The 288358-nt window shown below is 40.1% G+C and overlaps 8 protein-coding genes and 2 long non-coding RNA genes across 17 annotated transcripts; 4 read left to right on the top strand and 6 right to left on the bottom strand.

Moving 5' to 3' along the window:
- The first annotated feature begins 17073 nt into the window (after positions 1 to 17073).
- nadsyn1 (NAD synthetase 1) lies at positions 17074 to 36725 on the top strand. Its single transcript, XM_030395106.1, has 21 exons — positions 17074 to 17370; positions 19935 to 19995; positions 20265 to 20381; positions 20728 to 20781; positions 22141 to 22230; positions 22818 to 22869; positions 23846 to 23934; positions 24029 to 24146; positions 24244 to 24375; positions 24516 to 24587; positions 25780 to 25904; positions 26019 to 26067; positions 26235 to 26337; positions 28641 to 28809; positions 29121 to 29256; positions 31296 to 31402; positions 32369 to 32500; positions 33092 to 33161; positions 33510 to 33638; positions 35348 to 35524; positions 35704 to 36725. Exons 1-21 carry the CDS (start codon positions 17286 to 17288, stop codon positions 35737 to 35739), a joined length of 2103 nt encoding a protein of 700 aa, XP_030250966.1. The 5' UTR covers positions 17074 to 17285; the 3' UTR covers positions 35740 to 36725.
- Positions 36726 to 63308: 26583 nt separating this feature from the next.
- On the top strand, positions 63309 to 88614 carry LOC115567951 (melanocortin receptor 5-like). Its single transcript, XM_030394911.1, has 5 exons — positions 63309 to 63635; positions 72593 to 72813; positions 73802 to 73908; positions 76967 to 77155; positions 79467 to 88614. Exons 2-5 carry the CDS (start codon positions 72655 to 72657, stop codon positions 80029 to 80031), a joined length of 1020 nt encoding a protein of 339 aa, XP_030250771.1. The 5' UTR covers positions 63309 to 63635; positions 72593 to 72654; the 3' UTR covers positions 80032 to 88614.
- LOC115567953 (uncharacterized) lies at positions 66069 to 75645 on the bottom strand. 2 transcript variants are annotated; one of them, XR_003981306.1, is made up of 3 exons: positions 75596 to 75644; positions 68713 to 68960; positions 66069 to 67740 (listed from the first exon to the last, which is right to left on the bottom strand). It is a non-coding gene; the product is annotated as an uncharacterized LOC115567953 (long non-coding RNA). The 2 variants fall into 2 exon arrangements; XR_003981305.1 differs by lacking the exon at positions 68713 to 68960 and having other exon boundaries at positions 75596 to 75645.
- Positions 88615 to 89001: 387 nt separating the features above from the next.
- Positions 89002 to 93295, bottom strand: mc2r (melanocortin 2 receptor). The gene is made up of 2 exons (XM_030394663.1): positions 92943 to 93295; positions 89002 to 89685 (listed from the first exon to the last, which is right to left on the bottom strand). Exons 1-2 carry the CDS (start codon positions 93293 to 93295, stop codon positions 89133 to 89135), a joined length of 906 nt encoding a protein of 301 aa, XP_030250523.1. The 3' UTR covers positions 89002 to 89132.
- Positions 93296 to 116454: 23159 nt separating this feature from the next.
- zdhhc3a (zDHHC palmitoyltransferase 3a) lies at positions 116455 to 141261 on the top strand. Of its 7 annotated transcripts, none has more exons than XM_030395127.1 (8): positions 116455 to 116664; positions 118417 to 118530; positions 120424 to 120844; positions 121066 to 121190; positions 121431 to 121527; positions 121720 to 121801; positions 123765 to 123895; positions 140131 to 140635. In XM_030395127.1, the coding sequence occupies exons 3-8, from the start codon at positions 120503 to 120505 to the stop codon at positions 140335 to 140337; spliced, it is 984 nt and encodes a 327-aa protein (XP_030250987.1). In that variant the 5' UTR covers positions 116455 to 116664; positions 118417 to 118530; positions 120424 to 120502; the 3' UTR covers positions 140338 to 140635. The 7 variants fall into 7 exon arrangements, with proteins under 7 accessions (XP_030250987.1, XP_030250986.1, XP_030250991.1 ...); XM_030395126.1 differs by having other exon boundaries at positions 118417 to 118544; XM_030395131.1 differs by lacking the exon at positions 118417 to 118530 and adding an exon at positions 139456 to 139494 and having other exon boundaries at positions 140131 to 140259.
- Positions 141262 to 141993: 732 nt separating this feature from the next.
- Positions 141994 to 145848, bottom strand: LOC115568075 (transmembrane protein 42-like). Its single transcript, XM_030395133.1, has 4 exons — positions 145772 to 145848; positions 145344 to 145572; positions 142772 to 142918; positions 141994 to 142539 (listed from the first exon to the last, which is right to left on the bottom strand). The coding sequence occupies exons 2-4, from the start codon at positions 145503 to 145505 to the stop codon at positions 142396 to 142398; spliced, it is 453 nt and encodes a 150-aa protein (XP_030250993.1). The 5' UTR covers positions 145506 to 145572; positions 145772 to 145848; the 3' UTR covers positions 141994 to 142395.
- Positions 145846 to 148609, top strand: kiaa1143 (KIAA1143 ortholog). Its single transcript, XM_030395132.1, has 3 exons — positions 145846 to 146092; positions 146334 to 146481; positions 146677 to 148609. Exons 1-3 carry the CDS (start codon positions 145979 to 145981, stop codon positions 146907 to 146909), a joined length of 495 nt encoding a protein of 164 aa, XP_030250992.1. The 5' UTR covers positions 145846 to 145978; the 3' UTR covers positions 146910 to 148609.
- Positions 148610 to 151241: 2632 nt separating this feature from the next.
- LOC115567313 (dolichyl-diphosphooligosaccharide--protein glycosyltransferase subunit STT3B-like) lies at positions 151242 to 208850 on the bottom strand. The gene is made up of 16 exons (XM_030393735.1): positions 208213 to 208850; positions 182090 to 182198; positions 180644 to 180931; positions 179488 to 179553; positions 176188 to 176287; positions 173352 to 173450; positions 172603 to 172749; positions 169849 to 169897; positions 168800 to 168954; positions 163909 to 164120; positions 161185 to 161372; positions 159206 to 159377; positions 158236 to 158409; positions 157068 to 157181; positions 156698 to 156907; positions 151242 to 154371 (listed from the first exon to the last, which is right to left on the bottom strand). The coding sequence occupies exons 1-16, from the start codon at positions 208494 to 208496 to the stop codon at positions 154291 to 154293; spliced, it is 2448 nt and encodes an 815-aa protein (XP_030249595.1). The 5' UTR covers positions 208497 to 208850; the 3' UTR covers positions 151242 to 154290.
- A 10514-nt stretch (positions 208851 to 219364) lies between these two features.
- On the bottom strand, positions 219365 to 227666 carry LOC115566870 (potassium voltage-gated channel subfamily G member 2-like; the record flags this gene model as incomplete). Its single annotated transcript, XM_030392909.1, has 3 exons — positions 219365 to 221112; positions 221470 to 222168; positions 227631 to 227666. Coding segments are annotated over 3 exons (1611 nt in total), but the record flags the coding sequence as incomplete, so codon positions are not given.
- Positions 227667 to 228049: 383 nt separating this feature from the next.
- On the bottom strand, positions 228050 to 231792 carry LOC115566871 (uncharacterized). The gene is made up of 2 exons (XR_003981089.1): positions 231628 to 231792; positions 228050 to 229666 (listed from the first exon to the last, which is right to left on the bottom strand). It is a non-coding gene; the product is annotated as an uncharacterized LOC115566871 (long non-coding RNA).
- Between the last annotated feature and the right edge of the window lie 56566 nt (positions 231793 to 288358).

Raw genomic sequence — 288358 nt, 5'->3', positions numbered from 1 at the left:
AGAGGTCAGGGGGTGCCTTGACACAGACACAAGATCTGCACCTGCAAGCACAGCTGCACCTGCAATGTAACAAAATAAAAGTAACAATTTTGAATTTTGAAGGGTGGGGGGATAAAACATTATAAAGGTACCAGAGCTGCCATTTCAGTGACTAACGTCATGGCAGCAAGACTCAATGTCATACAGGCCTTTGATTTAGTGATTTGGAGGAGGACGTGTGAGAGCACAAAGACAACGTGGAGGAGAACTCTGATAACAGCCCCTCTGAAGAAGACGACTTTGATGAAGAGGAGCAGGCAGCAAGGCAGACATTTATGTCTAAAAACGGTGCTCTTTGTTGGTCCTCACTTCCGCAACAAGTTGCAGGCAGGATGGCAGCAGAGAATGTAATTCAGATGACTCCAGGACCCACAAGACTGGCCATCTCCCATGCATCTGACATTTTGTCAACTTTTCAGCTCTTCCTCCTTCCAGCCATTGAAAAAATTGTCATTGCGATGACAAACCTGGAGGGGGTTAATCGGTTTGGTCCGGAATGGAAGACCATGGACGTGACTGACCTACATGCCTACATGGGGATACTGTGCAATACTGGATGTTTTTCTCCAAAAACGAGTGTTGTAAAACATAAGAAATACACTCTCCCTGCTCATTGAAACATTTAATAAGGGTTAATTATACATTTATTCATGTGATATAGGTTATTTAGACATTCTAAATAGGGTCTGTAGTTTAAAATTTGCTATAAATACTTCCTATAAGGGAATACTGTGAAGGTGTAAAATATGAACAGTATGTAAGGGTTAAGGATGCTTTCCAGAAGTGTACGTTGGCAAGACAACTTGAAGATCATCTGTCAGGTCTTCATACATTTTACCGCAAAAGTGCACAAAATAGGGCAAACCTGAAGCGGTGCTTTATGACAATGGGCCAGGGACCCCTTATACCCAGGGTTGGTGGCACCAGGTGGGTTTCCCACCTCCTCAGGGCTGTGGATCAGTACCTTAGAGGTTACAAAGCAGTGACCAGTCACCTAGAAGTAAGTAAGTAACTAACTAAGTAAGTAAGTAAATTAGACTGTAAAACAGATTTTTGAAGATTTGGTCAGCTATCTGCAATGCATAGGTCCAGTGAAGTACAATGATTGACTTGATTTTGTTCATAGGTTCAGTTATCTGATACTGAAGGTGGGAAAGCCACTCAACGTTACAAAGCGTGTGGCTACTTAAAAAGCTGCCGGACCCACCTCAGTGGCCTCTCCCAAATGGTTCAAGCATCAGCTGTCACAGTAGCTGAGGTCCACAACTGTCTAGCCACCACCCAGACTATTCTGACAAAATATAAAACTAGGTAAGTAACATCTAAGAAATAACTGAAATGTGTATGCGATGCTCCTGGATGAACTCTGCCAGAGTCTCCAAACAAGATTCTCTGATATGAGCACAAGCCTACTCCAGGCTACAAAGTTGGTCAATCTAAACAGTTGGCCTGATGCAGATCATTCAGAAGGCATGATTACAATTACTAAATAACATTTATTTAGAAATTCTTGAAAGCAAATAACTCCAATAATTAGTATTCTGTGTTTTTATTCTCTTTATCTCCAGAATTTGGTGAATCTGAAGTGGAGGTATTGACACATCACTTCCAAGATGTTCTCACATCCTCTGGGGTTGCTGTCGATCAAATCCCTGACCAGTGGACCATGCTGAAGACACGCCTTTATGAGACAGGAGAGAGTCGACTAATGAAGACCTGGCCAGAGATCAACAGGTCCTTGAAACATCAGTGCCCTGACATTCTGAGCTTGGTGGACCTGGTTCTAGCCCTGCCAGCGTCCACAGCAGACTGTGAAAGAGGCTTTAATCAAATGAAGCTTGAAAAAAGTGACTGGAGGTCCCGGCTAACAACATCAAGTCTCTGTGACCTACTGGTTGTCCAGCTCTCAAGCCCATCTATAGAGGACTTTGACCCAAACCCTGCTGTCCAGCTGTGGCATCAGGCCAGCATCCGGGCTCGAAGACCTGACTTCATGGAGGGGAAGAGGAAACCTCAAGAGTGTGCCTCTGATACCTCAGAAATTGATTCTGATGAGGAGTGACTGTCATGTAATATACACATCAATGCTTAAACACGAAGAGTTACAAGAAGTTGTTTAATCGCTCGCTGACTTTTAATTCTTTCATTTTTGTTTCTTTTTAGTCATTTTGTTATTTTGTGCAGTTGTCTTGTACTTACTAGTAAACTTGTTAAAACTAGTTTCAAGTGAAAGTACTCCACTACAAGAAAATAGAACTAAAATAGAAGTGCAGGAATATTGGCAGAAAAATGTGAGTCAACTATCAACAGTAAGAGTGAAGCATTTTATGTTGTAGCAAATAGAAGTATCACTCTTTTTACTTACTTAAAGCGAAGCTCTCGCCAAAAAGCAACCAAGGCTTTATTTGTGATTGAATATGAGTCAAACCTTCGTGTGAAAGCATAATTATGACTAAAGAGGCACTTTTAAGATTTACCGTAGTTTCGGTTTTGAGCACGTTCATTTTGAATGGGAGTGCTGGGGGCAAGACATGCTAGCATCAAAATCGCTAATTTTAAAACACTAAGAAGGCTTGACACAACATGAAACTTTGCTCGTAGCATCACCAGGGTCTCTACTCATGAACAAGAGCATTGAGAACATTGTTTGTGTACACAGAGTTTATGAAAAAGAAGGTTTTTGAACTACTCACGTTAACTGCTGCACCTCCTGCGCGTTGCCGTCATGGCAGGCAAAAAGTGTCGATCCCCAAGTGCGACCTGACAGGCACGCTTGAGGAGCGGTTCACCATTACTCTCCTGCCTGTCAGGTCGCACTCGGGGATCGACACTTTTTGTCTGGCATGACGGCGACGCGCTGGAGCGCAGCAGCAAACTGACTCATATTCAATCCCAAATAAAGCCTTGGTTGCTTTTTGGCGAGAGTTTCGCTTTAAAGGGCAACTTCACTGTGATTCTAGGTCTAGGACTGAATATGTACGTAAAAACTATTGTATTGTGCATTAGTCTCATGAATGGAGTTGAAATGTATGCTAGTGTTAATGTGGAGCAACGAGGCGTTAATTTCATGCATGTTGTGTTTAAAAATTGTTTATATCAAGGTGTTTATTTACATTAACCTCACGTCGTGTGTTCTTCTGTGAGAGTGAGTGGCAGTAAAAAGAAAACAGAGATGAACAGAAGAGTAATCGTTCAGCCATTTTGTTTCATGTTAATATTGATGAATATGTTCAGTTCATTTGATGGACAGTGAGAAATGTTATAATGATCATTAAGCAACAATGTCTTAATGTACATGAATGTATATATCTGTGTTTACATGCATATATCTATATGTAAAGGTTTATTTTTTTATGAGAATATTATAATAACCCTCCTTTGGCCTATATAAGCCGGGTCTTTTTCTTTCTATGTTCCTGGTTCCAAGATCTCCATAAAAAAGGTAGCAGGGAGGCTCAGCAGTAGCGGCAAGCCATTTAAAACAGAACTGTGATATCTCATGTGTTTATTGAGACTTTATTTTTTTCCCCCTTTTAATCAGTACAATACATGTAAATATTTACCTGTTTGTTGTGTGAGTTTTTTACTCTTTCGCTCAATGCAAATTGCCAGTACCCCTTTCTCCTGTATCGGGTCTAGACTTCTTTACTATGGACAGTCAGAGCTGGGGCGGGTTACAATAGTGTAAAGCCTTTTTGCAGCTCCAGAGAAAGCTACATGTAGTCTGATAAATTCTGATAAGGAGTGACTGTCATGTATTGCATCAATGCTTAAATATAAAAGTGGCTGGTAAAGATGTTGATTGGCTGGTAGATTTTAGAATTTACCAGCCACAGTGGTAGGTGGACGAAAAAGTTAATTTCCATCCCTGCAGACCACCAATCCACTTGAGGACAATTGTATGGGCTGAAATGTATGTATGTATGTATGTATGTATGAATGTATGTATGTATGTATGTATGTATGTATGTACGTACGTACGTATGTATGTATGCAAGGGCACCTCCAGGGATTTTGGGCCCCATGAAAAGAAATTTAATTGGGCCCTTGTATAGGCCGGCAAAAATATGTGATGCCGTTTTATATAAAACTATGCATTTTAATGATATTTTTGACTCTCATTCTCATATTTGTGAAAAGAACAACATGACAGTTACGTGGTTACTGCTCACTGTCTCCCTTGTAGTCCCACATACAGGTCTAATTTATCTCCACAACTGTAAACTCACAGGTGGTGGCATTGGATCTGGGGTGAATAAATACATATATGAGGCTATATGGTTGTTGCGATTTAATCTTCTGATTTCCAGAAAATATAAACATTTCTCTGATTGTACTGAGAGTTGTATTGTCACACAGTCTGCATGCACCAGAAATGTTCTCTGTTCCTACTGCAAAGCAGGAGGATGAGAGTCCCAAACTACTGACCAAACATTCTATTTTAGTAATAGCTGAATTTGAACTATATTATACACATACATTATGCTCTGTTGTTAATACCTGAAAATCATTCTGAAATAAATATGGATTATAGGCTATTTTTATTTTATAACTCTCTTTTAGCCCTCTGAAAATGATGTTGGATCATCTGGCATTAACATTACTGTCTTACTCAGTTTTTAATATTTATTTAAGCCATAAGCATCCTAGAAATTTTCAAATTGAAATGAATCCGCTGATATCAAACATGTCATGCTAGCTTACTGGGAAATAAGCTAAATATCGCTCCAAATTTGAGCTGTTTTTACCGCGAGTTCCGCGACCTCAATGTGAAATGATTACTTGTAATAATAACTTTAAGTCAGCACTTAATGAGGGATGAGATGAGGATGAGGAACCTGCTGCTGCTGAAACTGAGAAACTAGATTCATGGCTGTCTGACTGCCTTCAGTCTTTACAGCTGCTGACATTATTATTAGCTTTAACTGTTCTTAAACTGTTTGTGTTGTGAACTGTGCTCACCTTTCTTTTGAAGAAATGTGTGAGGAGTTGTCTTCCCAGACAGCAAGCCAACATTGAATAAATATTGATTTTCCATCTTCCATTGTCTATATTGTATCAGAGGCCCTTTGTGATGCTTATACTGGTCTTCATTCGTACGTGCACAGCATAATTATCTATATTTTATCTTGGTTGTTAGAGCCAATTTTCAAGCATTGCCTGCTAGCTAGTTAGCTAGCGCGACTTTGCCAGCTGTGAAGGTAACGTAAGAGTCCGGTGTTTCGGATTAACACGCGTCTATGTTAACTGGCGACCATGAGCCGAATGCGTCTGTGGTCTCCGTAGCTACAACAGATGTTGAAAACGGGAAGAGAAGACATAGCTGTCCTCTGATATGCCTCTTTGTCCAGGTTTTCTCTGGTCAAAACATACCTGATTCGTGTTTGGGCTCCTGTTTGCTTAAACATGTCTAACCCTCTGTCGCTGTATCGAAGTTGTTGGTTGTTACGGAAAACGTTGTAAACAGGAAAGGGGAGAGTTGCTCTTCCTGTGAATGTGTATCTCTAACAAACCTTTATTAAAAGGGTACTTGTGTCTTCTCCCTGTTTGAGTAAACATGCATCACATAGAGGAACTATAACCCTTGTAAACAAAAAATGAATAAATAAAAGAATTACGGGACTTGAACTCACATTCACTGAGGGAAAAAAACCACCAGCATGGTAATAAATCCACTAGGCCAATCACATCACGCAGGTGACTCGCGGTATCACCTATTTCACTCCTTACAGCGGACACAGACACCTCTGGGTCGCAGGAGGAGGCCCGATCAACTTGTGACCACAATGTCTGTTCACCGCGTCTGTACGGTGATGATTTATAACACAAATAAGCATAACCTTTATGAAATGCACATACTCATCTTTGCTGTCTATTTGAGTAAACATTCTTCACACAGAAGAACTGTGGAACCCTTTTAAACGAAGCAGAGAAAAAATAAAATAAAACATGGGACTCGAACTTAGACTCAATGAGGGAAAAAGCAACTTAACGCGTGATAACCAATCCACTATACCAGACTAACCACAGTTTGAATGACAGCATAGCCTCTTAGGATAAGCACAGACACCTTTTGGACGCAGAGGGTGGCCAGGTCAACTTGTGACCACGGTCTCTATGCACCAAAAATATAATCAATTTATGTCAGTGTCTTATCTGTAAGATTATGTTATAGGCCACTTTAAATGTGTAGGAATGACAGTCTTACTGCCCAAAAGATGCAACCACTGGACAATACCAAAATTTATGAAAGTTTTCCTCCTCTTTATCTGCTCAAAATATAAGATAGACCCAGTTATTTTCCATCATTCAAGCATTTTATTTCATTTTACTTCAATATAGAGGGTTCTTACCAAGAAAGATCCATATTCTTTTGGAAAATCTTATTTGTGTTATAAATCATCACCGTACAGACACGGTGAACAGACACTGCGGTCACAAGTTGATCTGGCCTCCTCCTGCAACCCAGAGGTGGCTGTGTGTCTGCTGTGAGGAGTGAAATAGGTTATACAGCGTATTACCTGCGTGATGTGATTAGCATAGTGGATTGATTACCGCGTTGGTGTTTTTTTTCCCTCAGTGAATGTGAGTTCAAGTCCCATAATTCTTTTATTTATTTATTTTTTGTTTACAAGGGTTATAGTTCCTCTGTGTGATGCATGTTTACTCAGACAGGGAGAAGACACGAGTACGCGTTTTTAATAAAGGTCAATTAGAGATACACATTCACAGGAAGAGCAACTCTCCCCTTTCCTGTTTACAACGTCTTCCGTAACAACCAGCAACTTTGATACAGCGACAGAGGGTTAGACACGTTTAATCAAACAGGAGCCCAAACACGTATCAGGTATGTTTTGACCAGAGAAAACCTGGACAAAGAGGCAGATCAGAGGACAGCTACGTCTTCTCTTCCCGTTTTCAACATCTGTTGTAGCTACGGCGACCACAGACGCATTCGGCTCACGGTCGCCAGTTAACATAGACTTTTATATTAAAGATGTTTGGTAAATAACAAGCAGGATTTACATGTATTATCAAGGGGTTTTATTTCTTTTGGCTTTTATCTGCTGAACCTGACCATGTCAGCCATCGTTAGTCGGTCATGTGTGTGATATAGGACTTGGTCTAGCTGCTAGCAATAGTAGAAATAAGGGGGCGTTTGTGATAAATATTTCATTTAATATTTCATTAAATTTTGGGACATACTACCTTTTTTATTACGTGACGTGTTGTTGGCTACATTTAATGTTTTGTGCTGTTCCGTGTTCAATTTAACATGGTTACTCTCATTACTTCATGTAGGCTACTGCGCTTTATTTTAAGCGGCTGCTGCTGGAGGTCACGGCGGCTGACGGTGGTGGTCACGGCGGCTGCTGCTGGAGGTCACGGCGGCTGATGGTGGTGGTCACGGCGGTTGCTGCTGGAGGTCACGGCGGTGGACGGTGGTGGTCACGACGGCGGCTGCTGGAGGTCACGGCGGTTGACGGTGGTGGTCACGGCGGCTGCTGCTGGAGGTCACGGCGGCTGACGGTGGTGGTCACGGCGGCTGCTGCTGGAGGTCACGGCGGCTGACGATGGTGGCGGTGGCTGCTGCTAATGGTCTGCAAATTGGCTGCTTATTTGGTCCTTCTCCTGAGTTGTTTTTTTTTTTTTTGCATTTGGTTCTTCATGGTTGCGGTGTCATGGATCACCTGCCCCTGGTTTTTGTTTTTCTTGTTCACACACACAAACACACATTCTTGTTGTCTGTCATTGTTTAATAAAAAATACTTTCTTTGAAAACATGGATTTGTTTCAGCCATCCTTACACTGATGTCTCAATAACTATAACAGGAGTTACAAGTGTTTTGTTATTTGCTTAAGTTACTTGAGTTGAGTTACAGCTAACGAACCCAGAACCACAGAGAAAAATCTTAATAGCTCTGCACTTACCTATAGACCCAAGCATGCAGGCGTAAATTAGTTTTTTATTTTGTAATAGTTTTGATAATATGTGTATGGCTTAATCTTAAATATTCTAGTAATATCTTAACATGACCATGTTTCATGTTGTGGTCCTGGGGTGACCATGTTCATCAGAAGAAGTGAGCTAGCTGCTAGGTGAATGCTGAATGGACCACGGCAGACCTCTGCTACCACGAAGGTAAGCTAATGGCTGAATCGGAATTTATAAGACAAATCACGGTACTCAATAATACAGGCCAGCTGCACTAAAATGAAAATCCATTATCATCACATGAATGATAATCAAAAGAAAAGTTAAACGTAAACACTAAGCTTTTCCCTCCAAAAATGTAAAAGTAATACACAGCTTTTCGTTGTCACCCTGACTCTCCAAATGCAAAACTGACATTAACAAAAATGCAATAATGCAGTAACAGCTGAAAAAGTACTTGGATGTGTGTGTTTTTTTTGTTTTTTTTATATATTTACTGCTCAAAAACGCAATCGCTGCTGTCTGTCCCATAGAAGAACATGACAGCCAGCCTGTGTTTTGGAACTATTGGGGCTTACATGAACCACGTGACCGCCCCGGCGGCGACATCACAGAGTGTCGCAACTCTTTCTCTCTATGGCGCTGTTGTGGAGGAGTGGAACGCATTGCCTCAGAACAACATCATGAGGCTAGTGAGGAGCATGAGACGTCGCTGTCAAGCTGTCATTGCGGCAAATGGTGGAAACACCCGCTACTGACATTGTCAATTTTTGTTATTTGGGGCTATCCTTGTTATTGTCTAAATGTTTGGGGTAATAAATATTAAACTAATGAAAATGGTGTTTCTTCTCATTCATTATTAGTAATATCAAAGGGAACTTTTACTTATTTCATTAAAATTCAGACCAAATAGGAAAAGCAATCATGTAAGTAACAATATCCCTAACTTATTGTGAGTAGTGTAGTTGACCGGGAAATATAATTGAAAATGCGTCGTTATATAGTTGACCGGGAAATATGATTGAAAATCCATCGATTTTTGGTTGACCGGGAGATCATCGGGTGGTAGACGTTGCAACGTACTGCACCGGACATCTCATTCCTGGACCCTTGACCCATACGATCAGGTAAGCTTGCTTGTGTAATGTTCGATATGAATGAATTGTACCAAATCAAATACTGTTACTCGTTAACATGATGGTTAGTGTAGTAACCCATGCAGTACTGCAGTCATTGAAATAGATTTTGTTAAATCAATGTCATAATCTGCAAAAGTTAATGTAACTTCGTGCTGACGGCTATCGTCGTTAGCTTCCAACAGGTTACGATAAGCTAGGAAAACCTCAGAGTCCAGTCTATGTTTGTGATAGCTCGCTCGAAATACATATCTGTACTATTATACTAATTGCTAAGTAGGCAGATACATTAGGGGAGGATGTATGTCGTGAAATCTATTGTAACATGAAAGGGAAGACCAAGAGGAATCTGGAATTTGAGCTGCTAGTCTAGTCTATCAAATGAAAGGCAGTAAGGCTAGCACTTAGCACCTTGTGCTAGCCGCAGATGTGACCGCGGCGGGCCAGAATTACACCGTCTGCGGCTTATTGCCCTCCGTAGCGGCGGCCGTCGGTATTTGTGGCGAAGCCATAGTTAGCTACCTGCCGGTGCGCTAACTAATTAGCCTCGTTCGCCGAGTCGCGTTAACAGCTGCCGGCACCTGTGTACCGTTAGCTTTATACTTGCACCTTAGTTGTGAAGCAGGGATGTGGCATAAAGCGCAGTATTGCTACTATTCGACTAGCGAATTTGTGAAATATATTTCTGTTCTCTTTATCACGGGGAAACGGTTATGTTGCTCCGTGTGGTTTGTGTAAACGTTAGCCTTGGGGAGTATCGCTACTGCTTAAAAGACTTGGGGTGTTGCTAACTAGCCTGTCGGGAGTATCGCTACTCTCCATAACTCTTTTGCTAGCGCCGAGTATTTCTACTCTAACAGCTAGCTTGAGGCAGTTAACTAGAATTGCTTCTAGTTGGCTGCCAAGTATGAGCTGCCCTGCAGACAGAACAGCGACCAAGGGCATACCTGTCAACATTGGGTATGCCCCCCCCCCACACACACACAAAAAAAAACTACAACTAAGATGATCTGTAACTGTAGTTAAGTTAATTAAGTGTTTGGTAAAGGCTATGGTGATTAAGTGTGTGTGAGAGAGAAATAGGTAACAATAAGTACAGTAATACCATAGCTTACAAGAAGTATTACCTTTTTCTTCATCAGAGTAGTGACTCTGGCCTTTGTATGTAGCTGGGTCATGGGCTGATAATGGACCTGACTCCACATGCATCTCGCTGGTTCCTTCTCCTGCTCTTTCCTCTCCTCCTGTCTCTGTCCCTTCAACCTCTTCATCTCTCTCTCCTGTCTCATCCTCTGTTGAATTTTTTAATATGAAAAGTCTAGTCCAGTAAATCAATCGAAGAGATCTCAGTTAAATTGAAGGGACTAGGACCTTACACTCCTTCTGAGTTCAGCCGGAAACCCAGGCACCTCTCTGAAATAGATCGGTGGAAGGCTACAGAGCTTTGATATTTCATGCTTTATGCTGGCCCAGTAGTCCTGAAAAATACCATTGCCCTTGAAATTTATGAAAACTTTATGTTACTCTCTGTGGCCATGCATCTGCTGTTGTTTTCCGGGACATCAGAGGAATTGATTGATTTGCGCTCAGGGATTGTTGGCATCATTCGTAACTCACTTTGGGCAGCTATATGGGAAAGGTGAAATTACCTACAATGTCCATCAGCTGACACAATTGGCGTCAGAATTCCGTCTGTTTGGTCCCTTGGACAACATATTTGCATTTCCGTATGATAATTATTTAGCACAACTGAAGCGCCTATTGCGCAAGCCTCACTTGCCTTTACAGCAAGTAGTAAAAAGGCTTTCAGAATGACCTGCACCGACCTCAGACACTGTGAAGAAAGGACAAAAATTCATGCATCCTCATTATGATGGTCCGTTGATTTCTTCATTGAGTTATGGAGATCAGTACCGTAAGCTAGTTACGGAAAAGTACACGTTATCATCTAGGTCTGGGGATAACTGTTTTCAAATTGTAAATGACATTACCATTGTTGAAAACATTGTCAGAGTAGTTCAGGAGACTTGCATCATTTTTCAAAAGTTTACCAAGAAGGAGTCCTATGGCCAGTATCCCTTTCCATCTGCAAACATTGGGGTATATACAGTTTGGGGGTTGAGCAAGAATGTCAGTGTGACGAGGCTTCAGCACATTGGCAATAAAGTACATACTTTACCCTGACAAAACACAGTTCATCGCCATTCCCATCATTCATACCAATTAAAATGTCCAAATCAGTTCATATAATCAGTTCATGCAGTTAGTTCATCTGTTCATCAGTTTATCAATTCATCAGTTTCTAAGTTAATTTTGGTGTGCTTTTTGTTCTATACAGTCTTACAAAAAAATGACCCAGTGGTGCATTATACAGTTCAGCAGTGGTGCAACTGAAATTGTGCCTAACACATGGGTTGAAGGGGATAAAGTCTTCTGGCCCCCATACCCTCCCAAGGACTCTATTAGGCTGAATGCAGCCATCCTGAACCGAGAACAGCCTGGACATGGATGGCACACTTATGAACCAGTCCGTCTCCTCTTAACTCGTGGTGGGTGTTCTCAAATTTGCTTTTGACAGTAAGAATCATACCCCTCTCTGACAATATTTCTCTGACTGTACTTGTTATTCTGTTTGTAGATAGTCATGATGAGGCAGCGAGGAGCCTGGACCGATATATTAATGGTTGCGACACCACCGACATCCAGTCTGAGGGGGAGAGCCACCATGGCCTAAAAAGAAAAAGAAGGTAATAATGAATGTCCAATTTCCAGTTCCACACATTTGTTTATATTTGGCAGATGCTTTTGTCCAAAGCAAACATATAAGTGGTTTCAACCATTTGCTGTTGACATATGCAATTTAACAATTTAACAATTTGTTGACAAGTTGACAATTTAATTGCTCCCTTGTTTACTTTTAGACCCAATCCAATTTATCATTCAGATGAGGATGAGGATGAGGAGCCCCAGGATGTGCGCAGATTTGCCAAAGCCCCCAAAGTGTTATTTCCAGGTATAGTTAGCCACATTGTGGTGTGTGTGTGTGTGTGTGTGTGTGTGCATAGCAAAGTAAGCTTTTACAGAGAATAGAGAATCTAATTATGTATTATGCACATATCTGCCCCTAACCACCTTTCCCACCCCCCCACCCCCCCCACCCCACATCTTTTTTTCTTTAAACAAACCAGCAACCCAACAAGCGAGTCAGGACAGCCAACCATCACCTCCGAGGATATATCAGACCCTCCAACGCCCTAATTCCCCCAAGTTGACTCACCCCAGTGTCCCTTTACGAGCATCATTCCCTGGAGATGAATTGGCCTTCTCTCCACTCAGTCCCATGCATCTACTCCAGAGGCCATCTCCCGAAGGTATGTTTTTAAAAAGAAGTAATTCATGTCAATTCAGACATTCAAAATTCAAACCAAATGCAGTATATCCAGTCAAATGGTTTAATTTCTCTTTTCATACTCGTTAAAGATTCTACAGGCACTGCCAGAGTGGCATTAAAAGGCAAATACAGGAATGTTATCTTCTTAGGCTATCATAGGATTTCATCCATATGTGCAAGGGGCCCTGCCTTATCTTTCCTCAATGCTTTTAATCATTGAAGGATTTACCACCTATCAACTTTTAGCTTTAACCAATGGCATTGCTTAAATATACACAACTGTTCAAAAGTTTGTAATCACCATTCATTTTACCATTTGGCTTCATTATAACCAGCCTCATGAAATAGTTACTTGGAATCATTTAGACACTGGGAATGGTTTTACAACAGTCGTAAGAGTCGTCCCGAGCACCTGTTATTCAATTTTACGCCACTCATAATAATCTTGAAGCCTCCCAGTTTACTATTTCATGAGGCTTACTATAATGAAGCCCAATAGAAACGTTTGTAGTGATCCCAAACCTTTGAACATTAGTGTATGTCAATGATAAAAGAACATTAAAAACATTAAACATTACACTGACTGCTTTAAGTAGTTTTGATGATACATTTCTTTGTTCAACACCTTCTGAAATGTTTAAGTAAAAGGGTGTCAGCTTTTGCATTTAAATGTTCATATTTTCTTTGTCAATAGATGTGGCTATGCAGAAACTACTCACTGCGGTGACGGAGTTGTCCAAGGAGGTGAAGGACCTGCGGGAGGAGTTCAGGCAATTCCGCCCCTCCTGCAGGTGTGGACAGTCTGACTCTGTGGGACTAGCCTCCTTGGAGCCCTTGGAGCTGCCCCTCCACACCATGGAGGCCCTGGACCGTGCAGAGGAGACGCTGCAAAATGGACCAAAGCGCCAAACAATGGTAGTTGTTTAATAGTTACATCATTCTTCTGTCAGAAAACATCATTGATATGCACAATTTCCTTAAACTGCCTGACAAGTATGACAGTTATGACAGTAGACACATGAGGTCATTTGTATCGAACCTTAGTCTCAGTCATTCCACATCCACATTAGGATGCCAAAAGTCTCAGTCAGCATTTCACACTTCAATATCTCCTAAAAACTGTTGGTGTTTCAGTACGACTTTATCAATCCCAGTTATATTCAGACTGAAAAAAATTATAATTCTGCACAGACCAAATTGGCTGAAAATGACGTTTGATCTGGCAGCGCTGCGCAGAGAGGTATTTCACAAAAGTAGAATTAAGAAATCCAAGACTCTGAGCTGTTTTTACTATCTTATTATCTTTAGCGCCCCTAGTGGTTGTGACCACTGGTCCCTGCCAGAGACCATGGTCCCAGGACAGACCACAGAATCGGCTACAACCCCCTCTCTGAGGGGCAGACATTAAGGGACAAAATACCCCCAATCTCTCTCTCTCTCTCTCTCTCTCTCTCTCTTTCTCAAATACATTGTGTTCACTGCTAAAATATACAAGATTGATGAGGAATATGGCTGCGATCTCCTGAAAGTAACGTTGCTGGAATCTATGAATATGCTGGCATGATTAAATGTGATTCCAGTCTGCATGTGTTAACCCTGCAAATTTGTTATACTTTGACAGACTGCCCGTCTCGCCATAATTGGAGGGACTACCCTAGAGGTGAGGGTCCGCCGGATGATGGCACACATGTTCTCCAACGAACTGGCTTCAGGACTGAACTGGGCTGGAAAGAAGCACAGGGAGCCATCCAAACAGAAACGGCCCTTTAAAGAGTTGGCACTCTGCCGATCTATGTTTGGTAAGTCCTGCTACGTTTTCAATCACCATTATATGATCAATTCTAGGCTGCGAGCTGGAGGCTCTTAAAGGCCATGTTGTAGGTTATTTTGGGGATTAATGGACACTTAAAGCACTCAAGATATGTATATCTTTTTAAAAAATGTCTCCAACTGGTGTTAAAGGCCAGTTTTAGTCGTTTTTGATATTAACGTTTTTTTTAAATGCAATTCGGTGATGACGTAACTTTGGGGAGACTTGGAGGCTACATAATCTGCGCATATTCATTTCTATGCATTCCTATGAAAATGTATATAATAATAATTCCCCAAATGGTGGAATATCCCTTTAACACGATAATCCAACAGAAACCTCAACATTCAGTGACTTGTAACAGCGGTCTATTATTGTTAATGTTCACAACATTAGAAGAAAACACGTTGCTACATTGCTACGCTAATTGACTCAAAATCTTTTTTAAAATAATTTGAATATTGAATTCTCAAAGTTTCAACTTATGTTAGCCCACCTGTGACAGACATCTCTCCTGGTCGGCTCACATCACCAGCTGGAATAGATCTAGCTACCTCCACGTGCACACGAAACAGCCTACTTTAGCCTAGCCTACATTCACTTTAGTATGGCATGAATGGCTGCAATTGTCTCAAAATACACATCTTTACAGCCCAAGTAACGTTAGCAATATTAACGGTAACTTACCTCAGGGTTTTTTGGTTGGTAGCCAGATGTGTGTCAACCGTGAAGTAATGCTGTCGACCGGGATCGACTGTCACGTCAGCTGTTGGTATCATGGCAACCTTGCTAGGCCGTCCGAAACAAGTTTGTAGTTTAGACTACTGACTGGGTGGCAAAGTGACAGCCAGAGGCAGCAGGTAGCCAGTGTGTGTGTTGCTGTTAGGGCTCCTGCACACTGCCTGCGTGGCGTGTCCGTTTTCATTTCGGCTCCCATGTTAAAAGATTAGAGCTTGGCTTGCACACTGCCTGCGTGACACGCAGTCTCAGGCGCGGCTAGAGTTTTTTTGAGTCACTTACTTCGGAAATTTTCCTTACGAAAGGTGTCACTACAAGGTGATACTTTTTGCCTCCCTTTAATTTGAATAAACCCATGCACATATTCTTGGCCAATTTTGAAAAGAGAATTAAGGGAAAACATGATAGGCTAGGTTACAACACTGGACAAATTGCCTTATCCGATCATTGAAAAATCCTAGGCCTGGTCTACCGCAGGCTAATTTTTTGCATTGTGCTTGTATTTTCTGTTTTAGATGCTCTTACACAGCAGATGGGGTCAGCCGCCGTCACCCAATTCGCTTTTGCCCAGGCCGTGCAAAAGTGGCTGCGCTATGCGCCAGACCGGGCAGGAGGGACTGGACGACAAACCAGTCAGACGTCGGACCAGAAACTTTAAATAGACTAGGACAAATAATGAAATAAATAAAGAGTGTAATAAAATGAATTTGTTTTTACCTTAAACAGTGTGGTGTGGTCAGTGTTTTAGGCAAGGCTATAGGCATACAAGCTTTCAAATGTTCCATCACTTTTTCACATTCTGGCTGTAGATAAAGCAGGATATTCATTATAGGCTATTTAATTTATTGCATTACATTTTCGTATGCCTAGCAATCATTTGCTATGCTTAATAACAACTGAAATTCCATTGAAATAGATAGATAGATAGATAGATAGATAGATAGATAGATAGATAGATACTTTATTCATTCCGAGGGAAATTACGTTGATCCTTAGTTCAGTTGAAATTTCAACATTGTTTCAATATTCCTGATAATTGAAATACCATTGAAATTCCGTTGATCTATGGACAGGATTTCAAAGTTGTTTCAATATTAAAACAGGGTGCAAAATGATGTAGAATCAACATCAGAGTTTGATGTTGATTCAATGAATGATGAATGAATCAAATGTTGACAACGGAATGTTGATTTAACATAGTTTCAATGACTGCTCCCTCTCTTTGCTTTCTTTCCCTTTCTGCCTTCTCCTATCGTTTATGGCTCCCTGATTTTGCTTTCTTGGGTAAAGACATGTTGATGAGCAGCAGACACTCGTTAAGCTGTTTGGAGGCATCCTCGGGCACCTGCAGCTGCAGGGTGGACTGAACCATTATGTATTGTGAGGGGGGAGAGGGGCCTCAGACAGCCTCCACTATTTTCTATTTATACAGAGTAAAGTCTCTCATCTGATTTATTCTGCCAATTTTAAGTTAGTTATGACAATAGTTAATTAGAAATAAAAAAATAAAATAAAAACAACATTTTATTTCAGGCCTTTCAAGGGGCCCTTCCCCCATTGGGGCCCTGGTAATCAGTCCCACTTTTCCCACCAGTTCGACACCCCTGTATGTATGCATGTAAAAAAATGTTTGTGTCCTATTTGAGACACCACTTTTTGAGGGTAGTCCTTTTAAAGTTGTTGTTTTAAAAACTGTTTTAGGTCAAAATGTTTGAATTATACAATATCTTACAACAAAGCAAAGATTTGAGAAAAGACCAAATAAACACAGGCATGTGTAACAGACCTTTGTCTTCTGTTCTTCTGTCGCCCATTAAACATCTCACGACCCTTCAGACTTAACTTCTGACCTACTTGACGAGTGAGGCACATTTAGGGCATTAGCTGAGGACAGGAGTGTGGCTATCACTGGACTTTGCTAACTGTATCAAATGTCTAGTGCACACTCTCCTGCAGAGCACATCCATTATCCTGTGGGGGGCAGTAATGAGCACAGCAGCGTCTAAACTCATACTAGGAATGAGGAGAAGAAGGAGGCAGTAGGGGGCCGGTCTTCTCTCTACTCATGCCGACGTAACTCCATTCAGTACTTTGACAGCTAGGTCGATTGATAACTATAGTTACAGTTTGGAAGTTATATGCACAAACTGTACGTTTTATGTCAAATTATTGGCTTCGTCCTCCTGGTTTTTTTACGCGACTTACTAACCGTTTTATCAGGAAACTATCAAAGACATGGGGCGGAAAGTGACTCTTGCTACTTGCTCGTTGAATCAGTGGGCTCTGGACTTTGAGGGCAACCTGGAGAGAATACTGAAGAGTAAGTGGCACCGTTGTATCAGTTGTGATATATCGCTCATAAGACTAAATGCTGCGAGGTGCAACAGTGACGAAAATGTAGACTCGGTTTAATCAAGACTACAGTGTAAGTGGTTGTTGGAAAAGGGTACTTACCTGTCAAAATGGAACTAAAGTATGTGTTACACCATTCCTGCTTGGCTCCCGGACCGTGGTCGGGAAGCACAGGGGAGATGATTTCCTCCAGGCCGAAGTTTGTGTTTACCAGGTTCTTACCAGAGGCGTAGCCTTACCAGAGGGGGGGGGGGGGGGGGGGGGGGGGGGGGGGGGGTAGTCGTTTCTTATACAATATCATATTTTTTATAATTTTCTGTCATGGAGTTTATGTCTTCACTGCTAAATAGGCCTGCACGATATGAGGAAAATCTGCAATGTGTGATAACACTGGTCAATATTGCGATGACGATATAACTTGCGATAAATATCTCTCATCTCTCCTGAATCCAAAATAAGTCCATATAGCAGAAGTGCTGTTTCTTTTCACCACAAGGTCTACTTCGACCACATTTTCATGGCTTTTCTCTCTTCCCTTAGCCATCATAACCTGGCAATCACCACCACCAAACTGATTCCGATTAATTTTTTTCAGGGTAGCTAAGGCTAACTGGGGCTTCATCTGATTGGCCCTCGTATCCAGCACTCTGTCTGATAGGCTAAATGGTGGCATGCCCAAGGTGCATGCATGGCGCATGTAAACAAAATGATTTGTCTTATTCATCGTGTGTCAGGCAGTCTTTTGCCATGTGTTTATCGCACATGTTCATATCGTGATAACGATGAAAATTCAATTCATCGGGCAGCCCTACTGCCAACAGAAAAGAAAGCAGGCTCACTGCCAGTTGCAGCTTCTTATCTTGATCTGCAGACTTTGATCATTTTTTGTCATGATTGTTATTATTAGTACTCAAAGCCGGTGTCATGTTTTAAGCAACAACATGAGAGGGAGGGGGAAGTGTCGTGTTTACAAATGAGCCAGATTGCTTCAGATTTTTATTGCCAGTGGGAATTTAAATTTAAATGTCAGGCGATGTTTTCCTCATGGAAATATATATAAATATTTTTTTAAGCTAGCTATCTCCCTCTGTCAACCACAATCTGTCTCCTCTGTCAATAAACTCTATTCAGCGCTGTCAATTAGCTAACAGGTGTTTGGGGGAAAACCCCCCAACCTAACGTTACTAAACTAATTTCAAAACTACATCTTATCATTTGAATGTTGACTAGGGCCTATATATTAAAGCTGAGATTAATTCTGACACACATAAAAACCCAAAACAGCCCAAAATTCAGTTTCTTCATGTAAGACCAGGGGCCTCATTTATAAACGTTGCGTACGCACAAAAGAAGTCCAAAGCTTTCATCCACCCCAGTTCATCTTGAAAGAGCTTGATCCTGTCCTTGTCCACCTGGAGCTCAGCTCCAGACTTGTCTTTGTTGATTATATGGGAAAATTCGACTTCCACATAATCTTCTTGAAGGTCTGTCTTCTTCCTTCTCTTTGTGTTGTTTCTCACCTGGTTGGCATCACCTGTTGGATCACTGTACTTTGTACTTTGTACACTGTACTTTTGAGGCTTGTTAATGTCCATTTCATTCAACCTATTGTCTTTTTCCAACTGGTCTCTTGTCTGAGCCAGCTCTTGGTGACGTTGGACTGTCAATTTCTTCTGACAGACATATTTGGTTTTCTCTTCAACCAACTTGTTCTTCAGCTCTGCATTTTTTTGAGAAAGTGCTCGGCTACTGTTGGACAGCCTCTCGCGAGAACTGTCTCTGAGCCACCGTTTAGAGGTCCTCTGATACCTTTCGAGTTCCTCACAGACAGTGTTTTTTTGCTGGCATTTTCTCAGAGTAATGCTCAGTATTACACGTGTTCTGATGAACAGATGTCGTCTGTATCAGTGATCTGCCTGTTGATTGTTCACATTCTGTGATTCACATCTAGACAACATGGCTGCGCACTAATTCGTGTGAATGCTGCAAGCACAAAATATTCAGCTTTTTCTGCAAAGTTTTTCCCATTCATCCTTATGGGGAATTTTTCAAATTTCGTTCTGCTCTTCTTCAGCATATGTTCAGCTGGAGAAACCCCAGAGGTGGCCCACACTTTAAAGCCCTGGTCCTCACACCCTGGCTGGAAGTCTGGGTAATTAAGAACGGGAGTGAGAGGAGATGATAACTGAGCCCGGCCTTCTATAGAGCTAATGGAACTGGAGAGGACTAGATAACTTTAAGATGACTCAAGATAACTTCAAATGGCAGGTTGTGATGGAGGGTTAGATGTACCAAATCTTAGATTTTACCAACTGGCATCACACCTGCGGTTGATTGTGAGCTGGCACAAGTGTGATCCAGCCTCGATTTGGCATGATATTGAATCCTCTCAGTCAAAGTGTCCTTTGTTGAATCTATTGTTTATGAATAACCCTGAATCTGTTAAAAACCTTCCATTAGCATTACCAAAGCCAGCAATAATTTTTGTAAACAGTAACGCTGCCTGTTTTCTGTCTGTGTGTTTCTCTGCAGGTATTGAGATCGCTAAGGCTCATGGAGCTAAATACAGATTGGGTCCAGAGCTGGAGATATGGTATGATGAGAGAAGCATTCATTAGTTTGCATGACAATTTATTAGGCTTCATACTGACATATGTATGTCCCATATTGAAGTGTCATCGTATGATTATCTTGGCCAAAGTTTGTGTTGGTCCAAATAATCATCTTAAGAATTACTGAACCAACAGCACTGGAACACTGTCGGTGCTCTGTAGTGGACAGGTTTCTTAACACTGCCACAGTTAAGAGGTTCAGTTTACTTTATTCTGCTAACATCTTCTCTAATTCACTACATTCTTCCAGCGGGTATGGCTGTGCAGACCACTTCTATGAGTCTGACACATTGCTCCACAGCTTTCAAGTTCTGAGGAAACTTCTAGAATCTCCCGTCACCCAAGACATCATCTGTGACGTCGGCATGTGGGTATTGCCTCAGTCAGACTACTCCCAAAGCACTATTCAGTCTAGCAGTCCTGTCTAAACAGTGAATCAGACATAATTTTATTCAGATCACCTCCACCAACACCAAGTGGCAACATTTAAAAGTTTTCATATCAAAGCCCTCAATGAACCAGTAATCTTGAAAGGTAACAGTCATTGCTCTGCAAACTTTTGGGACTGTATATTTTCAGTTTTAGTTCATCAGTTACTGTGAATGGATGACACAATGGACACTAGCATTTGCAGCCTAAATTTCTGAATTGAAACTGACAAACGGTCCCGTTGGTGTCACATTTGAGTGTTTTGGATTCTGTTCCCCCTTCAGGCCCATCATGCATCATAATGTACGCTACAACTGCCGGATACTGTTCCTTAATAGGTATGTCTACACATCAGTCTTATCTCATAAATGAGATGTTGTCTTCTGTCCACTGTAATTTGACTGGACAAAATGTTCAGTTGAAGCATAGAGTGCAAATACAGATGTAAACTGCCTATGTACACTACCGGTCAAAGGTTTTAGAGCGCCCCAAATTTTTCCAGTTTTTTATTGAAATTCAAGCAGTTCAACTCCAATGAATAGCTTGGAATGGTACAAAGGTAAGTGCTAAACTGCCAGAGGTTAAAAAAAAAAGGTAAGGTTACCCAAAACTGAAAAAATAATGTACATTTCAGAATTATACAAAAAGGCCTTTTTCAGGGATATGGGTAGATTGAAATGGGTTAAAAACTTAAAACTGTTCTGTAGCAATGGAGGTTGATTAAGCTTTGAAAGTTGGTGCTACCAGTTCCTACAGGTGTCCCAACTTGTCTTGATTACCTACAACCTCCTCTGTCTGCATAAAAGTAGTGCTGGAACACACTGTGGTACCATACCCTCGTGAGCATTATTTGAACAGTTTAATACTGCAGAAAGTATTGTGTTGCTATAAAAATGTTGAAAAAAAGGCAATTAACGATGGAAGAGAGACAGACCATTATAACACTTAAAATGTAGGTCATTCCTACAGAGAAATAGTGAAGAAAGCCGAGGTGTCAGTGACTACAGTTACACAGTGCAGGAGGAAGCATGGTGGTGGGGCTGTTTTGCTGGATCCAGGGTTGATGACTTGTACAGAGTTCGAGGCACCCTAAACCAAAACGGCTAGCACAGCATTCTGCAGCCTCATGCAGTACCCTCTGATATGCGCCTAGTTGGACAGGGGTTCATCCTACAGCAAGATAATGATCCAAAACTTAAGTCCAAACTATGCCAGAACTACCTTAGGAAAAAATAACCAGGTGGTAAGCTTGAAAACATGGAGTGGCCAGCACAATCTCCAGACTTGGACCCCATCGAGCTGGTTTGGGATGAACTGGAAAGAAGAGTGAAAGCAAAGCAACCTACAAGTGCCACACATTTATGGGAACTTCTGCAACAGAGTTGGGAATAACTTTCTGAAGAACATTTCATTTCCATTGTAGAAAGAATAGAAAGTGTGTTCAGCTGTTAAATCTGTCAAAGGTGGCTACTTTGATAAGTCAAAAGTTTAGAATACATTTTGGTTTATAAATTGATTCCATGATGTATTTTTTTAACTTAAAATGTTTATTTGTTGTATCCTTTCATTTCAGAGTACAATGAGACATTAAACTGCATACATTTAAATACAAAACTGGAAAAATTGAGGTGTTATAAAACTTTTGACAGGTAGTGTATGTTTATATTTTTACTCTGCATTTTTGTTCCATCCTGTAGAAAGATACTGCTGATCAGACCTAAAATGCAGATGGCCAATGACGGGAACTACCGAGAGATGCGCTGGTTCTCACCATGGAACCAGTTAAGGTTGGTCATTTCTCAGAAGTCTGCTGCAGAATATGTGGCCCATCGTACACTCTGTCTGTCTTCATAGAACACTTACTGTTGTACTGTTGTTAGGGTGTAATCATGCAAAACAGTTTCAGATATTCAAAATTATATCATATGTATTATATACAATAACAACTATTAAACTGAGATATCTTAATCAGGAAGTCTGTTTGCATGGGCAATTTATTTAAGGAATTTAAGGACCTGCACCCGCCCCCCCCCCCCCCAAACAGAAAAACGTGTCAAACAATCAGCTTGATGTGCAGGGAGACAGATTACGTTGACCTTTAAGAGTTGTAAGCGTTTCCTATGTCCACATTTTTGGGTGAAGTAGTCGTTGTGTTTGCAGGCACGGCTGCAGCTCATAGGCCATTGTATCAGACTGCAAAAATAAAAGCAGACATTACTACTGTGTGAGTTAATAGTTTCACAGGCAGAGCACGGCTGGCCTTGTGAGAACTGCGGTGCATAACGCTTCGAGTGACTAAGTACGATTTTATTTCAGTTTTGTAAATGACGCGGCTAGTAGTGAATGTACTTATCTTTTTGCTTGTTTCTTCAAGGCAAGTCGAGGAGTATTTCCTGCCCAGAATGATCCAGGAGGTAACAGGGCAGGTAAAAACAAATAAACCATAAAACAAAAATAAAACACTGTATCTGTATGAAGATCCAGACTATACACAAGGAACCGCAAGAGAAGGAAAGGACATCATGTCATCATGCCAACATTCTTGGCGCCAGTTCTAATGAAGTGTATAGGAGATTCATGGATAAGCAGACAAAACCCAGCACATCTCTGCGCATGACCCTAAGTGAAGTAACGCCTCTTCAAAATGAAATAGCACACTTAAGACAATAGGTTGTCTTAACATATATAATGTTATCTATCCCCTGGATTCTGGTGTTAGGGAGAGGTTGGTTGTGACCACATTTTTCATTTACGGCATGTTTTGCTCACAGTCTTTCAACAGTTTTTCGTTCCTTGAATTATTCAAAACCAAAAGAAAAACCTTTACAACCAGAACAACTTGGTCAAAAATGTACATATATATATATCAAGAACTGGAGATAACGTTACTTTGCTAACAGCCTCAAGAGTTATTTTAATTTTGTAATTATTACAGTCTATGGTTAATCCATTACTAAGCTCATTCAGAAGCTCCAGTCTATTATAAATCCAGCATAATTCAACTTGCATGGAAATAAATTATTTAATTACGATAACATACAAATCAAACTAAATGCACCTTATAAACAAATGAAGCATGAGCTAAATAACGCACACAAATACAAACGCCTCCATCACCAAGACAAATAACCTATGAAACTGAGAGGGGAGAGAGGAAGCAGTGGTCTGCTCATCACCATTACTCTTACTTCTCTGAAATAACTTCAAGTTTACTTATTGGAGACCAACCGCAAATTAACTAATGAAATGTGTTCTTTCATATCGTAAAAGGGTATTTCTTTATGAACGTTCATACAACGTAGATAAGTTGTGCTCCGTCTTTCTGCTATAGGTTCCTTGACGGAAACTTGAACAAGCAGGAGGTCTATGTTTTTTATTTTTCTTTATGTCTATGTTCATCAGGACACAGTCCCATTTGGTGACTGCGTATTATCCACAAAGGACACTTGCATTGGAACAGAGATGTGTGCAGAGCTATGGAAACCCAGAAGGTAGAGCAACAGGGGATTGTTTAAGGATTGTAAAGATGTTGTATATATTGTCTGAAACAAGCTCCTGATGACTACACTTTTTTTCTTTCCTCAGCCCCCACATTCAGATGGGTCTTGATGGGGTTGAAATCTTTACAAATTCGTCTGCTAGCCACCACGAGCTCCGCAAAGCTGACCAAAGAGTCAACCTGGTCAAGTCAGCCACCACCAAGGTATACTTGAACCAGGAGTCCTCAGACATTTGCTAGTCTACTAGATTAGATTAAATTAGATTTTCTTCCTTGAGTATGAAATATAGTTTTGTTCCAGAGTGGGGGTATCTACTTGTATGCCAATCAGAGGGGTTGTGATGGAGACCGTGTCTACTATGATGGTTGTGCCATGGTTGCCATCAACGGTGACATTGTGGCACAGGGAGAACAGTTCTCCCTTAATGATGTGGTGAGTATGAAACGATCCAAGACGTAACTGCAAATAAAACTCTGTTTATATGGACACAGGTGTTGAGTAGATCAGTTGTGCAATGCAGTGTGAAAACATGACTGTGTGTGTGTGTGTGTGTGTGTTTTTCTGTGTTGTAGGAGGTCATTACAGCAACTCTTGACCTTGAGGATGTGCGAAGCTACAGAGGAGAAAATTGCCAGCCAAACATGGTGAGAAAGCACCGGCTTACAGCCTTTGTATCGTACAAAGTGGTCTAATCATGGTCTATTGCTTGTTGTACTGCCTCCTGTTACCTTTAAATCTCACCTATTACCAGCTTGTGTCAGGTCAAACTATTGATTTGGCTTATGACTAAACACTTGAAAAATTCCCACATAACTCCCCATTTGGATGGAAAGTCAGGTAAGATTTTGTAGTGCACAAACATTTATGGAGCTCTTCTTTCTATAATCACCAACATTGATTGTTCAAGTTACTGTATGTGTATCATAATTATCTCATTATTTTTGTTTCTACTCATTCTGTCATAGAAAAGTGAGAGCTGAGAAATAATTTTTACTCAAGACTGCCATGATATCCATGTTTTTTACAAGTGTACTGTAAGGCAAGGCAAGTTTATTTGTATAGCACAATTCAGACACAAGGCAACTCAAAGTGCTTTACAGGCACACACAAAATACATTAAAAGACATAAACATTTCAAGGTCAAGAGTTGCTGTAATGACCTCCTACAACACAGAAAAACACACACACACACACACACACACACAACATTTCTCTGTATGTAAACTTTTGGCCTCGACTGTACATCCAATCAGGTATACCCAAGCACGGTTCCAAATGAACGATAATGTTGCTCTGTGTCTGTAGGATGTGTAGATAAGCACGTTTGATGTAATGTTCACCGTAGCAACTTTATAAGATGATAATATTTCAGATGTTGTATTTACTGCCTGTTCTGCTGCCCCCAAGCGACACAAAAAGCATTAATGCAACTTTAAACGATAAAGAGTTGGTCAAACATATTGAGGATAAGCATTTTAGTTGTGTTTGGCTCATTGTTTTAGTCATTCAGGCTGCAAAATCAGCATATACATTAGCAGCAGGAAGTTAGCAGCAGTTATTATTAGAACAAGCTCAGATAAACCCACTGGATGTTTCTTGCCTAAATACATGTTCAATTTCATTCACTTCTTACTATTTTTGAGTTTGTTCAGTAAGACACATGGTTGCGTTACAAGGTTCACAAATTGCTTGTACACAAATGTCAAATAAAGTCACATACATCTCCTCCATTGGGCACATACGTCTCAACCTGTCACCCTAGTGTTAAGAGATTACTGCAGTTATTATTTCATGATCACTGTTTGATAATCTCACTCTCATATTTCTCTGTTGTAGGAGAGTGAACCCAAAACTTGCCACAGGGTCAAAGTTGACTTCTCTTTATCCAGTGGGGATGATATTTACCTCCCTACACACCAACCAGTCACATGGAACTATCACACACCAGAGGAAGAGATCAGGTATAAAACACATTTCATTTGGTACAAAATTGAAATCATATTTAGCTTTTGAAATGGACCAGTTGGAGAACCCCTCTATGCCATTGAACAGCAGTTGGCACCTGTGTTTTTCAGTCTTGGGCCAGCCTGCTGGCTATGGGACTACCTGAGGAGAAGTGGACAGGTGAGGAAGAACATACACACTAAAAAAGATGCAGCTTTACCATGTGCAATTGTGTGTGTCTCATTAGGATTATTAGACCTTAAAGTAATTGAAATTAAGAAGAAATTAGATTTAGACCCTATGAACTCATTTTGGTGTTTTTCTGATGGATCTGATTTGTGTCCCAGGCTGGTTTTCTGTTACCTCTGAGTGGAGGTGTCGACAGCTCCTCAACCGCCTGTATTGTCCACTCTATGTGTGTGCTGCTCTGCCAGGCAATAGAGGATGGCAGTGAGTATCATTCGCTTTGCCTCAATGTGGGGCTAGAATAGTGGCATTTCACTTTGGCATTGAAGAAAAAATAAAAATTTGAATAGAAACACATTCTGTTTGAAAAAGTTCTATTGAAACTGGAAACAGTTTCCTTGAAAACACAGACTATTATTTTGATACTTAAAAAAAAACAAAAAAAAAAATTTCAATCACATTCCTTATTTTCATGCCCATTGCCCACATTATGTAAGCAACAAATGAACTTGCGGCATGTATGTATTACATTGAACAAAAAGCTGGTCTAAAGTCAGTAGCACAGTCTGTTTCCCACTATTTAAACGGTGCATTCAGATATGCACATGCAAATGCGGGTTCAACAGAGCAAACATGAATGCTGTTATCGAAGAAGCAAAGAGAAGATATCAGCAGAGATTGGAGAGGGACCTCAGCACCAACAACACTAAAGATATGTGGCAGGAGATTCAACATGTCACAGGCCACACAAGCAGGAGCGCCCCTGTCATGTGTTAGGCCACACAGCCAGATGTGCTGAACACATGTTATGCTTGCTTTGATCTCCTGAGCAAAGATTTAGCTGTGAAGTCTACTCCACCTCCAGAGAACAGGCCACTGTCAGTAATCACAGCTGATGTAAGAAAAATCCGGCTGAGAGTGAATATAAATAAGGTTGCTGGTGCAGATAATGTACCTGACCGAGTACTAAAAACATGTGCCGAGCAGTGAGCTGATTTCATTACTGGTAATTCAGGTAAGGAGGTGAAACAGATGGTATAGAAACTGGAAACATCACAAACCAGCATGGTTTGTCACGGCCCAGGACAGGAAGGCTCTACGGTGGGTGATTGAAACCACCAGAACATCACTGGTACCATGTACAGAGTGTCAATGGCATCAGTGAAGTGAGATGGCTGCACAGAGCCCAAAGATACTATAAGACAACACCCACCCTGCCACAGTCTGTTCACCATCTGACAAAAGATACAGAAGTATCTGGTGCCATACCACCAGAAAACAGAGTAGCTTCAGTCCCCAAGACTGTAATACTGCTCAATTAATCATCATCACACTATTTTAGAAAGTAGATGCACCACAAAGGACTCAAATGTAGTATAATTTTTTAAACCCTTGTGGCCCTATATCACCAGTCTGAAACGAGGAGGTGTATTGAGGAGATGGTAAAAGAGGTTGTGATGTGCATGATTGCATACTAAAATACAAAATGTATCGAGATGGTAAGATCCACTCAACTTCGAAGCCTTTGACATGACCGTAAGCCTAGCATATAGCAATGAATTCCACAAGTTCACCAGGAACTCACAATTTGCAATTATGTTATGTCTGTTTGACGCTGTCCTTGTTTTTTCAGATAGAGCAAGTTTATGTTTAACTGACATTATGCTGGTCCAGCAGTCATCTGTTGAAGCACTAACCTTGGCTAATATCAGCTATCATAGCTAACCTAAGGTAAAATGTGAAAAACAAGTGCAGAAAGGAGCAGACTTACCTTGGTTTGGGAGCTCTGGGTGAATTTGCGGAAGTTGTTGCTTCGATTGAATTTTGATGCACATCTTTTCCTTCAGTTATGGTATGGGGTGCTTGAAGAAATAAGACTCTTATTTCAGCAATAACTTCCAACATTTCATTTACCAAATACATTTTTTTTTTATATTACACATCATTGAGAATAATGTTATTATACTGTACAAGTGTTATTGATTAGTGCCATCACCAAAGCAGGCCTATGATGACAAAATGTTTACACATTAGGTTTACTGAGAAGCACAATGGATTTCTGCTCAAGATGTTCATATGACCAGTGAAACAAGTAAACAACGTAAGTCATTGAAAAAGTCAGATAAAGAAACAAATCAAGAACCTTTTGTCGCTGAAAACACATCAACACACACATATTTTTCACTTTTTTAAGTGCCAATTCAACTTTTTTGAATACAGATTTTTCAGTATTGATGTTTCCATTTTAAATCAAGATTTTGTTTGCCAATTTTTAATATCACAGTTCTAGCCCCATGACACAAATACTTACTAGAGTAAAAAATCTAAAAATGTTTCCCTATTTTTGAGTAACATTTCCTAGAAACCACAGTGGCCTGCTTATTCAGGGCCAACTTCCTACTTAAGAATCCAGCCCTGGATCATGGTTAAATGCCATCCTTCTCACTCTCCTGGCTTTCCAATATCTCTTCACTCAAACAAAACAGAAGTTCCAAAAAGTATCCTCTCCCCACCCCCACCCCCCTCCTGCCTTCTGTCTATCTTTGTCGTCTCTCTCTATCCCTCAGACAGTCAGGTATTGGTTGATGTCCGTAGAGTGGTAGGGGATGACTCCTACCGTCCTCGGGACCCAAGGGAGCTATGTGGTCACATCTTCACCACCTGCTACATGGCAAGTGAAAACTCCTCAGAGGACACATGCAGCAGGGCCAAAGGCTTGGCCAGTCAGATCGGCAGGTAGGCAGGATTCTTGTTGAAGGGCTTTTGTTTAATGAGTTTAAGGACCATTTTATTTTTGGTTCTGTGGTTTAATAGTAATAATAATAATACAAATCATAATAATCATAACAATCATAATAATGCCACCATGTCATCATCCAATATTCAAAATCCAGCATCAGACAGCTCTACAATGCAGCTTTATCTCAACAGTTATATGTATAGAATAACATAACAAACAGTGCATTGGAATAAAGGAATGTCATTTTATTTTGAGTTTGCTACGAATAACAATATTTTCATCCTGTCATTTATCTTTTTGCTTGCAGCACACACATGAATATTAACATTGACATGGCAGTGAAAGGCATTCTGGGCATCTTCTCAGTGGTTACTGGGAGGTTTCCTCAGTTTCGCGCAAATGGAGGAAGCCACCGAGAAAACCTGGCTCTGCAGAATGTGCAGGTTTGACACTGTCGTACACTGTCTGGTTTGAATGGTTTTTATCATCAGGGCAGTTGTTGTCTTTATTCTTTCTCTGTCATTTTCATCATCATCATTTTTTACTGTTGGTCATCTTGTCATCACACTTAGCCACTTACACACAGCCTGTTCAAGGCAGAACTGCATGATTATTCTGCCTCTGTGCATCGACAAAAAAAGTATTCACGCCCTTAATTGTTTCCCCCTTTTATGGCTTTTATAAATGGAACAATGGTCAATATAATAATATAATAAGACTTTTTAACAAAACGATACAACAAACTCTTTAACGAAACAGATTTCTAAAATGTAATTTAATTTTTAAGAAATCATGTAAAATAAGTTATTGCACAAGTGTTCACCCCCTTTGAAGATGCACCTTTGGCCTCAGTCACAGTACTGAGTCTGTGTGGATAGACTGCATTAGGTTTTCCTCCAGGATTTTCCCATATTTTTCTGAATTAATTTTACCCTCTACCTTTGCAAGCCTTCCAGGTCCTTCTGCTGTGAAGCATCCCCACAGCATGATGCTGCCCCCACCATGCTTCACAGTAGGGATGGTGTGTTTGTTGTGATGTGTAGTGTTTAGTGTCCACGTATAGCGTCTAGTCTGATGGACTCATTAGAACAAAGAACTTTCTTCCATTTGGCCTTGGAGTCTCCCACTTGCCTTTGGGTGAACTCTAGTGAAGATTAAAGGAGCTTTCAGTCTTTCTCTTTGCCAGTCTCCCATAAAGCTTTGACTGGTGAAGAACCCATGTAACAGTTGTTGTATGCAGAATCTCAGCTGCTGAAGCTTTTAACTTCTTCAGAGTAGTCATAGGTGCCTTGGTGGCCGCCCTCACTAGTCTCCTTCTTCGGTCACTTGGGCTGTGAGGATGGCCTGCTCTGGGCAGATTTACACGTGTCATATTCCTCCCATTTCTTAATATTGGATTTAAATGAACTCTGGGGAATGTTCAGTGACTTGGAAATGTTTTTGTATCCATCCCCTGACTTATACTTTTCAGTAATCTTTTCACAGAGTTGCTTGGAGCGTTCTATTCTCTTTATGGTGAAATTGTAGCCAGGAATACTGATTAACCAGTGGCTGGCCCTTCAGACACAGGTGTCTTTATACTATGATCACTCGAGACACATTCACTGCACTCAGGTGATCTCCATTTCAGTAATTTGGAGACTACTGGCACCAATTGGCCAGACCTCTGTTGAACTATTAATCACTTTAAAGGGAGTGAATACCTGTGCAAACACTTTTTTTACATTACATATTTTGAATTAATTGGCATTACTTTAACCATGATTCCATTTATAAAAGCAACACTTTGAAGGGGGTGAATACTTAATATAGTCACTGTATCAGGGATGGTTAATGAGTTTTATTATCATGTTATGCCATTTGAATTTTATAGAAAAGTGCTGCCCGACATGTATATAAAATGTCACACTTAAATGCTGTGGTTGTTTTGTTACACATCACACCTATTTTGCCCCCAGAATACGCATGCTGTCTGAAATCACACAGAAGGGTGTTTGTTGCAGCGGTACTGTGCAACCTCTGTGTAAAAAGGGCCATACTGACAGTTACACCAGTCTTCACACTGCTGAGTCAGTAACACTCTCTGACCATTTCGTAGTTTTTATCAGTGCTACAGATCACAAGTGTCACAGAAACAGCAGTAAACCATTCAATTAATTATACAATGAAGATAGGCATAAATAAATTAGTTTACAAATTAATTTATTAATCAATTTATAAATAGACCAAATTCCATGTCATTCATTATTTTAAATTTTAATTGGCAATAAAAAAAGGAATTATAAATAGAATTTACATATCAAATATTAATCATCAATAATTACTTCGAATTAAAAAGGGATTTACAAAAACAACATTTAACAGTAATTTTAGAATTCATTAATTAATCCACAAATGAATAATTTAAAAATAATTATTCTCCCTCTCTTCTGTGTGTGTGTGTCTGTGTGCGTTTGCTTGTGTGTGTTGGCTTCGTTCTCAGGCTAGGGTCAGGATGGTCCTAGCCTACCTGTTTGCCCAGCTGAGTCTCTGGGCCCGAGGGAAGCCAGGTGGATTACTGGTGCTTGGCTCAGCCAATGTAGATGAGAGGTATTACTACTATATTTCATTTTTCTGTCTTTTGGAAAATAAATTTAATTTCTGCTTTTAGGCACAGTACAAAAAAAAAAAAAAAACATCACGTATTATGTATGATATATAACATATTATTATAGTACTCATTACAGAACTTGTTATCAAAGTATATCTTACAGGTAATGTTATCAAGTACTTATTACAAACCATATTACTAACAACAGTAAAGTACTCATTACAGTGCAGCTGCAACTGTTAATCAACCGATCATTTGATTGCTAACCAACAGCTGATCACACTATCCGTCAATCAGCCTGAGCAACTTTCAGGACACGTCCACCAACAACAGCAAAAACCAAAACCAATTTATTGTGTGACAGGTTATAAACAACAGCTCTGGATGTAAAGGTGCATCCTAATTCATCTTGCCTCCTTATTCATCTTGGCTCATTTCAATGTTGCCCCAGGAATAAATGTTGGCTTGCTGAAAAAAAGTCTAACCTGGCCCAAGCTTCACCACAGGGAAGTGCAACATGCACTGCCAATCAAATAAGTGCAAGTTTGCATTCCTAGTAGTTGACTGTGTATCTTGAAGACATCATATTTTTGTTCAGGTGGAGGATAACAAGATTGTGTCATTGTTGACTTGCAAAGTCCTATCTCATCTTTGTGATTTGCTGTAAATATTTCTTTGACCATTTTGTCAAAACTATTTTTAAGACTCAATGTTTGCCCCACTATTGCAGCCTCTTGTGTCTTTTAACATAGTGCTGCTTATGTTTTGTTTTTTTGTATATTAATGTGTGGTTGTTAACCAAAAACCAAACCATTTTTGTCACAACATTTACCATTAACATCATTAATGTAGCTAAGGCAGTGCAACTACATACAGATAAATGGTCTTTTTCTTCAGACATATTTATTGAAAATAGTTGTGCTGTAGCCTAACTTTTCTCAGTTTAAGCAACTTTTCCTGCTCAGTCTGACAGGATATTTCACAAAGTATGACTGCTCCAGTGCTGACATCAACCCAATAGGAGGCATCAGCAAGACAGACCTGAAGAGCTTCCTGCTTTACTGTGTTGAGCAGTTCCAGCTCACCACTCTTAAAGGGTAAGTTCAGCTGACAAAGTTCTGGAGAAATTTAACTCTTAAATGATGTACTTGTGAGTATTGACAACACAGAAATTCAAGGGCAGAATGATTCAAAGTCTGAGGCAGAAATCGGTCGCAAGGTTTTAACCAAAATGTGAACTTTCAGAAGCAGAAGAAAGAGAAGGTAATTTAGTACAGGGATTTATTGAAAAATATGGCAAAAACACCAGAACCAGCAGTGTAAGAGAGACTTTAATGATCAAGAACGTGATATTTAGGTAGATTTTACTTTTAAATAATTGTCAATGATATCTGGTGATGCAGCAACATCAGTGTCATTACACAAAGCCCTGCTGTCCCAACCGACAATACATTGCATTTTTATAGCCAGATTTTACAGCATGTGCAATGCACCTGACATCAGTTAGAAATATACATTTACCTTCCTCTGTCCAGCCTCACTACAATTAACCACAAGAGAGGACACCACTCAGATAAGCACAAATAAATATCAATAACCAATAAAATATGTATATAATATAACATAAAATGAGCTATGGACGCTTCTGTGGTGCAAAAATATATATAAACACACACATGTCTCTGCAGCATCGTGGCCGCTCCACCCACAGCTGAATTAGAGCCGCTGACAGACGGACAGGTGTCGCAAACAGATGAGGTAAGTGATGATTTGGATAGTGATTATGAAATTCAAAAGAGAAGAGTCCAAAATCCAAATACTTTTCACTGATTATCGTGAATAATGAATAAAAGCATCAAACCTGTATATTTAAGAAGCTGGAACAACAAATGTTTGACATTTTTGCCTAAACAATGAATGAAATATTTTATTCATTTTCATCACAGTTTGCAGTCATTATCAATTGATCAACTAATACATTCATTTTTACAGTTTTACAGTGTTTGTTTTCTTTTTTAAAAATACTTAAGTGGCTCTATATGCCTAAATATATCTTTGCCTGTTTCTTCCATCTTTTGCCAACCACCACCACACCTCCCTCCTCAGGCAGACATGGGGATGACCTATTCTGAGTTATCTGTGATTGGACGACTGAGGAAGATCTCTAAGTGTGGCCCCTTCAGTATGTTCTGTAAACTCATTCACACGTGGAAGGATGTGCTCTCACCCATGGAGGTCAGTAAACAGTGTGGGACATTTTTCTTTCATGTCAGCGTTACAGAAGGGGCTGCTATAGAGTCCCCTGGACACACCCACATGTAATGACATTGCAGTATCTCAATTTTTGCCAGATGTAAGAAAAAAAATAAAATAATAAGAATCCTTACAGATTCAATAAGTCCTTGCACTGGTCAGTGTTTGAGCTCTAATTAATTGATTCAGGAGGCAGATCGTCCGGTGGTTCGGTTCCTGGCCCCATGTCAAGTTACCAAACCCCAAATTGCTCCCAGTTGCTATTTCATCAGTGTGTTAGTGCTTATGAATATTTATTGCTCCTGATAAGCAGGTGGTGCCTTGCATGGTAGTCTCTGTCACCAGTGTATAAATGTTTGTGTGTGATGGGTGAATGCTGTTTTATGTTATAAAGAGCTTTGAGTGGTCACTAAGAGTGGAAACATAAACAAAGTCCATTTACGATTTAGTCCCAAGAGGACAACTTAACCCTCGGTTATTAACAACAACCACAATAACCCTATTAATAGCTAGTAAAGGTTGAAAAATTTCCAACAGAAGATGGCAGCATTCACTCACAGCATTAAATATACCAGCATGTATGTTCAAACGTGTTTATTTGAAGGAAAGACGTAAAATACACAATTGTTTCCAATAAATGTACTTAACTAAAGAACCAGGTTTTACATGAACAACAACTTGTGTCAAAATGCTAAGTTTGTCTAAAGCCATTGCTCATCAGACATTAAGCTTTTGAATGCCAACTGCAGACCATTTTATCTGCCCAGGGCGTTTACCTTAGTTTCCATCATTGCTGTGGACGTGCCCCCCAGCACTGACACTGAAGAGGCAATGACAGTTCTCTACTGGACTATCAGTGAGTTGCAATCTACTCACACTGAGGGCTTTTTCATTGTCGCTGGGGATTTCACCCAGGCTAACATGAAGTCAGTTCTCCCACATTTCCACCAGCATTTGAAAAATACATTAGACATGGCTTACACCACCATTAAAGGTGCATTCAGAGCAGCCCCCCGCCCTCATCTTGGCTATGCATACCATCTATCTGTCATGCTAATTCCAGCATATAAGTCCCTGCTGGTCAGAGGAAAACCTACAGTAAGGCAGGTGAGGGTGTGGTCTGAGGGGGCTATGGAGCCACTACAGGACCGTTTGAGTGCACTGATTGAGATATGTTCAAAGCAGCTGCCACTTACAACGATCACATCAACATAGATGAGTATGACATGTCTGTGTCCGCCTACATCAACAAATGCACGGAGGACGTCAAGATTTTTTTTTTCTCTCTTTTAACTGCTGTATATACTAGCCCTGTATGGATGTGATATGATTGCTATCATTGTTGTATGGCTTGGCTCAGGTAAATCTTGCAGAGAATGATTTCCATACAATATTCTTTTATTATCTATTTTGACAGTCAAAGCAAAAAAGAACAAATAAAGACATCTAGGAATAAATACCAATTCTGTTCAAAACTGTTGAAGTGCAGCCACTTTTTAAATACAACAGTTTAACACAGTAGTGCTTACAACATTATGTTTGGCCATTTTGCCATTGAGACTTTTTTTTTTCTTGAATTAGGTTTGTAAATGAAAAGTTTGTTTGAGGATGTATGAATATTGTGAATTTAGCAGCTGTTAGCAAGACTTAAATATAACATTGCCTGAAAATATGTTGTGATTTTTGTTCAGGTGGCCGAGAAGGTGAAACACTTCTTCCGCATGTACTCAGTGAACCGCCACAAAATGACCACAGTGACACCATCCTACCACGCTGAGAGCTACAGTCCTGATGATAACCGCTTTGACCTCCGGCCTTTCCTCTATAACACAGGCTGGGTCTGGCAGTTCAGATGCATCAACAACCAGGTAGCAATCAATGCCAGCCGCACATCTGCGTCCAGTAATAAACTGTGGATAAGGATGGCTAACATGATCTACCCAAATACCCAAATTGTATTTGTTAGACCTGGAAACAAATAAGTATTGGCTTTAATTGTTGGCTGAATAAACATCTTTGTTTACACTTTCCATTTCCTTCCCCACAGGTGTCCCAGATGGAGGCAAACACCCTAAAGCCATAAGAACCAGAGGTCTTCAGTGTCCAGTGAAAACCTTTCAGAAGTTAAACCGATCAAATCTTCTTCAGTTATACTGCAAAACTTTCTGTAATGTAATGCCAAATACTTTGTGCTGTGCTTGCAAACACATGGCCAAGCAGGTCTGTCTTCTACCTAAACATGTGACACTTGCCTGTCTGCCATACCTTTCTTTTTTTACAGCAAGCCTATATCCCAAATAAGACTACGTCTGAGAGACTAATAGAGAGCACAGTTAATATGTTGTCATGATAACAATGAAAATGTTCATGCTCATCTAGTTTAGTTGACGGCATGCTAATAATAACCTATTGGCACTGAATGTCATTAGTTTTGCAGGTTTTGGTTGTAAATTGAAATATTAGGCAAATTCAAAGGTATACCTGATGATGGCATCAGAAGAAGTATCAACAAAGTTTTAAGGGTTCATCCTTTTGGGGACCATACATGTTTCTACAAAATGACATGACAATCCATTGAATCGTCAATGAGACATTTCAGTCTGTTCCAAAGTAGTGCATGAGTGTCATTCTCAGAGCCATGTCACTGGCTTAAAAAACCTCAGATTTGATGAGTAAAAGTGTGTCTTTATCAAATCAGCAAAGGATGTGAAAGCAATGGTGTGACAGTGGCTGTTGACTTTTTGCCCTAATTTTAGAGTCTGCCATGGATGTTGCCCTTCTCAACAGCAACTCATGACTCCCCACTCAGCACTGGTTATAATGTTAGGTGGATGTTTTAATCCTGCAAGATTTTTCAGCACGTAGAAATGTTTCTCACTTATTTCAAATATGACAGATTGGATAAAGACAGTGAAAGCGCTCTCAGTCCAGGGACAGGAACAATAAGGTTACTGGATTACACAGATTTGTATCTGAAGTTGATGTTATTAGTTGGAGAGACACTCTGTATGGGAAGGCTTGAGAGACATAGAAGATTTGCTGCAAATAAACTGAGTCCAGAAGACATGACATTGTGTTTAATGTGTTGTTTCTACATGTCGGAACTAATAACAATAATAATAATAATTATAATGCATTTTATTTGTATAGCACATTTCATGAGACCCAAAGACACTTTATATGTGAACATAAAAGCAACACACTACAAGTTTGATAACAAAAAAGTTGTTCAGGGTGGGGGATGTATTGGAGAAAGCTTTCGGATGCAACAGCATCGAACATAAAGAAAACGTATGTTATGGATGAATTAGCTGTCGACTCGTAGAGTTAAATGTCATAAAATATGTTCACGTACCCTTAGCGTTGTTTTTGTACATCCTCCTCTTCAGTCAAATAATGCCTTTTTACTTTTAATTCCAAATTATATCAACGATTTGACTATAAATGAGATACTAAATAAAAACTTGGTATTATTACTTTTGAATACTGCCAAGAGGGTTCGTCAATTGTTCATTTGGATGATTAATAAGAAAATGTGTAATTACTTTTCAAGTCATAAATTGTTGAGTCATTATTTGAGCAAAATGTCTAAACACACCCTTGGTTTTAGCCCTTAAATGTGAAGATTTGTTGCCTCTTAATGTTGTATATAACCAAGAATGGAATTTTTTACAGGCTTTGGACTGTCAGATAAAATCAAAAAGTGGAAATTTGTGGTGGATAACCACACCTATCCTTATGTATCATGGTGATGCATAAAGATGAGTGTGGTTTTCCATCTTTCCAACAACCTGACTTGTAGTAACTAGCTCGTGAACATAATGGAACATCTAGCAGTTACGAAACAATTCATTTTTCTAAGTGGTTAGCGGAGATAAATTAAAGAAATGGCGTGAACATTAGGCTTACATTTATCAAATGGACAGAAAGTATCCAAATTATGTTATAGTAGCTTCTGATCTATAGAGTGGTGTGATGAGTCCTAAAACCTGGAAATCAGTTTGCTTGTTGCACTTCTGGTTCCATCGTCTTAAAGTTAATGAGTTTTTTTATGGTTTTTCGGTTAAATGCCTGAAATAAGGTCTTTGGTTACAGGCTGTAGCTGTTCACAAGTTTTGTTCTGCAACATAAAAGACATAATTAAATGTCCCTTTGAAGTGCTTATGTGTCTTAATAACTACGGTTGCTAGAAAGTGGCTTAATGAGACTACAGAAGTTGTCAGGGACATCAAATGTCACCATGCTGAACACTCGTCTATTCCCTAGTCTGTCTTTACACATGGACTTTTAACTATTCTACACTGTAAAACATTTTATCCCTGTTTAGTTATGTCCTCTTACTTTTTCTCATTAGCTCAATGAGCTCCAAAAAGTTTTTGATTTTCAACTCATCTGCACAAGTTTTTCAAAATGAAACTTAGTTATTTGTTGTATTGACTTTTGCCAGTTCTGTGTGTGTTGACTGAACTTGAAAGGTTTAAAAAAAAAAAAAAATTAAAATGGTGGGATGGGAGAGGGAAAATTAAAAAAATAAATAAATAATAAAAAAAATCATAAAAGAAAAACAGAAAACATAAGCAAAAACAAATAAAAAAAGAAAAAAAAAACAATAAAAATAAAATAGCTGCAGCAGCGGCAGCAATATTTTACCCGGCAGTATGGTCCACAATATTTTTCAACAGGCTGGATGTCTTAAAATCTTTTTTGTTTTTAGGTACTTTACCGAGTTAGAAAACAAAGTTTCATTTGGAATACATTGAAGAAATCTGAGTTTATGAATATGAAATAGGAAAAAGACTCAAACTCTTCTTTGCAGAAGGAACATAAGGGGACACATTGGGTCTAAACTTATTAAGGAATTCATTACAGGGATTGTATCAATGTAAGAGCTTAATATGAGCTTTAACTTTATTGGGGACAAGAAATCTGTTAAATTTAGTTTATAGAGAGATGATGCTTTAATTAGAGATAGTAATATAGTAGGTATACTTTTAAGTATTCTGGAATGCAAAGAGCAAGAGATTTCTAATCCTCTTTGTTGGGTGAATTCTTCAATGGTAGCCACATCCCCAGTATCATTTAGAAGCTCATAAAAAGTTTTGAGAGATCCTTCATCTGTTGATTTACTTTTGCCAGATATTACTTTTGCACCCTTGTCTTATCCCACGTTTGACATCATAACGAGGAGAAGTACCATGTGCTAAACATACACAGCTATTAATATTAGTATTGAATGTTCTGGTAATATTCTTGAAGTTTTCTCTAAACACAAAGTATTGTAAAGCCTCAAAAATAAAACTGTTCAAAAACAAAATCAGTGACTTTTCATCAAATAAATCTGCGTAATCTAAAATGTCTAGAACAAGCTGAATATTGTTAGAGATGTTATGTGCCGACCTTTCATAAAACCTGTTTGCTTTACAGAAATAATTTCCTCTAAGCATAATTTTAATCTATTATCATACAGTGCAGCAAGAATTTTGTAGTCTGAATTGAGCAAACTCAGAAAACAGTTAACTCATTATTTTTGGCACATTGAACAAAAACTTCCAATAACGTGTTTTAAATCTTCAAAATGCTACATAGAATTATTAAGTTAACTTTTGGGACAAGGGACTTTTGTTTGATGGCATTTTTGTAATAACAGACTGTAATTCTTCTATTGTAATTTGACCATCACAAAGTTCACAGTTTTCTCTGGAGATTTTAGGAATAAATGGGGATACTTTGTCAGAAAAAGATACGACAAGTCTGAAGGTCAAGCGAGGGAGTGTATAACTTCTGATAGAAGTTAGAGGTAAAAGAAGATATTTCCTTTTTTTGTTTTTAGAGATACCATGTTAATATATAAAGCAGAGATCTTTTTTGCCTCATCGCATTTTTTTCTCCAAATAAAAAAAAAAAAAAAAGACACATTTTCTTCTCGATGTTCCAACCATCTGGCTCAAGATCTTATGAATGCTTCCTTTGCTTTTGTCTGGAAAAAAAATCCAATTTTTCCCTTAATGAGTGTAATCTAATTTTATCTTCATTACATGGAACGGGAATAATTAAGATATTCAACTCTCTTACATTATCAGGATAAGCCTTGCTTTGATCTTTTCACTGATGCTTTCTATATCATAATGAAAAATTTTGACATTCAAATTTGAGTAACTCCCACTTCAACATAGGAGTAAATCCAGGCATTGATTTGAATTTGGTAATGATTTGCTTAATACCCAACCCATAATGTGATTGTTGTAGAGAGGAATCATTTAATTTCCAGTATCCGGGTTTGCTGCGATATGAAGAATTTGAATTTGGGATAGAGATATCAATTCCTGCATGGTCAGTAAAGGGAGCAGCAGTGATATTACATGTTTGGACCAAAGAGGTCAAGGGCAAAACATTGTGACCAAGTTGTGCTGTTATCTGTGCAAATTCTCAGAGCCTAGAACCATTACCTGTGACTTTGCTCATCTGAAGACTCATTTGAGGAACAGGGAAACAGTCAAATGTCCATTTGCAGGTTGCTCTTTCCAGTCTAATGTTCAGCACATAGAAGTCACTATCATAAATTCTCCACACTAAATCATTTGAGACCAGAGTTATTTGTGCCCCATACACTAACAACTGCTGTAATAGAGGAAGATTCTTTTTCTGATACTGAGGTATCACCTTCATGTGATTCTGTGCCAGAGGCTGAACCTTCTCTTGAAAATGGAGAGGCCATTAACATCAGCTTGGTAGTTTGTTATTGAACCGGTTGAGTATGTGCTAAATGCACAAGAAAAAAAACATTCATTTGTTTATGTTCCAATTTTAGATTTGTTAAGTAAGTTGTTGAAAAGATTCCATACCAAATTACCTTAATGATAGAATAGCATAATTTCCCTTTCAATTTTATGACAAAACTAACAGACTGCAGAAAATACAAACAAACTTTAAAAAAAAAAGGAACTATTGGTGGTAACGGACATGAAAACTGGGCACTTCTAAGATTTCTGCCACTGTTGACTTTCCACTGTATTCCAAAGAGTGAAAAAACTTTGTCTGTGATCCTTGAATTGAAAGACATTGCGGAGCTGTTATCAAGCCCCTCACTCACAAAAGAAACCTTGTGCTACCAACAAGGCAAAATCTCTGACCACAGGCAATGGCTTTTAGAATTATTTACAGGCAGAAAACTGCACCTTAACATCATTATCTTGAACATTGTCCTGGTTCATAATACTGGCAACTTCAAAAACATTCTACACACTTTGGCCACAAGGCATCAGCTGATGTTGGCATATTATTTGGAGATGCCAAGTATTTTTAAACCAAGCATTGAGACTGGGCGGGTGTCAGTCGTGTCTGTGGACATTTTGGATGCTGCTATCAGACAGGCTATATGGGACAAGTTCAAAGGACTGGACTGTTTCTCTCACCTCCATTGCTTATCTAAATGGGACAAAATATTCTAAAAAAATGGTGTTCTCAGTTGGACAGAGTTGACCGTCGGATTTTGGGATAATACTGGAGATCTGTGTAGTGGGTGGTTGCATATCATTCATTTTGGAACTTTTTACAGCAGTCTTCCTGGAGCATCTCAGGTGTTACCAGCTCGCCAGAAGAGACCCTATAATAACTATGGTTGTTGATCCTGACTGAACGACAAAAACCCCCTTGTTGCATAACCTATTGAAGGAAAGCTGCTCATCACTCCAAGAACACTCATGTTACATTAAGGTAATGTTTGATTTGGGAGAGTTATGTTGTACATTTAAACACATTATTAATTGAAGGACATAGGCCAACAGCCATTCTGACAGTACATTGCATAGTAAACTCATGTAATTTAATAAAATGGATTACAGCTCTATTCTGTTTATGTTCTGTTCGTGTTCTGATAGTACACATGCTGACTCACAGGAATGAATGTGACACTAAATAGAACAGAACAATGGTTTGATCAGTTAGACCTGTGTTTGCCCTACCATGACCTTAAAATGGCTGCTAATAAAAAGGGAAAATTACATACACTCTATTGCATTACTTGTTACTGTCTTTGCAAAGTAATTTGTTACATTATAATATTAATGCATTTGAATTGTAAGGCATTACACTACTATCACATTACTTTATAGTTACTTTCACCAAAATTCACATTGCAGTCTATTTATTGGAATGCCAGTGTTGTTTTAAACTTAAAGATGTTAGTTAATAAGTGTATTGTATATCTTCATATGTCTTCAGGCTCATGGAAAAACCCTCATCGTGATGATGATAGGAATGCAAGTTGTACTGCTGATAGCACACAAAGGCCCCCTGCATGATGTATTTCCTTTGGAAAATATGTAACGTGGCTGTGGTAGTAGAAAAGAGGTTCATTCTGCATGACCTGAGAGATGTCTTCACAGGCTATGCCATGTTAATTTGCACAATCTAGCCCTGAACCTCGTGTACCCCATGATATGAAGTATTCTTTTGAGTTCCTTCAGGGGGTCGTCAAGAACATAAAACCGGACCAGTGCTCAGCAAGAATCTATGGGCTCGGAAAAAAGCTGCTTAGATTTCACCTTCCTCATTTTGTCTCTGTGCATCCTCATGTTCCCTTACCAGATTAACACATTGTTTTGTGGGAGGTTATGCTGTACATCTTTCTAGTTAAAATTGAGAGTTTATGAACCTTTAGGAACCATATTTTGCCACAATGTAAAACTCATGCCTGTGTGTCATCCTTTCTGTACTGAACCCAGTTGTCAGCATCTATGGGCCCCATGTGTTTTTATATTACTGTTCTGGTAGGAACCTAGCACCTCCACTGGTACGTGGGACCATGCTGGTGTTATTCCTACAACATTATAATTATGGGATGGGAGGCTAAATATGATACTGTAGAACAAAACCTCATTTGTACTACTGTTGAGTTATTTTGCATTTTCAAGGCAGCAGGTGAACTTGCAAGTTAAACCAGTATGAAGGGTTTTACAGTGTTACTGTAGCGGCCATTTGTCAAATAATCGATATCAAACGTTAAACCGAACTTCAAAATAAAAATTGAAGAGCCACTGCTGCATCACGGGCTTGTGATGTACGCAGGCAAGAGAACTTAAATTTCCATTCAACGATCCTGCGGGCCTTTCTTGTTCTGGTGAAAAAAAAACATAGGCCCACCCAGATGCATCATGGTCCTACACCTATCCTTCTGCCTATACACCGATCAGGCATAACATTATGACCACCTGCCTGTTATTTTGTTGGTCCTCCTTTTGCTGCCAAAATAGCCCTGACCCCATGGACTCAACAAGACCCCTGAAGGTGTGCTGTGGTATCTGGCACCAAGATGTTAGCAGCAGATCCTCTAAGTCCTGTAAGTTGCCAGGTGGGGCCTCCATGGATTGGACTTGTTTGTCCAGCACATCCCACAGATGATCAATTAGATTGAGATCTGGGGAATTTGGAGACCAAATCAACACCTCAAACTCGTTGTTGTGCTCCCCAAACCATTCCTGAACCATTTTTGCTTTGTGGCACAGCGCAGCACAGTTATCCTACTGAAAGAGGCCACAGCCATCAGGGAATACCTTTTCCATGAAAGGGTGTACATGGTCTGCAACAATGTGTAGGTGGTAGGTGGTAGGTGTTAATGTGACATCCACATGGATGCCAGGACCCAAGGTTTACCACCAGGACATTGCCCAAAGCATCACAGAAAATGTGTATAGTAACTGTGATTTAAGAAACTTGATGGTGGTGACTTTTAAGTCATGCAACCGCACTGTAGTCTGTTTTTACTTCTGTCAGGTTAACTTGCACTTCGAAAATCGGTGCACTTTAACTCACCTCCATGTTAAGTCGCATTCGAAGATCGACACTTCTCCACTGGCAGTACGGCGGCTAGCGGATCTAAAGGGTCATACAGAAAGTCACCCAACTAAGAGGGTCTTGGAAGAAAGTGAAAGGTAAAGCACAGAAGTCAAGCTTTGGATGGGAAGGAAAGAACAGAGCAAACGAAGAAGACAAAATAAACTTTGGACCAACTAGGTCATGGCCCATGAAACCAGTCTGGATTCCACAAAAGGCAAATATGGATATGGAAATATTGAATCGTGAACACAAATACTACTGGCCCAGAAAATCTAGGTTGGGAGCAGCAAGCTAACATTAGCACCTCTGTTAGCAGCGAAGAGACTGTTTCCACCAATACTGCAGCCAACTGTGACGTTAACAATAACCTTATTCTTCTAGATGATAGCACGACCGTTGGCAAAAGATCAAATACCCTAACTTCTCTAATTTTCTTAGTGTCTGACTCCTCTCCTATCAGTATCTATCTTTGCTGTGTATCTCCACAGGAGATATTGATTGCTGGGTTACAGCAACAACATGCCTTCTCTGATGAAAGTAGAGTCATGTTGTTCTCATCACCGCCCAGTAGTAGATTCCCCCAGTGCAGGACTCATGACTTCATGCACCACAAACCAAAGCTAGTTTATATAAATTATACAGCCTGAGGGAAAACTGGACATTGAGCATGGTGATACATAGGCTCTTAATTTGTGTGTCACTCAAAGTACTTTGTTGATTAAATGTATGTTTTGAAAATCAGCATTAACTTCTACTAGCTTTTATTCACGGTGGAAATTCAGAATGTAATCTCTCTATAAAAGCGAGTAACCTCTGTCTGTCTGTTTGTGTGTGTGTGTGTGTGTGTGTGTGTATGTGTGTGTTCCTCTGCGGATCAGGATCAGACTGACCTGAGAGTTTCAACATGGCTGCTGCATGGTTCAATGGTGTGCTATTTCGCATTTGTTTGGATTGCAATGATACCGTTAATAAATTATTTCATAAATGCTTTACAAATTCCGCGAGCATTGTCCACCGGACCCACCACAGTCACGTGCGCACCAGAGCCAATCACTGCACACCGTGGCCACGTGCGCACCAGAGCCAATCACTGCAGAGCCCATCGCGACCCCCCACCTTAAGAAACAAGCAGATTTATACCTGCAGCTGCGCGAGCTGGACCGGGATTTTGCCGGCGGTTCGGTCCCGTTCTGTTCTGTGCATCTAAACTGACTGTTGTGGATTAATGAGACTAAAAGAGTCCGGATCGAGTCTGTTCGGGTCTGAGGAGATCCGGAGACGCGCGGACAACAAAGTGGAATCAGATCTGTGGATGTTCGTGTGTACACAGCCCACCTCCCGATCGAGGCGGTGGACCGGACTCACCGGCACGTCCAAAACCGGACCTAGGGTAAATAATGTCCGCCACGCTTTTTCGCGAACATTGCCGTCACGTTTGCTTTGTGTCTGGTGCAGGAAGAAACGGTAAAAACGGGCTTTTGTCACGAAAGTGTCCAAGCAGCAAGTTTGGTTGTTGAGGAACAGGAAGTTGTGGAAGGGACGTAAGCAGATGATTGACAGGCAACGACGGTCGGTGTGTAGACAGCGATACTGAGAGTTGAGAGATTTGTGACATTTAGCGTGTTTGGAGTGTGTAGTTAGTGTGTTATGTAGTGTTTAGTGGAGTCGTTTTTTGTTTAATGAGTCAAAACAATTAGGAGACTGCTGAATGAGCATTGCCTGCATTTGAATGTAAATAGTTACATGTAACTTTGTACATTTTTAAAATGTATGCACATATAATGCAAATATAAATTGTTGTTTATATTATAAGTAATACAAAATGGTTTGTAAACATATTTGTGGTTTTCACAGTAAAAAAATCTAACTTTTTCTACTCGAATTTTATGTTTTTTTGTGATTTTAGGTCCATTGTGTTAATACAGTATCACAAAATAAAAAAATAACTCTACAGTCACATGTGAGGTTGTGCTAAAAAAATAATAACACCAAGTAAATAGTTTTTAATAGTCAAAAACGGCCAATTATACCCTGGAATATCGGATTTCACAACAAACCTAAATATCCCTGACGTCCCACCTTCAAACACAGCCTCATTTGGCCATCCATGAAAAAGCTGCTTAACCTCCCACTTTTCTATAGGAATACATTTTTCTTACGGGCACTGCACTAGTATGTAATGATTTGCCGATACCAGTCCTTTATTTTTTCCATTTAAAGCACTGACAATAATAGATGATTTGAAGTATTGCGGCAAAACGGACATTTTACAGAATGCCCAGATGTTTCAACTCTTGATTATATTTATAATATTATTCAAAAATAATTAATTATGATTACATTTTATATATAGCCATAAAAAAATAGGTCTATTATTTTAGTGAATAATTACCGAGGTCCGGACCTCATTGCTGGCTGGCATGAATGTGTTGATTCACATAAAAGCCTGTTTATAAAAGAGTTTTAGGAGGAGAGAGAGGGGGAGTGACACACAGCAAAGGGACCCAGGCCAGGACTCGAACCCAGGTCCGCTGCAGAGCCTCGGCACCTGGGACGCGTGCGCTACCAACTGAGCTAAAATGGGCTCGGAAAAAAATGTAGGTTTACATATACTTTAAAACTCATTTTAACTATGCAAGACAATAACTTTACATCCATTGAAAAGCCTGAATGGGAATTTTACATTGAACAAATAGTGCACAATGTACGGCATGTGCATGAATTGAATGCAGTGGACAATTTGCAGCAGACATGAAAGAGCCTTACAACACAAACAAAAGTATTATTCACCCAGCTTATTCTGTTTCTGTTCAGACAGACTTGTATAATAATCATAATGTATAACCTACTGTATATTATCATGAGGTGTACAATTAATGTAGTGTGCATTTTCTTCTTGAAGTAATACTTGTGTAATTGTTAGAACAGAAGACAGAATGGTAGTGCCATATACAGAACGGCTGAAAGACTCAGAGCCCCAAAGTCAATATTTGTGAACTTGTGAATGAACTGGAAAATCTGTAGCAAGCATGCTGAATGTGAAACACACAGGCCAGCTCAGTCTTAGCTTCTGTGTAATCCAAGCCTCATGATATAAGTTAAATTCCAAAAGCATCTTTAAATGAACCATTGTTCTCTAATATAATCACAAGCAGGAAAAGGTGTTGAGGTGCAGAGTTGTCAGTAATAGAACAAGTCTGTGATGAGAGTTCTGTCAACCATTCGACAATTCAAGCTTCACATAGGGATTTTTCAATTTCCCCTTCAGTCTTTGTCTGTTGCCTTTCTATTGACAAAGAATATATTTTTCATTCTGAAAAAGACAAAGACCACATCTGCAGGAGACAAGAGGTCACTGGATGGTGTTATGTGGAGGACATTGATATGAGTCATATGTTGTGGCCTTCACAGTCACCATAGCGACATCAGAGATTTTAGAACAATTACTTGTTACAGGGATATGCTTTTCTCCGCTCAAGTAGAGTTCCCATTACTTGGAAAGTCATGTGTATATGTAGAAGCATGAGAAAATGTATGCTGAAATAATTCGTATTTGCCACAGTATTTATTTATGTTATGTCCCTAGGTAACACATTAAATCAGATTAAGAAGGCTTCCAATGGGGGAATTGTGCTGAAACTGAAAAACAGAAGATTGTCCAACCCTCAGAATCACTGTTAAAAGTCAAATGAAAAGTAGTTAAACTTTGCAATAACCAATTTATTTAACCACTGTTAAGACAAAATTAACATTGTAGTACCCTTTAAACTTGCAAACAGTTGCCTATTTACACATCCAGCAGACACAAAGCAACATAGTCTTTCATTTGGAGTTATATTACGATTCTGTGCATCTGATGAATGTATACATGCTTTGCCTGGCTATCTGACTACCCACTACATGTTTACCCGCTAGTCTCTTACTGTGTCTGTCTGCTGTGTGGTAGGCAGTCTTCAGTACATTTATCAAAGCTTTTTTGCAAACTGATGCTTGCTACAGCTGGAAACCAGTTGGTGAGAGTGACTAAACCAAAACATAAAACCAAATCAATGAGCTAAAAGAAGCTACAAAGTTTGGTTATAATTCTCTGTGGGCACCACTTCTCCTTTTAATATGAGGAGGTTATTTAACATAACACAGAGTCTTTAAATCCAGTGTCAAAATAAAAATACTGATAACTAGGGATGTACCGATCAGGTTTTTTTCCCCCGATCCCGATCCGAGTCCTTCATTATTTAATAAATGCCGATACTGAGTCCCGTTCCGATATTTAGCCTTAATATTTTCCTGGATAATACAGCTGCATTAAGAAAATAGTACCTGCGTTCAAGCTGTTCCTTCGTATTTTTATTTTTTATTTTGTTGAAACAAAGTACATACCTTCATATGGCTCTTTTTTGGCCTACCACCTTCCTTGTGTTAGCAGGTGAGTCTATGACACTGCACTGTGACAGCAGACCTTCTGTACAGCCAGCTGAAGAGAGACGCAGCCCATGCTTGGTACCTCAATATCATCCATTGCTTTTTTCATATTCCTTACGTTGTCACGTAAAATGATGTGGACGTGTTGCTTGTCTATTTTACAGCGTTCAGAATCTCCTCAATTGCCTGTTTTACATGCTCTGCTGTTTGAGACCCACGAAACGAGTGTGTATACCGGCACGGTGTAACTCGAAAGTGGAATCAGTGTAATGTTATGCTGAGACGAGGGCATACCGGGGATTCAAAAACTCCAGGTGACGAAGAAAACCCTGATCCTCTACCACGGAGATGAGCTGCTTATCCAGATTGATTAATTTAATTACCTGTAATAATTCATTGTACCAAATGAGTAGTATTAAATGCAGCTGTTTTGTTTCCCCCCTCATGAAACGGTTGTATTGCAGATGTTACATGTCACTGTTTGACTGATTTCGCTTTCTAATTTACGTTATTTCCACACTGCAGACATTTCATCCACAGGTTTGCTAGAGTAACGTTACGTGTGCATCTGAGTTCTGCCACAAATTGTGCTCTGACATAAAAAAAAAAAAAAGTCGGACTTGGGTCCACGTTCAAAATTGCCGATCCCCATCAGTGGAAAAATAACCATATCTGCCCCAGTTCCGATCCTGCAGTTCGGGTCGGGACATTCCTACACATCATAAGAGAAAGCCTGCATTACTAATTGGGGCCACAGAGTTTGAAAGGGTCGGGTACTTTGCAGTGAAGGGTTCCGAAGACATGCATAATGGGAAATGTAAGCTCCAGGGACTGGAAGGACTAAAAGTAAGTGGTTCTGAAACTTAAAACTTTGTGAAAATGTAACACTAAATCACTTAGTACCCCCCTCAGTATCCGATTACTGTATAGAACAACCTCAAAATGACCATCAAAATTTTAATAGAATTTGTTTGTTTTTTTAACTGCTCCTAGTAGATGGAGTAGAACCCCTGCTTTGTCATGTTGAGTCAGTTTTGGCATCTGATTAGGTGATTGAAAATTAATGGATAGATGGATGGATGAACAGAAATTGTGGAGGGCAGGCATGAAGGACGCATTTGTGGACGTTACTATATATTTAGCGTTTGTTTTGGCTTTCTAATCAGTTACCAGTGAAGCTCAGACTGTTGGCACTTGCTTACAAACCTCTACTAACAATTTGCTTTCAATTTCCATTTGCACTTTTTCAGTTTGCACTGGGTAAAAAGGAAGGTGTTACACAAATGATAGTTTTCATTTAGTTGTCGGCAGGGCAAGGTGATGGAGGTGGAACTTTAAGTGAAACTCTCGCCAAAAAGCAACCAAGGCTTTATTTGTGATTGAATATGAGTCAAACCTTCGTGGAAATTCATAATTAAGATGAAAGAGGCACTTTTAATATTTACTGTAGTTTCGTTTTTGGGCAAGCTAATTTTCAATGGAGTGCGGGGGCACTGGTACGCTAGCATCAAAATCGCTATTTTTAAAACACTAAGAAGGCTCGACACAACATGAAACTTTGCTTGTAGTATCACCAGGGTCTCTACACATGAACACGAGCATTGACAACATTGTTTGTGTACACAGAGTTTACTAAAAAGAAGGTTTTTGAACAACTCACGTTAGCAGTAGCATCTCCAGCGCGCCGCCATCATGGCAGACAAAAAGTGTCGATCCGTGAGTGCGACCTAACAGGCAGGCTTGAGGAGCGGTCCACTATTACTCTGCTGCCTTAGTGTATTAAAAATAGCAATTTTGATGTTGCACCCCATTGAAAATTAGCTTGCCCGAAAACGAGACTACAGTAAATCTTAAAAGTGCCTCTTTCATCGTAATTATTCATTTACACAAAGGTTTGATTCATATTCAATCACAAATAAAGCCTCAGTTGCTTTTTGGCGAGAGTGTCACTTTAATACACAGTCTAAAAAGTGAAAATGACAGTCAACAATCTCAGACTACTGAATCAAAGAGTTTGAGGCAACATTTTGTGTGCAGATGTGATATTAATGTGATATTATTGTCAGGGTTGTTCAGTAAGCAGCATACAGAGAGTGACTCACAGTAGGATCAAAATTACATCGTGACGTGTGTGTCACCTCCTCTAAAACACACACTGAAACAGGCTTCAGAGTCTGCCTCTCAGGTTAACCATTAATAAAAGTGTTTTATTCAGCAGTCGAGATGGATTGTTTGCTGATGTGAACCTTTAGTGTGTTTATAGCATTTCCTGCAGCACCAAAAAGCAGCGTGTGAAGAGAATGTTAACTTTGTTGGTTTGCTCAGTTTGCTTTATATTTATGTGTGCCAGGCTTCTGCCTTCAGCCAGTTCATATTTATTAGCAACCACTATGTCATACCAACAAGATGTTCTGTGCTGCAGCGAGACACAGGCTGCTACTGTGGAAATACAAACACTTGAGGGGCTGAGTCAATGTGTTAATTAAGGTATTTTTTAGGTTTTGGGGCGAGAAGAATTAAAAAGACTTATTATGGCAGACGCATGAGAAACATGAAGCGCACATTAATGGATCGTGAATAATTATACAATCATTAAACATGTAACAATCACAAACAATCTCCCCCTGATTGTAAAACTTAACTGTCTGGGCTGAAGCACCACTCTTTGCACATGGATATTGGATTTTCTCACAAACAGATCCCAGCCCAGTTTGTATTGGCAGCTACACACCTCCTCTCCTCAAGTCCTTAATTCTTGAACATCGCAGTGTTCAGCCCCCTCCTGTTCCCACTGTTCACCCATGAATGCACTCCCAACACCTTCTAACTCCCAACTCATCAAATGCAGCAGCTTGGTCAGTGGACTTCTAGCTATGATACTCTCCTTGTTGCTCAAGTGTCAGTTTTGCATTGGATGGGCTCCGTAATCAAGTCAGGCAGAAAAATTACTTTCATTAATACAAAGCTTGTACTTTTTTCAAAGCTTATACTTTTATACTTAAAGACAACAGCCACAGCCTGTTCATCCTGCTGCCGTCTGGATAAAGATACAGAAGCATCAGCTGCCGTACCACCAGACTACAGAGCAGCTTTTTTTCCTCATAACTGTGAGACTCCTTAACACATTCTCAATACCCACTATGAATATTTAATTTATTTTACTTCATTATTATTTATTAAATGATCTTGTGTTGCATAATGACAATTGAATTCATCCGACCAGTTTTTTTAATAGCTGCATTAAAAAGATCATTGAATGCAAATAACAGTTATTTCACATATCATGGCCTTGTATGGTTTGTATCATGCCAAGTTACACAATCAGCAGATACTGAGCAAAACTGCATTATTTGGGGTCATGTTCCTGTCCACCTGGTTAATTTAATTAAGTTCAATATTGACACTGAGTCTATCCCAGTCTCTACCCTTTGAAAGCCCTTTAAAGGCATAAAGCTCATCTTGATTCACACACACACACACACACACACAAACGCAATGTATTACAAGTGTTTAAGAAGCATGCACGAAATGAAAAGCCACATCAGAAGCCTCGTGATATATGGGTGACCTCTGTTCCTTTCACGCCTGAGAATGGGCTGAGCATCATGGGAGCATAGTTTTCATTTTATGTTTATTAGTTTCTCATGTCATCTAAAGACAGATGAGGCGTTTCACGAAGGAACATGATGTCCTGTGAATACAAGACTCAATGCCTCAAGCTTGTTTCAGCTCTGGCCTCTATTTAGTCATTTAGTGAATAATCATAGTTTTCTGAAATTGGTTATGAAAATTAAGAGGTCGGCTCCCTACTCTGTTGTGTTGAGTGTACCGTCATTTTCATTAATTAATTCAAACAAACAAAAAGCAAACCAGGTTATCACAGAAACACATATATACAGAACAACAATTTAGCTGTCTCTGGTTGTTGGTCTCTGCTTCACCATGAGTTTAAAGACAACCCATTAATAACAGCAGGAGCTCACACAATAGATCGAATTAATTTACCTTTGAGGTTGTCATGCCTTGCTGGTCAAATTGGCACCAAGCTCTTTCTAAGATGCCTTGCCTGTATTGATTTTCACCCACTGCTTTGTTTCTGTCTAATCTCTTGCTGATCGCTTATTTTGTTGGTAGAAAAACTTTTCAGTACATTGTCCCAAGCAAAATACAGCTGTAAGGTTGAAACACAAATATCATTAAATAAATTCTATGTTTGTTTAATTGACAAAAGAGAAGCAATGCAGGGTTCAGTATTAGATAGCCGCAGCTGCGGCGTCTCGGGTAAGGCACAAACAATGACGATGTGTTGCTCTGTCTTTAGCTCAGGCGCAGTTTAAAGTTAGGGCAAGTTAAAAAAAAAAACCTGGGTTGCCTGGAACAAATCACAATGCTTCCTTAATCCCCTCTGCTGTGTAAGAGGCCGGACATTGTCCTGCACCAGGAAGAAGCCAAGGCTTACTGCACCAGCCTAAGATCTGACAGTCGCTCTGAGGATTTCATCACGGCACCTAACAGCTATTAGGGTACCGTTGGCTATGACATGGAGGTCTGTGCAACCCTCCAAGGATGGGCCTCCACAGACCGCCACTGACTCACCGCCAAACCCGTCATGCTGGATGATGTTACAGGCAGCTTAACATTCAACGCGGCATCTCTAGACTCTTTCAACCCTGTCACATTTGCTCAGTGTGAACTTCATCTGAAGACAGCAGGGCGCCAATGCCGGACCTGCCATCCTAGTGTGCTCTTGCAAATGTCAATCAAGCTGCACGGTGCTGGGCTGTGAGCACAGGTCCCACAAGAGGACGTCCAACCCACATGTCACACTCTCAGAATCTGTTTCTGACAGCTTGGTCAGAAACATGCACACAAGTAGCCTGCTTTTTTTTCATTTTTTGGGGCTCTGGTAGTCTCCTGGTATCTCCACCGTGCTCTGGAGTCTGGAGTGTGCAATAACATGCAATAAATAATTGTTATCTATATAAACATTGGACTAATTTAAATCGGCCTGTGAAATATTTAGCGACATTCCCTTGTGGGAAGTGGGATGTGAGGATTCAGATTTGAAGCCCCGCCCATATAAATATGTGGCAGATTGACACTGAAAACTATTGTATTTCTTTATGGGGGCCAATTGTAAAGTTGTGCATGCACCAGACGAGGGCCACAAGACTCCTCAACTCATCCTCAACACTCAGCATCAAAGTTTATTTTTTTAACTTCACTCTTTTTTTTTTTTTATCTATTATTACCCGTACGTTTTGGGTTGTTTTGTCAGTGTTTAGCTTTGGGAATAACACATGGAAATTTCATTATACAATCTTGTTTTGCATGACAAATAATTCAATCTGAATTTTTAAGCTTAAGGCTACATTCATAAAAAAAACAATGTAATAACAGAAAAAATCTTCATCCCAACATTTAACAAGGATAATTGAATGACTTCAATGACATCACAAAAGTTATTCATATATATGATCGCTCTGATTTATGTCTTCACAGCATAAAAGTCCAGAACAGTCAGGTAGGCCCGAAGGGTGAAGCATTGCTTTAATTAGTGTGAGAGGTGCTGTCATGTGCACTCACTCTAAAGTCTAGAACATAGAGAGGCTAGGGCCTTTCATCTTATAATGAAATTCAATGTGAATGCAAAGTTGAACTTTTTTTAGTCTTAAAACAGTATGGAATACTGATAGTTGAGCACCAACTGATGTTCCAACTTGACATAGTTTGTTTCTCCTGGTTATTCTGCACAGTCAGTGACATGCAATAACTGAAAAATGTATTTGAATGACACAACGAGGATTTTTGCCACTGTTAGCATCTTGGGTGTGGATTTGACATGCAACAATCTAGTTGCCACGGCTGAGTCTCCTGCTCCAACTTCTTCCTCTGTCCCTCTCTTTCTCACTAGTCTCCTGGTGTTTCATAGCCTCATAGAGATCAAAACAAGTGATGAGTTTAAGTCATCCATGTTTGGTTGCCTGTCTGTCTGGTCCCAGCTACATTGGCTTTCTCAGTGTATCACTTCATGTGATGTACATTATGCTTATCAGTAACTCATGATAACCTAAAGGCAAATCTGGTAATTACCATGTAGTCATAAGCAAGGACTGCTTAATGGACCCTCATGCTACTGACAATCAGTGGATTGTTGGCTGATGAGGGCTGTAAATGATGTGCTGGTTGAAATGTTGACTTTGAAGGATGGAGCCCACAGCTTTTCACTGAACCGGTGACCTAAAGTGAACCCATGCTTGAAGTCTTCACCCTCATCCTCCTGAACTTTTACTTCAGTAAATCATACTCTGGAGCGTTCAAGCCCTGAATAAAGTCTTGGACACACAAAGCACTATTGCTAACTTCTACACAAGGCCAGACTGTCCATCTGGAGTGGCAATATATTTTGAGCCATGAAATGAAAATATGCCCGTGATTGTACATTGGCTCAGTGCGGTTGTGGGTGGCTGCCATCTCCCCGACATCTATCTGTGTGTCTCTTCCTAGAGCCGAACGCATTTGATCACTTAGCTGGGTCCTGTGGCCCACAACTTTACATTTCTTTTGAAGCATCTTATAACATCATTTCATTATTTACCGTGCTAGCAGTTGGCTGATGCAGATTCACTTTACAGTAATAACAAAGCTTAAAAATGTTAAGGTGTCGAAGCGTCAACTTGAATTCGTAATGTTGTTTTATGGCTAGTGAGTTGTTTTTTCCCTGGTTTCTCAATTTTCTGTCTGTGCTTGACATGATCATATGCATGTAGTGATTGTTGGCAGGTCCAGGTAAAGAAAAATTTTAAAATGCTTAATCTACAGAGAAATGCACACATTATTAATAAACTGTTCCTTTCATGAGCCATTAGGACTTATTTAAGGTTGTGATGTCACAACTGTACAGTCACCAGCCTCAGTCACGCCTTCAGCTCAGTAATGGATGCTTTTTAGGTGGAGGTGCTGAAATGGGCGGGAGCTAAAACAGTTTGGACCGTTTAGACTGCGGATGAATAAGGGTGCTGCTGCATGAATGGAAAGTATAAGAGCAATGATCATGTTTCATGAGCCCATCTAAATCTATTCTAGTAGACACCCAAAATAAAAATATGTATCTGACAATGAGTAAACATGGCACCTTTAATGTTGTAGAGGAGTGTATTATATAATATAAGTAGAACATTTCTTAAGAAATATTGCGTGTGCCTGATACTTGGTAAGTCAGTAACTACCAATAGACATAGCTGTGTGTAAGACAGATGGGGTGATAAAATGGCAGACAAAAAGTGTAATCAACATTAACCTCATGACAGGGTTGGTGGTTTTCTTGTTGCTTGAAAGCCTTAACAGAAAACAATGTACATCTGTTTGCTTCAATAATTATACACCTGCATGGAGTACAACATTTCCTACATGTTTGCTGTATTTAATGTATTTAATTTGCTGTATTTTAGTGTGGAGTGAAAATAGTAGGACTTTAATCAACATTGAGAGAAAAGTTGTAGCAGCTCTAGCAATGATGTCACCCACTCTAGTTTATGCAATACACGCCTATTATAACATCTGAAATGGACCAAAAATGTTCCGAAAACACTCCAAAACAATTACAGTGCCTGTGCCTTTGAAGAAGTAAAGATAAAACAGGCAAGATCACCAAAAAATAAGTGAGAAAGAAGAACAAAAATAAGTAAATAATAAATAATTCAAAACATAAAATAAATGCGAAAAAATAAATAATTCAAAGAATAAAAATAATAAAGCAGGATTAGAAGATGGCATCACATCAGAGGAATTAAGAACAGATAAATAGTCTAAGAGCAGTAAAAGGAATGATTGAAAGGTGAAAATTCAGTTAAAAAAGGATGCCTCAACATAAAAGCATGTCTATTAAGGTGTGTTTTGAGAAGTAATTTAGAGTCAACACAGAAAAGGTGAGGTAAGGTCTACCTTACAGTGGGAAAATTACCATTGTGTAAATATATATCATATATGGTTATGTATAATGTAATCCTACATAACTGATTGTAATTATCTAATAAAGTCAGGATGTTTGGTATAATCATGTAACATTATATGACATTGCACAGAGGTAGTTTCTATGTCAGATATTGTTCTACAAACTCTCACAGTTCATTTAAAGCCAACAGGGACACTCTGTTGTTTGACAATCTCGGGATGAAACTAAGATGAACCATCTTTCTTCAGGAAGTTACATTTTGTTGCCTTAAGTGATTTGCATCTGTTTTTATGACACAGAGATTTATCTGAGTCAAAAGTCCGGAAGCAATTTCTATTCCCAGTCCACCCCTGCTCCCAGAGGGAGGTGGAGACTCATGGACTCTGCAACCCATCTTCTGATCTTCATCTTCTGACTTTAATTGGTTGACACAGATCCCATACATCAATATGGAGAGTGTTTGAAGAACAATCATCACAGCATACTTAGCATACAAATCATACTAACTTCATTTCTACACTGGCACATTAACTTCATAGGAATTCATAGGAATATACTCCATATTGTGAAGTAGAAAATGTGTCAAAGTGTTCACTAATGCTCCTCTCCTCTTCTCTGCAGTGCTGTTGTTTGCCCCTGGGTCTGCTTATTTATAACAACATTTAAAGGAACATGCTGCTTCTCCCCCTTCTCTTGACTTGCCCGATAATGAAAAAATGTTACAAATAAGCTTCCTAGAGTGTCAGATAAACAGCACTTTTTTACAAGCTAAACCAGCCAGTGTCACTACTGTTCATATAAAGTGAGTTCCACCATATTTAATTAAACTGCAATGAGGCATAAATGGGAAAAGCAGTCAAAGTTATTAAGCTTTGCTGGCTGTGATTGTGGCATCTGATCTCTGAAAGTTTTCCATATTTATCAGTTTAGAAGTTTAGTTTTGTATTTCTTCCTCCTAAAATAAACTTCTGGTCAATGTGATCATTTACAGCCAAATACCAGAGGAAAAAGTGCCTGAGTACACTTTCAGTCAAACCGTTGGACACACCTTCTCATTCAATGTTTTTTCTCAATTTCTTTTAATTTTCTACATTGTAGATCAATTCTGAAGACATCAAAACTATAAAAGAACACATATGGAATCATGTAGAAACAAAAAAACAAAAAAGTGTTAAGCAAACCAGAATATGTTTTATATTTGTGTGTTATATTTTATGTTTTGGCATTTCCTCAATCAGAATCATGAGGTAGTCACCTAGAATGGTTTTCAATTAACATGTGTGCCTTGTCAACATGGCACACATGTTGACAAGTGTGCTGTCAAGAGTTCATGACAAGGCATATTCTGGTTTGTTTACTACATAATTCCATATGTGTTCTGTCTTAGTTTATGTCTTCAGTATGTCTTCAGCCTTTTATTTTCCTGCATGATTTGAAGTGTTGAATAAACATTTTCATAAAGCAAGCATATTTGCCTAAACTAACCCTTTCTTATGTTGTTAAAAGTATTAAGAACATGAAAAAAATACATTAAGGTACTTAATTATTAGGTTAATTAATTAATTTTCAATTAATCGCAAGTAAGGACAAAATGCGATTAATCGCAATTAAAAAAAATAATTGTTTGACAGCTCTAATATATATATATATATATATATATATATATATATATATATATATATATATATATATATATATATATATATATACATATGTATATATATTAGTTATTCAAATATAATAAATATTTAATATTTATATAGCCCAAGCCCAAATAGCCGAAAACAACAACTGAAGCTCTGGGCATCTTTGCTAGCCTAGCTAGCATGGCAACGGGAGCATTGTTGACCTAGTCACCAAGAACGACCTCGGGCTCTACTTAGTAAACAGCGTGATAGCTTCAAAGCCAGACTCACAGAGGTGGAAGACGTAGTTAGGTCTCTACAGTCCCAAACCATGGTACTCCTGGAACCGGTGGATGACCTGGAAAACAGATCCAGGCATTCTAATCTGAAGATTAACAACATACCTGAACAAAGTGAGAAGGACCAGGATCCCATTTGTGTCCGATTTGCTGCTGGTGGTGACAGGTCCCAGTCTTTTCAACATCCCTCCGGAGATAGAGCGAGCCCATTGCTCCCTCAGCCCCAGACCAGGAGATGCCGGTGTGGTGAAACCAAGGCCATTTATTGTCATATTCCAGTTTCCAAGACAGAGAGAACATTTTAAGATGAGCCAGGCAACACAAACTGGATTACCATGGCTCCAAGACGAATGTACACCAAGACATCAGGGCCGCTCTGGCTAAAAAACAAGCTGCATTCAATGTCGTTGAAAACTCTCTTTTACCAAAAAGGAATAAAATTCCGCCTGCTGCATCTGGCCGACCTCCAGGTTAAGTTCCAGAATGATGTGGCTGTAGCTAATAAGCTAAACTGAAAGACAATGGTCCTTGTTTAAAGATGAAATAACCTGGTGTGAAACCATTGTGAGTATGGATATTTTTGACAGTCAGCAGTTGCATTGCAATTTCCTCTTTTTCTGAAGTTACTACTGTATTTTTCAGCTCGGTACCTACTGTATGTCTATGACAGATGTCATAAAGTATGTTTGTCACAGGTTACTTCTTTTGCAGCCCAGCTGTTTCTGTGGGTGAGCTGTTGCCTTCTGCTAAGTCTCTTTATTAAGCTGCACTACGTATTTGACATATTAGACATATTTAACATTCCTGAGCTGACAGGGTTCCTGAGAATGTAAGGAGGTTTAAGGTTTTATATCATTCAGTAGTGATGCGGTTTATAGGGTCCTGTTGCTAGTTCTAGTTCTTAGAACACGTTTAGGAATGTTTAAGCGTGTTTATTTGCTCTCTGTTCTGAGAGTATTCGTCCCACAGGTCTGGGTTTTTCTTGTTTTTCTTTTTTTTCCCCCTTTGTTTTCGTCTAGTCTCCTTTCCTTTCTTCAACAGGGTGTTATGTTACCTCTCCACATACCTTAATGTTTGATTATTTGGAATGTTAAAGGGATCAGTGGCCCAATGAGGTAGAACATTTTCCCATCAAAAACATCTTAAAACAGAAATTGCCTTCTCACAAGAGACTCTTCTGACTACCAAGGGTCATCATAGGTTAAAGGCATCATGGGTTGGCCAAAAGTTTCACTCCATTTTTAGAAGAAGAGCTATTCTAATACATAAAATCAATACGGCTTAGCCAATCTAATGTCATAGCTGACCCCCAGGCCATTGTGTAGTAGTTTCAGGTTCCCTCCATTATGTCACTGTTGTTCTTGTCAATCTTTATATACCCAAGTGGGATGATGAAGAATTAATTGGGGGGGTTATCTGATTACCTGATTACCTGCTAAGTTGTTGATGATTCCTGTATTACTATGACTCAGACCTCAAATCCCCATCCCTACTTTGGGAGACATTAAAGATGATAGTCCAAGGAGAGGTTGTATATTACTGTGCAAGGCAACAGCTTATGGGGAGGATAATGTTTTTGGACAGGAAGCTGTCAGTGATCCTCTGAATTAGATAAAGAGCGGTCAGCTCTGGAAAAGGCAAAATCCTGAGGCAAAATCTCCGGATGAATTTCAATTTACTCTCAGCACAAGAGACTGAGAAGCTATTTTTACAATCCTGTGGATTCCTTAATTTCCAGGTCACCAAATAATTAGGAGAAAAACAAAGGGCAGTCTTGGCCCTGGTGTGCAAAGCCAACGAACTTCCGATTACAAGACGAGCAAGACTGGCTGAATGAGCAACATCATTTCAAGCAGCTCAATTTGAAAACATACTGAACGTGCAAAGTGGATCAAATGAGAAAGATCAATACCAACATTTCTATGAACGTTACATATACCATTTTTCCTCCATTGAAGCTTGTCAAATTTTCTCCAGTACAATTGATCAGCACAAACCCCCGCAGCCACCTTTTAAGTTTGTGACTTCATTATAAAATGTTGTTTTGTGGAGTAACACTTTAATGTACCCTCAAGTTATACTCAGTCGTGATGAAAGGCTGTCCTGAGTTTGTTTGGCCATAATTAACGGTAGATTCTATGAGTAGAACAGAAGCAAAAAAAAAAAAAAAAGAGGCAGATCTAAGAAACAAATGCAAGTAAAGAAGAAAGCTCACGATAAGACTGAGTTATGAACTGCAGCATATTGCAGAGATGCTGGCCTTTGCTTTGTTGCTTTGATACAAAATGCAAAGAGAGATTAGAGATTCAAGATTAGGTTTGATGACTCACTAACTGAAAAGATAGAGAAAATAAAAGAAAGCGTGTCTCCACCATTATTGGGTAATTAAATTGCTCCAGTGATTCTTTGGAGATTAGCTGTTTAAAAGACAAACATCCACCCAATGTAATTGCCACTGAGGATGCTCAAACGTGGTCTAAGTAGCCTCCTGTGAAAATCTCTTGAATGCATCATTCATTTGATGCAATTAAGTGGGTTAGGGTTAGGTGGTATTTGAGTAGGGAACACACATAAACCGGATTATTCACATATCTCTTATGAAACAGAATTTCTTCTCATTATGCCACCAGAGGATTCTTGTTTGAAGCCTAGCCCACTGAGGACATTCACTTTACAATAGCACAGTCTTATTAAGCGTGCGTATACATTGTTTATAATGTAAATGAATGAGAAAGGAGCGTGTGGGGTGCAGCTGCTGTTTTACCACCTGACAGCAAGTAAACAAGCAAACAATGTCTTTACATGAATAACATAAAGTAACATTATGAGAGAGAAAACTGAAACCTTGACAAACCTTTAAAAAGATTCCTGCTAGATGTGTTAGACATAAATAAACTTGTGCACACACAATTGAGTAGCATTTGAGAGTTCACTTAAATAGAATATGATATATAAGAACATTGTTTATTCAGTAAACATAATCAGGTATCAGGAGCTTCTACAGACAATGTGAGGGAAGTCATTCTGAAGAAAATAGTCAATAGATCAAAGTGATTAAGCGACACATGACAGTGACAGTGAATGTCATCCTTTGTCATGGGTTAGGGTCCTAACGAATCAGGCAAGGCTAACTGAATTGCTGTTCTTGGTATTTTATGTTATGACATATCTGTATCTTCAGCCTCTTTTGTTGAACAATATAAGGTTGTGTACTGACAGACAACCGCAGGCAGTGATAGCAATGCTTTTTAAAGATGTGTCCATGCAGGAACTGTGAACATATTTCTCTATCATGTTTGCACTGTGTCAACCAGGGGATCCCCTGGGAAATTCAAACATCCTCTGGAGAAACAGTGTGTCGTGTAGCAAATATAGCTAGTACAAAGAGCACCAAGCTAAATGAAATGAAGAGGAGGACAAAAGCCATATATATTAAAGTTCTGGAGGAATCTGGTGAGCTGGATTGGTATAGAGCAAACAAACAAAAAACATACAAGCAAACAAAGAGCGAAAACAGATGTTGTCTCTTATATTTTACTATCAGTAACTGCTATAGAATTGTGCACAATACATGCAAATTTCAGAGAGACAAATACACACACAGCATGCGTGTGTACTTTAATCCACATCCGTGTCTTGTTGTGCCTACATGTATACATGCCAGTTTGTAAGTTCGTAGTTATCCTTTTGCATGCATAAAATATTTTAGGTTTAATTTAAGTACAGCAGGTGATGATCCCCTATAACTGTTTTGCAAGTGAATGAATATATTATATCCTGTGAATTACAACTTTTGTAGAATTGGTTCTCATTGGTCTACCATCCAAAAGGTGTACACATCTGGCATATTGTGTAATTACTTGAGGAATATATGTTATTGAACATGCAAACCACCACCAAAGTATTACTGAAGGTGAAGTTTTCCTGTTGCATAGATTCATTAGGAAGCCGTGAGGAAATAGCTGATATTCAACCTGTTCAGACTCACTGTGTTGTGTTTTACGTGTTTTCTGGATTTTTGTGGTGTATTTTGCTCTGTTCCCCCACATCTGCACTACATCCTCCAGTCATTCCCCTCACCTTTGTTTCTCCGCTTCTCTTCACCTGCATCTCATCACATCAGAGAGCAAGCTACTTCTCAGTGTCAGCGAAACCAATGAGCTTATGCTTGATTCTGTTAAAAGTGAGGCAAAGACGCAGACCCCTGTCTACACCAGTGGAGCTGAGGTGGAGGTCAACAGTTATAGATTCTTTTGGAATTACCATCACACATCACCCTGGTTAAAAAAGCACAGAAAAGGCTGGACTTCCAACGGAAACTTAAAAAGGCTAAATTCTGGTCAGCTTTTACAGAGGAGCAATAAAAGGCATCCAGACTGGGAACATCACAACCATTTAAAAAATGCCAAATAATTCTACCGTGTACCCTGTACAAGTGCAATACAGCATTTTCACATTGTTTGCTGTGATCTGCTCTTCAAGAACAATCTAAGATGTATATCCTGTGGATGATTGGAAGAGCTGAGGTCTTTGTCACCAATTCTTGGAATAAGGAAACTTCACTGGATGCTTTTGCACTGTGAAGCATGTCACCAATATGATTGTTTTTATTATGTCCTATTTCATTTTATTTCAAATGAAAAATAACACTTTGGTCCAAATCTAAAATTAAAGGTCTAAGACTACACTGCTATTCACTAAATACAGTCAACATGTGATGAACAAAAGTATAATGTTTTCAGTGTAACTTTAATTTTAATAGCATTATTTGAAAAAGACACCTGTAGTTGCATTTGCCTCTCAAAGCTACTACAAAGACCTTTCGTTTTTATTGATTTTGAACAAAAGATGACGACGGTGAATCAAAGTAAACTTTGTGTTCGTGCCTTACCGCCAGACTACAAAGCAGCTTTTGTCCTCAGGTTGTGACACTCCTCAATTCATCCTCAGCACTCCGCCATTAAAAAATAGTTTTAATTTTAGGAATTACCCAACCCAGATAGTCAGAATCCAACCCAAGCTGACAGGAAATGGGAATAACTGTAGTTTGGCAGAAATAGACAAACTTTTTGCTGATTGTCTTTGCCTATGTAGGTCACACACAGGAGTTATTACAAAAAAAGAGGCTGTTTCATAACAAGCAAAAATGTCCCTGAAGCACATTTAATCTTCTCAGGATCTGACTTTTATACAATAGCAATTCAATCAATGTTATTCGTTACTGCAGAGTGTCAGAGGAAGGGAGCTGTGTGTACACTTTCAAAATAACAGCCTGTCCATTACATGTCTATTTCCAAATGTTTTAGCGTGAAAATAGCGAGTTATGGAGTTTAACCCAACAAAACAACATGAGTATAGTGTTCTTCCTCCTGCTATACTGCAGGATAGAAATCTGCATGTGTAAGAGCTTTGTAAATTGTTCTGGGAGGAAGCTCCTCATGGGTTGAATATTTTAACATGGTGGAATCTCTGCACCTTCTGCTGCTGATTCCATCAATGCACTGTGAGGGAGATGGGCAGAAATTGCTGCCAGTGTAGCTGTGTGTCGTGTCCACGCTGTTGTATCTTGAGGGGGGGTTCCTCTCCCTTTTCCCTTCTCTCTCTCTTTCTCTCTCTCTCTCTCTCTCTCTCTCTCTCTCTGGCTTTTTCTCTCCCTCTCCCTCTCTCTCTCTCTCTCGCTCTCTGGCTTTTTCTCTCCCTCTCCCTTTTTCTCTCTCGCTCCCTTTCACTCCCTCTCTGTCTTCAGTCTAACGATGTGTGAATCCACTGGTCGGATGTTCCACAAAGGCACCATCCAGTCCGTCGGAGCCATTCGTGAGGAGGATTTGAGTCACAGCTTTGAGAGGTGAGTCATTCTTTATCTCTGTCTCTTTAACCACCTCCGGAGACATCTTATCATTTTTAACTTTAATTTTTGTCGAATCTGTCCCATTATTATTGTGAGTGTCCTTTGAGGCGTCACTATGACATTTGTATGGAAACTTCATGTTTGTCTGTGGTACTAAGTGCAGAGTTTGGAGTGATTTACAAGGTTTTAAGAGTTACATTACCGAACATCTTGTGCAGCCGCATTATTTTTATTCTTTCTTTTGTGATCTTTGGATATAATATTTTCTACGTTCGTCTTTTTGTTGGGGACATCTGGTTGGTAACATCTAATACCCTCATGGAAAACTATAAATCGTATTATAATTAAAGGAAAATTGTAATAAACCTATAAATCCTTCTGAGCATTCACCTGTATTTTCTCACCTTGACCTGTACATCCTAACCTACACTGTCCACCACACACAGTCCTCGGCATATACAATTGTTTTATTAGCTTCTGTGTTTAATGGACTTAAAGCTGTGCAGTATGTGGATTTGAAGCAAAAAACCTTTGGAGATTTATTTCAGTATCTTGTCCTCAAAGCAACTTTCTCAACATCTTCTTGACATCTCTTGAGAAGTATATGCAACCTGGTCATATGGTTTGATTCTATTTGATCTGACTATAATTTGTGATGAAATGTGCAGGATTGATTTCACTGCACAGATAGCGCTTCAGTCAGATGGAGCCTCTCCTTGAGCTGCCCAGCTACTTCCTATGGAAAAAACAAACACAGAAAGGTGCATGCTGCACAGTCTCACGGCATCTTGCCAGATGCCATTTGCTTTGCCGCTGAAGCAACTGCAGCCTTGTATTAATCAGAGTGACACATCACTTATGTGTGTGGCGGAGAAATACTGTTAGTTAGCTGCCTGTTAGCGGCACAGTGACAGCATATTTTGTGTCAGCGAAGTGTCACACTGTGAGGCAAAACAGCGGAGCAAATGAGGAACACTCAGTGAAAGCTGAGAGACTGCCGTTTCATTAGCATAAATAATCTTAATAGACACCACCTCCATGTATATGATAGCTTTTCCTGTTCAGTCTTATTGTTACTGTTGTCTAGAGAAAATACGATTTTCTCACAAAAATTAGTCACCACAGCAGCAAAGCAGTAGCGGTGAGCATCAGTCAGTGTGAGACAAGGAGCGTCATACCGACTGACCTGAATCTGTGGTAAACACATCTCCTGCTGGGAGAAGAAAAACTCGCCTCCGTGCACAAGTTATTTTCAGTTCTGCTTTTTGGTTTGCATGATAACTATTTCACGTCATCTTATCTGAATGTTTCTCTCTGACGGAGGGAGAAATGTGGGGAAAGCCACCTTAAGCTCATGCAAATAGTTACTTAACTGGCCCAACTGTCTTCAACACGACATAACTGGAAAAGAATTGCACAAAATTAGGTACATCTAGCACACAGAAGGCACTGGTTTTTTCCTCATATAAGATGCTGAAGAGACAACCTGCTCCCACATAACTTCTGTGTGGTCTTTTAACTTTAGTTTGTGGGTTGAAGTGGGACATTCTGCCTCTAACTAAAAGGCGGAATATTGATGCAAGATTCCCACCTCAAAAAGGCAAAATGGGGCTACAGAGACTAATGGAGGTAAGGTTTCATTCCGCGTCCAGTCCACTAGCAGAGGCAGTAACAGAGCTGCAACAGAGGCGAGATGATATCTGTGTGAATGGATAAAGCGGTTCCTGTCTGGCTTTCACACGCCGAGATGCTGTTTTCCGGGGGGAAGTTTACTGAAGAGTCGGTAGGTCAGGTCAACTGCCTACTCATTGGGTAAACCTTGGGTGCCTGTAAATAAATTAGTCAAGGGGTATGGTTTAGACCTAATCATTTGTAAAGGGTTATGAGATGACTGTGTTGTGCATTGGCGCTATGCAAATAAAGATTCATTCAATCATCATTTCATTCATCCATTCGTTTGTTAATTCATTCATTCATCCATTCATTATCCAGGGGGTGGACTCTGTTTTTGTATTTTCAAAAACAGATATTTCCATTTGATTTTCCAATTGGTTCTCAAGAATATAGAGACTATATCACAATAATATATATATATATATATATATATATATATATATATATATATATATATATATATATAAATATATATATATATATATATATATAATTATATATAATACAATGATAATATAATATTGCAACAGTTGTGTCCATTTAGTGCACTCCTGGTCCACATAGATCTATTTTGTGATATTTTTGTGGAGGTTTGGACATTTGATCTATGTATTATATTCATCACTAGATTATCTATTTTTATTTCTGTTACTGATCAAGTTTTTGATTTACTTTGGAAAATTGACTGGTCTTAATTTGACTTGAAATGATGAACTTGATTCTATGATTCTATTAAACATATTTCAAGACAGAGAAGAATGAATGTTGTTCTGATCATGTAGGTAACATCATACACGTTCATGTACAAGAATCATTCAATAGAATCTAAATTAAAAAACAAAATCTGTTTCATTCATGATTCCCAATGTTTTCTGTTGAAATCTACTGCTGAGTATCAAACATATACTGCAAGTCAGAACTATATATAAGGCTGGTATGATGATATCCCAGTGAAGTGTTACAAGCTATCTCACTACCTAATTTCAATAATCCTCCAAGTGAATCTGTGACAACTACCAACAGCTGATTAGCATTAGGCTTGCTGTGATGACAAGTAAGGCTGCATCATGACATGAATGTGATTGTGCTTTTATATTTAGTGAATGCCATTTAACACTATGCTTGAGTTGGTGTAGCCATGGCAACCTTTGAAATAGGGCTCATGACCACCATGTTATGTTAGCGTCTGTGTCACTGTCATTAGAATCAGACGCATCGTGATATCAGTGGATGACTGAACTCTGATTTCTGTGGTCTGTTAGAGAATCGGTTTTGCTGGTGCTCTCCATGCAGAGCGGACGCTCAGCAGGAGCAGCTCTCTGCCTTACTTAAGAAAGGCATTCAGTACGGCTATCATTTTCAGTTTGTGCACATCAGGGAACGGAATGTTGCAATTAGATCATTCAGAAATCATACAGGTTCAGCTGTGGCACATGTTGCACTGAAAACTGACGAATGTAGTGAAAGGTAAATTACCAGTACCATTTGTGAAATAAGTGAAAAGAAAAAGAAGAAGAATCCCCCTTCAGCACTTGAGCCATTGAGAGAACTATGTGGCTAAGTAGCTCCAGTAAAAACATTCATAACAGGGTCCATCTTTCCAGCAAGCTCCCCAGGTGAAACCAACTTTCTTTGTAAAACCAGCTAGTGCTAATGAAACAATGTTAATCATCAACATACTGTACACCCATCAGCCACAACATTAAGACCACAAACAGGTGAATAGACACTTCCATCTGCGAGTGCTGTTGCCATGGGGGGGGGGTTCACTTCCTCTGTTACAACGTTTGGGTGGGTGATGTGTGTCAGTCAAGACAGTCCTGTAGGGCTGCTGTGGCTTCATCTGTCCATACCTTCACAGCTTTAACTGATGGTTTATCAGTTGAGAATAAGTAGGGAGCAGAAGCAGAGAAATCTGAGCTGGTATGCCAAAATGAGGATGTGGGAGGGCTTTGTAACGGCCAGAAGTATTTGTATAGACATGGTCCAGGATATTTCTTCCTCTGATTTGGATCTGAACATGCTGGTGGACTGTAGGTAAAACAGTTCTGAGGTTTATTTGAAAGAAATTGCTGCGGTTGTCCGCCCGACCATAGCAATAGCTTGATCCGGGATATCGGGGGTTAACCACGTCTCGGTGAAGATGTGCTCACAGCAGTCTCTGATTTCCTGATGCTGAGTGAGCCTGAGTCGCCCTTCATCCACGCTGTCCTCCTGCGACTGGACATCAGCAAGAAAAAGGCTTGGAATAGGAAACAGCTCTTGGTCCAAGTCGGGTCAGCATAGCTATTTCCTCTCTTCCTGGGGCGATCGCAGCGCTTTCGGTGATGTTTTGTTGAAATCCTCTCGCAGTCTGCTGCACTCAGTCCAAACCCCACACCTTCTTTTCAGATGTTGTAGAGTGCAGTTCTGTTGCAGGCAAAAGGTGCTGCAGTAGAAGGGGGCATAGAGGCAAACAAAAGTAGATACAAAGATTAGAAATTAAGCAAGGACTGAAGGAGCTACTGACTGCAATAACTTCTAACTTTTAACTCATACTACTGTTAGACTACTTTATGGCCTACAGTTCTTCCACAGTAGTCGGCTACGTGGATGATATGTACTAAGAGCACTGGTTGGGTTAGCTATATAACAAATGTAAACTTCGGCATCTAAAAGGCTGGTGCTCAGTGTTCTACCTAAAACAGCGAGTTCTTGCAATTTCTTCACTAATGTTAAACAGATAAATACAACCACTCTAACCCTGGATGAATCATTGCCCAGGCCAGACTGGAAATAATTGGTGGTTATGAATAGAAAGGTTGCCGTTTCTTTTCTCACTGATTCGGCTTTTGACCTGTTTGATTACATCTTGTCAATTTCTGGTCTCTGCAGTAGCACATCCTAACGTCATCATAGACTGTAACCATGTCATAAGAAGGAGTACTTATGCATATAGCACAGTTGTTCACCAACATCACCCTGATGACTGTTGATCACGCTGATACCCGCTAGATGATTTATTTATTGTAACTGTTTCACTGGGGACGACTATGTATGTAAACGGTACGGCCTCTCAGGTTGCTGTCTTGGTACAATCTATATTCCCATGTGACTAGATTTAATTACATTTGTTGCCCTGTGTATAATTGATTTTGGCCTGAATTTGGATGAATAATGCAGAAAACATCTAAAAAGGTACACACAACCCTGCTTAAGAGAAGACTGATCTCTGGTGTTTTTATTCTGATATAAATTCATAAAGAGTAAAAACATCCTTCAAACGCCTCAAAATATGCTCCAAATTGTAATGGCTGTTTGTGCATTCTTTGTTATCCCTAAATGTGACCCTTTCCATTCACAATGATGTATTGTCTACATGAATGGGCTAAGAAAGCGTTTGCACTGTATAAGCTCTTACATTTTAACAGTTAGGAAATAAAAAGATGTGTCCTTATGTTTCCCCCATTCATTTTGTTCATCCCAGTGGGTTTTTGAGGAGGCGATCATTAGTTGTCAGCAAAGAGCCCTCAAGATGTCCTTCTTGCTGTTGTGATAAAGGCAGTCTGGGTCTTGCTTTCCGTTTGTGATTATGGCACAGGATCACTGGTAATAACTGACCCCCTGGGACTGTCATCACAGGGAGAAGATGGAGCCTTAGAAAATACACTGAGTCAGAGACAGACGTACAAACAGGGAGAGACAGACAAGAAGCAAGGGATCATAGTGGCTGGATTCACAGGGGAGGTGTGATTATGGTACACATTTGCAGAGATTACGGCTTGAAACACAAGATGTTGTGAATGAAGGGGAATGACTAACACACACGGTGGTTAGGTATATTATTCTGCACTGATCTGAGTGCATAATTTCCACACTTCAAGGACTTAAATGCCATGTCATGCGCTGCAAACGCCTTAATTATTTACATCACTTCAAACAGCAACACAAGTCAGGATGAGAGCAAGAAAGAGATCTGCATGTAAACGCCCCACAGCAGATTTTGGCAACTGCATGACTCGAAAATAGAGTCTTTCATAATGTGTGTCTTTTCTCTAATTAATGAGTCACTCTGGGCCGTGGCCATTGATTCCCTGGATAAAACAAAAATGCCCAATTAAGCAGAGTGATGCCATATTTGGCGACATTAAGAGGAGACATTAAGAAAGCCAAAGATGCTTTCTTTTGGACCCTAGATGTTCAAAGTAATTGAAAACTTAAAATACAACACTCTTTGACATATTGTCAGTATGCTTTATGAAGTATGAAATGTTACTGAATGGGATACAAAAAAAACCTGTCCATTTAAGAAAAAAATGAACATCATCCATCTTCTTTTTAGCTGTGCTCTCCACAGTTTGCCACAGTAAATTCTTCAAAGAGTGGGCGTCATGGTGTTCCACTGGCAGCTACTGCTGCCATACATTGCATTTGCTAAAGCAGATCTACAGTGATCATTTCTTTCATAGATATGATATACAGTAAAATGCCATAGCACATTAGTACCTGACGGCTCTATCAGTTGATGAAAATGTAAATATAAGATGAGCTCGTGTGCACTTTCATTGACACCACATGCATTCAAACTCCTACCACTGAAGGGACTTTCCGTATTGTTTTACGCCAAATCATACTTTTGCAATGTTTTCAAATTAGCTCAGACACTCCACTCCCTGGTTTGCCATAATTTGCAGAAATTGAAGCAGTTAAGTAGGCATTGCACAGTTTTAATTCAAGTGGGGAAAAAAATAAATAGAAGATAAGTCTCAAGGGCAGCCATTCAATATTAAAGGACTCAGAACAGGATCAAAAGTAAATGGATGGGATGAAGCGATCCACCTTTGATGTTGACTAGTTATTTTCTGAAAAAAAAAATGTTTTAGTAGTGGTCTCTTCAAAGAAAAAGAAAAGAAAAATCTGGCTAAAGGGCCCTCTGACTCCAAAGACCCCTAATCCAAGGCATACCCCCTTGTAGCGTGCTCCCCTCCCCTCAGGCCTGTTTGTAATCCGTGCATCTTGAATTTCACATGTAGTGTTGTTGCATGAAATCCTCTGCTGTGCTGCACATGAATTCATAGGTTTGTCTCAGACTGATGAATTGTATTTGATATGATGTTTTGAAGTATATCCTGACAGGTGAAACAAACTCCCTTGTTTAATGTCAAACAAAGTCTGCTGTGTCCAATGAACAAAGGTTTAAACAAGTCATATTTGGAATTCCAAAAGCAATTTCAGTTGTCTTTGAAAACGCGCAGAGGCAGTTGGTCTCACTTTTTCAAAGCTTCTCATGAACCTTTGCTTGATGTCTCTGGAGGTACAGCCATATGTCTGTTTAAAGACATAACATGTAATATATTTGCTGTAAAATGTCTAGAAACGACCCTTGTTATATTTTTTTAAGATGCATTTTGAATGTAAATATATGAAAAAGTTTAAACCCAGAGAAGTGCATTAATTAATACATCAACATGATTGCAGTATAAACATAAGCTAACAGTTTAATTAACATATAAATACTGTTTCTAGTTATCATTTGCTGATGGTGTCCATGTTTTAAATGCTTTTTGAGTTTAAGAAGATAGTGTTAATAAAAGTCAATACAGTAATAAGCATTAACTAACAGTTAACTAATACAATGATAGGCATTAAGTAACTGTTAACAAATTCTCTTTTAAAGGTTAATTAAGGTTCTTACAAATATTGGTATATGGATGATAAAGATGTGAAACCTGTAGCCCTTGTTGTGGATCAGTTCACAGCTAATTCTAAACCCAAGATCCTGTCTAAAAATATTTAGTACAGAAGCTAAAAGTTTATAACTACAGCTTTTAGTTTTGCTAATTCTAATTATTTTTGGGTTGAGATCAACCAATCAGTGTACACATGGCATTCATGCTGAAGTTGCTTTATCATCATTCCTTAATGGTATAAATTGGTTAATAAATACCTTAGTTATCATGCACAATATTAGTAAATGATTACTAGTCATATTAATTACCTGTTAAGTACCTGTTAGTTAATTTTTATTACTGCATTACGTCCCTTATTATAAAGTGTTACAAAAATATGTCATTTTATTAATTGTAGCAGTGTGTTTCATTTGGTCAATTGTCGCTTTTTGTTGCGGGAGAGAATCAGAGAGTGAGGATGGAAGTCAGAGACTTAACATAACATGAATTAAACTTTGAAACATTACCTTGTCCATGAACATTATGTGCCTGAGTTGCCTCTGATATATTCTTATTAACAATGGTGGTTATTCTCCCGTTATACCATGGTCTGGGTGAATGCTCAATTCTGATTGGCTGGAGGGTGACAATTAACTTTTTTCTTCTTTTTCTTTTAACTAATTATCAGGATCCAATATTGGAAACATCAACAAGTTTGATTTAAATCATTTAGGACTTTTTTCAAGCAAGTCAACAGCTTAGAGATACTTCATTAACATTTCTGTATGTTTTGACAGAAAAAGAAAAAGACTCACTATACAAGTTAGATAATTGAAATACAATTGCCCCCACAACTAGGACTTATGAGTTTAATGAAATTGTAAATATTTCCAAAATAACTTAAACTTTTTAGTCACACTGATTGATTCTCATTTTTTTAACAATGTGATAACTGTAATGTCAATTAGTAGTGGAACACACATGGCAGCAATAAAGTGTCTTAACTACTCGAATGTAACCGTTTTGCTTTTTTCATTCAGCCCTGCTGCAAAGGTAAATCATAATGGCCATTAAGCATGTTGTGTAATTTTATGAAGGGTTTTGGATAATGTCATTCTGAGATTAGGCACATTTAAATCAGAGCAGTGGTTATGGTGGGCACAATGGAAATTAAATGTAGTGTTTAAATTTTCTTGAATGATTTTATTTTATCATTCATGTATTTACTTCCCTCTTTTTTCACATTCACTGTCCAGACGTCTTTATTGGCTTTTGGCAGCAGCTTCTTTCTTGTAAACACCTCATGAATCAAATTAATCCAGGTCACGAGTGAAGTTGAAAAACAGGGGAAACCCTTGTCTGCAGGGTAAAGTTAAGGCTATGTGATCAGACACATTAGCTGCGCCATGATCTCAACACTGAGGTGTTTGTGTCCAATTCGCTTTCGTTAGATTTGTCATCTCTGACCCCCCCACTCTTCTCTTTCACAACCAAAGGGTTATGTTCACAACAAACTTCATGCCATTTTATTTGGTCAGCTGAAAGTGATTTTATCTCACTAGGAGACGTAAATTTGTTTTATTTCAACTAATATTTCACGTGATATATTTGTTGATTTGTTTTACTTTGCAGCCTACTTGAAAAATGGCATCCACAGTAGATCAGCAGTGAGCCGGACCAGAGCCACAGCAGGGATGGATGAATCTTCCTACCAAGAGGAGATGATGCTGGGTAACTCCACCTGGGCTTACTCCTACTATCCCCAAAATAACACCCAGTTTCCTCCACTGCTACCAGATAAGACCAGCACTTCTAAACCTCCAGCATGCGAGCAGGTCCACATCGCTATAGAGGTGTGTTGTACTGAACACCAGAATGTATACTTTTGTCAATTTTGAACATTCAATTTTTTTTTCTAAACACTGTATTGTGCTCTGTTGTACTCAGCTGAGTTATGTTCTGCCACATCTAATTAACCGTTGACTGTTACTGCACTGTTCTATTGTTACTCTTACCAATACTCTACTCCAATTTTAACATTTATAATAAGTCTTGATGATGTAAAACATTAAGGTATATTGAAAAGAGACACAAACAAGGAATTTATGAAGTTTTGTGTAGTATTTTTTTTCCTTATTTTTTTTACTACCTCGTTAATAATCACATTCCTCAGATTAATATTGCAGCATTTTAGGGGGGAGTTTGAAGCAGCCAGTTTGGGAGCAATCCATTTTAGGACTATGACACACCAGGCCAATGTTGGCCTGATGGCTAATCTGTGGCCTTAGTTTTTTCAGTGTGCCCTGTACCGTTCGCACTTGTCAGCCCTTGTTGCAACTTTTCAGACAACTGAGCATGTTAAGTTTGCAGTGGAGCAATGCTCATTAGACTGGAAAAAAATAGAAGAGAAGAGAAACACGAGTCCATTTACCGAGTGAATTAGTTCACAAATCAGATAATTTGGAAAGGATGGGGAAAGCCCCTTGAACCTGTTGCTGTAGTATCCATGATTCCACAACCAAAAGACCAAGGGTTGACCATGCCAATGCCATGTGCAGCTTTTTATCAGATATATGTATTCTTGATAGATGTGGTTATATTACTGAGCTGTCTAAGTGGTAAGCAAGAGTGATGGAGAGTGGTGTGTAGTTCCTGCGGTGTGCTCAAGCAAAAACTTTTCGACTGAGACAAAAGTGACGTGAGGCGACACAACAGTCAGCTTTCATTACTACTTGTTCTTCAATATCGGTCTGGTGTGTCTGGGCCCTAACACAACCCTATTTATCGACAAATCTTCACTGTTCCAATCCTCTCTGTTACACAATATAATACTCTCCTCAGGTCTTTCTGATCCTGGGAATCATCTCTCTGCTGGAAAACATCCTGGTCATTACAGCTATAATAAAGAACAAGAACCTCCACTCACCTATGTACTTCTTCGTCTGCAGGTAAACAGTTCACACAACAATCCCCCACTTCCACTTTGTTTACCAGACTGCAGGGTTAACAACGTATTAAGAGCACCATTCTTCAGTTTGTCGTTATGCAATACATCCAATGCTGGGTGGTTCCAATGATTGGGCATACAGGGCAAAAATTAACTCTGTGCTATTAGTGAACCCCCTTTCCCATTCATTTGCATGGTTCACTTAATACTATAACTGGATTAACTACACACTAATACCCATGTAAGAGCAATTGATATTGAAGTAATAAAGGCTTCAAAACTAGACTCTTACTCAGGCCCATTTGCAATATGGATTAAGATGAGGTCTTGCTTTAGGGCAGTTACAGTTTAAACTTATTTATGTTTCACGGTCTGATATTAGAAAACAAATCTGAACTTTATAACACTGGACCCAAAGCCTTTGGGCTGCTTTATGGTCAAGGAAGTGGTTGCCCGCTTCCTGGTTGGCAATCCAGTGTAAAATACTGTCTCCAATTTACACACCAAAGACTCTTAAAATTGTGTATTTAGGGCACATCAAAGTCAATTTTGGAAGTTAAATGGCAGATAATCTCATGCAAAGTGAGGCAAATGGTGCACATGGTTGTATTTAGACTCGTCGATAGTCATGGGTGTGTTTTGGGCATAACATGGATCAAACCAATAAGTGTGATCTCACATTCCCTTTAAGAGCCAGGTGTGCCAGGACCTGGAACATTGATATTAAACAGTGTCACTTGTTTTCTCCAAGGGACAGGGATGTGATCCTCAAGCCATCCTCTTGATAACACCCAAGATCCTGTCTAAAAATATTTAGTACAAAAGCTAAAAGTTTATAACTACAGCTTTTAGTTTTGCTACTTAGCCATAAAATCAGACCATAATTTTTTTTTTTTACTCTGTTGATAATGTCATTAGCACCATAACAATTGATGATTGTGTCCCAAGGATACAAATTAGTCCTGGGGATGTCACAAGGCTTTTTAAGACAGTCAACAAAAATAAGGCAACAGGCCCTGAAGGTGTCTCAGCTTTCATTGGAAGACATTCACAGATGAACTTACATCTTGGTCTCTGTCTTCCAGTTGATTCACATACAGGTCCATTTCTTTGGCAAACAGCAACCATTACTCTTCTACCCAAAAAAAAAAAAAAAAAAAAAAAAAAAAAAAAAAAAACCCTTGTTGCCCTGACCTCCAATGTTATGTAGTATCAGGAAAAGTTGATGGTGTTTCTCAGTTTTTTTATAAAAAAAAATAAAATAAAAAAAAATCAATCCATTGTGCACATTATATACAATATCTTGAAAATCCAAAATTTGCTGTCTGTGGACTTCTGCTCTGATTTTTTTCTGATTTTTTAAAGTCTAAAATTATAAAAATAATAATGGGTGCCAGGTCAGGTAAAAAGGGGGAAGCTAAGGAGAAAGGAGGAGGAACCAAACACAGTTACTCATGGAACAAGAGGCAGGATTGAGGGGGAAACAAAAGGCGAGCTTTATTTAACAAAAGCTGAATGTCACAAAAAAACCAAGGCGCAAGAAGCAAAACAAGTCCAAAGAACAAAAAACTAGGTAGCAAAGAAAACAGTTCAAGAAGACACAAAAATAAAAGGCAAAGTACAAATCAAAACCAAAGTACAAATCAAACAAATGCAAAATGCAAAACTCAAGGTGCAAAAACACATACCATGGGGAGACTGGAAGAACATGACAGGACCGTGGGCAGGAGCAGAGGCAATGAACCGACAAGGAGTGCAGGGAAGACACAGACTAAATACATAAACACTAATGACAAGACGAGGAACAGGTGAGGAGAGAGAGGAGGGAGGAGTCCAGGTGAGGTAACAAGGGGGAGGAGCACAGAGGAGAAAACACAGACAGAGGGAGACAAACTGCAATTAGGGAAACACACAGGAGAACTTAAAGGACACATGAGGGCATGGAAAAACAAAACATAATACACAACAGGACACAACACAAAGACATGGAATTGAGAGTCATGACAATGGGGATGTAAGCAGGTGCATCATTTCACAACTAATAAATAATATAATGTAGAGTCATTGGGATAATTCAAGTCACAGTCTAATTTCCAAGTGCAGGCCTCAACTATATTCCCTTTACTGCAACGTTGGCAGTATAAATGTATATTATTAATATATGATGATCATATGATACATACAGTATCATTAAAGGGATACAGTGTAGTAGGAGAGAATTTTAATATTTACAATATTAATGAGGTTATAATACAAACTAAGATTTTTTGTGTCTTTTCCATAACTGAATTAACAAACTGTTCAGAGGAAAATAAGGTCGCAAGCACACTGTTTGAAGAGAGAAAAGGTGGCAGGGTCTAGCAAATTTAGACAACATGCTGTTGCCATGAGGTGTACCTGGTCTCTGTCCAATGTACAAAAATAGGATTCAAATGCAGACACAGAAGCAGGCAGATTCACAACAAAAACCTAACTTTAATGAAAGCTGAAAATCAGTCTTAATTTCACAAAAGGAGATCACAAAGGCAGGAAACAAAAAGCTGGCAGATGAGGACAATCCAGACAACTGTAAAACAAAGACAGAGAACAAACCATCAATCAAGGGGGAGCACATGAGGTAAAGTACATGAGGACAAGAACTGTTCAGAAGGACCAACAAAGAGTGACGAACAGGAACAACACAGTCTAAGGCTTAGTCCACACGTACATGGGTATTTTTTACTTCCAATCAAGTCAGTGATATACTCACGAGGTACAATTCCAAGATGTCTCAGAAGTCACAACTAAAACACACTCTGACATCAAACAAAGGAGACAATAGGAATTAAGAATTCTTAGGTACAAATGTAAAGGACAATATTGTGTGAAGACAATACTGGGGCCTCACTTCTGCCAGCTGGTTGCCCAAAGAGAAAAGAAAATGATCTATTTGTTTTGTCCCTCTGTGACAGATCCTTGATTCATTAGGGGCGAAAAAGCACCTTAACAGAAACATGCACATCATTGTTCACATCTATGTTTATGATCAAAGCATAATCTAACTTGTTTGCTTGTTTCAGTCTGGCAGTAGCGGACATGCTGGTGAGTGTGTCCAATGCCTGGGAGACCATCATCATTTACCTGCTCAATAACAGACAGCTAGTGGTGGAGGACCACTTCATCAGGCAGATGGACAATGTGTTCGACTCCATGATTTGCATCTCTGTCGTCGCTTCGATGTGTAGCCTGCTGGCTATCGCTGTGGACAGGTAATGATGGAGGGAGGTGTGTTCGGATCGTTGGAAGCACTTTGATCTCTTTTCCTGAAATCCCTGTAGAACCTCCATTTTAGTACACAAATACACACTCTTGTACCTGTTTCTTATTACTCCTCTAGGAAAGCTCTTTTATGTTATTTTAATGAAATTTACTTTGTATTAAATTCACTCTCACAATAGTATGTGAATAATGCCACCCTAGTCTGGTGGGTGGTACCAAGGAGAGGAGTGTTCATAACCCTGCAGCTCTGTATGTAGGAACAAAGTGGCAGAAAACTTTAGCTTGCGTTCAGCGTGACTGCAGGATTTATTCTGCTTCCTTATCAAAAAGATATATTAAACAAATGACTTACTGAGGTAATAAACAAAAATACTTAGTGTTGTATCAGGTGAGTTGCAGTATTTCAAGTATGGCAGATATTGCGATACCTTCAGAAAACATGTATGTAACCATAGCATGTTAATACATTGAAAACAACAGCACCATGAAAAATCAGCTGTCAAAAATCAAAATCAATTATCTCTCATTTGGTTACTGTCATATTTTCAACAGCTTAACTCTTACCAAATTGCACATAAAACTAAAATAAATTCTTACAACCTTTACCTTCCAGCATTACTCAGGTTACATCATAACAAATCACCTGTTTATGTGTCCTTCTTAAGTCACATATTCACACAACTATGCAGGAAACAGTAACTCTGAGCAAGAAAATCTAAATTAATCATTCACCTATCTTTGAACTGAGTAACAAACAAAACAAACCCCTTTTACATGTCTAAATAAAATACCGCAGTCTCTATAACTTTTTAAACACTTTATCACCATGTTTTTAATACCTGTATTAACATTTTATTTTATTTTATTTTATTTTAACCCTTTACATGAACAGAATTAGTTTAATCAGTTTTGTCTGAAAAAAGCATGAATCAAAAAATCTTATATTGCAACAAAAAATATTGTAATTGGCAATGTAGTTGGCTAACATTAGCAACATAGTGATATCCACAATAACTGCCAACTCAGGTCTCCTATTTTCCTAATATTGGGCTACAACAGAACTCATACATAATAATAATTTGGAAATTATCAGGCAGGAACACAAGATCAATCTTGAAAAAGTTTATGCTTTTTTCGCCAAAAAAGTATTCAATCAAAGCAAAATAGAAAAATAATATAAAACAGGGTTGCAAAAATGTTTTAAAACATTAGCAAAGGAAAAAGTATCAATCAAATAGTACTAAATCTGGTCCCTTTAACATAAATCAGGTCAACTAAACAATTTGTCATTTCGTAGACCAGGATCACATTGCAAGACTGTCGAGGAGATAACCTCAAAACACCCCTCCTGACAATCGGAGGAGACATCCTGGTCCAGAAGCTGGGTTACTTGTGTGTTGTTAGGGGTTTACAAATCGGCCTTAAGATCTCATTGGGAAGTAGACATAAACTGTGGTGAAACAACTTGCTGCACTAATGTTAATACTTTGCAGTGAGAGACAAACAAAGAGACAATCAAAGCAGAATACATTTGTCTGGATGAGACAACGATCAACAAATGGTCGTCTATTCTTCAGCGAGAACTGAGATTTTAACAGTCAGTTTTAATATCTGTCATCAGTAGTGTGCAGGATAATGTTAGCCTGAAGTTCTAGGGTTGTTAACGGTTGCTTGGCAACACATTCAGCTGCTCTGGGATATCTTTTTCAATGGCTGTATTGAAAGTGATGATGTAATGCCATCGTAGTCGTCCAGATGTTAGGTCGTAAAATATCAAAAACATATACAGTATTCAGCGGGGTGGCCCTGATGAGTCTGTGAGCAGCTCGGGAGGTTAAGAGAGATTACAAAGGATGCTGCATTGCTCCGCCTAGCACAATAATTATAGACACATCCTGTAGTGTGTGAAGGTCTGAGATTAGAGAGAACATCTGTGAAGATTTTTTCAATTTGATAGGATTGGTAAACTCCTGTAGTGTTAGCCCAGCCTTAGAAAGTATTAAGTGTTGTTTTATCAGCAACAGTCGGGGGGCTACACAGTTTAAGACGAATTGTGCAAATTATGTATTCATTTTCACTGCACTAATTCTAAAAACCTGGGTGTTCACTTATTGACTTTTTTTCCCCAACTCAAACTTCAATATGCAATTCTTGAAGTACCCTTTTACAGGTCAAATAAATGAGTTGGTACGTACTGTGTGTACTCCCTTAGACTTAGAGCATTGTTATTGCATTATTGTGCACAGGGACAATTTTTTCAGGGATTTGTGCAATTCTTCCAACATTTGCTATCATCTACAGGTACGTCACCATTTTCTATGCACTGAGGTATCACAACATCATGACAGTAAAGAGAGCCGGCTGCATCATCGGGGCAATCTGGACCTTCTGCACGGGCTGTGGGATCGTCTTTATCATCTATTCAGACACCACCCCTGTCATCATCTGCCTCGTCTCGATGTTCTTCGCCATGCTGCTCATCATGGCCTCCCTCTACAGCCACATGTTCATGCTGGCGCGTTCTCACGTCAAGCGCATTGCTGCCCTGCCCGGCTACAACTCCATCCACCAGCGGGCCAGTATGAAGGGGGCCATCACACTGACCATCCTGCTGGGGATATTTATCGTATGCTGGGCGCCCTTCTTCCTCCACCTGATCCTGATGATCTCCTGTCCGCGGAACCTCTACTGCGTGTGCTTCATGTCCCACTTCAACATGTACCTCATCCTCATCATGTGCAACTCTGTGATTGACCCACTGATCTATGCCTTCAGGAGTCAGGAGATGAGGAAGACTTTTAAGGAGATCATCTGTTGTTACAACCTAAGAAACGCCTGCACCAACATCTGCGTAAGTAAGTATTGAGAGAGAGACAGACCAGTGAGTGGATTGATAGGATGAACGTTAATCTTGAAGCGTAACCATGAAATCTCATCAAAATACACTTGTTCATTGCACTTCTCGGCTATACAGTGTATAAGCAAGCAAATGTTTGTCCCTGTCCAGTATGAACTGAAAATGGGACACTTACGGTTTAACCACTGTTTCACAATGTTTCTGCCATTTAAACGAAGTGGCTATTAGGTACTCTCTTTGAACACACCTTTAGAAATCATGATTCATTTTAAAATGTGACACAGAAATCTGTTTGTGTTCTTTCATTACAGCCCACATTTCTTTTAGCCTTCTGCTTTTTTAAATCAGTGAGCTGTTACAACCTTTTGCTGAAAGGATATTTTTTTTCGTCACGTCCTTCAATGCTGCTAAGAGCACTTATAAACTTGCTTTAAACTTCACATAAGCATGTATAGGATGGCTAACCCACATACCTAGTGTTGCTTCAGAAAGGTGGTTGCGCTTGGAAAAGGCTGCAATGCAAGGTGCACGAATGAATGGTGAGGGAATGAAGTCAACAATAATTAGGGAAAGTTTCAAACAGAATAAAGCTCATAAAGCTCATCTCAATTATCAGACTGACACATGCTTATACCTATGGTCATAACTAGGTTGATTGCAAGTAACTCCCGAAACGGTATATATCACCATTTCCGCAACAACATGAATGTTGCAGCAGTTGAAGGGTGTTCCAGACCTCTGTCGTCTGCTCACATTTTGGTTAGTTTTAGGCAACAAAGCTACCTGTTAAGGTTTCAAAAAACTTGATGATTTGGGGTATAAAACTAATATGCTACTTATTTTAATAAATTAAAATAACTTGCTGTTGATGTTTGGTTTCTTAAGGGACATGAAGTGCATTCTACTGTGTGAAAGTCCTCTGCTTGTTTAACCCTGCTGTCCACCCAGTCCTTCTCCCTTTATCGACCTTTTTACTACTTCACCTCACTTCCTCCAATGCTGCCGTAATAACTACTACAGCCACTGGAGGTCCCCACCTTACAAGTAGAGTAAATATGGGTTGTAGTAAGCTGCTTTCAGAGTCGTTTTTTCTGATGATGAAGATGGGCTGATTATGGCTTTGCCTCTGTGCTCTCAACATTAAAGGGGAGAAAAGCTGCATGAAGCATTTTGTGGCCCCGCAGAGCAAAATTGTCTCAAGTTATGTCACTGTTGTTGGGTGGGGCGGAAGACCATAACATTTAAAATGAAGAAAATAAAAATCTGCAGGCGTGGAATTACAGAGAAGTGATCTGGTGACACTTCACAATAAGGTACACAAAAATGTGAGTAGTTACGGAGAGGCAAGTAAGAAATTAATCAGGAACTACTTGATAGTTAATCGTTAATAAGTGACGATGATCATTACCTAATAATTCATTAATATTTTATCTCCCAGTCTGTTCTTCGGTAACTCATCATTATCTATTTTATACTCCTAAAATCAGTTATTCAGGAATGACTCATTAATGATTTAAATACCAAGTCATTCCTGAATCATTCCTTACTCAGTCCTCAGTAACTCCTCACATCTTTATGTACCTTACTGTAAAGTGTTACCAGTGATTTTACCAGACATGTGTAGATGCTCCGCATCTCTGCTTTAACCTAGCTGTTCCAGGCTACATAAGCATAACTTTCTCGAATCTCTGAACAAATACTTGTTTGTTGCATTTTCAGATAACCTATAATAAATTCATTATTGAACCAAACTTCATGAATGTTTTTTTTTTTTTTTTTTTTTTGTGACTAACAAGTATATGTTCCACTCATTCCATCAGAGAAAAATGAGAGATGTAGAAATAAACAGAACTCAAGACTGCCATGATATACATGTTCTGTACAAGTGTATGTAAACTATTGAACACAGCTGTACCAGGTTAAGATTTTTCTGCAATGCTTTTAAAATTTGATTCTGAACCGTCAATTTTGAGTCCATATTCAATCAATTGAAACAAAGAGTGTATTGGTATTTGTTTACATCACAATGTCTTACTACCAGTAGATCCTAGCTTGCATGATGCCCCTCCACAAATTCTGCCCTGGTCGGCTGCCCTTATCGTCCATATGAGGAACTGCCCCTGCTTACTACAAGTAACTCCTCATGTCTCATTCACCTGTAAGTAAACACCTACTATTATCATATTGGAAGTAAGCAACCAACATAGGCAGTGTTAGTACTGACTGTTGTCAAACTAGCTTTGTTATCATTCAGACATTGTTTTGAAAGTGTATTTTGATGTAAATTGTAACTGGTTAGGTAGTAGCAGCTGTTGGATATGGAATTTGCCCTGAGGGAGGTCACAGTTGAAACCCTAAATACAGCTTCAACATGGGCATCAGTAAGCCTAGAGCGGTACTGGTCCTGAGTGCTGCTATTTGACTCAAATCCTGGTCAGTGCCACTTAAAGCATTTTATTCATACATAAACATGATAAATGTGTAAAGTAGATTTTCATCATTTCAGTTGAGCCACTCTGTTACCTCTTTAGTATGTTTGTTGTTTTGACCCATTCCATTTCTGAACATTTCACTTGCAGCAGTCTCAAATTAAGGAGTTACTCACAAACCCTAAGAGTCAGAAGAATAATAGAGCTGCAGGACAGCTGCAGTACCACATTCAATTTCCCAAGGCCAAGAGAGGGGAACACGTCGTTTCCATGGTAAAAACCCTGTATACTAGTGGTTAGTGAATTCTGAAATTGGGCAACTTTTCATCCGAAAAAATATATACCGTAAGCATGATTCCAAATTAATTTGCCCTGCTGAAGAGATTTTGGCACCACCCAAGCATTTAAGTGGAACACCACATTTACCAGCAGGACAAGGAGCACAACAGGATCACAACATTTGTAATTGCAGTTACATTGTTAACTATACGCTGTAATGTTCTAGCTAACAATGTCTCCAGTTCAGCTGCCCAGGTAGGGTGGGAACAGCTCCAACAAATGGTGACCTTGCACCCATCTAACCCTGCAATCCTCTTCTGCTACTTTCTGCCATCATTTAAGTCACCATCTCCACGCCGCTAATGTGTTCCTTTATTTGATCAATACATTATTCCAACACTGATTCCTTTGTGTAATTTCACAAAGTGAGCAGTTTGGAGTGTTTACAGTGCAGTCGTCAGTTTACTCCTAGTTCTCTAGTCCATATTTCCGTCTTTATCTAAGTGCTGTACAAAGGCAGCATCTTCTGTTTAGATTTAAACTTCAGTTCTGAACAGAAGTCGCTTCTTGTCTCTTCAGCAAACTCAAGCAAGTCTAGTTGCCTTCTTATAGCGCTTAGATAAAGAGGCTTCTTCTGTAGAAAAAGCCACTTGGGTAAGTGATGAGTGGTGAAACATCTTCAGGAAACTCACAAGCACTTAGATATCCATGACCTGTGTGACTGAGAATCTTCATCCAACATGTTCTTCCTGTCTTGTTTTCTTTTTTCTATGGTAATCCAGATTTGTTTTCCCAACATCCAGACACATATCTAACGGCCTTTGTGTTCCTGTCTTACTTTTTGTAACTGGTTGAGGCAGGAAGCAAGCATGCCTGTAATGACAAAACAACAACAAATATGATCCATTTACATTTATAAAGGTTTGTTTTGGGTAGGTGGTCTTCTTCTAATTGCAGTTAAATCTGACACCATGGTGCTGTCTTTCATTAATAAATATTGATATCTGTTGTCCCAGTAAAAGAACCCCTCTGAGACAGATGCTGATTGACTTAATGTATTAAACAAAAACAGCCTCAGAGTCTTATTATGCTCTCATGTTGGTCATGCTTTACAGAACAGGACCCAACAAGACGACCATGTAGTCAGCCTGAAATTTGTTGCAAAGCATTTTTCCCCCAGTCGATTTATACCACCCAGCCGCTACATTTTCAGAATGACTGATCATCAGGTTATTGCTTGATCATATGTCTATTATATGTGTTGGTTAATTATATTGGTTGAGAAACCCACATGGAAAACAGCTCCACATGAGCTAGTCTTAATTGTTGGAAGCTAGCACAAATTCTGAAGCACGATCCTGTTCCTGTTCCTGACAAAAATGTTTTCAGAAACATGGTTTAGTGTACTGTTTAGCTGTAACACCATAATGTTTGTTTCCAACTGGCTGCTTTATGGTTTCTTAGAAAAAACTAAGCACTGTTCAAATTCATGACTGGTCCAGTGTGGTGCAGTGCATTCTGGTTGTTCTAGGTTTTCTACCTTTTGAGCAAAGGGAAATACCACAGACCTATTTTCTCTTGTCATTTAGCACCAATTTCATAAATATTTCTGTCTTTCTACTGTATAGATAGCTATGGATGGGTATCAGAATCCGGTATTAAATGGGCCCGGGGGTTCAATTTAGAAAGGCCATGGAACAATAAGCTACAACAGATCTGCTAAGAGTACTGGAAAAATTAAGGTATTCGTCCGTGATAGATTTTCATTGCTTTAATCCTGGACAGAGAAATCGGTGTTGGAGCCTGTCCTGTGCAGGGAGTGCAGGGCACACACAGCAGCACAGACAGGGACACAGACACCCTGCAGGGGCAATGGCAGAGCGAGTCAAACCTTCAAAAGTGTGGTTATACCTCACGAGAATCGATGCAGACAATGCTTGTTGCCATAGTGCAACATGTTTTTTGCATGTAAGGGCGGGAAAACAAGCAATCCTTCAAAACATCCAGCGAAAGTATATCACATACAGATGTAGAAATGCAGAGTCCCGACAGCCTAGCTCGTAGGTCCTCCCCTGTTTCCTCATCACAGAGTTAATTAAAATACACAGACATGAGTTGGTATCCATGAGTAACCAATAGTCAGCTGAATATTTAGCTATGCAGTCATGAATTCTGTCTGACATAGTGAAAGCATCATCCTAACTGTCCAGTTATCCAGCAATTAGGCTACAAATGTAGCTATATTTCTGACAGATTGGACGATGCTTTCATCATTTCAGACAGAATTCATGAACGCACAGCTGAATATTCAGCTGACCAATAGTCACGGTTATTGGGGAATTGTTGAATATGGCATTAGGAACATGGTAAAAAAAATCATAAATAACTGTTTATTTGATTTATTATCACATTGTGCTCTATAAAAGTTATTTGTTCAAAATAGTACAAAAATAAAGCAATTGTTCATTGTTCAATTTATGCCTTAAAAAGGTAACAAGAAGAGCCAATAAGAGTACCATTTAAGTACTGGATCGATAAGCGGGATCATTAAAATTTTAACAATACCCAACACTAGAGACAGCACAGTTTAATGCATGGGCCATCTTTCCAATGGTGAAATACTTCCTTATGTTAAGGCATCTTACTATTTTTCCAGCGTCCTGCTCGCCTTTTAGACACATTGATGCTGAAGATACTATAATTTATTTTTACTTCAAAACTGATGATATCCTTGAGTATTGTATTATATTTTCTACGTAAAAGAAAAAAAGAAAAAAAGGAAAAAATAAAATAAAAACTGAATAAAAGTTCATAAAATAAATATATTTTCTTGTCAAACATATACAGCTCTCTTTCGCAATGATGACATTCAGCAGTTCAAACATGAAGCATTCAGAACATCTGTAGGTGTGTGTAGGTAAGTCAGTAGAAACTGACACTACACTGTTTGTTATTTATTATTGTAATCTAAATACTATTGATCATGGCAGCGGTTAATGCACCTACATCTCTAATGTACGACTAAACTGAAAATATGCAGGGAACAAGTTTCAATTATCTGCGTTCAAAACAGGGTGGCTAGCTGTCCCCCCTTATTCTACTAACATAAAAAAAGGAAAAATTTAATTAAATCATCTATTCACAAGATGAATTTAAATGAAATAAACGTTTTCATGGAGGATTACAGAGGATACCTGCTAGTTTGATTTGTGACTGTACAGATCAAACTATCTGGTATACTGACAAATTCTAGCTTCTTTTTCCTATGTTATTTATTGATAGCCTTTTATTACTTGGCAAGGCTATGTTAGCCTACGTATTACTAACATTCATAAATGAGAAGGGGAAAACAAAGACCACTCTGATGCAGACTGAGAGGACGAGGTTCACCACCATGTCCCAGTGTCCTCTTACTCAGAATCAGATTCTACATTCTTGTACAAGCCGAATACAGCAGCTACCATCCATGTTTCCGTTCGTCCTGTTGGTTGACAGTTGGCAGAGCTGGCCTCCTTCCTGTGATTTGGTGCAGTCTCCACTTTTCAGATCAGAGTAAACAGTAAAATTTTTCACGATGTGGAAACTTTATTTTACATGCTTGCCGATTCTTTTGGTCATTCAAATTTGGTCAGGTGGTTAATAACACATCTTGTGACAAACTCAGAACACATTCAATTATTGTTTTACAAATTGTCCACAGGCTTGTATAGCTACAATCTATACCCAACAAGTTTTTTCTTTTTTTTGTCTGAACCTCAGGCAATATCCTACTGATACACAGGAGGATCAGACAACAAATGCTGTTACACAACCTTTTAGAGGAATAATAATACATTTCTTTGTAGTTTTTTTACAAAGGACATCACACCTCTTGTTAAAAAGCAAGAACCAGTACATAAGAAGTACACATGGGCTGCAAAGGCAGTTACGTGTTAAATTAAAAAAGAGGAAAAGAGGCATCAAACACAAAATCAAAATCTGTCAGCAGTTCCTCAACTAACTAAATCCAACTACAGAACATAACATTTCTAGGATTTACTCTTGACTAGATTGTGTTCCTTCTAATAGACAGACTGTACCTTTGATGGACTTTGTGTTTGCACCTTTGCAGTTCTTGTGTCATTTTTGGTGCAAATATCATAGTAGTAATTACATGTCAGGTGGAGAATAAAGCCTGTGTTGGGGAAGTGATCAGAGGGTCACACACAGGACTTTTAAGCAGGAGACCAGCATTCATGTCGCTCTAGAAACCAAAAGTAAGTATTGACATATTTTAACTTATGTCAAGTAAAATTGCGTAACTTATTTAACTTACATTACATATGAAATGTGGATTGAAGACTTGGTGAATGGGCTACATTTAGAACGTTTGAGATTCTCTCATTGGTCGGTCTCAAATTTGGTGTCCAATATTGGAGCACATTAAAAAAGGGGGTCAACAGGGGAGTGGTAAGGTGGCTGTGTATCTTTTATTGCTGTGTGTATGCATTATATATTGCTGATGGTATTTGAGTGATTCGTTTTGCATTCTTCTGACTGTAGAGCCGCTCCAGTGTTGCACTGAGCGTTTATATTGTATTAAAAATGCTTTAAGTAAAAGTAAAAAAACTTACATCACATGTGTAACTATACTTAATAACATACTTAATCCAAACTGCAATCTTTTCTGGTAGTTTTGTTGCCTACATCTAACTAAATAGCTATTGTTTCACAACATTGACCATGGATTTAATATTGTTACCAAGCTAGTGAATGCCACATGCTCATGATGAGCTGACAAAGGTAATTTATCTGCAAATAGTTTTAAAACACAAAAAGCTTTAAGAGTGCAGACGCGATGCAAGTGATTCTGAAAAAAAAATGTTGATTTTTTTTTTTTGTCTAATTTCCGACGCAAGCCTCCGCAGAGCCGCTGCAGACTGATGCATGGACTTAAATGAGAGCACATCTGTTGGGTTAGACATGTGAATGCAAACGCACCAGGGATGCTTGCAGTTTAGACACAGGGTTGGTGCTACATTTAACGTTGCAGCTGTTTCTGCTATATGAATGTATGTATCTTGTACCATGTTTAGGTGCTTCATTCTTTCAGCATGCCCCTCGATGATCTCTTCAGACCACCTGTCTGCTCCTCAGTTTACTCTATGTAAAGACGCCACAAGATAACACTTGAAATGTATAAATAGCTTTGCAGTGCTCTCCGTGTGTTAGTGGTGCCTTCCTCTTAAATGAGAAGATTTATCATGAAGTCCAACTATTGGCGGAAACTGCTTTTGATAAGAAATGTTTTGTGTCATGTCTTAGTTATAGATTCATGTGTTACATAGTATTATTTATTGCAAAAAGAACACGCCATTTGTATTATATGTAGACAGCAAAATAATACTCTTTTAAACAAACATAACAGCGAACAGCATTTAAAGGATGTTTTTTCCTGTACTGTGTCATCCTGTGTTACTGTAACTGCCTTGCTGTAGCTTCTAATAATGTGAATTATAAATGCTTTTGCAATTATGATGACATATATTTTCTTTGCCCTATTGGTTAATTTAACGAAAATAAAACAGTGACAGTGATAGTTCCGTTTTGATTACTGTACATGCGCCTCCTACATGACACATTGACCTGCGATTCATAATTGTTGTTATTGTAAACTGTGAAGTTCTGTACTGTTCCCATGAAAACACTGAATGTCATGTCATAATGGGCAGAGGAGAAGCCCACATGCTGTTTGCATGCTCACTATCATGTTATTGTAGAGTAGGACGATATTAACAGCTGTGACATGTAAAAATATAAATGTGAGCTTTTCAGTTTTGATTGACTCATGTACATATTTATTCTCTGCGTGTGTCTGAATAAAGGCAAAAGGTAAAATTGTGAACTGATTTAACAATTTTGTTCGTATTAATCATAATAATAATAGAAATAACATGTCATTTGTGGAAAAGTGGGTTCGGGAAAAATATATGTTTCATGTGTCTGTGGTGTCGATGGGTCATTTTAAACAGGATTTGAGGAGGTTGGTGAAATGAGATTGCATATAATTCACAAGAGAAAAAGTTGATTGAGGAGGCAGGAATGGATGGTTAGACAGCCAGCAAGCCACAGAAAAGATGTCCAAATGTCTGTATAAAAGAAAGGAAAGGATACACAGAAACACTCAGTTTTGCAGAAATGTATGAAAACAACACAAACACAAAGAGAACTAAACAATGCAGGATGTCCTTGACACCTACAGTTGCTCAGTGGCAGCACAGGTACAATACTATGTATTGTTGCTTACAAAACGTAAATATATGCAACCCCATGAATATAAAGCAGTTTGCAGGTATAGAAAAGGTGCGTATTTTCCTTTGGTAACCTAAAGCATAAATAAAAGGTGCAAAGAGATTTTCTCTGTCAGCAACGCCTCCAGTCCAAACAAAGCATCTTCCTGAAGGTGTGCCTCAGCTCAGCCATGCGGAAGGCGTAGATGGCCGGGTCAATAAGGGCGTGGCTCATCAGTAGCACCACATGCAGCTGGAACAGGGATCGGTAACACTCGCAGTACGGGTTCAAGGGGCACACCATGATGATGATGAGGTGGACAAAAAACGGTGCCCAACACACCACGAACGCTCCGAACAGGATGGTGAGAGTCAGCACCCCTCTCATGCTATTCCCCCGCCACCACTGATGACGACCCCTCCCCCAGCCGCTGTTGGACAGAGAAGCGATCTTCCTGGCATGGATGCGTGCCAGCATGAACATGTAGACGTAGAGGAAGCAGATTATTGCCAAGGAGAGAATGAAGAAGACAACAAAGCAGATAATGATGAAGGTGGATTCGAAGAATTGCACCATGAGCACAGCTGACACCCCGCATGTCGTCCAAATGACGCCCAAGATGGCCCCTGTCCGCTGCATTGTCATGATGTTGTGGTATCGAAGTGCATGGAAGATGGTGATGTAACTGAAATGGAAAACAAATCATTCAATCATCCTGTCAAATTATCATGGTCTTTTGAGTGTTAATATATACAGAAGGTGAGATTGGCCATGCTTGCAATTTTTTTTTCTTTAAGTTACCTCAAGAACAGTCATTTAGTTATTTCGTGATAACACGATAATCACTCTGTTGTCGAGAGAAAAATCCCTCTATTCTTTTTATTCTGCCATGCCAGCATGCATAGATGGCATTTTGATATCTTTAACAACTGATTTAAACTGAAAATGTCAGTTCAGGCTCCATCACTGATCAATGCATCAGACTTTAATAAAGGTCTAACACAGTCAGCCGTTCTTTGGCTTCCACACATTTGGATGTTCTAAAGCTTTAGATTTTTTGGCCACTTTGGGGGAGCTGAAACAAACTGTGAACACAACATTGACATATCCTTGAAGCTGACATGGCAAACTTGTTAGCAAAATTGTTGCTTATTTACACATTTAGCAGCCATGGAGCAATTTCATCATTAATTTGGAGTCGTGTTTGTGTCCTGCTGATGAAGGTAAGTCCAACATTCACTTTTTTTTGAGCGCTGTTTTTGGTCTCTACTGATGTCTGAGGGAGATAGTTGTCTCTTAAGATGCTAAATGCTACATTATGTTCACCAGCTAATCTCAAACTGTGTCTGACTTTTGTTTAGTGCTGAGCAGGTAGTGTACAGTGAACAACAATGAATCCAGCTGGATTCATGCAAGCACTTCAGTTTACATTATATGCAGAGCCTTGAAGGCACAAGACAATTTAAAACAATTGCTTTGTTTAACACTCTAATCCAAAAGTAGGGGGCTGGGAGAGAGCAGTTCCCCTACCATCAACAATTAATATCCATAATCAAATAAAAAAAAACAAAGCCATGTTCATGACCATATGTAACCCCCAGTGGCGAGCGGTGACCTTTTACTGTGGTCATGCTGAAGTGTCAATACCATGCGCGCCTGTAAGGGGGGTATTTATTTATTAATAAAAAATATAATATGGTTTTTAACTACTATATCAACTCGATAGTAAAAGGTCACCAAGGATGTGCGAAGATGCATGCTCATGCTTGCTCATAGCAGTGTGAAGGTTGTTTACATCACCATAACCTGTCGTGGTCCAGACTGTGTGTTCCGTGGAAAAAAGGAGACGCGGCCAACAGAACAGTTTGCCAACCTGTGGACAGCCAGCTAGCCATTTATGTTTCTCATACGTGCTGGCTTGAAAGTGACGGACGAAATTCTTTGCAGTTTTTGTTATATTTACTTCAGGAGTAGGCCGTCCACTTGAAATTATAGTTTTCTTTTCTTCAAAAGTTCTCCGCGAAAACGGCACTGAACGCAAAGACTGAATAGAATTAATATTTTCACTCATTTTGACCCAGGCTACACGATGAAATGAACCACTGACAGTTTCCCGCTGAACAATTCAAACAAGTCAGTTTTGCGCATGCGCGTTGGCAGATAAGCTGCTTCATTGACAGCTTTTTTGCCATTCAAAATGCTCATCTACAGTAAACACAGCCTCTAGCAGTGACTGTACTACTCGGTGTCACAGTGCGCATGCGCGAAACAAGCTGTCGGCTTTCCAGCTTTTCGCAAGCAAAACGGGACAGATTAGGCACGGATTTAAGACCAAAACAGTAGAACTAAGGTATTGTATAATTGAAAACACTGCCAGATTAATATTTTCAATTATTTTTATTGAAGGGCTTGGGCATGCACTGCATTTATAGCTTATTATGACCACTCGCCCATGGTAACCCCCCTGACTAACAAACATAAAGTAATTCCTTAATCTCTGCATCTACCTCAACTCTTCTTCCCCACTTTCACCTGTCAACACCCGCTCAGCCGGTAGAGCAGGTCGGCTAGCGATCGGAAGGTCCCTGGTTCAAATCCTATCTCCGGGCTGAGCTGAGCTACATGTCAAAGTGTCCATGAGCAAGATACTGAACCAAATTGCTCCTGATGTGCGGTTGGCACCTTGCATGGTGGCCTCTGTCATTAGTGATGGCCCTGCGATGAGCTGGCAACTTGTCCAGGGTGTACCCTGTCCTCGAACAGAGACAGCTGGGATTGGCTCCAGCAAAAAACCCTGCGACCCCATAAAAGGGATAAAGCGGTTACAGACAATGGATGGATAGATGGATAGATATATTGTTTCACTTGTTTCCTGAGACACACCCACACTCCGTCACACATTTACCCAGCAACATACAAATCTTTCTTTCTTATCTTTCCCTCCCTGTTTTCCTACTAATTTAGTGCTAATGATACTTACTTATGATATTGTTGAAATATAATATAGAATATTATTTTCTTCCAGTTGTTTTGTACTGATTTTTTTTCTTTTTTTTTTTTCTGATCTGCTTGTTCGTTATTGTCTGTATTTTCTGACCATCATTGACCATTTTTGTCTTTCTCATTCTTGGTTTAATGTTGTTGTATGTCTGTTTGTTGTTCTGTGTACACTGGGGTTTTTTTGTTTTTTTATTAAAATATAAGATAAATAAAAAGAACTTCAAGTCATTACACAGCACATTGCTGGAGAATATTTTAAAAACAAACCACATGTTTTATTTGTAATTCTACCTTATATTAGTTTTAATTTAAGTAAAATCTGAAAATCCCCCCAAAAAACATTGTTTTGATGCAGGCAATCAACTAGCCTTTGCATAGAGGTTTTAAATGCACTTCATTGCAAATGACTAACTTAACCAACTAGCTCCTGAATGCAAATATTTTGGCAGCCCAAAGCATTTTAAAACCCCCACAGGACAGAAAGTATGACAGCTGAATTTTTTACGTGATGGATTGCAGGCAGTTTTGCATTGTGTTGTCATACCATACTGACATACTACCATACTGTCTGAAATGAGTGATGTCTATAAGGCGTGAAAAACATGGTGCACAATAACATGTGAATAGTGAAGTTTACAAAATTCTCCCCTTAGTCCTAGTTACAGAGACCTGATGCTTTGAATTGACTTATGAGCAGAGGATAATTGATCGTAGGACCCACAGTCCGCTGAGAAACCATTCAAGACGGCTGGGTAAGCAGTAAACAGATCACATTAATCTGGTTTCCTTTATGTCATGGGGGATCTGGTGGATTAGACTGGAGTGTACCATATTCATCCCATCAATGATTCAAATCAATCCTTCAGTCTGTTGATTACACAGTTTAATATGAACATTCATCTAAAACATTTCTGTATGCAATTCCAAGACATATATACATACCGATCCACAGCGATAGCCAGGAAACTGAAAATGGAGCCCACAAACGACATACACAGCAGGGAGTCCATCACATCATCCAGCTTCTTCTCCGAGGATCCTTTCTTCTCCAGCTGTCCTACGTCAGCAAACAGAATCATCAGGGTCTCGCAGCTTTTGGTGAGGCTGGCGATGGTGTTGAAGGCTGCCAGGCTGCAGATGAAGCAGTGCATGGGCGAGTGGAGGTTCCTGTTCCATATGACGGCCACCACTACCAGCAGGTTCTCAGCCAGGCTCACTGCACCAATGATGAAAAAGACTGGGACAGGGACCTCCACCTCAGGGCAGTCCGACTGGTTCACTGTTGTAGCATTCATGGTTAGCTATGATGGTGTTTTTTTCTGGATTAGAGAGAAAAGCTGATCAACAAGGAAACTACAGCAACCTGAACAGTAAAATTATGAAAATGCCGAGCAAGTTCACATGGGAGTATTGCCCTTGTGTTAGACTGTATTGAACTGCAGCTAGTATTAGTTTGTGCTGTGGTGTCTTGTGGTCTGGTCTGGTGTTGTCCCCACAGAGGGACAGGTAGCTCTCTGTAGTAGGTAAGTCACAAAATGTCCTTTCATGCACACGCCTACTCTAGCTAGCATGGGGGGATTGGTGGTTTTGGTACAATTCAGTCCTGCTCTACAGCCGCATAACTGCATCTGCTTCGTATGTTTGTCCAGGGCTTACACACACTCACTTATTGCCAAAGTGGTTTATATGAGATTGCAGTGCAGTTGATTGTGTAGATCCAGTCCTGCCTGCTTTCTGGTAACACTTTGAAGAATGTTTTGCTCGAAGCGTCACCTGTGAAAAGACAAGTTATTAAAAGTTGTACACAAGTTTATTCCTCTTGCCTCTGTTGAATGTGATGCACAGATTCAATAAGCTCCCTTGCAGTGTTTCACATGTGCCATTAGAACACTACGTTGCCATTACAACTCTAGTTTCTTTTTGATGGGATTCATCCAAGACCCAAAAGGACTGTTCTGCCCTTCAACATGAAAAAAGTTAGTCCCACCTTTATAATTGGAAAGCCTAGGGATGTAACGATATACAGAATTTCGTGATGGGCTGTGATGATATCTTCCAACCTATCACATGGCTATTTTACTCATGAAGACAGACTCGCCGCTCTGCCTCTGATTGTTTAGCTTCATTGGTTGTGTTGTCTATGCCTCATACACAGGCTCCAGTTATTTCTGTTCCCGGTGGTGTTTGAGCTGTAGCAACACTCGAACCTCTTCACACATTCTCCGGAGCCGCTTTTTGTTGAAAGACTTTCTCTAGGTGGCGCAAGCAGGCCTACTGTTCGCTGCTGCTGCACCACCACTCACTGTATCTGGTTCATCTAACAAGCCCTGCAGCTGTGATAGACTGGTGGTGTGTTTACCTGAAGGGAAACTACAGCTCACAACCCTGCAAGAGAAAACACAATTGAAAACCAATTAACACATACAGACAACCACTGAACATAGTTAGGAAATAATAATGTGTCAGTTATGCTGAGATTGTCATGGCTCTGGTGGTCTGCTGGACAGTTTCCATTTCAAAAAGCACATGCAGATCATGAAATCATAATCAAATGAAGGAAATGCTCTGGTATCAGGGCTTTGATTCTCAGTTCTTGCAGGGGTGCAGACAGAACATGATTATGATAACTATATCAAGCTTTTATCCAAAACACCCTGATCCCTTTTTTCCTTGTCAGTCCCTAAGCTCTTAGTATTTTATTATCAAAGATGCCACAATAAATCCAATGAGAGAAACTTCGAGCTACTCTGTAACTTTGCAAACTTTATCAGCTCCAATGACACATGCTCTTCAATTAAATTTGAAACAAAAATACCATTTTCATCCATTAAATGTGTTGTTCTTAACGCGAAAATGTGAAAGTTCTTCAAACAGATATTTGGATTTATCAAGATATACCTACTGTTCTACTGGGGCGTATTGTGTGGTGTAAAATTATGTTTGTACAATAAATTCCAATAGAGGAGAACCTGCTTGTGAAAGTCTGAGAGTTTCACAGGTCATTTGTGTAAATCATAATCAACATTACAATAAAACTGTATTCCTCCCAATTTTGAAAAATTGCGCTGGGGATGATAAACCAAAAGTCCATCCATCCATCCATTGGCTGTAACCGCTTTATCCCTTATATGGGATCACGGGGGTTTTTGCTGGAGCCAATCCTACAAGTCGCCAGCTCATCGCAGGGCCTAAACCAAAAGTGTTTGTTTTTTTGTTTTTTTGGCAAAACATAACAAAAACAAAAACGGCCACAGGTTATTTCTTCCAGTGGAGGCATTTCGGCAAAGCAGATACCTTTTCTTTGCATACCAATAAATCTTTGCTGTATCGCCATATCTCCTCCTTGGCCACATATCTGTTCATGTTGTTCCCTTTTTGGCCGACTCTGTGCATGTCGATGGGTCTTCAAACTGCTTCACATCCATGGCACAAAGTTGGATGATGACCTGATGTTTTTGTCGTTTTTCTCTGTTAAACAAGCTAAACAAAGTAGTTGTATGATCTCTAGCCTAGCTCACGCTGTGCACTTTAATGAGGAAGAGGTTAAAGACTGTAAGAAAAAAAATCAACAAGCTTGAAAAGCGAAGGAGAACAAGATGCGTAGCTTGTTCTACCAGTCTGTGGTAACCAGCATCATATTCTTTGCAGCAGTGTGCTTGGGAGGTGGAATCGGGAGCGGTGGTGCCATCAAGCTGAACAAACTGGTTAGGAAAGCCAGCTGTACAGTGTGGAGGCGGTGACAGAGAGGGGGATGAGTGGTAAGCTGCAAGCTATAATTGACAATCCCTCTCACCCTCTCTACGCCGAGCTGAGTTAACTCAGGAGCACGTTCAGCCACAGACTCATCCAACCACGTGCCCCTAAGTGCTTGGGGGGCTATTTCATACCATCACGATCAGACTACACAACACCAACACCACAGCTCCCAACACCTCCTTTCTCCACTGATCAAAGACTCAACCATACACTTCATGTCACAAGACTGATTATTTTTTTGTTCTTGTTGTTATTTATTATCTTAGGAACCATGCACATTTGCACAGGCACATTTATGATATTGCACAATCTGTGTACATACAAAGGTAGTTACTGTTCATCTTTATTCCAATAGTTTTTATTATATCTTCTATTCAAATTGTTATCTTATTGTTCCAATATCTCTTTATTATTTTGTCTCCATTTTTTTAGACTTAGGCTGTGTCCAAAATTACTCACTCATTCCCTACTCTCTCGTCACTACATAGGGAGTCCAACAAAGTGGACTATGTAGGGTGCTCATCGGCAGAAAGAAAAAAGCACTTGTGGCACACACACTACTCAGGCACCGCTAATTACGTCACTGCTGTCGCACAGTTGAAACATCATTACATCCATGCCGATTGTGGACTATGCATTTGTCCGCCATTTTTCCCTCAGCACAATGCATAATGGTAAATACACTGTATTGCCAAAAGTATTCATTCACCCATCCAAATAATTGAAATCAGGTGTCCCAATCACTTCCATGGTCACAGGTGTATAAAGGCAAGCACCCAGGCATGCACACTGTTTCTACAACAGTTTGTGAAAGAATGGGTCGCTCTCAGGAGCTCAGTGAATTCTAGCTTGGTACTGTGATAGGATGCAACCTGTGCAACAAGTCCAGTCGTGAAATGTCCTCGTTCCTAAATATTCCGCAGTCAACTGTTAGTGGTATTATAGCAAAGTGGAAGCGATTGGGAACGACAGCAACTCAGCCAAAATGACGGAGCGTGGTCAGCGGACGATGAGGCGCATAGTGCGTAGAGGTCACCAAATTTCTGCAGAGTCAATCGCTACAGACCTCTAAATTTCATGTGGCCTTCAGATTAGCTCAAAAACAGTGTATAGAGAGCTTCATGGAATGGGTTTCCATGGCCGAGCAGCTGCATCCAAGCCATACATCAGTAATTGCAATGCAAAGCGACTGATGCAGTGGTGTAAAGCACGCCACCACTAGACTATAGAGCAGTGGAGACGCATTCTCTGGAGTGACGAATCGCACTTCTCTATCTGGCAATCTGATGGACGAGTCTGGGTTTGGCGGTTGCCAAGAGAACAGTACTTGTCTGACTGCATTGTGCCAAGTGCTAACCCTGTTATAAATTGTACTTAAGTTGTAAATACTAAATGGAATAGACAACGTGTAACAATAGAACAATATTTTATTTCATGGGTTACAAAAAAATGAACAATTATGAACACATTTAAAAAGAACTCCTAAATTAACTAAAAACAGAAATAATGTAACGATTGGCTGTCCTCTGGAGCAGAGTGAAGGATCTCTCTCTCCATTTTCTCTCTGCTCTCTCACTCTCTCCTTTCGCCTGCCTCCCTCTGCAGCCTCATGTCCTCCTTCAACAATTGAAGGAGTTCTTCCTCCCTCCTTCTCTTCCTCCTCGGCCCTGGCAGGCTCTCCTCCTCATCATCATTGTCGTGGCCCTGGTGTGTCCTCAGGGATGGACCAGGGCCAAGTAGCAGCGCTGGGCTTCCCGCTGACCCCCTCTCCTGTTCACGGATATTTGCAATCCTAAGGCAGTGGAAATCAAGTCATCAATTTTCAGCAAATTATTTATTAACTTGCAAGGGTAAAACACATATAATTTAGTTTCTACATCGTCATTCAAACCTGCGCCTACTTTGTACTTTTTCTTTAAATCGTCCCACTTCTTTTTGGCCTGCTGGGCTCGACCTTCCCCTGCAGGACCATCTTTTCCAGAATTGTTCTAAACACAGAGAGAAGCAAGACAAAAGGTAAACAGAAGATCAAATTAACACAGGGATGCAAAGATTTACAAAAAGTGACGTCAGGACTGAAATTGGCTATTTATTATTGCCTTACTTTCATCCAACCACGGCAGAATGTTTCGCCCCTGTGAATAAATGTTCGTTCTGACATTGGACAGTGATGAAGTGCTCAGTTTGCTCACTAAAACACATTGAAATGTAAAAGACATTTTGTGTTAGCCCCAACAGACAAGAGGGTTCTAATATAGCAAAAATATAATCATAATAATGATAATCCTAAACTTAGCTCTTTGTTCAATTCAAACGTTTAACTAGAATTTACAGTAGTACAGTCTGGAAATATAGCAGGGATCATAGCCTAATCTAAATTTGTTCATCTTGGTCCATTCATGTACATGAAGTAAAAATAGTCTATAACATCTCAACAGTCAAAATAAGGTAAAAGATATAAGTCAACCTCTGAACATCTAACATTTGACAGTGAAGGCTTTTATGGCTTTACTTCCAAAGGCATCAAGCTAAGCATTACCAACGTCACGTATATTACCCTTGAAGTTTAACATATCTGACGTTGGATGTTGAAATTACTAAAAAATTAGTATAAACCCAACACTTACATTTTAATGCGAGATCTGCGCCACTTGAGGTCGCCATTTTCTTCTTTCTGTCTTTCTTTTTCGGGCGCGCAAAGAATCTTGCAATATGAGAGGCCATGAAGGATAGTAGCGGTGTATCATCATTAAAGTCCATTGACAATTTTAGGTGGGAAGTTTGTATTCAGTTAATGGCGGGATTTAGTACTCTGGAAGGAGTGAAATCTACAGAAATACCTCACAAGCATAATAATCATATACAGTATAATATGTGTAAGTTTGTTTATTGGTCCCCCTCTTGCACATGGTCAATATTCAGAGCTCATCAAAGTTAAGGTCAAATATTCCTTTCGGATATTATTTACAGGGATGTGGTATGTTATTGATTAAATGATGACATGAAATCATTTACACCCTCATCTAGAATGTCTTTCCTGTTATTAAGGGGACAAAAGCATCCTAATGATGTCACTACTGTGATTTCAGGTAATTTACACTGACAAACATCTTGCACACATTTCTCTACCTTAACATTCGTCAACTTACCCATTAAACTGCACAGCTTATTATCCATTTACCTTTAGCCTGAACACTCTATTACGGTCTGAATGTTTCATTTGTTCATTCTATGTACATTCTCTGTTGCAGCACTGTAAGATTTTGACTTATCTAAATCTCCTCATTGACTGATTGTCTGTGTTATTCAAAAGTCAACACTAAACTCTTATTAAAAATCAAAGTGCTTTACAACACATGCCACCTTCACCCACACAGTCGCCTCCACACTTCTGCTTTCAGTCTCGCCACCAGATGCTGAACCTGGCTGCAAGGATTTTCTTTCATTAGACAAGATCATTAGTGAGGTCCAAAACTGATGTCGGCTTTATGGATGGGGGGCATTGTCATGTTGAAATAGATATGGACAAACAAACTTTTCCCAAGAATCCTATTTACTTGTCTAAATTCAGTCTTAGGCAATAAGTGTAACTGTATAGCTTTTAATCCATAAAAAAGAAACAATATCACTTTAGTTATTAATCGGTAACACTGTGGGGTTTGAAGCGTGATATTAAGTTGTCCAAGCAGCTTCATGGGTTTGATTGTATTAAATGTTGTGCTGAAGTCAACAACAGCACCCTGATGTAGCTGTTGTTTTTTTGTTGGCAGTGCACTTAAGAATATCAGTATACAATCATACACAGTAAAGAAAATTGCTGTGAAATCCACTACTATATTATTGTATACTATTTCAAAGTAGAAATAATAGCTGCTGCGCAGCAATGGGTCGGGTCCGGGCTATTTTTTGGCAAATTTAGGCAATTCTGAGCAACAAACAGGAGAATAGGAAGACAAGACAGTTGACAACAATGTTCATTTTGGACCACTTGAGGCTTGAACTCAAAACTTCTGGAACCAAAGATTGTCATCTATCGCTCTGAGCTAATTGGCAAGTGGTATTACAACAGTGGCTTCACAAATCGAGTAAGCCATTCACTGCTGTGCAGGCAGATTTGAAACCACTGTAAAAAATTCAGTCATCAAGACAAAAATCTGAAAATACACATATTGCAGCATGGAGATGTTGGTAATTTGTTTTTAACAATGATTGATTTTCTCCATAAGTGAATAACTGATGTTCTCAAAAATTCAGTTTTTTAGGTAAAATTCTGATATTTGTCAAACATTATCTACCATGACTCTAAAAATGTTACCCTTTTCATGAACATTGAAGATTTATTTATCAATTTGAAGGGATTTATGTTTACAGTAGTGTTCACAGTCAAACATTTTCATGCACTGTAGGAAAAAATTGTGGGAGGTTTTTATAAGAGTGATGGATTTCATAATTTTTAATAGGTTTAAATGTACAAAAGTTTCTTTAGTATTGGGGCTACAGTTTGATGAAAGTGTGAAGTTCTAGCAGGTTGATTTGTTATGAATTTTCAAAGTTTTAACTTTAGACGCTTGCTGTAGCGCCACCATCAGGACTATTGGCTTTGGTTTACAGCTGAGGTAATCTAGCATGAGACTGGACCTTTGTGCAAAATGTGGTTAGTTTTCACCCATGGTCCAGTCTAGGCTATTTGTTTTTATTTAATTTAGAGGCTTGCTGTGATGCCACCATCAGGACAACTGTCTTGTATTGGGGGACATCTGACATTTTGATCGGTCATCATCATCATTCTTGCTGGGTCTCGAACCCACAACCCCTGACAACAAGATGCAGCTCCTAACTCACTGAGCTAATTGGTTGGAAGTGAGAGCTGCTGTGTAGCTACTTTTGTCAACTCAGGGAGTCACTGTCCGTGCAGCTGTTATCAAGGCAGATTTCAAAAATGGTCAAAATGTCAGAAATTCTGTTACCTGAACAAAAATTTGATAATACATAAATTGCATCTTGACAGCATGGAAATGTTGGTGATTTGTTTTTAACTTTTTTGCTTCATAAGAGAAAATCGGATGTAAAAAATGCCACTCTTACATTGACTCCAGTTGTTCCCATGAGAGCAGAATTCAAAATGTTCTTAAAAATTCAGTTTTTGAGATAAAATCCTGTTATTTGCCAAACTTCATCAACCATGACTCCAAAATATTCTCAATTTTTTTTCAGGAAGATTGAAAATGTATTTAGCAAGAATTTGATAGTATATGTTTACAGTACTGTTTACAGTCAAACATTTTGATGCACTGTAGGCTTAATTTTTGATAAATTAAAAATCAGAGAAACAAGTTTTGTGGAGGACAGTCTGAAGATGCTCTCTAGCAAGTTTGGTGACAATTGAGCAAAAATTGTGGGAGAAGAGGTTTTTATAAGTTTTACAGGTTTTGAAAAAAACTGAGTGATGGACTTCATAATTTGTAACGAGTTTAAGTGGACTAAAGTTTCAGCAGTATTGGGGCTACAGTTTGGTGAAAGTTTCAAAACTGTAGCATGTACTGTTGATTTTGTAGGCATTTTTAAAGTTTTTAAAATTTAAATGCTTATTGTGCCCCCCCCCCCCAGGAGGAATATTGACATGTCCTTGGAATTAAGTAAATCTGGCATGGGGCCGGACATATCTGTAAAGTTTGGTGAGTTTTCGCCCATGGGAAGTATGACTTCCTCGGAAGAAAGAAGAAAGAAAGAATTCCTAGGAATACAATAGTGTCCTGGCAGCTTAGCTGCCCGGACCCTAATTACAAAAATTACAGCAAACAAAAAGTTACTGTGAAACTCACAGTAATCAAACCACTACTGTAAAGAATCACAGTAGACAAATATATAGAGTATAAAATTACAGTAACAAGAAATGTACTGTAGAAAATACAGTACCCAACAAAGTACTGTAAAAATTAAAGTAACCAACTATGTACCGCAGAAAGTCACAGTAACAAATAATCATGAACTAGTCACACATCAACGCATTGCTGTTTTTTCTCCAGTTACATTTGGTGTGTGAGAGTGTTTCTGACCCTCTTTTGGCACTGAATGTTAAAAGCTAAATAAACAGACATCAAGGACCCAAGCACCATGATGGCTTCATCAACGTGAGGACGTCCGTGTAGTTCAGATGCATGCCAAAACTAGCCTCAGAGAAGGGGTTTCCTGTAAATACAAAGAAAGGCGCTGGGACCTCTGGACTCTAGGACAGAACAAAAAAACAACTACAAAAACAAAAACATTTGAAATGTTATGTTACCAGGACAGGCCAAATGACAGTAACACATGTGTCAGTAACTACAGGCATACCCTCGTGTTGATTACATGGAGGGCATTGGGGTCCTCTTTGAATAAATGTGGCAGGAACAACATGAAAGACCTTGTGTTGGAGGGATAAATAGAATGGAAACATGCCAGCAGCACCAGATTTACATCAAAATAGAATTGCAATGATTGTAGCCAGAAACTGTGTCTGTAACGGCTTCTTATATTATTGATAGGCATGTCCTCTGCACATGGAGAAGAGGTCCGGTCTAGTTGAGAACTGCTGACATTGGTCCAGGATGTTCTTCACCTCTTGGCCAATTTTTGTCACGATGCTGTGACCCAACACTTACAAAACACACACATGTACACACAATATCAGAGGTTCACACAATGTTGACAACTGCATTTACCATATCTGGCTTCATGCCGGCTAACAGCTTAAAGGAGAACTTCGGTCGATTTAAACATGCAGCTTCATTGCTCAAGCTACCCTTGACTTGCCAGTACCGAAGACGCGAACAAATTTGGTCCAGCCATTACAGAGCTCCGTGAACGGAGACGTAGCATTGAACGCTAACAGCATGGGGTCAGAACTTTAGACTGTGTTTTAAGCGTCTTAACATGCTCCACATCTCACACCAAAAGTTATGCAACATCAGCAGACACCTTAGCACATAGCACTGTAGCGTGTATGACTCAAAATGAATAAAAAAGTAGTTAAAACAATGTGTTTGTGCAAGGAGCTACTTACCTGTTTGTTGACATCGGCGTCTTCCGGTAGCTAGGCTAAACTAGCTGATCCGTCGAGCGTGCATTTACTCCCTCACTGGCGGAGACGGAAACGTAATCCAGCATTTTCGTGTTTATGTTCATAATGTACATGTCCATGTTACAGCCTGTCATGAGCCATGAGCCTTACAATAGCCTGTTAAGCCTGTTAAGTGCACACTCGATGGATATGCTAGTTTGGTCTAGCTACCGGAACACACGGATGTCAACAAACAGGTAAGTAGCTCCTTGCACAAACACACTGTTTTAACTACTTTTTTATTCATTTTGAGTCATACACGCTACAGTTCTGTGTGCTAAGGTGTCTGCTGATGTTGCATAACTTTTGGTGTGAGATGTGGAGCATGTTAAGACGCTTAAAACACAGTCTAAAGTTCTGACCCCATGCTGTTAGCGTTCAATGCTACGTCTCCGTTCACGGAGCTCTGTAATGGCTGGATCAAATTTGTTCGCGTCTTCGGTACTGGCAAGTCAAGGGTAGCTTGAGCAATGAAGCTGCATGTTTAAATCGACCGAAGTTCTCCTTTAACTGCCAGTGAAAGACTAAGACAGACTCAAACATTGGATTAACTGAGTTTGGATTAAGGCCTTTGAAAGCACAAAGTTACCCTTATTATAATGAAATGAGGATTAGCTGATAGCTGGTTGCTGTTTGTAGCATGACAGGTTTACATGTTCCAGCTTTACAATGATGTGACTGCGAGAGACTGAAAAAGAAAATGTTCTTATTAAGTGGAAAAAAAATGTTTAACTCTCTTTTTTACAGCAAACATAGCTAAAGCTAGCATTGGCTAACAGGCATTAGCATTGTTGTTAATGTTAGCTGAAACTATAAAATAGTAAAGCTACATACTTTACACTCATAACTCATCAGTTATCATGCCACTTTAATGTACAATGGAACAACCCAACCTGTGTTGACTGTCAAAGAGTTAGCAGTTGGGAGAGAGACAGTCAACTTACCTTACTCACTGTTAGCTGGACAACTATCAGGGTACATTCACATGAAATCCGGTGCTGACACACTGCTATGTTGTCATGCTACTAGCATGCTTGTCCTACTTGTTATTGTTTGTCCACATCGATGGATTAAAAACAACAGTAAGCAACCAGGATGAGGCTGATCATTACTGTTTTAAACTCGGGCACAAGACTAAGCAGAGTGATCACAAGTGCATCACACTACACAGAGAAATGTCTGTTGTGTTCCCTCTGGAGCATTTAACCACGCTAAATATCATGCCCCGCTACTGACCTGTTTTGCTCTGCCTCTGACCTGCTGTTGTGACTCTGCCACAGTAGGTTAATCTTTCCATTCCTACAGTATCCGACTTTTTAAGTGGTGCACAGTGCCCCAGTTTTCTTTCCGGAGCCTCCTGTAGCCGGCACTGCTGCGGCCAAAATGGAGTGCCCTCATTAAAATGAATTGGAAAACCTGCGTTTTTGCCACACTGCCTAATCCATTGTGAACCCAGCCTTAGTCAGCTGTTTGTCAGATGTTTACACTCACAGTGCTTTACTGTGAAACTGTAACGTCTGTTTTTGGCTGTTCAGCTGTAATAATAATACGACCTATTCACTCATTCTCCAGAGCAACTTTCAAAGTGTCTAGGGTTTTCAGGTGGAGAAACCAGACGATAAAAATTCCCTTTTGGGTACTGTGTGAGGTCACAACGGGCAAAAAGATTGGGGACTGTCGGCCGCAATACCAGCATGAAATATTGGGCACGTGTGGGCCCCACAGTAAGGGGCCCAAGTGATGCAGCCCATACTCAGCCATTGTGGGCTGAGTACAGGCAGCCCACCAGGGTCCCAACTGGGTTAATAACAGTATCGCTGCCCACAACTGGCTGCACACACGGTATATGAATAATAAATTCTGTTTAAATCACATTTATTATTAAAGGACATAGGTCAAGTCATTTTTTTCACTTTTTTTAGCATTGTGACAAATATTGTACCGTACAGTAGGTTTTTGGCATCATTTAACCCCTAATAAGTACAGTAACTTACTACTATAAGTATTTGCAATTAAGTATATTTTTTAGTACACTTAGAAATTACACTCAAATGTAAGTTGAAATAAATAAAATCTTCTGGATATTTAAATGCATATTTTTAAGATGCTTTCAGTGTATTGTTAAAATGATAATTTTAAGCATACATTTTAAAATATACAACTAGATGTTAAAGAAATTAAAGCACAATTAAATACACATAACATCAATTCAACATATTTTTTCCTGTAATATATTTCTATGAATTGCACAATAGGAATGTTATTTAAGAGTGTGTTAACATTATTAATTGCAATATACTTGTATATACTAAAATGTGAGTATATTTTGAAGTATGAGTAGTAATTTTTTTCACAAGGGTGGATATGGCATTCTCTGCAGATCTGTTTGTTCTGAAAGCATACTGGTGAGGTCCAGTCTTGCAGGAGAAATTATATTCCATTACTGCATATTACCTCTCAAAGTAGCTATCAAACGTCTCTAACTGTGGTAGCTTGACATGACTTTTCTTGAGTGGTTGGTAGCATCTCTTCTACATTTTACCCCACGACAAGCTTCTATAGATCTTGTGCACTTAATGTCTCTCAAGAGCCGTGTCATGCTGTGAAACTCTGTTTCTGGTGTTTTTAACCAATGTTCCAGCTGCTTCATTGGCAGTAGAGGCCAGCCCCCAGTGTCTTTGTTGGGTTTGGGTTTCACATTGCTGTGCTGCCATATGAGATGCTTTAATAAATTAGAGGTTGTAATTTTGCGGTTAAAAGCATTTTTGCTGCCCGCACAAAGTTTGCAATGGAGGACAATGTTCCTTGCATGGGGGGTACATGTCATGGTTAGACAGCCTACCTGCAGTAGGACAAAAATACAATTGCGTTCTGGCAATACAGTAATTACTTACTGTAGCGACTGTAAAACAGTTATTGATTTGCATTTAAATCCCTTACAATACTTATTACCAGGGAAATTAATGACAGTCATTCATCACATTCATGTTCGTGTTAAATTGACAAAGCATTTTTGCAGCTTTGGTCAGATGTCATTTTATGGAGCAACAAAGTCCACAGACAGAGGTCAGGTTTGATGGATGGCTCAAGAAAACATCAGTCTTTAACACAGGAGGCAGCTGTTTATTTCCAACCATGAATCAACATAGTTTATTATTGTAACCATGGCAATGAAGGTTACCTTAACTTAAGGAAGCACTTGTTTTAACCTAATTTAACCTAAACCGTGAAAATTCTCTGTTAAAAATAGTTGGAAAGGCCTTTTTAATGGATTTATCCTCAGACATCACTCATTGCGTGAAGCTCAAATGTTGTCACATGGCTAATATCGTACTGCTGTCTTCTAGGTTGCAGGTCATATACACATAGGGAATCTGACAAATAGTTACCATTTCACTGCTTCCTAATTGATCAGCAACTGAATGGACTGTGAAAATCCATCTTAACATTGTACCATACTTCAAGCTAAAACAACATATTTGCTAACCCATTAGCTACTGTTAGGCAATACAACAGGAAAGGCGTAAATTCATTATGAAATATCAGCACACATTTACATTCTTGATCCCCAACCTGATGCCACAAAAGTTGCAACAGAAAATTGCCTAAAATATCATCATATAGCCTACTGGCTATACAGCTGGTATAGCTGTATATAGAAACACATGTGATCAGCTCAATTAGGTTTTCATCTCTGAGCTACTACTGCAGACACTTTCTTTCCCCAATTCCAATTCTCTCACATGTTATTTGCATAGATAGATAGATAAATAGATAGATAGATATACTTTATTGATCCCAAGCTGTGAAATTACCCTCCTCCGTAGATTCTCCTGCTATAAAAAAGATTGATATGATGTTATGCCTCTGGATTTGCCTCACAATCATACAATCTATCCTCCCAAGCTGCATAATGTGGTAAACAAAGTCTGTAGTATACACAGAATGATTACGTGGGCTCACCAGTGGGTCTGATGAAATCATTAAATGTCATTTTCCAGAAAGGTGCGAATGTTTGTGTTTATAATAGCACAACGCACGCAGCTGGTGACTATGAATGAGTCATTGATGGGTGCTTTGCGTCAGAAATAAGACTGTAAACATGTGTAGTTCTCAGAAATGAACTGAAGTATAAAGGCCTGTGTCTGTTTTGTTCCCGTTTCCTTTTAATGTATCACGATTCCTATTAGAAGCGTTGTACATAAACCTGCATCTGTACATAAACCTACACCTTTTTCTATTGAACCTCAGTTCCACTTACCTCAACATTTAATTTTATCGACCTCTATATTTTTATTGTATTTTATCTCATAACAACTAAGCATGTTATTGTTTATAGTATTCTATTGTTAGGAATGCTCTATTCTATTGTTTTTGTTGCATAATTGTATATAGTACTTTTTGTGCCTTTTTTATTGCCTCTATATTTGCCTTTTTTTATTCTATTTTTTTAAATTGTATTTGTACTGAATGTACCTGCTGCTATGACATAATTTCCTATCTGGGATTAATAAAGTCATCTATCTATCTATCTATCTATCTATCTATCTATCTATCTATCTATCTATCTATCTATCTTAAGATGAGCCATGATGACGGAAGAACCATCACTCAACCCTAAGTTCCTATTGATGTGATTAATGCCAAATGACTCAGCCCAAACATCATGAAGCATGAGCAGGAGGGGTAATGAATGGAGCTTCAGTTACATGTAGGCTGACACTGTCGGCCCTATCCACCTATGCATGCTATATTTTCACTATGCAGTAACTTAGCTCTTAGCTGTTATTTTAGATTGTACTTTCGGGTAAATTGTATCTCAGCAATACATTATTCTAAAGTGACCTTGATGGGTTTGCTCTGCTCTTAGCCACTGTCAGACAAACCTGTCTGAATCCTTTATGTTGCTTTATTAGCCTTCAATAACTCTTTGCACTTTGTTTCTGGTGCTTGAAGCTATGTGAACATGCACTTACAGTGATGCCCTCTTTGATCCTCTATTCATCCAAAAAAATACAAATGGACATTTAATTTGAGTGTCTCAGATGAGTCCTTGATGATACACCGTAAGCATAAAACCTTGAATCAAATAAAGAACTGGATAAAAGCCTTACTTTTTTGTCACTCCACTGCCAGCTGCTCAAACATCCATCCATTTGTCCCTTTTTTGTCGTCATTTGTGCACAGCATTCCAAAAAAATGAACTGTCACAGGAGCTGAAGAGAGCCTATCTTCAAAAGGGTTTTACACAGTGAATAGAGTTGAGAGGGAACACTGTTTTTGTTGCCGCAGAAGGCTGCCTCACCAAGGCTGTAAGGAATGTTGTTTTTTCCATTTGTTTTACTTAGTCGTCCATATGTGCATTAATGATAACAGCAAAGGGGTGTGTGTGTACTGACCCACTCTGTTCAGTGCATCTTTTGATACACTATATCTTTTCGATATTCCTTTTAGAAACAAGTATTAAAAAATAAAATCTAGTGTTAAACGAGTTGCTTGATTTTCATTTTGAAATACAAAGCTTAACATGGACATACTGGCTTTTTTCTTTTTCATGTTCAAAAGGGATGGGCGAAACTTAAAAAATGCTTTCATCTTCATTTTGTATTTCATATTATAAACAATGATATCACAAGATCACAATCACAATTTTTGTTAATATTCTGAGACAGGATGCCGCCATTTACAAGGCAAGGGAGCAATTGAGGACAGTGCTGTGTAGAAAGAAAAAGCAGACACATGGATGTATAGCAGTACGTCATTTTACAAAACAATAAAAGAGTGTGTCTCAGGGAGGAACAAATGACTGCAGAAAAACGTAGTCTCTTAGCCTCAGTCTCTAAGGCTAGCCTGTTAGCCTAACCTGTTAATGGAGCTGTTTATATACAAGTCCACCTCGTCATGGAAGATTATCACTTAAATATCATAAATATGTAACTAACACCATTTAGACATTCAGCATTTAGAGAAGTTTTCCTCTCAAAATCCACTGAAGAATATTAATTGAGAAAGATATGTAAGGTTAAATGAACACTTTCTAGCCTGTACTTGACTATTGATGCAAAAGTGGCCTTGTTTCCACGACCATCTGAAGTGTTCAGCTCATTTGACCTTACTGCAAGATATAAGGGATACCGCGGGCCAATGTTTTGCATTCATTGCAAACACCTGCACTGCTTCAGACTGCCTCAGGCCCTCCCCCCAATAAAATGTTATGGCTCCACACTAATTACAGGATGGAATGGGAAATAAAATATAATTACATTTCACTGCTAACACCTAGTCAACATTTGATGTAGTTGTAGTGTAATAATACTTAGTACTAAGTACATTTCATTCATTTGATGCACATTTTAGCATCTTCACCCTGACTTTCATAACCTCCGCCAAGGAAGTGACGATATATGGTATTGTTGATATACAAAATACATAAGACCTTTAACCATTGCTAGGGTTGTGAATGCTCTGTGTGTCATAGCAACTATTTTAACATGATATTCTTCCAGATCAGTGTACCCTGCTGAGGTGGTTGGTGGGAGATTGAGTCCCGGCAGAATGGTGATGGTCCAGTTTTCAGAATGCAAGGCTACCCTTAAGGGTACCATCAGAATAGTGCAAGATGCCATGAGAAGGGATGACCCCATGATACTAAATGATGTACAAGGTAATGCAATGTTGGAGTTCGAAAGAACAACAGGTGGGTTACATGAATTTTATTTTACTTTTAGTCTTCACTTTGAATGAAAATTGATTGAATTGATTTCCACCCCAACTCCAAAGGTCATACCAGTGGAAGCGAAATGCAAGAAAGATTCTTTCTTTACAAGAACGGGACATACTGGAGTTGCAGGGCAATAAAGGAAAAGACTGAGGTAATCTTCCACAGTTGTATAACACTTATGGGTCCAAACACTGGACATTACTGCTTCTGTATATACAGTGGTTTCTATAATGTTTAAGACACAGGTTTATCTAGCTCTAGCCTGTCAACTTTAAAAATATATTTCCATAATCAGGGATGGAAATTGAGCTCGCCCCCACACCCCTTGCTGTTTTGTTGTGTGTGCGAGACAAGTGTCTTGTTTTGAATAAATCATTTTCATAAGAAGCTGCCCAAGCTTGGCCGAGCTTAATTCATAAATAAACATCCTTGCTTTTGTTATTTGGTTGTTGTCTTATTTATATATGATTATGTTGATGTTACACTTGTAGGGAGGCAGCAAGCGCCTGCATTTGAGGGGTTAACTTCCCTTCCTCTGTAAAGTTTATGTTTCATCACTGATCAAACCTCATCTTTTTTCCCTCCCAAGTCTTCTTGAGAAAGGACATGACTGACGTGGCAGAGATTTCAGTGTGGGTGGAAACGGTGAGCAGAGCCTATCCTTATTTGGGAGGTTGGATAAAGGCTGCCGGATAGGTAGCCAGGGACAAACACAGCAAAAGGTGAAGGCAGATGGACAGGTGCAGCTGCATGTATTAAGTGGTAGTCATAATGGAAGCATGTGTCAGGAGGAGCTTGAAGGCAGACAGAATCAGAAAGTGTTTGAGCGTGAGCTTTGGTGAGTCATCATTAGTGTGGCTCCATTCATTATAAGTACACTCTGTCTCCATCCTCCAGTACAAGGAACAAGGTAAAGTTATTGTCATTTTTTAAATCATGAGGATTTAAAAAACAAAACAATGTTTGAGTCCTTTGAGTCCAGCTACATTATTTTGGAAAAAGCAGTGCTGATGATGAATTGATGGGTCTCTCAGGCTGGAGAATGAAACTGCTCCGTAGTCTGTTGGTACGGCAGCAGAAACTGCAGCAAGGTGAACAGACTGGGGCTAGGGTGGGTGTCGACTATTAGTATCCTTTGGGCTCTTTGCAGACAACTCACTTCACCGATGTCGCCAATGCTCTGTAGATGGGTACCAGTAGGTCTGGGTGATAAAATGATAACAGTAGGTATCGGCAATAGACTCGTCTAAAGTTTGATTAAATGTTTGATAGTTTGACATGTATTTATTACATGTCAAACCAATGGAAAGCCTATAAGAAAACACTCATAAACAGTCAGTCACCTTGATAAATAAAATAAAATACAAATATTGGCAAACTGACCTGTCTTAGCTTGCTACATTGTGTCTTTTTCCGTGTTGTGTTAACATAAATGATGTCTTTTGCCTTTTGCCTTTATTTAGACGTAAAATTTAAATTAACAAGGATAAATGTACCTCATTGTTCACCTGGTCTTTAGAAATAATATAAAATTGGATAGGTAATTTATAAAATGATCAACAATAATTGATAATGATAGATATGAAACTTCATGATGCACTTTTTTTTACTGCCGCCATAGAGCCTTCCTGTTCTGGGCCGTGATGAACCATGCCAATTTGTTATGTTTCCAGAAAAAGTAAAGCTGTTTTTTAAGTTTAGCAGGTGTGCAGTGAACACGATACAGTAAATACAAGGTATATGATTAACTATACTCTCCCTGGGGGCTGTAGAAATGGAAAACAAGTACCCTTTACCAGTTAACATAATTTCTTCACAGAGTATATGAGTCAAGATTTATGATAACATTTCACACTGATTTAGAACAGAGTTTTTCACAACAGGTGCATCAGTTGAAAGGGTATAGAGGCGAAAATAATCTACAAAATGTAGCAATGATTGAAGGAGCTACTGCCCGCTGCATTTGCATGCCACCGTCGTCATAGCAACCCCACCTTGGAGGATGGTCACAATCCACACAGCCCTCTCTGGAGTTCAGCAGAAATATGTTATACAACAGGAAAATGCAAAAAGCCCATTGGTATGTGAATAAATGGTCCCCCCTGCCCCCCTGAATGGACCCTGTGGGAAACCACAGACATTTTTGAGAATGCACAACACAACACAATCATCTGACTATAAGGGACACCGAAAAATTACTACGACAAATGAAACCGGGACAGTGTTTGTTGGAAATTAATTGTACAAGAGTACTGCCCAGTAATATACTGTACTGTATATTAATCTCTTTGGGCGGGGACAGACAAATAGGCAATAGAGGATCATAGGCAACAACTCTTATGGTCCTGCTTTTTGTAAGAAAATCTGGGAAATTGCCAGACCCAACAATGATGCTTTGGAATGGCCACAGACTTGTCTTACAATCACAAAGCATCATTGTTTGATGAGTTGAGAATGAAGCTCAAAAATATCGACAACAAAAAAAAAATCTTACAAATAGCACCTTCATATAATCAAGCCTGCTTGGGTTTAACATTTAATTTATCATAAATCAGAGTATGGAAAACATCCCTGTGTCGACAAAGGTTAAGAGCAGAGTGCAAGTTCTTCATATGTTTGTACAACTGCACTGTAACTACATTTTTTTCCATGATGTTCTCCCAGCTTTCATAAGAATTCTAATTTTCCTCAAGGCAGATGTGAGAATCCATATGAAAACCTGTGTTTCCACTTTTGATAAAGGTCGAAATGTCACAGTTACATGAGAACTTCATGCTGACAGAACACATGCTGAAGTCCTGTTGGAACTGTGGTGTAAAGGTGTGAGATACCGTTCTCATAAGTAAGCTAAAAGGTATAGTACTCTGCCTTAATGTTTTTCTGCGCTTTGGAGCCCATAAATCATCACACATTAAATCCCAAAGAAAAATCCTGAGTTGCACTCAGCGTTGGCTTTGTGCAATATATTTAAGCACTAAGTAATCATGTGTCTCACACAAAGAGCTTTCTGTATGGCCATGCCATCTAGTGTTGACTAGAGGGCATGACTACTAGTATGAAGTTCTCATGTAAGGAGTCTGTAGTAAAAGAAGCCACATGTTTTATTCATGTTTAATGTTACATTTATGGATGACTCAAGAGTGAAATGGAAGAAAAACACATAATTGCAATACATATTACTATAGAACAGGACATTCACCTCCAATTAACCTCCTCCTAAGCCATTTTGTCCTTGCAGAGTACCATCTTTTGCTTCCGTAAGAATCTACCTAGACTTTCAACAGCTTTAAGTCGTCACTCCTTATAGTGGAAAAAGATCAGGTATGTCTCCACAGTAGACACATTCTAGACCCCCTGTGTGTGTATACACACAGAAATAAGTATAAACTGAACTTGAAATAAAAAAAATTAAAAAATGATTGGGTTGTCATGAATCAGACCTTTTGTTTTTTGATGTACATTCATCTGTACATTTTGCAGTTTAACTGAACCATTAATTATAAGTATGTGATTGTGCAGATATGGGTTTTTACATCAGCTTACATTATCTCAGTGACACGCTGTCATAAAGGTTCCAATAAATTCTGACAATCAACACCACAGAAATGGTGTTTATGAATGCCAAAAAGTGCAAATTCAAACATGTCTTTTTATAACTTGTACATTTGGGGATAGTCTGGCCAAACAATCTTTATGACCATTTAAATATCTGTCATGTTTTTAAGTTTCATATTAATGTTCTGAATTTTTCTGAAATATAGCAGGGGGGCTCCTGGCAACGATGCATCCCCATGGATGTCAAGTTAGAAAGATTTGCAGTTGCTCTTCATGGCACTCAATCAGGGGACTGCACAGCAAGAGAGCCATCAAAGAAATCACTGTTGCCAGGACCTGATCACCTGAGTCATCTGAGCAAGTTTTCTGATGTTGAAAGAACCAAGAACATGTGATGACCCCAGGTTACTGAGCTGATTTTGTGTCTAGGTTGCATCGTAAGGTGTGTATTAAAACCAAGATATAACTAGAATGGCACCCAGTAGGGTGCATACCTCCACCAAGGCCCAACAGTCCCCTTTTGTAGATACCAGCCACCTCAATATGCCTAATTTTTCATCAAGAGCCTTAAATTATCTTCTGAGAAATTTATGAAAATGTTCTGTCTCAAAGTTAAAGAAAATTAGAAAAATCCCTGGATCTGCACCTTTATCTGAATCTGCACCATAACTTAATGGGGTCTATTCTACGTTGAAACTCGTTCAGTAGTATATGTATAATCTTACTGATGTACAAACCAAAAAACTGACAGAAAACATACTTCTTTGATGGATATAATGAAGTTCATATACTTATTTTCAGTCATTACTTTGGTATGTAGACTCAAGCCATTTACATTCAATTTAGGTGTGATTATTCTTACTGCACTTGAAAAAGGCATTAAACTATCGCATCCACATGAAAGTTTTGTTTTTTCCCCAAAAATAAATAATGTAGGGTGTTTTTGAGGGAATCATTTATATTCTATTAATACAGTTACAATAATGATATTCTAAAAAGAGCTCCATTTAGGAGCAAGAGGCCATCTTGCACTGGGATCAAACCAGCCGCAACATCTGTCAACATGCTTCACGTTCTCCAAGCCCTGGAGCTGACGGGAGGCTAGCAAAGGGCTAGCAAAAACACTGAGCTGATGGGGGACTAGCTAGCTGGTGGCGAGCAGGCTTGTGGGCAGTTGACACTGGAGCAACACAATTTATCTAAATCGGTTACATGTAAATGTTGGTGCTTCTTATTACCACAGATGTCGCATTAACATGTCAGGATCTGGTTATTTAGAATATACAGATTAAATATTTAACTGTCATTTATCATCACAGTAACAGCGTTACATTCATTGGTAGCTGTAAACACTCATAAAAACATTAGAAAAATACATACGTGGGTTTGGTGCCCACCTGTATACTAAACAAATAAGGAGTAGTTAATGCTTATAATCATCAGAGAACGTTACATACGTTGTTTTTAGTACCTATCTGTTTCCCAAATATATTTGTACGTGTGTTAATGTGTAAATGAGAGGCATTAACTTATAGTACTTTGTAGAAGAGTGCTTTATAAAGTTCACTCCATTGACTTGTATTAGTTCACGGGGCAGAGTGGCCACATCCAATATGGCAGTGACATCAACGTATGGTGCAGGGCTCAATGAGGCGTCTATGTATATATGTCTATGGGATTATGTTTTATGCATCATTTCTCCTCAACCAAACATGATAACACAGAAAAGGTGATGTCTTTTCCTATGTTTTGATGGTCAAGAATAACAATGATACCACACTACATCATAAATTATTCAGGAGAAGAGGTACACTGTAAATAATTTTGTGCTGTTTTAACTTGAACGTCTTAGTTCAATTGCTGCCTTAAACATTTAACTTAGTTTAGGTTGAATAGTTTGTTTAAGATGTAGTTTTGGTTAATCTTAGGATATTTAGTTGAATCAACAACTGTTAAGTGATACTGACAATCATTATAATTCAATTATATTTCCTTACATTTGAAGAGTACTTTAAAAATCAATTCTGTGCTACTTTGTTCTGCCATTCGCACAAAGACATTATGTTAACCAACTGACGATGATTTGATAAAAAAGCATTAAAGTTTGATAAACTGAATTTAACCGACCTTTATCATGGTTAGCATGGTGGTTTTTTCATTATTGTGAAAAAAAGAACCATGACTTCTCTCAAAATGTATTAAAGACAAGCAGCATATTTCCATAACTATATATATATATAAAAAAAGAGTCTCAGGAGGGTTCTACCTCTCAAACAATGTAGGCTGGGAGGTCTGCCTATATGTTGATCATGTTTCTTTGGAAAATGTTTTTTCTATTTCTTTATTTAACTCTGTACATTACAGTCATCGAACATTAAAGTCAAGACTTTAAGTTAAAGTTAAAAAAAAATCATGTTTGTAAGTTCTGTAGTGGTCTGAAAAACAAACAAACTATAAATAAAGTTTAATCAACCCTGACCATAACAATTAAAACTTTTATATGTTTGTTAAATTACGTGAAAAAAATTCAACTTAATTCTGTCATCACTTTTTATAGTGTAATGGTGAATTTTGTTAGTCTGTGAGAATGAAACTAGAGACCATCTTGTAATTGGAACAGCCATGATGCCCATAAACATGCTGACCCATAAGTACTCAGTAATCAATATTACGTTATTACATGAATACTCAGTAATCATTATTACATTATTACCTGAATACTCAGTAATCATTATTAGGCCTACATTATTGCATGAATACTCAGTAACCATGGGTTCGACCACACCCATCTTCAAAACTGGCCTTCTTGTTGATCTCAACTACAAACCTGTAAAACTTCATGGCTCCATCTTGCACAGTTATGGTGCCAATCAATCACACTGACAAAATCTCTTCACAGACGGACATATCACCTGGCGAGGTACTCTTAACAGCTTCTGTAGCTGTTAGTGTCACCAGGACCATATTTTGCCATGATGACACATACACACTGGTGAAATGCTGGTTATGTTTTCAGAGCATCTGGTGCCAGGTGCCTCTTTGCATTATGTTTTCTTTATAATGCTGTACACTCAAAAGAAAAGGCTGTAACACTGACATTAAGTATTTTAATTACATGTAATTCTATTTCTTAAGTTCATTGTAAATGGTGATGTCTAATGCACGTGTTTCATTATGAAGAGGTGTCAATGTTTAAAATTAAAAGTATTAAATGTTTAAGGCAAATTATTATTATTAATTTGTTCAAAGTAAGTTTAACTACTTTCTCTAAGTAGCTTTAGTTTAGCAAATTAGACGTCACGACTTTACGTCACGACGTCTTGTTGTTGGTGGAGGTGGAGGGCAGGAACAGGGCATCGAAGGGGAGCTAATAACTATCAGCATCACCGAGAGTATCCGAAAGGTGCTCGCGTTTCAGGTGAGATTAGACGGGTTATTATGATAATTAATGTAAAGGGAAGGCCGACAGACACCCGGGGGCTTCTGCCGCTTTACAGCGAAAGCGAAGGACGCTGACAGGAACATGAAAACAGGTTAGTAAATGCTCAGTCTGAAACGTTCGCTAGCAGCTAGCGTAGGCTAATGTACTCACGTTAGTTAATGTGTATCGGCTCGTGATGATTTTAGTCTGGTTGCAGTATCATATAGGCCCATAAGCTGTTTAACCTAACAGAAAGCTGGCTTCAGCGGATTTTTTAAACCGAGTTTCGCATTACTCGTTGCCGCTAAAAGATTAGCTTACCTGGCTAAAGATAACGCTGTTACCGTGTTTACAAGCAGTGAGATGGAAACTGTACCACTATATGAAACTGCTGGAAACCAGTGACTGGCTGCTAAAGGCAGTCCATGCCCATTTGTATAATTGTTAATACGTGTTAATGTATTTGATTTACATTGCATTTCATATTGCGAGTTAACATGGACTTACATGAGAATATGTTCTTGTTGGGTCAAAGAAGTGTTAATTGTATTGTTGTGATGAGCACAGACTGCAGGTCACAGTTTACCACATTGTAGTGACCTCTCCATTTACTCAGTCATCTCTCATACAGCTGCAGGAGCTGTGACACTGAGTCAGACTACAGTGGCTCGCTGATCTGTGCTGTGCTGCTCACTGCTGTGTTTGACCTTCCAGTTGATGCACCTTTGACATCCCAACACCTACAACTGCCCACTTTCCCCCCTGGCTCCTTGTCATGAAATGTCCATATCAGAACTACCAGATTGTGTAGGACTCTTGAGGTTCTTATACCCTAGGTGTTTTTTCTTAAAACTTAAGAAAAAGGTATCAAAAGAATGTTTTTGTATTCGTTAAGTAGTTGGACCTGTTATACTGTAGAACAGGAAAGTTGAGTTTCAGTCAGCATTTCCTGTGGAAATGTTTTCATCCTCATTCTTTGTCACGCAGCCTACTTTATTTCAGGTGTAGCACTTTATCCCAGCAATGCTCACACAAGTACACAGCAGTGTGCTATTCACTACTTTAACTGGCAGGTCAACTTCAAGTTGAGAAAATTCCAAGATTATTTAAGGTGATAACTTTCTATTTGAAGAAATTGAATGAAGGATAAGGGGGGAACTAAAATGGGAAATATGGCAGAGCAATATGGTCTTGAAATGATATAGCAATATTTTTAGGCTGTAAAAATACAACTATGCAAAAAAATCTAATATTTTGATATGTCACTGTAGATATTGTGACAATATTGTAGGGATGGGTGTTGGTACTTTTACAAAATATTAATGCAACAAGATTTTTGATTGATGATCCACATTGCTGATGATTGAATCATCAGTAAAGTAGATATAATAACAAAAATGGTAATGACAAATGTTAGAATAGCATGAACATGGTCTGATAGGTTCACCCCTACACTGTAATGCAGCTGTTAATACCAGGACAAGACAACGCTTATGCTGTATTAGCCTACTATTTAACAGTATTCAAAATCGAAGACATTTACTAGTCTCATACCACGATAATGATATAATATTAATACATTGCCCCTGTGTCAGTGAAAGGGTTACTCTCTCAGACTGTATTTAACATATTAAATGCTGATAAAAACAAACCTGTTATCATAAGCAGACGTTGAAAATATAAATGAAAAAATAAAAGGTTAATTTGCGTGGAACTCAACTGGGTCGACTCATTTAAAGAAATGAATGGAAATAAATATAATATAGGCTACTCACTCCAGTAATATAATCATGTTTTGATTTAAAGCATTCAGTCATACATTCATACATTGTAGTAGGATTTACACCATCTTTGATACTTAAAGGTGTGCCAGGTGTGAAGCACCCCACGTTATGTCACGTTTCACGCCACGAAGGAGCCGGATACAGGGAACAACACCAGTTGAAGTAAACACGAGCAAACAGTAGGCAGCATGAAGGCGAGTGACGATAGGTATCTCTCATTTCACCTAAATTGTTTCCACTTTTCACTCACTTGCGTCTTTTCCTTGCGTCTTTGTCCTGCTCTCTGAAGATTTGTGGAGACACACGAGGAAACCAGTGGAAGAGAGAGGACCAAGGAAATGTGTTTTCGGAGAACTGAGATGTGCTTTCCTCTGCAGTTGATCACAGCTGGATCAACTGTCAGTGGGCTTCATTAGCTGTAGATGTGAGATGAACAATGTCAAAAATGCCATTATCTATACATTTTGTAAATTATAACACGGAACTAAAATTGTCGAGATTTAAGTAATGATTAAAGTTAAACTGATGTGCCGCATGTCTGATTGCGCACAGCTCTTTTAATGTAGAGATCCACCTATGTCGTTCCTTATGTACAGGTGATGATGATGATGCTGACACAGAGGATGATGTGTTCCTCCTTGATGAAATATATCACTTGCCCATCTGATATTAATCACAATGTTTAGTTTTATGACAGATTTTTCCATGCTCAGACATCAGTTTTGAAGTTGGTACTCTGCTTTATTTCACCTGCTGTCAGTGCCATACATTATAACCTATCCTTTATACCGGTATAGATATCTTCAAAGCTGATGGCAAACAGTTTGGCTTGATGATCACTGTTTTTTTCAAATCCGTCTGATCCACTCCAGCATCCATAAATAACCAAGGGGGTGTTGGTCGGTTACTTCTAGGACTACAAATAACAACACTGTTACATTGAGCACTGCCACCACCTGATAACGCGTCATCACTTCACGAGTTGGAAAATACGTCAGAATATTGCGTGTTCACCCGGTTGTTAGGTTTAGATCAAAACCAAGCTGAGGTGATAAAAACCTGCGTCTACTGCAGAGCTGGGTGTATATGTAGAGCGTACACATTCCCATTGCCCACAAAAGCCTGATCTTAGTGGGTTTAAGTGGGATTTGTTTGTTTTTTTTACCATTAAAAAATCATCAGGCAGGAAGAGACTTGACAAACTTATCAAGAAGGCCAGCTCCATCCTGGGATGCCCTCTTGACCCAGAGCAGGTGGTTGGAGAGAGCAGGATGATGGACAAGCTGTCATCACTGCTGGTGAAGGAGTCCCACCCCCTCCAGGTCACTATTACATCACTGGGCAGCTCCGTCAGCAACAGACTAATACACACCAAGTGTGTGAAGGAGAGGTATCACAAGTCCTTCCTTCATGCTGTCAGACTGTACAACCAGTACTGCTCCCAATAGACCTCACTCTGCACTGTGCAATACCACTATACAAAACACATTTCTGGATTGCATTGGATAATCTGGTCATTTCTTTTTTAATACCCATATTTATTATATGTATTTGTAAATAAAAATTCACTGCCACACTGTTTATAATTACATGTTAATTTTGTGCAGTATAACATATATATACAAGTCTATTCTATTTCTTACCTTTTTAATTATATCGTTTATTTTTTACTATTTTGTAATATTCTATCCTATTGGCTGCTGTGGCAAACAAAAATCTCTGTTTGTGGGACAATAAAGGAATACTGATTCTGATTAGAAAAGGGGTATTTGTTAGAGCTGAAGAGGCCTCTTGGGTGAGAGGTGAAACAAGTGAACAAATCCAGTTGCCTACAATATAGCACTCAGAACTACCATGACCTGGATGAGTGAGAACCTCCATTAACATACACTGATTTTATAGTTTTATGATGGTAGTTTAGGTAGTCTTTGTTTCAGGTGAGGTCGCCAATCTCCTCTGTTAAAGACTGGGGGAAACCTCGGGTTCTCTTGCTGGTGGAGTGAATGTTTAGTTTCAAGTGATGATAAAATGCTTCTCCAGAGAACCAAACCGTTGACCTGCCTCTAACCTGTGTCCATCTCCTCCAGCATGCGGTGACTGAGACTGAGGCCTAAAGTGGGTCCTGTGGTGGCAGCAGCAGCAGCAGGCAACAAGTTTAGATGAAGGATGAAGAGCCCAGTGCACAGATGCAGGGATGTGGAGCACAGTCGTGGGCAGGGCGGAGTCGGGGCAGGAACCAACTGTCTGCAGGCAGAACAGCGCATCCCTATCTCCAAAGACGTCATCACTTCCTCCTCTGCCTCCGCCATGTGGTTCATCAGGGACGCCTGTGGCATTATGTGCGCTGTCATCACCTGGCTGCTGGTGTTTTACGCAGAGTTTGTGGTGCTGTTTGTGATGCTGCTGCCCTCCAAGAATCTGACGTACAGCATTGTGAATGGGACCCTGTTCAACTTTCTGGCCTTTCTTGCCCTCGCATCACACCTCAGGGCCATGTGCACCGACCCCGTAAGTCAGACTTGTTTGATATTTCAAGCAGATTCTCATGCTTACGTCTTATGTCATGCAGACCAGTTTAGGGTATTAAGCTTGATGTAGCCCTGGTTAATGGTGCTTCACTTTCATAAAATTGTACGTAATATGTTTAGCCTCTGCCTACTTGTTTCATTATGGTGATTAATGACCCACAAATTACACTGAATCTATTGTGTGGTCATGTTTCTTGCTAGGGGGCGGTGCCAAAAGGGAATGCTACAAAGGAATACATAGAAAGCCTTCAGCTGAAACCAGGGCAGGTGGTCTACAAATGTCCCAAGTGTTGCAGCATCAAGCCTGATAGAGCACACCACTGCAGGTAGGACAAAAAGGACACGGACCTCTCACAATCCTGCACTTCCAGCTGCAGTGTTTTGGTGCAGTGAAGAAGTCAGACTGTAAATGCTGACTCTTGTCAATTTCTGCTCTTCTGAGAACGTAGTACTGCCAATCTTGTCTTTCTGCACCATTATTGTTGTTGTTTGATGGTTGGTACAATGTTCATTATATCTGAATCCACTCCCTTTTCTTCACACTTAACTTGCGGTCTCTCTCACAGTGTTTGCAAACGCTGCATACGGAAGATGGACCACCACTGCCCCTGGGTTAATAACTGTGTTGGGGAGAACAACCAAAAGTACTTTGTGCTTTTCACAGTAAGTTCACCACAAGTCTGAGTCTCTTAAAATGTGGATGACTTTCATATTCTGAATTGAAGAAGATTGCTAATGACCTATTTTCAACCTTTTGACAATAAGAACTCCAAATGCAGATGAGAAGGAATCCTCAGTGGATAACTCTGTTTGCAGTGAATGTTTGGTCATTTTGTCCCTTTTCTATTTACCTAGATGTACATTGCACTCATCTCTCTTCACACACTGGTCATGGTGATCTTCCATTTCCTTAACTGCTTTGAAGATGATTGGACAAGTGAGTGTTTTTTTTGTCTAAACCTCTGTAGCCCTACATTACCTTCACTAGTACTCTGAACTGGAGAGCTAAACTGACAGTCATCCTTTGAAATGTTTTTTATTGGGATGAACATTTTCTGTCAGTGAAATGAAATGATATACTATGCTTCCAGTGTTTCCCCTGGGATGGAGTTGTAGCAGCAGAGGTGTCACACACGCACAATTCTTTTTTGTAGGTTCACAAAGTGCAACATCTGCAAGGTTTCCGTCTCTGCCCGAATTGTAAGGGCTTTAAAGTAAATATGAGGTTTCATGAGCCAATTTACAAACTCATCTTAAAATACAAACATGCAGACGCAAGCTTTGGAGGGGACAATGTCAAAACTGTTCGAAGACTGTTCTCTTAAGAGAAATTCCTGAAGGGATACCAAAGAAAATATCATGGTGCCCCTCAGGCACAGTAGGCAAGCCTCCAGGATGAAGATAAATCTGTGCATGTGGAATACATCTTTGTATAAACATGGATCAACCAAATGTTGTTTATTTCACAAACTAGTGTTAACACGCGTTTTCCCTATACTTGATTGTGTTTACTGTGACAGGACTGTGCAAGATGCATGTGAAGTTGCAGGACAGTTTTTTTTACCCTTTTGCAATGTGCAACATTGCTTGCTTCAGTTTTGACATTTAACCGATGCTTGAGTTTTATTTGTTGAGCTGACATATTCAGGTAAGCGCAAGTTCTTTGTTTGTATGCTTAATGCTTTACGTGCGTGTGTGTGTGTGTTCTTGTGTGTAAAAGGTCAGCATTTGCAGCGTCAGCATCGTTAAAAAAACAACAACAACTTTAGCTTCTAAAGTTATAAGTTAGATTCATTCCGTTTATGATGCTATACTGGGTGTGTGAAATAATGTAATGTTAGTTTTCTAAAGTTATAAGAACGTGTCCTCTCTTTTCCGCTATATGTTTTACTTGGAATGTGTTGACCTGTAGCTAGGCTATATGAAGCATCTGCAGTGCAAAATAATAACGTAATAATAATGTTGTTAAATAATAATAATAGATACAACAAAGCCCTTTTTACTCCTCCACTCCTCTCTTTTCCTCTCCCCCCCCTTTCTTCCTCCTCTCCTCTCCTGTCCTCTCCTCTAGTTAAAAAAAATTCAGCATGGAGGTGCGCGTTTAGGGGAAACACTGGCCTCATTTAATATATTTTAAATACAACATATATATTCTTTGAAAAAACAGTTTGTGTTATATTAATGTTTTGTTTATTTTCCGGTATATGCCTATATAGATGTATTTACATGTCATTATAATGAAAGAAATTGAACTTGATAACATTTATAAAAACAAACAATCATTCATATGATTCAACAATGTTATTGCTTTCCTTTTTAATGCTTGGTGCCTATTGAAAATGGGAAAATTATGGGATTAATAAAGTAATTTCACTTTAGGTCCTCTCCACAGCTGTCAAAAATGCAATACTCATGGGTATGAATAAAATGTGTGCAAGCAGATTGTTGAAGCATAAAGCTAAATCTAGTGAGAAAGTCACCCAGATGAAAACATTGAAACTTCAACAGTAAGTCTAGGAGACTTGAAATACTCAGTATATTTACATGATGTTTGAAAATGTTGTACTGTTGTGTTAAACACTAACACTAACACACCCAGATAATGTGGTTGGAAGTCGATTTACTCTTTTATGTATGTAAATGTAATCTGGTAATCATTACTACTCAACAATCCAATCTAAACCTCCTGATCCTCAACATGCACCAGCCTTCCTGGTGGCAGTTGGACGTACTTGTGGACACAATTGCTTTGAGACTTTGCATCCTCGCTAGTAGTGCTGCTGTAGACACTTACCAGCAGAGTGCATTAGTTTCTTTACATGTAGTGTAAAACACTTCCTCATATAGCCCTCTCTCTTTGCCCCTTCACATCTCTCCCTCCATGTCCCTTAATTCCCTAGAGTGCAGTTCCTTTTCTCCTCCAGCAACAGTCATCCTCCTTATACTCCTGTGCTTTGAGGGTCTCCTCTTCCTCATCTTCACCTCTGTGATGTTCGGCACCCAGGTCCACTCCATTTGTACCGACGAGACAGTAAGTGATCCATTTAGTGACCGACAGTCCTTTTACTTTCTTTTTGTTTAACAACTTCCTTCTGCTCTTCTCCCTGCTGCTGCCTCCCTTTGCTTTTTAACACTAGCATCTTTGACCACCTGCTTCTAATCCAAACAGTTTACACTGAACAAGTGATGACTCATTCTGCTGAAAATAATAGTAGTTAGTAAATTACTTGCAAGTCTGTACTGTGACTGCCTGAAAAGTAAGTTATTGCCAAATTCAGTATTTTTAAGGTGAATTTGTGGTGTCTGTGTAGCATTCACAGTGCTGATGGTAAGACCAGTAGTTCCTCAGAGCAACAAAATGTTAAATGTGTGGATGGTTGAAGCACAATGGTTGTGTAATCAAATTTCACCACAACCAGTCAGGGGTTGCTAGACAAAAATAAGAAACCTCCTTTGTCTACTTTTGTCTAATGTCAAGGACACATTGCTTACATTTTTTTTAATCAATTTTAGCCACTGATGTTAATGTAAATTTTCTGCATTCAAGTCTTGGTAGGCATGGCAACAGTAATACCCCTTTACCACTGGTTAAAAATTCCAACTTAAAACTGCTAAGTTCTGGCTTTTGTGTGCACTCTGCATTCACACCCAGGTGAATTGACACCATTTGTCACCTTGGCTCGGATTTTATCAAAACATAAGTCCTGGGTGAACATACGTGTAAATAAGGAAGGAATGCAGTCTATTTAAGGATGTTTTGTTACTGGACACGATGTTGGAGGTGAAGCCTCATTAAGTCCTGAAGCTAAAAAAGCTTGACTTCCCAGCTATGATAATACCCGGATAACCAACCGAGCCGACTAACTTCTAAGATTTATAAGATTCAAGATTATTCAATTTTGCAGCTCTTCTAGACTTTCCAAATGTTGTTGGATGGAATGGCAAAAAATTATGATAGTGAAACTAGTCATTTGGTGGAGGTTTGGGCGCCAAGAAGAATTTATCCACCATTTTACAGACACTTTCAAAAGGGGTATATAATACTCCTTTCATACAGGAGATTAAAGTCTTCTGAACACACATTTAATTCGTCTTGGAGTTGGAACCTTATGAGACAACGTCAACATCTCTTTCATGTCCAAATATGTAAGTTTGTATGTCTCCCTTACGTTTTTTTTTTTTTTTGGGTGGTTTTGACTTATTGTTGTTTACAAGTTGGTATCATTTAATTATGACAGACACACCATGGTCTGAAGGAGATGATTATTGTTGAGCAGTTCAGAAAAGACCACAGATGTGGGTATGACCTGTCAGTAAGTTGAGTCTTAGTGCATAGTAGACATTCAATTCAGTCTCTCCAAAGCTGTTCCACTCAAAGTAAATACTCACTTTACCCACCAAGGTATTTGGTCTTTAGCTGATTCTCTTATATTGGCAGTTACCTCAAAAGCATAATGTTTGACCCCAGTGTAAACACAAAGTAAACAATTAGGCTATTTTAATTTTATTATTATTTTGGAACCTGATGAGATTAGGTAACTACAGTTGTAGTCAGAAGTTCACATATACTTGTAAGGAGCATGTATCATGGCAGCGTTGGGGTCCAATGATTTCTACAGCTCTTTTATCTGTGGAACACATATACTACCAGTCAAATGTTTTAGAACACCCCAGTTTCTCCAGTTTTGTATTAAGATTCAAGCAGTTCAAGTCTAAAGTCTTAATAGCTTGAAATGGTACAAAGGTAAGTGCTAACCTGCCAGAGGTTTAAAAAAAATGGTAAGGTTACCCAAAACTGAAAAAAATTTACATTTCAAAATTATACAAAATGGCCTTCTTCAGGGAACAAGAAATGGGTTAACAACGTAAGGCTGTCCTGCAGCAATAGAGGTTGATCAAGCTTTGAAAGTTGGTGCTACCAATTTTATAGGTGTCCCAACTTGTCTTGATTACTTACAACCCCCTCTGTCTGCATAGAAGTAGTGTTGGAACACACTGTGATACCCTCCCCTTAATGAGCATTATTTGAACAGTTTTGTACTGCAGAAAGTATTGTGTATTGTGAGAAAAAGGCAATTAACAATGGAAGAGAGACAGACCAACATAACACTGAGGTCTGGCAGACCCAAAGCCACAACAGAATCAGAAGACAAGTTTCTGAGAGTCAGCAGCTTGCATGATAGGCATCTCACAGGACAATAGCTTCAAGCACAGCTTTATAGTGGTTGTAGTAAGCAGGTCTCTGTTTCAACTGTGAAGACTTGACTGACAAGACTTTGAGTTGCAGGTTTGACAGGTCGAGTTGCAGTAAAAAAACATTGCTAAGACGTCAGAATAAGACAAAGAGGCTTTCCTGGGCCATGTAACACAGACAGTGGACTACTGAAGAATGGAAGAGGGTGTTTGTTATGACCCCCCTAACGGAAAAACTTGCAGAGGGTGTAACATATTTAAAAGGATGCCCAGACATCACATGAATGGTAAAACCAAAGTTTGACAGAGGAAGAGAAGGTGCCAGAGAGCAAAGGGAGAAAGACAGAGAGAACAGGCAGAGGGAGAGAGAAAACAACCAGTACAGGCCCACACGCAACAATGTTGTGGACCGATGAATTAAGATTTGAGATCTTCGGTTCATCAGGCAGGATTTTTGTACGCACTAGAGTAGGCAAAAGGATGGTTCCTCAGTGTGTGACATCAAGAGTCAAACATGGAGGAGGAAGTGTGATGGTCTGTGGCTGTTTTGCTGGATCCAGGATTGGTGACTTGAGTTAGAGGCACCCTGAACCATGTGGGTGCACCATGCAGTACCCTCTGATATGCGCCTAGTTGGTCAGGGGTTCATTCTACAGCAAGATAATGACCCAAAACGTAAGTCCAAGCTATGCCAGAACTACCTAAGGTAAAAAGAACAAGAATGTAAGCTTGAAAACATGGAGTGGCCAGCACAATCTCCAGACTTAAACCTCATCGGGCTGGTTTGGGATGAACTGGACAGAAGAGTGAAAGCAAAGCAACCTACAAGTGCCACACATTTATGGGAACTTCTGCAACAGAGTTGGGAACTTTCTGAATAATATTCAATTTCCATTGTAGGAAGAACACCATGAAGGTGGCTACTTTGATGAGACAAAAATGTAGAATACATATTGGTTTATAAATTGATACCATGATTTCTTTTTTAAATTAAATTGTTTCTATGCTCTATGCTTTCATTTCAGAGTACAGTGAGACATTAAACTGCATACATTTAAAAAAAAAAAAAAAAACTTGTGCTAAAACTTTTGACCGGTAGTGTACAACTCTATTTCAAAAAACCTTCATGAAGTTTGGTTCAATTATTACTCAATTATAGGTCTTGTGAAAATGTGACCAAATATGCGGGGTCAAAAATGTACAGCGACTTGAACAATTACGTTAGGGGGTTTTATAAAGTTGTCTCAATCAAATGTTCTTTGCAGCATGGCCTCTTAACTTCTTCTCAGTGATTCTGATTGATAACGGCTGATGACTTTTTTGGGCCCATTTAGATAGGGCTTGTTTGATGCGCCCAGTAGACTAAGCCACAAGCACTACAATGGGATGGTCTTAGGAGCTCAGCAAAAAGTGCATTGTTGATTTGACCAAGTCAGGCTGTAACGGCCGTTTCAAAGCAGTTACAGGTCCCATTAACGACTGTGCAAACAACTGTAAATTTGAAGTGCACGGCACAGTTGTGTCACTGCCATCATCAGGAAGATAACGCAGACTATTACCTGCTACTGAGAGAAAATTCATCAGGATGGTCAAAAAACATCCAAGTCCACAATAAATTAGAGTTGCTGGAATGATCACAGTGTCCACAATCATGCATGTTATGCATTGCCTTTGGCTGAGAAGTTGTCGTGCAAGAAGGAAGCCCTTGCTCCAGACATGGCACCTTAAAGCTAAACAGAAGTTTGCTGCTGATCACATAGTAAAAGAAAAAACCTTCCGGAGGAAAACTCTGTGGTCACATAAAACAAAAATGTAGTTGTTTTGCTACAGGAAGTTGCAATATGCTTGAAAGTGTGAAGTCGAAGCCTTTAACCGAAAAGACACCACGCCTATTGTTGGTGCTGGTAATATAATGCTGTGGAGCTGTTTTGCTGCCAGTGGATTTGTTGCTCTAAAGAAAGCAAATAGAATAATGAAAAAGGAGGATTATATCCAAATACTTCGTTAAAAACCTAAAATCATAAGCCAAAAGATTGTCTCTTTGGTGCTGTGAACGGACAATGATCCCAAACACAGATCAGTTGTAAAGGAATGGCAAAATCAGGCTAGACTTGAGATTTTGGAATGGCCTTCCCAAAGTCCTGACTTGAACCCTATCAATGCTTTAAAAGCTTCATTGCTTATCTAATAAATATGTCACAAGACCAGGGATGCCCAGGGAATCCAATGTGTTTTTCTTACTACTATGTGTATCTTTTCTTTAATCTTCTAATACCTCAGTGTATAAAAAAATCACCTGTTGTCTCGTCCTGGATCTGAGGAACAACTATCCTGTTGTCTGGATCTCCATGAACAGGGGCTCTCTGAGCTGGATCTGTCGGTTGCAGCAACGGTCAGTGGACTGTGCAGCATAGTTCAATTCAGTACATAATGTCAGCATGAATTAAAGTTTTCCGTCACTATGATGGATTTCTGTCGACTTGGCTCTGAAAAAGCCATAAATGAGATCGATGAAGAGCCAAAGAGAAAAAAAATTAGGCGTGTGGGGGCAAGTCGAATCTATGCCACCTGATTGACAGCGAGCAAAGGGACGGGACGGCCAGTCTGAGATCTCTCCTTGTACACGTCACATGTTATGGGTCACGGGTCACCGTGCATGCACACACGAACTAGGTACCGCAAAACGCAAGCACGCTAAGTGACCTGGTTATCGTCTTCAATTGATCAGCAGCACCAGTATGTCAATTTCTGCTCAGCGGTATATATCAATTCCTGGAGTGGTATTTTGCTGTTACTCCACTGGCATTCCACCGACACATGATGATTTAGAAAAAGATTCTTCATGGGGAAAAAAAGAACCTTTCTGCAGAAAGGTTTGAGCTGTGCGCTAAAACATTTGGCGGATGTAGGCACAATGCAATTTCCCGACGTTTGTAAATCTACGCAAAACTCAATAAGCAGAAAATTATACCACCACTGCCACTGCTACGCTCGATGCCCCACCAGTCTTAAAGGCTAGTTAGTTAAAGTAAATTGATTTAAACTCATTTAAATGCAAATTCAGTCTCAAACAAAGACGAAAAGGCAAAAGCACTAAGGCATTGGCTACAGTGCACAGGCATCTCTTGCAGCCTGTCCAATAATAATAGTAATAGCCTTACTCATATTTCTGAGCCTATCTTGTTAGAATTTGTGAGGAAGTCTATCCTATCAGTGTCTTTTAACCAACGCAAAGTGATCAACATTTGGTTTCTTAGGCAACAGTAGCCTGTGTGTTGGCAAAAATAATAATGCAATAGTTGCTTAATAACATTTGGTTACGCCTATTTAAACCCATGATACAACTTAAAATTAGTCTCAGCCTGTATTTTGTAAAAAAACAAAATTCAGTCTGATGATTTTTATTTGCTTTAATCCCTGTGTCAGTTGACAATGACAGTTAACAGTGTGCAGTACTACCCTTAGTAGTCCTTAGCAATAAAATGGGCTATAGATGTTGTGATTACCTTAGACCTTGCTGAGTTGTCGCTAAGTAGTGGCTGGAAAAAGTCTTGTATCTCAATGTCTTTATCTTGTGTGTTGTTGCTAGTGCTAACTTCCTCGTTGATTGCACAGGTTTCACCATGACGTCTCACCATGTGAGATTTGTCATGCTACCACTGTACTTAAACACTGTTTTACAGGGCTTTCAAACCGCCAGCTTTTTGTCCAACTTTCCGTCCTTCTTATAAAGCACAAATCTCTTCCAGACTTTTGATTTTAGATTTGACAGTGCATTGTAAAGCTTGTCTGTGTTGTTGGACATTTCTGTGCCACATCCCATGAGAGTCTCATGCTGACCTTTGAACTGTAACGAGAGCTATAAGATGCTGTGAGGAAGTAGCAGCATAGCAGTTTGATTCAACCATGCACTGAACCGATTCAGTTCAAATTGACAGTACATTTAGATCGATCCAGTGGTCGGCATATCGGTGTAGTTGTATGTTTAACTTTAAAGGCCATTTCCGAATAAATTTCAGATATGGCACGGAATTAACAATCAAGTGGAACACTAAAATATTCCAATAACCCTAACAAATTTTAAGTAGTGTAGCTGAACTTCACTGATTCTGTCGAGGAGTGGTTAAAATCAGCCAGAGCTTGTGTATGGCTATTTAAAGCACCTAATTAAGGGTGAAAATGGCCATGGGACATTTAACAAAATGTCAGAATTACTGTATGTATATTTTTGAACAAGCAGATTTGGTCACATTTTCTTAAGACCCATAATAAACTCATTATTGAACCAAACTTCATTAAAGTTTTATATCTCTGAGAAAGAGTTGTAGAAATCATGGTAACTCAAGACCACCTTTACATACATGCATGATCTTTACGTGTATGTAAACTTTTGTTCAAGTGTGTACATATGATTACGCTGCTTATGGTTTGTATCAGTTATGGCTGAAGACAGTAAAACTGGCTTCAATTGAATAAAGTGCAAAGAAAAACTATTGAATTATATATACACTGATCAGGGATAGCATTATGACCACCTGCCTAATATTGTGTTGGTCCCCCTTTTGCTGCCAAAACAGCCATGATGTTAGCAGTAGATTTATTAAGTCCGATAAGTTGCGAGGTGAGGCCTCCATGGATCAGACTTGTTTCTCCAGCACATCCCACAGATGCTTGATTGGATAGAGATCGGGGGAATTTGGAGGCCAAGTCAACATCTCAAATATCTTTGCTGCGCTCATTAAACCATTCCCAAACCATTTTTGCTTTGTGGCATGGTGGACAGGGGTCAGCATGGGCAGCTATGCAGCCCCGTCAGCAACAAACTGCGGCACACTGTGTATTCTGACACCTTTATATTAGAACCAGCATTAACTTCTTCAGCAATTGGAGCAACAGTAGCTCACTTGTTGGATCGGCCCACACAGGCCAGCCTTCACTCCCCTCATGCATCAGTAAGCCTTGGTTGTCCGCGACCCAGTCGACGGGTCACGAACAACCTACAGAGCAGCAGATTTGGAGATGGTCTTATCCAGTAGTCACAATTTGGCCCTTGTCAAACTCACTCAAATTCTTACGCTTGCCCATTTTTTCTGCTTCCAACACATCAACTTTGAGGACAACATGTTCACTTGCTGCCTTTATATATCGCACCCACTAAGGTGCCATGAGGAAGAGATAATCGGTGTTATTCAATTCACCTGTCAGTGGTCATAATGTTATGCCTGATCGGTGTGTATACCCATGTTAAAGCTTATTAAATAACCAATTTTTACTACTGCATGTCATCAACAATGTTTCATCAAAGGCTTCTTTTAAAAATGCATGCTTGCTGATGTCTGTGAGTGCCTGCAACTTTGTATTTAGTTGTTGAAAACTTTCAAAAGAATGTTCATGTTGCCCACTGCCACTTTAATACATGTGTCATTTATAAGGCACAAACATATTTATTTAGCCATTAATATCCAACGAAATACTGACTTGTGTGTAACCTAAGTTTGTTCGCTGGTATCATCACTTGTGTAGTTTATACATCAGTGTCATGTGGTAGTAGTCATAAAAGTATTCCTTTTAATTTGCAGGAAAAACTGAGGCTGCAGCAAAAAGTGAAAACTTCTGATGATGATTTTATCAGCTTTGTCCAAGAGGTAGTGATGAGTGTATAAAACCACTAAGTGATGTACTTGATTTAAATGCATTTTCCCAGAAAGGTAAATGTGTCCATCGGTGGAAAAAGGAATCAATATCCCATCTATGTAGTTTGGTGCGGTCCTACAATCATTCTCTTGGTGTACCTGTGGAGCTCACTAGACCAAACTCTTTTTCCTGCTTTGAACTTCTTTTTGTCTGCAACTCGAGGTCAGATATATGTGAGACATTTGAACATTTCATGTCAGGGACATGTGGAGGACTGTACAACACAGGGATATTTTTAGAAGTCAGTATTTGTAAATTGATTTGTGTCTTCTGACCGGGTCACAAAAGTCCACCAACTGAAGTTTGGTTGTCTCTCGTTTTCAGGGCATAGAGCAGTTGAAAAAGGAAGAGAGAAGATGGGCTAAAAAAACTAAGTGGATGAACATGAGGGCAGTATTTGGACACCCTTTCTCCTTATTGTGGTTTAGTCCCTTCTCCACCCCTGACCATGGGAAGGCTGAGACCTACCAATATGTGGTGTAGGCTCAGCACAGGAAATGAGGTGGCTGGGGTCAAAACTAAAGTGGGAAGCCCTGTCCAGTCCCACAGAGCTCACCTTTGGCAGTCTGCTACTCCCAAAGCTGAACGTGATTTACACTGTATCCCCCACGCTAGCCATGGACGGCGTCCCACCTGCTTTTTGTGTTACCAACTAAGTGCGATATACGTTTATTTCTGTGTTGCCTTGAGTGAGTGGAGTTGCAGAGAAAAAGAAAACACCTTGAGTTTGTGAATCCTGTTTGCAAACACTGTGATGTATCTGTTTTTCTGAACTTCTTCTATTACTGTTTTTGTATCAAAAGCCTTCTCTTTTCTTGCTCTGTATACTCTTGCTTTTCTGTAAGGGTTAGTTCTGTTTATTCCAAGAAAAACATGTTTTCACTTCCCTGTAGTGGTAAAGCTGGCCACGCTGATACTTTTTCATTTCAGGTGTTGAGGATTTCAGCTACCACTGAAACCCTAACCACATCAATACAATTGAAGAGATTATAAATTCACTTAAGGCTTCCACTAATGATTATTTTTTATAAATAATTTTATGATATATCTATTATTTTCTAATGTCAGATAATAGTAAAAGAGTGCGCATCATGTGTTCCCAGATCTCAAAGTAATGTGCTTATTATTTAACCAACAGTCCAAAACCCAAAGATATTTAATTCACTGTCATAATGAACTAAGGAATCCAATAAACCTTCCCATTTAAGGTCCTGTAACCTTTAAAGTTACTTCAAGGGGCAAGCTGTAAGATATGGCCAGAATTTTAGAAAAACATTCTAAAAACACTGAAAGAATGAAATGGTTGGTCAAAAATGTCTGTGTACTGTGTTGCAATGTTTACCGAAGTTAGCATGCAAGCCCTGGTCCATCCTGTCTCCCAATACCCAGTGTATCCCCTTATATGCATCTAGTAGTGGCACACCTCCACTGCTGAAATGTGACTGCCAGTGCTGGATTATTGTTATTTTCAACAGAGGAGAAAGCGCAGGAGTGGAGAGGACTGTGTTTTATCTTAGGCACACTATGGATGTTTCATTCAGTCATTCGTTCAAAATGTATTTAAATCTTGAAAAATCACTGAAGGCAAATCCTCAAGAACACAAATGAAAACAGAATAGGTGCAAAAGTGTGCTGACTAACAAAAATAACAAACATAATCGTGCATAAGACAAATAAAACAAAGAAGTGATGAAAATCATAAACTGCAAGCAAACATGCATGACACAACACAAAATTCAGCAGAGGTGCATAAAAGATAAATGGCAGGCAACCATACAGGAAAGCAGGTAGATGAAAACAGATGCCGAGTAGTCAAGCTTTATATAGCTAGGTTAGTCAACACAACTGCAATTACAGGAAGAGAGGAAGCCTTCTTATAACTTCAGAAACTAACATATTATTTTGCACTGCTACACATTTTTAGTAAAGCTTAGAAATGGAAATGACTTGCAACTATAGATAGATTGTATTTTTTCTGGCTACTGACACTTAGTGTCCAGACCAATTCACACATTTAAGTATACCATTAAGTCTATAACCGTTCAACATCACTGAATATGTCAGCTCAACAATTCAAACAACAAGCATTGGGTAAATTATATTACTGAAGCAAGCACTGAACACTGAGCCCTGATCATTATTCTTGCAGACGGGGAAGAAAACTGAGACTCACATGAGTTGAGCCTAACGTTACAGTAAATGCAGTAATATGTTGGACAAGCGAGAGTTAACAATAATTTGTGAAATAAACAACATTTGGAAGATTTATGTTGATAAAAGACAATAGGTATTCCACATGAACCGATTTCTTCATCCTGTTCAGTCCCACTCTGATGTCCAGTTGTGTTCACTCCTAGTTGGCTAAGCCCCTGCGACCACATTGAGTCCCCTCGTTATCCAGAGTTCCAGTCAGGTCAGGCTCCCGTCACTTGCTCTGCGGCTAAAATAGCTAACTGCTGCTAGTTGCTCCACCTAAGGATAGTTACAGCAAAGAGTATACTGAGCAGAAGTAAGTGATTATGCTGTCCCCGATAGTGCCTTCAAATGCTGGACATTTCTCACAGATCACACCTTTTAAAATTATTTTCAAAAAATAGTTTCAAATTAATTGCATGTTGATTGAATAAGCCATTAATTGATCAATCATTTCAGCTATAACTTGATGTCAAAGCATTTGGGAGACTCAGTGGCAATATTGCTTTGCAGAATCCAATTGGTCGAGGCAGATGGCACCCACAATTGAGTTTTGTTCTGCTCGAGATGTCTGCCTGATTAAAGGCAATTTTTTCCAGATATACAGTTTGTTTTTAAGACCAATGTTCCATTCCCCTTCATTCTACAGGGGTGAGAGCAGAAAATCTAAATCCTAGGCCTTTTAAAAAGGTTCCCACTTGAATGGATGCATGAATGGTTACGTTACAGAAGCTTCAGTCTCCACAATCAATTTCCACTCTATTCTTCTATCTTCTACTTCTATTTGATGACAGCTATCATTATGCCTACGTGATACCTGTCGATGATAATATCAATGCTATCACTGATCCATGCTAGTCTCGTTGCAATAGGGGTGTCACGATCTCGACTGTTAGTCAAATATCAATCAGAAAACACACAGCATGTTGTAGCGAGGCGAGTTAACATCACCTCCTCTTACCTGAAACTGCAGACAATTTTAATACACCATGGCAACTGCTGATAAAAGAGACTCATCAGCTGAACTCGAACCCCCTCCTGCTCCTCCTATATCAGCGGAGTGGAAATATTTTGTGTTCCTGGTGAGTAATGTCAATAACGTTTGCGTTGTTGACAATAAAACCTCAGTTTGTAAGCTATGCTATGTGCATGTAGCATATGCGTCCAGAGGCAACACGACAAATATAGCCGTAGGTATCATAAAGAAGTAGACTTAATTGAAAAAAACAACACCGTTAACACAGTCAACCCTTCCGTCCCTCACATAGAGCTGAACTTCCACAAATTCAAAGCAATAACCAGCACTATAGGGGTATTTGTAGCATCACACATGCCACCTTATTCAGTGGTGGAAAACCCTGGATGTAAGCATGCTATAAAATGCCCTGAAAGGTGCCCTCCATGTATGATAATGTGAAGGAAAAAGTTATTGGAGGTCTGAGCAGTGCAGATTTAGTGGCCCTTAGTGGACCTCCAGAACGACAGGACCTTCACAACACTACATTAAGTCTGCTGTAAAGAGTGCACACTGCAGTTACAAGAAAGAGTCACTAGATGGCAGGTACCCCCTATGACTTCTCTTTTTGTTTACAGTTAGTTTCCAATTAAATGGTGAAAGAAGTTATTGCAACATTTATATTGTTGATCAGTTATTTAAATCTGACAATAAGGCACGAATAATGGAGATTATAGATTACACCTTATAGACTATCTTTTGAAATAAGAAAAAATTTAATGAGTTGTCATGGCATAAAACCAACGATCCTAGACTAGACAAGTCTAAAAATTGCGTAGACATCTGTGCTACAAGAAAAAAACAAAACAAAGAAAAGAACGAGAACCGAATTGAATTGTGACCTTAAAAATGAAAAATGAAAATCAAGTCGAGGTTTTGGAGAATCGTGACACCCCTAGGTTGCAATGGTAATGACTACATATGACTATTAACCATGCTCTCCGTCTCTCAGTAGTTGGCTGTTAGACACAAAGAAAAATTACTGGAAGTGGGCTCTAAATGGTGCCAAGAATAGCATATAGAGAAGCAGTTTAACATCATTATTGTGGATAAATGGTCAATAATGATCATGAGAATACTGAGGCAGACATTTTGACTTGTCATTGCAGGAAAAGCACAGGTGAAACAAATTCAGTTAATGCTGACTCAGTTCCATTAGAGATCTGAGTAAGCCATGACAGTTAATCCAAACTAGGACCCTTAAACTAGCACACATAGATGGAGTGCAGTAATCTTTAATATTACCAATTGCAAAAGGTCTATTAAGAGATGCAAGTTTCCTGTTTTTTCTCATCCTCCACCAATTCTGATACCTCACCAATATCTGCTGATATGGATTGCCAATGTAATCGCAGTGCTCTGTACACCACACTGTGTGGCAGTCATTGGGATAATTTATAAGGTGAGCTGATCCCCCAATGAAAATTGCCAGGGAATCAAAAAGTAGAAGACTACAAAGCACTTAATGATATTAATGGATATATTGATGGGTATTGATAAAGGTTCTCAGTCAACCAGGTCATGGTAATTCTAAGTGCTGTATCGACGGCAACTGGATTTGTGTCAGTTTCGTGAACACGCTCTACCTCTCATGCAAGAGGCTTTTTCAGTTCTAACAAACTGGAGTCATTAATGTCACCCGTGAACTCTTGATTTTCAGAGTCGTTGGGGCCGCTTGTGAGCGGTTGACCCAACCGGCATTGATGTGGGTCGTTAGGGCTTGGTGGGTCCAGGTGTTAATGGGTGTTAAGTCGTCTGGGGAGGGAATACAGGACAGCATTGTAGGTGGGTGATTAGTAGGCCCCCTCCTCAGTTTAAAGATGGTCGATCCAGTTTGACATAAATGGATTATTTTAAGCCTCTTTCAAACCATCTGTCCTCCCTGGCCAAGATGTGTACATTGTTGTCCACAAAGACCACACGACTTTGTTCCTTCAGATGTAAGTGGACAACAGAGTTGACCTGAGGAATTGGCTCTCCTATGTTGTGCCATTCGCATATGGATGGGTTGTTTCCCCAATGGGTTGTACAAATCTTTGCAATCCTGGCTGCTTTGAACAGCATAAACTACATTATTCCACCCCAAGGACAAATCACCCAGGCATAAGCAGCAACCTCTTGGCAAGAGAGGACAGATGGTTTGATAGAGACATAAATTAATCTAGAATTTCAGACTAGAATGACCATCTTTGAACAGAGGAGTTGGCCTACGACTCTACTTATCACCCACCTTCAATGAGTTCCCTCGCCAGCCGGCTTAATACCCATTCACACCTGGACCATCCTTGCCCAAGTGACTCACATGAATGCCGGCTGAGTCAACAACTTAAATATGTCCCAAACAACCTTGTAAGGACATATCGATACAGGGTTTAAAGCCTGCAACTCTCCTCCACTTAGTTAGAACTGAAGAAGCCTCTTAGATGAGAGCTCAAACGTCCACAAGGTTGCCTACAACATAGCACTTAGAAAGTGATGGGTAATGTATAAACTGTCCCAGCTCACCTGTGAGTGTCGGTGAGCTAAACAGATCTTAGCTTAGAAGGAAAAAAGTGATCCTTTCATCGCTTGTATTTGAGCGTTACATGATGGACCAAAAAGTCACAATGCCATTTAATCTTGTGTTTTGAATGACACGAAGAGCTACTTGTTGCCCAAATGTGGAACATTCTCCCTGATTCCTCTCTCATACATACATGACATTAACAAAGCTTCTGTGGGACATGCTAGAACAAACAACTAACCCTGATCCATGGAGGCCCCGTCCCCCAACATACAGGACCCAAAGGATCCAATACAAACATCTCAGTGCCAGACACGACAGAACACCCTTAGATGTCTTATGACCGTGCTTTAACATGTCAGCGTGGTTTTGGCTATACAAGGGGAACCTGCACAATATGAAGTAGGTGGTTTTAATGTTATGGCTGATGGAGGAAATATGTGCATGATGACTTGCCAGTGAAATGGCTCCTGCTCTCTAAACTCATGATAATTTGGGAAGCTTTTAAAAAAATATTCTTAAAAAAAAAAATCCTAAAAAAAAGACAGTGGCTAGAACTACACTAGCTTTAAAATGCTCTCTGTTGGAGAAAACATATTAAATCCTAAGTGGAGTCAAATGGAAAACACTGTATGAAAAATGTGCCAATGCATACATCTTAACATGAAGTAGCCGGATATTGGATGTATTGTATTTCTGCGCTATTCCAGATGACTGCAAAGCATTGAAGTATAAAAATTCATCATTGACATTTAGACATGTACTTCTGTAAAAAAGGCTAACTCACACTTTGTATTTATAATTTGGGATTTTCTGCTGTGTGAATTGCTCTGTTCTGAATTGTGCATTTTATTCTTTTACTATTTGTTGACATGATATTGTGTGTATCCTTTGTTATCTGAATGCATGGTACAGGTGAAGGCTAGTTTAGTGATGTATGTGAAACATTGCTGGTATGATGGTGGCAAATCTCGCTGGTGAAAGTGATGGTGGAGATGATGTGTTTTTTACAGAAATATAAATTCTTTCTAAATATTCTGAAGATATTTCAGCACATGCACAGAGAATAAATACTTCTCAGTTGCAATGCAAAAACTGTTTGCTTGCTTTTTTTAGTGTATTTATCTGTGTTTGTGCCTCTCATTTATTTATGTTCAGATATTGTTTAAAGGTGCAATATGTAAGAATTTTAAACATTAGAAAATTAACAAAAATTGTCGACAGTATTTAAAGAAAACACAGCGTTGACATTATGTCAAAGACATCTTGCACTGTTGCAGAGATGTCAGCATGCTAGCCAACTAGCCCTGGCTTGTCATGTAGAGAACAGCTCAGGCCATCGAAGGTGGGCGCTGACTCCCCTCTCACTCTTCTACTATTCACACCTCTCCTGCACCTGCCTGAACCTGCAATTATCACAACAAGCACACAGCAGCATTCTCCGTTTGTGTGCTGCAGAAGTTCTGGAAGGCAGTGGTTGCTCAAGCAAGATAGTGTCCAGTTATGACCTCCAGTATATTTGTTGATTATAGGGACGGAAAGTATCACTGTTTTTGAGCACTATGTCAAGGAAAATTATGGGAAGTCAAAAATGCTTTTATGTGACTCGTGAAGTTGTTTGAAAATCTGTATTTTGAGTTATTATCACTCGACCCTAACCCTAACCCTCCGTTGACCCAGGGCCTGGGAAAATTGTCCCAGTGTTCCCCTGCTGAGCTAACTAGCTAACGACAGCTACAGGTAACAGCAGTTAGTGGTCACCCTGGTGATACGCTGCCCCCCTTTTTTTTTTTTTTGACAGGTGGCCAATTCTCACATATTGCACCTCTTTTAAGAAAAGGTTTCCACTTTCCCTGCATACAGTCCTCTCACAGCCGCTGTTCTTTTCTTTCATTCTGTTCCCACTTTACTGTCTGTAATCAGCTACTTTTCCAATCAGTGTTCTCTCCACACTCATGCATTTGCTTTGGTTGATTACTTGTTCTGCCAAAAGCTTTCTGAAGCAGACAACTCTTTATAATCTTGAGGAGAGGTAAGCTTGTAACATTAACTGTCCCATCAGGCTTAACATAACACAAGCATGCAGATTTCAATCTGAAGGCCAAAGTGCGCTTCATGCCTTTTTTTTGCCGTTTGAGATTCAACCAAACATTATGAATGAATGAGTGAGCTCCTTGTGTATCACGATGCATGCCCCGTTTTGATGATTTGATATGTTTGCTTCTTCCACAGGTGTCATTCTTTATTTTTAAAGTGCATGTGAGTCATTCTGTTTAGTGTTTTAGGACATTTTGGGCATGTTTCTCAGAAAAAACAAACAAACAAAAAACTAATAGAAAAGTATTAAAAGGATATACTCACACGAGGACATGGGCAGGAGGAGTCATTACAGTAACCCCTTCACCATTCATATAGGAAATTACTATTCTATTAAGATAAACTTGAAGAATCTGAATCTGTCCATCAATATAAATCTGAAGGCTTTATTTGTCCTGACATTTTGTAGAAAGAGAAATATGCCCAAAGATCAAAACCATGGTATCGTTGCAATTTTAGTCATCAACTTTGTGTCATAGTTGTGATTGATGTTGCATGTAGAAAATGGACCTTCAGCCTCTTTTGCCTCAGTTCCTTTCACCTCAGACCAACACTGTTGTGTCTTCTGCAGGGAATCGAGCGTCTGAAGGGGGAGACAGGAAAGTGGGGAAAGGTGCCATGCCGGGAGGCCATGCAGATGGCGTTTGGCGGCCCATTATCTCTGTCCTGGTGCAGCCCCTTCTCAGGGCTGAGCTGCAAGAAGAGCCCGCCAGAGCACATCAGCATCCCACAGGGGGAGATCATCGACGAGGATGTTATAGAAATACCACTGGAGTAATGCTGTCTGCAGTCAGGAAGACTCATCCACAAGCGAGTAAAGACATTCGCAATTCGTGGACAGAAGACTTCATTTGGCTTTTTTAGTCGGAAAACTCAATTGGAATCATAATTTCACCATTTTAATAATGGTGTAATGGAACTAGCTGGTGGACTGAAGGAACTGAAAGGACTCAGAGCTCCTGTTAGCACAACCCAAGTGTTTGTTACTGGAAGTGAGGAGAGGATGGATTGTGCATTGTGTCATTGAGCTATCTCAGGAGACCAGTAACAGTAGCACTTATGTGACACTTGAAGCTTGAGCTGTTTGCTTCCAACCACTTGGCTCTCTCTGATGCCTTTTTGTAAGGATTTAAATCCACTCTGTGCCTTATCTGTCTTGATGAGCAAATGCTCATATGGGGGTCAAACACAACGTATGACAAACAGTTTGAATACTCCTCTGTGCAAATGTGGCTGTCAGTGTCTATCTGCAGCTGCTGTTTTCATCTTTATGACTGTTGCAGGTATGTGTGTGTATATATATGTGTAAGAAGCTGCAGGATAAGGGCTTTTGACAGCTTAACAGGTGCTGGATATGACAGGACCACTTGTGTTATCATGTTTACATTGTCTAAACCGTTTTATTATTCTGTTGATTCCATTTTTTAAATTCTGAAATAAATGAAAATATTCCATCCCTTTACAATAAGAACGGCATTGTCTTAAAGGTTCTGCGGAGCCTAAAGAGGCGTGACGGTACGCGTCATGATGATGACGTGTGTGTTTTTTTGCAAGGTGTTTCCCAGGTGTCATATGAATGCTGATATGATATGTGTTATTGAGATCCTGATCCATCAAACATCCTGGAAAGTGACAAAGTTATGTTTTTTACTGTAACTTACATATTAGCATAATCGCCATCAGTAAACTGGACGCAGTCTGACTCTGTCACTCGCGGGGAGGGAGGCTGCTTTCTGCAGATATGTGACGAAGAGTCAGTAGGACAGACACTTCTCCATGTAAAACTGTGGTATATTTTCCTCATACAAGTTGCCAAAGACAGTTACAGTTACTACGTTACTTCTGTTCGGTCATGTAACGTTGCTTTGTGGGACATTTCTCTGTATTTAGTTGAGTGAAGGACCTGTATAGTTATCAGACTGTCAGACCGACGCACCCTCGATACACGCAGCCTGCTTATCCATTCACACTGGTTCGGTTGGCCAATACTGCGCCTCTGATACTACCTCCACATCACCCCTCGCCGCCTCTGAGACATTCACACAGAGGAGGCAGAGAATTGGTGCAGGATCCTCCAACAATGTGAATGGGGCTACTGATACCAGTTTTGCTTTCTCACCGTCTCTGACGGCAAGTCAACACACACACACACCGCTGCCTATGTCAACATAGGCTCACCTTCTCCCACTCTTCTATAGGGCACCCTCTACAGTCAAATGGTAAAAAGAAACTGGTTCTGGAAATCTGGGGGGAACCGAACAGTAAACCATGGGAACTGATTCACAATCTGTGCGCACAGGTTTTACCCTCCTCTGTTCTTCAGCAAATGGACCCGCTTGCAATGACGTGATGACCACATCCACGCAGTAAGTTCAGATTTTATGGAACGTATTGCTGCCACACAAGAAAAAAAGTAAAGAACACTATCAAGTTATAGCGTTGAAAACTTTATTGTACAAATGTGATAAGTTTCATATTCTAACATGATGATTTATATTGTTATTTATCTCATTTACATGATTTGATTGAGTTCTTCTACATGCTTGGGTTGAGTCAGGGCAAGATTTTGCTGTTATTAAGAACGACCAAGTCGGTTTTAAATGCTTCCAGCCTTCTCTCAATCAGGACAAAATAAAGACAAATCAGTGCACATTCATAGTGAAGCCTGGATTGGTCCCTGGGACTGATGGTGCTGAATCCACCATGAGCACTGTGCAAAACAGTCTGCAGTTTTAATTGCACTTTACATAAGACATGTTGCTCCACAGGAGTGTTGCCACAGGTTGTCGTAACTGTGACTTAAGAACTGCCGCTGCACTCTTGTGATGAGCCTGCATCACTTGTCCTTTGTGCCATCCTCCTGTGGAAACGTCTGAGGTAAGGATCCGTGAAGTACGAGCAGTCCACACAGAGTGAGAGAGATGCCCATCCACCACAGAGCTGCGTGGGCCTCTCCAAAAATCACCCTCCCAAGGATGGCCTGGACACAAACGAACACACTCGCTGATAAACAAAGACACATCTGAACAGTCTGAACGTTCTAAGTGCTGTATCATAGGCAAATTGACTTGTTTCAGTTTCTTGATGTGGTTTCAACTCTCAACCAAGAGGCTTCTTCAGTTCTGAAGTGAACAGAGTGAACTGAAGAAGCCTCTTGGAGGCGAAATGTCTTAAGACACACTTGGAGCATCATGGAGGACACCAGAGCTTACTGAGGAGATGAAGTTGGATGCAGTGGTAGTGACAGTGGCCCTGGCTGAAGAAGAGCAGTGTCGGAGAGCCTTGGAGAAGAAGGTCCACATGACAGCGTTACATGTGAACAGCAGGCCTCCACAGAGCAGCCGCAGGGGGAGGTGGAGCTGCAAACACACACAGCAGACGTGAGGAAGCAGCAGCCGGACAGGAAGCTAAACTGGTCTTCAGTTATTTTGCTCCATGTTTAGTAATGCACATGTATGAACTGAATATTGCCAAGACTATATGAAAAATGTGGAATATTCTAAGGTTTGTTGAAACGCTGACATTAAATGTGAAATAACAAGAATCAAGAATAAGAATAAACAACAAGGACAAAAGGTGAAAGGGTTTTAAAATATACTGTCCACCTGGAGTCAATTACTATGAATAGGACTGAAAAGATAAGTACATTTCATAATGTATCAAAGATGGGGAACATTCATATTTAAATGTTTTTTTTTAATATATGTTTATGGTCTTTACATGTGTACAGAAGTGGTAGAAGTTGAAAGTGGATCAGGTTCAGGGGATTTAATTAAAATGTTAATTTAAAATGTACAGAGAGCAGGACGAAGAGAATGAAGTGACAGAATGGGGAAGAGGAGGATGAGGAGGACAAGGAAGACAGCCGAGGGGAAGGAGAACAAGGGAATAGAAGAAAGTAGATGAAAAGAAAAGAGCAGATTAAGGAAGAGGAGCGAAGAGACAAGTTGGAGTTGACTGAAGGCAAACTGTGTGTGTGTGTGTGTGAGAGAGAGAGAGACACAAAACCTGAAACAGATCAGCTGAATTGTGATATAAATATGCACATTGAGCTACGGAACTGAGAGTAATATTTTGTCCAGACACACAGAACAGGATGACATCACCTATATGCCGTTTCAAGTTTCAACTTGCAAACCTCCAGAGCTCAGTGAGAACCAGGCTTACCAGGTATCAGACAGAGAGAACACCTTGAAGTCAACACAGTACAAAGATCTACTGATGAAATAAAACCACTCAATGTAACATTACAGCCAGTAAAAAGGTCAACTTTATACACACATACTGACATATACATCAGTTCAGTGAACCAAAAATAAATAATAATAATAACAATAATAATAATAATAATAATAATAATAATATCCACAGTGAGGGACTTATACAAGCAAAAACAATAATATGCAGAAGTGTATTAACCTGACCTGACCTCTAAAAGTCCTACTGACCTCTGACATCTTCACACTTATTTAAAGAAAAAAACAACTTCCAGCCTGTAGCTAACAGATTGGGTTGCACTGTAAGAGTCATTTGGTTGAGAATGCTGAAGTAATCAGCATTCCTGATCACATACTTGTCTAGGAGGAAGAGGGCTAAATCAGGATTGTGAAAGAGTTGCAGGATTTAAAAGGATTCTTAACCAAACAGTGAGAGACCATCTTGTGACTGGATCACAGCAGAACCAGGAATGTACAATAATAAACATCACATCACTTATCACCCACTTACAATGCAGTACTGAGTTCCTGATCCAAGCAGCTTAACAACCATTCACACCTGGGCTCACCTAGACCTAGCAACCCACACAAAGGTCAACAACCCACAAGTGGCCCTAACAACTCTGTAACTCAGAGTTCAAACGTGTCCTTAATGACTCTGTAAGGACACTCCCACACAGAGTTTAAAAACCTGCAATTCCCATCCAGTTAGTAAGACCTGAAGAAGCCTCTTGGATGAGAGCTGAAATGTCTTCAAGAAACTGAAACACATCCAGCTGCCTACAATACAGCACTTAGAACTACCATGACCTGGATGACTGAGAACCTTCATCAACAGCATTAAATGTGTCACACACCTTCCACATGCAAGCTGCTAAGGTCATATTTGGTGCAGTGCACAGACTTTTTGAAGGGCAGGGGCGAAAATAAGGGCACTTTAGCGCACGTTTTGGCTCCCAGGAGGGCACTTTAGCACGTGTTTTGGCTTCCAGGAGGGCACTTTAGTGCGCGTTTTACAGCAATTGCCCCCCCCCCTTGTGCACACCACTGAGTGGTAGCCTGATGGTCCCTGGACCAGCAGCACTTGCCCCGCCCTTATGAGCAAGGCCCTTAACCCCGACTACTCCAGTGGTGGACAGATGATACTGGGTTGTGTGGAGGATGTGAAAATGTTCCCTAAATAAATCAAGGCTAAAACATATTGAATACTGTTCTACCCCTTACAGTCACTGTTAACAAGCTAGAACAGTCTTCAAAACATGCATGTAACTGACACGTCATTATACAGTCTCACCTAGGTGTCCTGTCACAGACTTCATTATTAACTGAGAGAGAGAGAGAGAGAGAGAGAGAGGTTCCAACCTAATGCACCTGAGTGCACCTGTCCTACTTGGGGGGGGGGGGGGGGAAACCCGGATGCTCGCTGCAAGCGGGTGACTGAATGGCAAGTCTGCGAACTTCAGAAGCAGCAGATTTAACATGTACGAGCACTTTAGAAAGGACACGAGGAGTCGACTCTCAGAGCCTTATATTGAGCAAATGTAATGCAGCATAACAAGTTCCTCACCCAGTCACAGGTTACACTCGCGCTGTGTGTTGGAGTCCAGCCGCTGAACCCGGACTCACACATTTCTCTCAGGTAGTCTGCACCCAGTGACAATTTGGCAGACAGAGAGGCAGCGGCACCCAAGAACCCCGCTAACAACGCGTACAAAGTCCCTGATATCATATTTGAGGAGACTCAGAGACGTTGTAGTGACGCAATCCCGTAACCCCACTGAGCCACTGTGTCAAGCCTGAAATAATCGATAAGGACCGTATAAGAACTTTTCAAAATAAAAACCTACTTGTCGAGGATTTGACAGCAGCTCTCTCTATACTTGGTCAAAATCAATTACTCGTGGTCTAAATCTACCATTTCAGTACCCGAGTTGCCATTTTCGTTTGTAAACAAGAAGCTGCTTATTATTGCCTCGACCAATTGCAAAGATTTACCTTGAAAGCGAAATCCTTTCTGCGTTCACATCTTCGCCATCTTGACTTCCCGTTCTTCGCTTGACCAATAGGAGCACGAGCTCCTTATATCACGTGACTGGTGGCGGCGCATCTTAATGACGCATGTTGTGTTTTGGTGCTATGTCCATCGAATACCTTTCTAGACCCGCAATTCATTGAGTGTTTTTGTTCTGTTAGGCATTTGCAATGAATAAGAATAAGGCCAGAGGCGTGTCATGGGTGAAACCAGAGGAACCGTCCTTTCTGAAGAAGTTTAAAAGTGATGTTGGTTACAAAGAAGGACCGACTGTCGACACCAAGGTACGATGGTTGGCTAGTTTGGCTAATCGGGTAAGCTAGCCAGAAGCCCGGATTCCCGTTAACGTTCATTAAGAAGAATTAACAATAGCTAACGTTTGCCCGCTTCATTTTAACTTATTTGAATGGTATTAAGTAACCAACTGTTGATTAAAAAAAACCTTATTAATAAAAGGGCACACGGTGTCAGTGTGGCCGTCTAGTAAATAAACCCTTTTGTCTGTGTTTCGTATCCCCCTCTCAGCGCCAGGAGATGCCAACATTGGATGATGACAGCGGAAGTGATCGAGAGGATGAGTTACCTCAAGTTGTGGTCCTAAAAAGTGGAGACCTGACCGCGGAAGACGTGAAGAAGATAAAGGGTAAACTGCCTGCTGGAGGCGCAGACAAAGGTACAACTAACAGGGCCTCTTTGTTTCACCACACATGCGGAGATGTGCAATTCAGTGACAAGTTTTAAACGCATCACTGCTGATAAACTTAGGCTCAATGAAGGACCTTTGCTAAAATTCAGATTATCATCATTAAGCTAAAACGAGAGAAATCCGAAACAACCTGCCTAATTAATCATCTACTCCATTCCACAGATGATGAAGCTCCTCCTGATGGGAAAATCTTGTTCAAGAAACCAGCCAAGCGTTCCTCCTCTGACAAATTCCAGGGCATCACCGCCAGCTCCAGCAAAAAGAAGAAGAGTGATAGAGTGGAGAATGAGGAGGAGGAAGAGGAGGAGAAGAAGAAGGAGGTGAATACTGGAAAGAAAGTCAAAAATAATAGCCTTCTGTCATTTGGAGGGGATGAGGAGGACGAGGAGGATTAAATGTTACTGGTGAGATGTAGGACTCATTAACTTCTGTGACAGAAAGGAATTAAAGTGACGTTTGAACTTTTAATGGTAATTTTTTTTTTTTTTTTCATAATATTGACAGATGTCAATGAACAGTGTATTCTATACGGACACTGTCTGGAGTTCATCAACTGTGTGCAGCCTGTTCATTCTGTAGCTCACAGTGCCAGTGGTTTTTCATGTTTTTAGCCCACTGACTGCAAATAGCGTTAGTCCAAATGTGATGTTATTGATGACTGTTCCATTAATTTTAGTAGACACTGAAAATCAACTTGCAGAAATAGAAATGAACATCCTGATTCCCGTTCCCCGTTTGATTCCACCAATTTAACACATTAAAGTGATAATTGCAGGTCTTAGAAAGCACCACTGCATATATGAAAAGGGTGGAGGTATAAAGCCTCTCGTGGCTCCAGAGGAGAATATGCTAAATTGCCTCTAGTGTTTGATTTTTTTACCCATTACCCATTTTGGGTAATGCAGGTGCCAGGTTTAGAATGAAAAAAACAAAACATTCTGCCTTAATGAGCTCTTGTCAGAAAATATAATCCTAAAAACAAACAGAAATCCTGTGCAGATGTTGGCTAAAATACAGTGTACATTTGGCCATTTTCAGCATTAAAAATGGCTCACTTGTCAATATTTATTGTTGACCGACTTCCAACAAGCTGAGTGTCAGTACATTTTGAGACTACATTTCTGAAATGTTAAGCAATAGCATGAAAGTTGACCTCAGTACTATTAATGAATGGACACCCATATAAATACCTTTGGTGAATATTTAAAAATGCTCACAGAAATCTCAAATTTAGGCGATTAATCGTTAATGGGCTAAAAAAAAAATTAAACACAGCAGTCTGGTTCTATGTTTAGTCCTTGTTCATTAAAGATATAACAAGAGGACATGAGCATGAGTTAATGAGACAGAGTTAAGAAGTCAGAACCCAGGCATTTCTGCAGGCAGAACACAGGAGCAAAGTTGTAGCCTTTTCTTTTTGTCGTTTGAAAGTGCTCATCAAAATGTTTGGTTGGTACTCAGTTTAGCACAAACTATGCAACTTACTCTGATCAATGGAAATCAGGCAGAAACAGGACAAATTATTAGTTGAAGTGAAATTATTGGTTGTTTGTGCCAAGTTTTACACAGAACAGTCACGTCTGTGTTATGGAGATTTTTTAAATTTTTTTTACATGTGGTGAAAAATGTGAAGTTGAGATCTCCTCTGGTCAGATCCAGAGGACGGTAACCACCTTTTGATGACGATATTGCCTGTGTTTTGAGTTGGTTTAGGAAACGGTCATTAGATTATTTCTATCAAAAAAGACCACAGTTTGAGGTCAATGACCACATGATTCAGGAACACCTGTCTATCATATGTGCCAAGATCCCCCCGACTCGTGTTCATTTTTATCTCTCTGTGGTGTCGTCATAACTGTCAGTGTGTTTGCATGATTGACGTAATCAATGCATTCAATGATGTATTGGATGTATGAATATATTCTAGCTTCGACAAAGGAGCTGTAAAAGTGTATGTACAAACGATGCATTCTTGTCAATGCAGTTGAATCATTTAAAAATGTGATTTGTTTTTTATTTTGTGCATTTTTAGAGAATGGTTGTAACTGTAACATTTGAAATATAAAACATTAAATCAACTGTACGCCGTCCTGTATGGGAAGCTTGTTGTTTCTTCATGTGTTTGCATCAACTGCTTGGTTTTTGACCAAATACCTGTAAAAAGAATAACGACAGGACTCTTGTACTACAGGTTTACTGCTAATAAGCAAATGTTGACATGTTCACATGCCGGGATACTTCTCTATAGGCTGATCTCTGCAGTCAGCGCTTCACGGGACTGTAGTCGTCATTTAAAAAAAATAATTATTATTTTCGCTTTCAAGCTTCATGTGGATTAAATCAAGGTCTCCCTCTATCACCTCTCACTTCAAAAGAATGGTTTGTTATTTTAGGATGCTTGTGATTCATCCTGTTTTTAGCCTTGACTTAATTTCTTTTAATGCAGTGTTTACACATCATATCCAACACTGATTACTAAAAAGAGCGACTGGTTCTGATTTTTAGTATTATGACAAATATTACTGAGGATGATCTATCCGGGGACCTGTTTTATATTTACAGGGCACTCCATTAGGTTGTGCTCCTACACCACAGTAAATTATAGTTTGATTATACTAAGTGCTATATCATAGGCAACTGGACTTGATTCGGGTTCTTGAGTTTGGTGAAACGAGTGAACTCTACCACATTTAATGTTGTTGATGAAGGTTCTCAGTCATCCAGGTCATGGTAGTTCTAAGTGCTGTATTGTAGGCAGTTGGATGTGTTTCAGTTTCTTGAAGACATTTCAGCTCTCATCCAAGAGGCTTCTTCAGTTCTTACTAACTGGAGGGGAGTTGCAGGCTTTTAAACTCTGTGTGGGAGTGTCCTTACAGAGTCATTAAGGACACGCTTGAACTCTGAGTTACAGAGTCGTTAGGGCCACTTGTGGGTTGTTGACCTTTGTGTGGGTTGCTAGGTCTAGGTGAGCCCAGGTGTGAATGGTTGTTAAGCTGCTTGGATCTGACACTCAGTACTGCATTGTAAGTGGGTGATAAGTGATGTCATAGGCCACCTTCTCTGTTCAGAGACAGCCATTCCAGTCTTCTCTGGCTAAAATATTAACATTGTTGTCCTCAAAGGAACGATTTTTCTCCTTCAGATGTTTTGTCTTTAGGATGGACAAGTTTCTACCTCAGTGGGTAGGTTTGAAGTGAACCGGGATATGATGTTTAGATGTTCCTGCGTTATAAGGAATGATGATGTTGTAACATGTTCTTGTCTCCTCCTCTCTGTCTGCTCTGGATCTATTAGAAGTTTTGACAAAGGTCCAGTTTGGGTTTTAAGTGCTCCCCTGATGTGCGTCTGTTCCTACTCCTTCCCCTCTGTCTTTGTGGGCGTGGTCTCAGCTTGATGGTTTAGGGTTCTGATGACCTCCAGCTTGAGCTCCAGTGGTTGATGAGACACACATCAATGTTGAAGCTTCTTGTCTGCTTCAGTGTGTACTGCACAGTCCAACAAGGACAGGCTGTCTCCTCTAACATCTCCCCCTGTGAACTTGATGTTATTGTCCACAGCATCTATATGTTCTGTGAAGGCTTCCACTTCTCTTGTTCTGATTGTGAGCCAGGTGTCGTCCAAATACCTGAACCAGTGGTTAGGAGCACTTCCTGTGAAGGTGATCAAGGCTCTGCTCTCAACTTCTTCCATGTAGAGGTTGGACTCTATTGGGAACACCAGTGAGCCCATAGCACAACTGTGCTACTGTCTGTAGAAACCTTAGTTGGTAGTTGGTCCTGCTAGACAGAGTGCTGTCCTGTAGCAGGCATTTCTTCACCATTTGAATCACTTCTTGAGTGGGAATGCATGTAAAAAGTGATGTGACAGCATAAGAAACCATTGTTTTCTCTAAGTCCAGTGTTATTTCTCTCACCTTGTTGGTGAAATCCAGTTTAACATGGTGTTGAGTGTTACCAAAGGAGCTAAGATACTAGCTAGATGCTTGTATATGTCATAAGTATCTGAGTTGATGCTGCTTTGAAATGTCTTATGTCTTCAAGAAACTGAAACAAGTCCAGTTGCCTATGATATATCACTTTGTATTACCAGGACCTGGATAACCGAGAACCCTCGTCAACATTTAGTCGGATTGTTTCTATTCACACTCTAAAATAAAAGAATATTGTCTTTTAATTTTCTCCCTTTCCATTCACTGCCCTGCACCTGTCAGAGGTGTAGAAAAATCCTTGAAACTCACAACTGCCATTATATATATGTTCTCTTAAGTGTATGTACACTTTTGACGACAACTGTATTTTTCAGACTTACTCACAAAGTTTGCTCTCAATATCATGACATATTTTAAACCACACATCAGTTGCATACATTGTAGTCAAGAAACAGAAAACTAGATGTAAAGATGCAAAACAATCATTGTAGTGGTGTACAATATTTTAACTAGCACTGAAAACCAATGTTGGGAAAGATGCATGGTAAAAACACAGACGTTCACTCTGTTTAGTCACTGATTGGTTTGTCTGTTCTGGGCCACTGTAGAAATATTAATGGACTCTATGGGATGATGACCTGCTGTGACTATACACTCATAAAAACATAATTATGAATATAACTGTATATTCACCTACAGCGAAATCCACCTAAATCGTAGACACACTGGACCTTTGACTACACAGTAATTAGCTGTTCAGACAACATACATATGTGAGCTATAAAAAGTAAAAACAGTGTTATTTCAACCTCTTTATTCAAAAAGCCATATTTCATTCTCATACCTGCATCCAGATCATTACAATTGATGGAAGAAACTTTGACTTAGAAAATCAAAAAAAAATAAAATCCTTGCATTTTGCGATAGGAAACTACGCCTGCTGTAGTCAACGGAGCTTCCATTGTCCATGTAATAAATAAACTCATTGACTCTATCGAGCTCTGGAAATGATATTATTCTTTTAGTTTTTCTGTTAAGGCCAATGCTGTCTGGAACCGCTTAAATTGGCATTCTTGTGACAAAAACAACTGAATCAAAGTTGGCTCACGCAGAATGGATACGTTTCATGTCTTCAAGAAACAAGAGTAAGGCAGATTAAATCAAAGGGAACAAGGAAACAAATTCCACTCAAATCATAACAAACCACACACTGAAAGAAATAGCCACCTTTATGCCACTAACCAGTGCATGACACAACAAAAAAAAAGAAAAAAGAAAAAAGGAAATTCAGCCAATTACAAATAAGCAGTAGAGTGTAATGTTTTAACCCTCTGAATGTCCCCTTCCTGTGTTTGGAGACATGAAGCCTCCTCATCCCGACAGCTCAGAGGACGCCATCAAGTTCTCTCTGAATTCACGATAACAAACAGGAGCCGAGCGTGATGCTGTCACTGTACCTGTGAAGAGGACGAGCAGGCTGTATCTACAGAGTGCAGTGGAACATTTGACAGATGAGTGGTAACTACACACTGCTGCTTTCCATTCAGATTGTTTTTGACTGTAACAGTGTTTTAAAAGCTCCTGAAAGGGTTTTCATATCTGATAAGAACAGTGCTAAACGTCAAATGGCTTTTCAATGAAAACCCTCGCAGACATCCCCCGTTAGCGTATTCAACTAGCAACAAAAAGCACGTACATGGGCCCAATTACTTTAAAGTGGTAGTGTCTCCCCAAACGAATCGGATCCAGTAGCGCTCTACCCGATTCAGTCCAGTTTACCTTCAGGCTGTTTAGTAAACACTGCACACATATGTATTACACTGCTTGTTGTCTCTACATTCATTTTTCCCACCCTGAGGCTCAGAAATCCACGCGCATGCATTCCCTTGGGGACATTGTGTGTGAGTAACGTATTCATACATTAATCATCATCATCATCATCAGTGATGACATGTAGAGCTTGGGCTCATGTCTTGGCTTCCCTACCGCATCTTGAACGCAGACATTTTCATCCACATGTTCTACCCTCGGAGCTGGTCTCTCACAGGCCTGCTCTGTTCTCAGTTCAGTGTGGCTCTACAGTGTTACACAGCTTAAATGTTAACTCGGGTTTATCATAACTTGAGTCTTATCTCCAGAGTTAAGCCATCAGTTCTATCATTTATTATAATACTGTACCCATTTCTGTTGATGCTGAAATCTGGGAACGCAGTGACATCACCACGACATGAACAACACAACAGCAGACAGAAAAGCTGAACCACTTTCAGGAAGCACACATCATGAGGCCTCGCTGCTCACACACCTTTCATTTTCTGTCCCTTGTGAGTCCTCCAGCTTTAAGGAAGTGCAGTACTACATTTCTGGAAGAGCCCTTTAATTTGAGGAAAAACTGGAAGCGAGTGCACCTTAAATTGAAATATTCCTAAAATATTAATTTTGACAGGTTTTTATATAAATTACCCAAACTGATCAATTGATTATACAGATTAATTTAACAGTTGACAACTGAAGAAACTGGTTAAATCGTTGCAGCTCTAGTGCGCACAACTACAGCAAGTAAAGTGATCAAAGTTGAACCATGAACTAGTGATTGATGTTAACAACAGACAGTTTGGTAATAAAGAGACTGTTCACCTTCGTTAGAGTCCTCAGTGTCTAACCTGGAGGTTTCTTTAAAACTGGTCAGATCTCCTGACTGTTTCTTTTACTGATGTCGCTGTGTGTCCAGGTCTCAGCATTTACCTTGGTGTGTAAAGTGTGATTATAACTGACAGAATAAGTTGTAATGGACATTTCCTGTAGTCTGGTTCTAAGGAGATATGTTAGGTTGTATGAAAAGTGGTGGCTTCTCCTTGTCGGCACAAGTGTACATGCATGCTCCTGATAATAATGGATTCTAATGAGATCGTAAAGGAAATATGTTCCAACACCAGGTCCTTTCAAAAGCATCGAAGCACAAACTCATACATCTGAAAAGGTACTGCCTCTGACTGCAGGTTAACAACAAAGAAGCAGGTACACTTCTGTTTCCATTAAACTGAATTTTGATCAAGGATTGAATAAACTCCAACGAGGGGAAAACACCACTTCACCCTAACATCGCTCTTAACCTCTTTTTGAGCAGGTCTGGGGTTTGAGTATGAATTGGGGACATGGTAGAACCGTGGTATGTTGATGTTATTTCTATCTGAATGACAGAAGCAGTCCCAAACTGAATCCCTGGATTGAGGACAGCTAGTCTCTTTTACTCTCTGTCTCCAATCATGCTCAAGTCCAAAAAGAAAAGTGGGTCAAAGGTCACAGTTCTTCAGCTTAAAACCACTGTGGGGAGGCCAACATCTCCCATTCTCTGCCTCCTTGACCCCGTTCATCAGGTCAGCTGAGGTTCAACACTTCCTCCTAGGCCACGGCAAGTATCCTACAAAGAAGGAAGGGTCATAACGTCACACAATGTCACTTTGGGGCCACACCCTCTGAAGTGTGGTCTTTCATTTCCTTCATCAGAAATCATCCTAGATATGTCAGGGTTTAGTGTGTTTCTCAATGCATCTCTCATTGACTTCAATACAGCTATCACCACAGTCTGGCCCCAAAGCAAGATTGTGCAACATAATGACCCTTCCATCTTTTTGAGGTTCCTTGGGTGTTCGTAACTTTTCCAGCCTGGACCTCCAGGTGAGTACACGTGGGATGACAGGGCCCTGGAGAACCTCTGGTGTTCCTTATTCATCTTGATTGGTGGATTTACCGTTGCTGCTTGTTTTTTTTTTTTTTTATTTAAAGTTTTGTGTTTAAGATTTTTCCTTCCTCCCATTCGCAAAGTGCCTCTGTTGGTGGTGGACTCTCTATAAAGATTTGTTGGTCAGTTTCCTGCCCTTCTTGAGAGAAAGCTTGTTCTTGATGTACCCCCGCTTCCTCTTGGCTGTCTGCAGAGAGGAAAAATGAGTAAAAATCCAGCCTCGCATTGACAGTCTTCAGTAAGTGTTAATCTCACAAACATTTCTATAACCAACACTGGCAGGCCCCTCACCAAAAGTTAATGAAGGTTTAGCTGCAGAAAAAACACATGATAAAGACATCTTAAATTGTATATATTTAAATGACTCAAATACATAAACGTGATTTATATTTGAACCATAGCTTCAAAAAAATAATAAAGTTATTCCAAATTGAGTCTAAATAAAAGCTGTGAAACTCTTTATGGTCTGGCAATGGCGTAAACTATTGTTGTAACAGAACTTATTTGATTTGTACGGGATCACCCCCAATGATTCCACAAGCATGTGAGCTGCAGATTGTTGCAAAATGTAACCGTTATAATCTGTAATATAGTTTTAGTACCATTGTTACTTTGAAAAGATAGACGAGACATATGTGCTGTGTTTTACTCTGAAGCCCAATGAGCGCCCTCACTTTTGCCTCCATGGAGTGAAATCCCATTGGCTGTGTTGGGTACTTTCAGTAGTGTAACTTACCTAACATAACATACCCGTTATCTAGCATACAATACTGAGCTATTAAAATAATAGACAGATTCATGATTTTTTAAAAACATTTCTTTTAACGTTCACATTTATACATGTAGGGGGACAGTGAATCCTCAAGCCATCTGAGGATGGAACACTTAGACATCTCACTAATGTGGGAGTAGGCCTGACCCTGATGAGTAGCACACAACTTATCTATCCTTGGATGGATGGAGGTTGTCAGGCAGATGGTCATATCAGCCTCAGGCTGCAGTCTTGACCTGTATCCCTCCATCTTCGTATTTTTTTGAAAAAGCCTTCCACTCAAAAACATCAATTGCTTTGAAGATTTCAGAACTGACTGTGAATTCAGGAAGTTCCTCCTGCATTTCATTTTGATCGACAAAGCACAAAAACGCCAGAAGCTGGTCATCCTTCAACACATCTGTTGATTCACCCAATTGTAAAGCAAATGCATCTGCCAACCTCAGCTTCTCCTATCAGTTGCACCCTCACATCAGATGCCATCAAGTCAATACGGCGAGCAATGGTTGTGTCCGACACTGGAACAGTTTTCAGTTTATTAATGTCAGTATCATTGCCATACATTGTTTACACATGTCAGTTGCTGAAGGCATTACTAAATCCTCTCCAAGTGTTCATTCTTCTGGGCAATCCCAAGAGCAACTTGATTAGAGCATTTCAGAGCTAGCTCAACAACTGATTTTCATATCAATGTCTGTTGACCTTCGAGGGATTTGAGACTTGTTTGGAAATCTTCAACAGGTTTGTCTTTTATCATCAGCAGCAGGTGCCGCTTCGCTACTTGCATCTTCGCCATTTGGTGTTTGAGGTGGAGGGTATCTTGCTTTTGGTTTTTTGGTCGAGTTACAAAATGATCCATTTTCACTCATGAAAATGTCCATACACGTGGCGTAATCAGATACTGGCCTCAGTAGTTGGCTGTTGTGGATAAGAGCTGCAGCGTTTTAGCACTAGTCTTGTGCTGTAAGTGAACCGGTGCCCAGCTTGAGAGCTCCTGTATGTCGCTGAATGTGTGCATTTCTGACTGAAAGATAACATCTTCTGCCTCCTTTTATCCAGATATCTAGATTTTTTCCATTCTCTCTGAAGCCTTGTGGAACTGAATTGCAAATTGCATTCATGTAGTCATTTATCAGCTACAATTTATAACAGCGGTGGAAAACCTATAATATAGATTTCCTATATCGAACTGATCATTTGGTGGTCCGATACACGGTGCATCCCTACTACTGACAGTCCCTTACATTGGTTTGTTTACTTAGAAGTCACTAGAGGTGCCACACTCCAATATCAGATCATGAGGTTAAAATAACAGCTTTCAAACACTAGTCTGGAGAGGAGATACCCAATATTACTACAAGAACAGGGACGGTGTTTATTCAGATATGGTAAGATAATCAGATGCAATGTTTTTGTTTACATTCTTCTCAGATAGCACGCACAGTTAACTGGGCAGTAAGTCCAAATGACATGTAATTTAGACTGTTCTCCCATGTAAAAGGGCCCATGTCAGATTCAATCATTAGATCAGATCATCAGCCTTCATCAGGCTTTAATTTTCACTTAATGGTTTACTCTCATCGTTGTCCAAGTCACACTCATCCTGGCTGCAGAGCTACTTGAACTGATTGGATACCATAAAACAAACACAGCTGCTGGGCCTTAACACTTGTTTGCCCACTGAGACTGACTCTAGTCCAGTGCCAGTGATAGACAAGACACAATCTAACTCACTGCTTACCTTTTTGGAGGTGTACTTCTGCTTAGTGGTGTCAGTGCCTCGCAGCTTGTGCTCCAAGCGGTCTCTGTTCTCCAGCTTTTTGACCTTATAAATCCTGACCAACCAGTGCTCTGAGGTGAAGGCCTCCTCCAGGTGCTTCAGCTTTATGTCCTTGTTGCCAATCTCAGCATTGCGTGTTCGGTCGAAGCCAGGTGGAGTCCGGAAGTCCAACTGAACAGAACATGAAGACAGATAAAGTTGTCCTAAATCCTATCCGTCCATTTGAAACTACTTAGTCCAGCTCATTAAAATTACACAGTTGTCTTTGCAGTCGATTGTTTTGTTGGCTAGCAAAGTTTACAGTCCCTAATGATTATTAATGATGACATACCTGCATTTCTCCAAAGCGATAGTAAGACATTTTGTACATAAGGCAGTTGAGTAGGGTGGGGGAACCAGCTTTGTCCACTCTGAACTCTCCCTGCGGGGTGAAGTAGTCACTTTCCTGGGTTGAAAGGAAAGGACAAGTCAATCAACTCACACACACTTCGATTCATGATTTTAATCAATTTTGCAGGGAAACAGCCCAAAGAACTCTTGGTTACCGATCCGCTGGTTTTCCTCAGTGTTTCTCTCTCTTAGAGGGCACATCAAACATTTGTGCGAAGACATCCCATCTCTGCAGTAAATATTTAACAGCTGCAGCAAATTTCACGTTCTATTGGTTTCTCCTGATAGAAGGTACCCACTACTCTGAATTGTCCTTTGTGTGAAAGTCTCAGATGCAACGCGGGGGGAAATTTTGCTGTGCCTCTGATGCCCCTCTTAAGGTAGTATCAGAGGTGCAGCATTGGCAAACCTCACCTGTGTGAATGGAAAAGCCAGCGGTGCTGAGTGGGAGCATAAAGAGAAATGTCCCACAAAGCAACTTTACAGTACCAAGCAACATTAATGTGGTAACTGGTAATGTCTTTGGCAACATATAAGGGGGAGAAAAATATACGTGGAGAAGTGTCACCCTTTCCGTCCTACTGACTCTTGCTGACATTTCTGCCCGAAAAACAGCGTCTGTCCCCGGCAAAACACTTTAACTCACCAAGTGTTTTTCTCCTTCCACTCTTTGTGCTGTTCTAGCTACCGCCACAATCAGCCCTTCCAACCGAGACTTCAGTGATCTTTCCCTTGAAAACAGCCTTCCTTCCCGCAAGGGAGAGAGTCAGACAGCGTCCCATTTACTGATGGTTATTATGAAAATGTGTAATTTAGAGCAGAAAAACGTAACTTTGTCACTTTCCAAGATGTTTGGAGATTGATTAGAAACAGTCAGTGGGCACATGTTTAGATTAACAGGAGGACAACGGGGAAACGCGTTGAAAAAAATCGCAGACGTCATCATGACGCCTCTTTTTGATCTGCAGCACCGGCTTGCTATGTGAATTACGCTGCAGTTGCTTGGCTCTGTGTGAACAAACAACGACGGCAAATTGTCGAACTGCTGCTGAGGTGATAATGCGGCGACTCTGTGGGAAAAGGGCTAGTGTGTGGGACGTCTCTCTCACCCTGATGTCTCTGGGGTGCTCCCCCTCTGCGATGCGCACCATCCACAGGAACTTGTTGATGTCATCGCCTGAGTAGCCAATCACACCTCCAAAGATGATCAGGACATAATCAACATCCAGTGACCTCATGATTTCATAGGCTGCAGACTCATTGGATGACATAGCTTTACCCACCTGTAGGAAGACAAAGAGCAGATGGTTTTATAATGTACTCCATTCAATAGAACACACATAAAACTGCTGAAAGTCAAAGGGCCAACGTACTGATTTTACACACCAATATCATATTCATATTCCGCTTGTAAAAACATCTATGCTTGGGCTTCATTTACCAGCCCGGAAAGGGACCCAATCGAGTTGCACTAAACTGATATTTAGAAAAATCTCTTCTCTTTGCTTTACAGTTGCCCAGCAGACAAACACAGTTGGAGACTAGATATTGAATGAAGTGGAACATTTAGCAGCTAAAGAGACAGATATTCCCCTGAGGAAATTATATAGACTAAAAACAGAAATACAAGTAGTGGAGAGAGTAGATACTGGATTTACACCCATTAAGTGGCCAAAAACCCAACTCCAACTGAATAGTACCGTTGAATTTACAAGTAAGTGCTAGATGTATAAATATGTTGATGTTGTGTCCATTATTTCTTTCGGTATCTGCTTTGTTATTACAGGATTAAAACAAAAATTTGTTTCGCACTATTTTGTTTTTTAGCTTTTAAAAAAAGTTTAAATCCTCATAAATGTTATTATGTCAACCGTGCAAGCCTTATCCAGGGCCACAGGAGACATTATACATCATTTTCACAGGCTGAGTAATAATCAAGATCGCTTTTACTGTAAAAAGGATCTTTTTGTGTAAAATCAGCGGAGTGCCCAATCATGCAAAGGTTGTTTTGATTACATCAGCTGTCATAAAACAGAGGTTAAATGTAGTCAACAGTGTAACAGGTCCAACAGCTCTCACCAGTGCTATGTGACTGTTGTTCCATGTGTTGTTGTCCACCAGTGTCGTTCTATTTGCCATGCCTGCTATCTGGTAGCCATAGTCCCACCAGGACATCACTCTAGCATGCTCGTCTGTATTCTGCCTCAGCCAATAGTAGGCCTCCCTGAAGTCATCAAGGATGTTACGGGAGCTGGATGAGAAAGATATAGAAGAGTAAGGCGATGACACAGTGGGAGATGACACAGTGGGAGATGTAAGGTAAATCATATCGTATATCGTATATACTATACTGTAAATATTAGACCAAGACTCACACCTAAGTGTATACTTTGTTAGCAGGCATTGCTATACTATTTTACAAAACAGTAAAGCTCCTCAATGAAATCTATATCAATGTGCCCTACAGGGTCACTTCGCTCAAACTACAAAAACAGTCACACTTTCCTCTGCTGGTATCAATCTCTGCAGATTATAGCTTCGGTTTTATGCACCCAGGTCTTACAGTCAATTACATGAATTACATGTGGACCAAAAAAACTGTGGACCACCACAGCCTGATTTGCCTAAGTTACAACCCTGAAATAATGGATGAGTGAAAGCAATGGATTGATATTGATATTCAAATTCAAAGAGGTCCAAGTTAGAGAAAATGTCTCTTCCTCAGAGTTGCTCAAAGAAGTTTCCTAAATCACTCTTCAGCTAGGACTCCATGCAAGTAATTTTTAGGCTAAGTTAGGAGAGGATTCTCAAAATGTTTGTGAATACAGGTTCTGGTCTTTTAGGGTGCGCCCCGGCCCATGAGGCCCATCCACAATGCTGCACCTGGAAAGCTCTATAATATTGATGGAAGTAATCACCAGGCAGCTAGAATCAAAAATGTAGAAAACATTTTTACATTCTAGATCTCCTTTATTCATGTTATTTATGATATAGGCCCTTATGTTTGTTTTCAAAGTACCTCAGATAAATTCATTTAACTTTCAAATGAGCAACATTTTCATGCAAGGGAGCATTCCCCTGAGCCCCCTGTAGGGTCCAGGGTCCACGTATACTGTCCTCACGACATCTTGTGGGAAACACTGTCACATGTTACTCATCTCTGAGACAGTTGAAGAACTACTTGACAGCAGAAAAGTTCTTCTTGAAGAAGATAAAACCTGCATAACGTTTTTTTGTTTGATGCCTTTCGCTTTTTATATTTAATATATCATGCTGCAGAATTTTGTGTGATATCTGACGCAAGGAGTGTCTGTGTGGATCTGCGGTGCCAGGAAGGCTTGTGAAAGATTTAAACAGCCTCTCTTCATCTGCAGCATAAACTAAATAACTTAAACCAACAGCAGACCTTTAGAGTTAACTTTTTTTTTTTTAACATAGAAAAAAGATGCAAATCCATCTGCCAGGTAGGAGAAATTGCATTTTTTGCATCTGTGACAAGGGGGCCCAAAGTCTTATAATCCTCTTAAACTGGTGGTACAGAGACCTTTGCTTCAGTGGAAAGTAATTCTACTGAAAAGTGATGACAACACAGTCTCTGGATTATTGGGAACTCAATTTCAGGAAAAGACTCAACAGTTTTTAAATGTCATTTTTCAGTGCTGCGATGAATGAAAAAAAAAACACTGCTTTACAGTGGAGGCAGAAATCTCAGAGGTGTGTTCAGTATGTCAAAACCTGGCCAAAGCTTCATACCTGGCTACATACCACAGAAATAGGGCAAAAGTAATTAATTATGTTGGACTGATCCTCCAAAGAGCTGCCAACACTACAAGAATTCCATTAGCATGGCTGTCAGTGGTTAGTGTTCTCAGTTGGTGTAAATGTTTTGCTTACTTGTTGTGTATAACACAACAGAGCTGTGAAAAGGAATCAATTGAGTTTTCTTTAGTATAAAAATGTATGATTATCATACTGGTGTTGTTGAAACTGCATTCTGGTAAAACCTTAGTTCATATGACACATGAGACATGTGTCAAAATGTGTTGTATAATTCTCACCCATCATGGTTGTATGATGCCAGCACCACACTGGGGCTGGAGTAGGCATTGCTGGTGACCCAGGTGCAGTGGACGGCGAACATCATGAGCAGCATCAACATCAGCATGGTGACTATGGACTTGATGTTGGGGCCGAGGCCCTCCTCAGCTTTCTCCTGCTCCAATACATGTTTACGCACCTTGCCTGCCTGCAGGGAACAGCACACAACAACAGGACACCATTTGTTAAGGTTACTGAAAATCTAGAGAACAAGAGTGCTTTGAAAAATTAACTAATGATAAGCTGGAGGGCTGTTAATTGTGCCTGTTGAGAGAATTTTTGGATGGACAATTAAAGTGAAACTCTTGCCAAGATGCAACCTAGGCTTTTTTGTGAATGTACCGGAGTCAAACCTTCGTATAAAAGCATAATTATGCCGAAAATGCACCTCCATGTTAAGTAGCATTCAGAGATCAATACTTGTGGCTGGCAGGACGGCGGCGAGCCGAACAAGCATCTGCTAACGTGAGTAGTTCAAAAACGTTCTTTTTAGTAAACTCTGTGTACACAAACAATGTTCTCAATGCTCGTGTTCATGTGTAGAGACCCTGGTGATGCTACGAGCAAAGTTTCATGTTGTGTCGAGACTTCTTAGTGTTTTAAAAATAGAGTTTTGATGCTATGGTAAAAGTGCCTGTAGCACTCCCATTGAAAATGAGCTTGACCTGAAAACGAAAATACGGTAAATGTTGAAAGTGCCTCTTTTGTCGTAATTACGCTTTTACATAAAGGTTTGAGTACATTCACAAAAAAAGCCTAGGTGGCATTTTGGTGAGAGTTTCGCTTTAAGTGAAGTAGCTGTTTTACAGTGGCCCTTAATGAAAATTATAATAGGTTAGTAATTATTAATATTAACATTATTCCCACAGAATCGCTATAGAAGAAAAGCAACAACAAAAGGATGGCTGAAACATCGGACATCAGTGCTATTTTGTATCCCAGAGGAAATACGAGTAGTAAAAGAAGAGTATTTTATAAATATCAGGTAACATTAATTTAATTTGAATTGTTTTACTATATGGCTAAACCAACTCCAGTCTTGTACAAATGGTTCTAGAACATTTTTAAAATGTAGTTTTGTAATAATGATATATTGTTGTGGTCTTTTGGTTAGATACCATTGAGGAAGATGACCAGAGAGGGGAAAAACAGCTACAGGAGGAAGATGGAGGACCTGCTGCAGCAGAGAAACATCAGTGGAGTCTGGAAAAGCCTTAAAACCATCTCAAGGCAGAGGAAACCAGACTGTCAGGCTGTGGGGATCAGACATGGTCAGACCTCTGATCTCTGCTTCTCCCACCAATCACACTACCACCATCTACAAAAGTTCTCTGACAACTCTGCTATCATCTGCCTGGGATGACCTTTTGACTCAGAGCAGGTGGTTTGAGAGAGCAGGATGATGGACAAGCTGTCATCGCTGCTGGTGATGGAGTCCCGCCCCTGCAGGTCACTATCTCAGCACTGGGCAGCTCCTTCAGCGATGGACTAATACACTCCAAGTGTGTGAAGGAGAGGTATCACAGGTCCTTCCTTCCTGCTGCTGTCAGACTGTACAACCAGTACTGCTCCCAATAGACTTCACAGGTGCACTGTGCCATTTTTTGGCAATAACTGGACAATATGATATTGATTCATTTTACCACACTGTTAACAATTACACTGTTCACAGTGTAAAATATTATGTATAAGCAATGTATATGAGTCTATTTCTATTTCTTACCTCTTTATTATATTGTATATTTTTAACTATTATTATTGTTTATTGCAATATTACTGTCATTTGGCTGCTGTGACAAATAAATGTTCCTGTTTGCAGGACTAATGAAGGAATTCTGATTCTGATGATTAAGATCATGTGCTGATAAAACAAATATCCAGGCACACACTTTGACATTACTTGTCCACTGCCCCGCCATTGTTTTGCTTTTGTTTTAAAATAAAAATCAGTACTCAATATTACTCAAGCTGTCAAGTCAAGCTGCAGCAGTAGAACAATTTCAGTTTGCATCAGCAGTACACTATTCAGTGCTCTAAAGACAGTGAGCATCCCTTCCTATCAAAAGCCTGGTGTACCTGGTAACACTGGTGTCGTCACAAGTTTATCAATTGGTGGCAAAAGTTAATCACTGCTACAATGCTTTTTGACGTATGAAAAAGGTTCAACAATTTTAGACAAGGGTAGGTAAATATTTATGGGATAAACTTACCAGGCATATCTACTAAGGCCAGGTTTCATATGATGGGGTTTTAGCAACTTCAATTGACATCTTCGCAGAATAAATTGTAAATGCAGAATACATATAACTACATTATTAAACTGAATTAGTTTTTGTTTAGAGCTTTTTCAATGAAACTAGAGCCTGCTGCTGCTGGAATCGAGGGTGCGGGTAAGGGGGCCCCCCCAGTGAGGGGCGACAGAGACAGTGACCTGAAAGATTCTAAAACACTCCATACAGCAGTAACTCTTCTCTGAGTCACTACAAGAACCCCCTTTCATATTTTATGGGATCATCTGATCCACTGGTAACATAAATGAATGATGAATGCAGCTTCAAATATTATGTTTTCCTATTAGTTTGCAGGCCATGTGTGTTATTTAATGTATATTGTGTATGTAATGAAAATATTTTCCTAAACATGAAAAAAAAATTGGGTATAGATTCTTTCTGATGACTGCTCACCTTGTCGTAGAGGTTCCCAGCATTTTTCCTGTCGTCCTCGTCACTGCTGTCCTCTGCAGGCGGGCTCTGCCTCTTCATGTCATCTCCCAGGTAGTGTTCAAAGACGCTGGAGAAGGCCACTGCCGACAGCATGCACACCACCGGAGTCAGAGTCAGCATCAGACGCACCATCACACCAGCAAAATATACAGCGCTGATGGCATACAAGGCCACTGGTGTGAGAGAAGCAAAAGGGGAAAGGGAGAGAGATGAGGAGGTTACAGGTGACCAGGATGTTATGATCCAAGCTTGATGAGTTTAATTTGATTAGAATCTAAACTCATTTTTTCAATTTACTTTCATTTAATGCTGTTGAGTCATACTACAGGTGCACTGCCTCTCTACTCCATCTACTGTCATCGACAGGTGACAGTAACCTGAAATCCATGCATTCCTGTCCTCTGGTTAAGTACTTGGCTACAGCTTAGGGTAGATCTCATTGGCAGGTGGGACTGGGGTTGAAAATGTAACAGCAGTGAGAAAAAGGGCACATTTTTCTGTTAGTTCTGCATGTGTGGCTGGCTTAATTGAGATTTTTTGCAGAACTGAGATCATAGATCTTGGTGAAACGAGCAGGAGGCAATGGGTAAAGTGCGGAAGCCGAGAACGGCCATGCATATTCTCGGAAACCGAGATAACGGGATAATTAATTTGTGGCTCGAGAAAACAAAACATTAGTGTAGTATATTACATCATTGCAGGAAACATCTTTCACTGTAGCAATGTCAGAGGAGCAGGAGCATATCGATCACCGCATTACATATCTTTTCAATCAAGGCCTGACAGGCTGAAATAGCATTATGCCTTGCTATTACAGATAATATACACATTAATGTGTGTAATCTAGGAAGATGGTTAGCAAAGTTTCAGCTATATCGGCGGCGCAATCTAAGTGGGCCTGATGTTGTTGCTGTAGCATCCCCGGCTGGATGATGGACAGACTCTCTAACTGATGGTCCAAGGAGTTTATTACAGGAACCTTGTGCACTCGAACACACCTTCGAACACACCGTAAGATCTTGTACCCTTTATCAGCCAGGTGCTGAGTAAATCATTTCATCACGTTCAGCAAAAACCATGCAGGCACACTTCAAACACGCAGACACACACGATTCACAAGAACTGGGGTGTTCTCAGTTCACAGCGAGACGCTTTCAAAATAAAAGTCCCACATTTAGCATCTCATATAATCAATGAAATAATAACCTGGCTTCAAAGAATATCAGTTAACTAGATGAAAACAAGATGTTCTTATAAACAATTATCACATTAACAGTCGTTACACTAACACACACACACACACACTTAATTATATCATTATCACGAGAAAACAATCTTTGTTATATCAAGTTAACAAAATAATTAATTTTTTATCACGAGAAAACAATCTTTGTTATACCGAGATAACGAGATAATAAGTTGTTATCACGAGAAAACAACCTTTGTTATATCGAGATAGCGAAATAATTGTCATTGTCACGAGATAACAGTGCATAAAAAAAAGAAAAATCCATGGCCGTTCTCGGCTTCCGTAGTAAAGAGCATAAAAATGCAAGGCAGTGGAGAAATAAGGACATGGAAGGGGGTTCTTTCAGCCAAGGGGGGGCAGCAGAAGGCTGGACTTTATGTTGGCAAATAGAGCCTGACCCTGATATTATTGGCCAATTTCAGCTTATCAAACATATATCATATTGGTGTTTATGTGTCACCTCATGAGTAACAAGAAGCTGAATTACAGAAGTGCCAAGGATGTGTTTTGAAAGGCTGTTTTCAGCTGAAAATAATTCATAAGACCTTCCCTGTGAAAGATCAATTTAACAATTACTATGAATTAGTCATTAAGGACAAAATACAATCAAATGTAATAATGTAATTCTCATTATAGAGAATTTCATTGAGTGTTCACCTATTTATCATCATGGTTCTGATTTAAAACCAAAACTTTTTCACAGGCTGCATTTTTATGTTATTTTTCTTATCTCAACTTACACATATCTTGTTCCATTTCATTTTGACACTAATTAAATTTCCAGTGAAGCTTACTGACTCTTACTGTGTTTGTCTGGTCAGTTTGTTTAAGTAGCTAAAGTTCACCTTGACAGACAATGTCAGATAAAGATAAGTAGGCAGAGGGGGAAACAAATTAAATTCAAGTGAGACATACACAGGGATGTTTTCAGTCAACAGGGAAGAGTTGTTTTTCAGAGAGATTTCATATGCAGTATGCATAGTACTGCAGTGACAGTCAACTTGTCTATTCTGATGTTTCTGTTTTTGTAGACCTTTCATCACAGTCGATAAAAAATTAGTCATAAACATCACAAATACAGCACACAAGTAAACATGACTATCACAAATTAAATAACATTTATACTGTACATTGTAACAAATACTACAACTTTATGAGAAATTAGTGAGTGATGGGAGAGGGCAATAACTGTCTTAAGCATATAAGCAGTAAAAAAAACATTATTTCATAATACATTTCTGGCATGAAGTGTAATAGAAGAACATTTTTGTGGCATTTTCTATGTTAAATCAGTCCACTAAAACAGTAGTTCATGAGATATGACCAAGGACTAGTGCACATTGCTGAGTTCCCAACTGACTGTGAACATGCACACAGCCATAAATAAATGTGTCAGCTGATACTGCAGCCACCACAGTGCAGTTTTATTGGACACTGTTCTGGATAAGGGACAGCCTAATTGACATGACTGGACTGGTTTTACAAACTGTAACAAGATGAACAGAGAAAGAAAAAAAAAACAGAAGATGGAGAGCCAGACCGATTTCACTGGCTGATGTTTTAGATTAAAATATTCACATGCTCACTCACACAAAAATCCCCTCTTAAAGTAAATCCCACAATGATAATCTGTCTGTGGCATCCTTAGAGTGAGAAAGTATTGTCAGGCCATAAAACTGACTTTAATGCTGGCTGTATTACAGTTATCATAAGAATTAACTCATCAAATTAATAGAATATGCAGGAATCAAAACATTATATAAAGATAAAAATAGATACTCTTCTGAAAACATCTTTGCTTCAAAATTTAAAATGCTTTCATAACCAAACAGGAAATGGTCAAACCATCTAGATCCTTGATCATTTGAAAGACACCATATTAGTGGTCAACCAAGTGACATTATCTAAAAAAATATATTCTTTATCAATAGCAATATTCGTTTGCTACATTTGTGAGGAATTGTGCGACTGTGATGACTGCATGAACAATTCCTAATAACCTGGTTGCAGCTTTTACAAATTCAGGCTTGTTCTTGTAAATTTGTGTTATTGTCAAACTTCTGCTTGCAAATGTCTAACGAGTATGAGTGTGTTATCAAAGCTGGATTTTTTTTTTATAGTACAGTATATAATGGGCTTTAAATAAAAGCACATTTAATCATTAAAAATACAAAAGACCCAAAGATAGATATAGAGCATGGTATTTATCAATCCAGTGCCAAAGTTTCACTTGAGGGTCACCTATACAAAGAAACATAATACTAGTGAAAGCCTTCTTCCTGTTACTCAGTGTTTCCCCTACCATTCTGTTGGCGGGGCGCGGGCCCCCGCCCCCCTTGAAGAACGTGAAAATCTAGGCTCGTGTTCTTCTACCGGTATGACAGTGAAGTTTTGACCGCAGATCACCTCAGCAGACCCGGGCTGGGCTGCTCCGCTACAGGTGCGGCTGGTCTGGACTTCTCCCACCACGTCGGAGCAAATGTGCAAACAAGCGTTATTTGGATAAACTGGCGGCACAACGGGGAACTAAACGGCTACTTTCTCACACGAAAAAGCTTTAAAACCTGATGTTACCTTCGCTATAGCGGAATTTAAAACAGAGTTACGGCGGTTTCAAGTTAGCCATAGCAAGGGGAGGTTCGCTTCCTGTTTATAAAATAAAAGCGCACATTCTATCCTTATGGTTTTCTTTATAATTAAAGGACAACGGGTGTTTTATTTTTGTGAAAATGACCAGAAGTGCGTTACTTACTACGGCTGGCTTGGGTAGCGCCGAATTAATCGGAACGAAACTTTAAACAGCTGTTATTATTATGTGTAAGCCAGCTTGTATGATCCTTGCAAGATAGCAAGTCAGCTGTCCTTGTATTGATGGCTAAATTTTTACATCGATTATAATATATATATTATAACCCCGCGGATACCACCCCGCCAACAAAAAAACCTAGGGGAAACACTGTTACTGGTAACAATGGTATCCATTTACATTTAGGGCATTTAGCAGAAGCTAAAAGAGGCAGTCATGCTATGCGGGGTCGAGGTGAAGTCTGAATAAGTGAGCCTGACATTGGTCAGGAGTTCATTTCACCACTGAGGTGTCATTACAGAGAAGAGCCGTGACTTCGCTGAGCGATCTTTATTTGCTCTCAGCGAAGGCGATACCAGCATAAGCTTATGTACTGGAGTGAAGTGCACTGGGTTTGCACCTGCATGGTGTCCGTGTGGATAACTTCTAGCATTTTATTCCATACAGTAGCCTACATTGCTACCGCAGTGTAGAGGTGATTTGCACTCTGAAAGCTCAAGGTCTCCACAGTGAGAGAGGCATGTTAGACTGATATGAACCTTCACTATCGTGATAGACTTTTTACCTATATCACCCGGGGCTAAGCGATGGTACTCTCAAAGTGCGTTGTCTCCAGCTCTACCATATCAATTCTACCAACCCTAACAAATACTGCTTTGTTTATCAACCCCTCAGTACTGGAATAGTAAATCAGTAAACACCGATTGTGTCCAAAGAACAACTTTGACACATTTTATCACCTTTGTGAAAAATAGTGTTCCAATTTATAACAAAAAAATAAATGGCACGGCTCTTACCAAAGACACGTTCATCATTGATGTTCTTAATGCAGAACCAGAGGCCTGCTGGGAAGGTGCACACAAGGATGTGGAGGTCAAAGAAGAAGGACACCCAGGTGGTGGGCTGGTGTTCAGATACTGATGCTATAATGGGAATGTGGATCTTAGCATAGCTGTGGATAACATGGAAGACAAGAGAAAGAAGACACCACAGAAAAAGTATGGTTAAACAAAGGAAGAGAAAAAGCAGTTATTTTTCATGTTAGTATTCAGTCATGAATATTCTTTTGGTGTCATTCAACCCTTTCTTCAATAGCTCATTTTATTCCCTTATATTCCAACTTGACTCACTGAAATCAACTCCTCTTACTGATCGTAAAGCTGTGAGATCATATTCCAAGTGGGATGACTATCAAGTTCGGCTGATGTCAGTTATCTCATCTATCTTGGGTCCATGTCAAATGCATGTACACACATGTTTGTGTGTTTGTACAAGGGTTTAAGAGTTTTACAGCTGAAGCTGCCATCTGGCAATTCTCTTAGAGCCCAGATATGAGAGGAGAATGGGAGCATAATCTTTTCAAGATTTTATGATAGGCCTGATTGACGGTCTGACAGACTCACTGTTCAACCATTAAAACTATTGGTAGCCACACAAAGATAGCATCAGTAAATGGTTTGAGATGTCTGTCAGATCTGGATGAAACCTGAGAATGATAATTAAGAAATGTAAGGAAAAGTCATATGCTTTTGTAAAAATAGGCAACAGTTTTCAACTGTGCACAAGAAAAATCATCACTCCCTTGATCTTTTATTAAACACATAGTCTGAGATGGTCTAAAGCTGAATACATTACGAGTTGGACTTCACAGTTAATCAATCAGTAGACAAGGTGCAATAAATCTCTGATGAAACTTAATCTCACTCCTCCACTTTCTGTCTGATACAGTTTAAAAGATTTATAGATAAATGTGCTACTGTATTCAATTTTAATCAATATATTGCCAGTGCTGCGAACAGGTACTTGAAATCCAGTGCAAAAGTACACAGCAACTGTGATGACTTACCCAGTATCCCAGAGGGAGTAGAAGCGCCCACTCCATGGAGCAATGTACCCTGAGGGTGAGACATACATAAACGATACAGATTCAGTTACATCCATATAAACAAACACATGTCTAACCACCACTGACCTGTTAACACAAATGGCTGTGGACTGTCAGTGGACCAAATTAATGGTTTGAAACATTCCTACTGATCAACTAATCATGATTCTAAATCATGATCAGCTACTGCCTTATATGTACAATCATGGTACTGTGGAATTGTGGAAATGTACGTACACATGTGTATCATGGCAGTCTTCAGTTTCAATGATTTCTACAACTTTTATATATCTGTTATGGAATTAATGGCACACATACTACTTTGTCACAAAAACATTCATTAAATTTAGTTAAGTAATTAATTTATAGAGTCTTCTGAAAATGTGACCAAATCTGCTGGATCAAAAATAAACATACAGCAACTTCGATCAATTCTGGCAATTATAGAAAGTTGTCTTAACGTATTCTGACTGATTCTGACTGATAACAGCTGATGAATTTTCTGGGTCTATTTTAATAGTTTGCTACACCCATTAGACTCAGCCACAAACACACTGATCTGAAAGAGAACACTTTTGATTTGAACAAGTCAGGAAAGTCACTTGGAGCCATTTCAAAGCAGTTACTTGTCCCAAGATCAAGTGTGCAAACAGGATTAGAGCTGCACGATATATCGTTTGAGCATCACCATCACGATGTACGTGTGCACAGTAGTCACATCGCAGGGCTTGATGTAGGAGGCAAATGAACTCATCTAATTTCAAGGGTACCTGACACACACTGTGCATGCAGACTCTGCAATCTGGAATTATTTCGGCTACAAGAAGGATGATATTGACAAAACACGTGTTCTGTGTCGACAGTGCCTTGCATCTGTTGCCACAACGAGGTAACTAACACAACACATTTGTTTGACCATTTATGTCGGTACCACACAGCTCAGTACGACAAAAAGAGGTAAGATCAGTGCAGGTTAATTGTCCACAAGATAGCAGCGGTGCAGCATAACATAAAGTGCTATTCAAGTCATCTGATAAAAATTCCTGTATTGTATTCGCAGGGTAAGAAAAAAATAGAATTATAATAATAATACCGTGCAGCCCTAGATAGGATGGTCAAGAGTCAACCAAATACCACCAACAGGTAAGTTCACAATGAATTAGAAGCTGGTGGAAGACAGGTGTAAGTGTCCATAGTCAAGTGTGTTTTACATTAACATGAGCCGACAGGCTTGCTGTTAGGCCTTTCATTACTCTAACCACACTGACCACATAAGTCAAATGTCTTGTAATGTGGGGATGCAACAATTCTATGGCTTCCAATCATTTTGGGCAAAATGTAACAGAACATAGTGTAAATAATAACACTCAACTGTCATTTTCAATAATATTGTAAGACACCAATATATACTTTTTATATCTCTTAAACCAAATCTATTTTTGTTTTTTGGATGTATATTATTCTACTGATTGTCTTTTATAAAGTTTTTATAAAGTTTGAATTGAATGAATATAAAACATCAACATCAAATTCTTATTGCTACATTACAATTTTAAAGGATGAGGCTGTGATCAAGTATTATTATTAATAAAATATTTAATAAACACCAGACCAATTTTTTTTAAATCATTTTTTTAAACACACAAGTAACAACACTGCATTAATATTGGATAGATGGATATTGCATTTAGCCATAGGGAAATTTTATTTTCATGTTGTTTACTATTATGTTATTAATTGTGGAGCCACAATTGCAGGAAGCCAAAGTAGTTGTCTGATATGTCAGAAATGAATCCCAACTGTCCTAAAGCCAGATCATTGATCCTCTAGGTAATCAATCAAGTGCCATGACCTTCCTCAAACTGCACATCAAACTATAATCAGCCCTATTCTTCAAGCAGTCAGGACTTTTTTAGGAGCAATTCACCTTTAGTTTTTACTCCACTGTCGATTACAGCTCAACTGATAAAACAGGCCTCTGACTAAGTAATCGCTCCATCATTAAAACTGACCCTGCCACAGAAAATAAAACCCCTCACTAAGGCTGACTGATGATTCATGTTTAGATGTGGTAGAGCACTTGTTTTTTTAAACAAGTACACCCAGCCATTAACTGATAAATAAAACAATACAATACAGTTATTAGACAATCAAATGCAATGCCTTTTCAATCTAGTTTTTGACCAAATATAAGAAAAATGATATTTTTCTTATTCAAGCATAAATATAATGGGACAGTATGTCGTATATATCAGTCTAGGCTTTATGTGTGAATATTGTTATCAAAGTGAGTTAGATTAAACTGCTTTTTGACCAAAAATATTATTATTATTTGGTGCAATTCAGGCCCACAAATTCAAATAATAATAGACCATTTAATTACTTTTTAAGGGCATAAAATGTAATCAAAGACAATTTAAGACTTTTTAAGGGCCTAGAGTAAAGATGTTATCTAAACAGCTCTGCATTCGTTTCTCCCGTGGCACCAAACTTACAATGTAAAAGTGAAATTAAGTGAATAACCAGCTCTACTTTAGCCTGTGTGCACAATATCATTGTGTTTTGCAAACCCAGTTGTGTAATGTGCAACTGTACAAAAGAAACAAAAGTGTTGTTTCATTTTCAGGTTTAAATATCGTGTTTCTGGTGCAAAACATGTACAGTATCTGAGAGCTAGTCAGTCGACCAACCTTCTAAAATACAATTTGAACCAACCTGTGTATGTCAGGTAGATGACAGAGAGAAAAACCACACCAGCAGCTACAGAGACTCCCAGGAAGAAGAGAGTCTGGAACTCCTGCCTTGTCAGTCTGTCCTTTAGGTACTGCAGGAAGGCATAGACCTGAAGCAGCACAAACACCCCTGCAGAGATACAGCATATATAACATTTGGAAATATTCTCTATTCAAGAGGTAGTTATAGGGTTTGTTTACAAAATCAGTGATGAGAAAAAACATTAATTTCGTTGTTTAAAATGTCAAATGTTTGTGAAAGAGACAATTATAATTTTTTGTTTGCTTTTTTATGATTTGCTGTTTGACTTCAATTTTGTTTCTAATGTTAATTTAATCAGCTATTAAAGCATTTTAAAACATTTAAGTTAATCACAAATGTAAGGAAAATTAGTGTGCAATAACCATTACAGGCATAACTGCTACCATATAGATAGCAGATGTGAATTTGGTCCCAATTGGAAATTTAAAAAATGATACAGATACTTTAGTCTAAAGCAATACTGACATGCATATTCTAATAATAACACTGCCATATACATATGGTCTCATGAGTAGTGTATTAAGACAGACTCGTATATTAAGAACCTGCCCTTAGTAGTACTGGTTACATTCTGTTTTAAGTAACAATAAGGTTTATCACTGAAGGTTATTTCACCGGCCAGCAGAAAACATATACTCCTGGCTTTCAATGCTATTCTCAAGTCAGATCACATGTAATTGCTTACTGACCTGCTGCTGCCATGTGCTCACTGGTCCTTATTGGCTGAAAGCCCACAAAGGGGATCTGCATAGACAAGACCAGGCCAATGATGTAGAAGGTGCTGTAGGCTGGAGAGACAAATCAACCAGTTCAGGGCAGTCAAACTGGAAACAGACAACTTTGACACATCAGTCAGATTAATATTCAAGTACTGGGAAATGCAAATAAAACAAATAAAAACTGTTTTATACTTCAAATGAGAGCTGTTCGAACTGTAGACAAAAGTACTACACCAACTAACTCACTTTATCAAAATAAATGTTCAAAGACTCGGTAGACTTAACAGCATAAATCATGCATAAGATGCTCTCCGTTTCCCTCAGAGTTGCATTTACCAACAACACAGGCCAAATGTGAGTTTATATATACAAATGGGCAAATAGAAATGGTGCCAGTCACTTTCCTGGGAGATTTTGTGTCAGTTGGCAAAGAAAGGCCATGAAAGGGAGGTTTATAGGGAACCATTCTTAACACTGATGGGGTCATTATTTTATAGCCATTACATTGTACATTTTACAATTTACATTTACTTCACAACAAGTCAAAGTAAAAAAAACGGGCTGCCAATATAATGCAATAATTTCGATTAATTAATCATAAAAAAAATAATGCGTTAAACAGAAATAATGCAGATGAACCGTGCTCTATGATGCCCCTTGACCAGCAGCTCTTTAAACATGATGTAGACACAGAGGAATTTTGTTGATTGGATTGGATAATTTGTGGTTAAATATACTACCGTTCAAGTGATACACATTAGGACTAATAAACCGTGGGATGGTCCCTTGCTTTCAGCGCCTGAATCATGGCTTTCCTACTGCTACTAGCTGCTTTGGCAAACAAGGCCTTACGCAGAGACCACATCTTTAGAGATCGCAAAAATCTGTTTGATAAAACAGATGAGTGCTGATGCTGTGGGAGATCATACTTTTACATTGTTTTATTTGATCTTAACAGATCTTAACAGGTCTTAAGTGTACATACACAGGTGAAGAACCATATTTCTAAAATACAGGTGAAACTCTTAAACATATCAAAGTACATCAATCAATCAAACTTTACTTGTTTAGCACTTCTCATCCAGCTAAGTACTATACAAGTGCTTCACACAATAAGAACAATAAAAACCCGAACGCAACACCACCTTTTCCACTGCAAATGACAACACAGATCCAGCAGTGCACTTGGATTCGTTTACTCCGTTTACTCTTCATTGTGCCATGCTGTGTTTAAAGTGACAAATATCTGACCTTGAAATATCAGGCTTTGAGAAACACAATACTTGTTAGGGCAACAGTTAAAATCTCATCAGTTTTTGTCTCATAGTGGAATTTCTGGACTATAAGAAGAAAAGATATATAATATAGGCATAACATTAAAATTAATACTTGTATCTCTGTACTCTTAATCCATAACACAACTCTACATTTGGTGGCACTCTCTGGCCACTTCACTTTGATTTGTATACACAGAAATGTACACATAATGTTGTCAATTCTGCTTTTTCAGCAGTTACATAAAGTCCCCTGCATTTTCTGTTAGAACATCATCCAAACAGAAAAATCATGATATGGATATGGGGTGTCCTACCTCTCCAAAAACCTCTCATCAAATCTAATCTTATTATTTAGCACTGCTCAAGGATGCCAGACAGTGTTGTTCTGTAATGGATGAAGGCCCAGTGCCCCAGCAGGCTGCACATGGAACCTGCTCTCTAGACACTGGGTGATGTGATGGCCTTGACTGGTACAGGAACCAGCAGCCAAGCTGAGGCCCATTAGAGTCCAGCAGCATCCATCAGAGGAGTTTCTAGTTTAAGTGTTTCATTCAGCCGCAGAGGAGACTCTGCTCATGAGATAATGAAATTCTAATTAGATTTTAGAAGGGTATTCCCTGTTTTATAAGACAGGAAAGATGTAGGTAGAGGTGGCTGTTGTGTGAAAGCAGGTCACATGCTGGACTCCAAACGACAGTAAAGTGCATGGATCACCGAACGCGGTGAGCAGTTACAACTTTGAACTAACTCAATTACTGTTCTGCTGCAGGCAGAGAGCACAAAGCTGGCCTTCAGAGAGAGACAGGCACAGGTGGGGAGGCGGTGTGTGTGTACTTTTCTCTACAAGTCATAAGTTCGACCTGTCTTCAGTATGGCTTCTTTGTGACTTCACATTTCGCAACTTTCATGCAAAGTTAACCCCATCCAGGATCATGACCAGGTACTGTATGTATGGGCTATTCATTTGGTATGAAACAATGGCATGCTGTTGTGGCATCAGGAGGAGGCTTTGAGCCTGGGGTCAGGATTTGATTCATGATCGTTGAGGCGAGTTCAGGCTGTGCAACGAAGCGCTCTCCACTCTCTTCCTGCCTGCACTTTCACTTTCAATCTCTTTTACTTTTATCATGTACTCCTTGTGGTCTTGTGTTAACCTAATATATATATTACAGACACAACATCAGTGGATGACATTAATTATCAGTAAGTGTGTTTATACAGTGTGGATATGACAAAGAATAACATGCTGTTCTGAGTCTTTTAAAGTAAGTACAGAAGTAGCGTGTGTGTGTGTGTGTGTGTGTGTGTGTGTGTGTGTGTATGTGATTGTGTGCGTCTGTGGTTGCTGTCTGTACAACTACCCTGCCTTTTACACTGTACACTATTTATTTTGGATGTGCTACACTGAATGTCAAATGAGAGTAAATATAAACCCCCAAGTCATCTGTTTAAGCGCTTTAATTAATGCGAACATAAATAACGTATTTATGGGTGGGTGTGTGTGAGTGTGTGTGTGTGCTGCATCTCACCTATGTAGACTCTCCTACTGAAGCGCTGCATGAGCAGCAGCACAAATACATGAAGAGGAATGAGGTTGATGATGAACACGTAACCCCCCCAAGCTGAGACCTGTGAAACAAACAACACAATGTGTTTAATGACAGCATTTTCTTATAAATACAGAGCTTCAGCAATAATAGTCAATGATACACAGTGATGCCGGTAACGCGTTACTTAGTAAAATTAGATTACTCTAATCTGACCACTTTTTTCAGTAACAAGTAATCAATCGGGTTAATATTTCCAAACCAGTAATCAGATTAAAGTTACTTATTCAAGTCACTGTGCGTTACTATTATTTTTGTCATTTTCCTGAGTAAGAATATATATTTTTGCTTTCTTCTTTGTCATGTATGCGACAAGTCAAGTTTTTCAGCACGAGGACGTGTAACACCACGCAGCAACACAAACACAAACAACAATGGAGGTAGGAGAGAGATGCGCTTTTTCTTAGCTGGAAATAGTCATTATTTTGAGTTTGTGTCAGCTAATGATGAGAATATTAAGGTTTGTTGTACACTCTGTGCTGGCGACAAAGTACTATCAAGCTTCAAAAACACGACGTCAAATTTGAAGAAATATTTGGAGTCACAGCACAGTACATTTACAGAGCAAGTCCCACCAGGTGGTGTTGAGCAGAGAGCTGCGAGCAAAGCTACGGCCTCGACTTCTGCAGGAGGTCCTCCACCACCCAAACAACAAAAGCTGGACTTTGGTGCAAAACAAGTAAGTGGGGGAGAGTTGAAGAAGTCGGTCTGGCAGTATGTTGGAGAGGAAATGCTGCCCTTAAACACGGTCGACTCGCCCTCGTTTGGAGCCATAATAAACAAGATCCCTACTACTATCAATGCTGTGCTTGGCGTTACTTTTAAAAATGCACTTCCAATAAAGTGTGTATCTGCAAATCCATTGTCATCTTTATGTTGAAGCGGCGGGGGTGTTGTCTGTAGCTGCTGAATGTAACTAATAAAGTAACCTGTAATCTAACTTAGTGACTTAGTTACTAAAAACAAGTAATCAGAAAAGTTACTACTTTTACATCAGTAATCAGATTACTTTTTCAAGGTAACTGTGGCAACACATACATAGGTGTAACTATTGGGACTATGTATACACACATTCTCGCCTGCACACAGACGAATGCATGCACACATACACAGTCACATACACGGTTGGTTTACTGCTTCTTGTCATAATGAGATTTTGATACCTGCTGAATCTGTGCAATGCTTTCAACTGCAGTGGATAATCAGTACTGTAACCAGCCCACGAGTCCCTGTAGTCCCTTGGAACTGAAGGGTGGACGTGATTTCGATCTTATTCGCAACACATAAACATACACATTCATAATGAGATGGGTAGCAATAAGAGGGAGGTTGCAAAGCTGCACAGCCCACTTGAGAGCTGTGAAATCATTATGAGCTACAGCGTTAAGACTGCCATTCAGATTATGTTGTCTGTCCCAATCCTCAAAGGCACACGAGCGCACAGAAACACTCACGGGTTGACACATGTTCAGAACAAAGACACCGACACACATGCATCTCTTTTCAAGCTTTGTGAGTATTGTCTCCAAATGTCATGTAACTCCCCGTGGCTGCCAGAGAAAAGACGTTATAGCTTACAGCATGAGACATTCAAATGATTCATCACAAACTCATCACAGTCTGGCTGAATGATTGGAGGGAAAGGGAAAAGGTTCCAATGAAATAGATATGTGAAGTAGTTTTCTGAAAGGAGAAAGGTTCCCCAAAAGATCTTTTGTTGTCTCATGAAATGGCTTCGGGTGATGTGAGGCCGGCTGTGCAGAAGATTTGTGTGGGGCACTTAAATCATTTTGAAGTACTTCTGTTTTCTTCTACATGTTGCTGTCATTTCTAGTTTATGATGTGACGTTGGCATTTGTAGCAGACCAAACATAGGAATATAGAAAATCAATGGAGGTTCTCATGGTTATTCTGTATAACAGGCAACCGGAAGTGTTTCAGTTTCTTGAAGATGTATACATCTATATCTAAATCTATATATACACACATCTATATCGATATCGATCTTGGGTCACTTCCGCAATTTTGTAGTCAAGAAAAAGTAGGCAGAAAATGCCCCATCATTGCCCACATTAAAGAAGAAATAAGAAGACTGACGAAGAAAAGGAGTGTAAAAAGAAAGAAAGGGACCGAGCCAGAGAGAAAACAAGGAGCATCATTTCAGAGGTGGAGGGAGCTGTGGGATTTGTAAGGACTCAAGAGCGATGCAAAGTTAGCTGCTTTTCTGCTGGACAAGTAAGGACCCCTGCTTGATATAAGTTTCATTATATGTTTTAACCACAAGCTAAGATTGCAGTAGTTACAGTAATACTCGCAATAGCACATATCAACTTACAATGTTGCAGTTGAGCTACGTAGCTTGTTGGTAAATCTAGCTTGTTAGCTTTTATGTCAACTCCAGGGTTTAGCTATGTCTTTATGGCTACTGGTTAGCAAAAGTGTCTTTCAAGTCACCGGGCATAACGTTAGTTTGTGTTGAGGACGCTCTGAAATGGTTGAATTCGCTTAGAGAAATACCGTAACTCATGCTTCAGAAAGGCAGCATGGCAAAAATGTTGCACCTGGTAATGATTACCTTGAACCAGGTTTTTAGCGGGGGGCTTTTAATTTAAAAGTAGCAACCGTTCCTAGCTTGCCGCTACAACAACAAGCGGACACACAACCAAACAGCTACAGAGACCGAGGAGATGCTAGCATCTCCTGGATCTCAGTGGCTGTCCAGTTGCTCATCTTAATGTCCGCGGATGAAGTGATGGACTGACTGCTGTGATCAGCTGTTTCTTGGTTTTAAAACTCCCCAACAGTGCAGGTCATCGACACCTCTGCCCACCTAACGCAGAGGCCGGCACATTGACGCCTCGGTTTTAGATAGCAGGCGAGGCGGAAATAAGTGTACCCTCCGAGGCGGCAAATCGGCGGACCAAAACAGACCCCAAATTTGCCGGCCTCCATCTAAAACCACGGACCAAGTCGCCAAGAGGACAGGCAAATAGGCGGCTTGGTGTCCTGTCTAAAAATGGCTACTAAGAAAATTGGAAAATGCAGGCAGAGGAAAGGGTCTCTATAGAATCAGACGCACATTCTTCTAGTGAGTCATAAGTGAGGATTGAGAAGGATTATTTTTGAGTCTATACATTGCTTTCCCTGGAGAATCCTGCATAGCTTACCTTTAAACTCTAAGAATAGCACATAAATGTGAAACATTTTTGTGTATTTTCTCACCATGTAGAAATAGGAGAGGCAGCATCCAATGGCCCAGAAGACTGATCCCGTCTTCACTGACTTCACCTGCAGTATACAGAGAAGAGCATTAACCAATAAGACACATTCAGATTTTTCCTATCTTTCATACTTTCAGAAATATTACATTCTATAGAACATCTTTCAAAACTAAACTATTCATGCATGCTTTAAGCTACAAACTTTAAATTAGAAAATTTCCACAATTGGTCCACATTCATTCTCTCATACAACTTTCAAATCCCTTTAAAACTGGTAAAGATATTCAACTTCCTTTGGGGCCAAGTCTTAGCTTCATTATAATGGAAGTCAATCAGAAATACCTTCAAACCCACTCATCTTTCTTAATCTTCCCATACATTCAAATTTCAAAACGCAAATCAAAATTTGTCTAATCAATTATACTTTTTACACACAGTTTAAATATTCATAATTTTTTTTTTTTTTATTTATTTTTTATTTATTCTTATTTTTTTTATTTTATTTAAATTTGACAGAATTTTGACAGCCAGAATGGAGGACTGCTAACATGGGTTTAACAAAGCTAACAAGCCCTTACTTAATGAAAGCATTGTTGGGGACATTGCTATTGGCTGGATGAGAATAGAAAAATGGGAGGAGCTGAGCCAATGAGATGGATGGAAGAATGTAATAGATCAAATGAGATGAAGAGAGAGGCTATGAGAGAAAAGAAAAGAATAGTAGGGAGCCATTATCTAGAGACTTGCATTAGAGTTACTCTTCTGCCCAAGCATATCCCAGATCTAGTACGAGCTTTCAAAGCCTATGGGTCTACATCTGTGTATTATCTGTTCAAAATCTGAGTTTCAATGCAAGGCTCAATGTTTAGCTTTTAAGCAGGTTATGCTTCTCACGATTTATCTATGCCACCAATAATAGTAACTTCTGGGCTTCCTAACCGAGTGGATATCAGCTTTAAATATCAGAGGTATGCTCGAAATGTCATAGTTAGTGTTAGAAGCAGGAAAATTGCTTAAGGATTGATGGTCTGGTCTGTGTGCACTAAAAATACACACACACACACACACACACACACACACACACACACACACACACACACACATAAAATGGAGAGTAAAGAATCTGGGGAGCACGAATAACATGTGTATAAGCGTACCCAGAGATAGTAGGTGAATTGCAGGGCAAAGATGGCAATGCCTTCATTGTCGAAGGAGCCAGCAACAGACCGGGAGATGTAGCCAGGGACGATGGCAATGAAGCAGGCCGCAAGCAGCCCAGCACCCTGGTTCCACAGCTCCCTCGTCAGCAGGAAGGTGGAGATGGAGGTCAGGCCGCTGAACACTGGAGCAAGGAACACACATACGTCCCGGATGTGGACGGTGACGTGGAGCAGGTTGAGCACATAGTGGATGAGGCCCGCTGTGACCATCAGACCTGGGTATACCTGGATGAAAAGGGGGAACAGAGGAGAGGGGCAAAAAATGGTTGAGGCTGTTTAATAAGTTTAATAGTTTTTTTCTGAAAATTCTACAAGAGTGAGGTTATAATGATAAATATCATTACTGTTATTAATTAATGAGAAGCAGTTATTTATGTGCTTCGCAGTAAGAGATCTGTGCAACTGACATTGCTGCCTCATACAAAGTTTCACTGCTGTGACAGCAAAATGCCAGTGTTAACAGCTGGAATGAGTAATTCAACAGCAGACCGATAAAAAGAAAAAGAAAAAAAGATCACATTACAAGCTCACAGACCTACTGGACTGAAAACGTACTTTCGCCAGCCTGCATCATTACCTTGATGAAACATAAAATTGGTACTGAATACAATGCAACAATTTGCTATTTGAAAAAAGGATATCTGAAGTTTTTTTTAAGCCTGGTAACTGGAATGGACATGGAAAATTCAGCTTTCTTTTGCAGTTGTTTACTTGCAGTTAAATATTTTCGTAATCTTGACATTATAATTCTGATTCAAACTGTTAATGTTACTTTTCATTAAAATGTACACACCTTCCCATGGACACATTGCAAAGACTTTATTTTAAGAAAACAATTCAAACACTACATTACAAGATTAGACCAAGTGGTAGTATAACAGTAGTGTACAGTAGTACAGCTTCTAAAGTAGAGAATCTTTTTTGTCCTTCATTTCTTTCCATTGTCACTCTGTATGATGCAAAAGGGGTGCTTCAGAGTCAAAACCAAATACTTAAAGCTGTTTTGTCAGCTAGTCTGAGTGTCCAAAAGTGCACTCTGAGGAGCAGATTGGTTACAAAGAGTTAGTTCAGACCTTCATTAGCCCATATAGAGATCCCACAGAGGGGTATAGACACACATGAGGAGATGAGTTCAAGTGTAAGGGAGTGTTTAAAAATGACTTTAAAAAATGCTTTAAAAATGCTTTTCTGTTTTGTAGCTGTTATTAAGACAGATCTACTGTGTGTGACCTGCAGTTCAAGAGAGGTGACTGAAGATTCACCACAATGACTCTTGAGAAATAAGGACAATGAAAATGCAGGATGTGGCTGAGGCAGAAATTACACACCCTTCCAGAACACACACAACCATGTACACCCCAACCATGCATAAGAAACACTCACCGTGCCCCCTACTATCCTACCCAGAGGATACCAGGCTCTTTCATCAAACCAGTTGAGGAACTCATAGAAGCCATTGGTGGTGAGATGGTGAGTCGACCTGTAGTTGAACCTGAGACAGAGGCGAAGGGGGGGTTTAGGACAGGGCACATCACCAAAAGATCACATCTAACCTTTTTGGTATGCTTCATACTAACTCTGGTGTGTATGTGTGGGTCAATTTGTTTTGGTCCAATCTAGGTCGGTATAAAAGTCAGCAATTCCACCAGATACGTGTACAAACTTCTATTTTTGGTGGATGCCGGAGCACGATGCAGTAATTCAGCCACATTCAGCACATAACAGACAGGAAGTCACACACCGAAATAACAACATAACATCCTGTTAATTTTCAAAATAAAACACTATGTGTTGACACCAGCACAAAAGTCTCAAAAAAGACACAAATACAAGTACTTCTTCTAATCCTTCAGTTAGAAACACTTTGTTTTTTTTGTGTTTATGACACTTACCTATACCACAGTTATAAGTATGTGTTATAAACACGACAACAAAAATAAACGCGCTTGATTATGTAGATAACGAGTCCTCCTCCATCCCCCAACTTCAACGGTCTCAAAACGCAGCTGGTGGGGGTTGCTGATGGATGACAGCGCAAAACCGTACCAGAGCGGGAACGCAGCAGACATGCATCCAGTGGAATCTTTGTGTGTCTCAGTGCAGACCATACAACGGACCTGGCCTGCTTAAAAATAAGGGTTCCGTCTGGTTCCAGAATTTGTAAGAGGCCATGTGTGCATTATTTTAAAAGCAAATAAAAAGTACTACATCCTAGATTTTCTAGAAACAAAAATGGGAGTTTCTTTTCCTTTTACTATTTATTGAAATACCATCTATTCATCTTTTGTTGCAACATAATTCATCAGAACAAAGTCAGTTGGGCCAAGTTACTGTAGCTGTGCCAGACATGCTGCGGTAAAAACATGAAAAGTACAAACACTGAGCAATGTGAGGTTTGGGTAAGGTTGACATCAAACAAGTTTCAACATATTGCATTTAACAGAATTGTGAAGTTGCAGAACTAAAAAAAATATTCAACAAAAGAAACTTCAAAGTCTCAAATATGAGTCAGTTTGGATGTCTATGTCATAGCAAAGTCGCAGTGTAAAGAAGATTTCAAAGCAAATACAACAGATGTAGAATTAGATAATAATATCAACATGAAGGACTGCAGAATGACTTCTACAAGCAAACTGCAAAACTGACGCTGAAATTACTGTGAGCATGATAAAAGAAGAGATATACCAACAAGTCTACTGATGGTTCCCCCCAGAATGGTAAAAGTCAGTGAAAGAACATTACTCCCTTAAATGGAGACCTGCTTTAATCACGTGTTAAAGGAGGGCAGGGCAGCGCTGCTAACCCTAGTCCCTTTAATGTATTTAATGAACTACTGGCTTAAGGAATTCGACAGGAGACAGTATTAAAAGGTATACATAGGAGGGATGGAGTATAAAATAAATGTATTTGCAGACAACGTATTGGTCACAATGATGGCTCAGGTTTGTGTTTCTAAATGAAAATGTTGGAACACAGACAAATAAGACAATGGGATATGCACATTTCATCAATCATTTGGAATAAAAAGAGACCATGGGTGAAATTCTCCAAACTTCAATCCCTTCAATCATTAAGAAATTATTTTTGGTCTGCTAAATTGAGATCTCTGGTATTCTAGTGTAACCCATCTTATGATGTCAAGTTGAACAATACAGAGTTATCTTCAATAGACACACCAATCTGGCTGAATCTCACACTCAAAGTCTAGATGATGCGGTCACATTTTTCCAACTTCCAACAAGTTAAACTGCTTAGATGGATTAGGACCCTGACTTTGTGCAGCCACTGTAAGATCATAGGTACAGGCTGTATGATTACTATTATAGCTCAAAATATTAGTAACAATATGCCGTTAACAAAAGTTATTATACAGACTATTATTAGTCTCTCAACCAGTAGGGTGATCTCATAGTCAGTACAATAACACAGTGAAAACACTTGCTGATCAGGCAAGTGAGAATTAATTGTAATTTAAGTAAAGCATCAGCAAAGCCGGAAAGCACTCAGTGACGGAACTGTAAAATGTCAAGAAACAACAAACAATGACTTTATAGTCAAACATGTATTTGCTTATCTAAAGACAAAGACATGATAGCAACAAAAAATACTAGACTATGGTACAAAGACATTACACAAAGACGTTCATGTGTTGGACCAGCAGTGAATGGAGCTGTGTTCGGCAACACAATAGAATGTGAATGGAGGAAGCTTAAAACAGACTGTGCTTGCATCGTTAAAAACTGAGAGTACTGAGAGAAACCGAAAAGAAACCAGGACTTCCAAGTTTGGGCCTAGTTTTTTTTTTGTTCTAGCCTACAGTTGTTGAACCTGTAAACAATCAACCATATTATTAAACCATTATTAAACCCTTTTTTTTTTTATTAAAGTTTGTGACGAGGCTGCAGGGGAAGGAGAAGTTGTAGAAGTAGAAGTTGGCAGAGTAATGGTGGACCACTCCTCAAGCCTTCCTGTTTGGTCGCACCCGGGGATCGACACTTTTTGTCTGCCATGATGGCGGCACGCCAGAGACACAGCTACTAATGTGAGTTGTTCAAAAACCTTCTTTTTAGTAAACTCTGTGTACACAAACAATGTGCTCAATGCTCGTGTTCATGTGTAGAGACCCTGGTGATACTACTAGCCAAGTTTCATGTTGTGTCGAGTCTTCTTAGTGTTTTTGATGCTAGCGTACCAGTGCACCTGCACTACATTGACAATGAGCTTGTCCGAAAGCGCAACTACGGTGATCTTAAAAGTGCCTCTTTCGTGGTAATTATGTTTTTACAGGAAGGTTTGACTCATATTCAATCACAAATAAAGCCTTGGTTGCTTTTTGGTGGGAGTTTCACTTTAATCAGTTGCTTTACAATCACATCCTGATCTCTGGGGTAATATCAGAAATGCTGTAGAGGTGAAAATAGCCCTTGTTATTTGTATCTTGACTTCAGCTGCTAATGGGCCGGCTTAAGATTTTCCACTTCAAAACCTGCCCTTTCAGACCTCTAACTCAAGCTTTGTTTATCTTGGCATAAATATTTGTGACATGTTCGATAATCTTTATAGGAAAATCCGTTTTTTTACTTACAAATTTACACAAGACTTTGAACGATGGTGCCTTCTTAATCTGTCTGTTGTCGCTAGAATAAACACTATTGAGATTCATATTTTCCCTTGTTTTTCATATTTGCCTGCCAATCGTTCTCTCTCTCTCCTTTTCCAAAAGGTGGATTTTCTTGTCTTGGCTTTGTATAGGATGAAAAAACCCCTAGGCTGGGATGTCAGATTTCCAGAGACTTAAGACACTGGGTGGGATGGTGCCTCCAAAATTTCTGTTTTATCATGGGCAGCGAATGTAAGGAACTTAGGCTTTGGCTCCAATATGAGGATATTAAAGCTCCCCTAATTTGTTTAGTTACTAGCCCTTTTTAGATAGAAAAGGCGGCACATTTGCTCCAAGGTAAGGGTCGCATTTGCCGGCCTGTCTTTCTAAAACGGAGGCGTAATATTCCTCCTTTTCCAAAAGCCGCCTCTGAGGTAGACGTAAATATGTGACGTGACGTGAAGCTCGAAGTCGGGCTGTGAATGGTGACATAGAATTCGTCTTCAAAATAAGAGTTTTACATTGCACCCCATTGGAGTTTAGAACTGGGTTCTTAGCGGGGGGCTTTTAAGCTTTTAAGGCTTTTGAAAGTAGCGACCGTCCTTAGCCTGCCGACACAACATCAAGCTAACACAACCAAACAGCTACAGAGACCGAGGAGACGCTAGCCTCTCCTGGATCTCAGCGGCTGTCCAGTTGTTCATCTTAATGTCCGCGGGTGAAATGAAGGACTGACTGCTGTGATCAGCTGTTTCTTGGTTTTAAAACTCCCCGGCTGTGGGTCGCACTACAGTGCGGGCACATTGACGCCTTGTTTTTAGATAGCAGTCGAGGCGGAAATAAGTGTACCTTCCGAGGCGGAAAATCGGCGGACCACAACAGACCCCCAATTTGCCGCCCTCTGTCTAAAACCGCGGACCGAGCCGCCAAAAGGACGGGCAAATTGGCGGCTTGGTGCTCTGTCTAAAAACGGCTACTGAAGCCTACTCTGCTTCTCTGGTCAATTTGAAAGCCTTGTTACATTAACCTCTTCTTTCTTCCACACCCATTTACATGACAAATGTGATTGTTGCCCCCAGTCTTCAAGTATGGATTCAATTTAAACGCCATTTTGGATTACAGACACTTTCCATTAGGGCACCACCAGCAACAAATCACGCTTTTCCCCAGTCTTTGCATGGCTGTACTTTTTTCGCCTGAGCCAGGAATGAAAATGTAGGACCTGCATGTAGATAATTTTTTGCATCCTTCAACAATCAGTTAAAAAGTTCTTTTTATCTTTCCAGATGTCTTCAGATTTGCAACTTTGCTCTTAATTAATTTCCTAGTTTTTCCGTCCCTTCCAAGTCAGTCTGACTTATTTAAATATTTATGGACTCTGTATGGACTCCCATCATGCCCTCAAGTAGGCCTGTCACGGTAATCAATCAATTAATCGTACGATAAATAAAAATGAGCTCGATAATTCCCATTTGCATGCTTGTTTGTTTTCCTCCTGTCTCTCAGGTGAACTCTCTTGTCAGTCACTCTTTGTCTCTGTGTGTGGAGGCGGGGCCCTGCACCTGACATAACACAGTGCAGCATGAGAGCCCCTTGAGGAGTAGCAAGCCAGAGGTAACGCTAGTTGAGATTTGAAGGAATAAAAACAAAGATGGAATTGGTTTCAAAGCCGAACACGACAGCTGCAGTGTGGGAGCACTTCGGATTCAAACTGAATGACTGTGGTGAACCACTTAACCTGGACGAGCCTGTATGTCGCATTTGTTGTAAAACAGTAGCAACTAAAAGCAGCAATACAACAAACATGCATCTGCACCTAAAGCATAATCATCCGATGCAGTTTTTCCAGCTGGGAAAAAAAAACTACAACTAAAGCAAAGAGGGGCCGTCTCCATCTTCCCGACGGTCCACAATCACTGGGGCGTTTAGACGTTAAAACAAATACAAACAGGACGGTGCAAAATGGTGCGCACTCACAGACAGTGTAGTTCACTACATCGCTAAAGAGATGCAGCCCTTTAATACCGTCGAAAAGCCGGCATTTCGACAAATGCTGCAAACATTTGACAGCCAGTTCAAATTGCCTGGGAGAACATACATGTCACAAATGGCAATTCCACAACTGTACAACAGCGTGAAAGACGACATACTAAAGGGTTAGGATTATTGTATTTGGTTGTGTGTAATCCAAGTGCCATTTTTGCTAACAGAGACTGAGAGTCCTTTTTATTTATTGTTTCCGGTTGTTTTGTTTATTTATTTTGGATATTTAAAATGTGTTCTTCACATTCCAATTCCAATGTTAAATATTCTTTAGAAATAAAAGTTTATTGATCTTTGAAAGGGTGTACTTGCATTATTATGCCATTATCATTATATGAGTTGAAAAATAATCACAAAACGACAATATTATCGTTTATCGCAATCATTTCTGGAACAATTTAGCGTCCAGCAAAATTTGTTATCGTGACAGGCCTACCCTTAAGGTCACTTCAGCTGAAGATGGCTAACTTGATGAGTAATCATTGTGAGGAAGAAGTCACACTCAGGGTGGGACTCGTCCAGTTCGTGCTTCCCAGCAGGTTCATATAATCTGAGATGTCCATTTGAAAAAAAAATACTAATATAGGTTTTTTTTTACTTTTTCTTTTTTTTTTTTAATCACTTGCAGATGATCTCTGCCTCCCTCCAACATACCTCCTACATAAGTAACGTAGCCTAATGTCTGCCCAATATTACAAGCATGGGAGCAACGTCGTGACATAACTTTAATTTCAGCTGAGGTCAGACAATCAACAATCAACATAAGCTGCATACTCTCGATTTTGTCAATGCAGAATCTTCAACATCCGGATCACATTGCTTCTTATAATCGTGGAATTTCCACAACTGTAGTGGACATGTGTTCCGCACTTCCAGTTTGCACTCCCATCTCTGTTAGCATAAGAGTGCTATTTTACAATTTTTAAGCATAATTTGATAATTATTTGGATAATACTGTAAATTGCAATTACTTTGCAATATTAACTTTTCGTATCGTCCCATGCCTAACCCTGTCAACATAGCATGGACCGTACTGTATCATGGAATCTGCGATTCCCACCCCTCAGCACTGATGCACATACAACCCAGGTCCAACACAGCCCTCTGCCCATGCTGCTGCAAAATCCTAAAAAAGGTAAGAACTGCTGTTTGCAGCCAATTTACTAACTGTAATAATACTGTACCTGTTTAACTGACCTGCTTCATATGACACCAAAATATTAAAAATACATTTTCACTGCCAGCCTGGGCTCTTGGGAAAAACCTGATTTACTTTACTAAAAAGTAGGTGCAACACACAGAACACTGTACTGTTTCAAGCTATTTTTGATGAGAACTTTCCAGCACAGCAAGTGCTCAGGAAGAGGCACAAACAGAAAGGGCAGAGAAATCCCTGGTCAAAGTCAATTATTATCCCTAAGAGGGAGATTGAGCTGGCACAGGCAGCCACAGTTTCATACCATCACAGGACTGGAGGCGGGGGTCACAGGGGCAAAAGGCTCAAGTATACTGAGCTTCATACCATACTGGACAGAGCTAACACACATCCAGAGAGAAGTGGGCTGGGGTCAGAGGCCCGGGGTAAAATAGACAGAAACTATAAAAGCATTTTTTGTTTACCTAACTGACCTGAGCTAATGTGTCAGCAGCCATTTTGGTAACACAATTACATACAGCTACACAATACGTACATAATCTATTATGCATCTTATTGACCTCAATAATATTTGCTGACCTCAATATTGCCTGCTATGAGTACATGCAATTTTGTTTACATAAGAATGTTATCGACACCATAGTGAACGCGATGCCAGAATAACAAGCAGGGTTTTCCATTATTAAGATTAAGAGTTGGGTGGATTGCTGAGGGTTTTTTCTCATAACATAGTTATGCTTTGGCCGTGTGTCTTAATTTCATGTATGCTTTATTTATTTAGGATATTTACATTTTTCTTCATATTACAATTCCAATGTGTTGTCTTGTCTTATTTATGACGTGATGTCATGGTCGCCCCATACAGAGTTTTGGGGCAGCTCAACAGAAGACTGTTCTGATCCACACTCCAAATCGAGTGGGTGGCAGTGCACCTGAAAGCTGTTTTTCTAACTGCATTTGAAGCACACAAGCAGAAGAAAAGGATATCTTTTTGCATAATCAATCTTTTGTTGCCTTAGTCATTATGAACAGCGGCCCCAAAACCAAGGTATGTACCGAACCGTGTCTTCTGTGTACTATTATACCCTTCAAAAAACACACCATAAGGGGGAACACAACAACAAAACCTGTCTGCACATATGTTATGTTTACATATATATTATGTTATTATCCTGTGTTACAGCATGATATATTACATTACATATTTGCCCTGTATTACATTATCATACCTCACACTATCTCTTCAGACTATATTAGGTTATAACATACTGCATTTCTTCTTATAATATCTCATATTACAATATACTGTCTTATCTTATCTCAATTATCTAAATACATTATATAAGGTTATATTATATAACACTGTACTATGTCAATACATCTCATATCATGTTGCATACCAATACTACTTATTTAACTTATTTATCTATTTTTTTTTTTTTTTGTTCCTTCAGTTTTACTTTCCTCCTCCTTCTCTTTTCTTATTTATACTTTATTTTACTTACTTATTTTTATTGCATCATCAATCTATACCTACATACGTTTATAATACCATACTATCTGCCTCTCAGCCACTAGCATGCATGCACACTCACTCACACACACACACACACACACACACCTATAATACTTCTATACATATCATAATAACTGTATGTTGTTGTTTTTTTTGTTATCTGTACCGTATGTCCACTATCTGTATTTGTTGACCCTCGTGGTGTGATGTACTTGTCCCCAATGTCACCTTGTCTTTCACCTAATTTCACTAATAAAAAAAAACCTGTCTGTAGCAAGGAGGCATGTAAGTAAGAGTCAGAGTGACAGCCTGGCCCACAATGAGACCATCACACAACTGGTGTTTGGACAGCTTGTAATTGAAGCCAAGGTTTGGTTTCCATTAGCATTTGATGTTTAAATGCCAATTTATCAAAATGAAAGATATGAAAAACCTTGACAGCAGTTAGTACTAAGAGAGGTTGAAACATGTGCCCTATGAGAGAAAAACCTTCTTCAAATTCCTAGATTGTGTTTGGTTAGGTAGAGTTGAATAGGTGTGTGGAAGTTAGAGGTGGAGAGAAAAAACTAAGCCCGTTTAGAGCTCATGGCTGGAGGGGAACCACACAAAAGCATTTATTCAAATCTAATGTCTCATCCAATTCCAACACATCCTATATTGCTGTAAGTGGGGGAATCTGATGAGACACAATGAGGCTGACTGCAATAGAATATGACTGGTTGATGAAAAATCAACAACCAAGGGTGAATATGGGTGTGAACCAAATGCACGACTTTTGTTCTCTTTTGTGCTGTGCTTCAAGATCTTAAAAAATTTTGCTGAGGTCTTTCAGTCTCGTTTGTTTTCATTTCTTTTCTAGGGCACAAAAAGATATCATTTTACCCCTTATAACTACTTTTAGGGTGTCCCATACTACAGCTGAGTACCTTGCCTGTATCTTTGGTGTATTCACTGCGTTTCTTTAGCACCTCAAGAGGAAAATCATGGTCCACGCAGAAGTGAGTTTCATTGTAGAAGATTTGTTTTCTGCCATGCACTCTGGAAGTCTCTTCTTTTGTTCGGTAGCTTCCAAATTTGACTATGATAGACCAGGGTTTTGCTTGTGGGTCATTGTGCTTCTGTGACAGCGTGCGATGAGCTTGGTCAATTGCAAGCTCTCTGACAGCAGGGAGGTCAAGTGCATTTTTCAGCAGTTTATCCGCGAAACCAACCATTTTGCTGCCTTCTTTACCTTTGGGTATTCCACAGATCCTTAGGTTATCCCTGAGCGCACAACCCTCCTGGTCTATTAGCTTAGCTTCAAGGTTACCTTTGCACTGTATTAGCTAATGTATTAGCATTAATGCTGCTTCTGAAGTTAAATTTTAAAAAACTTTGCACAGGGTGCCGGGTCCATCGTTGCCATGTGCGTAAGGATCCGGAGAGCTGCTTCGGCTGTCTTGGCTCATTTAAGGAGTATTTTCTATCGTATTCGTTGTTGTACTATTTCTGGTGGTAACCCCTTTCTCCATATTTAAACAGTATTCAACCATTTTTTAGAAATATGCAAGAAATAAGAAACCGGAAACCCCTTCCGTCCATTTCTTAATGACAGACTTTGAAATGTTTTTGTATTCATCGCGACTTTACAACAACCTTTTCACGGAGTTGCTTGGAGTGTTCTTTAGTCTTCATGGTGGAATTGTAGCCAGGATTACTGATTAACCAGTGACTGGACACAGGTGTCTTTATACAACAATCACTTGAAAGACATTAACTGCACTCAAGTGATTCCCATTTGTGAGACTGCTAGCCCCAGTTGGCTGGTCCTCTGTTGAATTAGGTCAGTAACTTTAAAGTGGTGGTGAATACCTTTACATTACATATTTATAATGTATTATATTTAAATTCATTTACATTATTTTGTTTTTTTCATTTATCTATTCATTTTCTATGATTCCATTAATAAAAGCAATAAAAGGGGAAAACATCCAAGTAGTGAATATTTTTTATACACACTGTATATATATAGTATATATATATATATATATATATATATATATATATATATATATATATATATATATATATATATATATATATATATATATATATATATATATATATATATATATATATATATATATATATATATATAATATATCCAAGTGTACACTATATTTGGAACATTCTTAGCATTTTGCACTGCCTCAGAGAGCCGCTGAAAGTCCGACGCAAACAGCTGATCTGTGGTGTAATACAGTACAGTAATGATCCTAAGAGGGTAAGACGAGGGAAACACATTAGCCTCCCACAAATGCTTCCTTTGCTGACTGGTTAGCCAAGAGACCTGACACAATACCATGAAAAAGCCTCTCCCCTGGACAAGAGACACTATCAAATATACATTAAGAAAATTGAGTTTTTTGGAGCTAGTCAAAATAGGTCCTAAGGCATAAATCTGAGGGGGAGAGTACAAGAAAATTTGGAGTAACTGAAAGTTCTGAACTGCACTGAATCTCAACTTTTTTTGTAACCTTTGACAACTTCAAGGGACTTCCAGTTTTGGCGTGGATGTACAGAGAACTCGAACAAAATTGTGCAACTTTACTTTTTCGGAATATTACTAACATTTGTAGCCAATGTGCATAATTGAATTCTGAATCTGACTGAGTCATGGACAAGCGGATTTGCACAACTGCTATGCCTTAGTGACAGCGAAGTTCATAGGGTTGGTTTGAGCTATTTTTCAGCAGTGCTGGTTGGTCAGTCAGAAGCACTAACAGCCCAACAACAACACTGTCTCAGTCCATTGCAGTCATGATGATTATTTAATGAGGAGTTGCTTTGCTTCTCCAACCATCTGCAAATCTGAGTGCCTTAGGAGCAGATCGTAGGAGATGAGACAGACCAGCTCTGCAAACTATTATTTAGAGCACACACAAAGGACATCGCAAAGCACAGACTATTTTCACTGCCTCTGGAAAAATAATACAAGCCTGCTGACCACACCATGTGCATAGAACACAGACGTTGCACCACCTCACCTTGACAAAGAAAACAGAACTGTTTGGCAAAACTTTACATTTAAGGCAAATGAACAATGATACAAGCATGGCCATATGCAAGTGATGATATGGAGCAGTGCTAACAAAAGGTGTTGAAAGAACAAATTTAGTAAAGCTTTATAATTTTCAGGTTGGCAACAGCTCGTTTGTCATCATCACTGACTTATTAAACAAGATGGCACAGTAAACTGGATTTGTTATTGGTGTCCAGTTGCTGGGCCAACAGCCATGTTTCATTCTTAAAGTTAATATAATAATAATAAAATAATACATATTGCACAATCCATTTTATATTTATCTTTCGATGAAAATCTAAGATTTTTTCACTCTCAATGTAATGTAAAATTTTCCCCTTGGTATCAAAAATCCAATATTTTTTCCAAGATATTTTAGAACTTCCAGTAACATGTCAACACTAAAAGATAGTGAAAACGACGTATTACACAATAAATTGCTGCTGTAGAAATCTTAATTGAGAATGAGGGCTGCAACTAACGATTATTATTGAGTGCTGACCATTTTCATGATTAATAATTTATTCTTAAAAATTTAGTAAACAAAGTATGTAGAATGTAGTAACGTAGAAAAAAAGAGGCCTAAGTAACATCATCAATTTGTTTTCTATTATTCAACCAACAGTTCATAAATGACAAGACAAGCAGCAAATCCTCACATCTAAGAAGCTGGGACCACCATATGTTTGACATTTTTAAAAATAACTAACAAATTAGCAATTAATTTTCTTTATCAAAACATTTGCAGCTCAAAATGAAGCTTCAGTTGCTTTCTGTGAATTTTTTAAAGGCCTTGTGAAAAAAAGACCGCCGTTTGCCCAAAGCTGCCTTTAACTCACAGGCTTTTTCTGCCCGTAGTGCGATGCCAGGTGGGTAGTAGGCCTGCACGATATGAGGAAAATCTGCAATTTGCGATAACACTGTTAAATATTGCGATATAACTTGCAATAAATAAACAAATATTGAAGTTTGCATATTATTAACTGTATAGTTAATGATGGCTAACGATAGTTTTGAATTGTTGGTGTAGGTCTTTATGGTTGTATTGTAGGTGGTGATGGAGGTTGGTTGTGTTTGCTCTAGAAGTTGCAACAACTGCTCGGCATGCTTTACACAGTTCCTGTGTTTGTAACACGTCGTCTCTCCTGATTCTAAAATAAGTCCATATAGCAGAAGTGCTGCTTCTTTTCACCACAAGGTCTTCGTCGACCACATTTTCATCGCTTTTCTCTCCTACCTCAGCCATCATAACCTGGCAATCACCACCAAACTGATGCCGATTAATTTTGTCAGGGTAGCTAAAGGCTAGCTGGGGCTTCATTTGATTGGCCCTTGTATCCAGGGCTCCGTCTGATGTAAATGTTGGCATGCTCAAGGTGCATGCATGGCGCATCACTGATGCTCTGTAGATGATACCAGTGAGGTTCTGGTGGTTCACCCGCTGTAGAGCCTTCTTGTCCTCAGCCATGAAAAACACTGTTTTTGAGGTTTCCAGTCAGGATGTTCTGTTGCTGCTCTGTAAAAATTGACCAACATCTTGCTCCAATATCTGGCCTCCAGAAGTAGAGCTTTTTCTGTGCTTAAAGGGTGGTGATGTATGATGACAAAGATAGGTTCTTAGGTTCCTTATTCCAGGATAACCAACTATAACTGTTCACCTGCTCTACCACAGGTCCAATGATGTAAACAGAGGTGTATGTCTCCTTCTTATTTTCTAATATCACCTTGGTGGTTTTGTTGACATTGAGCAGATGGTTCTCTGTGCATCACTCTGCAAGATTGTTGATATCCTCCCAGTATGAACTCTAACCTATGTTTATAACGCAGCCGATGATGGTGGTGTTGTCCACATACTTCCCATTTAAGTTTTCCTTATGTCTTAGGTGTGCAGTCATGGGTGTACACTGTGAACAGGAGGGGGCTGAGCACTTAGTCCTTGGGGTCCGTGTTGCGCACTAACAAAGACAAGGGTTGACTGCCAGTCCGCTGGTTAGCTCTCATGCTGTAAGGCTCAAAAACAAACAGTGTTGCTTTGTCCTCCCACGCAGGGCAACAGAAATTATGCTTATACTAACAGCTTACAGAGACAGTGCTGTGTCAGCGCTAGTCATAATCGCTGGCTGGGTTCTCAACGCAAGACCTAACATTACAAGAATTGTTGAGCGGTACTGGTTCATTTATCCCCTCACAAACAGATTGCTGGAAGGATCTTGCAAATATTTTGTGATGGTTAAACCAAGAGGGCACTGAAAATCTGTATTGATATTGGCAGTATCTGACCGGTGGGTTGATGCCTTTCTAGACCCTGTCAAGCTCTCTTTGTGTAACAGCGAGTCTCCTGGTATCTCCTCCATGCACTTGAGATTGCCAAGAGACATCTCACAAGTCCAGTGCCTTACTCCTCATATGACTTTATTTATTGTTAACATCCAGGACCTTTATAATACATCTGTCAGCAAAGGCACTAGTTTGTTTTGAAAACTATTACCCTGTTTCACAAGGTCATAAAGATTTGCTTCACTTTGAGAACAGTTAATGGAGAAGCAGCTATTGCCTTAATATCTGTGATGGCAGCAGGATCAGACAAACACACCTCCATCCGCTGAGACGATTCCCAGAGAGACACAAAGTGAAGTCAATTAGCTGCTGACACGCGAAAATATAGCAGGGCAGGAATAGAGCAGGAAGCTCAAAGAGATGAGGTTGGGAGGATGAATGGAAAACAAGTTCACTGACATTCAGAGGTGTGTGTGTGTGTGTGTGTGTGTGTGTGTGTGTGTGTGTGTGTGTGTGTGTGTGCGTGTCAAGTTGGAGTTCCTTACACTCAGTCATTTACGCCTCTAGTTACAGAGCTAAAGTCAACAAACAACTGGCTGTGTAGAGAGGAGGCACAGTGTGTTTAGGTGTAGAGAATATATCCTGAGGGGACATCTCAGATACTATGAAGAAGAAATAAAAATCTATCTGATCAAAATACTCCCTCTACCCCCTTATTCCCCCTTCTTGCCTCCCCTTGCGCTTCTTACTGTCCTTCTTAAATGCTGCCCGAGACGCTTCACTGATAATTCACTGTGCCATTTTAATCAAGACTCTTAGCCTGAAACTGCATTGAACACTTCTTACGAACAATAAAGAAAAATCTGCCATAATAAACAGTGGTCACAAACAGTGAACAGTTATCCTGAAAATGTGTTGCTGATGTCTCAACATTTCCTGCCACTTCATAGACTGAATGGTCCAAAAGTCAATGAAAAAAAGAACTTATGGCTAGGTCAATTAGGGGAACAATTTGTTAATGAAAGCCCTAATCACTTTATAATGTCAAGAAACAGACGTATATCTGGAGTTGGAGAGCCTAAAGTGATGTCGCCTAATTCAAGTATTACCTTTCAATGTCTGATTTACATGATAACCTGCTACTCAGGAGTTTGAAACTAAGAAAGGGATTATGTAGTGCTTCTTACACTGTAGCAACTCAAGCACAACAGCAGCGAGAATATCAAATAAAACTTGGGTCACAATCACAACAAGACAATAAGTGTGATCAGAAAAAGACATGATGAGATGTCTGACAAGAACACAAGGTTTTATTGCACATCTGTTTCATCATCACAATCTGTCAGTATGCTTATACAGTACCAGTTTTGTGGGATAGAGTATTAAAGCTCCACAGTCAATATCTTCCACACAAGTGCCACAGCAGATCACAGCCATACTTGCTAATGTGCATTTGCCCCATACACACACAACAACAGATTTCACAGACTAAAAAATAAGCAGCCGTGGTGGGAGTTATAGATCAAAACCAGTGATGGAAGAGGAACCGTCATGCTTGCGGTAAAGTCGAGTTCCCAACCCAAGCAGCAACACCACAGTGCAAATAGTCACTAGTTTACACTGGTGCAGGGCCATTTCACCCTCCTATTTGAATGATAGCCTTAAATGACTCATCCCCATCCTGAATGTTGTGTAGTGAAACATTAGAATTAGTATTATGTAATCTGTGTAAAGGGGATATCCCACATGTAGATGGTGGGGAGGATTTCCTGGTGAAAAATGAATTACTGAGACTGAATGGAGTTTCCAAGCTCAAAAGTGTTTTTACTGTTCATTCAATTCAAGATTCAAAGTGTTTTTGTCATTTGCACAGTAAGGTGGTGGTGATATGAATCAATGTTTTCACTTTGCATCAATGCTACTGGATCACTGATCACTGATTTGATACATCAATCCCTGGATCGATGCATTGTTACACCCCACCGCCCAGGTATACTGACAGCTACCCAAGTATATTTGGTGACCCATTAAAAGCTAGTTATACTTCAATTTTTTAATTCCATCACAGAGAGGGATGCCAGCCACAATTGATTAACTAGGTGCAGTCCTCTGTTTTCCCCTCCCATCTACTTTCAATGACATATGCGCTGTTGAGAAAGATGTTCTCTGGTGTTACATCCCTTCTATAAAACTCACTTTGTGCCAACTTGTAAGCACCCGGCTTGTAGGCACTTGCACCCGGTCATTGCGATGTGTTCAGTGCATGTAGGTTTTGATAGGTCATATAACTAAAAACAAGCTGCCTTCTTACGCTGCTAACCTGCTATAATGACAACGGAAACGTGGGGGAAAAAATCCTAAACATGGGCTGTTGGTTGACTTATTGCTGACAGATAAGGCTGATGAGATTGCTGATAAGGAGAAAACAGAATGGGGAGAGAAATAGAAGAGAGAAAAAAATATAAAACAGAAAAACAGAAAGGCAAGGCAAGCCAGTGCTTGTGCATAAAGTTTGACAGTTAAAGCAACACTATGTCATGTAGGCAAACTATTACAGTGTTTCTGAAGAAAGGTGAAAGTTGTTTTTTGAGTTTCATTCTCAAGTAGTCAAATTCCCCAAATATGGAGTCATAAACAAGTACAACCTTTCTGTTGACCCTATGTCAGAGAAAAGTTGACTCATCTCTACGCTAAATTTAAGCTTGCAATGGTGAATAAGAGTGCATTACATTAAAAGAGGAAAAATATTACAAACACCTTCAGATGTCACTCACCACTGGTGACTGACAGTCACGCAGGGACTGTGATTCTTTTCATAATGGGAATAGGGCAGCACATTCCAAAGCTGAATGGGCAATTAAGTCTTGTTTATTTATTCATATAACCCCACAAACATTTTACATATAATAACATGTTATTTCGAAATATGCTAAGAATCATATTTGTGAGATGTTAAAGACAGAGAGCACAAGTCACTGGAAGTAGTGGCAATGATGAAGCAATGATATCATAGCAGTGATCATATTACTGCAGTAATGCAGCAACAGGCCCTGCCTTTGACAACAACTGAAAAATTTGAAAAATGCCATCTATTTGGCAATAAATAAAATATGTGCACTGAGTGTGGTTAAAAGTCCAAACTGTGCAAGGTTGCAGCCACCCTGGGGTTGTGCTGTGTGTCAGCATGCTGGGGTGTTAGCCAGGCAGTCTATCTGGCCCATCATCTCCATGCCTGTTAGTGGCAGCCAGTAGGCCAGTACATTTGTCTACTGAATGCACTTGTGTTTGGCAAAGTCACTGCCACTAAGGAATCAGGTTTTCAGGTGGACCAACTCAGTCTGTCAACAGAGGTGGCCAGAGGTAAAACCTGTCACGTCCCCTGTGACCGAGTGGGAATGTAGTTGCCCTCACAATTCATTAGCAAAAATTCTAACAATGCCTTGCAATGTAATGCTACAGAGAAATCTAAGCTCCTCCACCATTTGACCTCAGCAGCAGTGAAAAGATGAGATAACTAGGCAGAAACAAGTGAGAAAGAATCAGATCTGAAGAGGCAGTGAGAGCAAATTAAGCCAACTGGTCTAAATGTAGGACCTGCTATACTATTCTGTTTCAAACGGCTCTTTCCATTTCTCCCACCAGGGATGCCTTCCTTTTCATTTTAAACACTCAAAGCACATTTTTCCTCTTAAGAAAATATAGAGGAAGAACTCGATAACATCTAAGCAACATGGCCTAATACTTGATCATTACCAAACACAAAACCAAGGATCAAGGAAGTGATAACAATTTATCCTGAGGGGACATGAATGACTGCACCAATATTCATTACAATCAGTTAATTACATATTTCAATAGTACCAACAGCCCTGCATCCTATTCAGAGAGTCACAAGCATGGCAAACAACCACTGCTTGGGGAGGGAAGAACCCGAACCACTGAGAACCAGTTTCAAATTGTCCAATCCACTGGAATCATTTACCACTGAGCTTATCAACTGATGTTGTCATGTTTTTTGACTGACTTAACTGCACAACTGAATAGCATGTCCACTACCAACGCAGCGATCTGGATGAATATATCGTCTATCAGCGATGGGCTCAACCCACCGCGGTTGGTTTGTTGGAGCAGATACTTTGGTCTATTTTTGACATTCTATTTAGCTGAATTAATGGTGCACATCTTGCACAAAGCACAATGCACACATTTCTCTCAATAAACAATTACCTGGATGCACCAAAAATAGGAAGGGGAAAAATCTGAGGTTTTCTTACAGTGATAAGAAAGGAGTTGAGGAGGAGCAGAACTGACCAGTACAAAGACATGCCGGCAGAGCATCTTACATGTTACTGGAGCAAATTGACAAGCAGTACCATTCCACCACTTGCGCTGAAGAAGTGGGAATAAATTAAATCTATATGAGAGTCCAAAAATTGTTAAAAATATGGATACAAAATGCACAATGCATTTTTTTAAAGGTGCAAATTCACTTCATCCCTGCACACTGTGGAGCACAGGGGTTTTGTACCACTTGTCTGGTGAAAGAAGAAAAACACTGTAGCCTACAAGATTAAGCACTCTGTGAATCTGTCTGTGTATGAACGATGCTGACTAAACCAAACTGTCACATAAACCTACAACTTTATATTCAAGCAGTCTTGGCAAAATAGCCTACAGGTCAAAAAGATCAAGGACATTTGTTAAAAAGGGTGGCCTTAAACTCCGGGCTGTAATGTTTGAGTGAAATCATCTTTTCACATTAAAGACAATGGATGTCACAGGGTAAATTAAAGGCAAATTCATTCAAACAGAATAATTATTTTGTCCACAAAAATCACACAGCAATCACCTAAGGTAATGGTGATAATATAAAAACGCAAAAATATCGGCAAACATTGATTGATTGGCTGACAGTTACCATATTGCTCAACTCTTATAGGTACGCGTCATGCGTCTGTGACACATTGAAATCCAAAAGGAGGCAGCAAACTCACTATCCATGGATCGAGAGGATGCATCACCTTTTATCCCTGATATTACTACATTGTGAACAACAAGTCCAAACTGACATAATAAGGAAAGGAAAACTCACTATCAAGACAGAAAAATCTCAAACATCGTGACATATTACTTTTTGCTGCAACAAGACCAATCCTTGACACAATTTCAATTATCAAAGCTACAAAGTTGGTGTTGTATAATAAGCTACCGTCAAGAGTAATCAGCTCCGATCCATTCCGTATTCTCTCCGTCTTCTCTGATGCTTTGCCATTCGGGAGGCAAGCTGTGTTGAAACCATAGAAATAAACAAATATTTAGTTTATCTAAATGTTGGAGACACGTGTATCAGGATGATGTGATAGGGCCTTACCTGATACAGGATTAATCAGACTAATCAGAGATTGTTGTTTTGGTGCCCTAAGGGTTTGGCTCCCCTAAATTTTTCTTTCTCTTTTTTTTTCTTTTTTTATGAATGCAGCAGCTGATTTAATAATAAATGTATGGTTCCCTTTATATTAATTCATCATTGAGATGTTATCCCTGCCCATTTTCTTAAGTTTCTATGTGTAATCCTGTTTCTGTAAACAGTCTCCAACTGGCTCGCCAACGTTCAGGGGCAGCCAAAGAGGTGCTAGTGTCTCGGTTTTTATTATTTCATTCGTATTTTTAGTGGTTTATTTTAAGATAGACTTTGTAACATACATGAATATAACCATGATTATAACCAGATAACATCAAACACAAGTTTAATACTACAATTTGTCACAAATCACAGATTTTATTGAGGACCCACTTCAGTTCCCTACAACTTACTTAAATGACCACCTGTGGGTCCCAGGGACTCACTGTATCGAAAACCAATCGATATCACCTTCAAGGTAAATATCCCTTTTATGATAAAATCAGTGCCTAGCAGGCAGGCTTTTTGCTGTGACCATGTAAACTTAAATGAAAACAAATGCTGTGCAAATATTGTCTCATTCCATTCTTTTTAGATGATGACAGAGTGTTGCTACAGCTATCTTCCAGGCTACAGCAAGCTTGACAAAGACAGATCAGGATTCAATAAGGGAACTGATAAAAACTGGACCTATAAATAGAACAGATAATGGGTTACTGGCATCAAATCAGCAGCAGCAGATATGAACTGTTGTTTTTCTGACAAATAATAATGGCTGCATTTGCTTTAGCATGACATGTTTTTCACAAGCTACTTGCTCAAAATACTTGACATCTCTATTCAAAATATTAAAACTGATAAGCTTAAAACGATGATATAATGTGAATGAAAATGTAAATGCTCGAGGTAAAAAAAAAAAAACAACTAAAAACACCGAGATTATTTCTGACAGAAATTGTGATTGCAATATGATTCACAGTTAAATTAAATGACATTACGACAAATAAACATTAGTTGGGGTCGGTAACAATCAAACCGTTTTTTCTTACATCTGGAAAACAAGATTTGTGGGCCTAGAAATCTCTGCAGAACTATAAGCAAAAGTATTGAGGTTCAACATTCAGTCCTAGATATCACTTCAGTTACTGAAGAAGTGAAGCATGCAGGTTGTTTTGATTAGATCTCCTCTATTTGAGTGATGTATTGGTTTAATGACTGTACTGATATCAACCATGTAATCTACCTAAGAGACGTAAAGACCTAACGACGTAGTGACACTAATTGCACTCAAACGTCCTTTGGGCCATTAACTCATAGAGCTGGAGCTCTGAGCACCAGATGATAGGTGAATCAGAAGCAATCTGCATGTCAGACATTTGTCTCAGGGAGATAGAGCCTTTAGTACAACAGACAGAGACATAAATGGATATGTAGCTATTTTTCTGTTCTTTCTGATGCAGCTCCGTGCATGATTAACACAGCCCAATCTTAAAACATTAAATAACCATCTACAGGGTGTCTGCCTAATGCCAGTCCCGACCTCTCTGCCCACAGATCCAATAGCACTAGCACATCATAAGGAAAAGGGCTATTAACTCGCCACATCAAAAGGACACATCGGAGAGCATGTGTGAGAGAGAGAGAACATAGTGAGGAGGTGATTTGACGGTTCTACGATCCTAAAGATTAGCTATAGAATGACAGCTGACTTGAAAAGAGGTCATGGGGTTGTACATGGGTGAACTGTGATCAAACAGTGGCCAGAAAAGGCTGTAAAACGTGCTGCTTTTATTCTCTTGAAAGCTTGACAATCTTGACACTTGTTCAGTGTAACCTTTAAAAATAAGACTCTTTCCACACATTAGGTTCAAGCTGTAAACACAGTAAACACACAGTACTCACACACACTTACAACTTTTTGATATTCAAATCAATTCATTGGTCCATTTTGTGATATGATTTAAAAATTAGAGACCAGCTTATGATGGATTTTTGGGACTGATGACAATACAGATATTTAGTAATAAATAAACACACATTTTCCAGAGTTAGCATTCAAGCTAACAAGCTAGATTTACCAGCAAGCTACATAGCTCGACTGCAATACCATAAGGCGAAATGCGCTATTGCGAGTATTACTGTAACCGCTGCCATCTTAGCCTTGTGGTTAAAACACAGAATAAAACATATATCAAGCAGGGGTCCTTACTTGTCTAGCAGAAAAGCAGCTAACTCTGCGTCTCTCTTGAGTTCTTACAAATCCCGCAGCTCCCTCCACCTCTGTTAATGACGCTCTGATTTGCCAGCAGAGTATGCACGAGAGTGATTGACACTTCTCAGACACTCCCCATGGCTCTGATTGGTTGTGTTGATTTGGGAGTGGTGGAATCTTGCAAATTAAATCACAGACACTGGGTGGAGCCACAGACACTGGATTTTTACACAGCTGACCAGTATCTTATTTAACTGTCAGATCATGACAATTTTAGCAAATAATAACAAAAACATTGTCACAGACTACAGCTTTATAGACACATGACCTGAGAGAGCCTGACGAAACTGCTCTGAGCTGTTCTACTGACATTTGGACCTCTGACATGTGCCCCGTCTCTTGGCTGAGTCTGCACACTGGGTGGACATGCATCGCTTGCGGTGCTCCAAGCAAACGGGTTCCATGTAAAAGATTAAGGAAATTGTTTATTCCTAGATTATTTAAGTGGCACTCCTTTTTTTTATAAACTATTCTATTGAAAAATTGGCTGCACAGTTTTTAAAGGAATTGTCATTTATTCCTAGATTTCTTTATTTGTTCTTATTAAGTTATGACTGACTGTCAAAATAGATAATAGATAATATAAGAATATTGTATGGCAATCATTTTCTGCAAGGTTTTACCTGAGCCAGGCCATACAACAGTGATAGCAATCATATCACGTCCATACAGGGGTTAGTAGGATATAGAGCTCTTAAAAGAAAAACAAAGAAGAATTATATAATATTTATTTTCTTTTAAACATGTTCCTAAAACCCAAGGCCCGGTATCGGTAAAGGAAAAAAATGGTATCGGAACAACTCTGGCCTAAAATGACATTAGTGCACTGAAACAGTACACTGACTAAGAAACTGATCATTAGAAATTATCCTAAGCATCTTAATTGCAAATAATCTCTAAAAAATAAAATAAATAGAAGTTCCATACAGGAAGCATATCAAGCAACATATACACCAATGCAAATATATATGAGATATGTTAATATGCAGGGCAAGTTTGCCATGTTGTTATTTTAATCTATTCTACTACCATCATTACCCAAAATGTCTTTGTCAAAGAGGAGAAAGGTGGACACAGAGTGTAGAGTATTCCAAGAAAAATGGACCAATTCCTATTTATTCACAGAGGTGAATGGGAAACCGGTGTGCTTGGTTTGTTCGCAGCAGGTTTCATTGCTCAAAGAATCTTATATTCGGCGCCACTTTGAGACTCATCATGGCGAAAAATCTGCAATCTGTTTTTACCCCTAGCCGAGATATCAGTGATGCAGCAGTGAAAGCTAGCTACCTTAATGCTAGCAAACTAGCATTAGCATCAAAGCTATACAGTTCTTAAAATGGAAATAAAAATGTATCACGTCATGGAAGTGGCTGTCGGAACTGTTAATTTCATCCGAGCCAGAGGTCTGAATCACTATCAGTTTGACAGCCTTCTCAGTGATAAAGACATTACCTGTGGAATGCTATTCCACACCAAAGCAAGGCAGTTAAGCTGACGTGCAGTGCTGAGGGGTTTCTTTGATCTCAGGAGGAAATTGGAAAGTTCATGGAGAAAAAAGGCAAACCAGTGGTGGAATTTCAATCCCCAGAATGGCTGCAGGATCTAGCATTTATGGTGGATATTACGGAGCATTGAATAATCTGAACAAAATGCTGCAAGGCCACAAAAAAAGTTGTCACACAGTGTTATGACAGCATACGCGCGCTCAAGTTGAAGCTGACTTCGTGGGAGACACAACTGTCAAGTGGTGACCCTGCTCATTTTCCCTGTCTAAAAGACGTGCGTGTGACCAGAGTTAATGCTGACATAAAACAGTATAAAGACAAGATTACGGGACTGCTGCGGGAGGTTGAGTGATGGTTTCAGATCTCAGGTCAACTTGTTTTTCTCTTACTATTCACAGTCAAGGCTTCTGATCTGCCCGTCAACATCCAAAAACTGACCTGCAGTGTGATTCAGATTTGAAGGACGAATTTGCCTCTGTGGGCTTGGACATGTTTTCTAAGTATGTCTTGCCAGGGTACCCAAAACTAATAGTCCTTGCTGCAAAAGTTCTGTGCGTGTTTGGGCCTACTTACCTTTGTGAACGAGTTCTCTCTATAATGAGCAGCAATAAAACAAAGCTGCGGTCAAGGCTTACACACAAGCACTTAAATGTCATCCTGAAATCGGCTGCTCGTGAAGGCTAAGATGCCAAGTTTCCGGAGCATATTAAACAGTGAGAAAACCTACTTAATGTAAAATGCTGCTTCAGACACTTCTGCACCCTGAAGAATAGTTCTGTGAAAATGAATACTTGCAGGGGAAATATTTAAAGACACTGAATACTGTGCAATATAATGTCAGTCAGCAACTTTAGTGCAAAAGTTTTTATGTATAAATCGTATAAATTTACAAGGCAGAGGGGATAACTTAACCTTCTTCCTTAATACCGTTAGTTCCCACTTTAATTTGTGTGTGGTGCGTCAGTGTCAGGATTACTACACAGATGTGGAAATGAATATGATTTTGAAATAATTTCTAGATCTTGACAAATTGTCTATATTGTTCAGTTCCAGATACCTGTGACTAAGTGTTTTGTGCCTTTGTAGATGCACTGTGAAATGTAAGTTGTAATGCACATGTAAATGTTTAAACTGATGCATAATATTGTTAAATTGAACTTCTTTTTCTTAAGAAATTTCAGGTTGTTAATGATACTTGCGTAAAAACATATTCAAAATGTACTCTTACTTTTCTGCACTACAACAAAGGGGAAAATTTGAAGTTGTCATTATTTATAGGTTATTATGCCACTAAAATGAGTTTAACACCCCTGCATTAGATGATATACAGCAAATATAACCTGACCTTTAACATATTGCATTATTTGATTTTTTTCCTACAGAGAAAACACTGAGTGACACACACACACACACACACACACACACACACACACACACACTCTCTCTCTCTCACATTGTCTCCTCAAACATCTAGTTTGTATAAAAATGTCAGTCTGATAGTAAAGGGTGAATAATAGAACAATGAAGCAGCGTATGTATAAATTTCACTCCATGTCATGCCATATTAGATGTTCAGACAGCGACATACAGAAACTAAAGCCTTTTCCCACTGCCAAAGCCCTCAAGCCTCCTTTTTTCCCAGCAGACAGACATGAAGCTGGCAGTTTAATCTACACTGCTGGTCTCAGAATAATCATTAAATGCTTTTAGTGATGCAATGCAGTCTTGGGCCAGGCAACAGTCCCTTGTAGTACAAATAAAAAGCTTGGACAATTTCTGGCACAAGCAAGCTGGTATTAGGCTGCAGAAGGGAGCATCCTTTCAGTTAGGAAAAGCGCTGGCCTCTTTAATCTGAGGTGCTTCACGACTTCTGATGTAAAGTTTGAAAATCAATTTACTGGAAGGGAATACAAACATGAATAAGTACAAAACCTGACTATCACACCTTGTCCTGCAGCAAAGTCTGCCAACATCACTGTCCATCTGTTGGCTGATGCCTGGCTGCATTAATGGATGAGACAGCGAGAGGAACCCCTTTCATACTTAAAGTACGCATGCTGCCAAGGTATTCCAAGTGAAGTCTGATGGAAGTGCTCCTATTGCATGAGCTAAATGACACTTACAATGCCATATGAGTCAGAAAATAATTTATCATTCAGAATAAAGAGTAGTTGTTAAAGCGTCATTATGTAGAAATGGGCATTTTGTGCGATTTGACGGCCCCAACAGTTTTTGAGTGCAACACAACTGTCATAAATAAAAGTCCCAGGTTTGTCAGAATTTTTCAGACATAATGTAGGTAGCCAACTAAAAACAGAACTCATGTCATAACAATGTTATGTTATGTTAAAAGTAAACATGTATGTAATGCCATCATCCTACCCTCTCACTTAAGTTAAATAGTGCAGAAACAAGTGAAACAAGGGCAGAGTGGCTGAGACCGAGTCACTTCTCGCCCTATTACAAGTCACTGTACAATCAAAATGATTTAAGCTGTTCATTTAAGGTGAAAACACTTGCTTAATTTTGCTTTAAAGGGGCACTTTGTAGTTTTGAAGAATAAATTAAACCTCAGAATTTTAATATTACTAATATTAATGAGGTGATAAGACAAACTCAGAAATGTTTACTTTTTAACATAAGTTAACTGTTCTCAGGGGGAAATAAAGGTCCCAAGAAAACTGTTTGAGGCTCGAAAGGTTGCAGGGTCCGCCACATATAAACATCGTAAAACGCTATGAAATTCTGTTGTCCTCTAAGGTCAGTTCGCTTCTTAATTTTATTCAACGATATATTTATTTTAGTTTGTTTAGGCGTAACATTCAATCATTGGCGATCTTTCTTTTCTGATTAAAATGTCCTATCCAAGACTACATAGTGAACCTTTAAAAGAGAATAGTATGCAAATATCACACCAAAGCTGGTGTGAATAACTGTTGCATACAATATGATCAGTTTAAAGTCAAACCCAGGACATGCTCCTACTGAACTATGTGGGCACATGGTTGGCGCACAGACTACAGTAGATCTTGAACCACCGACAGTGCTGTTGCAATGCAGCAAAAGCACCAAAGCAGACCAGAGGTGGTCAGTGGCTAAACAATGGACAGAGCTGTGTCAGAGGGACTTCAGCCAGTCAACGGCTTCTTTCCGGGTTCATCTCGCGTCAGATGAAGCTGTCACCATTGTCCTCGTTTACTCTGCTATGGCGCCCCCTCCTCCTCCTCCTCTTCCACTGGCTTTTTACAATGTTGTACTTCATAATGAACTAAAGAAGCTACGCCTGCGTCCCTCGGCACTAAAAATGAGAGTCGTAATTAAGTGATATGAGCTATTTTTAATCAGCGAATGGTCAGGTAATATGAAGGAAAAACGCCTATACGTGTATTTGGACATGTGCGCCGAATGACTGGTGGCTCAACTACTAATCACAATAAGTAGATATAAGCTTTGTCACCGTTGGTCCAATGTGTCCCGCTAATGTTAGCAGATACATGCAGGTGTTGAATTATTGGTCGCATAACCAAAATCGTGATGTGAATTTAGGCTTGTGTTAAGACATGCTACCAACCGTTCAGCTGACACGCTTTAAAAGAATCTTCCTCGCTGTCTACTGTAGCAGCCTACCTTGACAAACAGGTCTAATCACTGAGGTGTGAGGGGAAGCGAACTCACCAGGGGTCAAACTCGTGAATGATGCTCTCGAAGCGAATGACAGCGAAGAGCCTGGAGCTGAAACCGGCCAGCCAGGCCAGGAACAGGATGGTGAAAGACAGCAGGGACTGCCACCCGGCTGGCTGCGACAGGCCGCCGGATAGACCTCCTCCTCCTCCTCCTGACCCGGCGGTGCTGCACCTCTCTCCGACCGCCGTGCTGCTGCGCCCGTTCCCCGAGTACGACGCTCCGGAGTTCAGTGAGGATTTATGTTTGTTGTCGGAAACCGGGTGATGCTCCGCCATATTCTACGGCAGTCCTGTCGTGGCAAGCAAGCGATGCGAGCTATCCTTTATGACACAGGAAAGAAAACCCCCCCTCCTTCTTCCTTTTCGCTGCCACGCTCCACTTCCGAAACTACTTGCACCACCTTGCCTAAGCGGCCCCGCTCCCCCCAAAACACTGGCTCTGATTCCAAACTTTCTAACCTTACTTCCCACCAACCGCAACGCGAGCTAAGTAATCCCAGGGAGTCACATAGCAGCACGGTTTTGCAGCATACCCGAAGTGACACATGCGGCTAGAGCAGTTTCCTCCTTCCTTCCTTGGAGCTGGATGACGGGGCGGGAGCTGTTGGCGGAGCAGGAAGAGCTGTCAGCCTCTCACAGTGAGACAGGTACAGCCAAGAGGGACGCAGCTCCGGCATAAACCCAATCCCACGGCAGAGCGCGCTCGACGGACAAACGAAGCGGCCAATTACAATAGAGCATCCCGTTGAAGACGCTCCTGCGCGAGGGAGAGAAGTGAAAGACGGCGGGTGACAGACGGCGGGAGGAGCGCTGGACTCGCACGAGCCAATGAAATAAATGAATTTCACAAGAGCCACTGACTACAGTTAGAGTGTAGTTCCTCATTCACGCAGGGGTTATTTGTTATTCCTCAGTGAGATTTTTGTTGGAATTTGTAACAAGTTAGACAACAACCATGTTTGGTAGGCCACCACTTTGTAATAGGCCACCATAAGAAACTTTCTGAGTCGTACAAATGTAATGTTTATTACCCATTCTCACAACCTGGCAACCCAAAAATTCAGACAACTGTTGATATATCAGTATGAGCAGCCTATAAATAGCCTAACCAATTTATTAGACATTATAAAGCCATTGTTTTTTTTTAGGGTGACATACCAAAAAGCCCTACTCAATACGTATGTTTGTTCGTTGCTCAATATGAAATCCATTTACTAAATCCATCTACTCTGGTTCAGTCTTTTATTGTGTATCACTGAAAGCAGTGTGCCTTGGTGGAGCAATGAGCCAACAAATCTATAATTCTTTATTTCCCTTTCAGGAAACATCATCACAGGCCCATAAAACAAAGCTGGATTCCTCCAGCATTTTGGGGATTCTGAGACCGTTTTTATGTGTCTTGGATACAAGCAGAGCAATAGAGAGGTTCTGTTAAAACCCATGCTCACATAAAAAAATAAAAACGAGGAAAGGGATAGTCCTGAGCTGAAAGAAGTGAGCTGCCTGGGAAGGATCTCCAGAGCTTGATAATTCATCACATATCTGCTGGAGCAAAAGGAAGACTCTACAAAAAGAAATCATTGGAGATTGTATATCAGATTCACCTTAGTTATCATTCTGCTAGCTTTTCCTCATATATTCTTTCAAAATCTTTCTTGAGCACGGTGAGATGAATGAGCAAATACTGTTTACTGGATTTCTTCCTACAAAAGGACAAAAGGACTGAAACCTGTTTTTGTATTTTTCCAATTGGCTATTTACTAGTTGTAAATTGTCACAGGAACACAACATTTTTTTTTGTCATAATGGTTTATATAAGAAGTTTTCATGTTCTCGAGTCGATGTCTGTGCTTTTCACGTCAGCCTTTCACGTTAGCTGTTGTTTTCTCCAGACCAGACTTTACGTTTAGTAATGAAAAACGTTTTAGAAACAACACAAACAACAACAACAACAAACACATGAAATAGCTGCACACAGCTCAGCTTAATCCAAGTGAGAAACCCAGAGGTCTTTTTGATATAAAAAGAGTGTAAATAGCACTTATTTAAATTATTCTGGGGTTACTTGTCTTCCAGAGACTTGAACTATGCCAAACAAGCTTTATGGAGGGATTTTACTATTTTATTTTGTTTCTTTTTAATGTTTTAAAGTCCCCATTTACTTCATTTAAGAGAATGTTGCAATGTGGTTCCAGAAATGTTTTGTGGAGAACAAAACTTCACTTGATTTTTTACAAAAAACAGAGAGTTCTGCATTAAACAAAATAAATGTATTAAATCATCGCGTACTCAATGGAGGGTTAGATTGAGGAAGTAACCCAATATGGTCTCCACACTTATTTATAATGTGCTATATGTGGAAATAAAACAAAAGACAGATTGTATTTCATTTTTCAAATCAGGTCAATGAATCTTCTAATTTTGGAGTATGAGCCTCAAGCTCCAGTTTAACAGTTTAATCATTTACATTTTATTACCAAACCTATTGAAACTAGTCTGATAACTCTTACTGTTATTGTCATTATTTAAACTGACATTCATATATTAGTCCATCTCACCTTGCAGGCTCACTTCTGGTAGCATCCACATGAAAACATAACATGCTATGCAAACATGCCATGAATCACCATTGAACTAATAATAAATTACATGTTTTAACAGTGTCAGCCATTAGAGTAATTAATGCAGTATTAGGGAGTGGCCTTTACAGCTAATGAGGCAAATTCATTAATTTGTCACATCTCTGCACAGCTCACTGAGATGCTGCAGAATCAGCGACTATCAGGTTCACAGGAAACACTTTGTGGTGAGCTGTGTTCCTGCTACTAGCAGATTTGTAAACCATTAATACCTACACCTAAGTGAAAGTGTGGTAACGCTTTCACGGTTTCAGTTGTGTGAGGTCCCATCCCGAGAGATACAGAAGTTTTGAATCAGTCAGTCCACTTTAACCTCTACACGATCCTTTTTTGCATTTTAATTCTTTAATTTCCTAATTTTTTTTTGTTTCCTTAGGGGCAACAATGTGCCACATGGATAGATTATAAACAGGTCAAGAATAACAGAGAAACTCTTTTATATTTTACTGCTACCTATCTAGGCCAGGACTCTTTGTATCATTCTTGTGGCTCTGCTTCTTTAAAAATGTACTTCTTACTTCACCTTTAGCTCATTGTATTAATCAGAAACATATCCTGAAATGCTACAACATTACATTTAAATATAAAATATATGCGATCCTGTGGGGAAAGAAATAAAGACTTTCTGCTGACAACAGTCTCCGGTTTTAGTCTTCATGTACATGTGTAGAGCCTTTACGATATGCTACTTTGCCCCTTTCATCATGATTTCTGACAGGGTGTTAAAATGACCCCAAGATTATTTGAAAAAAAGAATCTCTCACTTTAGCTGCTGTACCTTATGCATATTCAATAGACACTATTTGACTGTCTCAAAGACATACTGCTAAAAAATAAGATACAGGTTATACAGATGCAGTCTCTCTATGTATGTTTTGACCATTCTGAAAAGAGAAAAAACAAACAGGTTTAGGTTGTCATAAGGTGGCAGCAAACAGTCTTACTTTCTTTCCCCACAGGATCGCATATATTTCATATTTAAATGTTACAGGCCTCACATCGAGGCGTTAAGCCTCCTGATCTGTTCATCCTCTGGATTTGCACTCACATGATGCCTACATTTTGTTGCTCTTCTCTGTGAACATTTATTGTCCCTCCCAAACACAGCAGTCTGACAAGATGCAAATGTTCACTGTGAAATAAACAGACACCAAAAAGAGAGAGATTTCTGGGATGGGTCACTTTGCTCAAATTTTGAGAGAACGTTCTGTGTTGAGGCATTGCCGTTTAGCAGGTAATGCAAAGACAATTATGTTAAAGACGAATTCATTCATGGGGATACCTATGGGTTTAATGAACATGCTAATCTTAACCTAATCCTATAATCTACAGTAATCTGTGTTTCTTTCTCTCCAGGGGCCAAAGTCAGAAGGCTATTATGCTTCATTACATAACATGTGTAGATAAATGTGCTGGAAAAGACCATTTGGTTGTAAATGAGTGAGCTTTTTTGCCACAACCACAGCTGAAATGGGTTTTATTGATCAGTGTTTGCTTGGGAGGATAAATAAACATTGGATGTCGAATAGCTCATATTTTTTGTAATGATAAATATACGTAAAATCTGTGAGATATAAACTTGAAAATAAAATACATTAATTATTAGCAATGTTTGACTAATAACAGTGCAGTCTATCTATCTATCTGTCTATCTATCTGTATATAAATGTATATATACAATATATATATATCACTATATATATGCATGGAAGGGTTTTTGGGATGTTGGGGGTGGGGGGGAGTAATGTCTGTGAAAGATTGGAAGCTGTATTGTTCTGTCATCTGCTCAGACCTTGATCAACCTGAGGAGGAGGAAAAAAGATGTCCCCCAGTGCTGTTAATAAAGATAATGAGAAAACAGATTTAAACATTTATATAAGTTGAAACCGCAGAGGTGGATAAAGTGAGAATATCAACACTTTGCAGTGAGTTTGGAAAAGGTTACAAACAAACGTTCACAGGTTATTTTTTTTTACAATTGCAGAGAGCATAGCCTAGATCTGCCTATACAGACTATTAGATTGTGCAGGGGAGGTTGTGAAAGGCATGTTATGAGTCAGAGTGTTTTTTGATAAAAAAAAAAAAACCAAAGCTTTTAAAATAGAAGAAATAGTGTCCAGAAAAAAAACAGGTTATAAAATACGGTCCTTGTTCAATGGCTGGGATGGCCTGAGAAATCTAAGTCTTGGCTCCCTGAAAACAATATTAACAATGTGTGATAAAAGGTGTGTCCTAACTGCCTACAAGAACACCATTGAAAAGACCTCATCCAGATATGGGCGTAGCCAAACTGTATCTAAAAACATAAAACAGTTGCAAAAAAGTGCAAAGCCGTCAAAAGGAAGTCAGCCACCAAGGGTTGCCGAGCTCTGATCAGACGCTCCAGGGCTTTGTCTAAAGACAGAGTTCTAGGAAGGAGAATCATGGCACTCATTTTAACTAGTCTGAAGAATGTGTGAAGACCGAGTTGGATCCGTTTGCCGTTCCTCTTATCTACAGCTTCAGGAAGCATCCATCCCACACATGGCTATCTGTTTAACAATATAGCAAGGTGGGTGAATGCAGAGTTTCTCACCTCCAGCCAGAGTAGGAGGAAAATAGGTCACAGATTTCAGGCCTCCTCACAAGTTTTCTGCAAACAGTCAGCTTTGCCTTGGCTTGGCTCGTCTTTTCTGTAGACATATATACAGTAGCTTTGAATAACTAGGTTGCAGAGACTATGAGATATAAACTCAGAGAATCATGTGATCATGAGCTCAACACCAATCTTAACAAATTTAAAATTAGGTTAGGGAAGGCTTGGCAGAAATAACCGCACACACGTACATTCACATTAAATACAAAATCATACAACTTTTTAACATCATCACATAGTTCAGCATACAGAAATTGTGGTATATTTCAAAAACATTAAGACCCTTTTGGAAATGTATCAACCGTGTAATCTAATGGTATGTCCCAGGAGTTTTGCCTCTTAATCCAACTGGACCGTCAGAAGAGGAAATGCAATTAAATACGGCCCATGCAACACAAAGAGTATTTAAGGAATAACACAAGAGGCATACAGGCCTCCTGACATGAAGCCAACTTCCAATTTGAAGAGAAATGGAACAAAAAGACCTCTTGCTCCATCTGGACAGAACATCAGGTAAACCTCAGATGACATGGAAAACCCTCATCTGCTTCATGTTTCTGGTTCTGCTCTTAGACAAAAGTTGAGGGTCACACAGAACTACTCCTTTAAATCTTTTAAAACAAAGAGAATACACATCATTCCTGGCAAGTTGGAAATTAACGATCATGTCATGTGATTATTTCCTACACTCAGAACACTGCCTATATTTTGATTCTTAAGCAAAAAGAGATGAATGCAGTAAATCAACACATGGTAATCATCTACATTTCTTAAAACATTATTCAATTTATCAGGTTAAGATGCAGGGATGCAGGCTTGGTTCTCTTCAGCCCCTGTGTTTTGCACGCATTGAGGGGGCTACTACCCTTGAGAGGTTACTTGTTAAGGTGCGGAGCGTATTTATAGGACCCAAATGCACATAATGGAGACAGGAAGTAGTGAGCAAATGATTTATTCAACAAACGGTGCTGGAGGGTAATGTGGATGAGATGACCGGGGTTACAGGCAGCTGACTGGAGCCAGCGTGGAGGAACTCAGGAGAGCAGAACACAAAGCAGAACGGCTCTAGAGATTTCTGCATGAACCAACAAAAAGAAGGGCAAAAACACAGGAAACATGAAATATTTAGAGTCTGGCGAACACAATATGAGCACTCTGAGGTCACTGTATGGGACGCAATAATCTAGCGCCAAAGTGGTGGAGAGACCAGGTAGGTGAAACCAGTGGGTGACGAGTCGATCCTCCTCAGGTGCGCTCTGCCTCAATATCTGCCCAAACTTGACAAGAGGCCTAGATCATAACAGAGGACGCAGTGAACAACTCAGTTCCCTTTTTCTTTTCTTCTTCTCTGAATTTATTTAAGTTTTCATGTTTTCATTAAGTTTTAACCTTCAACACAGATCATGAAGAACCAGACATACACAAGGTAACTAAATGAGTATGTTGAATCACATTTCATGAATGATAATCCCAATTTTAATTAATAATCAAGCAAATAAAAGTAATGATTAACACTAATACATTCTCAACTCAGTCTGATTACACCAATCATGAACCTACACAGTCACAATAAATTGTAGTTAATTGCCACAAAAAAATCCATTGACAAAATTCTTTGTAAATGTATAGACAAAAATAAATAGAAAACTTTACTTTAAATGGAGGAGTTTATCACAATTGATTCACAAATGCTGAAATGGCCTTTCTTCTTCTTCACCCTGATGCACCGGAACCTCAGGTACATCAGCGCTGCTCAGCTCAGCACTGACCTCTAGTGTGCAAGACACACACTTCTGTCTGAACAATGACTCGGTCCTAATTCTTCCCTAACATCACTACCTATACTCTGAAAGTATAGAGAGCTTTTAAATATTTTGTGCCAAGACTGGTGGAACAATTATGTCTTTGTGTTTAAACATAAAGGATCTAGTATTGAACCATTGTTGGGCTTCTATTAGGGCTTCTGTCAACAAGGACCGAACGTTAGTTTGTGGCACACAGTCTGAATTTGAAATCTCTGATTCTTTTGTGTCATCAATCTGTGCTAACGCTAAATGCAGCCTGTATGGAAATCCCGTTTGAACATACGATTGTACATACTTTACGTGTAGTATCATGGTGTGTTTTACCTCTGGTGGCAGGTTGTGTCTATTTACCTCTTCCGCCCTCTCCTCCACCATTTGTAGATACCTGGAATGTTTAAATCAATCAAGAGGAAAAGCAGGTGAATAACAATCATCAGCTTCCTCTTCCATTCTGGCAGCTGAATTATTCCAATTTAAAAAAACAAAAAACAAAACATAATCAGATTAAGAGAAAAGGATTGTGGTGAACAGGAGAATGAGTGGATTTTGGCATATTTTGACAGATCCAACAGTTACTAAGATTGTTTTCTGGTGTATAGTCTAACATTAGTCTAACAGCAGCATTGATTTCCTCTAACCTGGGAGCTGTTGGTCTTTGTTTGTACTTGTTTGGGTCTTACAGTAGGGTGTGTTTTCTGTGCTGTACCCCAGAGTAGGTTAACTGATGAGAGGAACGTGCAGCTTTGTGGGTTTTGAGGGTTTTGAGGGTCCCTCACAAAGAGCTTGCTGATTATTCAGTGCAATCTGGTTTTTTGCTCAGCTGCTGTTTGGTGAAGCACCAGAGATCAATTTTCAGGTTCCTTGGGAGTGGTCAACTGAAATCGGGCTTTGTGGATCTTTCAAATGTCTCACATGGTAGTTCTCATTGGGACATTGGATGAGGAGCAGTTGGCAACTTCGTGCTGTGCCAGCAATTTTTAAAAACTCAAATCCGCCACCTTGTCTCAGTTTTGGATATGCCTCAATAATAAATTCTCTAAATCAATTTGGATTTTTAGAGACTACCTGAAAAGGGAAGATAATAATACACATACCAAGTTAACATAACAAAGACTACTTACTTTTTATATGTAATGCAATTCTATTTGTATCTCAAATTCACATACAGTGTGAAAGATAGTCACAGGTGAAAAAACTAAAACGTCAAATGTCAACTGTCATAATGCCTACCTTGAAATGTAAGACATTTCTCCGCTAACCCTGCAGCTGCAAACCTCTCTTTGGTGTATCAGCTGAAGACTAAGTCTGTCTATTTATCCCCAAGACAGCAGATGGAATGAGTGAATGAATTAAGTTGTACAGATTGCCGCCTTGTCGACCTTCTCCCTACGCGTGTATATGGACCAAACAGACTTGAATCCTCGGCTAGGACCAAATGAAGAGGACAAGATATCCCCTGCTGGGCAATTATCTGGCTAATGTTAGCACTGCATACTTAACAGGGACATGGTCTGTTTAGGCTGATTGACTGAAGAAATCCCCCATGACCAGCAACATTTCATCTTAATTAAATCCAAAGATGAGATGCATAAATAAATGTAATACATGTATTTAGGTATGCCCTGTTTGATAACAAACTTTTATTTCGGCATTTATTTATTCATCAGTTGCTGTATTTATTGAACCATTTATTCATTTATTAATGTATTTATTTATCTATGTATTTACGCTTAAGTCATATTTTGTCCTCCATATCTACGGGAAAGGCAGGAATTGATATTTGACCCTCGCCATTCGAGCCTGCAGGCTGTAAGTGCCTTATGGATTTGGCAGGTGAACATGGCGTTGTTCATATCTGTTCTTTAACATTGGTTTCATGAATTCAATTACTTAAAGGGAAAGTGCGCAGGGAAAGTCAGTTCTTTTTAAAGGATTCATACGATCTTTTTAAATCATATCACATTAGGTCAATGTACTGTGGCAGGTGGCACTCAGCAAGAAAAGGGGAGGTGCTCCACCTAGTGGAGTCTACAGTATATAGTTCTACCTGTGGTAAGTGCACAGGGTGAGATGCGTGGTTTGGGCTGGTGATGTGAGGCAGGTGTCCCCCTCACTCCATGCTGTCCTGCATGCAAGACCCCAAGGCCAGAAACAAGTGGTGGGCTTAAGGTTGTTTGAATGTATTGTTCTGTGCTGTCAGGTTTTTAATGTGTGTGGCATTTGTTGCTTTCATGTATTTCACATCTGCTTCCCTGCTGGGTTGAAGGCGGCTGGCAGTGTGGATTGACGTTCCAGGAGTATGTGATTTGTATAATAAAGTACTTTTTGTTGACTCTTGATATTTGTTTCCGAGCTGAGCATCAGGGGTCCATTAGGACCGTGGGACCGTTTTCATGTGTGCATTTTGTTTTGCTTGGCTCTTTCTGTACCTGCTCTGCCCTGGCAAGTGTGCTGGAAGCGGGCAACAAGATCCGGGTATTGCCCTTGGGGCAGACTAGTTTTCTTTTCTTTTTGTTTGTTTGCTGTCTCTTTGATTCCCCCATACATAACCAATTTTACACCAGTCGAATCCCAGTAGCTTAGTCAGTGCAGGCTTAAGGTTTGTTGTGATATTTATGGTTTGCAGTGAATCACTTGCATAATCTTTTGCAGTGTCTAACCTGGCGTTTGAGACTTATTGATTGCAGTGGGTACTGGTGTGTCGTTGACTTAGCCCCTGCTTTGTGAACATACCGAGAAGCGAACTGTACAGAGATTAAAGTGGGTGAGCATGAGTTTTTTGTTTTAAAAAAAGCTTGCATTATGTAATACACCTGGTTAATATCTACCTCCTTGATTCAATTGGTCATTCCCTACGCTAATGACTTGCTGTGGTTGTAAAAGCAATAAAAGCAATATAGCAAAGTTTGAGTTTGAGTTAAATAATATAGGAGACTGATATTTTTGATAGTAACAGTTTCAGCACATTCAGCAAACATGATAAGATACATATATATATATTAAGCAAAGTACTCCAAAGAACATTGTAAGTGTTCAGGATGACTTGTTGTCATTTTGATCCCCTGACTTTTCACCTCATGAGGTCACATTATTTTAGATTTGTTGACCAAAATCATTCAAAATGTGAACAAATTCAATAAATTTCCTTGGATGAATTACCACTGAGGCTCCCTCCCTCTGTGTTACTGCCCACCACATTTCTTCAAAAGTTTCGTCCTCATCAGTGCATCTGCTGTGATATTGAAAAGCTCCAATTGGATAACACAATCTGATCTGATGCTTCCAGCAGACGAAATCAAGTACATTTTTAATTAATTAGTAATTACTGCAGTGGAAGCCATAACTTGAATGACTGTGGTTTAGTTTACAGCCCGCCTTACCAATCAACACATCAGCTAACAACAACAACAACAACAATATAATAATAGTAATAATAATAATAATAATAATAATAATAACAAAAAGAACAACAAGAACAACAACAATAATAATAATAATAATAATAATAATAATAACAATAATTAATAATAACACATTTATTTTCCCAATGAACACATATAATGAAATCAAATAAGATCCAGAGCTTTACAAGAAAAAGTTGAATTTAATAAAATCGTCATAAAAATTGTTGCTAATCATATAATCCCCACAGCAATATTAGGAGACTTTGTTAGTTATTTGAAAAGTAAAGCAATTTCAAAACTGAAATGTGTCTGGCAAGTGACTCCGGAGATAGGAGTGTGTGTCAGGGATAAGAACAGCCAGAAAAAGAAAGTGGGCACCATCAGTGAGATGATATTGACAATGGAGGCCTTTAAACAGATGTGGAATGCCTCAGTCTATTGGTAACAACTATATATGTAGTTGGACCTACCGTGACCTGTGTAGAGTGATGCTCGCCGCGCCCTTGAGTGCTGGGTCGAGCTCCCAGTGGTAACATATACATGCCTGCACCAAGTAGAATAGATGTTACCGTTTTAAACTGTTTAAAGCAAACAGTTATATGAGTTTTAATGAAAAATGTAGTTTTCAACAAAAATGCAGAAATGCCTTTTGTTTGGCTGTATTAACCTTTATTATTTTCTGTTTATATATTCATTTATTTTTTCCCAAGGCCTGACCATGAAATGATAGTGATGATGATGATTCCAAGCATTTCACAAAGCTTTGATTCCTGTTTTTTTTTCTGTTGCTTTGGGATGTAACCCTGTTGCATGTGATTCCTCCAGTGCGACATCCCATTTGGATGTGTCCAGTCCATTGTGACGTCACAGTTGGATGTTAATAGTTCATCCAAATCAGTGAATACATTTTATACATTTGTGTTTTTGTACATTAGGCAGTGAAAAACTCTGCTCCAGCAGAGTCGTTCTAACTCTGAAATCTAAGCTCTGTGCCACTCAAATTTGGTTCATGGGTGGATGGCATGATATGATTGGTTGAAATTGGTTTGCACATATAATCTAATTTTCCCTACTCATAAAATACTGATGCTTTAGGTTTCTCAGCCCGTCAAAAAGTGGCGCATTTGGATGGCAGCTGACCCGATCTACAATACTAACAAATCAGTATTTTACACATAGGACCTTTAATGCTTAAAAATGTTAAACTGTTACACTTTAAGGATATACAAACTTTATTTCTGCCCTTTATACACCCTTTGCAACAATGTATTGCTATAGAAGTTGAAGAACTCAATCACAGTTACACATTACATTATATCACTTCAGCTTCCAGTTCTAGCAGTTCATCTTACATTTCTGCATTTCCAGCAATGCTTTGAGATGAAAGTGAAAGTGTCTATAACCTCTCAATCATTTATAACAACTCTTCTGGAAGACTATCTACTGTATTGAAGAAAATTGCTCTCACACATATAGGGCAAAAGAGTGAAAAGTGAGGTTGGGTGTCCTACAATATGTATTTCCTCTGACTCATTAAGTAACAGGCGTCAACAGAGGTTGATTACTCTTGCTCTGAGCCAGCACTGAAATGTCTTTCATGAAAAGATAAAAAGGATCATCTAGACCTGGTAGAAGATCAGTTTCTGGCCAGTTATCAGGCCAAGTTTCTCTTTCTTTCATGCTTTCTTCAGCCTCAGTGGCAAGCTCGGCCCCTCTCTCCTCTTTCCATAACCTGCAATGCTCGTCCGTCAGCTCAAGGTAGGTGCGATGGAACGTGTGGAAGATAGATGTAGAAGGGAAGGACAGAAGGAGGATCCCTGCTAGGATGCTGATTAGTGCCACCAGTTGGCCGGGGATGCTGTGGGGCACCATGTCACCATAACCCACTGTGGTGACGGAGATGATGGACCACCAGTATGACGCTGGGATGCTGCTGAAGCCGAGCTGGGGTGTTCTGGCAGCGTTTGGAGCCAGCTCACTCTCAGCTAGATGTACCAGTGGGGAAAAAAGAGTCACTGCGACACACACAAAGAGCATCAGCATGCTGAAGTCTGTCACACTGCGCTGGATAGTTAGCCCTAATGTCTTCAGACCTATAGAGTGGCGGGCCAGCCTCATAACATACAGGATACGCAGGGCCCTCATCACACGCAGGATCAGACCAAGTTTATCCAGGGTGCTCTTTCCCGCTTCTGCCACAATATCCTGTACAGTCTCATCCCTGAGCTCCAAAAACAGTGAGACATAGTAGGGCAAGATAGCAGCAGCATCAATGATGTTCAGAGGGCTACGGACAAACTCGAGCCTGCTCCTTGCGTGGAAAAATCGCACAAGAAACTCTAAGCTGAACCAACTCACACAAACAGACTCCACCACAAACATGCTGCGGCACCTTTGGGAGCATGTACCCTGTGGAGAGCAGAAAAGACAAAGGTCAGTTTTACTCTACTAATGGATTTGGGTGTTTTAGCCCCTTAGAAGTATTTCACCACTGGAAAGATGACCCTCGTATCAAACTGTGCTTTCTACAATAGTTATTGTGCAATGTAATGACCTTAGAATATTGTAAACATTTCTTCCACACTTTTTTTTTTGCACACTTCACTTTTTAACCTCAGCCTGCTGTAGCGAAACAGTTAGCAAACAGTGTGTCTGTATGCAAATGAACCTTTAGACTAATGTAAGCATCAAAAACATTCTTAGCAGTAAGATTAATGGTTAGCTGATGATGTCCCTAGTACAAAGTATTGCTTTGCTTATACATACCATGGCTTCTTCCTCTTGTTGGTCTGGCATGGTGCTGATGCACAGGCTGACCACAGTGACGACCACCATGAAGACAGACAGGAAGGCAAACACTTTCCCTGCTAAACCTGAGTGAGGGTTCTCCACTGCTTCCCCCAGCATGTTGAACAGGCTGCCCTCCCCCAGAGTAGCCCGAAGCGCCCTCCTTCTCTCCCGCCACTTGTCCTCCTTCAGCTGGTGCTTGGCCACCTCGTCTACACAGGACATCATGTGATGGCGGCAGCAGGGCTCCATCTGTCCTATATCAATGCCCCAGTACAGCAGCTCCCCGTGCAGGGCCACATTGCAGACCCCCTGCAGCAGACGCAACTTCCCTTTTGCCAGGAAGCTGTGGATGGCCTGAAAAGCTAAAGGGTCACGGTCAAAGAAGAATTCCTGTAGCATCTCATCATAGTCATCACAAAACTCTGCTATCTCCCTCAAGGTGGAGCAGGAGCGCAGACGACTCAGGCGGCTCTGGGGTACATCCTCCAGGGTGCTCCAGGGGAAGGAGTACCGGACGCCTCCTATATTGATAAGGGCCTGCTGGGAGGGATCAAAGTACCGGCGAGATGCCTCTGGCCCACGGAGCAGCTGAGCACGTTGAAAATACTGGCCTTTGACTGTGGCAGCCTCTGTGTCTGTGAAGACATGGCTGTAACTATCGTCACTACTAAACGATTGGTCATCAAAGCCAGCACCAATGATGGCCATTGTGGTAGGACGGTGTTTGGCAGGCTTGTGCTGTTGTTACAGTATTGTATCCTGGTGGAGATTTGAGAAAAACCTGCAATTATGGAATATATTGATAATTCATACAAGTATCTAAATGTATGTCTTATATTTATGTAAAGACATTTTGCTGACTACTGCAAATTAACTTATTTTACACATTTCCATGCAATCAAAAAGCAAAACAACTTTTGTTTTATGTTGCAAGCAAAGACTTTTATGTTACAATAAAAAAAAGATTGTGTATGTTTAAAGTGTCACCCATGGGTGTTGGTAATGATGATGAATTACCATCTCCTCTCAGCAGGGTAAGCACAGGTGATGGCATATCACAGTTGTGCTGAGTTGCTGGATGTGTTTGCGTACCAAAAAATAACATTTCATAATATTATATAATATATTATATTATACATATTATAATATATATTATAATATATGTTTTAAAATTCTTTATTCACATATAACACATTTACACACACACACACACACACACACACACACACACACACACACACACACAAATAACAGTCAGACAAATCTATCTTCATAATATTTTCAAAGTTGGGATTTCAGCTCGATCCACTGGTCAAGAGTGAACAAAAATAACTGAATGCAGCTCTAAGTTGCACTTTAATTGGGTTTTTTTGTTGGTTAGTGTAAGTAAGTTTCAGTAAATTCTTTCATTTATAACACCCTGACTATTTGAAGTTCCCCAGACTCCTTGATCCTTGAAGATCAAAACTAATAATTCATCTAACAACTATTTTTTGTTTGCGAGGAATAAGTCTTTTTACTTTTTGGCAAACAAAACAAAGACTTCTTACTCACATTTGGTAGTTTTGTTTTTATGTCAGTCAATATTTGTTTAAAATTTTATATTTGAAAGGTTACAGTATCATTCATGTAAACATGTGTACTACTGTACTTTTAAAAGTTCTGTAACTCACCTTAAATTGTTGTTAGGGTATACAAATCCATTCAAGATGATGTTCAGAGGATTCCAAATCTTTCTGTTGTCTATTTACAGAGAATGTAACGTACAGTAACAGCAATCAAATGTGTCAACATACCTGCTGAATTGTGAAGTGAAACAAAACCAAACTCTCTCAGATGATATGTCCACCCATCCTTTCCAGCCTTTCTCTCTTAATTCCAGGGCTTGGGTGACTAATGGATGACCCTGCAGTCAGCCTAAACATCATCACTGGTCTGGAACATCATCCATTAACTTTATCACGCTAAGCTTTTGGCTTTAATGCATCAAAAGCTGGACAGACAATGTCAAAAGACTAACTTATCCACTGTGGGAGGGATTAATGACATTAATATCAAGAGGATAAAGAGCCAAAGACAAATATAACAGAGTATATAATATAGACGTTATGCCAACAGTAGACAGATTTTGGAATTATAAATGACAAAGTGAAAAGGTACTGTGTTCATGTATGCTTGTCCTAAGATTTGGAAATATTCATGATAAAACTACATTAGATACTCTGATAGAGAAGAATTCATAGTATTCAAAACATATCACCACATGCCCACTTGGTTCTATTTGCCCTATCCTCCGTGCTCCCAAAAAGCACCTGTGCACTGAAAAAGGTTTGCACTCTTGCTCCACATCATCTGAAAGGACAATGAGACGAAAAATCTTTGACTGTGCCTTAAACCTTGTCATAGTGAGGGTGTGTCCAACTCAATGATTTATTCAGCAGAGCTGTCCTGGACGTTTCGTCCTCCAAAAGTTTAGTTGATAATGTTTTCAGGAACTAAAATAGACCTAATTAGCACATTTATTCATGGGCGTAGCATTGGGAAGGGAGGTTAGGGACATGTACCTACCAATACCTACCCAGTGAGTAATACATTGCCCCCGGCAATAATTTGGTATAAGCACAGTTAACAGATCTTGTTCTCTATTAGTGACACATCCCTAAATCAATAATGCTAATAAAAAAATGTAAATAAAGAAACAGATGGAGCCATGTGAGTGGCAGCCTGTTAAAGAGGCTCTCGCTCACCTTTGAACTTTTTCTCTTTTTATATTTCTTTCTGTACTTTTTAACTGTTTTTTAATTACTTCTTTTTGGAGCTGTCTCTCGGGGCAGTATGGAGAACAGAGTTGCAATTTTCGCTCTGGTCTTACTACTGCTTTTTTCGCTGTTTTTCGGCGTGTCTGGGGAACCTATATGCAGCTCTATTGTTTATAGTAGGGATCAGCTGTTGGCTCTCAGTAACACTACGGTGCCGCTGTATCTGAGCTGAAGAGGAGGATGCACAGGTGCCATACTGGAGATCTCTCTCCAACCCACCCCTACCCCGGCCCATTCACCTCACCCAAAGGACTTCAACAGCTACACACCAGTTGCGCTCACTTCATACCTGATGAAGACCTTGGAGTGGCTGGTCCTTGTCCATCTCCGTCCACTGGTGGTACTTTTATGCAGTATGGGGGCCCCACAGGGAACAGTCTTGGCCCCTTTCTTGTTCACCCTGTACACTGCAGACTTCTCTGCCCCACCATAACTTACAAAAGTTATCTGACAACTCTGATATTGTTGGCCTCATTGGGGATGGGACATGACAGAGAACCTATTAAAGAATTTGTAGACTGGTGCAAGCAGAACAACCTCTAGCTCAACGCCGGGAAGACCAAAGAGCTGGTGGTGGATTTCTGCAGGCACAAACAACCCTGCTCACAGGTGAACATCCTGGGAACAGACATTGAGATTGTGACATCTTACAAGTACCTGGGAGTTCACCTGAACAATAAGCTCGACTGGACTGATCACACTGCAGCAACATACAAGAAAGGTCAGAGCAGACTCTATCTGCTGAGGAAGCTCAGGTCCTTTGGGGCACTTCTGACAACTTTCTTTGACTGTGTGGTGACATCAGCCATTTTCAATGGAGCAGTCTGCTGGAGCAGCAGCATCTCAACAGCAGGTAGGAAGAAACTGGATAAACTTATCAAGAAGGCCAGCTCCATCCTGGGATGCCCTCTTGACTCAGTGCAGGTGGTGGGAGAGAGCAGGATGATGGAGAAGCTGTCATCACTGCTGGTGAAGGAGTCCCACCCCCTGCAGGTCCCTATTCTACAACCAGCACTGTTCCCAGTAGACCTCAATTGTGCAATGTGCAATACAAACTCTACCCATAACCCATTTCTCATTTTGGCTGCACTAACTGGATAATTTTACATATCCATATTTATTATATATTAACAACAATACACTGCCATACTGTTTACAATTCCATTTTTCATATTGTGCAATATTATGTATAGAAAAGTCTATTCTATTTGTTACCTTTTTATTATATTGTTTATTTTGTACTATTATAGTTTATTGTAATATTACTTTTATTCGGCTGCTGTGACACAGATATTTCCCTGTTTGCGGAACAAATAAAGATTCTAACACTGATTCTGATTCTGATTGAGTTTTCTTGCTAATGTGTGATAGGCTGGCTCATGAATGTAGGCTGGCTGGAGTAGCTAATTACAACCTGTTTTTTCAGTTTTCCTGTTTTTAGATTCAGGCGATAAATACATTTCATACCATTTCATACTATAGTATACCATGAAACCAGCACAGTGTTGCAACACAGTTAATTGAATTTATGTTACTTGTAACAGAATTGGCTACTTGTGCGGTGTGGTATTGCCATGTTAACTACAGTTCAGTGTCATATTCTAACTTTGTTGTGGTATTTTTGTGATCGTTTTCTGGTGCTTGTTGTCTTTTCAGAAGTGCCTTGAGAGACCGGACGCGGTCTCCCCATTAGTGGAGCTGCTGATGATCACACATGCTGCAGTGCATTGTCAATCAGCACCTACTGAATTGCTGTGGTCTTCACCCTGATCACTGCGAGATAATTTTGTTAGTTCCTAGTGTGACATGGTTGACTCTTCTAGGGTTTTGAATTTCTTTCACCTCTGTCTCCAACTCACCCTCTGTGTCTCCCTCATTGGCTTGTACATTTACAAAGGCAGCCATAGTCAACCTGAGTGAGGTAAATCAAATTCGTATTGCCTTTAGTGCTGAATACATAAAGCAATGGCACCACCAAGTGGCAGAATTTGGCACCATTCTATGTTGCTGCCACTGTCCAAGACAAACTTTACAACTCCTTACAAATTGACCCATCATCAATTAAACAATGAATCTCTCAAACAAATTAAACTAACAATGGGACTACTGAGAAATATACAGACACTGATTACAGTTATACAAGAGAGATACAAAAGTGGTTGAAATTGGTTATGCTCTCAGCATATTGTAGTCATCCCAGACCACATATATTAGCTAGAAACACAGAGTACATAGTGCACAAATACAAGACTGTATGGTAAAGGTGGATTCAACCAACCAAACTATGAAATAATTATTCTGCACCGACTTTATCAAGGACATGCATGAACACAAATAAAGTCCACACAGGATTAATATCAATCAATCAATCAATCAATATTCATTGGTATAGCACCAGTTCACAACAAAGGTCATCCAATGACACTTTCCAAAAGCAAGCCCAGACCATACTACCCCCCAATATTTCCCCAATGAGCAAGCATCTGGTGAGAAAAAACGTTTCCCTTTTCACAGGCAGAAACCTCGAGACTCAATGGTGGGTGGTTTTCTTCGGTGTCAAAGAGTTGAGATCTCTAGTCACTGGCCATATAAATCGGCAAGTAAAAGGAGGTTATTCCTAGTCCTAACAAGTGATTTAAAAATATAAATATAAAAAAGTTATACAAATGAGAAACAGTTACAAAATTGAATTAAGCGATTAATCAGACAAAAGTAATATACCAGTTGAAGTAGGGTAAAGGCTGAGATTCACAATTAGTTCACAATGACGTAAAAAGAAGGTGATAAATGTGCAAAATATCTTAAAGGTTCTTAAAGGTTACACTAGCCCAACAAATTGAAACAATCCCTTAGGGTTTACCAAAAGCCCCTTAAATTCAACCTAACACCCTACTAAGTGCACAGATCATTTATTGGAGAGTTGGACAGAGGTTGTACTCGGGATCGAACACCAGTTGATAAGACAGAGTGCAATTAGGAGTGCATGGACCCACAGGACTCCGCTGCATGCTGCAAGGCTTCTGCAGTTCCTCCACTGTCGACTGAGTCCTTTCTGTGCTTACCTTCTTATTCGAAAAATAAAAGGAAATTGGTTGTGTGGTGGGCTTTTCGTTTATTTTCTACAAATTAACATAGAAGCCATGCACATCACAGTCAGCAGCACACACGTTGCTGACTAGGCCAATGGTCGTAACGTAATTCTCTCTCAATTGTATGAAAATCGTCATGAAAGCCATGATAACATAAAGGCTCACGCTGACACTGCTTATACATGAACCTTACAGCATTAAAGCTGTAGTCTGTAACTCATTTTTGGTTATATTTGCTAAAATTGTTATTATGATTTGACAGTAGAATAAGATACAGGTCAGCTGTGTAATAACCTAATGTCTGTGGCTCAACCCAGTGGCCCTAATTTGATTTGCAACAATCTACCGCTCCCCGTACAATAGGAGTGCAAGAGCCATTTGTGGTCAGCCATACCAAAGTGCCCCTTTTTAAGACAGATCAAAGCATCAATTGGATTGATACAAAGGAATCAGTTTTAGTTTTACTTTTCTTTAAATTCTTATTTTACAAACTGCTCTTGCTCCCTTTAACAGGTGTAGCAAAGCTAACAGGAGAGTGAGGGAGCTGTCAGCAAGGCAAAGGTATAATAAAATAATAAATAAAGTAAAATTAATATCTGATTCACCATAGTGTGATGTGCTTACAAATTTATGTACCAACTTATCTTGTTTTTTGTTTTTAAGATTTTATTGGCATGGTAATGGTAGCTATATTACTCTGCAATAACATAAGCTCTCATGTATTGGTGATCTGTTACATAAATAACAACCTCAGAAATAAATGAAAATTGGGAAAACAAATAAGTAATCTGTATGTATATTAATATGTATATCCACAAAAATGTTAATTTTTCACTGATTGTGTCTTATATTTATAGTTTTGTGTCTTATATTTATATAGTTTATCAGGTTCTGTTAACAGCCAGGGTGACAAGTGAGTTTAGTTGAGTTCCTCACTGGAGCCCCTTAGAATGTACAGCATCAGGCACGAACTAACAATTGATTGGACTGGTACCAACGTCAGGTTATGAGCACTGGGCTTCTCTGATTATAGATTCCATCTGCCAGGTAGCTGCACTGACAATGCAGAGAGGAGGGAAGATGGTCACTGGGTACTGAGCAGAATCTGGAGAGTAGAGGCGAGGGAGTCCTTCAGATCAGGGACGATAGGATAGAGTGAATTTGAACCTTCTTAGGAATAGGATCCAGCAAGCTTGCCTGGAGTTGAGTTGTTTGGCGGGGCTGTAGATAGGAAAGGTTCTTGTGGTTGGTCCAAATGAGAAACTGAACTTCCTTCCCCTTGAGCCAGTGTCTCCGTTCAGCGCCAAGTTGACAGACAGCAACTCCAGGTTGCCTTTGTCATGGTTTTGTTCAACATAGCACAGTCATTAGGAGAAGAAGGCAAAGGGATGGAATTTTTTAGTGTCGGGGATAAGAGAGAATGGCCCCTGGTGTTTCATTCAACTCCCTCTTTAATCCTGATGAGATGATAAGCGTTATGGAGATCTGGTTTGATGAAATACTTTGCATGTCAGAGGGGCTCAAAAATTGTTTGATGAGTGGAAGTGGATATTTGTTCTTGGTGGTTATGTCATTGAATCAACGCCCATCAGAGTCAGTTAGTTAGAACCGAAGAAGCCTCTTGAATGAGGGGTGAAACGGCTTCGAGAAACTGAAATAAGTCCAGTTGTCTACGGTACAGCACTTACAATTACCATGACCTGGATGACTGACAGCCTTCATTAACTTCTACCTCTATGCCTCTCTCTGAGCTTACAGAAATGGCTAGGGAGTTTAATTCTTTTAAGGACTATCTTGGATATCTCTTGTTAAATTTTCGTCATCCTGTAGGTCCTCGTTGGGTGAAGTTGGTCTCGAGTCTGTGAAGGGAATCCACAACCACCCGGAAAATCTGGTCATGTCTGTTGAGTAGGAAACCTTGTGCACTCAGCACATGCTTTAATCTGTCAGAGTCTGCTGGGTCCATCTTCGGCCAGATTGTTCTGTGATGATATGGTATTTTCACAGGACCCAAAAAACAGACAGTCAGGACTGGGAATTCCTAAAGGGAATTCATTAATAATAATTATTAAGAGTACAGGCGAATAGTAGTTGGCTCAGGCTGGGTTAGTGGCAAGGCTTCATGGGGAGGGAAGCCAGGGGAAGCAGCAGAGGGGTCGGTGGGCAAGGGTAAAGAGGTGCTGGTGGCTTGGCTCCAGGTGATCCAGGTCAAGTGAGGCAGGTGGCAGAGGTGCACAAGGCTGGTTCTAGTAGTAGCATCAACACCTGGAAGGTCGAGGAGAGACAAGAGTTTAATATCAAGGAACATTAACTGACAACAGACTAAGACTGGACTCGAAATAACTCTGCTACACCAATGAGTAGTCAAAAACATTCTGGCAATCTGCCTACTGCCTGTGTGTTTGAGGAAAAGTGTCTTTGGTCCAGCCTAACCTGATGTCATCACTTCAATCTCAACATTATGGACATTTGGGAGTTTGGCTGGAAAAGCACATTTAACAGCTTTTAAATCAAGTCAGCAGAACATGCCTTTGGGTAGATAGGGCACAAACAGTTCGGCATTCATAGTGTTCTGTCATAAGATGTTCTCTGCGGCTATCCCTCCAGGTGCCTAGAGAAAAATACATGTATCTGATTTGCTGCTGCTCAGAACACAAAACAGAGTCCAGCTGACAGGGCAGTTTGGTAATACTGAAAAGATAAGATCAGAATTCATAATCCGAACAAAATGATGTATTATTCTTTTTTTCCATGAAGACTCATCTTACCATATTGTTAAAAAGAGAATTGATCAACTACACCAGGGGTCTTCAATATTTTTCAGGACCCCCAGACTGATGGAGAGACAGAGCAGGGACCCCCTTCTATATATAATGTAAAAAGTGGGCCTACTATAGGCTATATATTGTATAAAATGATGTTTTATATTAAGCTGGGCATACTGCCGTGCATAAACTTTATTATTGTTCATTCAATACTAGGCTGTTACAAATAAGACATAGGTTCTTATATTCATGTTTTTATTTTAAACATGTGCAAGTTACAGTGAGTAGGGTCGCCATGGCACTAACATTGATAAACATACCTTGTCAACCAATGCCAATATCAACATTGTCTGTCAATTGCATGATAATCATGCATACATACTTCACAAATTGAAGTTTTTATTTTAAACATAAATTTAGAAAACAAAAATGAGTGATGGCCTATTAATACTGCTGCCATGCATGAACATACCTGTTATCTTGCGTACAGTATTGAGCTATTAAAATAATGGACAGATTCATCTTTTTAAATTTCTTTTATTAAAGGTCCCATATCATAAAAAACACATTTTCTCTGCTCTTTACATATATAAGCTGGTCCTCCCTGAGCCTGCCAACTCCCAGAATGAGTAAAAAAAGTGATTCCTGCATGGTCTCTGCAGCCCACCCACTGATAAAACGGCGCACCTACAGGCTGTTCAGATTCTGCTCCTTTCATTACGTAACGAAAGGAGTCATTATCATAGGTCGACCTCCTCTGCGCGGTGATAGGAGATATCAGAGAGGGGGGCCTTCATCCCCAAGGTGAAGTTCGGTGTGTCCAGCGGTGAGACAACATTATTTCGCAATGTTGTCGCTCAGAGCTTGACACGCATATTGCTCTGTTGTTGGTTGTAATAATCAACATAAGTGCCTATATTCTGTCCCAGCTACAGAACAACAGAAGAGACTGTGGTTGTGTTTCTTTTTAATGACAACGTGCCGGCTGCGGTTCGTGTTAACTTGTATGTGTGTGCTAACCACTTCACATCGGACTGCTTCAGTAATGAGGGTCAGTACAAAGCTGGCTTTGCCTCGACACTGACCCTCGTAAAAGGATCAGTCCCAACCATACCGGACCCAGCAACTGCACCCGAGCCACAGGTAAGTGTCGCCATGGTTTGATAGTATTTACAGTATGGTGAAATCAGCTGGCAATTGGCTAACTAGTTAGCTCCACTTCGGTCCGCTGTGCAATGGCGTTTGAAGCAAGTTGAATGTTAATAATATTACGAGGGAGCTTGGTTGTCACAGTAAAAATTCTGGAAACATGCAGACTGGAGACAGAGACAATGCGAACAGTGTCCAAGAGTTTGGAGACTGTATTGGAGACAAACACAGCTTTCGCTAGCTGTTAGCCATTAGCTACATGGTAGTAACTGTAACAACACACACAAACTAACATTATACAGACACACTAACCATTCTGAAACGTCCTGCTGCAGCCGCAGAGTCTGTACTACTTCTGGAGCCTCTACTTCTGGGTCCAATTCTGGGTCAAACTGGTTCGGTTGAAAGAAAAACTCTCCGCGAGCCATAGTGTTACATCCACCGTAAACATTAGCGCGTGCTACCATTAGCATAAGGGGCTTCCTCTCCCTGAAGATGACATAGCAGGAACGGCTCCCCAAGTAAGCGTTGACACAGGGCGATCATTATCATTTAGAGGTGCAGGCACAGAAACAGACTGCTCTGAATTGAGCTCAGCAGAGCGACCTTTAGACAGCTGGAATTCAGGACCACGGATGTGTTTGACACAATACATATCGAATACAGTGTTGTTGGACCTCTGACAGCTTTGTGAAATTGATGAAAAACAGTATAATATGGGACCTTTAATTCTGTCTCCTTGAAGGGATATCGAAACTTCAGATAATTATATATAACAATTGTGTTTTCTCTTGTTTTTGCTTAACCTTATCAGCTGCTACTGTAGCAGCAGGTGCCGCTTCGCTACTTGCATTCTCACCGGTGGTTTCTGAGGTGGTGCTTTTCTCTTTTGCTTGTGGATTTTTTTAAGAACGATCTATTTTCGCTCATAAAAATGTCCACACATTTGGTGTAATCAGATACTGGCCTCAATAGTTGGCTGCTGTGGATAGGAGCTGCAGAGTTTTAGCGTTAGTCTCGTGCTGTGAGTGAACCTGTGCCCAGCTTGAGAGAGCTCCTGTATGTTGCTGAATGTGTGCATTTCTGACTGAAAGATAACATCTTCTGCCTCCTTTTCTTCAGTCACTACAATATATTGGCTTCATGTTTATGTGTATTTAAAGACATTTTAATTTGTGGAAAAAAACCCCAAAATAATTTACAACACCCTCGCAGTACCTCAATCCCCTGTTGAAGACCCCTGCACTACATGATAAAATACATTTTCAACCTGCTCCCAGTTAGGAGTCTAGGTTCCAACCCAGGTAGCTGGAAATTATACATGTCAATGTTCAATTTGTACAATGCATGAAAGTTATAATCTAGCTATTGTGTTAGAAAATATGAAATAATGGAGTATATCAATGTCAGAGGGAAGTGGTAACCAAAGAGGTTAGAAAGGCAAGCTTGTTACCAAAGGGTTGCCAGTTCAAAATCCTGGACTAGTAGGATAAGTGTGGGTTAGGAAAGTAAATCTTCCTCCCTCGGTACCACCACTGAGGTGCCCTTGAGAAACCCCCTTAACCCATCTGCTCCAGTCGAGCTGCTCAGTGGCTAACAGATCAGACTGTGGTTGTACTGGGCAGCTTCCAGTTGTGAATGTGTAACTGTGTTAATGTGATCAGGGTGTGCCTCAAAAAGAGAACATTGCTCTCAATGGGTGATTGAATGAATAAATAAAACCTACAATTTTGAATTCCAAAATGACATCTACAAGTCTATCCAAGCTGGTCTTGAGCTTTCAACAATTTTACATGATCTTCATGTGCAGGTGAGGTATAAGATTTTTTAAAACAAAGAAGATAATAGACAGACAATCAATCTAGCTTTTCATACAATTTTTTTGGTCTATAAACTATAAGATATAAGATTAATTATGACTTTTTAATAAAATACAATTATTTTAATTAATCATAAAAAAATGGTCACAGAAAATTGTTTGATTGTTTGTCTTGGACATCTGTATAAGGGAAAACACATTACTTCAATGGGTTTCCTGTCATACACCCATAGGGCTAGGTAGTTATATTTATATGTGTGTATGTGTGTGTGTGTGTGTGCATGTATAATGTGTTTTGATATAGCCTAAAAATATTGCAATTTTGTTTTAAGGCCAGCCCCAGACTCCCACCCTCTCTGGTTGGTATAGGATAATAATGTGGAATATTCCACTAGACCTACTAAGTTGCCTAAAGCACTCTAAAACGGCTTTACCAAAATGTAAAAACCCATATTTGAAGATGAAAATGTGAATGTATCAGCTATTTGATCAGCTTTTTTATAAAGTATGTGCAATGCTGAGACCCAACTATGGAAGTTGTTGTTATGATACTGTGATAAGAGTTTTATTATGATATGCAGCCTTTTTTTTTCTCCTTCCTCTTTTTTTCCTCTGTTGTCTATGCTGTGTTGTGCAAATTGTTCTTATCCTTTCCTGTCTATTATTTGTTAAATGGAAAATGGAAAATTCAATAAACACATTTGAAAAAGTACATTCAATTTCCTTACTGAAGTTACTCTTTAAATTTGGTTCAATTCTTATTGTTGATGTTGTTTTCAACCACCATACTTTTGCCTGGAGTCAGAAAACAGAGTTTACAGTTGGAAAACAAGTCAAAGCTAATTTTTTACTGTAAATTGACTTTAACAAATCTGGCCATTCTTTATTCAGCAAGCGTTCCCTGAGAGCGATGCTCTCTTTTTCAGGAATGCCCAATCACAGTCACAACCACAGTCTGATCTGTTGGCCACTGAGCAGCTCCACTGGAACAGATGATGTCCAGGGCCTTGCTCAAGGGTACCTCAGTGGTGGTTCAAGAAGTTCAAGTCCAGTTGCCAACACTAAAGCAATTAGAACTCAGTGGTGGTAATGATGGTTTAACAACTTTCTGGGTTTCGAAGCTTGCGAGATATTTGTCTTCTTCCTGTGGTCAAAAAAAGGTTCTCCAAGTATATGGAACTCTACTGAAGTGATGAAGAGTATTCCTCAAACATGTACTCCCTCCTCTGGTGTTCTGATGATGGGTAATGTCATCATGTTGCTCCATCATCTCCCATAGGTGTTGAAATGGACTATAGTATCCAATTTGCATAATTTTCATACTCATCAAACCATCCAGTGAGAAGCATCTGCCTTCATTATGTTTTTTTTAAATGTACTCAGTACACTCCTGCTTTGATGAGCAACTTTTTTTAATGTTCAATCTTCAGTACCTCACAAATTACCACAAGATGGTGTTAGAGGCCTGCAAAAGGGAGTTGGTGTTCAGCAACATGTATTTAGAGACAGACAATGATCAGAGGAAGGAGGAAAGGGAATACTGCGGATTAATTAAAGCTTCTCTTATTGGCTAACGTGAATGTATTTCCTCTAACCTGCTCCTGACGTAGACTGGCCAATTAACTGTTTACTAGTTCTACTACTGGTTCACAAATCAAAATGATGCCTGACTTTCTTTAGAAATCAAGCCACTTGTAGAGTGCATTCAGAGGCTGCGTCTGTTGAATACAGCACACGGAACAAAGACAGAGTTCCATCCCTTTAGAAAAATGTAATTCTTTTAAAGTTCCCAAACCACTTTAATGATATCTCTGCTGAATACAAGCTGAATTGAGGTCGTCAGTCAGACATATCTTTAAATTACACATTTGTAAACAGCTGCTTCTTCACTAATTTCTTTATAATGTCAATCTAGAGCTCAGGTATCATACAAAAATGTTTTTTTTGTAATTTTGTATATTTTGTCTGTTCAAACTTGAGCTCACACCCTGTTCACTTTCATACCAATTCCCTTCTGGATTCTTCACTGCTACATCCTATTCCCTCACTCCCCTGTCTTGCTTTAATTAATTATCCTCATTACATTCCTCGGTAGGGCATCTACTGTCTTTTTCAATAGAAAGTTAATAGATTGTGGTTAAAATCTGTAACACTAAGGAACAGCAGGTGCTCAGCACAGCAGGGGAAATACAGAGACACCATTATCAGGTGCAAAAAAACATCTTAGATAATGTTTGTTAAAATGAAGGATGATAGAAGAAAGACTGCAGATTGTTCTGGATCCAGAGCCCCTCTGCAGGTGGAGGTACACAGGATAAACCTACATGACACAGACACAAGATTGTGATCCAGAGAACAATCCAACTAAGTTTCCAAATACCAGATCCTTGGAAACGACAACTTGTAAAGGAGTGCTTGAGAGTGTTCCCTGATTTGAGTCGTTCACATCCTCTTTACAAGGACAGGAAGTTATCAGCCATCCCACACCAAAGCACAATGAAGCTCTCCCACCAAAGGCTCTCCACATGCGGAATCCATCATATTTCTGAAATCACTTCCTTTAAAGTTTTCTTTTAAAGATGAAATATTTCAGAATCAGGGATGGAAAGAAGGAAGGATGACCACGATTGTCCTGTTTAAAGGGTTCTGAGAAATGTGGTTAAAATTCAGCCTTCTTTAACCTTATTCTGACTCACTGCTATTATTCCGACATGTTATGTAACTTTGAGAGATGTTCCCTTGAGTCTGTAAATTTAACTTGATTTGTATTGTCAACGTGGTTTCCAAGTTGAAGTGGGTGCAGATAAAAAACCTTCACAATAAAATCACTGATTTGCATCGATGAAAAAATGCAAAGAGTCAGAGTTCTGTTCTAACATTCTGCTTTACTGAGCCCTCCATGCATGAGCAGTCAGAGCTAAAGGAAGGTGGTTTTTTATTGTACAGATTGTGAAGTCCCTTTAGACAAATTTGTGATTTGTGATGCTGGGCTATAACTAGCAAATAAAATGAACCTGAGTTGACACTCTGCTCTATAATGACAATGTTTCAGCATAGACTCCTTCAGGCTCATTTTTATTCAAACAACAGAAGATTTTTGCATGAAACACATCAAGTGTTATATATATATATGCGTGTGTATGTGTGTGTGTGTGTGTGTGTGTGTGTGTGTGTGTGTGTGTCGGAGTGTGTGGCGCTAGCTTGCTGAGGTCAGTGAAGGGGTGTAATAGAGGAACAGAAGCTTGATAATGGCTCAGCCAAAGACCTCCAGAGTCTGCAGCATATTCCCAAGTCCATATTCATCGGCATGCACACCACGTGACACCTCCCTCACTCTCAATCTTTCTCCTGCTCCTCCTCTGCCTTTTCCTCCTCCCTCCTCTCCTGCTGTGTGTTTCCCTCTCTCCACTTCTCCTCTGGCTCAGTGGTGTGTTTCCAAGAGATAAGACCCCTTGCTCATTTCACACATGAGCAGAGTAGAGTTGGGTAAGGCTGTGTGTCTGTGTGTGTGCGCGCTTATTGTGTGTGTATACCTGTGTTTGTGGCTGCATGTGTGTGGGGTGTGTGTATGAGTTTGCAAGATTATGTATGCGTTGAAGGTTAGAGAAAAAGAGAGCAGACTCTGACTACAAGTTTTCTCCACTTGCTGCTTCTTACTTCAGCTTTTTGAGGTGTTGATTTGTCTATCCCCCAGAACTGTCTGACAGAGGGTGAAAGTTGCATTAATTTCACTGTTAAAGTCGCAGTTTTCGCTTCGGTAAGTCTAGAATGGCTGAACAAATCATAGACCACCATTTCTTTACCGAAACAGGCAAACATAACGTGTCAAATATGTTGTTCTGAGAAAAATACCATGTAGAGTAAGTCTTTAGCGTTCAAAAACAATGTCAATCTAAGCGCTCGTTTTAACTTTTACCTTAACATACATTAGTAAATTAGCTAATTAGTTTCAAAACAGTTATAGCTTTTGCATTTTCTGGTTCATATTTTATATCTTCATGCTTTAATGTTCAAAAAACACACATTTTATCATACTGTCCAGTACTGTAGCACCTCAATAAACCATCCACCTGATTGCTCACTATTAGTGTCTGTCTCTTTAAAGGAGAACTTCGGTCGATTTAAACATGCAGCTTCATTGCTCAAGCTACCCTTGACTTGCCAGTACCGAAGATGCGAACACATTTGGTCCAGCCATTACAGAGCTCCGTGAACGGAGACTTCGCATTGAACGCTAACAGCATGGGGTCAGAATTTTGCACTGTGTTTTAAGCGTCTTAACATGCTCCACATCTCACACCAAAAGTTATGCAACATCAGCAGACACCTTAGCACACAGCACTGTAGCGTGTATGACTCAAAATGAATAAAAAAGTAGTTAAAACAGTGTGTTTGTGCAAGCAGCTACTTACCTGTTTGTTGACATCCGTGTGTTCCGGTAGCTAGACCAAACTAGCATATCCATCGAGTGTGCACTTAACAGGCTTAACAGGCTATTGTAAGGCTCATGGCTCATGACAGGCTGTAACATGGACATGTACATTATGAATATAAACACGAAAATGCTGGATTACGTTTCCGTCTCCGCCAGTGAGGGAGTAAGTGCACGCTCAACGGTAGGGCTAGTTTAGTCTAGCTACTGGAAGACGCCGATGTCAACAAACAGGTAGGTAGCTCCTTGCACAAACACACTGTTTTAACTACTGTTTTATTCAGTTTGAGTCATACACGCTACAGTGCTGTGTGCTAAGCTGTCTGCTGATGTTGCATAACTTTTGGTGTGAGATGTGGAGCATGTTAAGACGCTTAAAACACAGTGTAAAGTTCTGACCCCATGCTGTTGGCGTTCAATGCGAAGTCTCCGTTCACGGAGCTCTGTAATGGCTGGACCAAATTTGTTCGCGTCTTCGGTACTGGCAAGTCAAGGGTAGCTTGAGCAATGAAGCTGCATGTTTAAATCGACCGAAGTTCTCCTTTAAGGTCCCCCTCCTGACAAGCCCAGTCTACTCTGATTGGTCAGCTCTCAGCAGTGGCGGAGCTAGACTTTTATCCTAGGGGTGGCCAGGGGGTGGCCAAGGCTATTTCAGGGGGTCCACAGACTAAGACTATGAATTTGTTTCTTGACCAATGAATGCAATCTGAGTCTCTTAATGTTAAAATGTACATACTAAACACACAGAAGATCAGATTTGTGTGTAATATTTTCAGTTTATTAACAATGTACAAAATGTAAAACACAACTTGGCAACAATTTTTCAATAGTGACATCATTTTTACAAAAATGGTGAAAATGCTATCTCTCTCTGGTACTCACTCACACACAGTTACACACACACACAGTTACCCACTCACAAACTGAACTGGACCCTCCTCTTTGCATCTTGAAATATCTGGAATACAAATACAATGGTCATGGAAACACAGTTAAGGGACCAGAAGATTATTAGATGATAACTGCAGCTAACTAGTAAGTTTCAGGTAAGTAGACCTACCACTGGGTCCTCTTGGACGAGCATATGCAGTGCTGGACACAGCTGGCTCCGGGTCTGGCTCTTCTGGCTCACCAACATCTTCGTCAGAATCAGAGGCCTCTGTGTCCTCCTTCGATGGAACTACATTTTATAAAAATATTAATATCAAAAATGCAACCACCATTGAAAAAACAACACACATCAATAACGAACATTTAAAATATCTAAAACTAAACTTAAAATTACTGAAGTGAGCATGTGATTGTGACTGCTTCTGTAGATGCTCTGACCTGGTGATGATGGGCTGTGTTGTGCCTCACACTCTCTCTCCTGACTAGTCCCAGGAGCTGCCAGGACTGCTGATGCCAGAGCAGAGTTCTGTCTGTCTGTCTGCCTAATCTTTGCCTGACTTGTTTCTCTTTAAAAAGAAGTCATATGTCTTGTCCCCCTGTCTTTTCATTCTCAACTGACCCTATGAAAAAATAAGCCAGTCTTGTTACTCCTAGCATCACTTGTAATTGCACAATGTTATTAAATCTCCACTTCAAGCCTAAAAAATGGCAGGAGAAATAGACCACTGTAGATGTAAGTTTAATACCGTATATTACCAAATAATAGCCGGGTTTCAATTAACCGCAGGGTCCCTTTAAATGCCAAGGTGCAGGTGTATATTTTGATAAATAACTGCTGGTTACAAATAAATGCCGGGTTTAATTCAAAAACAGCAAAAAGATAAAAAGTATGACTTGAAATTCAAACTTTCTGTCGTAAAATATGCAGAGGAAAACTCGGGAGAAGCAGCTGCTAGACGTTTCTCTGTCGACCAGAAGAGAGTGAGAGAAACTGAGCTTTAGCATCTGTCCGAGGAGGACAGCAACAGGGCCAGGCTGCCTGATGCAGAAAGGGAGATAGCTAGCGAGGAGCCTGAGATAAACATGCGGGGATGAGTTATTAGCAAATGGGCACGCCACGAGAGAGTGTCCTGCAAAATGATCAGGGCGATGGAGAAACAAATGTCCGCCACCGTGAGTGACAGCAGAGATTAGGAGTTTGCAGAGAGTGCTGGCTGGCTGAATCGTTTCCTCTGCTGCAACAACTTCACTCGCAGAAGGATGCCGGAGAATTCACAGAGAAGCTGGAGAAGTTTGTGACATTTTCATCCCGGATTATTGTGAGGAAGGAATTAAACGCCTGTCCCAAATTGCCGCCTGGTCTGTTAAGTGATTGAAACATATAAACGCCCTGGCCATTATTTGGTATTTTACGGTATTCAAATTTTTCAGCTAGTTGACAGGCTGGCTACCATCTTCACGTTAAATTTTTAATATATTTCATTTTCAGTTTTATATATGTAATGTATACAAACATATCAGTATACCAACGGTATAGAGACATAACAAAGGGCAAGATGTGAAGGATAAACAGAGCATGAAACAGCTAGCTAGCTGATTGTCTGCTAGTTTCATTCCTCTAAAATCATCGGAGAAACACGTAAATGCATCCTAAGCAGCAACCTGAATTAAATGTAACGTTAGACGTTAATGTGGAGCGGCTGTTGGAAGCTGACACTGGTCATCTGTAGACACCATGAGATGTAACTTAATGTTAAAGTTAACTTCATACCCGTGGCTTCTAGCAAAACGATATACTATCTGAACACAAAAGTGATTTTAAACAGTGACTCATTAGGACACCACCGTAAAACTTACTTTAGAATGAGGATTTCACTGTCCATGAAGGCTATTTATCCTTCTTCTCTTCTTCTTTTTCGTCTTGTTGTGTTGGTCTCCTGTCCTGTTCTCCTGGCTCAAGGCACTCCAGCAACGCTAAGCGGTCCTCTAGTTCAAACTTCCTCTTCTTCTGTGGTGATTCTTCTTCTTCTTCTCCTAATAAATGTGGATTACAACTCTTTGTGGTACATAGCGCCAACTACTGTACAGGAGGGACTTAGCAGTCAATAGGCGTCACTGATTTAAAAATGCAACTGGCTCCTTTCGACAAGAAGTGCGGTGCCGTGATATGTCAATCATCTGGGGGGGCACCTGGGGGGTCCAATCAGCTCTCTAGCTCCGCCTCTGGCTCTCAGAGGACTGAGCCAGCACCACCCGCTGTCTGAGGCACTAAAAGTGAGCATTCAGTCTGAGCTCTGCAAGTGTTCCTGATATGCTTGGGATGTGGCTAAGGGCAGTAACTGTACAGTTGTATCACAACCTTACAGAAGGTAAGTGGGGTATACCATGGTAGCAAATATGTCAATTAGTTGGTCTACTACTTTGGACCTGCCTGACATAATCTCATTAACTACTGGATATGTTGTCATGACATTTTGTACAGATAGTTAACAAGATGAAACCGAATGACTTAAGTGATCAATGTCTTTTCTTCTAATGCCACCAAGTTGATGTGGTTTTCACTTTTCATCAAGGGACATATATCAGCATCTACGACGGGGGCAAGGCCATGTACAGTTTTGTATGTCATCAGCAGAACCTTAAATTCTGATCGTATATTGGGAGCCAGTGCAGAGACGCTAGGAAGGTGTAATATGATCACATTTTCTGTACATGTTAAGACTCTAGCTGCAGCATTCAGAACCATCTGAAGAATTTTAGTGCTCCCAAGCGGAAGACCGAAAGTAAGGCATTGCAATAATCCAGCCTAGAGGAAACAAAGGCATGAATCGGGATCTCTGAGTCAGGTGTGGACAGGTAGGACCTATTTTCAGCTATATTGCGCAGGTGGTAGAAAGCGATCGTGGTCATTTCTTTGATGTGCGGATCAAAAGAGAGGGTAGAATCAAAAGTAACACCTTGATTCTTGACAGTTGAATTTTGAGAAAAAAATGTTTTTGAGAGTTACAGTCACCTTATCAACATGGTGTCTCTGTCTAGCGGGGGCGGTGACCAGTATCTCAGTTTTATCTGAATTTAGGAGTCAGAAGATTTTATCAGAAGTTTTCTGACATCCATTTCTTCACTGTTTACAAGCAGGTCTATGATTTCGTGATCTGAGATAAATCATCAGCTTTTATGGGAACATACAACCCAGAGTCGTCAGCATAGCAGTGGAAATGTATTCCATAACTCAGAATAATTTGGCTGAGAGGTTAAATATATAAAGAGAAGAGCAAATGACCCAGAACAGAGCCCTGGGGAACACCATACACAGAGAAATAGCAACAAAATGCATGTGTTTCTCCTGCATAGTCCCGGTGCTGAAGACCGGGCTGGCTCTAACATCACATGTCATGAAAAACCTTTGAGAGGTTGGTCCTGCAGCATCTCAGACCCCTGGTGCGCGACTGCCTGGACCCACTGCAGTTTGTGTATCAGACTGATATCGGTGTGGAGGATGCCATCATCTACCTGCTTCACAGAGCTTACATGCACCTGGAGAGGCCACAATACATGGTGAGGATCACATTCTTTGTATTCTCTACTGCTTTCAACGTGGTACAGCCAGTCCGGCTGGCTGAGGAGCTCTCAATGATGCAGTTTGAGGAGGACCTGGTGGCATGTATTACAGACTACCTCACGGACAGGCTGCAGTATGTCAGGCTGCAACAGTGCCTGTCAGACGTGGTGAAATGCAACACTGGCACACCCAAGGGAACTGTTCTTCCACTGTTTTGGTTCACCCTCTACACCTCTGACTTCTGCTACAACTCCCGGACATGCCACCTACAGAGGTTTTCTGACAACTCCTCCATTGTTGGATGTATCACAGACAATAAGGATGAGGAATACAGGGAACTAATCGAAAACTTTGTGGGATGGTGTGGTAGGAACCACCTTCAGCTCAACATCGAGAGAACCAAGGAGCTGGTGGTGGAATTCCGGTGCAGGAAGAGCTCCCCAACACCTGTTTCCATAAATGGGGAGGGGATGGAGATGGTGGACACCTAAAAGTTCCTCTGGGTGCATCTGAACAATTTCACAGAGTAAAACAGCTCTCTATCAAAACAAATCAAGTGTGCGGTGTGTGGAGGGTTGGGCAGAACAGGGGGCAAGAGCTGCTGCTCAGCTGTTAGAGATTCTGGCTTTAGATTTGGGATTCATGCCAGACAATCTGGAGAATGAACACCTGGTCATTAGAGACCTTCACAAGGACTGTTTCCGTACTATATCATTTTCTAAAACCAGACTAAAAACACATTAATATGTTGTTAATGGTCATCAAATGTATTGCCTTGGTTCAAATAACTTTCTCCAGCACCTTGGATAAAAAGGACAATTTTGAAATTTGTCTGTAATCATGTACTGATAAAAGATTGAGATGTGTGTTCTTCAAGGATTGGTTGAATAATTGCATGTTTATATGGAAAATTGCCAGAGATCAGAGAGCTGTTAATAGTCATCAAAATAAATTGACAAATAGTTTGGTATACTTGTTTTAAAAATTTGATTGGGATAATATCTGAAACATAAGTGGAGGATTTCATTTGAACAATTAATTTACCGAGTGCTGAGATGTCAATAGTTTGAACCCGAGTGAAAATGGCTGGATTATTGCTAATGATCGGTAGATTTTGTAGAACAGATGAAATGTTTTAACGATTGTTCTCTAGCTTCTGTGTGAGCAGCAAATTTGTTAGCCCAGCCGTCTAATTATAATCGACTTGGAGATCTGTGCTGGGTGGAACATCCAGAGCTGTGTAGATGACCTTGAAAAGAATTCTGTGGTTATGATTATTTTTCTTTATATAATGTATGAGAAGTGGGCAGATTTTCTAGTCTTTTACAGCTTTCTGGAAGGTTTTCATAAGTTCTTTGAGGGTTTTGAGGATTGCTACTGATTTGGTGAGTTTCCATTTTCATTGTTTTTCTGCACAGACGTTTAAATGATCAGGTATGGTCATTTAACCATTTCATTTGAGCTTTCTGGTTTTAACTGGAGCTATATGATCAATAATAGAGACGCAATGACTTGTCCGTGCAGATTTAATGGGATACAGTACTAATTAATAATGATCTAATGAAGTAACTGTCACGATCCTGGGTTTTGTTGTCTTATTTCCAATTTGAAATCGTGCCCTTGTGTATTTCATCTTGCTTTCCAGTTGCTCCTTGTGAAATGTATTTTTTTTTTTTTTATTTCAAACAGTGCATCTTTTGTGAATCTACATGAGGTTTTGTCAGTATTTTGTGGGAAAACTATATCCTTAAAGGCCAAATTTGTCTGAATAGATAAACAAAACTTACCGCCCGAGAAGGCTTCCTTGTTGTGGGGAAGCCCTGTGAGTCGATTACTGAGAGCAGTGGAGTCCCGCAGCTCAATGATGACCATTACTGCGGGACTCTACTGCGCTCGGTAATCGACTCACAGGGCTTCCCCACAACAAGTAAGGCTTCTTGGGTGGTGAGATTTGTTTATATTTTCCAACAAATCCGGCAATGATATCAAATGTTTGATGCCTCGAAATATGTGCTGGAACCCTATTTCTAATGTTGCTGAAGTTTGGTGCTGTTCTGAGCATTATTTGTGGCTTTTTGATGGCGGTTTTATATTTGGACCCATTTACTGCAATGTAATGTCGTCGTGCGTTCGTTTCTGAGGATGCTGAAACTACATTAGCTAGCGGTCTGCAAACTTTATCTCTTGAGAGGGAGTCTAACACAGTTTCACGGTGTGTTAGACCATGGATTAAACTTACACCAGAATATCCCTTTAATTTGTTTTGGTCCTCTTGTTACAATTGTGCAATTTTCTGGATGGCTCAACGCATCTGGCAATTGTGCAGGGTGATCTGATATTAGCAAAGTGGTGGTGATACTACTGGTTGGGGGTGATTTGTCTTCACTATGAAAACATATTGCCATCTCACGTGAGGTGAAAGCTGATGCTGACTGCCTGCTGGAGGTGGATACTAACTGAACTGATATGACCAAAAAGGAAACATAGCATGACATGTCACAAGGCAAATTATATATATTATTTTGAGTGCAATACATTGCAGTTATGATCAATCGAAGTGGAATACTGAATTTACAGTTACCATCATCAGCATTTGGAACTGGCACCTTATCCTCTTTTGCTGCTGGTGTCAGAAATGTGAGGAAAGATAATAAAGTGATACTTATAACACAGTGACATGTTCCATCCATCCATCCATCTTCTTCTGCTTATTTGGGGCCTGGTAGCGGGGGCAGCTGTCTGAGCAGGGACACCCAGACTTCCCTCTCCCCGGACACTTCCTCCAGCTCTTTTGGGAGGATCCCAAGGACCCAGGCCAGCCGAGTGACATAGTCACCCCAGCATGTCCTGGGTCTTCCTTGGGGTCTCCACCCGGCGGGGCATGCCAGGAACACCTCCCGAGGAGGGCGTCCAGGGGGCATCCGTAACAGATGCCCGAGCCACCTCAGCTGGCTCCTTTTGATGTGGAGGAGCAGCGGCTCTTCTCTGAGCCCCTCCCGGGTGACAGAGCTCCTCACCCTATCTCTAAGGGAGCGCCCCGCCACCCTGCGGAGGAAACTCCTTTCGGCCGATTGTATCCGGAATCTTATTCTTTCGGTAATGACCCAAAGTTCATGACCATAGGTGAGGGTAGGAACTTAGATTGACCGGTAAATCGAGAGCTTCGCCTCTCGGCTCAGCTCTCTCTTCACCACCACAGACAGATACAACGACCGCATTACTGCGACGGCTGCATCAATCTGCCTGTCAATCTCGCGCTCCATCCTTTCCTCACTCGTAAACAAGACCACAAGATACTTAAACTCCTCCACTTGAGGCAGGAACTCTCCCCCAACCCTGATGGAGCAAGCCACCTTTTTCCGGTCGAGAACCATGGCCTCCGACTTGGAGGTGCTGATTCTCATCCAAGCTGCTTCACACTCGGCTGCAAACCACCCCAGGACATATTGGAGGTCCAGGGTCGAAGGAGCCAACAAGACAACATCATCCGCAAAAAGCAGAGATGAAATCCATTGGCTCCCGAACCAGACCCCCTCCGGCCCCTGGCCGATAGTTGGAACACACCCTCCGGTCCCCCTTTTTGAATAGGGGGACCACCACCCCGGTCTGCCAGTCCAGTGGCACTGTCCCCGACTGCCACGCGATGCTGCAGAGGCGTGTAAACCAAGACAGCCCCACAACATCCGGACACTTAAGGTATTCAGGGCGGATCTCATCCACCCCCGGTGCTTTGCTACTGAGGAGCTTCCGAACTACCTCAGTGGTTGCGGCTTGAGTGATGAATGAGTCAATGTCTTAGTCCTCAGCCTCTGCTTTTTCTATGCAGGGCGTGTCAGTGGGATTGAGGAGATCCTCAAAGTATTCCTTCCACCGCCCAACAATGTCCCCAATTAAGGTCAACAGCTCCCAACCTACAGTGTAAACAGTGTTGGTGGAGGATTGCTTCCCCTTCCTGATTTCAACATTTCTTCGAGGCCGACCAGTAGTCCTCCTCCATAGCCTCACCAAACTTCTCCCAGATAAACAGTATGTTATTAACTTAAATTCAATGCTTACACATTATTGAATTAGAATTCCTCATATTCAACTTTTGAATATTCTTCTCGAGCATAGCTTTCTTTTCATGACTGTTTAAACTTCATTTGATAGGGACAATGTAATTTCATATAGTTCTAACAAGTGATGGAAATAACGGCATTAAAATGAACTGTGTTACTAACAGCGTTACTTTTTTTCAATGACTGGTAATCTAACTAATTCAATGTGGCACGTTATAAACTGAAGCTATTCATGAAGCTGTTGTCATCCAACTTGGCCCTCATTCACAGGAGCTGCAGAGCTGTTTGTTTTCTCTTTGGTGAGGGAGGAGGGAGGGGTGAGACAACTGCATAAGTGATGATGATTGGGTCTCTAAGGTAGATTAAAAGTTCGTAAGCCAATCAGAGGCAGTGTTCAGTTTACACACAAACCACACATGCACACAGCAGCCTCACACACCAGAGATGGGGACTCGAGTTTGCGACTCGGATTTGAGTCGCACTTAGGTCGCGCACACAGACTTCAGACTTGACTTGGACTCGTGCTCAAAAGACTTCAGACTCGACTCGGAGTCATGTGAACAATCATTATGTCTTCTTTTTTGGCGTATTAATATTGAGGAAACTCTGAAACGTCTGACGAGCTTAATGTGATTCCTTCCTTTTTTTCATGATAACCATGGTAACCATATTACGCACCTCATGGCCTCACGCACTAGTATCTCGGATGATGACTATGGCGACCGGTGGCACACCTGTAGCTGCTGCTGTACCATTTGTGATTACATTTGGTTATAAAAACTTCAAACAGGACGGCACCAACAAAAGGAGCGCTTACTCCAAAGTCTGCAGTACCCAAATCAAGGATGCTGGATCCACCACATCAAATTTTATCAGGCACCTGAAAACTCAGGTCAGTCACATTAACGCATATGGATGGTTAGCTCAGCATCAGCTATGTAATTTTCACTTAGCTTGCTACTAGCTTTGTAACTGAACATTTGAATAGATGAGTGCATGTTAGTTTGCTTGTCATACTTGTTTGCATTGAGTGCCGTTGACATGACGTAAAAAAACAAAGAAAAAGGCTGGGTAACGTTAATTATCTACGTTCCGCTGCCACCATCTACTGGCTAACGTTAACCGTATGAAAATACATAGTTATGCTGTCGGCTTACAGGCAGGTTACAGGTTAATTGTTGACCACGTAATGTTAATGTTACAGGTTTACCATTGCACTGAGCTGGAGTGAGAGGATAGAGGAATGTGTCATTAGAGACCCAGTGTAATTAAACAATACGTTGCAATAGTGCAAACTTTTAACATTTTTGTCCAGTGGCAAAATGGCGAGACTAGTGAATGTTGAAATTTAACCAGCCACTCAATAGATTACCATTGTTACTGAAATAAAAGATTGATATATAGCCAGCAACATTAGTTCAGATCCAGTTCTTCTCTCAGAAACATGTGGTTCCAGATGTGTTTTGCTACACATAAAAATGTTAGCTATATCATCCAGATCTCATTACTATAATTAACAGCCTAACTTTTCATGATGTTCATCTACAGGTTTTCTGAATTCAACAGAGCGAAAAAAGTGGCCAGTGGCAGTGCAGAGGGACAGAGCAGCCTTGACTCTTTCTTAACAAAACCAGGTGTGCAGATATAAAGCCAGGGCCATCCCAGGCAGAAAGCTATTACTGAAATACAGGATTTCATCAGTTCATGCATCTGCTAGAGATGCACCGTTCCAGTTTTTTCCGATCCAATCCCGATACCGATACCTGGGCTGAGCGTATCGGCCGATACCCGATACCGATCCGATACCGTTGTTGAATTAATAATAAACTGTATACCTTCCACCATGTGAAAGGGACTAAAGGCACCAGACTTTCCTAACTAAGACAAAATAATCAAACAGTTACCAAACATTGTAAACATGTGTAACATTAATAATAATAATAATAATAATAATACATTTAATTTATATAGCGCCTGTCAGGGTACCCAAGGACACACGTAACAAAGTGGAACAAACAAATCAAAGAATGAATGGAGCTCCTGTCAGTCAGCACAGAGGGAACACTAGCACTGATGTCAATAGCACCGTCCGTGTACAAACTAGTGTCTGGAGGCTCCGTGCACACAGTGGGGGCGACGCAGGAGACCAAGAGATCCAATCCAAGCGATGAAGCCTGGGGTGAAGTGACAGCAGAGGTCCAGGTGCTCCTGTGCTGAACACCTGAAGACCCCGCCAGCAACGGCGGAGTAGCGACCATCCAGCATCGCTGCGAGTTGGGGAGACCACAGCAGCAGTAGAGAGCGACAAAGGAGCCTGGCGGTGAACAACCCTGAGGTTCTGGTGGAGGGAGGACCAACGGAGCAGCGATGGACAGCCCACATAGTATTGAGTACGTCGGTTTGAAAGTTAGCATTGCTAGGCTAACAGCTGATCGGTGAGGCTAACAAATGATGGCGGGGCTACTAGCTAATCAGCGGAGAAATGTGACGTGAGAATTGTAATGTCCTGCAAACAGGAATACAAAATAAAACATAGCAGCTGAACCTGAGAATAAACTAATAAAGAGTTGGTCAAACAACAACTTGCGCTCTTCCAGCATGCGACACACTAACGCTGACGAATGACGTGAGATGTGCTGCGACGGAGAAAAAACCCCCAAAAAACTGGATCGTTTTTGTCAATATTGGGGCCGATATCCGATCTTAATACTGGATTGGTGCACCCCTAGCATCTGCCACTGTCTTTGATTGACAAGCCTAGCTTCAAGAATTTCATGTCAGTGGTAGAGGAGAGATACTGCCCAGTAAGTCAAGGCATCAATGATGACAGAAGGCTCATTACAACCAGAAGAGACATAAGACTTTTATTTTTTAGAGACTTAAGACTTGACTTGGACTCGTGACCAAAGACTTCAGACTTGACTTGGACTTGCAAAAAAAGACTTGTGAACATCTCTGCCACACACACACAAACTAGCAGAGGTAAGCTGCAGCAATGACGAGTCCAGAGGGAAATTTGGCGTTTTCAAAGTGGAAGTACAGACACTACTTTAATCTCATTTGTCTACGTCCGTTGTAAGCAACTCTAATCTAATGAATCATCTCTCAACGGCACAAGCTTCTACAAAACTAGTTGCCAAAAACACCGTTGTTGACACTGTTGATGATGACAGCAGGCCAGGTGTTGCTAACGTGAGCTCCGCTAACAAAGAAGGACACGGAGCCATCCGAGCAGCTACAGCTGGATTTTTCTGCTCCAGCTTCACAAAAACTTGTGACACAGACTGAGGTGAATGCAATGATATGTAGGTATGTTGTTGAGAACATGCTCCTGTTATCAACAGCTGACTCAGACTCCTTCAGAGCCCTCATTGGCAAAATACCGGGGAGAACAGGAGCCGGTCTGCCATGCAGAAAGACATTTTCTAAATACAGAGATGCCGAATACACTAAAATGAATGCCGAGCTCAAAAGGGGGGAGAAAAAACGCAATAGTTACTTTCCCTGGTAACTAGGTAGTGGAGTAATTCAGTTACTAACTCAGTTACTTTTTGGGAGAAGTAACTAGTAGTTATAACTAATTACTTTTTAAAAGTAACATGCCCAACACTGGTTCCAACACAGTGGAACTTACTTATGTGCTGGAGCATGCACTATGACTACTTAAGTTTTTACATTTACAGCATGATGAAAACAGTTTTCAGTAAGTATCACCACTTTCTCCACTCTACAGATATGGAAAATACAATAAAATACATTCATCACACCCTACTTAGCAAGTGTATTGGTGTAAGTTATTGTGCTATTTGCAGTACACATGTCTTTGCATCTTAATTTCATAATGTTGTAGCTTGAGAGTTAGTTCGGTCAGACACAGCTTTCATCAGTCACTAGACTACCATTACAGAAAAAGGACTGTCCAAGTTAATGTTAGCTTATTTCCCCTCCAAATCACTCTTTGGTAGCCTATAAAACCACATGTAACATGTTGCTCTAGAAATGGCAGAGACCATGTTTATTTTGGTAGCAATTCCCCAGACCAAGTTAAATACTAGTTTCTACTTTCTTTCAGCCTGCTAGCTAACAAGTCCACTATACCGACTTTGACTCCTGGATGGTCTGCCCGACTCGACTTGGTAAAGTCCCCGCCAGCAGAGCTCCTTTATCCAACTTAATGTTAATTAACATCTGAGTAAACAAAACACATTTAGTGAAATTTACGTTAATGAAGTCTCTCTCCTCCACATTTAAGACTGTACTAGCAGCATAGCTATATACTATAATATTTAATGTTATTATCCGCTCAACTTACCACTGTCTTCCTTTTTTCTCCTCTTCATCCTTCACTTCCTGAGGGTTAACTCTTCTTCATTCTTTTTGTTTGTGGCTTTCCCCTTTTGTTGTCATTAGGTTTGTTTATGATGCGATCAAGCACACAGCACTTGAATCGGGAGTAGGTGGGGCCCCCTTAGGGAGATCACGTCTTGTACTGTCATTGTAAGCTTTATGCATGGACACTGCTGTTGTTTAAGGTTCGTCAGCCCTCGGGGACCCCCTACGGGCCAGGGGCCCCGAGCAAATGCCTGGCTTGCCTGTTGGCAAGTAGCACCCCTGCTGGTATGTTTCTGGTTTTTGTTCCTCTTGTTTTTTCATTGATTTGTATTTTGTCTTTTTGACTTGTTTTAGGTTTTATTGGTCCCCTTGGTTTTTTGGTTTTGTTTGTATTTCCGCTTTTTTTAATTAGCTCGCCTTTTGTTCCCCTATTACTGCCTCCCGTGTGTCTGCATTTAGGTCCTCACCTCTGTTGAAATGTAGAGCGTAACAGTAACCAGTTAGGGGCTGGTGTCTTAGGCATTTCTTTTTGTCAGCTGTATTGAAAAAACAGAGCTGGCAGTTGTGTGAAGTTAAATAAGCAAACCGCAAGAATAACTGTTGGCATGTTTCTACAAACCACTGATGTGTTGAAAATCTACATTTCTTTGTGTTCAGTTTTCAATTTTATGTTCTGACAATGTTGTGCTTAGGGTCTGGTTAGGTTTGGTGTCTTGTTAAAAAGTTAAAAAAATTGTCCAGACATCTAGTCAAAATCCAGTTTTGTTGCTCTGAACGTGCTGTGACAAATTATAGAATTGTTGTTACATATACAACCTACAAGTTTGGAACAACAATGGAAGGAACTTTCTACAAGGCTAAGCAAATATATTAATATAACAAACAGAAAGGGGACATCGAGAGATGGCGCATGAAGAGAGTTATCCATGCAAATACAAGCTAATGAAGAGTTTGCTTCATCCACAGAGGAGCCCTTTTGTCTCTGCTGCTCATTCTTCTCTGAGAGGTGCTTGGCGGGAAGACAGTGCTCACAGCACTGTTTATTGGCCCAGACAGTCAAGTCCTTGGGGAGCAGAGAGTCGGCATTGATGCAAAGGAGCTCTCTGAGAGATTTGAGTGGTCGTCTTGGCCTGTGCTACAGTTAGCTGGCTCATTCTTGGCTGGATTATACTGGGATGCATTGACCCTCACTGTCAAACCTGGCAGGGGTGTTTGGAAAATAATAGCTTCATTTATTTTGCACCAATGTGTGTGATTTATATGTGTTTCATATGGAGCCCCTAAAGGGACATGGGGGAAGCAAAGAAACGTAAATGTTTCTCGTAGTTTCTCGTGAGCACAAGAAACATTTACGTTTACATGTTTTTTCACACACAAACTACATGAAACCATATTCGGTGAAACATGAACAGCATGCTATTCAATGAATAGCATGCTGTTCAATGCTATTCAATGAATAGCATGCTGTTGAATGAATAGCATGCTGTTATTTATTCACTGAAAGGTGTTTATGGAATAATTATTACACTTCATTATAAGCGCAAATATGATGCTATTACAAATACAAGGTTTATGAAAACGCTCACGAGAAAAGTTTTGTGAGCATGTTTTCATAAACATTCAAATCAGCAGTGTGACTAGCGTACTTGCACATCCGTATTTGAGACCCAGACTCACACTTACATCTGTTTGAGAGACTCACCTGTTTTGCTGAAGGACATTTGCTGTTTTTCGTGTGGGTAAATATGCTTGAAATTGTATTTTCTCTACAAAACGGTTAACAGATGCATACTTAGATAGATAATAGATAGATAGATAGATAGATGACTTTATTAATCCCAGAGGAGAAATTAAGTCATCATAGCAGTGGGTATGTTCAAGTACAAATACAATGAAAATACAAGGGCAGATATAGAAAGAATAAAGACTGTATAGAAGTTTAAATTGTAATGTTCGCCGCAGATAGCGATATACCTGTTCGGATGTTTACAGATTTTTGGAAAGATTTGCTCTGTTGCAGAGTAATTAAATGTGAGGATGGCATGGCTTATACTCACTGAAAGTATTGTAAATTCAGTTTACAGAGATAAATCATGTTATTGTTCGTGTTGGAGAACATTCAATAGTTGTGCATTGTACAGAAAATAATGTTTATTTTCATTGTGTGGTGCTAGATGGGGTTGATGGCTTGTCACCACATAATGTGCATCTGAGTTAGAACAAAGATAAAACGTAGTGAGTATATTGATAAACTGTATCATTTAATTTGATTATAATGTACCCAATGTTTCATGCTCTGTTGAAACTAACTCTGTGTGAGTTAGGTTTATTTTCTTTCAATCTGTTAAACAGAAGAGTTACTGCTACAGTTGTCAGATAACCAAGATGGTGCATGAAAAAAAACAACAACATAAGCCCTGATTGTTCTATTTCTGAACAATACAACTAAATAACAATGACGAGTGCCTTGCGTCGAGTCACTGTAGTAACCCGAGTAACAAACAATATTCCTCACATCGTGGTAGACTACCAGGTAATCATTACCAGGTGCAACATTTTTGCCATGCTACCTTTCTGAGGCATGAGTAATGTTATTTCTCTAAACCAATTCAACGACTTCAGAGTGTACTGAACACAAACTGACATTTTAACTGTCCGGTCACTTGAAAAACAATTTGGTAACGTAGTAGCCACAAAGACAGAGCTAAACACTGGAGTTAACATACAAGCTAACAAGCTAGATTTACCAACAAGCTACGTAGCTTGACTGCAACATCGTACGGTGATATACACTATTGCGAGTATTACTGTAACCGCCGCCACCATAGCCTTGTGGTTAATACATAGAATTAAACATTTATCAAGCAGGGGTCCTTACTTGTCCAGCAGAAAAGCAGCTAACTCTGCATTGCTCTTGAGTCCTTACAAATCCTGCAGCTCCCTCCGCCTCTGAAATGACGCTCCAATATTTATCCTTGTTTTCTCTCTGGCTCGGTCCAATTCTTTGTTTTTACACTGCTTTTTTCGTCAGGGTTCTTATTTCTTCTCTTTGACGTGGGCAATGGTGGGGCATTTTTCGGCTCTGTTGTTGTTGTTTGTTCTCTGCCATTAGCCCTTTTTAGATAGAAAAGGCGGCACATTTGCTCCAAGGTAAGGGCGGCAATGTGCCGGCCTGTCTTTCTAAAACGGAGGCGTAATATTCCTCCTTTTCCAAAAGCTGCCTCTGAGGTAGGCGTAAGCATGTGACGTAACGTGAAGCTCAAAGTTGGGCTGTGAACATTGACAACGAATTTGTCTTCAAAATAAGAGCTTTACATTGCACCCCATTGGAGTTTAGAACTGGGTTCTTAGGGGGGGGGCTTTTAATTTGAAGGTAGCGACCGTTCGTAGTTTGCCGACACAACAACAAGCTAACACAACCAAACAGCTACAGAGACCGAGGAGACGCTAGCATCTCCTGGATCTCAGCGGCTGTCCATTTGCTCATCTTAAAGGAGAACTTCGGTCGATTTAACATGCAGCTTCATTGCTCAAGCTACCCTTGACTTGCCAGTACCGAAGACGCAAACAAATTTGGTCCAGCCATTACAGAGCTCCGTGAACGGAGATGTAGCATTGAACGCTAACAGCATGGGGTCAGAACTTTACACTGTGTTTTAAGCGTCTTAACATGCTCCACATCTCACACCAAAAGTTATGCAACATCAGCAGACACCTTAGCACACAGCACTGTAGCGTGTATGAGTCAAAATGAATAAAAAAGTAGTTAAAGCAGTGTGTTTGTGCAAGCAGCTACTTACCTGTTTGTTGACATCCGTGTGTTCCGGTAGCAAGACCAAACTAGCATATCCATCGAGTGTGCACTTAACAGGCTTAACAGGCCATTGTAAGAATCATGGCTCATGACAGGCTGTAACATGGACATGTACATTATGAACATAAACACGAAAATGCTGGATTACGTTTCCGTCTCCGCCAGTGAGGGAGTAAGTGCACGCTCGACGGATCAGCTAGTTTAGTGTGGCTACTGGAAGACGCCGATGTCAACAAACAGGTAAGTAGCTCCTTGCACAAACACATTGTTTTAACTACTTTTTTATTCAGTTTGAGTCATACACGCTACAGTGCTGTGTGCTAAGGTGTCTGCTGATGTTGCATAACTTTTGGTGTGAGATGTGGAGCATGTTAAGACGCTTAAAACACAGTGTAAAGTTCTGACCCCATGCTGTTAGCGTTCAATGCAAAGTCTCCGTTCACGGAGCTCTGTAATGGCTGGACCAAATTTTTTCGCGTCTTCAGTACTGGCAAGTCAAGGGTAGCTTGAGCAATGAAGCTGCATGTTTAAATCGACCGAAGTTCTCCTTTAATGTCCGCGGATGAAGTGATGGAATGGCTGCTGTGATCAGCTGTTTCTTGGTTTTAAAACTCCCCGGCTGTGGGTCGCACTACAGTGCCGGCACATTGCCGCCTCGTTTTTAGATAGCAGGCGAGGCGGAAATAAATGTACCCTCCGAGGCGGAAAATCGGCAGACCAAAACAGACCCCACTGTCAAAAACCGCGGACCGAGCCGCCAAAAGGACGGGCAAATTGGCAGCTTGGTGCCCTGTCTAAAAACGACTATTGTTTACAGTTTGAGCTTGAGCGTATCTGACCAGGTAAGAGCAGACACTGCACCTGCATGTCTGTAGTAATGCGTTGATGGTGGTGAAGTAAAGTGAGCAGCTGCCGAAAGTCTCTGGTATGGTGACTTGCAGCCCGTCGGGAAGATTGGGATCGCTGTAGTCAGCTGAGATAACTCTTGACTGTCCATGCTGAGATCGATGTTAATTATTATAAGAAACACATGGTGTTCTTTCCGATAGGTAAGACTTAAGCCAAGCGAGAGCCAGGCCAGAGATGCCAAATTGACTTTCATGTTGGTCTGAGAGTATGCCATGATCTATGGTATCAAATATGGCACTGAGATCCATCAACAGAAGTTTCAAGTAGAGTTTGAGTCCATAGGAAGAAGAACGTAATTTACCACTATAATAAGTTAAGTTTCAGTGAGATGAATGATGAAGCTGATTGAAAAGTTTCAAAAAGACTATTAAGATTGTTAAGTAGGTAGCCAGAAGGTTGCTGATACACAACTCTTTCTAGGACTTTACAGAAGTAGGGAAGTTGGATACTGGTGCAGATGATTAGTTTCATAGGTAGAGACTGAAGAGAAAAGTCTGATGAACACTGACAGATTTTTTTTCCTGTGCTCTTTTGTCATCATCTCACGACCCTCTGATTTATCTTGTGATCTTTTACAAGAGTCATGATTCACAGTTGATATTACACCTAAATGCCCCATTTGTACTGATGCACTGCAATGGCCTATCACATTAAAGTGAAAATGACCTTTTCTTAGCTTGATGTGTAACTGCAATTGCAATAAATTATTTTCTTGTACGATTTGATCAGCTACAAGAAGGACACTCAGATGGTTCCTGAGCGGTTTTAGAGATCCTTTATTGTTTTTTTTAGAAGAGGGTGTACTCACTGGGGATGAACTGAATTGGACTGATAATATTGAGAAATTATCAGCATTATTAAGAAACCAAACTTCTTAACAAACTGAATTTCTGTCCAACCCTAACCCTGTCCTCCTAGGGTGGTATCTGGGCAGTTTCGATCACAGCAGGTAATTAAAACCATCCAGAACGTTATTGGTACCAATATACAGAGGATCAGTGATATTGGTAAAGTAAGATGTGTGCACAAAGCCGAAAGGATACTAAAGGACATTTGTGGGTGATCTGGGTCTTGTTGGTTGCAAGTCGGGGCCTCCATGGATCTGACATGGATCCCATAGATGCTTGATGAGACTGGGATCTAGAGGAAGTCTGAGGGCCAGATTAGCACCTTGTGATCTTTGTCATGTTCCCCAGGCCATTCCTGAACTATTTTTTTGGTATTGCAGGGTTCATTGTCCTGCTTGAGGGGGCCACTGCCATCAGTAAGGCCATAGCCATGTGTCAAAGAATGTCCACACGAACACCAGGACCGAAGGTTTTCTTGCAGCATCTCACATAGGTGTTAAAGCTGCTGAGGTGAGAGAGGGTGGCGTGAAGCACCTAGGAGATGGCACCTTCTGTACTTCCGGCGGTAGGCGGATTGAAAGGGGTCCAGTGTGGGTGGTAAACTGGTTTTGAGGTGAGCCAGGAACAGCCTCTCGAAGCACTTTGTGATGACGAGGGTGAGTGCAACTAGTCGGAAGTCGTTAAGGCTCGCTGCAGCATACAGGCTTCCGGCAACAACTATCCACGTGAGATGTCAAGCGACTTTTCCTGCTGCTGATTGTAGTATTGCTTGTAATATGAGGCTCCCTTTTCAATGTGGACGTCAATGTTGCTTTTCGCTAACGCCAAAACAATGAATTATCCGTGCATTCATATGGAACTAAGCTTGAGGAGCTTCCCACCATTACTCTCCCTCCTGATGGTCGCACTCGTAGATCGACACTTTTTGCCTGCCATGACGGCCACACGCCGGAGATCCAGCAGCTAACGTGAGTAGTTCAAAAACCTTCTTTTTCATTAACTCTGTGTACACAAACCATGTTCTCAATGCTCGTGTTCATGAGTAGAGACCCTGGTGATGCTACGAGCAAAGTTTCATGTTGTGTTGAGCCTTCTTAGTGTTTTAAATATAGCGATTTTGATGCTATTGTATCCTGCCCCTAGCACTCCCGTTGAAAATGAACGTGCCCAAAAACGAAACTACGGTAAATCTTAAAAGTGCCTCTTTCTTCATAATTATGCATTTACCCGAAGGTTTGACTCATATTCAATCACAAATAAAGCCTTGGTTGCATTTTGGCGAGAGTTTCACTTTAAGCACTTTGTGACCTTGCTTTGTAAAAGGTACAATATTAAATACATTTTACTCACTTACTTTCTAGGGCATTAAACCAGTGATCTGTTGATCTTTCTAAATCCTGTTGAGCGTCTTACAATTGCATAACCAATGCTGAAAAGTCATTTAAAATCAAATTGAAATGTTAGAACTGAAAGTCAAATCACCCCTAATCTAAAAATAGTATTACATCACTTGCCTGTTTTGGTTTGATTGAATACTTTTAAGTAAACCATTATTGCTATAAAGGCTGTACAAGTGGTTCAAATCACACAAATATAATTGCATGCCCACTATAGATCAACACAAAACTGAAACTCTTGGGTATGGAAGAAAAAAATTGTGATGTGGAACTTGAAATAAAAAAAAGTTTTTTTCTCATGCCAACAGCAACTTATTGCTTACCAGTTAATTAATGAGGACATAAGAAACAGTAAGATAGTCATAATATGGCGCATTTCACTTGTAGTATTTTAATCTTCTTGTCATCTCCCACTGTAAATAAATAAATAATTTTCCAGTCTGGGATCATTAAAGTACTTCTATCTAAAATAGACTTGCCTGCATATTAATGTGATATTCTATAGCATTTTACGTGAAATTGCTTTCGTTTCATTTTTATGAAAGTGTAAAATGATCCATACAAAAAGCATACACTGAGGTGATCTTCCAAGTATAGGAACCAGGACATACATTGTTATAGAACACCTAAATTTATCTCCCTAAATGTAAAAAGATGCAGATGCCAGTCCCAGAATTCTGTGCATAGGTTACAATGAGGAAAGGCCTGGCTAACCCTATCTTCTTAATAAAGACATCATGTCTGAGGCCAATTTTCTTTGCAACTTAAGTCTGATTGGAGTGGGAGATTCAAACTTCTTCTTCGAAGCAGGTAGAGTCGTCACTGGTGGGTGGACACCTGGTCTCACCAAGCATCTGACACTTTCCTGACAAACAAAAACTTATCTGGCGCAGGACTGGAGCAGAATATAGCAATCCAATCCTCAGCTATTTCAAGAAGCTCCAGTGTACTTATTACAGGAGCGCAGCACTGAGGCATGTCTCCTCTAAGCTTGGGAAGAGGAATATAGTGTATATCAGTGCAATCATACACCCACAGTGAGTTATATTAAACCTATGTGGTTAGTGTCAAATAATACTTTTCAGCAGCTCTGAACCAACTGTTAATGCTGCCTACTCTCCTGAGGGAATATAATAATAGCCGCCCTTTTCACAATTATGTCAGTTATATGAAAATCACGTAATAAATAAATGCAATAATCAACTTGGTTAGGTACTATTGTCCCAGAACAATATTATACATGTAAACTGGGGATGTTGTCAATATTCAGAGGAAGAAATTATCAAGAAGATTGGCTTGCACTTTTGACACTTCACAGATACTATTTCTTCTATTGCACTCATCTAGAGAGGCCCTTTAAGTTGTAGACACCCACACCTTTCCTTTAAGGGCGTTTTCACACCTATAGTTCGTTTGCTCTGGTCCGAATGAGGGACCAACTTGTTACAATGTTGCATATTGCCTCGAGTTTGGTTTGTGTTCACACAGCAGCATTTACAAGTGGACCAAAATGTGTGATGCGCGAGGAAACTGCTCTCTAATTGGTCTAAATTTCGAAAACGAGGCAGCAAACCAGCTGAATTTAGCACCGAGCAGACAGGAAGTCAAGCACTGAAACAACAACAATTTGACATTTTCAAAATAAAACACTCCGTGTTTACACCAGCACACAAATCTCAAAAAAGAGACAAACACAAGCTCTTCTGCTGATCCTTCGGTCGGGAACACTACGTGTTGTTGTTTTTATGACACAGACCTATAACTGCGGTCGCGAGTGATCATGTGATTATCGCGGGAACTCCTTGGCCTCGCGACGCCAGCTGCCTACCGTACTGCACCGTGTCCGACTCTTTTGAAATGAAAATGATATATTATAATTGAATGTCTTTTGTATCTGTAAATGAGACTAAAAACTGTTAGCATTTTGTTCTCTCTTGTTTAGATTAACACACACACTAATACCCAGAGTGAACTTTCTCCCCCTTTTCCTCCTCTAATCCTCGCCTGGGTCAGATAACATTTAAACACACAGCATGGTGACCTATGACATTATCCCTTTATATTCCTGGGGAGGAGTCCTAATCTTAATCTTTTGGAAATTAACATATTATTAATCTGGAAACAAAGTTCATACAATTGATTTTCATTTCATTTCTCTGTGATGAAAATCGACTGAGATAAGTTAAATGTGTGAAATGTCTTATATTCTATGGAGCCACAGTGCTCTCCAGTGATGACCCCTGCTAAGATTTGGAGTTTGAAAAGACCTTCTCTAAATTTTTGACGCATGTTATCAGTCAATGTTTAAAGTATTCCCTAGTGCAATCAGTATTAGGCTAGAACTAAAAGAGAAATGTTTAAGTAAATATTTCTACTGTATAATCAGTGTCTATAATATACTGTTATATAAGTGTTCAACCAAGTACTATTTTTGAACGTTAATGATTTAATGATTCATGTGATATGTGATTTGTGTTTAAAGACAGTCCACATTAAGCTATTGGTGACATTCTGGGAAAGGTGAAACACGATTTAAACATTAAAATGTTAGTTTTAGTTTTAGTTTCTGTGAGTTTTCAGACTTGTTATCCACTCTGAGGTGAACAGTGGCAGCCCGGCCCCCTTGGGTCACGCCTGTTATCAGAGTTGACAAACCAGTGACATCTCTCTCACTTCTAGACTTCAACACTTCTCTTCTAAACTTCTAAATTACTACTTAAACTCTTTTCATACTTCTTGAAACTCTTTATTTTTATGCCTTAAGCACAGGCTCTTTTTATACTCTTTATCACTCTTGAGAGAAGTTGCTTATGTGTTATTTTTCTAACTTTTATATTTTTCATCTTCAACTTTTTTTAAAGTTTCTTCCAAAATTATGTTCTGTTTTAATTTGTTTCATCAAGTTAAGTATTGTAACTTCACTAAAGAAAGTGAACTTTAATTTGAAATGATCTCATAATGAGTTAACTGAGGATAACTTGATTGGCTGAAGCATCCTTCAGTTATTTTAGTGAAGAGGTGAATTAGTTTATCAGTCAGAGCCTAAGAACCACCACTCGTATGCGACGGATGAAGATCATCCTCATTAACGAAGACGTTACAGCGATCTGCTGTTTAAGAAACGGTGTGAGCAGTTTCCAATGAAAGAAAGACTCTTTTGCATCGGCTGCATGCTTGCATGTTGAATCGGCTCTGCTCCCAACAAACCCGAGCTGTGCCACCAGCTGGGTATTGGATAGAGACTGCCACTCTGCATTTAAAGGACAGCTAAGGCCTCCGAGGATGACTACATGCAGCTTGCTGACTCTCCAAACGATGCTCAGACAAGTATCCATTCCTTCATCCTACTGGAATAAGAACACCTCAGGGATCACGAAACGGGCCCAGCAGAGACTGTATTTCTTGAGGAAGCTCAAACAAGTCTCTCTCCCCATTAGCATCCTCAGGACCTTCTACAGTGGTGTGGTGGAGAGTGTTCTGACATATTGTATCTCGACATGGTACTCCGGCTGCAGTATGTCAGACAAAAAAGCCCTGCAGAGAATTGTTAGGGCAGCTGAGAGGGTCATCGGAGTTTCCCTCCCCTCTGTCCAAGAACTCTTCCAAAGCCGCTCCGCACAACCTTTGAACTGCTCCCATCAGGAAAATGGTTCTGGAGTCAAAAAGGCTGAACTAACAGACTAATCAACAGCTTCCTTCCACAAGCTGTAAGATTGCTGAACTGCTGACCTGGAGCATGCACACTAATGCACTTAATGAGCCTTAGTCATAGTTTTACTTCTAAATTATGTATATTTTGTGTGTTTATAGTGTTTGTGTTATGGGATCCTGGAGAAACGCAATCTCATTTTTGCTGCACTGCTATTGTTGGTACAACTGAATGACAATAAAGCTTTGATAGATTGATTGACTGATTATGAAATATGAGTTGGTGTCCCTTTGGCTCTGAATGAATATCTGGAAAACAACAACAACAACTGATTTATGCAGTCACGTTGTAGTAGTCAGTGACACGCAGAGTTTATGGTTTATGGTTAAGGTTTATGTGCAGCACCCAAGCCATTTTGGGCACCACCTAAACTGAACAAATGTAAAATAAACCTGTAGAGCATCAAAACAATGAAATGACTGCATAGATAAAATTTTATCATTTCCCATCATTATTCAATTTGAAGGATAGAATTTGGTTTGCTAGACATAATTTCATATAGTGTTTGTTGTCATTTAAGGTGTTTTGGATGCTACCAATGCTGCATTTTGTGCTGTTTGCCCTGAGGAGGAAGGGGGGTCATGGATGAAGAAGTGCATCTCCTTCGGGGCAGATGGTGCTTCTGTGAACATGGGCCACCGTGAGGGGGTGATTGCACGTTTGCTGAGAGAGGCGGGGAGGCATATAATCCCTATTCACTTTCATTCATTCATTTCTTTGACTTTATTTGCTAATAGAGAATGTTAAGCACAACTGTGTGTGTGTGTGTGTGTGTGTGTGTGTGTGTGTTCACTTACCGCAAAATTGTGTTGGCACAAGAGAGATGTGAGTTGTTTGGTAGATACTTACCATTGAAATGTTTTCTGTTTCTTGCACAGACTGGAGCTGGCAATCCTGACCATTCAAAAGAAAGAGCCAAACGTCTCTGTGTATGATCTTCTCCATCTAATATGGAAGACATAAGAGAGCTGTATGCGCTCAGGCAAGAGCTTGGTGTTTATATCTGCAAACCGAGTAGTGTCAAGGGAACTCGCTGGATTCCCCATAGAGCCCTCAAAGTACTGCTGTGGCATGGACTAGAGAAGAACCTTTGGAATGACGACGGGCAACACATGGAACACCTGGCTGTGGCATCAACAATAGAAGAAGTTCAAGGGCGGGCAACGATGGTCAGTTTAACAATTAATTTAATGTTGTTTAAAAGTTTATAAAGGGGACAGAAATTAAATTTCATGATCAAGAGACAAAGGAGTTAAACAGAAAAAAATAACACTCCTATTGTGTATTTATTTACTCGCAATTCAACAGGTGAAGCAGGAAATGAAGAATGCACTCTTTTGTGCATTTTGTTATTTTCTCTCCGACATGTTTGAGGAGCTATCCTCACTTAGTCTCAACCTGCAAAGGAATGAGTTGATCCTCCCCCAAGCCACATCAGAGTTGAGGAAGACAGTGACCAGACTGGAGGCACTAAAGTTTAGAGCGAAGGCAGGAGGCATGCTGGAGAGGTTTCAGACCATGCTTATGTGGTACACCCCAAAAATATAGTGACCACTCGTGGTGTTTCTCTAAGTTGAAAGATGATGGTAAGATGAAAAGTAATATCCTTTAATTTCTTGGGTGTAATATTCTGCCAAATAATATGGTGAACCCTCTAATTATTTCATTTTTCATGTGTGACAAATATGTGTGGGAAATGTTAGCAGCAAACAGGTGGAACATGTGAGACAGGAACTATTGTGCCCCAGGTTGTTTCGGGGGGGACCTCCCGCATGTACCTCAGAGGCAACCTGGGTGACGAACGATTAACATGTGTCTTCATTGCTGCTGATCTTTATCTGTATTTTACAGGTTAGTAATTGATAAAATAACATAAATGTCAACTTCTATAAGCTTAACGTTATGTAAGCAAGTGATGTGACGATATTTTGAGATCGTTTCGGATACTTCTGTCTAACTTCACGAACTGGAGTTTCTGCGTTTGTTTCGCGGCAAGCAGACACCGCTGCTGCACACGGTGTCGTGGGTTTTTATCACCTGTGCAAGGTCTCACAGGCAGGTTGTTAGTTTTGATGTTTACAATGCAAATACTTTATTTGGGCTCCTGCACACGTAATAATTTCAACGAACAGTTAAGAGTAATAGAAATGTATTAATTTGTGGAAAAGGTTAAAATGATGATTTACAGTATGCAGTTATAAATGTGAAACCCTATGTGATGTTTAGTTGTTTTGCAGTTGAAATGATTTATATTTTCTCATGAGTGATGGTTATGTGTAAAGTAAGTGCCTAGGTCCAGAGTTACACTCGAATAAGTGTTTGCTTTAAAGACAGTTAAGGATAACTGTAATTTGCACTATATTAATATAGTAGCCTTGATTCACATAAAAATGTGTGAGACAATATTTGCATGCTACCTGACATGCTTGAAATTGTAACATGCTCCCTAAAATGTGGGAAAGGTTTACATATTGTGAAGTATTTTGGATTTGACTTGAATGATAATGTTTGATGGACTTTAAATGCACTTGAGATACACACTTGAGAACATGGAATGAAACAGAAGCAAGCACTAAGGAAAATATGTTTGACTATGTTACTGATAAATAAAGCCCCGGAGGCAACCTGGATGACGAACGATTAACATGTGTCTTCATTGCTGCTGATCTTTATCTGTATTTTACAGACATCTCTTTTGTTACTTCGGTACCAATCCTGGGACCCGTAACAAATTGTGGGGGCTCGTCCGGGATCTCTCTCCATCCAACACATCAAGGGGAGCAGATCCAGTGATAACAGAACCACAGAGCCAAGGTGAGAGGGTGTGGCTACAGTCCTGACAACAGCTGGTGGGTGTCCACGAGGGGAGATCAGAGCCTGAGGACGGTCTTCATTCTCCCAAGGGAACCGCACTGCTGCTGCACTAGATCAACGCACACCATGTCCACAGCACGCAAAGAGCTCGTATGGGGCATCAAAAAGAACTTGTTCAAGCTTACTGGCATTGAAGCATACCAGCTGGCAAAGGAGATTGCTACTGATAGTGAAGGTGCAGCCAACCTGCAGTCTACAGATGAAGAAGGTTGCGTGGACTATATCCTTAACTATATGCAATCTGATAAGTTACTTAGCTCTGAAGATGAAGGAATGAGTCAGTTGTTATCATTGAATGACCTTGTATGCAGTCTCATTAATGGTCCTGATACAGTTGTCATCACAAATGGAGTAGCACAGGAACACAACACACTCACAACCCTGCCTACAAGTGTAGCGAGTCACACCACGCTAGCACATGATAACGATGACACATTGAATACTAGAGATGGTATTTCTATTCCAGCTGCTGCTGCTGTAATTGATGTTACACAACAGTACACAAACACAGACATGACAAGTGTAGACCATCTCCAAGTAATGCATGAAGAGCTGGGCAAGAAGCTACAATATTACAAAGAGAGGACAAATCATTCAGACAGTAGACACCACGGCCCTGCTGAGTCTACACCAGCTCAACTTCCACGTCAAACACGATCTATTGGTGATCCAGAGAAGATGGTTACCTTAAAGGACCTCTCATATCTCCAACGGAGGGAATTTAAAGTACATGGGGGTCAGATTGGGGACCAAAACTCTGATATCACGTACAACACTATTTACAAACAGATGGAAGAAGGAGTCAGGAAGGGCTTCACAGAGACAGAGATCATTCGAGGTGTGCTGAGGATTGTTAAGCCAGGTGCCTTTAAGGACATGCTCTCTCATAAAGACGAAATAACAATCTGTGAACTCAAGGGCTTCCTGAGGTCCCATCTTGGTGAGAAAGCCAGTACAGAACTGTTCCGAGAATTAATGTGTGCGAAGCAGAACGACCAGGAACCCCCTCAGCAGTTCCTCTATCGCATGATTGGACTCAAACAGAAGATCCTCTTCCAGTCGAAACAAGTAATCTCAGACATTCGCTATGACCCCAAAACCGTCCAGGAGATTTTCCTCCACACCATCTACCAGGGTCTGGGATCCAAACACAAAGACATCAGACAGAAGTTGAGGCCTCTTCTCTCTAATAGCAAGGTCACTGATGAGGAAGTAGTCAGCAAGGTCATGAAGATAATCAGTAATGAAAATGAACACCAGAGGAGACTAGGCTATCTCCCACGACAGAAAGCAATGCACACACATAGTGTCCAAGCGGAAGGTGGAGAACAAGTTGTAAATAAGAAAGAAAATCAGACAATTCAACAACTCAGAGCTCAAGTGGAGACTTTAACGAGCATGGTTGCTGCCTTGATGGACCAACACCAAGCAGCCACACACGCAGTCTACCCAAAGACCCTGTCTCAAGCTCAACCCCCTCCCACATCTATTCCAAGCCAAGTAACTCCTCCCACAGCAGGCCCACTTCTCACAAGGAAAGGTAAACCACCCGCCTGTACTAACTGTTCACAACAAGGCTTGGAGAACTGTAACCACTGTTTTGTGTGTGGAGATCCAGGTCATCGGGCCATTGGCTGTTTAGAAAGAGCTAGATTGCAGGGAAATGGGAGTCGGTCTCTGCTGAGGGGCAACCAGAGGCCGTTCAACAGCTCCAGTCCCACCCATTAAGAACCACACAAAAGCAGCGACCCTCAAAACAACAGAAGTATCACAAAAGAGAGTCTGACCTATGCGCTCAAAAGAAATTGACAATCCCTGAAAATACAACATGCACAGCACAATTGATTGGAAAAAAGAGTCTGCTCAAATGCTTCATCAGTGGTTATGCAGCCACAGCATTATTTGACACCGGCTCACAAGTAAGCATCATTGACAGGTCCTGGAAAGAGACATTTGTCCCCAATCTCCAAGTACGATCATTGGGAGAGCTCCTTGATCCGGGGGAGAGCCTTGACCTCTATGCGGCCAATGGGGAACCACTCCCATATGATGAATGGGTGGAGCTAACGGTCAATCTCACAGGAAATGATAACCCAAACCTTGAAATACAGGTCCCCTTCCTTGTCAGTCAGGTCCTGTTCACACAGCCGCTACTGGGTTCTAATATTCTCCGAGAGATGATGAAAGGGCAAGCATCCTCTGAATCTGCACCGCTCATGCTTGTCAATCTCCTCCAAAAAGCACTCGGTGTAAAAGTAGAACAAGCGGAAGCAATGGTCCACTTCATTCAAGCCCAAAAAACATCAGCACACAGTATGGCAACGATCAGAGTGGGAAAAGAGAATGTGACTATCCCTGCTGGAAAGACAATACATGTGCAGTGTAGAGTACCACCCAGCTTTGACACTTCAGACCCTGTTGTCCTATATGAACCCTCAGAAAACAGCACAACCTTAGAACAGCTCAGTGTTGGGGAAGGACTCTTGGAGCTCAGTAAGAGCAGGTGGCCACGTATCCACGTGCCCATTTCCAACCACACTAAGCATGAAATCATCCTCCCCAAGAGGACCTCATTGGGCTCCATCCAGCATATAGCCAAATTCATTGAGATGAAAAAGACAGAAACACAACATGCTGAGACACCACTGACAACACTTAGAGCTAACGTCAACAATGTTACCACCCCTAAAACACCCCCAACCGAGTCCTGGAAACCACCGGTTGACCTTAGTCATCTCACTCAAGAACAACAAGAGATAGTTGAGAAAATGCTGTCTGAGGAGTCTGCAGCATTTGCCCGTGATGGTAGTGACATTGGCTGTATTCCCTCTCTCCAAATGCCAATCAGACTCAGAGATGATATCCCTGTTCAAAAGGCTTATGCTTCCATTCCAAAGCCACTGTACAATGAAGTAAAAGAGTACATTCAGGAGTTGTTACTGAAAGGATGGATTGTAAAGTCACAGTCACCATATGCTGCACCTATTGTTTGTGTAAGGAAGAAAGATGGTTCATTACGTCTTTGTATCGACTACCGATTACTCAACAAAAAGACTGTGCCAGACAAACATCCCCTCCCCCGCATACAGGACTTGCTTGACTCACTTGGAGGCTACAGCTGGTTTTCCATCCTTGACCAGGGTAAAGCGTACCACCAAGGCTTCATTGCCGAAGGTTCTAGGCATGTGACAGCCTTCACAACCCCTTGGGGTCTATATGAATGGGTTAGAATACCCTTTGGGTTGTCAAATGCACCAGCGGCCTTCCAAAGAAGCATGGAGGAAATGCTTGACACACTGAGGGATGAGTGTTGTATTCCTTATTTAGATGATGTTCTCTGCTACTCCAGATCTTTTGAAGAGCATGTTGAAGTCCTGCATCGCGTCCTTCAAGCCTTACAGCACCACGGGGTGAGGTTGAGACCGGAGAAGTGCGAGTTTTTTCGCAAAGAAGTGAGATATGTTGGTCGGCTTGTGTCTGCAGATGGAGTGAGGGTGGACCCAAAGGATGTCGAGGCAGTGCAGGCTTTAAAAGAGAAAACTCCACAGACAGTCGGAGATGTTAGGAGACTGCTGAGTTTTCTCAGCTATTACCGAGCATATGTGCAAGATTTCTCACGAATAGCACGACCGCTGTACAAGCTGCTTGAGGTGGGACCCAGCCCGCCACAGCCAAAACCTGCCAACAGACCAGCAAAGGGGCCCCAACTGCCTTCACGCACCCCAGTAGAGTGGAACAGTGAACATCAACAGATTCTTGAGCGCCTCATAAACATTCTAACTAACCCACCAGTGTTGGCATATTCAGACTTTGAACGTCCCTTCATACTCCACACCGATGCCTCTCAACAGGACCTCGGAGCAGTCCTATATCAAAATCAGGATGGAAAGATGAGGGTGATCGGCTATGGTTCCCGCACGTTAACACCGGCAGAACAGAGTCACCATCTTCATAGTGGAAAGCTGGAGTTCCTGGCCTTAAAGTGGGCAGTATGTGACAAATTCAGGGACTACCTGTTTTATGCCCCTCATTTTGTTGTTTACACTGACAACAATCCACTGACATATGTAATGAGCACAGCCAAGCTGAATGCAGTAGGCCATCGCTGGGTGGGGCAGCTGGCTGACTTCCACTTTGAGCTAAGGTACAAACCAGGCAAACTGAATGTCGACGCAGACACCCTTTCTCGTTTCCCCCTTGACATAAACACCTACATGAGTGAGTGCTCAGAAAGATGGTCAGAGGAGGCAGTGTGTGCCACCTGGGAAGGAAGCAGAACTGCCCAGCAGGGTGAAGTAGCATGGGTGGCAGCCCTGAACATCGCAACCCACCAGCAAACCCACACAGAACCTTTTCCTGCAATTGACCACAATGAGCTTGCAAGTGAGCAAAGGAAAGATCCTGTCATTGGAAAAATCTTGGAGTTAAAGGAAAATGTCACAGAAATGACAGAGGAGAAACGTAAGACATTGGACAAATACACCAGGAAACTGTCAAGAGAGTGGAGCAGGCTGTATATCGAGGATGGACTTCTGTATAGACAAGCCCTTGGTCGCAAGCAGCTACTCTTGCCTGCCACCTATAAACAGACAGCTCTCACCTACTTACACAACAAAATGGGACATGTGGGTGTAGAAAGAGTTCTGAACCTGGCAAGAGAATGATTTTACTGGCCTTTCATGAAAAGGGACATTGAAGAATACATCACTAGAAAGTGCCATTGTATAAAGCAGAAAAAGCCAGCTTCACATGACAGAGCACCGATGGGGAGTCTCACATCAAGTTCACCACTTGAGCTTGTCTGCATTGATTTTCTTCATCTTGAGACCAGCCGCGGTGGGTACGAGTATATTCTGGTTGTAGTCGATCACTTCACGAGGTTTGCTCAAGCTTACCCCACCAGAAACAAGGCAGGAAAAACTGCTGCCGACAAGATTTTTAATGACTTTGTTCCCCGCTTTGGATACCCGGCCAAGCTCCATCACGATCAGGGCCGTGAGTTCGAAAATTAGTTGTTCAGAGCTCTCAGGCAGTACTCTGGTGTGAACCATTCCAGGACATCCCCTTACCATCCCCAAGGCAATCCGGTGGAAAGGTTCAACCGGACCCTGCTGCAAATGCTGAGAACACTAGGAGAGAAAGAGAGAGAAAATTGGAAAGATCACCTGTCTCATGTCATTCATGCTTACAATTGTACCAAGCATGAGTCAACAGGTTACTCGCCATATTACCTGCTTTATGGTCACCATCCACGACTCCCTGTCGACCTCCTCTTCGGGTTGGTTGCCAAAGAAGAAACAACCACCGCAAGAGGATACGCAGAAAAATGGGCGGAGAAAATGACAGAGGCATACAGAACAGCAAGCACTAACAGCCAACAGTCGAGTGCCAAAGGCAAACATTATTATGACAAAAGAAACAAAGGTGTGACTCTTCAGCCAGGGGACAGAGTCCTTGTCCGTAACGTTGCTGAAAGAGGAGGTCCTTGTAAACTCAAGCCCTATTGGGAAAAGGTCATCTATATTGTCAGAGAGCAGCTTGGAGATAACCCGGTCTACAAGGTGAGCCCTGAGACTGGCAGTCGTCCCACCCGCACTCTCCATCGAAACTTGTTGCTCCAAGTAAATGATTTACCCACTGAGCCACCAGAACCAAATGCGCCTGAAAAGTCACAAAAGAGAGATTTGAGGTCAACAAAACCGATCAGAACAACTGAACAGACACAGAACGATGACTTAAGTGACTCAGATGAAGAGGAGAGTCAACCACGATATTGGCTGCGGATACCAAGGGAAACCCCAAGAGTTGATAATCCGGTACCATACCAAAGAGTTACCTGTGAGACACAAAATCATCCTGAGTGGACAGGAGCCTGCTTTGGAGAAACAGCCCCCGTTGAACCTGCATCTGAGAGAGAAGGTGTTAATATGGAGGAACTAGAGAGACAATGTGAAAGCGCACCAGGCCCTGGTGAACCCCAGCTTTATGATGAACAGGAGCTATCTCAGGCTAATGACTCACGCAAAGACATCCAAGAGACTCAGCTTGACACCCAACCCACATTAAGGAGATCTACCAGAGACAGACACCCTGGCCAGATGTTCACTTACCCCTCACTTGGTCAACCGACCTACCAGCCACGTCTCATGGTGGGTGCCATAGGAACTCAGCCCCTTGTTTACACTCACCAGTATCCCCAGTCCTTCTTTCACTCATTCCAGCCCATGCTCATTATCCATCCCACATACCAGTCCGTAGCTTTTCCCTTGCATTGCTACTGACTGCTTACAACACATTGTGCACATGCATGGTTAGCGAGTAACATGCTTTAGAATTTTGGGTAGCCCACAGAAATTTGTATGATATTATTGAGACTTTGTATTGCTAAGTGGGAGTTTTCAGTTGAATTACTAAGTGTCGGGAGCCACTTTTGTTAGTGGGGGAGTGTGTGGTACACCCCAAAAATATAGTGTTTCTCTAAGTTGAAAGATGATGGTAAGATGAAAAGTAATATCCTTTAATTTCTTGGGTGTAATATTCTGCCAAATAATATGGTGAACCCTCTAATTATTTCATTTTTCATGTGTGACAAATATGTGTGGGAAATGTTAGCAGCAAACAGGTGGAACATGTGAGACAGGAACTATTGTGCCCCAGGTTGTTTCGGGGGGGACCTCCCGCACGTACCTCAGAGGCAACCTGGATGACGAACGTTTAACATGTGTCTTCATTGCTGCTGATCTTTATCTGTATTTTACAGGTTAGTAATTGATAAAATAACATAAATGTCAACTTCTATAAGCTTAACGTTATGTAAGCAAGTGTTGTGACGATATTTTGAGATCGTTTCGGATACTTCTGTCTAACTTCACGAACTGGAGTTTCTGCCTTTGTTTCGCGGCAAGCAGACACCGCTGCTGCACACGGTGTCGTGGGTTTTTATCACCTGTGCAAGGTCTCACAGGCAGGTTGTTAGTTTTGATGTTTACAATGCAAATACTTTATTTGGGCTCCTGCACACGTAATAATTTCAACGAACAGTTAAGAGTAATAGAAATGTATTAATTTGTGGAAAAGGTTAAAATGATGATTTACAGTATGCAGTCATAAATGTGAAACCCTATGTGATGTTTAGTTGTTTTGCAGTTGAAATGATTTATATTTTCTCATGAGTGATGGTTATGTGTAAAGTAAGTGCCTAGGTCCAGAGTTACACTCGAATAAGTGTTTGCTTTAAAGACAGTTAAGGATAACTGTAATTTGCACTATTTAGTTTAGTTTAGTTTATTAGTTTATTATATCAAAGACAATCCCAATTAATTAACTGCATCAACAACAGTAAAAAGGGCAGCTTTAGCCAACATAGCTAATATCCTGCTGTAGTCGCTGGCCAGATGACAATAGGCACCCAGTAGCCTTGATTCACATTAAAATGTGTGAGACAATATTTGCATGCTACCTGACATGCTTGAAATTGTAACATGCTCACTAAAATGTGGGAAAGGTTTACATATTGTGAAGTATTTTGGATTTGACTTGAATGATAATGTTTGATGGACTTTAATGCGCTTGAGATACACACTTGAGAACATGGAATGAAACAGAAGCTAGCACTAAGGAAAATATGTTTGACTATGTTACTGATAAATAAAGCCCCAGAGGCAACCTGGATGACGAACGATTAACATGTGTCTTCATTGCTGCTGATCTTTATCTGTATTTTACAGACATCTCTTTTGTTACTTCGGTACCAATCCTGGGACCCGTAACACTTACTCAGCAGCAGGGTGATGAGAGGAAATTCCAGGTGTGTTAGGAGACTTTGTTAGGATGAAATTTGCTGATGTATTTATTGAACATCAGAATAATGTTAAGGATGAAAATGGAGTGTAGATAAGTCTGAAAACTATGAGATACAAATGGCTAGACATTATATTTTCCCTCTCTCTCCCTCACTCTTTCACTCTCTCTCTTTCACAGGGAATAACACTGAAGGGGAATGTAAAGGGCTTCACAGACCTCACCCATCCCCAGCTGAAGCAGCACATGGAGGCAGCCATCGACATTGGAGTGGGAGAACTGAAAGCCAGGTTTGGTGGTTTGCTGAAGGTCGAAAGCAATGAGACCCCACTAGACTCTTTTAGAGTGCTAAATGCTGACACGTGGCCAGAAGACCAGGCCAGCCTTCTCACCTTTAGTAATGATGATGTAAAAGAACTGGTAAGGGAACTTCAAGGGAGTCTGCATGCAGGGCCGCCCCTGGCCAAATTGGGGCCCTAAGCAGAAATTCATTTTGAACATCAAATGAACAGCCTCTTTTAACAATGGAACAAGCCTTTTACAGATGCACACGTCTGCATTTTCTGGATGCAAAGTCATCAAGGAGGTCATCATGTGACAGCTGCTGTGCCACTTCTGAGTTGATGCTTATGATAGCCAGGCCACTCAAGCGTTCTTGTGCCATTGATGAGCAAAGGTATGTTTTGATGAGCTTAAGTTTTGAAAAGCTTCGTTCAGCAGAGGCAACTGTAACAGGGAGAGTTACTGCAATGCGGAGGGCAATCCTGCAAATGATTGTCATGGAGAAATGACAACATCTCCAGAGCACTTTTTTGTGTTGGCAGTTCTGGGAGTTTCATGATTTCCTGGGCCATCTCTGCACCATCAATATCAGACTCTCCCTCTGCAGTCAATGTCTTCTCCACCTTGGTGCAGTGTTTCTGCAAGGTGTCTTTGGGCACCCCTTGAAGCTGTCTGAAATCAAGCAGCACACCAAATTTCTCCTTCACCTCAGTAAATGTCTCAAATCTGTCTTGCAGTGATCTGAGAGCAGAGTCAACAACAGTGTTGAAGAATGTCACCTCAAGCTTCTTCAGGGCATCTGCATTGGGCTCATTTGCAGCCTCACAGGGAAACTGCCTTTTAGTACTCCTCACCCTTAGTTCTGGCTCTATGTTAAGGGCCTCACAAAGTTCCTTGGCAGTTGACTGCGCATCAGCAAACCCAGTCTGTCTGTACTCAAAGAGAGAGGTTTTTGCACTTTCAATGAGTGCAAAAACTCATTGAAGGCAAAAACACACTTCAGTCATTGAACTTGACTGAAGCAGCTTTTTCACCTGGTTTATGGAATTTCAAACCACACAACTGAGCAAATCAAAAACCTATAGGAAGCCACCTCCTCTGCCAGAGCCTGGGCCTCTACTTTAGCAGCTGGATCATTAACAGTTTGCCTAGCTTCAAGTAGAGCGTCCCGGATTTCTTTTGCTTGATGTCTGACAGCTGCAACACTCTGAAGTCTGCTCTCCCATCTAACATCACTCCAGGACTTCAGTTTCACACTGACATGCTTAGTCAAGATGCTCCATCGCTGTGTGGCTCCTGAGAAAAAAGTAAACAGCTTCTGCACATAGCCAAAATAACCTACAGCACCTTGGAGGACTTTGCTGAATCCGCTATGACAAGATTCATGGTATGTGCACCACAAGGTACAAACAGGGCTCTTGGGTTTTTGTTGAGCAGTCTTGCTTTTCCCCTTTCATGTTTGCCCCATTGTCATAGGCCCGTCCTCTGCAGTTGTCAAAGGGAATGTGAAGCTCTTCCAGTTTTTCCAGTATGACATTTGATATGTTCAGGCCAGTAGCTTCCACAATTACCAGATATCCCAAGAAGTATTCTTTAACTTCTGGCTTTGGTTTCAGTGCCACACTGTGCAGTACAACTGACATCTGTTCTTTATGACTTGCATCTGGGGTGCAGTCAAGGACAATGGAATAGTATTTGGCCTCTTGCACAGAGGAGACAATGGTTTGTAGGACTCTGTCACCAATGATCTGTATCAGTTCATTTTGTATTCCCTGTCCAAGATAGTGAGTGTGGGTGCTCTATTCTTTTATTCTGGCAAGGTGATTTTCCGTTACAGGATCGAACTTTGCTAGCAGCTCAACTTCCTTCAAGAAGTTGCCATTATCTGGCTCATAAAGGCGCTGTGAAGAGCCTCTGAAAGCCAGATTCCTTGATGCAAGTGACAGGATGATACTGATGAGACGTGTGAGGACATTTCTCCATCTTTTCCTCTCTTCCTCTAGTAGAGTCAGTTCCTGCTGGTCAATTGTCTTGCCCTTGACCAGGGTTGGTGGGGCACAGGTAAAGGTTGGAGCAGGCCAGCGGGAGTATGATGGGAGGCTTTGCTGCGGGCAGAAAAGCAGCAGGCAGAAACAAACTCCTTGGTGTCAGCGTATAATGTGGGACAGCAAAAACGCTGACAAACATACGGCTGGGTGGACAGTCACTCGGGGGAGGTTGAGTGCACTGTGCCATCAGAATGGAGTGCACCGCGTCCCGCCTGTGAGCCTGCCGAGAGTTCAGCTGCTTAGCCGAGTGAAGATAGGTGAGGTTCCTGTGGTCGGTCCACACAAGGACAGGATGAGCTGCTCCTTCCAGCCACTGTCTCCATTCTTAGAAGGCAAGGACAATGGCTAACAGCTCCCGATTTCCCACATCATAATTTGAGAATAGAAAGTGCAGGGATGAAGCTTCTGGCCAGTTGGGGATTGCTGAGACAACACCGCTCCAACTCTGGTGTCTGAGGCATCCACCTCTACCAGGAATTGGAGACCCAGATCCGGGTAGTCAAAGACTGTGCATTGTAAAAAAGCTCCTTTAACCAGGTAAACGCCTCAGCTTCAGGTGTTCAGAGAAAGGAGAGCTTGGTGATTGAGTGGAGAAGCCACACTGCTGTAGTCACACATGAAGCGAGGATAGAAATTGGTGAATCCCGGAAAGTGCTGAAGTTGTTTGTGGCTCTCTGGAGTCGACCAGTTGGTCCTCAGAAGTGGATGGTTCAGGGTAGAACCTAAGCCCTTAGGAAAAACCTTTCGGAACCCTGATTTCTAAATGTGGAGCTCTGACCTCTTTCAACTTTTTTTTCCTTCTCCATGCATCTTTGAAGTAGGTGATGTCGTGTCAGAAACCCCTAATTTTACAAAAAAATATGCACAACAGGTTAGCAATTGTGGCGGGCGGTTAGGAGATTTGACCAGGAAACTGGTATAATTAAAGAGCCAACAACGCCACCTTGGGAGGTCACCAAGGAATAATACACCTCAGACTAAATAGACGTTCAAAGACACACAGGTTCGTGATACTTATGAGGCTAGAGACGTGGTTCCATTTCACAATAATTAATTTTTTTATTTTACACAAACACCACAATAATAAAAGGCCAAAAACAAAACAACAGCAATTATGGAAGGTGAGGAATAGCCGAAGCTGAGGCTTACCAGTGGGAGGATGGGTCACCAGGAGTGAGGTATCCAAGGGAGAGTCGCCCCAATCACACGTGCACACACCTCCACGCACACACCACCACACAAACACACACGGGGAGGATTACACCAGGGGTCAACACACAGCACACAAGAAGGGGACACCACCACCGATGGGCTCCAACCACCACCACCTTTAGGCTCTTAGCTTCTGCACAGAGAGGGGACAAACACAACAATTAGCAGGACATCACTTAAACAAATAAACAAACCACTGGGTCACGCCAGCCAAAATACTGCAAGAAAATGGAATACAATTAATATGACAACACAAACGAAACAGATTATTGCTTGAGACTGAGCAGCCAGGTGGGAGTAAATAAGAAATGAACAACAAAACAAAATAGGATACAGAAAATAAGCAAAAACAACTCCAATAATAGTGGCAGCAAGCCTGGTAGGAGAAACTAAGATGAACAAAAACAAACAAAATAGGATAAAGAAATAAACAGAATCAACTCTACTGGCAGCAAGCCAGCTGGCAATTAAACAATCAAAAACGAAGAGTTAAGCCCCACTTGGTAAACCCTCAGGCACTAAAATGGCCAACACTAAAATACATGGCAAAGCCACAGTGGACAAAAACAATAGGCGAAACAAGGGTAGGCAAAGCAGCAGCGTAGGGACAGATGGGCCAGACAGATGTAGCTGCTACGTCGGTAGCTGCCGAATACTAGAGGCACGGATGCACTGTCACACGGTCCCAATCCGGCCGTGCCTACGAGCTCGGAGAGGGGAACAGACGAGTGTCTAGGGAGCTTAGTCTGTCAGGTGAGCCAATTCCTAAAATGAAACACAGCCAATTAGCTTGAACACCGCACATAAAGTTGTGGCGCACGGCATAAAGCGACCTACCAGCATTGACTGAGGCGAGCGGCAGGTCTGAGGAAGAGACGAGGTTCCAAGACAGGCATCTAGAAAACCATATATAGCTAGTTAAGACATGCTAACACCGATCACTGCCGGCACAACCTGTACAATCACCGCTATCATACCTGCTGCAGCGGACGTCGGTGCACCGGAAATGACGTGCGGTTTTGGCGACAGAGAGAGGGAGAGCATAGGACCCCTACCTGCCTTTTATAGGCCACCTGTCTACAATGATTGGCTGTCAATCACCCAGCCGACATACGGGACCACAGACACCAGAGCAGAATATACTGCAGCCCCATTCTGCTACACAATATTTAGCCCTAAAACTGTGAATCAGTATATTTGAAAGATTACTAATGAGCTCATTATCTCGATTGAACTACTGGAAAGTGGCAACTTCTGGAGTGAGAAACTTCCAGGTTGTCCAGTACAAAAAGACACCGTCACTACATCATCATTACAATATTCCACTATAAACAAAAGAATAGCTGTAGAAAATGCATATCTCTTCTTTCATCTGTTGTATCCTAAGCAAAGTGAGAGCAGAAAACACAAATCTAGTTTAATTGAGCTCACAAAACGCAGATGAGAACCCTTAAAAGTTGTGCTTTTCCACACTTTACAAATGTAAGGGCTGAGCTCATTATAGTTTCCTCCAAGATAAGCTGCGGAAGGCTGCTTTTAAAATAATATATATGTAGGTTCAACTAATTCAACTAAAATGTCACTCAGTGCATACATTAACAATTGAACAGATTGTTAACAGGAGGTCCAGGCATGGTACAAACATAAATGGAGGAGAAAAACACCAGGTCATGCTTTTACAGATTTTGCATTTACTTTCAGAGATTTGCTCTGTGAGAATTTCCCAATATGAATCACTGAAGGATTACCATTCACAGCACACAAGTAATAGGGGCTGAAAGGATGTAATTAAAGTAGCAGAATATGAACTATGGACTTAGGCAGGCAATAATGCACACTAGTGAGGTGCCAACAAACAATGACCTAATTACCCGCCAATTACCTGGTTAATAATGCTTTTCCAGGGCCAGTCTTTTGACCTGTCGCAGAGATGGTGTTCACCATAATGGATGTGTTAGCCTCAAGTGGAGGACAGCCAGTATCCATAGACTTACACTATCTTGAAGAATATAACCAATTCTTCTTAATGTTGTTCCTGAAACAATATATTATGATAACAGGAAATGTTCAGCAGTGCCTCGATTATAATAATAATAAAAAAAAAACATTGCAAAATGAGCCTTCATTTTCAACAATTGTAATCAAATGCAGTATCCGCATTTGGAAGCATTTGTAAGTCATTTCTGTTGATTATTGATTGGTTAGTGATGCTGAATACACAATTTAGCTTGAGAGCATTTACAGTGACCCTGTCCATAGATGAATGTGGTTTTAATATGGCTTATTTCCCTGTCATTGGCATTGTGGCCAGGACCTCATCCCATCGTTAGTGCATCTGTGCATATGGTCTTTGTTCTCTCACATGTCCTCGTCAGTTCATTCCGTCTTGGTCTGCCTTCCCCAGTGTTGCCACCCGGCAGCCTGCTCCAGTGTCCCCTCGTGTCTCCCATTTCGGTATGTGTCTTGTTTTGGTTTCTTGTTTCTTCTTCTGATTTGAACTTATCTTAGTTTTGCACTTTGTTTAGCTCTTAGTTGCTACTTTTCTCTTTTGTCCTTAGTGACTAATTTTGTTGTTTTCCTTGGTCTCTTGTCTTTTGTAGTTCAGCTTTGTTTAATGAAGCTTTTTGTTCCCCTATTTCCTGCCTCCTATGTGTGTCTGTGTTTGGGTCCTCGTCTTGCTAAAACCATACAGTATAACACAATAACATCTGTAAAGCCCCAAATGTGAGCATAATTTTTGTCTGGAAAGTAAATCTAGGAAGATTCTCCACCACACTGATAGTTTGCACAGAAAGTAAAAAAAAAACTACTGCCATGTTTTGATGTTGTTTATCTCAGTAGATTTATCCTAAACTCTGAAAATGTAAATGAGTGTAGTCAGGGCATTACATAAAAGTCTGACATTGCATAGCATCAGTGATGAAAAGAATTTTAATCGAAAATTGAAGACGCAAGTCAAATTGAATCCTGGATTAGCAGAATCCTAACATCCCTAGTATTTTTAAAATTCAATAAGTGTAAGCCTTTTGCTAACAGGTAACCCTATATATTTTGCTTAGAGCAAGGGTGGCCAAATTCTTCCCAGTGGAGGGCCAAAATTTAATCTGGAGGGGGAGGCCAAAATGTTAATTTTGCAGTACATTAAGTTAAATATAGGTATATATACCATACATGTGCAAAATAAACATTATTACAAAGTAATTTTGAAAAATGAATGACACTGTTTGTTGTGCTTCACATTTCTGTTCATAAAATGACTGAACATCCATATGGCTTCTTTAAATTAGAAAAATAATTGAAGCACTATGAAATATTTGAAGACAGACATGGAACATTACTAGGCCTTGGGCGTGTATCTTCAAATCAAGGACATTTAGTGCAATATAATTTCAGTAACATGGCACAAAACATGTCCCCATGGGACCAAAATACATTCTACAATGGTTTTAAAAATCAAGTCAAGAATAGTAGTAGAACAGCTTTAGAAGGTTTGTAGAAATCAGTGTACTGTACTTACTTAAAGACATTTAGTGCAATAGGCGAGGCAACATGGGACAAGACAAAACATGGCCCCATGGGACCAAAATACATTCTTCACTGGTCCAAACAAGTATTTTAAAATCAGTGCACAGTACTTAGTGTAAGTTAAAACATTGATCATATGGAGCAGAACATACTCCAAGGTGACACATTGGAGGCCTAGGCCTACACATTCTGCGCCTGAAGTAGGCCTATCAGTGGGAGACATGAAGCCTGTCCAGTGGCGGTTCTAGACCCGGTTTAATAGGGGGGCAGGTTGGGGCCGGCTTTTTTGTTAGGGGGCACATACAACCCGGAAAAAAGGATAAATCCCTCATTCAGACAAAGCAGTGTTTACAATTTCAGCAATTTTGACTGGGTAGTAAACTGCTGAGACACTTTATTTCTGCCTTTCCCTTCAGAACAAAATCATAGCAAGAAATCTGTCATTGTATTATTAATGCAGACTCCCTGTCAGGGGGGCCACAGGGGGGTCCAGACTCAGAGTTATGGGGGCACTGGCCCCTGTTGGCCCCCCCCTAGAACCGCCCCTGAGCCTGTCCTTGTTTTTTAAAAGTCTCTCAGTATCAAGCTCCAGCTGACCAACTGACAAAGTGAGAATGTCATGTAGGTGAGGGTCAAATAAAGCATTTCTCAGTTTGGACTTATTAAGATTCATCAGGCTGAAAGCCTACTCACAGACATAGGTACTTCCAAAGACATCACCTGTGCATGTTTGCAGATCTTGCCATATCTGTGTGCAGGAACACATCTGTTAAAGTCCTGTAACGGGAAGCTCTCTGGAGTTGCTATAGAGGTCTGAATCAGTCTGAAGTTCCAAAAGGTCCATCTGAAGCTCCTCACTGACTGCATCCACATTTACAGAAAAGAGTTGCGCAAAAAGCTCAAATGCTGTTGTATTTCCACGAAAATCTTCTTCTTTATTTTGGTGTGTCTTCCTCCATCGACCCAACTTCTCTGAGGCTGTGAAAATGTGCCAAATTTCCTGAATGTACAGACCCAAAGACAAAAGGAGCAAAAGTTGTTCATTTCATTTTCTTGTTTTTGTTCAGGCATTATGAAAAACAAATACTGCCATGTTATTGGATTTAATGCCTTGATTTAAAAACATCTATTTTCTACCATCACAAAGTATGCATGCATCACACAAATATAATAACATGGTAGTGATCAATAACAAGCCTAATACATTGTTTTGTGTTCAATAAAATATCAAAGTTAGATCTCACCTGTTGTCTGCTAAGCAACTGGAGCTTTGGCTTGAAGGCTTTGACATGGTCATGTTGCTGAGTGATGATCTGGTCTCTCCCTTGAAGCTGAAGATTGAGGATATTCAGCGGCTCTGTGATGTCCACAAGAAAAGCCAGGTCTGCAAGCCAGTGATTGTCCAAGGGGAATAGGATGCTGTTCTTCTTTTTGGCTTGAAACGCTCTGATTTCCTCATGCAGCTCAAAGAAACGTAAATCTTTCCCACAGCTCAGATATCTCACCACCTGGTAGTACAATACATCACCATACTGGGCATCCATCTAATCAATAAGAGCTTGGAGCTGACGATGTGAGCGCGCCTTTGAGTGAATGTTATTCTCAATGCCAATGACATTTTGCATCATGTTCTTCATGCCGATGTTTTTAGCGCACAGTTGCTCCTGATGCAAAATACAATGGTTTTTCAAAATCAAACCGCCAAACTCATAAGTGCTGTGAGGCCTGCTCTCTTACAAACCAGTCGTGATGCCAGATAGGTTTTCTCACTTCAAACCATTCTTGTCCATAACTTGCTGCACTGCCATAAAAGTATCACTACCTTCTGTTGTCCCTGTCAGTGTTTCAAGGCCCGCTAGTTCTTGGCACACTTCAAAGTCCTCACTGACACCTCACAAAAACACCAGCAACTGTGTGAGTAAGATATGATAGACAGAAAACCGACCTGCTCTTTGGGCTATCTGGCCCTGAACGTCTGAAGTAAAGTACGCTGTGGGGTTAGCTTTGTTAGCAAGTCTGCTGCCTTCACCTTGTGATCCTCTCCTGTGTATTTTTTGAACTGGTAGGAACGCTTAGTTTCATAGTGACGACGAATGTTGTACTCCATTGAAACAGCTGCTTACATACCAGACACACTGCAGTGGAGTCAATCTCGGTGTGTCAGTGCCTTTGCCTAACACACTCCACCCTAGCATCCTCTCACTCATTGGTATTGGGCCTCACCGGACTGGAGCTGGCAGGAGCTCAACAGTGCCAACCTACTGTCAATGTATCACAATGTTATTCTTTGGTCAGGAGAGGAAGTGCACCAATAAATAATATTTAATGAGAGATTCCGAATGCTGACGGCTTGGCAAGGCGCGGGCCAAATATAATCGGTCGGGCCCCAAAATGGGCAGCCTTGGGTTAGAGGTTGTAGTGTATAATTTGTGAATGAAAATTAATTTATGCATTTAATTCTGTGAACAATTATTTTCAAATGTCTCTAATGGCAGAGAAAATTTTAATTAATTTTTTGGTGCGTTGTTGTTACTGAAACCAGATGCCAAAATGCTGCTTATATGTCAATGCATCATCACTAGTATTCAACCTTTATGTCATTCAGCCATATTTTCAGTCAGTTACTGGGACTGAGTGGTTGATTGATGATTTGGTAAATTAATAATTTTAATGAATGACTAATGAGTCAGTACACTGAACAGAGCTGCTTCGCATATCACACTTTTTAACTGTGCCTGCGCCGCACGTCTTTTCACCTTCTGCACAAACAGAAAGTGAAATGACTATTCCCTACCTGAGTTGAATTACATGTATTAAAACATGCATGCATTGTGCTACCACAAGTTTCATCTAATTTCACGTCCCTGCCACAGTCTCCTTCCCAATGACTGACAAGTATGCGCTGACCTCATTACATTTAGGGCATTTAGCAGACACTTCTGTCCAAAGCGATTTACAGTAATTCATACATACATTCACACACCGATGGCGGTGGCTGCCATACAAGGTGCCGACCAGCACATCAGGAGCAGTTTGGGGTTCAGTATCTTGACCATAGACACTTTGGCATGCAGAACAGGGGAACTGAACCAGCGACCATCCGATAACAAGACGCTGGCTCTACCCCTGAGCCTCATCCAGTCCTTTGTGGCTAGAGGAAAAACCTGCCTGCTTATTAATTCGTTTCTTTTTTAATTGAATTCCTCCCACCATTTCTCCACATAGTTAATCCCTGGACTGGCCTGTGGGCAGATGATTGGCGTGTAATTACCATCTGCTGGCACGTGTGCTTTCTCTGGGCTTCTTTTCTTATTCTGCTCTCCGCAAACGCGGAAAAGAATTTTTGTTGATCTAACTCTCCCCTCAACTCTGCACCTCCTTCTCTCTTCCTTTCTGCTTCCTATCTTCTTCCTCCTATCTCCTTCCTGATCCTTGTGCTCCGGCTCTTTCTGTTCTTCCTTCTCACGCTCTCCATTTATCTAAGGAAATATCACTCCCCAGAAGGAAATTTAAAGAGTGGGAGTCAGAGAAAAGAAAGAAGAAACACCGTATTTTCTGTTCAGGATCAAGAAAAAAGGGGCAGGGCCCCGTTTTCCATTTTGTAATCATTTCTTTGCTGGTCTATCGAGCACGGCATCAGTCAGAGCAGGGGCCAAATTAAGCTTCGCCATTCTTTGAGGACACATGTTAATAAAACAGTCAGCAGATAACAGTAATTACCTCTCAGTGGCTTCTGCTCCTCACTGGGGACACACTGTGAGAGAGAGGTCTGCCTCTTCTTGAGACTGTACGTCCAAAAGATTAATTCTGTTTTTAATTAGTGCACACCCTGAGTGATGCACCAAAGGTAGCCTTCCCGCCATTCTCCTTGCTACTCTCCTCCACTGCTTCCCTGCCTCTCTGTCATCGACATATTAGCATAAGTAATTACAGATTCCTATTTGCCTGCATGGTCTCGCAGTTTAAATTGAACGTGTTGATCTCTTTTGATTCTTCTGTAGTTTGAAGCTGCCTGTCTTGTACAATTAAGATAACGTACAGGGAGGGTGGTTGATGGTGGGGGGTTGGAAGCCTGCAACCCTGCTCTTATGGCGTTATCTCTATTTTGTTGTAAACTCTCCGGAGCTCTGCAGAGATTTAAGAAGTGAGGAGTGGAGCTTATGCATGTCGAAGCTTGAGGGCCTGTCGCCTCACTGTGAGATGAATGTTCCGAAGACTCCAGGCCTGTGTTGTTTCATTGATTTCACTTCAAACCACATTGAGAAGAAGGAGAAAAAAATTTTGAAAGATCTGTGCTAACGTCATGTGTAAAATCATGTGTCTTTGAATAAATGCAGATGAGCAGACATCAGCTCATTGTGTAAAACAGTATTTGAGTTGCAGTCTAACAGTATTATCATCATTTTGTGGTTAGTGGCATATTGTTACTGCCAGAATCCAGCCGCCTTAAGTCTGTCATCAGAGCACACTCAATTTCCCCACACATCTAGGTGATAAAGGATTCATGCCTTTAAGAAATGAAGTAAAATGCTGATTCAGAATGAGGATCACTGAGATCATTTAATGCAGGGGACATTATGTGTTGTCACTTCTTCATCTGTGACACTAGACTAGGGACTGATGCAATAGTTTGGCATTATAGAAAGTACACGTATTCCCTTCCTTGATGTGAGTTAGATGAGAAGATCAATACCACTCACACAGTAAATAGGAAGCAATAGCCAGCAGCCAGTTAACTTGGCATGAAGCCTGGCATGATGACCGCAAACACAGAATCAGCCAGCCTGGTTGTGTCTGATGGTAACAAAATCAAAAAATAAATCAAATCAAATCAACTTTTTTTATATAGCATGCAACACAAAGTGCTTCACAGAGCAAGATAAAAACAAGGAAAGACAAGAATAGACAGCTATAAACAAAAACTTGCAAGTTTAAAGTAGAAATTACAACAATGAAGCAATAAAGCAATACAATCAACAACAGTAAAGCAATGCAAGCATTAAAAGCTTAGAAAAATAACATTTGATAAAAGCCATTAAAGAAATAAAACACAGGGGATAAATATATCAAGAACACCACTGATTAGGACTTAAAAACAAGGGTAAGGAATGATAAGACACCTTAAATAAAAGCCAGGCTAAAAAGATATGTCTTAAGGTTTCTTTTAAAATGTCCACAGAGGTGGATTCTCTGAGATCCTCTGGCAGATGTTCCAGAGACTAGGGCCACAGTGGCTAAATGCAGATTCCCCATGCATTTTTGTCAGAATCCTAGGGACAACTAGGAGAGCTCTCTCTGGGCCTTTCCGTCAAATATTCAAATCCCTGTCTTGTCTTCGTTCAGCTGTCGGAAGTTGTTTGACATCCATACATTTATGTCATGTAAACATTGCACTAACCTATCAATAGGGCTGAAATCATTTTGGGATACAGATATCTATAGCTGTGTGTCATCTGCATAACAGTGAAACTCAACTGATAACATCGCCAAGTGATAGCATATAGAGATTAAAAATGGGTTGGACCTAAAGTAGAACCATGTGGCACCCCACAGGTTATTTCTCTTTTCTCTGAGGAGAAGTCAGACAAGGAAACAAAGAACCCCTGACCAGTCGGATTTGATCTAATCCATCTCAGGACCCTTCCTGATGGACCAGCCAGTTATCAAGTCTTTTTAGTAGACAAAAGTATCAAAGGCTGCACTAAGATCTAGGAGTACCAGGACTGAAAGCTTGTTTGAATCAGAATTTATTCTTATGTCATTCACCACTTTAACCAATGCAGTTATTGTGTGCTCTGAAACCAGATTGAAAAGTGTCAAAGATATTGTTGTTTTTAATGAAAGTGTTTACCTGTTTGGAGAGGACAATCTTAAATTCTCAATCTAAAAGGTACTCAAAACTGACAAATCTACATGACTTTTTTTGAGGTGTGGTCTAATCATTCCAGTTTTTAAGGCATCAGTGAAGGTGCCTGTGGACAAGGACTGGTTTACAATACTAAATAGCGGATACGTAGAGGGTTGTAATTCAGAGACCACCTTTGTAATCATCTCTGCATCCACCAGACTAAAAGAGTACACATTATGTTGAAAGTGCTTTGTCCACTTACATATGAAGGAAAAAAAATTATTATTTTGCGGACAACAATGTAAACATCTTGGCCAGAGAAGACAGATGGTTTGAAGGGGAATAAAAGAATCCATCTATGTGTAATACTCTGATAAATATCAGTTATTTATTTTTTCTCTCCTGGGAACACGTTAAAGATAAAACGCCAGTTGTCATGAAGTTCAAATTTGCATAAATAATACTTGGAGATAAATAAGATATTAAAATTGTATAAATAATTTCTATTTAAATATGTGACTTTTAAATCTAATTTCATGGGTTCTGAATGTTTTAAGAAGTTAAAAAAGTAATTCTTATTATGTGTGAGAGTTCATGACCTTTAAGAGTTTGCACTTCCGGAAAACTCACCACTCTCTCCTACAGCAGCTTGTTCATTGTGGGGAAGCCCTGACGAGTCGGTTACCGAGTGGAGTTAGAAATGCTCAATTCTGTTCTTTTCCCTGTCAGCTCCTGATAATAACTGTTAGAAACTGGTAGGCAAGACACATATGAACTTGGATTGCATTTCCATGGAGTAATAATCATACATTTTCATCCTTGAGCTGCAGAACTCTACTGCACTCGGTAATCGACTCGTCAGGGCTTCCACACAACGAGCCAGCTGCTGGAGGAGAGTGGTGAGTCCTGTTGCCTTTTCAACAGAAATCTGGCAAAGCTAGCAGATGTTTGATGCCTCGAACTATGTGCTGGAACCCTATTTGTACTGTTGCTGAAGTTTGGTGCTGTTCTGAGCATTATTTGTGGCTATGAGTGGCTTTTTGATGGCGGTTTCTTGGTTGGAGACTGTAGTGTATTGTTATTGTGCGGTCTTTTCTGAGGTTGCTAAAACTACATACGCTAGAGGTCAGAAAACTTGATCTCTTGAGGGGGGGTCTTTATCAGTGTCACAGTGTGTTAGACCATGGATTAAACTTAGACTGGAATATCCCTTTAATACACAAGCCAGTGGTAAAAGGGTTACATATGTCGAACTAAAACAATCGTCTTGAACAGAGGAGATGGCCTAAGACATTACTTATCACCCACCTACAATGCTGTACTGAGTTCCCTCCCCAGACAGTTTAACAACCATTCACACCTAGGCTCAACTAGCCTTTGCAACCCACATGAAAGCCTGTTCAACCAATAACCCAGAAGTGGCCCTAATGACTCTGAAACTCGGAGCTCACATGTGTCCTTAATGACTGTAAGGTCACACCCACACAGAGTTTAAAAGCCAGCCAACTCCTCTCCAGTTATTTAGAACTGAAGAAGCCTCTTGGATGAGAGGTGAAACGTCTTCAAGAAACTGAAACAAATCCAGTTGCCTACGATACAGCATGCCTACCATGACCTGGATGACTCAGAACCGTCATCAACAAAGTGCTTAGTGTTCTCTAAAACATGAATAATATTCACTTTAAGTGTAGATATCTCTAAAATAGCCTGAAAATGTGATGATGCAGTGCTTAAAAAAAGTTACTGGGGTATGTAGAAGAGGGGGTTTATCAGACTGTCACTGGTTGAAAAAGGGCCCTTGGATTGTTTTGGTCCTTATTTAAAAGTTTAGAGAAGAGAGTCTGGCTGGCATTTCTCAGCATCTTATTATATTGTGCAAGGTGGTTGCACAGAATATCAAAGTGAATCTGAAGTTTAATTTTCCTTCATCTATGCTTAGCTTTCCAACACTTTATTTTACGCTTGTTAACAGTCTAATTTTTCCATGGTGGCTTACATTTAAAAATGTTGTTTAAGCATTACAGCAAGGTCAGTTGTTGTCTGTAATCTTTAATTAAACTAATTTACTAAGGAGAAGACAGATGAAGGGAGAGTTTGTGAGGGCAACATATTCGTGTGCACAATAAAACTTTCAGCCACTTCAGGTGTAAGATGTTTTTTCTTTAGAGTGGGTTCAACATTGACCTCGGGCATGGGCACTGACACATTAAATAATACACAATAATGATAAGATTGAGCAACATCTCATTCAGCCATGACCATGATTGTGCGGTGGTCCACAGACACGTTGTGTGAAGCCAAGATCTTCTAATAGATTAAAAAAATCTGTAGCCCATGTGGTATTTGATCACCAACAATAAGTACTTTTGTCATAATTTGCATCTATAATAGATGATAGCTCTGAAAGATCTGTTCAAACTTTGGGCAGTGATTTGGTGCTCTATATACAGTGATAGTTAATATGGCTGATAGGCATTTAAATACAGTTGCAACATGTTCAAAAGGGCTAAAAACATGGGGGCTGGAGATAAACACAGACACTCTACAGTTGTTTTAAAAGATAAAAAGGTTGTTAAAACCGAGTGCTGATGAGCTGCATTGTTTGTCCCAACAAGGTGGCTGGATGGACGAAACCGATTTTCTATGGAGTCCCCCCACTTGTGAAGAGAGGAGGGGATGACGACTGTGGTCATCATTGGAGAGGAGAGGGAGTCACAGTGTCAGTGGATGCCGTGCTCAGAGGATGGTCCAGATTGGGACGAGTCATGACCATGTGAGCATCAGCTGGGTGAGAAGGAGTGTCGTCGGACATTTAGCAGACAATTTTGTCCAAAGCGACTAGCTCTCTTTTAATCAAGTGTATTGTTTAGTCTCACTTTTTTGTCTTCTTGACTTTAATGTCTGCTGACCTCTCAGTCCATTTCTTCTCATGCGTATAGCCTGAGAATTCAGAAGATGAGATTGAAGATGATCATCATATACAGAATCAGAATCAGAATCAGAAATCCTTTAATGTCCCGCAGACGGGGAAATTTGTTTGTCCCAGCAGCGACATAATATTACAGAATATTACAAGAATAAAGAACAAAGACCAATAGCAAAAATAAACAATACAATTAAAAAGGGAAGAAATAGAATAGACGTATATACATATTTACATATATACGTACTTAGAGCTGAAGATGCAGCCCCTTGTCATGTTGCAACTTCTTGAATTCTTTACTTGGAGGATGAGGAGGAGGAAGAGAAGCTGTCTGCACCCCAGACTGGAGAGGGTTGGCTCAGCTGTAGTTGGAAACAAAGGCAGTGGGCTCTTCGGCTCGCCTGTGACAGCCTAGTAAACGTGCTCCTCTGAGGTTACTCCAAACACTGCAAGAGATGAACCACTGCTGAGCAACTTCAACACAGCATTAGGGTTAACTAATGAGTAACATTGCTTGAAGGCTGATTTTGTTACCTTTGTGAAGATTAAGGTAACTGTTGTTCCCATCTGCATTTATACGATGCTATGATTAATAGTTACTGTCTTTAGCAACATAACTGAACTGCAAGAGAGAACAGCCATATTTTTTCATCTCACTCAGCAAGAATGTGCCTCGCATAGAGTCAAAAGTCAGCAGTGATTTCTGTATATATGAATATATGTATGAAATACATATGTGAAATTCTAGAAAAAAATCAAA

This window comes from Sparus aurata, chromosome 17 (assembly GCF_900880675.1).
Source record: "Sparus aurata chromosome 17, fSpaAur1.1, whole genome shotgun sequence".
Classification (NCBI taxonomy): Eukaryota; Metazoa; Chordata; class Actinopteri; order Spariformes; family Sparidae; genus Sparus; species Sparus aurata.
Note: the sequence above shows the minus strand (reverse complement) of the source record. Positions and strands in the feature narration are given on the sequence as shown.

Bases quoted from the DNA above. Each gene is read 5' to 3' on its own strand.
- nadsyn1 (XM_030395106.1), top strand. From the start codon at position 17,286: ATGGGGCGGAAAGTGACTCTTGCTACTTGCTCGTTGAATCAGTGGGCT. The intron at 22,231-22,817 runs GTTGGTCATTTC...TGTTTCTTCAAG, and splicing joins TCACCATGGAACCAGTTAAG to GCAAGTCGAGGAGTATTTCC. The intron at 24,588-25,779 runs GTGAGAAAGCAC...TCTCTGTTGTAG, and splicing joins AAAATTGCCAGCCAAACATG to GAGAGTGAACCCAAAACTTG.
- LOC115567313 (XM_030393735.1), bottom strand. From the start codon at position 208,496: ATGGCGGAGCATCACCCGGTTTCCGACAACAAACATAAATCCTCACTG. The intron at 161,373-163,908 runs GTGAGCAGTCAT...TGTTCCCTGCAG, and splicing joins CTGGGAACCTCTACGACAAG to GCAGGCAAGGTGCGTAAACA. The intron at 156,908-157,067 runs GTATGTCATCAT...TGTTCTGTTCAG, and splicing joins ATCGCTTTGGAGAAATGCAG to TTGGACTTCCGGACTCCACC.
- LOC115568075 (XM_030395133.1), bottom strand. From the start codon at position 145,505: ATGATATCAGGGACTTTGTACGCGTTGTTAGCGGGGTTCTTGGGTGCC. The intron at 142,919-145,343 runs GTGAGGAACTTG...GTGTGTTTGCAG, and splicing joins CGAGTGTAACCTGTGACTGG to CTCCACCTCCCCCTGCGGCT. The intron at 142,540-142,771 runs GTAAGCTCTGGT...GTTTGTGTCCAG, and splicing joins CATCCAACTTCATCTCCTCA to GCCATCCTTGGGAGGGTGAT.
- mc2r (XM_030394663.1), bottom strand. From the start codon at position 93,295: ATGAATGCTACAACAGTGAACCAGTCGGACTGCCCTGAGGTGGAGGTC. The intron at 89,686-92,942 runs GTATGTATATAT...TTTCCATTTCAG, and splicing joins CTGGCTATCGCTGTGGATCG to TTACATCACCATCTTCCATG.
- kiaa1143 (XM_030395132.1), top strand. From the start codon at position 145,979: ATGAATAAGAATAAGGCCAGAGGCGTGTCATGGGTGAAACCAGAGGAA. The intron at 146,093-146,333 runs GTACGATGGTTG...TCCCCCTCTCAG, and splicing joins GACCGACTGTCGACACCAAG to CGCCAGGAGATGCCAACATT. The intron at 146,482-146,676 runs GTACAACTAACA...TCCATTCCACAG, and splicing joins TGCTGGAGGCGCAGACAAAG to ATGATGAAGCTCCTCCTGAT.
- zdhhc3a (XM_030395125.1), top strand. From the start codon at position 120,503: ATGAAGAGCCCAGTGCACAGATGCAGGGATGTGGAGCACAGTCGTGGG. The intron at 121,528-121,719 runs GTAAGTTCACCA...CTATTTACCTAG, and splicing joins AGTACTTTGTGCTTTTCACA to ATGTACATTGCACTCATCTC. The intron at 123,896-140,130 runs GTAAGTGATCCA...TGTCTTCTGCAG, and splicing joins CCATTTGTACCGACGAGACA to GGAATCGAGCGTCTGAAGGG.
- LOC115567951 (XM_030394911.1), top strand. From the start codon at position 72,655: ATGGATGAATCTTCCTACCAAGAGGAGATGATGCTGGGTAACTCCACC. The intron at 72,814-73,801 runs GTGTGTTGTACT...TACTCTCCTCAG, and splicing joins AGGTCCACATCGCTATAGAG to GTCTTTCTGATCCTGGGAAT. The intron at 73,909-76,966 runs GTAAACAGTTCA...TGCTTGTTTCAG, and splicing joins ATGTACTTCTTCGTCTGCAG to TCTGGCAGTAGCGGACATGC.